At 44.7% G+C, this 288,358-nt stretch overlaps 1 protein-coding gene and 1 pseudogene across 2 annotated transcripts; both read right to left on the reverse strand.

Annotated features, from left to right (window-relative positions):
• Positions 1-47,904: 47,904 nt before the first annotated feature.
• AADAT (aminoadipate aminotransferase) lies at positions 47,905-218,407 on the reverse strand. 2 transcript variants are annotated; one of them, XM_077477205.1, is made up of 14 exons: positions 218,228-218,407; positions 192,956-193,024; positions 147,315-147,483; positions 144,895-145,027; positions 142,032-142,106; positions 130,119-130,328; positions 118,851-118,916; positions 116,687-116,769; positions 103,400-103,496; positions 91,102-91,163; positions 77,776-77,840; positions 76,461-76,567; positions 73,432-73,533; positions 47,905-48,171 (listed from the first exon to the last, which is right to left on the reverse strand). In XM_077477205.1, the coding sequence occupies exons 1-14, from the start codon at positions 218,262-218,264 to the stop codon at positions 48,127-48,129; spliced, it is 1,320 nt and encodes a 439-aa protein (XP_077333331.1). In that variant the 5' UTR covers positions 218,265-218,407; the 3' UTR covers positions 47,905-48,126. The 2 variants fall into 2 exon arrangements, with proteins under 2 accessions (XP_077333331.1, XP_077333332.1); XM_077477206.1 differs by lacking the exon at positions 218,228-218,407 and adding an exon at positions 217,898-218,022.
• On the reverse strand, positions 138,508-138,626 carry LOC143979578 (5S ribosomal RNA; annotated as a pseudogene).
• Positions 218,408-288,358: the final 69,951 nt, after the last annotated feature.

Raw genomic sequence — 288,358 nt, forward strand, 5'->3', positions numbered from 1 at the left:
ACATGAGGCACTTGGCAGCAGAAGCGGAGCGTGTGGGAACATCAAATACCCTTTTAAAGGAGGCCACACAGTCAGGGTAACTCAAAACAGGTTTTTGCATCTCCCATAGAGGGTTTGACCAGGCCAAGGCTCTCTCAGAAAGCAAAGGTATCAAGAAACCTACTTTGCTTCTGTCCATGGGAAATCCCTGGGGCAGCATCTGAAAGTAAATCTCCACCTGGTTAAGAAACCCTCTGCTTGGAACTGGATCACCCCAAAATGCTGGGGAACTGGGGCGGAACCAGACATACCTCTTACAGAGGTAATACTCAAGACGGCTGCCTGCACAGAGACTGGCGCAGCAGCAGGGATGGCCTGCAACCCAAGTTCTACCGGAGAAGCCACAGTACGGGATTCCAGGCTAGCCGTGCGACTCAAGAGCATCTGTAATGCCATGGCAAACTGATCCATGCGGTGATCTTGCTCATCCAATCTGGAAAAAATATTACCTACAAGTGGATTGACTGTATTTTCTGAATTCATGGCCTTCGTCTACTGTCAGAAACCAAGAACCAGACCAAGACAGAAGTACAGTAAAATCACCCTTGTTTGTTAATAAAAATAAAAAGGTAAATAGAGTAAGCGTAATCAAAGCATAGCCAGAGTCCAGTAACTGGATTGGGTAGTCAGAAAAGCCAGAATTCAGTAGCCAGATTGGGTAATCAGCCAAGCCAGAGTTCAGTAATCAGATCGGGTAATCAGCCAGGCCAGAAGTCAGGGATCCAAGTAGATAAAACAGCAAGCAGGATAATGAGCCAGAAGGGATGTCAGCAAAGCCAGTCTTTAAACAGGAACGCAGGAGATGGTTTCTTGTGATGTGAACCAAGGCGAAGGCAGGAATGAAGTGAGCTGGAGAAGTAGGTGGGACTGACAAGCAGATCCACAACAGCTGGTTAACTGTGGCGAGAGATGAGAGCTGGCAATTAGCTGACAACTGAGTGGCCAGCTCAGAGAAGGAAGGGCTGAGCCAGCCCTGACAGTAGGCCCATCTCCATTGAAATGCTTTGCCTACACGTCAAGTGTGCCATAATCAATTTGAGGAATTTCTTTTTCGAGCAGCTTTCTGTTTTCCGTTGGCCTTTTTTTGCCGCACTTCGAGTGGCAGAATTGGTAGCTCTCAATAAGTCAGGTACTTCTGGGTTGGAATTCCAAGATGTTCCTGTTTTGGGTACTGGCATTTGTTTATCCATCATTCGAAAACAGATCAACTAGGGAGAGGATGTTGGGTTCAGCTTTACCAGTGTGGGGATACCATAATCTGCCCTTCGGTAGTCATCACAAAGTATCTGGCCCTCAGGCCTGGTTTGTTGGGGCAATTTTTTATATTGTCACATTGATCTGGACGGTGGTATCCCTGGCTTGTATAGGACTGACTCATTAATTTGTCTGAAGTGGGGAACGACTTGTTCAATCTAGGCCTTCAATCCTGTGTGAAAATGGCTGCAGCTGTTGGGTTGTCTGGTGGGGGACTTTACAGTTTCAAAGTTATGATATTTGCTTGAGTCCTAAGACTGAGCAGGTTTATTCATTATTCTATGTGTGATTAAATTAATTAAAAAATTATTAATTTCATTTATACCAATAAAGCGTTCAAGCCATGCTGTTGTGTTGGTGTTAATTTGTTTGGGTAGGTTCGGGTTTGGGGGGAGGGGTTTATGTGGCCTGCTGTCCCATGTTCCTTGGTTGCATATAGCAGGCTGTTGTTAACTATGTGTGGAGAGAGTCAAAATTGTCCAAGGTATTTCTAAAAGGAATTTCCAGCTTTATAAACCACATATAGTGTAGCATTGTGCCGTTGAATAAGTATAATAAACTGACCTCCAAGAGTTCCTCAAGAATCACTATATTCAGCTGTCTACACCACAATTATGATTGCTTTTAAGTAAGTATATTGCAAAGCACAGTGTTCTTTCCAAAAGCAGTGCTGTACAGAAAGGGAAAGGTAATTACAAGAGGAAAGGTGTGTAACCTGGAAACCTTCCCAATACTGTGGAGAAATAATCCTCTAGCTGTGGTTAGTTCCAGGAAGAATCCCAGATGGGATTTGAAAATACTACTCCCAGAGGAAGCTGATAATATTTCTTGTACAAGGGTATGCAAACACATACATTTTTCGGTATGAACATATCACATTTGTTGAGCACTGTAACAGAAAGAATTATTTTTTCATGAAATGTGATGTTTACAAGATGCATACACGTTCAGTTCCAAACATCTGCTGTCTAGATCTGCATTTGGTGTGGCCGATGTTTACAACTATGAGTATATGTACACAATATGTGGTTCTCATCAAAACTAACAGGACATATTTTACAGTAAATCTATTTGGGGATAAAAGAAACACACCCTGTGAGAAATAATGGGATTTTTATATACAGCTTACATGTAAAATCCTTTTCTTGAGAGTACATCACGGGACACAGGAGCTTCATTACATAGTGGGTTATATAGGCACCTCTGGTGATTGGACACTGGTTAACCCCAATTAAGGAGAATTCTTCCCCTATATAACCCCTCCCATATGGAAGGCACCTCAGTTTTGTAGCAAAGCAATAAGAAACCACGTGAAACCCAAGAGGGGCGGGAGCCCTGTGTCCCGTGATGTACTCTCAAGAAAAGGATTTTACAGGTAAGCTGTATATAAAAATCCCATTTTCTTGATCATACATCACGGGACACAGGAGCTTCATTGCATAGTGGGATGTCCCAAAGCAATGCTCAGATTGAGGGGAGGGAGACACAGATCATAATTATAGATCGCCAGGGACCTGAGGACCTAAACTGCAGCCTGCAGTACACTGCGCACAAAGGCGATATCATCTTGCCATCTGACATCCACCTGATAGAATCTGTTGAATGTGTGGACTGATGACCAAGTTGCAGCCTTACAGATCTGAGCCAGGGAGGCCTGGTGATGCACTGCCCAAGAAGCACTTACAGCCCTAGTAGAGTGCGCTTTCACTTGAAAAGGAGGAATCTTCCCCTTTACACTATAGGCCTGAGAAATAACCTGTCTAATCCACCTTGAGAGAGTGGATTTTGACGCCACCTGGCCCTTCCTAGGGCCTTCCGGCAAAATAAACAAGCAATCAGTTTTCCTTATCTGAGCAGTTGCCCGAAGATATATACTGATTGCTCTAACCACATCCAAAGTGTGCAAAGATTCTTCTTCTGCGGACTGTGGGTCCGGAAAAAAGGATGGTAGGATTACGTCTTGATTCAAATGGAATCCCGAAACCACCTTAGGTAGAAAGGACCTGTTGAGACGCATGACCACCCGGTCCTTATGAATAATTAGATAGGGGTCTTTGCTGGAAAGAGCTGCTAGCTCTGATACTCTTCTAGCCCTAGATATGGCTACCAAGAAGACCAATTTTTTAGTCAGGAGAACTAATGAAGCCAGATGCAAAGGTTCAAATGGTTGCCCCTGCAAAGCCGAGAGAACCAAATTCAGATCCCATGGGCATACCGGAGGTTTGCCTGGCGGTCTTATCCACATGGCCCCCTGGATGAAAGCCCGCACCAGGGAATGCGATGCAAGTGGCTTCTGACAAAATACTGACAGGGCCGAAATCTGCACCTTGATAGTGCTTATGGCCAAATTCATTTCTAGGCCTGACTGGAGAAAGGCCAAGACATACTTTCTAGGATGCCATTTCCTGAGTTCACACCAGGAAACATATGCCCTCCAGATTTTGTAATAAATAAGCCTGGAGGCCGGCTTTCTGGCATTGACCAGAGTAGAAAGGACTGGCCCCAAAAGGCCACGGTCTCTCAGAATGTGGGTCTCAGCAGCCAAACCGTCAAATTCAGACTGCGTAAATCAGGATGGTAAATTGGACCCTGTGAGAGCAGATCTGGCCGGAGAGGGAGGATCCATGGCCTGCCTACTGCCAACTTCATGATCTCTGCGTACCACGGTCGCCTGGGCCAAGCCGGGGCCACCAAAAGGACCGATTTTGTCTCCCTCTTGACTCTTCCCAGGAACCGCGACAGAAGCGGGCTCGGGGAAAGGCATAGATCAGATTGTACTGATCCCAGGGAACTGTCAGAGCATCTGACCCCTGAGCAAGTGTATCTCTTGTCCTTGACACAAAATTGTCCAGTTTCCTGTTGAACCTGGATGCAAACAGATCTACGTCTGGAGTACCCCACCTGTGACATATGTTCCGAAACACGTCGGGGTGCAGAGCCCATTCTCCTGGACACAACTGCTGGCGGCTCAGAAAATCTGCCTGCCAATTTTCCACTCCTGGAATGAAGACTACAGAAAGACACGGAACATGCTTTTCTGCCCAGACAAGTATGCGATTCACCTCTTTTTGGGCCACCAGACTCCTGGTACCGCCCTGGTGATTGATATAGGCCACTGCTGTGGCATTGTCGGACTGAACCCAAACAGGGAGACCTCGTAGTCTGCAAGACCACTTTATGAGAGCCATATAAATTGCCCGGATCTCCAGGACATTTATGGGCAATAGCTTCTCGATCGCAGACCATTTCCCCTGCGAGCACGTCTCCTCCAACACTGCTCCCCAGCCTTTCAGGCTGGCATCTGTCGTGATAATCTTCCATGGAAGAGGAAGAAAAGTTTTGCCCTTCAGCAAATTCTTGGTTTGTAACCACCAGATGAGACTCCTGCGTGTCCCTGGGGATAGACGCATAGGAAGATCCAAGGATTGGGGCTTCCTGTTCCAAACCGAAAGGATGCATCTTTGCAGAGGCCTTGAGTGGAACTGGGCGAATGGGACGGCCTCGAAGGAGGCGACCATTTTCCCTAACAGTCTCATGCACAATCAAATGGGGAAGATCTCCTGCCCAGAATTAGGCGCACCAGATCCCCAATGGCCAAGGCCTTTGGTCTTGGAAGAAACACCTTGCCCTGAGCGGTGTCGATGATCATACCCAGGTATTCCAACCTGGTGGCAGGCTGTAGGGGCGACTTTTCTAGGTTTATGATCCAACCTAGGCGTTCCAGGTGTTGTAGCGTTCTGGTGACGCTGTGGTTCAGGAACGCTACTGTTTTCTCCATGAGAAGCAAGTCGTCTAGATAAGCCATGATGGCTATACCCTGAGCTCTTAGGTTTGCCAAGAGAGGGTCCAGAATCTTTGTGAAGACTCGAGGGGCCGTAGCAAGCCCGAACAGCAAGGCCACAAATTGAAAATGGCGCCGCTCTACCACGAACCTTAGAAATTTTTGGTGTGCGGGAAAAATTGGCACATGGAGATATGCATCCTTGATATCTATTGATGCCATAAACTCTCCCCCTTGCAGGGAGGAGACCACAGTGCGGATTGACTGCATTCGGAAGGACCGGATGCATAAAAACCGGTTCAGATCCTTCAGATCTAGAATAGGTCTGACACTTCCATTTGGCTTTGGGAACGGTGAAGAGATTTGAGTAAAACCCTGAACCCTTTTCTTTTGGGTCCACTTCTACTATCACCCCCTGGGATAGTAAGTGATCTAAGGCCAGAAATAGCGTTTTTTGCTTTACTGGATCCCTGGGGATCCTTGACCTTAGAAAGCGAGAAGGTGGAATCTCCTGAAACTCTAGCCTGTAGCCCAGAGATACCGAAGAGATCACCCACTTGTCCCGGATCTCTTCCCGCCAGGCTTCTGCAAACTGCAGGAGCCTTCCCCCCACTCGGCCGAGCGGGGGCGCCCCTTCACGAGGAAGCTTTTGGGCTCTGCTTGGCAGGCTTTCGCCCCCAAGTCTTTTTCTGCCCCTGGGCCCGGCCCTGATCCTTTCCGTAGAGGAGGGTTGAGAAGACCGTCGCCACTGCTTAGAGCTTGATGCTCCGGGAGAGAGAGCGCACCTGAATGAAGGACGCTTACTCCTTTTGACTGGAAGGAGAGTAGATTTACCCCCTGAAGTTTTTTGGACGAATTTGTCTAATTCTTCTCCAAACAAACGTTCCCCTAACAACCAACCACCATAGACACTGGCGAAAAAACTGAGGTGCCTCCCATATGGGAGGGGTTATATAGGGGAGGAATTCTCCTTAATTGGGGTTAACCAGTGTCCAATCACCAGAGGTGCCTATATAACCCACTATGTAATGAAGCTCCTGTGTCCCGTGATGTATGATCAAGAAACAGGGTTTGCCATTTCTGACAATCTAAACGTGCTAGCTGCATGGCTGTCATGCTAACTCGCTGGCTTTGATATTCCCTGAGCCACCCATATTAAACTAGTATATAGATCAGTAAAGTCAGGAACATTTTTGAAATCAATCAATTTCAAGCTGGTAACAATTGTTTATCCATCAAGTGCTACAAAGTCATGTATGCAAGTGTCTCATCATGCATTAGCATTTATTATCTCAGGGAGATCAAAGCTCCTATGTATCTTTCAGAAAAACTGTAGGTGGAGCACTTATCTGTTAATTGTAATCTCCAGCACATAATTATTGGTCTCTGGTCATCTTAAAGGGGGAGTAATCTCCCATGTATAATTTTTACCTATAGGTAAGCTTATAATAAGGCTTACATATAGGTACTGTAAATATCTCCTAAACGTGCAGCGTTTAGAAGATATTTACTTTAGATGCAGCTGGTGATGTCACAAGCACATGCTCTCTGAAGTCTGTCATAATGTGCCAGTATGTAAAGCATACTAGCACATTATGACTTAACCACTTCGCATCCAGGCCAATTCTGACATTTCTCTCCTACATGTAAAATTCATAATTTCTTTGCTAGAAAATGACATAGAACCCCCAAACATTATATATGTTTTTTTAGCAAAGACCCTAGAGAATACAATGGTGGTTGTTGCAACTTTTTATCTCGCACGGTATTTGCACAGCAGTTTCATGCTTTAAAAAAAACTAAACTAAAGTTAGTCCAATTTTTTTGCATAATGTAAAAGATTAAGATACGCCGAGTAAATAGATACCCAAATGTCACGCTTCAAAATTGCATGCGCTCGTGGAATGGCGCCAAACTTTGGTATTTAAAAATCCCCATAGGCGACGCTTTAATTTTTTTTACTGGTTACATATTTTGAGTTACAGAGGAGGTCTAAGGCTAGAATTATTGCTCTCGCGACGATACCTCACATGTGTGGTTTGAGCACCGTTTTCATATGTGGGCGGGACTTACGTATGCGTTCGCTTCTGCGTACGAGCTCATGGGCGCTTGAAATTTTTTTTTTATTGTTAATTTTACTTTTATTTTTTTAGTTTGACACTTTAAAAAATAAAAATAAAATGTGATTACTTTTATTCCTATTACAAGGAATGTAAACATCCCTTGTAATAGGAATATGGCATGATCGGACCTATTTACAGTGAAATATGAGGTCAATAAGACCCCATATCTGACCTCTAGGCTGGGAAGCCTAAAATAAAAAAATAAAAAAAAAACGATCACGGCTTCCCAGCTGAGGTGGCGCCGTTATTTGAATGCGGAGGCCGGGCGTGACGTCATAACATCACGCCCGGCCTCCGAACGATCATAGAGGTCTGGTCCGCCGGAAACCTCTATGATCACCATCCGGGGGCCGGCGGATCCTGTGTCCGACTCGCTGATGGAAGCGGTCAGTCGGTAGAAGAAGAACGATCAAGCGGTGGAACAGCCGCTATGATCATTCTTATGGTGCAGGGAATCGCCGGCTGAAAATACCGATATCTGAATGATGTCTGTAGCCTCAGGCATCATTGAGATATAACCCCGGAAAGTCGAGGCCATCATATGACGTACCTTGGGCGCCAAGTGGTTAAACTGCCCAGCAACTTTTTTTATTTATTTTTTTATGCAATTTACTACTGCTTTAATTTCAGATTTCTGTCTAACTTGTCACATTATATTTTAGAGTAAGGCCAGCCAAAGACAAAGCAAATTTATTTCCTGCAACTACAAACAGTGTTGACAGGGGAATTCCTCCGGCAGAGCCAATGTGTTCTCCTGACAGGGAAAGCTGTCCCCATAGGGAAAACACAGTGATTATTGCTAGTGGTTATATACTAGCCGATAGCAATAATTGCATGTTAAATCCAGCAGGCTGGTTATACCCAAGTCAACTTGGGTACATTCAGCCTGCCCATACATGGTTCAAATCAAATCAGCAGGAACTGTCCGAGATTCGAACCATCTATGGATGGCCTATTTCTCTCAGTGCCATTAAAATAAATAATATACTGTATAACTTAGTTTTCTTTAAAAACGTTTCACTGTACACTGTTTAGGACAGGGATGTGAGAGATTGCCGCTCTGATTTACTAGAAGGGTGTAAGTAGGCTTGGGAACAGCATTGGACAATTTTACTAATGAAGGCGCTGGCTTCAGCAGTATCTGAACTAATCAAACATTACCATACACAGATATGGCACTATAACATATCCTTTTATATTGTTTTTTTTTTTTTTTTTTTTTTTTTAATTAATGTTTATTAAAGAAGAGAAGCGTGTACAGAGCATAACGATCAGTATAGAAACCAATAGCAAGATCTACAACATTATAACGTTAGTTACATGGGCACATAAATATACACCCACCTCTTCTATCATAAAAGAGGAAATATAGTAGACAGAATTAGAAGGGGAGTAAAGGAAAAGGAAAATAAACAGAAAGAGAGAGAGAAAGAAAAAGAAGGGAGAGGGGGGGGGGGGGGGCGGGGAGGGGGGGGGGGGGAGGGGGCAGACCACCGTCAGACAACCTATTGCAAAATAACAGTAGATGTAGTAAAAACAAGCGTCATGTTCACTTCACTCTGGTTGAGACATTATGGCTGCATAACTCGAGGAATATTTGAAGGCAACCCAACAGGCCCAGATCTTTGTTGACAACTCAGATTTACCCCGGAGGGAAAGGGTCATATCCTCCATGTAATATGTGGTATCCACATTGAGCAACCAACGCCGGAGGGTGGGGATCGTCTTTAGCTTCCAAAACTGAGGAATGAGGGTTTTAGCAGCGTTTAAGAGATGTGGTGTAATCGACCTCTTGTAGGAGCCTGTCGGCCTTCCCGTGCAATGGAACAGGGCATACCACGGGTCATTAGGTACCTCCCACCCCTGGATTTCTTTAATTGTGTATATGATCGCCAGCCAGAATGGGCGGATCCTCGGGCAGTACCACCATATATGGGCATGAGTGGCTACCTCCCCGCACTCCCGCCAACAGAGTGGGGAGGACTGGGGAGAGAACCTATGTAAGACAACCGGTGTGTAGTGCCATCTGGTCAAAAGTTTATACGCCATTTCTGATGTCTTAGAGGATCCCGAGGAGGCATGAGCCAGTGTTAGGATTTGTGACTGCTGGGACGGAGACAGCTCCATTTGTAGTTCCCTTTCCCAGTACCGTAGAAAGGAGGGGGTACCCGTAGAGGTGAGGGACAGCAAGGCCTGATAGAAGTACGAAACTGGCCGCTCAATCGGGTCAGGTTCAGCAAATGCGGTTTCCACAGGTGTAAGCTCCGCCAGGGTGCGCAGGGGTTTTGGGAGCATGCGAACAAAGTTCAACAGTTGATGATGTTTCCAGCGATCCATGTAGGAAATGGAGGAGTCCCCCATGATGGAAGCAAGAGGTAGCACCCCGGATGGGCCGGTGAACTGATGGAGATAGGTGTTAGTGCCCAGCCGCCACGGGTGAATCTGAGGGTCCATGTTACCCGGTGGGAAGAAGTTGTGACCCACCAAGGGCATCAGGGGGGAGTTATACAGCCAGCCATACCTCTTACAGATAGAGTCCCATACCATCAAGGAGGAGTGTGTAAGTGGGGACGTGGTAGGCAAAAGGGTTCGGAACTTCCTCGGTATCCACATCAGCGTGGAAGGTTCAGCTCCACAAAGGTCTGTTTCCACATTTACCCAGAGTTTCGTGCCCTTGCAATACTTCAAGTCAGAGAGTCTAGTCAGCACAACGGCCCTATAGTAGAGTTTGAAATCTGGTACAGCTAAACCCCCGCTACACTTAGGGCGGATGAGGAGTGTTCTATTCAGCCTGGGCCTTCTCCTATTCCATATGTACCGGTATACCATAGATGTCAAAATTGTAAAAAACCCCACCGGTATCCCAAACGGGACCATCTGCAACATGAAGAGCACCCTGGGCAGCAAGTTCATCTTAACCAGGCCTATTCTTCCCAGCCAAGAATGTCGTAGCTGGGACCACTTTTGGATATCGGACCTAAGAGTGTTGAGTAAAGGCAGAAAGTTAGCGCGGAAAAGGGACGATAATGAAGGCGTGAGGTGAATGCCCAAATATTTCATGGAGCTCAGCTGCCAGTTAAAGGGATAGTTCTTTTTCAGGTGGGATACTTGTTTGGCGGGTACAGAGATGTTTAACATTTCCGATTTGGACATATTGATTTTAAAGTTTGACACCGCGCCGTAAGCCGAGAACTCGGACATAAGATTTGGGAGGGTGATCAGAGGCTGTTGCACATAAAACAAAATATCGTCCGCGTAAGCCGCGTATTTGTGTTCCGTCGTACCAATGGTAACACCACGTATATTCGGATTTTGTCTAACAAGGGATAAAAATGGTTCTAGGGATATCGCGAATAAAATCGGCGAGAGCGGGCACCCCTGACGAGTGCCGTTGTATAGGGTGAAGGGGTCACTAAGGGTTCCGTTAATCCGTATCTGAGCTGTGGGGCAGTGGTACAACGCCGCTATTTGGGAGCGCAGAGTGGGACCTATGCCCAGGTGCGCCAGCGTAGCCATAAGGAAGTCCCAGTCCACCCTGTCAAACGCCTTCTCAGCATCCGTGGAGAGTAACAGGGTGGGCTGGGCAGTCCGCCGCACATATGCCATCAAGGAGAGTGTGCGGAGAGAATTATCCCGCGCTTCCCTCCCGGGGATGAATCCTGTCTGATCCCGTGAAATCCATTGTGGCACCAGGGGGAGCAGCCTATTCGCTATAGCTTTAGCATAAATCTTCGCATCTATATTCAAGAGCGAGATAGGGCGGTAGCTCGCGCAGTCACTAGGGTCCTTGCCCTCCTTGGGTAATACCGTGATATGTGCGTGAGTGGTCTCCGGGCGAAGGTCCCCGCCGTCCGAGGTCACGTTAGCATATCTGGTCAAGTACGGCATCAGTATGTCAGCGTACGCTCTATAATACGATACCGTGAGGCCGTCTGGACCCGGTGCCTTACCGCGCGCCATAGCTTTCATGGCGCCCAGAAGCTCCGCAGTCGTCAACTCCCCCTCCAAGGAAGCCAAAACCTCCTCGGAGAGTTTCGGGAGAGCGGCGCGGGCCAGATAGTCCCCAATAAGGCGTCTCCGAGCCTCTCTATCATGGTCCCCCTGGTGCACCCGATACAGGCGCTGGTAAAAGTCCCGGAATGTCTTGGCTATACGGGGTGTCTCGAACACCAAGTCTCCCGAGGGGGTCTTAACTTTGGCAATAAACGCTGCATTCTTCCGCTGTCGCACCGAATTAGCCAGCAGTCTACTGGGCCTATCGCCCCACTCATAAAAACGGTGAGCTACCAACCGCGCGCGACGTTTGTGGTCTAAATGAAGGAGAGACTTCAGGGTCTCCCGTTTTTCCGTTAAGGCGTGGAAAAGGGCTGGAGTCTGGTTCAACTTATGTCGGCGTTCTAAGTCAGTAATGTCCCGCAACAAGTTGGCCTGTTGAGTTAAGCGCTCCCTCTTTTTCCTAGAACCCAATTCTATGAACTTTCCCCTAATATACACCTTGTGGGCCTCCCAAAGCACTCCCGGTGAAACTTCAGGACTGACATTAGTCTTAAAATAAAACTCCAAACTATCACCCATCACCTTTTTATCCGCCTCTTCGGCTATAAGGTCCTCGTTCAATTTCCAGTTAGTGGCCTTCAGGGGTATGGACGCCACGCTGATGGTTAAGGAAATCGGGGCATGGTCCGAAATGGGGGATGAGTCAATGCTTGACTTCACTATGAGCGGAAGGTGTTGGTGGTCAATGAAGCATAAATCTATTCTAGAGTAGGTTTGGTGCACCGGGGAAAAGTAGGTAAAGTCCCTTTCCCGTGGGTGAGCAATTCTCCAGACATCCATCAATTGTAGGTCATGGAGTCGAGAACGTATATACCTTATTCCCCTGCCGGAAAGCGAGGAACCACCCCTAGAGGTGTCCAGAGTAGGTTCCAAGGGAACATTAAAATCGCCCGCTAGGAGAATGCATCCACGTGCAAAGTTCCGCAGGGAGCTAAGTGTGGAAGCCAAGAAACGCACCTGATTTTTGTTAGGGGAGTATAAGGTGGCCAAAGTACACTGCATGCTGCCCAAGGTGCCCCGCAGAAACAGAAACCGTCCCGCAGGATCACACAACATTTCCTCAAACGTGAACGCGGTTCCCCTACGAAGCCCGATGGCCACGCCCTTGGCTTTAGAGATGTCCGAGAGGCTGTAGTACCATGTAGGGTACTGTGGTGAGTGTAACCTAACTCGAGTCGTCTGCGTGAGGTGGGTCTCCTGGAGGAAGACCACGTCCCCCCGCAAACGGTCCAGTTCCCTATATAAATTGTGTCTCTTCCCTGGGGCGTAAAGGCCCCGTACATTAAAAGATACAATGTTCACAGTAGCCATGGGGTCTCAGGAGGAGGAACCGCGATCACCACAACATTATCAATACAATACCAAGGCGGTCTGCCGCCAGAGAGGGGGGAGGGGAACAGAGGAGGTGGAGGCAGTAGGCAGAGAAGGTGAAAGAGAAGAGGAAAGGAGAGAGAAAGGCAACAAAAAAATACAAGGCCCCACCTTAGTGGGAAAAACAAATTGAACCAAAAAAGGTGCTGTCGAGAAACAGCCATTAGTGCACGCATTACTATGCCGTGCAAGAGCGGGCTGCGTGACCGCCACAGGGCCCCCGCGCCCGCCACCCCAACGGGGGAACGGACGCCGAGGCCCCGCGCCGGGCAGCCCCCGCTCAAAAAGGGGGAGGCGGGACGCAGGCAGCCGGGCGCAAACCACACCATAGAGGTCCAAGGCAGCGCCCCGCGGTCCGGTGCCGACACCTAGGCAGAAAAATCTATGAATAACATCATCCAAAACCTAAATCGCCTGTACAGAACAATATTGGTATGAAGCTAAGGCGGTAGGGTACCCAAAATGGGGGGGGGGGGGGGGAGAGGGGAACCATGAGTCAGATACGCTCCAAAGGCACAGCGAGGAAGATGAAGAAATGTCACGCCAATAAAAAGACAAAGGGCAAAAGAGCAGCGATGATCATATCCAGACTGAGGGCCCCTTAGGGGTGCTCAGCCCTGGCCTGCAAAAACACGTTGTTGCCAGAGGCGGTCAGCTTCCTCGCACAAACTTAGTAAAGGGAACATTCAGGCGGTATGCCCCACAGATGCAAGTAGACGTCCTGAACAGGTAACCAAGCTGAACAAGTTGGCGGGCAGGATGCCCTTTCAAGGGCGGCAATCAGGTGCAGAAGTGCGGCGGGCACGGCTCACTCTCTGCCAGCCCTGGTCGGTCCCAGCGGGCAGGGGCGGGATGCCTTCTTGCCATCCAGGTAGTTCTGGGGTAGGAACGGACATATCCGTGCAGAATTTGGACAGCTCCTCCGGAAATCGAAGTATTGCGGTTTTGCCATCTCTAGATGCGATCAGGGCCGCAGGGAAGCCCCACCTATATTTAATGGACGCCGCCCGGAGCAGTTCCGTGAGGGGCCTTAGGGCCCTGCGTCGATCCAAGGTTTCTTTAGCGAGATCCGGGAAAAAGGATAGCATCGCCCCATGAAAATCAAACGGATTAGCTCCCTTAGCTTTCTGCATAATCAGTTCCTTTTCAGGATAATGGTGGACCCGGCAAATAATGTCCCGTGGGACGTCTGTAGCAAGTTTGCGTGGGCGGAGTGCCCTGTGCACCCGGTCAATCTTCAAAGGGGCGTCAGGTGCTCGTCCCAGAAGGCTATTAAAAATGCCCCGAACGGATGGTAACAGATCGTCGTCTCCAGTCGCTTCGGGAAGTCCCCGAATCCGAACGTTATTACGTCTGTTACGATTCTCTTGATCTTCGATCTTGTAAACGGTCGTACGATGCGAAATGGCAAGTTGACGTGTAGTCGCCTGGAGGGATCGAATAGCGTTCGCGTGGCGATCGAGACGTTGCTCCGACTCTTCAACACGAACCAATACTTGCGAGAGATCCGAACGAACTGCGGAGACCTCCTTCCTGATGACCCGCTCGAGGTTCAGAAGCATGGCGGCGAGATCGGAGGTAGTAGGGAGATCGCTCACTCTCGGCGCCGCTCCGGCGGAAGGATGTGACTCACCCTCGGCCCCCGAGCCCGCCGAGGACTCGGGCGAGCGCGACCTCCGGTCCGGCCCATCGCGGGATGCGGGATCCACTCTACTCCGCGGCTTGCGGCCTAGGTCATCCTGTTCTTCCACCTCGTCCGGTTCCACGGAAAGGAATCGCTTAATCGACCCCGTCGAGGCTCCTTTCTTGGGCAGAGACTTGCCCGTCCGCCGGCCCATCACTCAGGTAGGAAAAATATGAGTTTTTGGATGATTTTATGTATATTTCTCGGTGTCGGCCTCGGAGCTCACAGAGCACACGTCTGCTCTAGCACATCACCAGGCCACGCCCCCCCTCACCAGGCCACGCCCCCCCTTTATATTGTTATGATATTAGCAGTGCGGCTCTGTGTTCATTACAATTCTGAATTTACTGGTGCTTTAAATAGCATTAGGAGTTATAGCCTGGTTCAATGTTCTCAGGTTATGTAGACTAATCACTGACAGGAGCTTGTCAAGATATCTACAGGTATATGCAGGCACCTTGAGATGTTTGCTTCAGAATAGGGATGAGGTCCAGGTTCGCCACTGCCATGGATTTGAGGTGGATCTTGCAGGTTGGTGATTTGCGATCCCAACAATTTCTTTGCATATTAACCTTTCTTTAAGCCATAATGCACTGTATGCCCTTGATCTATGACCAGTAGGCTCAGAGGAGCCAATAAGGGGGCTTTTGTATTAGGAGGCAACCCCCTTACTATAAAAAAGAGGGGGGGGGTGGGGACAGGTCAGCCATAGAGTCAGTAAACTACAACATAGAAGCTGTTTTATTAGAGGAAGCTGACAAACTGCATAGCAAGAGTTAAGGGTCAGTAAGGAACAGTGGCAGCTGCTCCATTAGTGGTGTCACCCCCCCCCCCCTCAATCCATGTGCCTTGCCCCTAATCTCCATGCAGGGTGCCAGACATATGGATTGCAATGTGTTTTTTTTCTAAGCACATGATTAGAGCCTGAGGCTTCAATTGGCTTCAAAAAGGGTGGGCTCGGGGTGCAGAGCACTGTGCCCTGAGACCACCCAATTGTGTGACATTAGAAAATTAATATTTGCTAACGTCTTCCTGCTTCTCCTCCCGGCCAATCAGGAAGCGGGTCCTGAGACCAGATTGGCCAGGGAGTCTTAGGTAGTGCAAGTGAGGGGGCCAGGTTTGTGTGCCGCCCCCCCCCCCAAAAAAAACAAAACAAAAACAAATTAAGCACTAGCCACCACTGGTTATGAAACTACTTTAGTTCTGATTGCTAGCTCTTTGGGAACAGGAATGGCTGGCTATAAACCCCCTAAGATCTAAACAGCTGATTGTCGCCTGTAAAAGATGATACCAATATTATAGTGACTTGCAGCCAGGATGTTTATTGTACATTTTGCTGTTCAGCACATGGTTACCTTTTGTTCACAGCATGTCTGCATCGTTCTGCATCTAATAATATCACTCACCTTTAAAGCACTCCTCCCCCTCTGTCACCATTGATAACATAAAATTAAGACATACAGTACACCAGTTAGACCCAATATCCTGTCCTAACACTGTCCTGTTGCTGGCCAATATTACACTACTGCAAGATCTAAAAGTGATTATAAGCTCAAAAGGTTTTTTTTACCTTAATTCATTCTCTGAGTTAAGGTAAAAGATGTTCCAATACCGGTTCCCCCCACTTACTTCACTAAACACTGAGCTCTTGATCCAGCACTGTGCCCATTTACCGCTCTGCTGCTGTCTCTTCCTGGTCTCACAGGAGACTCTGAGAGCAGCGGGAGCCATTGTCTCCTGTAAAATACTGTAAGGAAAGAGTGGGCCGTGTGGCGGAGCCCGACTGTTTGTGTCTAAGGATGCATATAGCCTGGCTCAGGAGCTTGCCCACACGGGTGCCCCTTCAGCACACAACTTACTGAGTAAGCACCCGCAGGGAAGGAGGAGCACACAGCGCTGGCTCTACTCCATGAAGGAAAGCAACATTTAAACCTGTGGAAAAGTGCATTCGTATGTTTAGATGGCCTTGAATAAAAGATTAAAATTGAACTCCAGCTGCCACTTTTTAACCACCTCAATACAGGGCACTTACACCCCCTTCCTGCCCAAGCCAATTTTCAGCTTTCAGTGCTGTCACTGTTTAAATGACAATTGTGCGGTCATGCTACACTGTACCCAAACAATTTTTTTTATCATTTTGTTCCTACAAATAGAGCTTTCTTTTGGTGGTATTTGATCACCTCTGGGGTTTTTATTTGTTGCTAAACAAATAAAAAATACTTAAAATTTTGAAAGAAAAAAAGGTTTTATTTTGCTTCTGTTATAAAATTTCATAAATAAGTACCGTTTCTCCTTAACTGATGAGTACTGATAAGGCGGCATTGATGAGGTAGCATCAATGAGGTGGCACTGATAGGCACTGACAATGGGCACTGATAGACGGTACTGATGGGCACTGGTAGGGGCCACTGATGAATGGCACTGATATGCAGCACTGATGGACATTGATAGGCGGCACTGATGGGCACTCATGGGTGACACTGGTGGGCACTGATAGGCGACACTGGGCACTGAAAGGCTGCACTGATGGGTACTTATGGGTGGCACTGTTAGGCGGCACTGCTGGGCACTGATAGGCGTCACTGCTGGGCACTGATAGATAGATGGCATTGATAGGCATCACTGATTGCACTGGCAGGCATTTGGGATGGGCACTGATTGGCAGCTGCCTTGGCACTGATAGGCAGCTGCCTGGGCACGGATTGGCATTTCCCTGGTGGTCTAGGGTGTCATAGCTGGTTTTCCAGGGTGGTGTCAATCCCTGGTGGTCCTGGTGGCATCCTGCTGGTCCTGGATGGCATCCGAAGGGGCTGTGCTGATAAACAATCAGCACAGACCCCCCCCTATAAGGAGAGCGGCCGATTGGTTCTCCTCTAATGGCGTCTGTCTGTCTGGCGAGTGAGGAAAAGGCGATCAACAGCTTTTCCTGTTTACACCGTGATCAGATCAGAGCCTCCGTCAGAGTGTAGCGGTGTGTCAGGGGTGTGCGAGAGCGGTTGTTCTGGGAGGACGTCATATGACAACCGTCCAGAACGAGAGCTGCGCCACCTGCCCGTCATTTGACGGCCGGCGGTCGTGAGGTGGTTAAGCAGTTATAGCAACATTTTTTTTTCTTTTGGGAATAAAGGTTTTTAAGTAATTAATAGCTGACAAGTGTAAGCACATCTGTGCTGTCCTACTATCCCTTAGCTGACAGCCAGTTAACAAAACAGACAGAAATAGTGTTGTGTTTTATTCCAAAACTGAATTTACTTCTATCAATAATTCTGTAAACTACAATACAATCAGAGAAACTTAGAATTAGTATTACATGTGACACTTTGCAATAAGTACAACATTAAATATTACAGAAAGTTTATCTGTAAATCATATAGCAAACACATAACAGTGCAGTCAAAGTGTAAAATTAACTTTGGGAAATAGTGTAATAGATAGACTCACAGGCATTTCTGTATCTAGAGACAAATTTGAAGATCTTCAATTATCTGCTTTAGAAATAAAGTAGTAACACAGAGGGGGGTGGAGAGCCTCCCCTTTTTTTTGTTTTCTCCACTGCGTCCCCCCCCCCCTTCTTCCCAATCCACTTATATAAAAAAGAATCACTTAGCCCTTGCACACACGGTCGGACATTCAGACGGAAAATGTCCGATCGGACCGTGTTGTCGGATAATACGACTGTGTGTGGCCTCCATCGGTCTGTTTGGGTTAAAGCATCAAAGCGTTGCACTGCGCATGGGCTATTTAAGGATATCCAACAGGAGTCTGCGCATGCTCTGAAGAAACTCGGGTCACGAGTGAAACATGTCAGCATGACGCCGTCACGTTCCCTGTAGTGAGGACTCAGACCCGCCCATCAGCTGACGAACCCACCTCGGGCATTCCACTCGAAAGAGCTGCCGGAACCTTCGGACCGCTCCATAGACCACCACTTCCTTGAAGGACTTTCACAATTACTGGCTATTTTCCAGAGAACTGCAGGAACAGACAGAAGCTGCTTCCTGAGCTATCGGCAAGTGTATTGTCAGCTTCATACCAGTGCATTGGCTGAGGTGGTCGGTGGAGAGAGGTGAGATTTAATGTTTTACACCTCCTGGCTTGGAGGAAGGTATACACAGCTGCCCCCTAGATATTTACCTACCCGCCACCATAGGTGATCTACAGCCTGAACAAGCTGCCCTGTATCTATAAGGTCATATGAATGAATTATTTTCCGTCTGCCTTATCAAAATTGCATTTTCAGTGAGCTGCTCTTTCTTTGTGTCCACAATCCATGGACTGTCTGTGGATTTCCAAATTGCTCCAGCAGCCAAGTGCCCTTACTATCATCTAATACTGCGGCTACACAGATTCATGGAAGGGATTCTGATTTTTTGCACGACTTTTATTTAACCACTTGACCACTGGGCACTTAAACACCCTTAAAGCGGTAGTAAACCCGCACATTTTTTTTTTAAACCTGCAAAGCAAAAGGCATAATGAGCTAGTATGCACCGCATACTAGCTCATTATGAAATACTTACCTTAGAACGAGGCCCCGACATCTGGCCCGATCCACGCCGAGGGAGCTGACATGCTCCCTCGGCGTTTCTTCCGGGTATCGTGGCTCCGGCGCTGTGAGTGGCCGGAGCCGTGATATCGTCACTCCCGCGCATGCGCGCAGGAGATTTCATTCCGGCCGGCCGGCCACTGCCGGATTTTCAGGCCGAGAATCCCCTTGTGCGCATGCGCCGCTGCAGTCAGCGGCGCATACCGAGGGGAATATCTCCTAAACCGTACAGGTTTAGGAGATATTTTTTTTACCTACAGGTAAGCCTTATTATAGGCTTTCCTGTAGGTAAAAGTTAAAAAATCGAGTATACAACCACTTTAATAACCAGACCAATTTTCAGCTTTTGGTGCTCTCACATTTTGAATGACAATTACTCAGTCATGCAACACTGGACCTATATGAAATTTTTGTCCTTTTTTTCACACAAATAGAGCTTTCTTTTGGTGGTATTTAATCACCTCTCTGTTTTTTATTTTTTGTGCTATAAAAGAAAAAAGACCGAAAATTCTGAGAAAAAATGAATTTTTCTTCGTTTCTGTTATAAAATTTAGCAGATTAGTAATTTTTTCTTCATAAATTTTGGCCAAAATTTATACTACTACATATCTTTGGTAAAAATAAGTACACATTGGTGGATATTATTTGGTCTTTGTGAAAGTTATAGAGTCCACCAGCTATGGTGCCAATATCTGAAAATTGATCACACCTGAAGGACTGATGGCCTATTTCAATTCTTGAGACCCTAACATGCCAGAAAAGTACAAATACCCCCCAAATGACCCCTTTTTGGAAAGAAGATATTCCAATGTATTTAGTAAGAGGCATGATGAGTTTTTTGAAGTTGTCATTTTTTCCCACAATTCTTTGCAAAATCAAGATTTTTTTTTCCACAAAATTGTCATATTATCAGGTTATTTCTCACACACAGCATATGCATACCACAAATTACACCCCAAAACACATTCTGCTATTACTCCCGAGTACGGCGATACCACATGTGTGAGACTTTTACACAGTCTGGCCACATACAGAGGCCCAACATGCAGGGAGCGCCATCAGGCGTTCTGGAGCACCCAGGACAATTTTGACATTTCTCTCCTACATGTAAAAATCATCATTTATTTGCTAGAAAATTACAGAGAACCCCAAAACATTATGTATTTTTTTTTAGCAAAGACCCTGGAGAATACAATGGTGGTCGTTGCAAATTTTTATCTCACACGGTATTTGTGCAGCAATTTTTCGAACGTGTTTTTGGGTAAAAAACTGTTTTGTGCTTAAAAAAAACAAAAAAAAACAGTAAAGTTAGCCCAATTTTTGCATAAAGTGATAGATGAAGTTATGCTGAGTAAATAGATATCGAACATGTCACTCTTCAAAATTGCACATGCCCGTGGAATGGCGCCAAACGTCGCTACTTAAAAAATCCCCATAGGCGACGCTTTACTTTTTTTTACTGGTTACATGTTTTGAGTTGCAGAGGAGGTCTAGGGCTAAAATTATTGCTCTCGCTCTTTTTATTGTTCATTTTACTTTATTTATTTTAGTTTGACATTTTTTTCCCCAAAAATAAATTTTTGATCACTTTTATTCCTATTACAAGGAATGTAAACATCCCTTGTAATAGGAATATGGGGTGACAGGTCCTCTTTACAGTGAAATCTGGGGGTCAATATGACCCCACATCTCACCTCTAGGCTGGGAAGCCTGAAATAAAAAAAAAAAAAAAAAGATTCTGGCTTTGATCGTACTGGCGAGTTGGTAGAAGCACCGGAGGGCGGTGAGGGGTGGGGGGGCGTCTATGGCTGGGTATTGCAGGGTATCACCGAGTATGCCTGGGTATGGCAATTTATGGCAGGGTATTGCAGAGTATTGGCGGGGTATTGCAGAGTATTGGGGGTATTGCAGAGTATTGGGGGGTACTGCAGAGTAATGGCAGGGTACTGCAGAGTATTGGGGGGTACTGCAGAGTAATGGGGGGTACTGCAGAGTAATAGCAGGGTACTGCAGAGTATTGGCAGGGTACTGCAGAGTAATGGGGGTACTGCAGAGTAATGGCAGGGTACTGCAGAGTAATGGCGGGGTACTGCAGAGTAATGGGGGGGTACTGAAGAGCAATGGCGGGTACTGCAGAGTATTGGGGGGTACTGCAGAGTAATGGCAGGGTACTGCAGAGTAATGGCAGGTACTGCGGAGTAATGGCGGGTACTGCAGAATATTGGGTGGTACTGCAGAGTATTGGGGGGTACTGCAGAGTAATGGCAGGGTACTGCAGTGTAATGGTGGGTACTGCAGAGTAATGGCAGGGTACTGCAGAGTAATGGGGGGTACTGCAGAGTAATGGCAGGGTACTGCAGAGTATTGCAGAGTATTGGCAGGGAATTGAGGGGTTAAATTCGGTGAGCAGCGATGTGGGCACTGCAGATGCAGCCCACATCGCTGCTGACACCGATCTCTTTCCCCTCCGCTGTACCGATCGATACAGAGAGGGGGAGGGAGGAACCGGCGTCATAACATGACGCCGGTTTGTTTACAAGTGATCACTCCATCTTTTGACGGAGCGATCACGTGGTAAACAGGCGCGAGGAGCGGCTGTTTACCATGAGCCGTGATGCGCCGGGTCCACTGGACCCGGCGGTCACGGATGATCTCGCGTGCGCGCGAGACGAGAATTCTGGGAGGCCGTTAATTAACGGCCTCTCAGAGTTAAACAACCGCCCTGAAGCCGTTAATCGGCAATGGGCGGTTGTTAAGTGGTTAATATCAGCATACTGCTTCTAAAAAAAATCATCATCCATACTTCTCTATGAACTATTAGTTATTTTCATTGATTGCATAATGTCATCCAAGGGGTATGTACGCATGTGCCTGATGGCCATCTGTGTCTGTAGACAACGTTGTCTAATTTTAATCAATTTAGTGGAGGTATTTTCTATTTTTTGATTAGTGTTAAAGTGGAGTTCCACCCAAAAGTGGAACTTCTGTTTTAAGCACTCCTCACCCCCTATAATTTTTTTGTGGGGGAGTGGGTAGTTAGTTTAGAGTGGGACTTCCTGTTCTACTTCCTTCTTCCTGCTCTTGGTTTCCTAGGCGACTCCTCCTCTCCCCCTAGGCGGCCCCTCCCTGCCAGTAATCTTCTGGGACACGTGACAGGTCCCAGAAGATTGCCTGGCCACTAGCAGAGCGCTGCGTGACTCGCACATGCACAGTGCGTGCCTGGCCGTGAAGCCGAAAGCTGTCACGGCCGGGTGCCCACAGTGGCTATGACAGCGCCGGCGGTAGGGTTGCCACATCATCCCTTTAATCCAGGACACACATTAATTACACAGGTTCTGTGGCTGATTAAGGTGGTTATTAAACTCACTTGGTGCCTTATCTGCATTAAATCAGCCTCAGAACCTCTATAATTAATATGTGTCCTGGATTAAAGGGATGATGGTAACCCTAGCTGGTGGGGAGGAGGGGGAGAGGAGCGAGGCTTTGGGTGGCTGCATCGCTGGACCGTGGGGACAGGTGAGTGTCTGTTTTTTTTACAAGTCAGCAGCTACACTTTTTGTAGCTGCTGTCTTTTAATAAACTAAAAAATGCGTGAAACTCCGCTTTAAGTGAATTTGTGCAATAAAAATCATTTATATTTTTGCAATTGCAACAGGCAACCACCAGGTGTCCTCAAAATGACAATCCTATATAGACAATCCTATGATAGACAGCACAACAGCTGTCAGTGTTAAATTATTTGCCTCAAACCCTCTCTGGCTTTTCCAGCCCAAAAATGGACAGAATTAAACCACAAGGTTGTCTTACCTGCCCTCTATTGAAGTCAGTTTGAAGTGCATCCATCTAACAGCCTTGATTCCACTAGTTAGATTTACACAACCCCTCCTCACTGCTGCTGATGTGTGGCATACACTGGTGGCAGCGAAAAATACCCCTTTCACACTGGGGACACCCGTGCATTAGTGGTAAAATGCTGCTTGTTTTAGCGGTGTTTTGCCGCTGTTTAAGAAGCACTTTTCGGCCATTAGTGGGCGCTTTTAACTCCCGCTAATAGCTGGCGAAGATGGGCTTAAGAATTCCTGTGTCACTTCAGAAGGGCTGCCCATTCATTGAAATTGGCAGGGGAGTTTTGGGAGCGCTGTATACACCGCTCCCAAACTGCCCCAAAGATGATGCTTGCAGAACTTTTTCTACCGTGCCCCAAGTGCACTGCTTCAGTGTGAAAGCACTCAGGCTTTCACATTCAGGTAGCATGGGGGGCAGTTTTCAGGCGCTTTACAGCTGCTATTTCTAGCGCTAAAACGCCTGAAAACTGCCTCTGTGTGAAAGTGGTCTTAAAGTGATTGTAAATTCTTGTTTAAAAAGATAAAAAAATAAATAACAAACATGTTATACTTATCTTCTTTGTGCAGTTGATTTTGCACAGAGTATCCTGGATCCTCCTTTTCTTAGGTCCTTATTTGCTGCTCCTGGCCCCTCCCTCCTTCTGAGTGCTCCCTCAGCCAGTAGCTTTCTATGGGAGCACCCGAGCCGAGTCAGAACTCTGTGTATCCATTCAAACACAGATCGCCAACCTGGCCCCACCCCTTTTCTCCCCTGATTGGCTGACTGACATTGATTGACAGCTGCGGGAACCAATGGTGCCACTGCTGTGTCACAGCCAATCAGGAGGAGTGTACTGGACAGCTTAGACATTCTTGGACATCGCTGGAGAGAGAAGGGGCTCAGGTAAGTAATTAGGAGGTGCTGGGGAAGCTACTGCACACAGAAGGTTTTTTATCTTGATGCATTAAGATAAAAAGCCTTCTGCCTTTACAACTCCTTTAAGGATAAGTTCACCTTTTCTAACATGTAACATGTTAGTTGCTGCAGCTGCTATATATATATATATCTATATATATATATATATATATATATATAAATGTAAATATTGTTGTGTTGTGGTGCTCCCTGTTGACAAAATACTGCAAGTACTTTTTTTTGCATCTGCTCCGATGGGCTGTCCCAATGTAACACTTTCCACCATCTCTAATCAGAGTAAATCTAAATGAATGAGACCTCTGGTCTCCAAACAGAGGTGTCAAAAGAATGTGAGCTGGGGGACTATTGCGGTGCATGTAAATTAAATAATACATCACATGTATTACATCTAGTTCTCCTAATTTTTCTGCGCACGCTACATTGGCTTTCACTGGTCACTTACCTCCACCACCATTAAAGCGGTAGTAAACCCGCAATTTTTTATTTATTTTTTTAAACCTGCAAAGCAAAATGCATAATGAGCTAGTATGCACCGCATACTAGCTCATTATGAAATACTTACCTTAGAACGAGGCCCCGACATCTGGCCCGATCCACGCCGAGGGAGCCGACATGCTCCCTCGGCGTCTCTTCCGGGTATCGCGGCTCCGGCGCTGTGAGTGGCCGGAGCCGCGATATCGTCACTCCCGCGCATGCGCGTGGGAGATTTCAGTCCGGCCGCACGAGCGCTGACGGATTTTCACGGAGAGAACCCCCTTGTGCGCATGCGCCGCTGCAGTCAGCGGCGCATACCGAGGGGAATATCTCCTAAACCGTACAGGTTTAGGAGATATTATTTTTACCTACAGGTAAGCCTTATTATAGGCTTTCCTGTAGGTAAAAGTTAAAAAATTGACCATACTACCACTTTAAGTTACAATTTTCGACCATTACTGGTCATATATACCTGGATCACCGGATTAGCACTCTTTATCACTGGAGGTGTCCTCTTTTCTCTTTTTTCTAGACATCTAACTGAATATCAATATATATTTTCTATATAGATATTGGTCGACATTCGGGTATTATATCTCTCCCAGTCGCCGGGGGAGACTTCCCCCTGCAGGGTTCTGTCCTGTCTTGGGGCGGGGTTGTCTTGGTAAGAGTCTTTTCTCTCTTTATTTTGCAAACTGTCTCCTTAATACTTATCTTAATGGTTTGTGATTTTATCACTTCTGTAGATATTCTTTATAGATTTATGAATAATTGATGTATTTTTAGATGTAGGTAATTCCTGAGGAAGCTGAAAAGCGAAACTAGTTGAAATACCTCACCTGCTCCACGAATTCTGGATATGTTGGATTTTGTAATGGTTTTATTTAATAAACTGTACTACATTTTTATGCAAAATTTGTTTTTTCTCATGTGATGTATTATTTAATTTACATGCACCGCAATAGTCCCCCAGCTCACATTCTTTTGACACCTCTGTTTGGAGACCAGAGGTCTCATTCATTTAGATTTACATAATTTGGGATGAGGTGCACATTGCAAAAGTATAATTCTGAACTCATTTAGGTGGCCATGTTTTAATTATTACATGTCTAATCAGAGAACACTTTGCATAGATGATGTAAAACATTCTCTGAATGGCTGAGAAGCTGACCTCTGTTCACAAAGCTTTAGGCTCAGCACGGGACCTGGGAGCAAGTGCAGATAACTGGAGAGTACTTTACTTCAGTGATTTCCAGCATCCAGGTATGGTATATACATAGTTACATTGGCCCAAGCTGGACCCCCCCAGTGTGGCAATTATGTTGGGTCCTGGCAGAGCCCTTCAGCACATGCACAGGTTATTTCCCAGCATTGCGCAAGGATGGGAGCATTTTCAGGCTTCTATGCAACCCTCTTTGTGTATGCACGGGGGAAAACCATGTGGTGCACAGATGTACGGGGAATCCTGCAAGTGCGCAAATGTGACACAGGCCTGTTGGGACCTGAAGCCATGTGGCACATCTGCACACATGCAGATATCTGGGAGTGGGTGAGGGGGTCCCAGGTGTCTTTCTCGCCTAGGCGAAAACATTTGAAAATGCTGCTTTGCAGCACAATATATGTTAAAAATAAATACATTAATAAAATAATTAAAATAATTTTAAGAGAATGAGGGGAGAGGAGGCAGGGCATTAGGACATTAGGTTCAGGGTGAAGGTCCTCTTTAAATACAGGTTGGAAGGTACAAATCTATTACTGAATACTCCAAAAGACCACAGAAGCTTGTGATTAATAGAAATGGCATGCACCCACATTTAGACCAGATACCGTATATACTCGAGTATAGGCCGACCCGAATATAAGCCGAGGCCCCCAATTTACCCCCAAAAAACTGGAAAACTTATTGACTCGTGTATAAGCCGAGGGTGAGACATGGCTGTCCATCCCTGTGTGTCCGTCCATCCCTGTGTGTGTGTCCGTCCATCCATCCCTGTGTGTGTGTCCATCCATCCATCCATCCATCCATCCCTGTGTGTGTGTCCGTCCATCCATCCCTGTGTGTGTATCCATCCATCCATCCATCCCTGTGTGTGTGTGTGTGTGTGTGTGTGTGTATTCATCCATCCATCCATCCCTGTGTGTGTGTGTGTGTGTATCCATCCATCCATCCCTGTGTGTGTGTGTGTGTGTGTGTGTATCCATCCATCCATCCATCCCTGTGTGTGTGTGTGTGTGTGTGTGTGTGTGTGTGTGTGTCCAGCCTACCTGTGTCCCAAGCCTCCGTCCCGAGCCGCCGTCGTCCCGAGCCTCCTCCGTCCCGTGCCTCCTCCGTCCCGTGTCGTGCCGATGGATCGCCGCTCCAGGATCGCCGCTCTTCTCGGCGGCCATTCTACAATTCAAAAGCCGCGCCTCCTTCTCCGCCTCCGCCTGTGATAGGCGGAACACTCAATTTCCCAGCAGCCTGTGTTCCGCCTATCACGGACATCCTCTCATACTCGTCCGTAGTATGAGAATGAACGGATGTCCGTGATAGGCGGAACACTGACTGCTGGGAAATTCAGTGTTCCGCCTATCACAGGCGAAGGCGGAGAAGGAGGCGCGGCTTTTGAATTTTAATGTCCGCCGTCTGTCTGCTCGATACGCTGATCGAGCAGTCAGACAGCGGTGACTCGAGTATAAGCCGAGGGGGCACTTTCAGCCTCAAAAAAGAGGCTGAAAATCTCGGCTTATACTCGAGTATATACGGTACTTTTTTTTTTAATACTGACAAGATTCAATTAGTAAAGTTCAATTCCAGACAGAACCTTTTATTCTGTATTGGATACAGCAGGAAAGTCACTGTAAGGTATTTATTGTTTGAATCCCTATTGAAAATATTTTCCTTACTTTTTTTGAACACAGAATGTAATGAGAAATCTCTCCAATGCATATCCCTCTATGACTGCGAGCCAGGGCTTCTCGTCCAACATCACAGCCTGATCTCACAAATGCGTTTCTGGAAGAATGGTCAAAAGATTCCCATAGACACACTCCTAAACCTTGTGGATAGCCTTCCCAGAAGAGTTAAAGCTGTTATAGCTGCAAAGGGTGGGCCAACTCAATATTGACCCCTGCGGACTAAGATTGGGATGCCATTAAATTTCACGTGCGTGTAAAGGCAGGCGTCCAAGTACTTTTGGAAATATAGTGTATGTGAAGGTTTTTTAAACTGGAGATGAGAAAAAAAGGTGTTATTTCCTTCCACAAGCATGACAGCATTTACACATGGGTTAGGCTCCACCCCTCGCACAATCAGGACTGGTTATACTATATATAAATGAATCACCTCGGAGGATCACCAGGTTTGAGTGGAAAACGTCTATTGAAAGCACAGAGGAGGACAGGGGCATATACGTCCGAGGATGAGACCCAAGAGCGTTCCTCCGGACTGTACCCTTTCCAATGCCCCAGGTACTGTATGCGCCTACAGAACCTACGGGAGTCAACAATGGACTGTACTTCATACTCCAAATGGTACTCAACCTGTACTGGGTGAGGACATGGCACCGAGGTGGTAAAGCGGTTGCAGACCAAAGGTTTTAACATGGAATACATTTTGAAATACGCATATTAGAAGGAAGATCTAAAGCGTAAGCCACTGGGTTAATCCTGTGGAGAATACAGAAAGGCCCGATAAACCAAGGGGCAAACTTCAGTCAGGGAACACAGAGTTGGAGGTTGCAAAATGAAAGCCAGACCCTGTCCTCAACCTGGTAGGAAGGGGCAGGCAGACGTCTGCGGTCAGCATGGGGTCTGTATCTATCATTGGCATGTTGCAAAGCCCCCTGGACTTGTGCCCAAGTGGAACGAAGACCACAGAGATGCTCCTCTAACACAGGAATGCTCTGCGGAAAAAATGAGTCAGGCAACATGGAAGGTTGCAAACCATAGTTTGCCATAAACGAGGAGAATCAGGAAGCAGAATTAGAGGCACTATTGTGAGCAAACTCTGCCCATGGTAATAGGTCTGACCAGTTGTTGTGATGGTCAGAAATATAGAAACGTAGAAATTGCACCAAGGACTGTTTCGTTCGTTCTGTGGCCCTATTAGACTGTGGGTGATACGCAGAGGATAAAAAGAGAAAACAAGCAGAATTCCCAACTGTGCACAAAAGGCTCGCCAGAACCAGGACACAAACTGATTTCCTCTGTCCAAGACGATCACCTTGGGTTGCCCAGGTAAGTGAAATATCTCCACAGAAAAAATGGAGTTGGGTAATTCCACAATGAAATCCATGGACAGATGGGTCCAATGCCTCTCTCCATTGGGTATGGGTTGTAGGAGGCCCACTGGAAGGTGTCATGGTCTCTTACTCTGAGCACACACGGGACAAGCAGCTACAAAGGCAGCTACATCAGCACGTAGACTAGGCCACCAGAATTGTTGGGAAATGGCCCAAAGGAGTGGATTCTTCTCAGGGTGGCCAGCAGCCTTGGGAGAATGGTAACCTGTTCACAATGGAACTCGCACTTCTCCAATTTACAATAGAGATTGTTCTCTCTCAGCTTCTGAAGTACACAACAGACATCTGTGAGGTGGTTCTCTGGGGACTTGGAAAAAACGAGGATAGCGTTGAGATAAACCACCACACATAGCTGCAACAAATCTCTGAGGACATTGTTGATAAATTCCTGGAAAACTGCCAGAGCATTGCAAAGGCCAACTGGCATTATGAGGAATTCATAATGGCCTGTTCTGATATTAAATGCAGTTTTCCATTCATCACCCTCTTTGATCCTCACGAGAATGTATGCTCCTTTCAAATCCAGCTTTGTGAAAACCATTGCTCCCTTGAGGCAGCCTTATCATCCGAGACTGACAAAGGGTAAACTCAGCCGTGAGGGGGTATGGCACCAGGTTGAAGTTCAATTGCGCAGTTATATGACAGGTGTGGAGGGAAACTCGCAGCAAGGCATTGCTAAAATCACAGCACTTCTCTGGCAGGGAGGAGAGTGAAGAGGTGCATAGGACCTTAGCCACATGTCTTGCTGCATTGTGCAACCAGGAGAGAACCTCAGCACGAAGCCCATAAAAAGAGGTGTTGTGCCTCTCCAACCAAGGATAACCAATAAGCAGTGGAAACCTAGGTGAGGAAATAACTTGGCATTGGATTATCTCATTAGAAAGAGCCCCTATCGCCATGGACATCGGAACAGTCTCATGAGTCACATGGGCAGGCTGTAAAGGTCTCCTGTCAAGAGCCTCAATGGCAAGTGGAGTGGCATGAAGCTGCAAGGTACCAGGAGGAATGGAAGGTGAGGGAGGCAAGGGTGGGACTGCAATGCTAGGAGACAAATGTACAGGAGGCTTCCAAAAGAGTGTCTTTCTTTGAGTCTGGAGACAATGAGGACAGCAAACGTGATCAACTTCTCCAGCTCAATGGGTATATCTCGGGCTGCTATCTCATCTTTGATGGTATCCGAGAGACCATGAGAAAAATCAGCCAAGAGGGCCTCATTGTTCAATGCAACCTCTGCTGCCAGAGTATGGAATTCAATGGCGTAATCCGCATCAAGGAGCCAGAGATTAGTGTACTTCAGGACAGACCAGGAAATCAGGAAACCGGAGTATCAGCGCAGTGGAACAACAAGCAGGATCAGGAACCAGAAGGCACATCAGCCAAGCAAGTCTTCAACAGGTACATAGGAGAGAGTCTTTGGATGTATTGACCAAGGCGAAGGTAGAGAGGAACTGAATAGCTTAAGTAACCAGCAGGACTGACGAAAAGGATATCATCATCAGGTATGTCACTGTGGAAAATATTGGAGCTGGCAATAAACTGACAGCTGAGCGGCCAGCTCTTAGATGGAAGGGCTGAGCCCCATCCTGACACCAGGTTCATATACTAAACAATTTTTTTGCCTATTGCAAAGTTAATCAAGCATTGGAAGCAGGGGAATTGACTTCTGTTCTAAACTAATCACATGATATGTGGGTTAAAACACTTCAGCATGGTCCTCCCTTATGGGTTGTGTGGGCGGGCTACATCCCATACGTTTATGCTGTCATGCTTGTGTCAGGAAAATTCTATACTTCCCTGGTAATTTTCCTTTCCTGATACATAAGCATGACAGCATACAAGTCCCTCCCTTGTGGGTCTCGCATTTGAATATAGTTACCAGAATGCCGCCTGGGGGGAGGCTACTAATTTATATATAATATAACCAGTCCTGATCAGGCGAGGGGCGGAACCTAACCCATACATGTATGCTGTCATGCTTGTGTATCAGGAAAGGAAAATTAGCGTCAGGTAAGTACAGAATTTTCCATTTTATGGTAACCAATTAAGGTCCAATCTTTTTTTTTTTCCCATGGAGAAAATGACATCTGATCAGTTACAAAAAGAGTTCCACCTCGGTTCCAATTCTGTTCTGTGTGTTTGTTTTTTTAATTAGCACGATATAGATTTTTAACCACTTCAATACCGGGCACTTAAACACCTTCCTGCCCAGACCAATTTTGAGCTTTCAGCGCTGTCGCACTTTGAATGACAATTGCGCGGTCATGCTACACTGTACCCAAATGAAATTTTTATCATTTTTTTCCCCACAAATAGAGCTTTCTTTTGGTGGTATTTGATCACCTCTGCGGTTTTTATTTTTTGCTAAACAAATAAAAAAATACAGAAAATTTTGAAAAATAAAAAATGTTTTTTTTTGTTTCAGTTTCAAAACTTTGTAAATAAGTATGTTTTCTCCTTCACTGATGGGCACTGAAGGGGCTACACTGATGGGCACTGATAAGGCGGCACTGATGGGCACCAATGATGTGGCACCGATGAAGTGGCACTGATGAGGTGGCATTGATGGACACTGATATGTGGCACTGATAGGCGGCACTGATAGGCGGCACTGATGGGCGACACGGATGGGCGACATGGATGGACACTGATAGGTGGCACAAATTGGCACTGATAGCTGGCACGGATTGGCATGGATGGGCGGCACAAATGGGCATGGATAGGCGGCACAGATGGGCATGGATAGGCGGCACAGATGGGCATGGGTGGGCACTGATAGGCGGCACAGGTGGGCACTGATAGGTGGCACAGGTGGGCACTGATAGGCGGCATTGGTGTTATACTGTACTAATGGATGCCAATCAGTGCCAAACAATAATGCATGCCAATCAGTGATGCCCATTGTGGGCACTGATTGGCATCCATTATGGGCACTGATTGGCATCCATTGTGCTGACTGGCATCCCTGGTGGTCTAGGGAGGACTACCTTTTCCCTGGTGGTCTGGTGGCGTCCCTGGTGGTCCAGTGTGGGCATCCTCGGGGGGGGGGGGGCTGTGCTGATAATCGATCAGCACAGACCCCCCCCTGTCAGAGGAGCAGCCGATCGGCTCTCCTCTACTCGCGTCTGACAGACGCGAGTGAGGAAAAGCCGATCACCGGCTCTTCCCATTTACACTGTGATTAGCCGTGATTGGACACGGCTGATCACGTGGTAAAGAGTCTCCGTCGGAGACTCTTTACCGAGATCGTAGTTGCCGGGTGTCAGACTGACACCCCGCAACAACGATCGCCGCGTTGCACGCCCCTGGGGGCACGCAGCGGCTCATAATCCTGATCACGTCATATGACGTCCGATCAGGATTATGCAACCACTTTGCCACCGTCAATTCCCTATAGGGCGGGCGGCAAGTGGTTAAAGATGCTGGAGCTAAGTATACATTTAGTATTCAGCCCGCTCCATATATAATTGGACTTCCTACATTAAATGGTCAGGGCTGTAATCACTAAAGTGCTTTTTAGCAGATAGATAATATTAAAAGCCAGAAAATTACATATTGTATATAAAGATTTCATGACAGTGACAGGTATTCAATATTTTAAAATGCATTGTAATTTAAAGCAGAATAGCTTTTCAGGTTTTATGCTCCCCTGAGGATAAAACCTTTTAAACTGCAACATATTCCTCTTTCAGTTTAAATAATTGTTATTTCTTAACATCCCCAGTGATCTATTTATCTCAGGAAAACTGCAGGGGCTACAACTCTGAGTATTAGGTTACATTCACAGGGGCGGGCAAGGGCACATAGAGTTCTGCATTCAGAGGTGGCTAAATGCGACCTCTGGATACAGTGACGCTGTGCTATGGCTGCATACAAATTGGCCGGTGAGCTGTGGCCAGCTTGAGCGCAGCCAAAACTCCACAGACACGACAACCCTAGAAACACACTATTTGCCTCCAGGGTTAGTTGGCAGTGTCGGCCATTAGTTTACACAAATCTGATAGCTTCTGCTGTTCGCACACAGTCTGGAGGCATCATTTAGAATTGCGGCCAAGGATCTACCTTGTTTTTAGGCATCTGAAAAAGTCATTTGTTTTGGCAGAGGCGTATTGACACTTGTGATTTTTCTCACGTTAGGTTAATATCTGTCACTTGCTCTGAGGCTGGGTTCACACTAATGTGATGCCAGACATCGCATGTGATTCACACCGCATTGCTGTGCACATCACATGCAATGTCTGTGCGATGCAAATTTAGCCATATAGTTTGTATGGCTGAAATCGCATTGCATTTGCACCAAAATGGTGCAGGACCCTTTTTTTGGGGAGTTTTGTTCACACCCATGCAATCCGATTCCTGTCTGATTTCACAGTTCGCACCGATTTGGTTGTGTCATTAACCTTACACTGACACCTGCAACAGTTCGCAGAGTAAACTGTCTGCGAGGGAGAAGCGATACAGGAACCCCCACAAGAATCAAGCTGGTTCCTGCATCGGTACAGTGTGAACCGGAACTGACACTGCATGTGACATTTTGGTGCACTGTATCAGCAAAAGAATACATAAATCATGAGAAGAAAGTAATACAAATTAAGTTTAAGTGTTAAAGTGGTTTCTCATCATCAATATATAGCAGTCTTGTGACTGGTTAAAGCTTGGAGTTTTCATTCTTCCCTGATTGTTCTATGAGGCTGCAGGACCACTGACCCTCTGTCTGGACAGTCCGGCAGGTCATTCTTCCTGATTCCCATCCCGAAGATGGCGACAGCAGCATCCGAGGACTGGGGGACGGTTCGGCCTCGGGTGCTGACATCGCTCGACTCTGGGACAGGTGAGTGTCCTTATTTTAAAAGTCAGCAGCTGCAGTATTTGTAGCTGCTGACTTTCAATTTCCTTTTTTTTCCCCCGTGGGACTCCCTCTTTAAGGATCATTCAGAGTAGCTAAAAATAATTGAAATTCAATGTGGAAATGAATATATGATTTTACATTTTAACCATAGTTTTGGTTTAAAGGAGATCTATGGTCACGGCATACACTTTTGTTTGATAACCTCAGATTGTGACGGCAATTCAAACAATATGTATATTTGTCATTCCAATAATGACTTGAAGAATCTTGTTCCATGTTGTGAGTGTTGCCTGTCTGCCATCTCTTTTCACAACTTTTTGGATTGCTTGCGTGTTTTGCAGCTTCTCCTCTGCTGTTTACATTCAATTTCTAAGGACTACATATTCCATGGTACCTTGCTGCCTGCAAAGTGATTTCTATACTGACTCTGCCTCCTGAAACGTCTCCTCTCAGCACCTCTGTAGTTCAGAAGGCAGGCTCTGTGAACTGTGTGACACAGCAGTACCTGCTTACAAGGCATAATGATTACGTGGTACAGAATTCAAGGAAGTAAATGTGTAGGGATCTTTACAACACAAACATCAAGATTGTACAGATTAAAAGCAGTAGGCAAGAAATATTTGAAATTCAATATGGAAATAATAATTTCAGATTTTGACCCTAGATATGTTTTAACATGAGCACACCCCTTAAACCTAACCCTTAACGTGAGCCCAACCTCAAAACCTAACCTTTAAAAAAAAGGTCTGGGTGTCCCAAACTTCTTGAGATATTACCATGCTGCAAAGCCTGCTCAATTGACTAAGGATCACACTAATCAAGAATCTTTTCTTTGCGTTAAAGCGTTGTTCTGCCCCCCCCCCCCCCAAAAAAAAAATTAAAAGCCAGCAGGTACACATACTGCAGCTGCTGGCTTTTAACAATAGGACATTTACTTGTCCTGGAGTCCAGAGATGTCGGCATCGCAGCTGATGTTTCCATCAGCTGTCAAGTGCTGCCGCTGCCATTGCGGGTAAGGGTACCTGGCAGTGTAGCCTTACGGCTTCCCGCCGGGAACCCTACTCCGCTCCTCTCTCCTACTGGCCCGGTGACAGGGAGAGGAGGAGGGAGCCTCGCAGTGATGTCACGGGCTGTGGCCCAGACTCCCGGAAGTGGGAACAGGATACCTGTCAAAGACAGGTTTCCTGTCCCCCCTCTCCCCTGAAAGATGACAATCGTGGCACCGGAGGGGAAGAGGAGACAAATGAGCAGAAGTTCCACTTTTGGAATATATTGATTGTCCTCCCCTGTACATTCATAATCTACTATGGTAGCATCCATAGGGTAAGAAATCTCTCCCAGAACCTATTGCCCAACATTCATTAGCTTTGGGATACTCTCAGGCATTTGGGAGTTCTACTCTCCCCACATCTATAATTCACAAGCCTTGCTTCACTCTAGGTTATGAGTCCCCTGGGGCTTTTTAACACTGGATCAATACAAATGTGACCAAAATCAACTCCTTACTAACCCCTTAATGAATTAAATCCTTTACTGACCTTCAAAAAGAGACCACTTGCACCATTCTGATACTTACAGGTAAAACATTATGTGACGTCAACTGCAAGCTTAATAGGGTACAGTTTAACCCTAACACCATTTGAATCCAAATGGACTCACACTCTATGAGACTGATCTTCCATTTATATAGCACCTTAAACCTATCCTCTAAGCAAACACGGACCCTTTAAACAATGTTAGCAAATGGGAACAAGATCTACAGCTGTCCATTAATCATGAACATTGGGATCAAATTTGGGTTACTACTAAGTTCTGCTCTTGCAATGCGACTGCTATTAAAGTTAACTATAAATTTCTACTTTGGTGGCATATCATACCCTATAGCAGTGATGGCGAACCTTGGCACCCCAGATGTTTTGGAACTACATTTCCCATGATGCCCTGGCACTCTGCAGTGTAGTGGCGCATCATGGGAAATGTAGTTCCAAAACATCTGGGGTGCCAAGGTTGCCATCACTGCCCTATAGACTACCATGTATTAACCCTGATGCTTCCCCATTATGTTTTTGCTGTGGTATTCTCATGACCAAACAGGTGATAGCAAAAGCTTGGCTAACTAATCATATCTGAGTGTCTGAGGTTAAATCCTCAGCATATTGGACCATGCTAAATAAGAAATTGAAAGCCAGGCTTCAGGGCAACATACCAAAATTCCAGAGTTTGGGAAACATGGATTCCTTATTACCTTCCATGGGACTTTGATTATTGCTTCTTGGAAACCGTAATTGTCTCCACTATTGCGCACTATGACATACAGATGGATAAAGGGGCCCCTTCTCCTCCCTCCCTATCTCTCACACATTCTCCCCTACTTGTTCTTTCATATTTCTGCTAATAGTTTCTTGTGGGACTTATTCAGGTCAGTAACTACCCTTGTTGACAATCATAATGCCATCCAGATGTCTTTTCTTATTGAAATGTATTGTAATGCCATCAACATTAATACCTTCTTAATGAAAATATATACTAAGTGCTTGTCTATACTTTCAGACAGCTCACCTTAAATCCCCTAACCAACCGCTCTGACTGTATCCCAGACTGTCACACCTTTTAGCCCTTTTTATTCAGATGACGACATATAGTGCGAGCTGACACAGTTGTACCCTGTAGGTCAACTTAAGTTTGTCTGGAAGTTGATCGAGGTTCTTTATCCACCATTCGAACAATCCTTTATTGTAATCAATTTTTCTTTTTTTGCCCATGTCCAGGGAGATCAGCTATAGTGCCATGGGCTGTAAACTCCTTGACAATGTTGCACACAGTGGACACAGGAATATTAACATCTCTGGAGATGGACTTGTAACCTTGAGATTGTCCATGCTTTTCTGCAATTTTTGTTCTCAAACTCTCAGCCAATTCTACAATTCTTTGCTGCTCTTTCTCTTCTCCATACTCCATGTGGCACACAGAGACACAACAGAAAAGTTGAGTACATTTTTCACTATTTTAAGAGCCGGTTCACACAGGGGCGACTCAGATCTGACTTCAGGTCGCCCTAGTCGCTCTACATGTAAAAATCAATGTAAGTGAATGAGAGCCGTCTTAATGCACACTACTCAAGTAGCTCCGACTTCAGAAAAGGTTCCTGTACTACTTCTATCCGACTTGTAGGCGACTGGTACCCATCGATTTCAATGGAGGTCGCCTCCAAGTCAGATCTCTGTCTATACGGAGGCGACTCTCACAGAATTATCAGCTCTCAAAAGGGAACTCCATGCTAAATTTATTTAAAAAATTGGCGTGAGTTCCCCCTCCGAGAGCATAACAGGCCCTTAGGTCCCCCCAAGATCCATACCAGACCCTTATCCGAGCATGCTACCCGGCCGGCCAGGAAAGGGGGTGGGGAAGAGCGAGTGCCCCCCTCCTTAGCCCTACCAGGCCACGTGCCCTCAACATGGGGGAGTGCCTTGGGGAAGGGGGGCCACGCGGCCCCCCCACCCCAAAGCACCTTGTCCCCATGTTGATGAGGACAAGGGCCTCTTCCCGACAACCCTGGCCATTGGTTGTCGGGGTCTGCGGGCGGGGAGATTATTGGAATCCGGGAGCCCCCCTTAATAAGGGGGCCCCCGGATCCCGGCCTCCCACCCTATGTGAATGAGTATGGGGTACAATGTACCCCTACCCATTCACCTGTGAAAAAATGTAAAAAAAAACACAACACACAAGGGTTAAAATAGTTTATTGCACAGCTCCGGGGGTCTTCTTCCATCTTTGGGGGTCTTCTCGCTGGACTCCTCCGCTATCTTCTGCTAGCTCTTTTACTAGCGGAGGAGCCCGGCTTTCTTCTTCGCCGCCCTCTTCTTCCGACTTCGGGGGTCTTGTCCCCCTCTTCAGTTCTTCTTGCCGGGCCACTGCGCCTTCTTCTAGCTCTTTTACAAGCGGTTGCCCGGTCTTCTGTCGCTGCTACCGCCGTCTCTGTTCTTCTCTTCTTATGCTCTTCTCTTCTGGAGATGTTGCCTCGTCGATGTCTCCAGTCACAATGACAGGACACGCAGCATGCGGCAACTTATAAAGGGACATCACCGGATGATGTCCCCGCCCATTATGATGTCACAGTCCCAGCATCCTTTGCGTGGAATGTGTCAGATTTGGCTTTTTGTTTCTCCACTTTTTTGTGTCACACCAAACAAAATAAATAAACACTGGAATGCCTAAACAATTGTAATTGCAACTAATTTTCTGGGCAAAGTGGTGCATAATCTGATAATGCAGGCATGCCAATATTTTTGGCCATGATTGTACAATAAAAAGTTTAAAAACAATAAAACCTTCCTGAATGTGTTAAAACCCATGCAAATAGTTTGGTATAACCCAGTGACTTTCAACCTTTTTTCAAACTATCAAAAAGATTGAATAATAAAATAAAAAAAATGCATTTCACTCTTGGTTATCTATGAGACATCGCAAGGATTTTCTCAAACCTTCCTTTTTCTGTTATGCAAGAACTGTTCTGCTGCTTGTTTCACCATATCTGTTCCAGGTTGATTCCCTAATGAGAAGGTTTGTCCTTACTATAACAACCTGAGCAAATCTCATTAATCTAAAAAATCTGCAGAGTCTGAAACGCATTAGGGAGTAACTCCCAAAAATGAAACTCCTATTGGATGAGATTCCTAAAATATGTCCTGTTTCTCAATGCAGACTTCTGGGAAAACCAGTGGCCCAATAACATTTCTGGGGACATTCATACACCAACAATGTACAGAATGCCTCCAGGTTGCCACATTGAAAATAGGTAATATTTGACAGTTTCAGAAAAGACAGCTGTTGCACAATGGATTAAAGGGGTTGTAAACCCTCAAGCTTTTTCCCCTTAATGCATCCTATGACCTGTAATGGGGCATTACTTCCAATGACCACCAGTGTAACAGGGAGTTCTTTCCACAGACCAAAAATGTAAGTGGGTCTTCTACCAAAGGCCATCCATGTAGATGGTCCTTCTCCCACTAACCATATATGAAAGAGGCACTTTCCACTGACCACCATTGGAAGTGGACAGTACTCAAGTGATCAAATGTACAATGCAGGACTGCATTTATCCACTGGGCAGCAATGTAAATAGGCCCTTTTACCTCTGAATACCAACTTAAGGGGTCCATCTACAAATAACGGTTAATTGAAGTGTGCAATTCTTTACTGACCACCAATGCAAGGGGGGGGGGACTTTTTTCACTGAGCACTAATGTAAGGAGGACCTTCTCTACTGACCAGAATTTATGAGAGGGCATTTTTCCACTGGTCATTAATGTAGGGGTGCTCTAAAGTTATTATATGGAGCTTATGCTAAATATGAATGTATTCTTCAAAAAATGAATTACAAATACAATTTTTTTTAATGGTTTGTCATTGTCTCCCAATATTTGTCAATTGCTTACAGATTGCATCTATTTTTGTTCCTAGTTGACTGCCTGTGCATTGATATATAAAGGGATTAGCCTATGCTTTCTAGTATACTGTATACCTTTCTTTTTATCGCTGGTGAGATGCTTACACGTAGACACTTGTGGGCAGCACAGTGGCCAACTGGTTAGTACTTCCGCCTAGTAGCACTAGGGTCATCATCAAATTTCAACCACGACACTACCCACACAGAGTTCATATTTTCTCCCTGTGCCTGCGTGGGTTTCCTCTGGGTACACCGGTTTCCTACCACACTCCAAAAACATGCTGGTAGGTTAATTGGCTCCTGTCTAAATTGGCCCTGGTATATGTGCAGTATGTATGAATGTTCGTTAGGGACCTTAGATTGTAATCTTCTTGAGTGGGTAGGGACTAATGTGAATGTACTCATATATATATATATTGTGTAAAATGGTGCGTAAATTGACGGCACTATATAAGTACCTGTAATAAATAAAATTCCGAAGCTAGACTTGATGGGGTTTCTAACTAAAGGAGGAGTATCCGAGATTAAACCTGTAGTGTACAACAGAAATCAATATGAGAAGCACTCACCTGGCTAGTGTATCTGCATTATAAACGCCATGGGCATGTGTACAGGAGGCAAACACAGACTTTCACATTTAAAATGGAAGTTAATTTGGTTATATTATGCCTCTCCTGGCTCCTCCCTCCTTCCTAATCAACATCAGGGTGCTGTAAGCAGAGGGCTGGCTTTTGGAGGTGTTTTGCAAATATTTAAAATGCCTTGATTTGTGGACGTCAGTCTAGAGTAATAAACATGCCCAGGTAGAATCTTTTCCAGAGGAAGAAATACCCGAGCCCGAATCATGGAGTCAGATCCAACACAAACTTTTGCAATGATTCAGTCAAATCTCTGCAGGTTCTGCACTGTCCGTTGCATGTTTGCAGTGAGAATCTATAAGATCATCCAGATAGCCTTCAATGTTAACACTCTGGGAGCGAAGGAGGACCAAGATGGGGGCTATTGCCTTGGCATAGTGTCCAGCTAGAAGGGATGCTCACCATGAAATGCAGAAAAAAACTGACATTGGACATCCCGAACATGTCCCGAATCCAGATGGTCGCACAGGACTTGGTGCTGGTCTTGGTCAGCGCCTTGGAAATCCAGGGCTTGCAGCTAAATGGAGTGCCATTTGGCTTAGAAACAGAAGACGTAGAAGGACGCAAGGAACTCTCCCTCTATATAGAAGACAGAGAGACTTACCAAGAGGTACCAGAGCTTTTTTCTTGGACATAAGCATGCTCTTACTTTCAATGACCTCTTTGATGAAGGAGATCAGATGGGCACCAAAGCATTCCCTGGCAAAGAGTATCCATTTCTAAAACACCAGCTCTGCCAACCATTACTTAAGCCACAGAATTTTCTGCATCTGAAAAAACAGGAGACTTACCCTGGACATCAGTTGAAGGGCATGAACCAGACTAAGCACTATTGCAAGGCAGAGAGGGAAAAAACGCCAGGCCTTGGAGGACTGGTGGGTCAGTGAGAATGGGGCCTGGGATGTGGGTCATATGTCTAGACAACACAGCAAGGGTCTTGCGAATTTCCATGTACTCAATAGCAGGACCAATAATGCAAAGAAAGGCTTGTGTAGTATTAGGGACTTGTTAAGGCAGACAACAGAGTGGCAGGCCACAGAGGGGACCACCACTTTTTTTTAAAATCCTTCCATATGAAGTAGTGAAAATGTTTTGGAAGAGATGTAAACCTTTTCAGGTTGTGGCCTGTTACAGTAAATGGCTTCCTCAACAACGGAGAACATTGGAAAAGCCTTTGGATGCATAGGAGAGTTCTAAGATTCTATAATGTTGATATGACCGGGAGGATGCTGGAAGCTCTAGCTGCAAGCAGGACTGTACCACGTGGACAGAAATAATGTCTCTGAGCTGTCTATGAACTTGGGGGAGATAGTGAAGTCCTCCAACTTTAAGGTACGTTCCTTCCCCTCATCCTCAACCCCATAGTCTTCCCTCTCTTCCTGAAGAACAGTGTCTGTCAGACTCAAAGCAGAAATTGACCTAAGAAGAGAGGCTGATGGGAGTGGGGGTGTTATTATTCACAGCAGAAGCCAATCTGTGGGGGCTGGGCACTAAATGTCCACTGGCATCCACCAGTCATTGGTAAAACACACAGAACAGAGATCTGCCTTTGTAAAGGCAGATCTCCATTCAGACAGGAGGAAGGGATGAATTTTGTGTCCCTGCAAAGCAGGGAATAAAATACATATCTTTCCCTATTAAAAGCAGCACATACAGTACACAAAAACACTGGCTAGACACAGTGAACCCTTTGCTCGCCCTAGATGTTTAACCCCTTCCCAATCAGTGTCATTAGTACAGTGACAGTGCATATTTTTAGCACTGATTGCTGAATTAATGTCACTGGTTCCCGCAAAGTGTCAAAAGATCGCAGTCCTGCTATAAGTCGCTGATCCCCACCATTAAAATAAAAATTTCTTTAAATATATACCATAGTTTGTAGACACTATAACATTCATGTAAACCAATCAATATATGCTTATTTGGATTTTTTATACAATAAACATGTAGCAGAATACATATTGGCCTAAATATATGAAGAAACTTGATTAAAAAAAAAAATTATTGGATATGTTTTTTTCAAAATTGTCGGTCTTTTTTTGATTATAGCACAAAAAATAAAAACTCAGTGGTGATCAAATACCACCCAAAGAAATTTGTGGGAAAAAAATGACATTAATTTTATTTGGGTACAGCGTTGCGTGACCGCACAATTGTCAGTTAAAGAAACATAGTGCCGTATCGGAAAAAAGGCCTGGTCAGGAAGGTGGGTAAATCTTCCAGCGGTCAAGTGGTTAAGGAAAATGCAGCATATCTGATCACTGCTTGTACATTTCCAAAACAACCGATGCCTCATATTGTAAAGTCACTAATTCTGAGAAAGGACACATCAAATAATTTATGCAAATACTGTCTACTAGGACAGTTAGGGTGCCAATCAAATGCTTTATTCCACTTCTCATAAATATAATCCATAATAATTAGTATATAATTAGTATTTAAATAGTTGAGATATTTCAAAATCTAATGTTCAGTATGTGATGCAATTTCATGTTTAGAAAAGAAGGGGCAGCCACTGTCTGCAGTTGTTAGATACTGGATCTGTCATGTTGACCTTCACCTTCAATACTTTGAGTCAGTGAACTGGAACAGATATGCAGAAAAAGACTTCTGCCCCTTCTCTGACTTATCAACACACTTGTTGTAATGAAACCTGAGAGCCAGCATAACAGTTTAGCAACTAGCATTTTTGAAGGACGTGGACAATGACAGCCCCATATATATCCTAAATCAGGATTACTTTAAAAGATTCTAACTATATAAAGAGGTAGGACAAACATTTTCATATGTGAATGTATTAGTATCAAACCTCATAAAACCGTCTCATGTCACCAGCAGGCAAATCCTATGGCTTATGGGAAGGTTTAGCTTTGCCTTAGGGCACACAGGGAACCCAAAAATCCAGATAATAAATTATTTAAAATATTGGGCGGAAAGACTGATGCCACATACACACGATTGGAATTTCGGCCAGCAAAAGATCGATGAGAGATTTCCATCGGAAAATGTGACCGTGTGTACGCTCCATCGGAATTTAGCAAAAATTTGATAGCATGTTCTCAAATTTGCGATGGAAAAACTTTCTATCGGAAATTCCGATCGTGTGTATGCAATTCCGTTGCGCAAAAACTCACGCATGCTCAGATTCAACTACGAGATGGAAGCTATTGGCTACTAGGTATTCAAAATCCTTTTTCTAGTCCCGTCGTACGTGTTGTACGTCACCGTGTTCTTGGCGGTTGGAATTTGGTGTGACCGTGTGTAGGCAAGACAGTTTGAGTATAATTCCGTTGGAATTCTAACTGGAAAATCATCAGAGCTTTTTCCGACGAGAATTCCAATCGTGTGTACGCGGCATGAGTATAACAATCTACAATGCAGATCATGTATTTCATATAGGCTTATTATAGTCTTCTGGGTGTTTTAAGAAAAAGCTAAATATCCTTGAAGACACCTAGGGATATATTTATAAATTTTTTTACAGCAAATTCGCCCAGTGAAAGTACATGTACATTTGTTCTGTATGACTAGGGAAAAAAAACAAAAACAAATGTTATTATACTAGTTCTGATACTTAGCATCACCGGATGCAGTATTCTCCACTTTAAATCTATAAAACAAAATTAAAAATTAACTAGAACAATCGCCTAATACACCCCCTGGGGTTGCCAGATTCTACATGTAAATGGCAGATGACCAGTTTAGGATTGAGTACAGGTTCATTTTAGGGCTGCAACGATTAATCGACGATTTTCATCGATTAGTTGGTCCGCACCTTCCGCCTGTATGTTCCGTGAAAAAAAAAAAGAAATCCTTTCCTCCTATCTCATCCTTCCTGTGTCCTCGGCAGCGCTCTGTGAGCAGGCACGCACTCGCCGCTGCACGTCCGCGGCGCGCCTCTCCTCCTCGCTGATGTCACGTGACATTCACACAGATCTCAGCCCCGCCCGCTGCTGCCTCGAGGGAACAGAGAGGCGAGGGAGAGAATCTGTGAGGAGGACACTGAGCCGAGTTGCACACAGAGTGTGAAAAAAAGGTAGCAGCTATCGGCAAGTTGTAAAAGCACACACAACATTCAGTGCCACACTGGTGTTTCTGCAGGGGGGGGGGAATAATAGTGCCCCATTGGTGTTTCTGGGGGGGGAGGGGGGGAATAGTGCCCCATCATTGGTGTCCCTGGGAGGAGTAGCGCCTCCCGGGGACACCAATGATGGGGCATTATTCCCCCCCCGGCTGAAACACCAATGTGGCTCTATTATTCCCCCCCCAGAAACACCAATGTGGGAGGAATAACGCCCCATCATTGGTGTCAGTGGGGGGAATAGTGCCCCGTCATTGGTGTCCGTGGGGGGAATAGTGCCCCGTCGTTGGTGTCCGTGGGGGGGAATAGTGCCCCGTCATTGGTGTCCGTGGGGGGGAATAGTGCCCCGTCGTTGGTGTCCGTGGGGGGGAATAGTGCCCCGTCGTTGGTGTCCGTGGGGGGGAATAGTGCCCCGTCGTTGGTGTCCGTGGGGGGGAATAGTGCCCCGTCATTGGTGTCCGTGGGGGGGAATAGTTCCCCGTCATTGGTGTCCGTGGGGGGAAAAGTGCCCAGTCATTGGTGTCAGTGGGGGGAATAGTGCCCCGTCATTGGTGTCAGTGGGGGGAATAGTGCCCCGTCATTGGTGTCAGTGGGGGGAATAGTGCCCCGTCATTGGTGTCAGTGGGGGGAATAGTGCCCTGTCATTGGTGTCAGTGGGGGGAATAGTGCCCCGTCATTGGTGTCAGTGGGGGGAATAGTGCCCCGTCATTGGTGTCAGTGGGAGGAATAGTGCCCCATCATTGGTGTTAGTGAGAGGAATAGGTGTCAGTGAGAGGAATAGTGCCCCATCATTGGTGTCCCCGGGAGGAATAGCGCCCCGTCATTGGTGTCCCCGGGAGGAATAGCGCCCGTCATTGGTGTCCCCGGGAGGAATAGTGTGTCAGTGAAAGGAAAAGGTGTCAGTGAGAGGAATAGTGCCCCATCACTGGTGTCCCCAGGAGGAATAGCGCCCCGTCATTGGTCTCCCCGGGAGGAATAGCGCCCCGTCATTGGTGTCTCCGGGAGGAATAGCGCCCAGTCATTGGTGTCCCCGGGAAGAATAGCGCCCCGTCATTGGTGTCCCCGGGAGGAATAGTGTGTCAGTGAAAGGAATAGGTGTCAGTGGGAGGTATAGTGCCCCATCATTGGTGTCAGTGGGAGGAATAATGCCCCATCAGTGGGAGGAATAACGCCCCATCATTGGTGTCAGTGGGAGGAATAGTGTGTCAGTGAGAGGAATAGCACCCCATCATTGGTGTCCCTGGGAGGAATAGCGCCCCGTCATTGGTGTCCCCGGGAGGAATAGTGTGTCAGTGAGAGGAATAGTGTGTCAGTCGGAGGAATAGCGCCCTATCATTGGTGTCCCCGGGAGGAATAGCGCCCCATCATTGGTGTCCCCGGGAGGAATAGCGCCCCATCATTGGTGTCCCCGGGAGGAATAGCGCCTCATCATTGGTGTCCCCGGGAGGAATAGCGCCCCATCATTGTTGTCCCCGGGAGGAATAGCGCCCCATCATTGGTGTCCCCGGGAGGAATAGCGCCCCATCATTGGTGTCCCCGGGAGGAATAGCGCCCCATCATTTGTGTCCCCGGGAGGAATAGCGCCCCATCATTGGTGTCCCCGGGAGGAATAGCGCCCCATCATTGGTGTCCCCGGGAGGAATAGCGCCCCATCATTGGTGTCCCCGGGAGGAATAGCGCCCCATCATTGGTGTCCCCGGGAGGAATAGCACCCCATCATTGGTGTCCCCAGGAGGAATAGCACCCCATCATTGGTGTCCCCGGGAGGAATAGCGCCACATCATTGGTGTCCCCGGGAGGAATAGCGCCCCATCATTGGTGTCCCCGGGAGGAATAGCGCCCCATCATTGGTGTCAGTGGGAGAATAGTGCCCCATCATTGGTGTCAATGGGAGGAATAGCGCCCCATCATTGGTGTCAGTGGGAGGAATAACGCCCCATCATTGGTGTCCCTGGGAGGAATAGTGCCCCATCATTGGTGTTGAATAACAGTGCATAGAAATATTGAAGAATCACTTATTTTTATAAAACTGTACAATACATACATAATATTACACCACATCTCCGCACTTTTTTTTTTTACTTCTAGTTGCAAAAAAAATTAAAATGGCAGAGGATGCTGCTGACGCAATGACCTCAGAAAAGGGTGTGCAACCCAAATCTTCTAAGGCATGGGAGCATTTTAATTTAAATGCTGTAAAGAAGGTGGTCACCTGCAAACTTTGTAAAACGGAACTTGCATGGCACGGAAGCACAACGATGAACGAGCACATGAAACGGAAACATGTGGGGTTCACAGTGGAAGGCGAAACATCGGGACGGTAAGTTAAACCCGAAATGATATGTGAGTTACACAGAAATAGCTTTTCCTACATACTAATCATATTATCTTTTTCTTTGCAGAAAGAAACAGCGCACCATGACAGAGTTTGTGCAGCAAAATTGTCCCTGCACTCCCCAACAATCAGCAGTTATAACAGATTCTGTCATGAAAATGCTAGTCACCGACATGCGGCCACTGTCCATGGTTGAAGACCGAGGATTTAAAAGCATGATCAGTGTACTGAACCCTGGATATACTTTACCATCAAGAACCCATTTTACCAAACTAGTGGAGAGAAAGTACCAGGAGACATTTCAGAGCCATCAGCGCTAATGAAAGCAGAATTGCCATTACTGCAGACATATGGACAAGTATAGCGACTGAGGCTTTCCTTGGCATTACATGCCACTACATAGCGGAGGATTGGAAGATGATTTCTATCTGCCTCACTACCATGCCTCTGGAAGACAGACATACAGCAGCAAATATTGCAGAATGGTTGGAGGAGGTCACTGAAAAATTTGAAATTCCGGCTCAGAAAATAATTGCCATTGTGCATGACAATGGAGCAAATATTGTGGCTGCTGCAAATATCCTGGCGGACAAGCATGGCTGGGCCAGTATCCGCTGCACTGGCCACACCTTGCAGCTGGTGATCGGTGCTGCGTTAAAGAATTCTGGAATTGAGAGAGCCGTTAGTGCTGCAGGAGGACTAGTTGAACATTTTAAAAAAAGTGAGCTAGCCAGCAGCAAACTGAAGGAGAAACAAAAGCAAATGGGTACATCTGAGCACAAGCTTCTTCAAGATGCAAGCACAAGATGGAATAGCACTTACTATATGGTCGAACGACTCATTGAACAAAGGTGGCCGGTAACTGCAACTCTGTCTGACCCATCAGTTACACAAAGAGGCAAACATTATCTGGACTTAAAACCAGACCAGTGGAGTATTCTTGAAGAACTTTCCACTGCTCTTAAGCCCTTTGAATGCTGCACTGTATTCATGAGTGGCCAAGAATATGTCACCCTATCATCCGTGCCAGCACTGGTAAAGTGGCTAATGCGGTCCAATGAAGGTGCTTCTTATGAATCATCTCCACTAAAGAGCTTCCAAGCTACTGCAACAGACCAACTTCAAAGCAGATGGAAGGGGATCCTTGAACACGTCCCAAACACCGTAATGCTTTCCTCTGCCCTGGACCCACGATTTAGAAGACAAACATTTTTATCACCAGAACAGACAGGCAAAAGTACAGACAGAGGCACTTGCTTTAAGAAGGGAGATGCTGGTGCAGCAGCAAATGACCACCATGTCGCCTGTAACTAGAGATGCTGAGCCTTCAACATCTACAGGGTCAGCATCTCATTCTCTACTTGACATACTCCTTGAGTCTGGGGGCAGCAGTGAAGAGGAGGAGGGACAACTTGAGGTGGATATTCACACACAAGTCCGAAATGAAGTTCAGGCTTATTTTGCTGAGAAGCCACTTCCAAAGGAGGGAAACCCTTTGAATTGGTGGAAGGGTAACCAAGATAAATATCCTACTTTGGCAAAACTTGCAAAATCCTTCTTGTGCATCCCAGGCACCTCCACTCCATCGGAGCGCCTCTTTTCTGCTGCAGGCAACATCGTTTGTAAAAAGAGAGCCAGCCTTAGCCCTGAGCATGTTAACATGTTAACTTTTTTACATTTAAATGCAAAGTTTCTTGAACAGTTATAGTTCACCTCTTTTCAGAATGTTTTTGTACTGCTGCAAAGTTGTGTAATGTTAATGTTAAACGTTTTTTATTCTGCAGTTTGAGTTTAACACTCAGTTTTTTCATGATTACTTTTAAATAAACGAAAAAATTGAACATTACGTTTTTTTGTGATTTTATCCGATTAATCGATTAATCGAAAAAATAATCGGCCGATTAATCGATTATGAAAAGAATCTTTAGTTGCAGCCTTAGTTCATTTTACAAATGCTAAAACCTTGGTGTCCACCTTGTGGTCCTTTGATACTTATTGTAAGCAGCATGAGAACGGTCCCTAGATTCTGCTTCTGTATCATAAAATCTGTTCCATAAGGAGAACCTAGGAAGCTGTTGCCCCACTGTACTGAGTCCTGTGCAAATTACAAACCGCACTGAACCAAGATAACAGCACAGAGAGAACCTGAACGTAGGTCTGTGGAGAAAAATGTACATTAGAATGGCTTTTGCATGTTAAAAGGTTTTGTTTCTTTCTTTTTGAAGGGCTATTTAATGCCTACACTCTTTCCATTTATTGTTATTATGTTTTATAGCAAAACTTGTACTATGAAATATCAAATGTGGGGACAATGATTTTAAGGGGGTGTAAAAAGCACCAATATTGGAACACTGATTTGTAAAAGAAGTATTATGTAATTTGTCCCTAGTTTATGTCTCCAGCAGCATTCATTTTCTTTCTGCAATGATAAGTGATGACAGTCTTTGAAGTCCCTGGGAAAAAAAAAAATTTAAAAATCAATTATACATCAAACACAATTTATAATAATATCCAATTTAGTGTTCCCCACATTTTGTGTACTATGAACTCGACTTACCCCTACCTAGCCCCAATCAGTATCAGTTCTATTTTTAAAATTCTAAAACATTTGGTTATGGAGAAATCAGTTTTTTGGTAAGCATGTGTTGGTTCATTAAGCCCTATGTGGTGTATTTTATTCTTTACAACCAAGAAGCTATACTACTTACTTCGGTCTGCAGAGAGCACTAAATACGTTACCAAAAATGTTATATATTGTAGCTTACCAAAACATTAGATTTGGTGGATGCATTTCTTTTCTTTTCTTGGCTTTTCCCCTGTTTTCACCTGGTGATCTGGCCAGTAACACACCTCCTGTATTAGAGTGCCTCCTCTCTGGATGAAGGAGCACAGAGACACCTTTGGGCAACAGCATTGTTAACCAGTTGCCGCAGTTATACTGTGGCAGGTTGGCTCGGCTGCGCGAATCACTGTATAGGTATATCGCTCGCTCCTGCGGGCAGGGGGCACTTGCGTGCCCACCCCCAACTCCCGGGCACGAGTGACATACTGGTACGGTGATTCGTGCAGCCGAGCCAACCTGCCATTTATCAGATTTGGCACACACACCATACACCTCTCTTACTAGAATAGTGTTTGAGCAGATCAATATCTTTGATCAGATCTATACTAGTGTCCCCAATAGTACAGTGTTCCCAAAAATGCGGCGTTAGCAGGATCAGGCCAGACACCTGCCAGCACCTGCGCTTAGACCCTCCGCCCAGCCCAGCCTACCCCACCCAAGTGCAGTATCAATAGATCACTGTCACAAAACAGCATACAAAACTGCAGCATTAGAGTCACGCCTGATCCCCGCTAGCACTAACAGTTAACTTTTTTGCAGTGATTCAAGCAGTCGCCAACAACCAGGTGCTCTTTTACTTGTGAGTCACACTAGCTGTACCTACACATTTAGTTGCCAAAATGTCCAAACAGAGGTACACTAGTGAAGAGTCCTACACGATGCTGAGCATGACAGATGAGAGCGAAGGGGAAGACTCACGGTCAGATTCAGGCTCAGTAAACAAACTTGTAGAAAGCAGCGGCACCCTGACAGATAGCTCTAACGATGGAGTAGTGGTCCCTGCTAAGGTCAGGCATACCCGACCCTGTTCTTCTGTTGCTGAGGTGCAACAACTGCATGGTTCTCATATGGAGCAGAGAGCCAGTACTAGTGGTGCTCAACCTTCTGATAAACTGGCAAGCACCAGCAGCCTAGTTCGCCCTGGTCGTAGACAAACCAGCACTGCGGTAACACTTGGTGACGTGGCGAGTCCTATAAATACAGTTCATGCTGGTGAGGTGCCTAGCACAAGTAATGCCCCGCAGCCACGATTAATTCAAAGACAGGCCTGTAGAGCCCATAGTGCCCTTCCTGATGCGTTTGCAAATCCTGATTGCCAACCCACCACTTCTGCAGTGCCGTACTTCCCCCACTCACTGGCCAACCCAGAATTCAGGTGGAAACAGTGGATTTTAGTACCCCTGACTTTTACAAGCTGTTTTTCACGGAAGATCTGTACAGATCTATTGTGGATCAAAGCAATTTATATGCTGGTCAATTTATTGGTTCCCAAATTTAAGACCTTCCTGGGCCTATCCCTCCTCATGTGCATTACTAAAAAGAGTGAGTTGCAATCATATTGGTCAACTGACCCAATTCACCATATGCCCGTATTTTCTGCTTCCAGGACTAGATACGAGCAAATCTTGCGATTCATGCACCTCAATGACAATGAACTCCTCGGGGTGACCCTGAATATGATCGACTCCAGAAAATGTGGCCCCCTCATAAACCACTTCAATCAACAATTTGCAGCCTTCTTAATTTCCGATCAAGTTGTCTGCGTTGATGAGTTCCTGATTAAGTTGTCTGGCTGCCTAGCTTTCAAACAGTTATTCCGGAGCAAGCATGTCAGATACGGGGTCAAGATGTTTAAGCTCTGTGACAGGGACACAGGCTATACATATAGTTTTCTGGTTTACGTGGGAAAAGATAGCAGTGTGGAGCCCCATGACTGTCCAGACTACATAGGGAGCAGCAGTAAGATTGTTTGGGACTTGGTGTCACCCTTATTCGGAAAGGGGTACCACTTGTATGTGGACAATTATCACACAAGCGTGCCACTTTTTAGTCACCATTTTGATTCTTGCTTGAGGTGTAATAAATTGCTTGCAGTGAAGTGGAGGGACACACGGAATGTGTCTGTTCTGTCCTCCATTCACGCAGACACTAAAATTCCAGGAATAGATCATCACAGCCTACCTTTCCAGACGGTGCTGTGGCCCAACTTCCCAATCCAAATGCAGTGAGTCGGCTGCATGATAGGCATTTTCCAGATGTCCTCCCTGGTACCCCTACCAAATGATCCCCCCAAAGAAGATGTTATGTCTGTAGAAAACGCGGTTATAGGCGTGACACGTACTATTAATGTCCCTCCTGTCCTGACCAACCTGGTCTCTGCATCAGTGACTGTTTCTGTTGCTACAACACACTAGTGGAGTATTAGAATGGGGTACAGCATGGCACAGTCCTAGGGCACACTTTCACACAGGGTCTTGAAAGATGTTAGATGGCATAGCATTTTGAGGGACTCTAAGCTGGAACCTTTTTAGTTACAATAAAAGTGTAAAAAACAAAACAAAAAACCCATATAAAATAAATAAAGCCAAAAATAGTTTTATTGTTCTTCTCTCTCTATTGTTGTTCTGCTCCGTTTTACTGTATTTTATGCTTAACTGTAATGTTTTAATGTTACGGTGTATTATCGTGTTTGCTTTGCAGGTATGTCATTCTACTGTTATACTGTACTGTTACTGTGTTTTATTGTTAACCATTACAGTATTTGCTTTGCAGGTACCTCATTCAGCTGCAGCATGGGTTTATTTATTTTGACAGCAACAGGGTTTGCTCTCACGATATGTAAAACCGTGACTCCAGCGTTGGAGGAGGAGATTTCACCACTACAGTTAAGAAAAGAGAATATATGCCGAAGCATAGGGACAGGGGTGGACATTAGAGGCGGATTGCACCTATGCTTTGGCATATATTTTTATTTACTTTAATTGGCAGAGTTTTCTGCATCCACATCGATCAATGTGAATGGAGGAATCTGTCCTCTTTTTTGCTCAGCCCATGGGCTGAACAAAAAGAAAGAATGATGCATGTATACCTGTCATTAGAAGTGGGTGGATGCAGGGTGGTATTCTAATGGTGGCATACCACCGATCGATGTGAATGGAGGAATCTGTTAGGTTCTCTTTTTTCATTTAACCCACAGCCTGCATGAAAAAAAGAACATTACAATATATGCCCAACAAGGACCAGCCACATACTGGTATGTTGCTGAACTTTGAGTGGCTTTACCAGAATGATGCCTGCAGGTTTAGGTATCATCTTGGTATCGTTTTTTCATATAGAAGCAATCCTAGCGGCTAATTAGCCAATCCGTCCTCCATGTTTTTCTCAGGCTCTCCTGTCACACCGGGGGAACCTGAGAATGCAGATGATTGTTCCATCAGCTGACCATAGAACTGATCGGAGACTAGAACGGTTACAATCATCTTTATGGCCCGAGAAACCGGAAACTACAAGCATTTCATGACTTTGGTTTCGCCGGATATAAACAGCGCCATTGGGAAATTGGAAAAGCATCTTATCACATTGATCTTGGTGTGGTTATATGCTTTAAGGACTGAGGAGAGATCTAGAAACGAATAGACCCCAATTTTTTTTAAAAAAAGAGTACCTGTCACTACATATTGCTATCATGGGGATATTTACATTCCCTATGATAACAATAAAAAAATTATAAAAAAATGAAAGGCACATTGCAAAAATAAAATGAAAAATTAATAATGAAAAAAATTATAAATTAAAGCATCCCTGTCCTTATACAGTAATCAGTGCATTTTTATAGCACTGATCGTTGTATAAATGTCATTGGTCCCAAAAATGTGTCAAAAGTGCAATATTGCAGTCCCAATAAAAAACGCAGATCACCGCCATTACTAGTAAAAAAAATAATAATAAAAATACCATAAATCTATTCCCTATTTTGTAGATGCTATAACCAATCAATATACGCTCATTGCGTATTTTTTTTTTTTTTGCCAGACATATGTAGAAGAATTACATATTGGCCTAAACTGAGGAAACAACTATTTTTTTTTTGTTTTTTAAATTTGGGATATTTAGTATAGCAAAAAGTAAAAGATAGTATGTTTTTTTTTTCAAAATTGTCACTCTTCTTTTGTTTATAGCACAAAAAAATAAAACTGCAGAGGTGATCAAATACCACCAAAAGAAAGCTTTATTTGTGAGAAAAAAGGATGTTAATTTTGTTTGGGTGCGCAATTGTCAGTTAAAGCGACACAGTGCCGTATCGCAAAAAATGGTCTGGTCATTGAGCAGCCAAATCTTCTGGGGCTGAAATGGTTAAAAAAAACTTTACCCAAAAAATTGAGTTTGAAAAATCGCTGTGCAAATACTTTGTGAAAAAAAAATTGCAACACCCACCATTTTAATCTGTAGGGCCTTTGCTTTAAAAAAAAAAAAATATATATATATATATATATATATATATATATATATATATATATATATATATATATATATATATATATATAATGTTTTGGGGTTCAAAGTAATTTTCTAGCAAAAAAAAAAAAAAACATTTCCTTGACAGACTCCATGGCAGTCTACGTGTGGGTTGACCCCGCCTCCTCTCCAATGCTATAGGACATGATTCATATAAATTAACACTCACCACTCCACACGGTGTTCCTTTTTTGTCCTCCTCCATATTGCTGTTCGTTTTGGATTTCGGATTGCTCCTTTTGCATACCTGTGTGGTGCAAGCTCAGTACCCAGCCATGGGCGGGCAAGTAGCTTTGAGGCTTGACGGTCCCCTGTATGAAGGTGGTTGCCTCGGTATGCCCCGGATGAACGATCAAGATTACTACGGCTGGCAAGGTCTGCAGCGTTTTTTCTTTTTCTCCATGGCAGTCATATATTTGTATGTGTTTGTGGCTTTTCCCTGGCATCCTGTCTGTTCCCCCTGTATGGCGGCTGGAACGCTTTGCGTTCCAGCTTGCCGCATTGTCTTCCGTGTTCGGGCTGGCTTGACGGGCCGTGCGTGCGCAGTAGCCTCTTTCGATACAGAGGCGTGGTTTGCACGTGTGCGGGCTTCGGCTGAGTGGATAGAGGCCACACAGGCACAGTATGGCCATTCCTCCACGGCGCAGGTGCGAGGTGGAGGAGTGGTGACGTCATGGGCGGGGATTTTAAAATCAGACTGCTGCTTCAGTCTCACTGGTAGGGATGAGCTTCGTGTTCGAGTCGAACGTACGTTCGACTCGAACATTGGCTGTTCGTCCGTTCGGCGAAATCCGAACATTTTGGTTCGTTCGCGTCAAATTCGCGTGCAATGGCGCAGTGCATTGCTGGCTCATGATTGGCCAAGCATGCACTGTGACCCCGCATGCTTGGCCAATCGCAGCGCCAGCAGTGAGGAGAGCCATGATTGGCCACAGGCAGGATGCCTGTGGCTAATCATAGCTCAGGCTGTGTAGTGCACGCCCCACACTATATAAGGCCGCCATCGCGGCGGCCTCGTGTAGTGTGTTGGCGTCTGAAGCAGTGGGTGTTCTGCGTACCTTCAACACAGTACACACCAATCGTTTTAGGCCGATTTTCTATCTTGCTGTTGTGTAGTGGTTATTGTCTGTGTGCCCTGACCGCAGTATACACCGCTATATTCACCTCACCTATATAGCTAGTGATCTATCTTTTATAATAGAGCTTGCAGTCAGTAGTGTTAGGAGATAGTGCGTGCTGAGTTAGAGTAGGATTTTGCAATATCAATCAATTGGATCGCTCTGCAAATGCTGTCTCATGTACCCCTTAAATGGACAAAGCCTACTTGATCTTTATGCGCAGCCACTGCGCCCATCAAGCGCAGCCACTGTGCCTATCAAGCGCAGCCACTGTGCCCATCAAACGCAAGTACTGTGCTCATTAAACGCAGCTACTGGTGCCACTAGCGGCTGGTGCTCAAAATTTTTGGGGAGGCGCAAACAAACTGAAAAAAGAAAACCAATTGCGGCCATTGTGCCATCAAACTAAGCCACTGTGCCCATCAAGCCCAACCACTGTGTCTATCAAACGCAGCCACTGTGCCCATCAAGCGTAGCCCCTGTGCCCAGCAAGTTCAGCCACTGTGCCCATCAAATGCAACCACTGTGCCTATCAACCACAGCCACTGTGCCCATCAATTGCCACCACCGTGCCCATCAAATGCAACCACTGTGTCTATCAAACGCAGCCACTGTGCTCATCAAGCGCAGCCACTGTGCCCATCAAATGCAACCACTGTGCCCATCAAACGCCGCCACTGTGCCCATCAAATGCAGCCACTGTGCCCATCAAATGCAGCCACTGTGCCATCAAACGCAAGCCACTGTGCCCATCAAATGCTGCCATTATGCCCATGAAACGCAGACACTGTGCCCATCAAAGGCAGCTACTGTGCCCATCAAGAGCAGCCATTGTGCCAACTACCATACCTATCAATTGCTGCCAGTATGCCCATCAATTTCTGCCAGTGTACCCATCAATTGCCGCTCCTGTGCCCCATCAAATGCTGCCAGTGTGCCCATCATTTGCCGCTGCAACTGTGCCCCATCAAATGCTGGCAGTGTGTATCACCCCGGCACTTGCCTGTCTCGCAGCGGGTCAGTGACGGTGTCCTGCGTGCTCCTTGATGTCTTCTTCCGTCCTCTCTATCAGGCGTCCAATCACAGCGTCTGATGTTTCAGCCAATCAGGTGACAGATAACAGACCCGAGCACCTGATTGGCTGAGAGGTGGTTCAGTGTTAGCAAAGTGAATTCCTTTGCTTTGCTAACAAACAATTGAGTGAGCAGCAAACGCACAGCATTGCACCCGCTGTTCACCTTTTTGGGTGCCTATTAGAGTCTACGGCTCTAATCAGGTGCTTCCAAAAAAAAAAAAAACATCACTGTAATTCAGGTGCCCAGTGCCAGAAAAGGGGCCAGACACCTGAATAGGGGGTGTCAGCGGGGACTATAAATAGATTCATGCAAGGCATGAATCTATCTATGGTGATAGAGCGGTGACAGAAGAGAGGGGGCAGCGCTCCTGCGCCCTTTACGGACGCACTGCCACTGTATGTTATACTTTTCATTTAAAGCCCCTCTCAGAGATAAAATCCACACCCCTGCCTGTTGTAGCCACTTCCTATTGGATGGTAAAAAAAGGTGGACGTCAGCAGAGAGGATTGGAGGAGACTGGTGGTCCCCTGGGTCGGTGGTACTCCTAACAGTGGGGATGTGGGATCTAGTTTGGGGATTTACGTGGGTATATCTGGCTTCACACAGTAAGGGGGAAAAGGCCTAATGGAAAAAGATAGTGGGTATTTAAGTCAAATAATGAAGAGGTAGAGAAAACATTTTGGGAGCCCAATGGATCCAGCAAATTATGCATTCTAATTATTTTCCTATTGCATTCTTCTTTCTTTTCTCCAGTACCACTACATTAAACTCCCACTTAAATTAATATTTTATTGCTTCATAGACAGAACAAATGTCATTTGTAATTATATGGCAGAGGTTGCAGTGTGGTGGCACCAGCACCAGTGCCTAAGGCCCAATTTTTCTGCCCCTGTTTAACAGGGGCGTTTAAGTACAATTTTTGATGCAATGCTTTGCAGCAGGGCTAATTCCTGCAATAAAACTAGAGTATATGGCAGAGGTTGCAGTGTGGTGGCACCAGCAGCAGTGCCTAAGGCCAAATTTTTCTGCCCCTGTTTAACAGGGACATGTAATTACAATTCTTGATATAATATTTCACAGGAGGGCCCCTTCCTGTGCCCACCCAGAGTAACGGTGAGGACCACAACCACCAAAGGTCAATTTTTCTACCACTGTTCAACAATGGCATGTAATTACAATTCTTGATATAATCGTTCACAGCAGGGCGCTCCAGCGCCCACCAAGAGTCACTTTGAGGGCTTACAATGTTGTGGCAAAACCAACACCTTGTTCCGCCATTTCTGCAGAGCATATAGGGCAGGCCCCTACTTTCAAACATCCAATTTACAAACATCTCCTACTTGCAAACGGAAGGAGACAACAGCAAGTGAGATGAAAAAAGATGGACGACAAAACAAATTATACAGGGGTGATAACCCTTCCCTATGTTTTCCAAAAAGCTTTAAAATAGTTTTTTTGACTGGAGCTACACTTTAAAAATGTACCAGTTGAAAATTACAAACAGATTCAACTTAACACAACAAACCTACACAGTTCCTGTCTTGTTTGCACCGCCTGTATACTGCTGTTCTGAGTATATAGGGCCTGGGGGCCACACGCATTTCCTTTTTTTAATATGGGTACAGGGTTCCCCTTAATATGCGTACAAGACCCAAATAGGCTGGTAATGGGCAGGGAGGGCTACCCATGGCATTTTTCTCAATGATTTTCAACCATATTGCAGGAACCAGATATAACATTAAAACCGCAAGCAGTTTTAAATGGTGTTATTTCCGTTTAATGGCATTTTGTGCAGGGACTGTTCTAAACACGGGAAAGACGTGGCACTTCACAGGCATACTACAGACACCCCCCAGGCACGATATTTAAAAGGAATATTTCACTTTTTTTTTTCACTTTAATCGTCATTAAAATCAGTGCTCCCGCCAAAACGGCCGTTTTTAAAACTTTTTTTTGCATTGACCCATGTCCCCTGGGGCAGGAGTCAGGTCCCCAAACCCGTGTTAGGACAGTATCTTGCATTTTAGCCGTTAAAATTAGCACTTTTCATTTCGAACGTTCGAGTCCCATAGACTTCAATGGGGTTCTAACGTTCGTTCGAATTTGGGGTCCGTTCGAAAGTTCTGGTGCGAACCGAACCGGGGGGTGTTCGGCTCATCCCTACTCACTGGGGTTTGCCAGTGCATTGGAAGCAGCAAGTCTGTCCCTCCAGCCCCAGTCTGCAAAGGTGAGCGTCCTTATCTTGGTTTTTTCTTTGCATAGATTATATAAATAGATGCAGTGAGTGCATGTTGGAGTGCATATATTAACCACTTGCCGACCGCCGCACGACGATGTACGTCGACAGAATGGCACGGGCAGGCATAAGGGCTTACATGTACGTCCTTGCCTGCCCGCCGGTCGGGGGCCCGATCGGGCCCCCGCCCAGTGCCTGCGGCGGTCGGTATTCGTTCGGGAGCGATCCCGGACGAGGGGACGGCCATTCATTCATGGCCACCCCCTCGCGATCGCTCCCGACGAATGAAAATGTCCCGTGACATCACTTCCTCTCCTGTAATGTAAACACAGGAGAGGAAGTGATGTATTCTCTCCTCCGTGTCGGTATTTTTCGTTCCGGCACCGAGGAGAGAGCATCGGTGAGTTGCACAAGCACTACACTACACAGCAGAACATGCAAGGCACACTCACACCCCCCCCCTTTACCCCCCGATCACCCCCCAATTACCCCTGCCCCCCCAGTCACAGTGACACCAATTGCTTTTTTTTTTTTGCATTGGTGTCATTTGTGATTGTAATAACTGTTAGGGCAGTTAGGGTTAGCCCCCTTTAGTTCTAATGTGCCCCCCTAACCCCCCCAATAAAGGTTTAACCCCGTGATCACCCCCCGTCGCCAGTGTCACTAAGGCTGGGTTCACATTGCAGTGGTTTATGAGAACGAATGTGATTCGCACCGCACTGCAGTGCAAATCACATCCGATCTCTGTGCGATTCGAGTTCAGCCATACAGATAGTATGGCTGAATTCGTGTCGCACCCGCCGCAAATTCGCACGGGACCCTTTTTTTGGCCCGCAGCAGAATCGGATCGCATGGGTGTTCACACCATGCGATCCGAGTTTGCAGATCGCACTGCGATATGCGAACTGATCTGGGGGTGTCATTAACATTTCACTGACACTCCCAGCAGTTCGCATAGGGCAGTGTGAACTGCCGCCGGAAGGCATGCGATGCGGGAACCCGCCGCGGATTCATGGCGTTCCCGCATCACTCCAGTGTGAACCCAGCCTAATAAGCGATAGTTTTTCTGATCGCTGTATTAGTGTCACAGGTGACGCTAGTTAGGCAGGTAGGTATTTAGGTTCGCCGCAGCTTTTTATAGCGCCGGGGACCCCCATATACTACCGCATAAAGCCCCCTGATTGCCCCCTAGTTAACCCTTTCACCAGTGAGCACCATATAACTGTTACAGGTGACGCTGGTTGGTTAGTTATTTTTTTATAGTTTCAGGGCACCCGCCATTTATTACCTAATAAAGGTTTAACCCCCTGATCACCCGGCGGGTGTCATTTGTGACTGTAATAACTGTTAGGGCAGTTAGGGTTAGCCCCCTTTAGTTCTAAGGTACCCCCTAACCCCCCCAATAAAGGTTTAACCCCGTGATCACCCCCCGTCGCCAGTGTCACTAAGGCTGGGTTCACATTGCAGCGGTTTATGAGAACGGATGTGATTCGCACCGCACTGCAGTGCAAATCACATCCGATCTCTGTGCGATTCGAGTTCAGCCATACAGATAGTATGGCTGAATTCGTGTCGCACCCGCCGCACCCGCCGCAAACTCGCACGGGGACCCTTTTTTTGGTCCGCAGCAGAATCGGATCGCATGGGTGTTCACACCATGCGATCCGAGTTTGCAGATCGCACTGCGATATGCGAACTGATCTGGGGGTGTCATTAACATTTCACTGACACTCCCAGCAGTTCGCATAGGGCAGTGTGAACTGCCGCCGGGAGGCATGTGATGCGGGAACCCGCCGCGGATTCGTGGCGTTCCCGCATCGCTCCAGTGTGAACCCAGCCTAATAAGCGATCGTTTTTCTGATCACTGTATTAGTGTCACAGGTGACGCTAGTTAGGCAGGTAGGTATTTAGGTTCGCCGCAGCTTTTTATAGCGCCAGGGACCCCCATATACTACCGCATAAAGCCCCCTGATTGCCCCCTAGTTAACCCTTTCACCAGTGATCACCATATAACTGTTACAGGTGACGCTGGTTGGTTAGTTATTTTTTTTATAGTTTCAGGGCACCCGCCATTTATTACCTAGTCTCACTAGTGTACCCCTAAATTTAGGGGTGTCTACTTTCCAAAATGGGGTCATTTGGGGGGGGTTTGTGCCATCTTGGCATTTTATGGCCTTCAAAACTGTAACGCCCTTAGAAAGCCTGAAGGCGGTGCTTGGTTTTCGGGGCCCCGTACGCGGCTAGGCTCCCAAAAAGTCCCACATATGTGGTATCCCCGTACTCAGGAGAAGCAGCAGAATTTATTTTGGGGTGTCATTTCACATATGCCCATGGCATGCGTGAGCAATATATCATTTAGTGACAACTTTGTGAAAAAAAAAAAAAAGTTTGTAATTTTCCCGCAACTTGTGGCAAAATATAAAATATTCCATGGACTCAACATGCCTCTCAGCAAATAGCTTGGGTTGTCTACTTTCTAAAATGGGGTCATTTGTGGGGGTTTTGTGCCATCTTGGCATTTTATGGCCTTCAAAACTGTAATAGGTAGTGAGGAGTGAAGTCAAATATTTACGCCCTTAGAAAACCTGAAGGCGGTTCTTGGTTTTCGGGGCCCCGTACGTGGCTAGGCTCCCAAAAAGTCCCACATATGTGGTATTCCCGTACTCAGGAGAAGCAGCAGAATTTATTTTGGGGTGTCATTTCACATATGCCCATAGCATGTGTGAGCAATATATCATTTAGTGACAACTTAGTAAAAAAAAAATAAAAAAAAATTAAAGTTTGTAATTTTCCCGCAACTTGTGGCAAAATATAAAATATTCCATGGACTCAAAATGCCTCTCAGCAAATAGCTTGGGGTGTCTACTTTCTAAAATGGGGTCATTTGTGGGGGTTTTGTGCCATCTTGGCATTTTATGGCCTTCAAAACTGTAATAGGTAGTGAGAAGTGAAATCAAAAATTTACGCCCTTAGAAAGCCTGAAGGCGGTGCTTGGTTTTCGGGGCCCCGTACGCGGCTAGGCTCCCAAAAAGTCCCACATATGTGGTATCCCCGTACTCAGGAGAAGCAGCAGAATTTATTTTGGGGTGTCATTTCACATATGCCCATAGCATGTGTGAGCAATATATCATTTAGTGACAACTTTGTGTAAAAAAAAAAAAAAAAAAAATTATTTTTTGTCATTATTCAATCGCTTGAGGCAAAAAAATAAAATATTCAATGGGCTCAACATGCCACTTATCAATTTCCTTAGGGTGTCTACTTTCCAAAATGGGGTCATTTGGGGGGGTTTTGTACTGCCCTGCCATTTTAGCACCTCAAGAAATGAGATAGGCAGTCGTAAACTAAAAGCTGCGTAAATTCCAGAAAACGTACCTTAGTTTGTAGATGTGACAACTTTTGCGCAAACCAATAAATATACAATTATTGACTTTTTTTTTACCAAAGACATGTGGCTGAATACATTTTGGCCTAAATGTATGACTAAAATTGAGTTTATTGGATTTTTCTAATAACAAAAAGTAGAAAATATTTTTTTTCAAAATTTGCGGTCTTTTTACGTTTATATCGCAAAAAATAAAAAATCGCAGAGGCAATCAAATATCATCAAAAGAAAGCTCTATTTGTGGGAAGAAAAGGACGCAAATTTTGTTTGGGTACAACATTGCATGACCGCGCAATTACCAGTTAAAGCAGCGCAGTGCCAAATTGTAAAAAGACCTCTGGTCATTTACCAGCAAAATGGTCCGGTCTGAAGGTGGTTAAAAAACAAAACAAAAAAAAAAACTTTAATAACGAGGGAAAACTAGTAATTTTGTCAAAAAAAAAAAATATATATATACTTGTATTCATGGCTCCAGTATGTTTTGCTTAGGACCTCATCTTCTTTTGCAGACTATCATTTATTGTGATGCTCTTTGTCCAAAAATTATGGACAAATCCCCGCCTTTAAGTGGCCAGCCCTTACGCACTAGGTATGTGCTGATGAGGCGAGGGGTTGTGATACAGTCGCATTTGTTTGTGTTTTTTGATGCCCCTTTTTCCCTTCTCCCTATCTGTTTTGTGCTAGCCCTTTCAGGTTGGATCTGCAGGATAAAGACCTTGCCAGGCCACAACGCCATTCGTCTAGATCCACACGGGAATCGCCGCGTGGATCTCACCACCAGAGGAGAAGTTCACATTCCTCCTCCAGACACCGCTCCCACCGTCATGAAAGTCGTTCTGATCGCAGAGCCTGCTGGGGATGTGGGACTCGATGTTATGCCCAGGCAGTTGGGGAAAAGGAATCAGAAAGCCAGCGTATGGAATCTCTGGTGAAACGTGTGGTGAAACAGTCTCTGAGAGACATTGACACTTCTCACATGCTGAGTCAATCCACCTCCTTGTCTGGCCCTCAGGCTGATGAGGCCCGTGATGATCCGGGTACTTCCCAGCCCTACACAGCATCTAATGCGTCCTCGGAAGAGGAGTTCCTAGGTGAAGAGGATGTTGGGGGCTTCGACTTTGCTATAGTCTCCCCATTGATCAAAGCAGTTAAGGAGGCCCTTAAGTGGGAAGACTCATCTACCCCTCCAACCAAACAGAAGAAATTTTTCAAACAGCTGGGGAAGGAACGTCCAAGCTTTCCTTTTCTTACCGAGCTGAAGGATATTTTTGAGGAAGAGTGGAGTAAAGTGGACAGAAAGTCCTCTATGACTAATAAAACTTCCAGGTTGTATCCCTTCAAAATGGAAGACGTAAAACACTTAGAAAATGCCCCTCTGGTGGATGCGGCTTTGATGCGCTTGGCCAAACACGTTACCCTCCCATTGGAGGATTCAGTGTCCTTTAAGGATGGTCTGGAGAGGAAGATTGACCAGGATCTTAAGAGGATTTATGGTCTGGCTGGGGTGGCCTGTAAACCAGCTCTAGCACTAGCGGCTATGTCTAAGGCCATGGAAGCTTGGACCGAAAATGTGGACTCCTTCCTTAAGGGTGTTTCCGAGGCGCTGGCTAAAAGTTTAGCAGCAGCAGAACTGAAACTGGCGGCAGTCTTTCTGAGGGAGGCGTCCATTGATCTAATCCGTCTGTTGGCACACGTGATGCTGTCGTCAGTTACGGCTAAGCGGGTCTTGTGGTTACGTCCCTGGCTTGCTGACCCAGTTTCTAAGCAGGCGTGGTGTAAAATCCCCTTTGAGGGCTCTATGCTATTTGGTAATAAGCTTGACGACGCCATTACACGTGCTACGGGTGGCAAGTCGGGTTTCCTTCCCCAGGACAGAAGATTGTTGGGTCGGAAGAGACCACAGTATAAAAAATTCAGCCCAGAACGGCCAAGGGACGCACGCTCCTACAAACCTGGACGGGACTTCAGGAGGAATTGGTACAGAGGACAAGCTTCCTTTCGTAAGCCCAGTAAAAACCAGTCATCCAGTGGTCGTGAGCAGGCCAAGTCCTTCTGAGATTAAACCCGCTCAGGCGGGTCGGGTGGGGGCTCGACTATCCCTCTTTCGGCACGTCTGGGTGGCCTCGATCTCAGATTACTGGGTAGTCAGGACGTTCTCGTCGGGCCACAGATGGACCTTCTCCAGCTCCCCTCCTCCCAGGTTCGTGTCTGCCCTGCTCCCTCGCTCGGAAGAACAAAATCAAGTACTGTTTTCCTATGTGGATCTGTTGAAGGCTCAAGGGGCAGTAATTCAGGTACCAAAGGAAGAGTGGTTTCAGGGAGTCTATTCCCCTCTTTTCTTGGTTCAAAAGAAAAGCGTCTCTTGGCACCCAGTGATAGATCTCACTTATCTAAACAAATTTATAGAGTATGGGAAATTCAAGATGGAAACTCTTTCGACTATTCAACAAGCCATACAGCCAGGGGACTGGATGATTTCGATCGACCTGAAGGACGCCTATTTCCATGTCCCAGTAGAAAAAGATTTTCAAAAATTCCTAAGATTTCACATTGGTCAAGACCATCTCCAGTTTATTTGCCTCCCCTTTGGGTTGACGACCTCTCCCCGAATTTTCTCGAAGGTTCTCCTGGCCGTAGTGGCTCTTATCAGATTAAAGGGTATTTGACTGTACCATTACCTGGACGACCTGCTGGTTCTGTCCCAAGGCAGAGAACAGTTGCTGGAACATTGGGAGCAGGTGATTTCTACTCTAGAGCCGGTCCAGAGGCTAATATACCTAGAAGCCCAATTCGACACTCTGCAGAATACTATCTCTCTCCCGGACGAAAAAATTCCAACAATGCGAAAAAGAGTCTCTTGGGCCCTACAAACTCAGCACCTAAAAGCTTCTCAGTGTCTCAAAATCATAGGTACGATGGTCTCAACGGGTCCGATGGTAAAGTGGGCTTTGTGGAGACTTCGCCCCTTCCAGACAGGTTTTCTTAAGCAGTGGAAGTCAGGAGACAAAAATCAAAGTATTCGTATAACCACAACCATGAGAGAGAGCCTCTTTTGGTGGCTACAGTGCAAGAACCTGCTGAACTGTCATTCCATCATCCCCATCTCCTGGGTCACGGTCACGACTGACGCCAGTGGGACAGGTTGGGGGGCTCTCTACGGATCAAATCTTGCGCAGGGCAAGTGGGATGCCTGTCTCCCTGTACCGGGTTCGAATGTCCTGGAACTTCGGGCAGCCTGGTGTGCTCTCCAGCACTTCTCTCACCTTCTGAAGGGGAATTTGGTGTTACTAAGGATGAACAACACCACGGCAGTTTCCTACGTGAAAAGGCAGGGGGGTACTCGGAGCTCTACTCTTCTACGGGAGGTCGAACCCATCCTATCATGGGCACAGAAAAACCGGATGAACATCTCACCGGTCTTTGCGCCAGGAGTTCAGAACTCTCAGGCGGATTTTCTGTCCCGGTCTCAGCTGGACAACGAGTGGTCTCTTCATGCTCAAACCTTCAAGTGGATCCTGTCATTGGGGGGTCAGTCCAGAGGTGGATCTGTTTGCCTCTCCCTGCAATTTCAAGATGGAGAAATTCTACACGCGATGTCGTTGCAGTCAGGCCTGCGGGACGGACGCTCTGACGGACCAGTGGAGGTTCAGGAGGGCGTATGCCTTCCCTCCACTTCCCGTGATCCTCAGATTCCTTCAGAGGCTCCGAGTGGAAGCAGTAGAGGTCGTGACAGTAGCTCCCTATTGGCCCAACAGACCTTGGTTTCCCCTCCTGGTCCAACTCAGTGTTTGAGATCCCTTACCTCTTCCTCTCAAGCCAGACCTTCTTTTTCAGGGTGCAGTTCTGCACCCTTGTCCGGCAGTTCTGAGAGTGAGGGTCTGGTTCTTGAGAGGAAGAGGCTGGAATCCATTGGGTGTGCATTGGGTGTAATTTCCACCCTTATGAGTGCAAGGAGATCATGTATGAACAAAGTGTATGGCAGAATCTGGGACAGATTCGTTGAGTTTTGCTCTTTCTCGAATAGATCTGTTGAACATCCAGGAGTACAGGACATTCTCGGCTTCTTGCAGACTGGCCTCGATCTTCCTTTGTCGATAAGCTCCCTCAGAGTGCAAGTGTCGGCTCTTTCGGCCTTCTCAGTTACATCTTGGGCAGTGCATCCATTGATTCGTCAGTTCTTCCGGGGAGCCTCAAGACTCAAACCCCAAAGAAAGCCTAGATTTCCCAAGTGGGATCTTCCTCTGATCCTGGACTCAATCTCAGGTCTGAGTACGACGGGGCCATCCCCGCTTTCTATTAAGGACTTTTCAGCAAAAGTTGTTTTCTTAGTTGGAGTCACTTCAGCCAAATGGGTTTCGGAAATCGGATCCTTGGGCTTCGAAAAACCTTTTTTGACCTTCTTTCCGGAACGGGTAGTCTTCATTCCCATGTTGGGGTCTAATCCAAAGGTTACCTCGGTGTTTCATCAAAACCAAAAAATTGTCTTGCCTACCTTTAGGTCACCAGGTTCTAATGATGTTCATCTTCTGGATGTTGGAGAAGCCTTGAAGGAATATCTTCTTATCACTTCCCCCTTCAGAAGCTCGGATCATCTCTTTATCTTACCTTCAGGTAGCAACAAGGGGAAGAAAGCTTCAACCAGGACACTGGCCACCTGGATTGTAAGAACTATACAACAGGCATATAGGGCGAAGGGCTTGGCTCCTCCGGAGGCGGTGATGGCTCACTCTACCAGGGGAATGGCAGACTCATGGGCAGCGGCTTGGCATGTGGCTCCTGACACTATCTGCAAGGAAGCTTCCTGGTCTTCTATTAATACATTCATGTCGCATTACTGTATTGAGCCTGCTTCTTTATCCTCTGTAAATTTTGGTTTAAAGATCTTATCGGCTGATAAATCAAATTAAATGTTTTCTGTTTAAGCATACCCACCCGTGTGGTCGGCTAGTTATTTCCCACACGTAGGCTGCCATGGAGTCTGTCAGGGAAAAAGAAAAATTTATTGTCAAATACTTACCGTAATTTTCCTTTCCTGATGGACTCCATGGCAGACGGAGTTCCCACCCATGAGTCATATCAGTAGGCTAGTTACGGAACACTGTGTGGAGTGGGGAGTGTTCATTTATATGAATGGGGTCCTATAGCATTGGAGAGGAGGTGGGTCAACCCACACGTAGGCTGCCATGGAGTCCATCAGGAAAGGAAAATTACGGTAAGGATTTGACAATAAAATTTTCCTTTTTTTCCACATAAACAAAGTGTCAGAAAGGACTTGGTGGTTCAAGTGGTTAGAAGAGTGGGTGATGTGTGGCATATGCTTCTAATGTTCTAATGGCATAAAATACCAGGAAAGTTCACCCCCCCCCCCATGACCCATTTTTGGAAAGCAGATACCCCAAGATATTTCCTGATAGGCATGTTGAGTCGATGGAAGTTGTCACTAAATGATATATTGCTCAAACATGCCATGGGTATATGTGAAATTACACCCCAAAATGAATTCCGCTGCTTCTCCTGAGTACAGGGATAACACATGTGTGAGACTTTTTGGGAGCCTAGCTGCATAAAGGATCCCCGCCTTCAGGCTTTCTAAGGGTGTAAAATGGTGAGTTTACTCCTCACTACCTATAACAGTCTTGGAGGCCCTGAAATGTCAAGATAGCACAAAACCCCCACAAATTACCCCATTTTGGAAAGTAGACACCCCAAGGTATTTGCTAAGAGGCATGTTGAGTATTTTGCAGCTCTCATTTTGTTTTTGAAATTGAAGAAAGAAAAAGGACATTTTTCTTTCTTTTTTCAAAACTTTGTGACAAAAAGTGAGATCTGCAAAATACTTAACATGCCTATCAGCAAATAGCTTGGGATGTCTACTTTTCAAAATGGGTTCATTTGGGGGGGTTGTGCTATCTTGGCTATTCATGGCCTCCGAAACTAATAGGGAGTACATTTTCTTTGCCATTTTTCAATCACTTGTGACACTTGTGGGCATCACCTTTTTCTGGAAATTAAGGTCAGCATGCAGGCAGTTTCTTTAGGCTACTTTCACACTGGGGTGTTGGCGGTAGCAGCACTTTACCGTCGTTTTTGCAGCACTTTTCGGCTGAAAAAGGGTGAAATGCGCCCGCAATGCTCTTTGGCAGCGCTGCCCATTGCTTTCTATGGGCAGGGGAGCTGTTAGAGCGGTGCATACACCGCACCTACAGCGCCTCAAAGATGCAGCTTGCAGGACTTTTTGGCTTCCTGCCAGCGCACCGCTCCAGTGTGAAAACACTCTGGCTTTCACACTGGAGTGAGAGGAGAGGCTCTTTACAAGCGATATTTATAGCACTATAGTGCCTGTAAAGCTCCTCAGTGTGAAAATAGCCGTAAAATCTGGCAGGTTGCCAGCTTTATTTAGAAGAGGTTTGCAAAGTCATGAAAACAAACAAAAGACAGTAATGTAAATCCTTGCCGTCCTAAACTAAACAGTAGACTCCTCTATATACGGTGTGGTTCTGGTCCCCGTCACCCACAAAGCATGGTAAAGCAAACATTCTTTTTAAATGCAAACAAAGCTGTCGCTCAGATTCCCTTCTGTGTCTCAGGCCAGATCTCTGCTGTGCTCTCTTTCTGCTCATTTAACCACTTGCCGACCGCCGCACGACGATATACGTCGACAGAATGGCACGGGCAGGCATATGGGCGTACCCGATCGCCCCCCCCCCCCCCCGGTGCCAGCGGCGGTCGGTATCCGCTCAGGAGCGATCCGGGATGAGGGGGCGGCCATTCGTTCATGGCCACCCCCTCGCGATTGCTCCTGACGAATGGAAGTGAGGCGTGACATCACTTCCTCTCCTGTAATGTAAACGCAGGCAGAGGAAGTGATGTAATCTCTCCTCCGTGTCTGTATTTTTCGTTCCGGCACCGAGGAGAGAGGATCGGTGAGTTGCACCAACACGACACTACACAGTAGAACATGCCAGGCACACTCTCACCCCCCGATCACCCTCCCAATCACCCCTGCCCCCCCAGTCACAGTGACACCAATTGCATTTTTTTTTTTTTGCATTGGTGTCATTTGTGACTGTAATAACTGTTACGGCAGTTAGGGTTAGCCCCCTTTAGTTCTAAGGTACCCCCCTAACCCCCCCAATAAAGGTTTAACCCCGTGATCACCCCCCGTCGCCAGTGTCACTAAGGCTGGGTTCACATTGCAGCGGTTTATGAGAACGGATGTGATTCGCACCGCACTGCAGTGCAAATCACATCCGATCTCTGTGTGATTCGAGTTCAGCCATACAGATAGTATGGCTGAATTTGCGTCGCACCCGCCGCACCCCGCCGCAAATTCGCACGGGACCCTTTTTTTGGTCCGCAGCAGAATCGGATCGCATGGGTGTTCACACCATGCGATCCGAGTTTGCAGATCGCACTGCGATATGCGAACTGATCTGGGGGTGTCATTAACATTTCACTGACACTCCCAGCAGTTCGCATAGGGCAGTGTGAACTGCCACCGGGAGGCATGCGATGCGGGAACCCGCCGCGGATTTGTGGCGTTCCTGCATCGCTCCAGTGTGAACCCAGCCTAATAAGCGATCATTTTTCTGATCGCTGTATTAGTGTCACAGGTGACGCTAGTTGGGCAGGTAGGTATTTAGGTTCGCCGCAGCTTTTTATAGCGCCAGGGACCCCCATATACTACCGCATAAAGCCCCCTGATTGCCCCCTAGTTAACCCTTTCACCAGTGATCACCATATAACTGTTACAGGTGACGCTGGTTGGTTAGTTATTTTTTTATAGTTTCAGGGCACCCGCCATTTATTACCTAATAAAGGTTTAACCCCCTGATCACCCGGCGGGTGATAAAAGTTTGAGGGTCAGATAAGGTCTGTGTCGCCCCAGGCAGCGTCAGGTTAGTGCCAGTAACACCCACGCACAAAGCATACACCTCCCTTAGTAATATAGTATCTGATCAGATCTATATTAGCGTCGCCAGCAGTTTAGGTTTCCCAAAACGCATTGTTAGCGGGATCAGCCCAGATACCTGCTAGCACCTGCGTTTAGCCCCTCCGCCAAGCCCAGACCAGCCCACCCAAGTGCAGTATCGATCGATCACTGTCACTTACAAAACACAACACACATAACTGCAGCGTTTGCAGAGTCAGGCCTGATCCCTGCGATCGCTAACAGTTTTTCTTGTAGCGTTTTGATACAGTCGCTGACAGCCTAGGTGCTTTTTTACCTGCGAGTCTCACTAGTGTACCCCTAAATTTAGGGGTGTCTACTTTCCAAATTGGGGTAATTTGGGGGGGGGGGGGGTTTGTGCCATCTTGGCATTTTATGGCCTTCAAAACTGTAATAGGTAGTGAGGAGTGAAGTCAAAAATTTACGCCCTTAGAAAGCCTGAAGGGGGTGCTTGGTTTTCGGGGCCCCGTACGCGGCTAGGCTCCCAAAAAGTCCCACATATGTGGTATCCCCGTACTCAGGAGAAGCAGCAGAACTTATTTTGGGGTGTCATTTCACATATGCCCATAGCATGTGTGAGCAATATATCATTTAGTGACAACTTTGTGAAAAAAAAAAAAAAAGTTTGTAATTTTCCCGCAACTTGTGCCAAATATAAAATATTCCATGGACTCAACATGCCTCTCAGCAAATAGCTTGGGGTGTCTACTTTCTAAAATGGGGTCATTTGTGGGGGTTTTGTGCCATCTTGGCATTTTATGGCCTTCAAAACTGTAATAGGTAGTGAGGAGTGAAGTCAAAAATTTACGCCCTTAGAAAACCTGAAGGCAGTTCTTGGCTTTCGGGGCCCCGTACGCGGCTAGGCTCCCAAAAAATCCCACACATGTGGTATCCCCGTACTCAGGAGAAGCAGCAACATTTATTTTGGGGTGTCATTTCACATATGCCCATGGCATGCGTGAGCAATATATCATTTAGTGACAACTTTGTGAAAAAAAAATAAAAAAAAAAGTTTGTACTTTTCCCGCAACTTGTGGCAAAATATAAAATATTCCATGGACTCAACATGCCTCTCAGCAAATAGCTTGGGGTGTCTACTTTCTAAAATGGGGTCATTTGTGGGGGTTTTGTGCCATCTTGGCATTTTATGGCCTTCAAAACTGTGATAGGTAGTGAGGAGTGAAATTACAAATGTATGCCCTTAGAAATCCTGAAGGCGGTGCTTGGCTTTCGGGGCCCCGTACGCGGCTAGGCTTCCAAAAAGTCGACCACATGTGGTATCCCCATACTCAGGAGAAGCAGCAGAATGTATTTTGGGGTACAATTCCACATATAACCATGGCATGTGTGAGCAATATATCATTTATTGACAACTTTGTGTAAAAAAAAATATAATAATTTTTTTTTGTCATTATTCAATCGCTTGAGGCAAAAAAATAAAATATTCAATGGGCTCAACATGCCTCTTATCAATTTCCTTAGGGTATCTACTTTCCAAAATGGGGTCATTTGGGGGGGGTTTGTACTGCCCTGCCATTTTAGCACCTCAAGAAATGAGATAGGCAGTCATAAACTAAAAGCTGCGTAAATTCCAGAAAACGTACCTTAGTTTGTAGATGTGACAACTTTTGCGCAAACCAATAAATATACAGTTATTGACTTTTTTTTTACCAAAGACATGTGGCTGAATACATTTTGGCCTAAATGTATGACTAAAATTGAGTTTATTGGATTTTTCTAATAACAAAAAGTAGAAAATATCTTTTTTTTTCAAAATTTGCGGTCTTTTTACGTTTATATCGCAAAAAATAAAAATCGCAGAGTCAGTCAAATACCTTTAAAAGAAAGCTCTATTTGTGGGAAAAAAAGGACGCAAATTTTGTTTGGGTACAACATTGCATGACCGCGCAATTACCAGTTAAAGCAGCGCAGTGCCAAATTGTAAAAAGACCTCTGGTCATTGACCAGCAAAATGGTCCGGTCTGAAAGTGGTTAAAGTCCACCTGAGCGTGGACTCAAGTGGACCACAAGCCTGCCACAGAGGCTGGAAAAACCCGGGCCGGATTCCAGTTCAGTCTCTTACAACAGAACGCATTCAAGGTGAAATATACCTACTATCCATTACCTCACCTCGCATAGTGTCACAATAGGCAGCCATAAACTAAAAGCTGCGTAAATTCCCGAAAATTTACCCTAGTTTGTAGACACTATAACTTTTGCGCAAACCAATAAATATATGCTTATTGAATTTTTTTTACCCAAGACATGTGGCTGAATACATTTTGGCCTAAATGTATGACTAAAATTGAGTTTATTGGATTTTTGTTTATAATAAAAAGTAGAAAATTATTATTTTTTTCCTAAATTTTTGGTCTTTTTTTTGTTTATATAGCAAAAAATAAAAATCCCAGAGGTGATCAAATACCACCAAAAAAAGCTCTATTTTTTGGGAAAAAAAGGATGTACATTTTGTTTGGGTACAGTATTGCATGACCACGCAATTACCAGTTAAAGCAGCGCAGTGTCAAATTGTAAAAAGTGCTCTAGGGGGTAACTCTTTCCAGGACTGAAGTGATTAACCAGGGGGGAGGGGAGTGCCAGATATACTAGCAGATTTATATACACTAACAAATTGAAGCCAAACTCCAGCTCACAATGCAATTACACAAGCAGTTACATAGTTAGTAAGGTTGAATAAAGACACCAGTCCATCCAGTTCAACCTGAGTGTGTGTCTACAATTGTCCCTATCCCTGTACATTGCACACTCACATCAGTTCCTACCCTCAAAGAGCCCACAATCCAAGGTCCCCATTCATATACTAGGGCCAATTTTGTACAGAAGCCAATTAACCTACCTGAATGTCTTTGGAGTGTGGGAGGAAACTGGAGTACCCGGAGGAAGCCCACGCAGGCACAGGGAGAACATGCAAACTCCAGGCAGGTAGTGTCGTGGTTGGGATTTGAACCAGCGACCCTTTTTACTGCTAGGTGAGAGTGCTAACCACTACACCACTGTGCCGTCCAGTTACAGCAACAGATTTGTTCCTTCTGGGATAAAGGTTTTACATAAATGAATAAAAGCTGGTAATTTTAGGCACCCCTACCAGTGGTAAATAGTCCGTCTCAACACTCTAACTGCTACATTTGCAGCTTTTCCTGTTGAAAAATAGACTTATTGGCAGAATCACCAGGTGAAAATAAAGGAAAGAAAGCATAATGAATGAAACTAATACAGTCATCACATCTAAGAATTGGTAATCTGTAATATAATAAATGTTTGCTTTTGAGGTTAATACCGCTTTAACTTAAAACATGCAATTTACTTATGTCTGTCCTGCTGATAGAGTTCTCTTCACTTCCTATCAGGTAAACAAGTTTTCCCTGGGACATTAAGGGGGAACCTCTCTCACACTTGGGGCTGTCATTGCTGTCCCTCTGAAAAGCCCATGGTTGACTGCTTTTCAGAGGAATTTGACAGGCTGCTTAGAAGTGATATGTTGCCTCCCGGGAGCCTGTTTTAACCCTTGAAAGCCCACAGCAGAGTGTTGCAACCATCTGCATTATAAGTAGTCTAAAAAAAAAACACTGTGGCCAGTTTTACATTACACTGTGCTCTGCAAAACCACTGGCTATAGCTTGATCTAGACAGGGCTTGCGCAGCCCCTTCAACAACCATTACATGTGTCCTTAAAGTTACCCTAAAAAAAAAAAAAAAAGAAAAAAGGAACCTGTTATACAGCACAGTGCTTGCACAATTTGGCCCTTTCTATCACCTGAAATACCTGGCTGATCCTGCCTGGCTCTGCCCTCCCCCCTGTAAACTGACCACGGTTTCTCATGGCTGCTGAGCCCTGACACCGTGGTGAGTTTACATACCTCCGTCATCCGCAGCTCTCCTATCTGCTCTCCTCCATCCTCTCCCTGCCTGTCAGCAAGTCTGTATGTGAGCCACCCCTTCCCCTCCTGCTGCTGCTAAAAATTATTTAAAATTTCCACACAATCCTCTCTTTTTATTAATGGTAGGTGCCCCTGTGTGTATGCACTTTATAAATAAAATGCCATTTTAAACCTTATTTCACAGCTCCTCTTGGCGCTCATGTGACCGGCCCCCTCTCTCCTCCCAACTGATGTCAGCGGGGGATTCTCAGCCCCTCCCACTGTAGCTGTCAGATCGAGAGAGAAGAAAGGTGGCCGGTCACGTGAGCACCAAGGGGTGCTTTAAAATAAGGTATAGAACATTTTATTTATAAGACACTCACACAGGGGGCCCTATCATTATTAAACAGAGAGGATTGTGTGGAGACAACAGAGTGGCTTAACAACCACTTTAAGTGCTTAAAGTTGAGCTTCAAGTACAAGAACTTTAAGTAGATTTCCCAATAGCCATAAAGAATATTATTCAACTTTATGCACACCAAATCCCTTCCCAAACACAGATCTGACCTTGTAAAAATAGTGGTGACATGATCATTGTGCTGTACATAGCCTGTGCAGAGAGCACATCTGTAGGGGTGCCTAAGCAGGCTCTCCACTACAGGCTGTCTGCAGAAAACTACAGGGGAGGGCAGAGACAAGACCAGTCACCCCGCAGAAATGGACAGCAGCAGTGACCGGTCTGTTACAGGATGCACACCAAGATTCAAGAAAATACACATGCCTCATGTATTTACACAGTTTTTGCTTATCCCAGAGTTCAGATTTTGAGTTGTGCTTAGTCCCTCCAGTTCTGCCCAGCTGCACTCCAAACAGTCAAATTTCTTTTCTACTCCTAATTGGGTTGAAATATATACTGCAAAACTTTTCTTACCAGGTCTATTTGTTCTGGAGAAGACAAAGAGAAAGAAGCTCTCACATAAGGGCTGGGCTCAGAACTGTCAGTACTGAACGCGGAACCAGGAACTAAAAGAATCTGTATATATGACATATATATATATATATAAGACATTCAGCATTTATGCACATGGTATGGTAAGCAATATATGACAAAGAAAGGTAAAGAGGGAGAAAATATTATATTACATTATTCAGCCTATGAAGTGTTATAGGAAATGCCTAACAAAGACTATATGATTGGTCTAGCTAGGTATTCTATATTTGCACTTAAACATTATTATGGTCAAACATTCTTCTGACCTTTCAATGTATACAATTTTCTGTTTATCAATCCCAGCATTTCTATGTGTATCTTTATCTATAGTAAGAAATTCCACAGTTAACTTAATAATTCTAGCAAACATGCCCAATCCTATACAAGTTGTCTGAAATCTTGCACTGGCTGCTAGGTTCCCATAAAGCCAATAAGATCAAACAATATCCTCTTTCATCATTACTTATTTTCAGACCATGCTGATCAAATTATTAGAGTGTATAAAAACAAGAAGTCCTAACGGAGATTACTTCTTCAGTAGTGCTGCCTTGCATATATGACGCTCAACAGACTTGTAAATATGTTTGCTTAAAGCGGTAGTAAAGTTTGGGAGAAAAACAAAACAAAAAAACTTCCCCCTGTAAGTAAAAGGCATAATGTCCAGGAAACTAACACATCATGAATGACTTACCTTAAAACAAAGCTATCCAGCAGCACTCTGTCACCCCACTGACAAGACTTCTATATTCACCTTCTTCCTTCCAGGTAAGCAGGCTCCGGTCCTTTCAATGACCGAACCGTGATGATGGCGTGCATGTGCAAGGGCGTATGCTGTCCCTTCAGAGCGCAGTGCACCAGTGCCAGTGATGTCACTGGCTGTAGAAACAATGAATATCTCCTTAAACGGTGCACGTTTAGGAGATACTCCTTTTGCCTACAGGTAAGCTTTATTATAAATGGTGTTTACTACCTCTTTAACCACTTCAGCCCCAGAAGATTTGGCTGCTGAATGACCAGGCCATTTTTTGCGATTTGGCACTGCATCGCTTTAACTGACAATTGCGCGGTCATTCGATGCTGTACCCAAACAAAATTGACGTCTTTTTTTTCCCCATAAATAGAGCTTTCTTTTGGTGGTATTTGATCACCTCTGTGTTTTTTATTTTTTGAGCTATAAACAAAAAAAAGAGCGTCAATTTTGAAAAAGAAAACGTGATTTTTGTACTTTTTGCTATACTAAGTATCCCCATTTTTTTTTAAAAAAGCACATTTTTTCTGAGTTTAGGTGATATGTATTTTTCTACATGTTTTTGGTAGAAAAAAAATTGCATAGGGTTAAAAGCGTATATTGATTGGTTTGTGCAAAAGTCATATAGTCTACAAAATAGGGGATAGATTTATAGCATTTTTTTTTTTTTTTTTTAGTAATGGTAGTGATCTAAGATTTTTATCGTGACTGCGACATTATGGCCGATACATCGCACACTTTTGACACATTTTTGGGACCATTGTCATTTATACAGTGATCGGTGCTATAAAAATGCACTGATTACTGTAAAAATGTCACTGGCAGGGAAGGGGTTAATGCTAGGGGGCGATCAAGGGGTTAACTGTGTTCCCTGCTACTTGTTTCTAACTGAAGGGGGAGGGGACTGACTAGAGGAAGTGATGGATTGTGGTTCCTAGCTAACAGAAATCTGTCACTCCTCTCAGAACAGAACAGGGGTTTGTGTGTTTACACACAGCTCCTTGTTCTGCCTTTTATGCTCGCGATCTCTCTTGGCTGGCGGTCATCGTGACCGTCGGCCACGAGCATCGGTACCCCCGTTGTGCAGCGGGCGTGTGCCTGCTATCCTGATCCCGTGAGCCGGTGTATAGCTATGACGGTTTGCAGGATAGTGCTGACCTGCTGCAGTAAAATGACGGTGGCTGGTCGGCGGTTAATGCAATGTCCGTTCTAATATCTCCCCCTACCGCAGGTATTCACACACAAATAGCTCTTTTTATAAAAGGCCATATCTTGTATCTAGTGCTTTGCATGTATGACCATTTGCAAAATCATGTGTGCTTTTTCCATAAAACAGTGCCCTTCTGCATTGCATGTCTCTTCTGCAATAAAGAACCAGCTTGTTCGCTATTAATTTTTTTTTACATTACTCCAAAGTCCCCTCCTAAACAGTAGAAAGCAAAGGAACACCAGGTAAGATTTTTAAGCAAGTAAAAAGCACTTAAAGTGTTTGTATACCCTATTTTTACATATGTCAAGGGGAAAATGTCAACTCCCTCAGCGGTGACCGTGATCTGATGCCGACGCCTCAATCGAAGGTAATGTAAGTATTTCATAAGTAGCTCATTATGCCTTTGCCTTACAGGTACATTTTTTTATTTATTTTTGTGCAGTTATACAACCGCATTAAAGGATACCCAGCAATTTTTTTACCTATTTTTATGCTGTTTTAAAGGGAATATGTAACAAATATAAAGTAGGTATAATGCCAATTAGGCTGTAAAAGTGGAAAAGCATCTATCTATCGACTTGTGTACAACCACCCTTTTTTCCAGAATGATCAGTGCTGCCAGCTATAACCGGCAACAATGATTATTGTATTCTGCCAGTGGGCAGATATAGCACAATAGCGCTGCGGTGCGAGCGATTCCCCCATCCACCTCGAATATGTGGATGGGGGAATCTGATCTTTTATTTTTTTTTCAACCCAATGGTCGAATGAAAAAAAAAAGTGATTAATGTATGGACAGCATGCAGGGTGAGATGAGTGTCTTGTAGTGCAGTTCTCCCTGGTGACAAGGCTACTAGGTAGATAGCTTTGCATGTTGCTGTTCAGCTCCCACTGGCCATTGAAAATGGGAAAATGCAGAAAATGTATGACTTTTTACTTGCAATATGTAGGCACCATGCTGCAGGGAGATTCAGGATGAAAACTGGTATTCCTACCTTATTTAATAGTTACCTGGTTAGTTAATGCTTTTTGCATGATCATTTGATGAGTATCAGGGACACCCTTGATCTTCAGCCACAGGAACATTCCAGCGGAAGGACTGTGCCACTCAGCCAAACCTTTTGAAAGAGACAGAAACCATTGGTCAATGGGACAGAGCTGCCTACTTTTACTGTATCCCTGCACAATCCCAAATCCTCCAATGCAAGTTAAAACCACTTTGTATGAATAGAGATGTTTCCCCTACCAAATACTAATCTTATTTTGAACAATGGCCATCACATTGATCATGGAAGACTAATGTCAGCATTCCTAGCAATTGTGAAAGTTGGAATATTCAATGTAATAGAGTATTCAGCTGATATCTATTGATAAAGCAGAAATTCATAGATATAATTCATAGTTCTTGATTTCTGCCTCACAAATACTACTGGACACTAACATGTACTACATCATCTAAGTGCTTATCTATTAAAATCTCATCGCATGGTTGTTTTTTGGATCAAACTTTCCATTTTCCCCCTTTTAAAGAGGAAGTAAACCCTAATGAGTTTACGTCCTCTTTGATTCACTGCAAAGGTAAAGCATAATGGACTACTATGCATCACATAGTAGTCCATTATGTGTCACTTACCTGACACAGGAGCCAACAAAGTAACCGCTGTCCCCTGTAGTCCAGAGCATCCATCTTCTTGGTGGGTCTCGCTGCTCCGCCGCTGTCATTCGATGAAGCCGCGATGACGTCACTCCCGCGCATTCGCAAGGGAGCCGCCACTCGCGCCATATCGCCGTTGACAGCGGCGCACTCAGTGTACATGCGTCGTAGACAGCGGTGCCTGTATTTTGGCAAATATCTCCTAAACCGTATATGTTTAGGAGATATTTCTTGGACCTACAGGTAAGCCTTAATCTAGGCTTAACTGTAGGTCAAAGTGGTTTGTAAGGGTTTACAACCACTTTAAGTGTTAAACTTGCAGGTGTGTCATATTGGCGTCCCTCCAGCTGTTGCGGAACTACAAGTCCCATCATGCCTCTGCCAGTGGGAGTCATGCTTGTAACTGTCAGTCTTGCAATGCCTCATGAGACCTGTAGTTTCGTAACAGCTGGAGGGCCGCCAGGTTGAAACCTGTGTTAAAGGATCAGTGCACCAAATGTGTATTTTCTCTTTTGATAGATGCTGTAAAGCTAACCAACCCATTTTAACATTTGTTATATTTCCTGAGGGCACAGTCAGTGACATATTTTTTATATGTTCTTGACATTTTGATTGTACACATAGTCATACATTTTTTAAATGAACATCACATTAATTTAGCAGTCCACCAACCTGTTAGCCATTTATCTGCAGAAGCGAGCATGGCATCCTTTTGTGATTTATAGAACTGTATTACCCTGAAAAATCCAGAGACGTTAACAAATGTAAATGATCCTTAATATAAAAACGAAGTTAAGAGTTTTGTTTCATTTCACTTCACCATTGAGGATAATGCCTTAGTTTCCTTTTGTCACTGGACGATTCTGCCTCCAGTAGCAAGTTCTCATCATGGCATTGTGTCTGTACCCACTTTCTCTCAGCACCCAATGCACCGTGCCTGCAACCCTCTTCTCTCACCAACCACTACGCTGCACCCACCTTGTCTCAGAACCCATTGTACCTGCAGCTATATTTTTCTCACCACCTACTGCACCTGGAGTTCTCCTTCTCTTGGCATCCACTGTGCCTGCAGTTCCCCTTCTATCACTACTCATTGAACCTGCAGCCCCCTTATCTTGGCATGCATTGCACCTGCACCCCATTTTCTCAGCATTGATTGCACCTGCACCTCTCTTCTCTCACCACCATCCATAGCTGCATCCCCCCTTCACCAAACACTCTATGTGCCTGCACCTCCCTTCTCTCACCACCTGCCGGCACCGCCCACCCACTTTTCTCACCTTCATCTGTGTGTGTGCACTTCCCCTCTCTAACCACTACCACCACCTGTACAACCCCCCCACCCAACTGTAACCCAATGCTCACATGTACAACACCCCTCCCCTATCCTACCTGCACACTGCCCCCCTAGTCTTACAATCATGCCAACAACCCTCACTCTCAACATAACACCTGTATGATTCCTGTTTCACCACAACTCCTGCACCAACCCCCCGGTTTTCATCACTATGCATGGACAGTATGTGTAAGCAAGTCGTACATCAGGATATGCAAAAATTGAATATGATACAAATTACTGAGGGAAAATAAAGAGTTAGACACAAAACCTTACACATATGCGATAATTTCCTGACAGACTCCATGGCAGCATACATATAAGAGGCAGGATTAACTCATACGTATGGCAGCACACGTATAGGTTAATCCCGCCTCTTATAGCTCATAGGACCCCACTCCCATAAATCTTTGCTTCTAGTCAGAGACCACTTTCCTTTTTTGTCCTCCTAGTACCAAGGTGTTTCATACCTTATGAAGTTTCTACGGTCCAGTCCTGGTTGCACACATTTTTTTGATGGCGGTTCTGGAGTCCAGCAGTACCAGCTATTAGCAGGGTGGATGGGGGCGACATTTGCAATGCCTCGAAGAGCTTCCTAGCCTTGCCATTGGCAGGCAAGCGGCAACTTGTCCAAACGTCCTTGCTATTAGCAGGAAGCCTCTTATAAATGCCCTGGCCGTGCAGTGGATGATCGCTTTGGGCTGGACTGGGATCTCGTGCTTGGTATCGCATATAAACTATTCTATTATTATACTCATGGCAGCAGGTTTTTGTGTGTTTGTCAGTCTTTGTCTGTAATTTTTTTTGTCCTTCCTCCATGACGGCTGGGACACATCTGCAGCCCAGTCCACCGCTCCTTCCGGGGTTTCTGTGCCTCTGTGAGCCTCGCCTGAGAATAAGGCTTGCTTCCCGCATGCGCAGTTCCGGAGAATGGCTGCGTTCGCGCATGCACGCGAGCTTTGCACAGTGACGCTGGGGGTGCGGTGACATCATCACCGGCGCAAAGTTCTAAATAGCTGTCAGATTCAGCTATTACTTGGGATGTCCTGCAGATTCGAACGGCGGCCTCCCGATGCATTCGTTTGAGGTGGACAAGGTAGGGGCTATGCTGCTGGCTGACATTGTCTTTTATTGCTTGTTTGGCTACTCTTGACTAACTGATTGGTCTTTCAGTTTTCAAGCTTTCTGCTATGGACATATCACTGCCACCCAGTGGCCAGCCCTTACACTGCAGGTAGGAATTTTACTTTCCTTCTGCTAGCTCTGTTTCAAGTTGCTCTTTTTCCTTACCAGATCCGGTTTATTTCCCTTTTAAGCCCCTCTAGGTCTGAAAATAGGCTTTCAGCTTGTGAAGATAATGATCATGCCAAATCACAACATCGTCATTCTTCATCAAGTTGCAGGCATCCAAGATCAGCTACTAGACGTCATAGTGAGGAGCCCAAATCTACTTCTGGGCGTCATTCTCACTGCCCTTCTAGCCGCTCTGAAAGAAGAGCTTGCTGGGGATGTAAAGCCCAAGTACCAGAGGGTAAATCCCTCTGTGAGCTATGCTATGCTCGAGCTGCAAAAGAAAGAGGAGCTGGGGACCAGCAAGTGGAAGCTCTGGTTAGAAAGGTGATCCAGGAATCCTTGATCAGAACGGATCGTGACCGTACAACTATGCCTCCTTCTGCTCCAGCATTAGTTCCTGGTGGAGTTGACCTTGGGACTCTGGGTCCCTCTAGACGTAGTCCCTCTTTAAGCGGTTCCTCGGATAGTGAGGCAGAGGTAGATGACCCTGGCGTGGGTTTTGATTTCTCCCTAGTCCCACAGTTGATGAGAGCGGTTAAAGATGCATTGAGATGGGAAGAACCTGTGGAAGCTCCCTCTAAGCAGAGGAAATACTTCAAACATCTCAAGAAAGAACGCCCACATTTCCCCTTTTTGGGTGAGCTTGGCAAGATTGTTTCAGATGAATGGGGTAAAGTAGAGAGAAAAAACTTGCTAATTTCCAAAGTAGCAAAAATGTATCCATTCAAAAGTGAAGAGGTAAAGCATCTGGAATCGGCTCCTCTTATTGATGCTGCTTTAATGAGGTTAGTGAGACCTGTTAAACTCCCCCTGGAAGATACCATTTCTTTTAAAGATGGTCTAGAAAGGAAGATCGATACAGATCTTAAACACATCTATATTACAGCAGGTATGGCTTGTAAACTGGCCCTGGCTCTTGCAGCCTTGTCTAAAGCTATGGAGTCCTGGATGGATGATGTGGAGACAGCTTTGGCAAGTGTTTCTGAAGATTTGGTCAAGAGCTCGTCGGTCCATGTGTTGAAGCTGGCGTTAGCTTTCCTGGGGGAAGCATCCCTTGATATTATTTGCCTAGTGGCATGAGTCATGCTCTCTTCAGTTACGGCCAAGCACGCCTTGTGGTTTGCGCCCGTGGGTTGCGGATCCTGCCTCTAAACAGGCTTGGTGTAGGATTCCCTTTGAGGGCTCCTCACTCTTTGGGAATAAACTTGACTCTGCCATTAAATCAAGTAATATATTACATTAAATTATCCGAGAAGTACAACATATGGTGTGCTTTCCGCAACCCTTTGAAAAAGTCACGTGGCGGTGACACAGTGCGTGAGGAAGAGGAGACCTAACAGTGCACAAGTGATTCTAGCAGCGGCTGTAGGCTCATGCAGTGATCTGACCATTCGTATTGTGCTCTCATTCTTCTGGATATGTGAGTGGCTCTCTATGCTGATTCAGCGGTGTTTGTTGTTACAATATTGCGCAATGTTACCTTTCTTCTTTTTTTAAACGGAACTACCGGATTGGAGGAAACAAGAACTATCTCCCACCTCTTTTCCTTGTGGGTTATTTCTACTGAAGGAGGATAAATGTGGCGATCTTCCCTGGGATATCTTCATTGATCTGAAGTTGCTTATGCACCCAGGACGAGTCAACCCCCCCCCCCCCCCCTTAGTTTGATCCTCCCTGGATAAGTACATTTCTACACATATTTATTTGCATAATAATACTTTCTATCAATGCAAACTTTTTTTCCGGATGATTAATAATTATAATAAATTATTATAATTTTACTATAATTATTGGAAAAATATTTTTCTTATATTTGATCACTTATTGGGCACACTGGTTTTGCTGCTCTGCACTATTTATCTATATAGTTTATTAATTTTAATATTTTTTCCTTTTTTTAACACCTGGTGTGTATATGATCCTTATCACAATTTAATTTATTCACTTATTGCCTATTATATCTTGGGATATCATTATTCATTAATTTATGTTGGTGCTAGGTGTTGGATTGATTCGCAATTAATTAATTTATATATAATTATAAAATTACACTATTAATATTACTTTTTAATTTTTTTTTTTTTTTTTTACCTGTGCCTTGTATCCCATTTTGATCACAGGGATAATAGGAGTAGGATTACTTTGAGGAGGTTTTGTTCCTTCACTCCTTAACAAGATTAATACTAAGGATCTTCAGCCCCTTTTTTTAGCACTTGGCACTTTTAATTAGCACTTTTCAGTTAGCACTCTGCACTTTTGGTTGTTGTGGCCAGATTGCGGAAAGCACACCCTATCTTGCACTTCTCCTGGGATAATTTAATATAATATATTCCTTGATTTAATTTATTTTTTGATATACTAGACACTTGGCACTTTATTATTGAAAAGAGCGCAGCACTATCTATTGTATTATATTTCTTTTTGGTTGGCTGGCGTGTTTTGAGTGTTTGCAGCTGTTTTTCTCTCTCTTTCTTTATTTTATTGTATTTATTATTATTTTTGTACTTAATATTTCTCTATTCATTTCTTGCGCTTGAGTAATTTTTCCTTTCTTGACTCCGCCATTACCTGTGCCACAGGCAATAAATCAGGGTTCTTACCCCAGGACTGTCGTCTTTTGGGTCAGAGAAGACCTCAACCCAGACAAGATCCAGAGCAGCGCTAGAGATGCCCGCCGCTACAGGTCAGGCCACGAGTTTAGAAAAACTGGAAGAGAAATCTTCAAAGACAGCCTCTTCTGGAAGTCGGGAGGCTTCCAAATCTTTTTGATATAAAGCCTGTCCAGGCGGAGCAAGTTGGGGCCAGTTTACTCCTTTTTCAGCACGTCTGGGCAGCCTCGATAAACGACTATTGGATGGCAATAACAGTCTCATCAGGTCACTTGTGGGTTTTCAGCAGTCCACCCATACACCGGTTCGTTCCCACAGCCCTACCACGACTGGAAGAGAAAAGACAGGTTCTTCTGTCCTTTACAGATTCACTGAAGGCTCAAGGCACTGCCATTCTGGTTCCCACGAGGAAAGATTTCAAGGGATCTACTCCCCCCTCTACATGGTCCGCAAAAAGAATGGCTCCTGGAGACCAGTCATCGATTTGACACACATGAACTTCTTCATCAAGAAGGAAAAATTCAAGATGGAAACACTGCTAACGTTACATCAGACAATACAACCAGGTGACTGGCTGGTCTCCATAGGCCAGAAGGATGCCTATTTTCACATACCAATTGCAAAGGAATTTCAGAAGTACCTTTGATTTGCTATGGATCAAATACATCTTCAATTTACATGTCTCCCGTTCGGGCTTACAACATCGCCTCGTGTATTTTGGAAGCTCTTACTGGCTGTTGTGGCACTAATCAGAGTCAGAGGTATTCGGTTACACCACTACCTGGACGATCTACTTTTACTTTCCCAAGACAGGGAGCAGCTGTTGATACATTGAGATCAGGTCATTTCTACTATGACAGAGTTCGGTTGGCTGTTGAACAGGGAGAAGAGTAATCGAGACCCAAAGCAGTCTCTAATATTTCTCAGAGCCCAATTCAACACGGTAAAGAGCACCATCTCCTTACCTCTGGAGAAGATTCCGGTGATTCGGGACAGAATTTATCTCGCAATGTCGTCAGCCCTTCTCAGAGCCTCACAATGTCTCATGATAATTGGCACTATGGTGGCCACAGCTCCTATGGTGAAATGGGCTCAATGGAAGGAGAGCATCCCCTGGTGGCTGCAATGGAGAAATCTCCTCTATTTCCATTCCATAGCACCTGTCTCCTAGGTCACGGTGACAACGGATGCCAGCAGCAGAGGTTGGGGCACTCTCTGTCTGATGGAGGTAGCCCAAGGCAAGTAGGACTTCCCATCCCGAGGTGTAGTCTTATATGTCCTGGAGCTCCGAGCTGCCTTCTGTTCTCTACAAGCTTTGCAATATTTGACGACAGGAACCTCAGTCCTCCTAAGACTGGACAATTCGATAGCAGTGTCGTATATCAAAAGACAGGAGGACACCCGCAGCCTCTCCTTACTGAAGGAAGTCCGATCATGGCCTGGGCCCAGGCAAACTTGAGGAATCTGATGGCTGTTTATCTTCCCGGAATTCAAAATCTCCAGGCAGACTTTCTCTCCAGGTTTACCCTGGACAACAACGAATGGTCTCTCCATAATGAGGTATTCAACTGGATCCTGTCTCTGGGGATCTTTCTGGAAGTAGACCTGTTTGCCTCTCTGTGCAACTTCAAATTGAAGAAATATTATGCGAGATGTCGTTGTCCCCAGGCCTTCGGAGTAGATGGATCGGTGGAGATTCCACAGGACCTATGCCTGTCCCCTAGTTCCGGTCATTCTCCATTTTCTATCGAGGCTCGGGTGGGAAGAAGCCGAAGAAGTGGCAGTTGTCCCATATTGGCCCAACAGGCCATGGTTTCCTCTCCTGATGCAGCTCAGTTACCGACATCCAGTCGCTCTTCCTTGCAGACCAGATCTCCTGTTGCAGGGAACATCTCTTCGCCCATGCCCATCCCAGCTCCATCTGATGGTCTAGTTTTTGAGAGGAGAAGGCTGGAAGCATTAGGATGTCCAAGTACAGCTATTGCTACTTTACTAAATGCCAGAAGACCAGGTACCAACAAGGTCTATCAAAGAATTTGGTCAAAGTTTGTAGACTATGTTTCCACCACTAACGGTTCCTGTAATGATCTGAAGATAGAGGATGTTCTGGGTTTTTTACAAACAGGCCTGGATCTGTCCTTATCGGTGAGTTCATTACGGGTTAAGGTTTCCGCAATCTCTGCCTTCACCGGTGTATCCTGGGCCAGACACCCTCTTACTAGGCAGTTCTTCAGAGGAGCAATAAGGCTCAGACCTCAAGGAAAACCCGCTACATCCCTTTGCCACATACATGGAAACACTCTGTGACTTGTCAATTAATCTATGGGCCGCATTGCCGAGCCCCTGGCTTCAGTCTCTCCTTCGGGCACATTCTCTTTGCAAATCTTGAGCCTATTGAGGCTTTTTGCTTATTTTGAGTAAAACCTTTTGTATATCAGAATTCAGGCACCTACAGTTTTGTTCCACCCCATTCTTTCTTTACACAGAAGATTGGGAAGGGTGGACCAAAAGGGAAGTAGTCATGGCCAAATACCAGTCTGGGACAAAGCCACACAAACCAATGACAGGCATTTGTATGTAATGGTCCCAATACATTTATCTTTGATTTAATATCTCAGAATTATCAACTTACCACCCAACTTTTTGCTCTTCACCCCTGAGGAAAGTTTTCAGCAACTAGAAACGTGTCGGGTGTGAGGTCATCAGCTTAGAGTATGATTAATAATTATTGGTTGTTTTTTTATGTAATTATGTGTTTATAACATTTTGCTACACCATTGGGACACTGTTTGCTTAGTAGTCCCTCTGGTTTTAATGTATTTATGTGTATCTTTTGTTCTATATTTGTTAATAAAATATTCATGTTTTTGATTTGTTTGTGGTGTTGGTGGTCACTTATAATCCCATTTATATAGGGGGATTTTTTTGTTCAAAATGTATCAGGGATGAGACCACCACACTAGAATCTTTTGATCCACTGATAGCCCCCTTCCCTCTTGCGAGATTTTCTAAGTGGGATCTTCCTCTCGTCTTGGATTTCTTCTCGGGAAAAGAGATACAACATATGGATCAGTCATATATCAAAGATCTCTCTCTCAAAACGGTTTTCCTTGTAGCCATAACATTGGCTAAGAGAGTCTCCGAGATCAGTTCTCTAGGATTTAAAGAGCCATTCCTTACCTTCTTCCCTGATTGAGTGGTCTTGATTCCTATGCTAGGATTAAATCCTAACCCCTTGCTGCCACTCTTACTGGGGCTCCCGTTCAATCGGGAGCACCGATGCATGATCTGCCGCTTCTGGTGGCTAGGGAGGGACTGGAATGAAGCCGTAAGTGGCTTCATTCCAGTCTCCTAATTGTAAACATGGAAGCGACATCATGACGTCACTTCCCGCTTACTCGGCTGCCAATGGTGCCGGATTTAAAAATATATACAGTATTCAGAGTTGCCGAAAACGGCGATCTGAATACTTTGAAGTGTAAAGGACTTCACCATAAAGAGTACCTGTCACCACCTATTACTGTCACAAGGGATGTTTACATTCCTTGTGACAGCAATAAAAGTGATCACATTTTTTTTTTAAACTATTTATCAATTTTAAAATAAATAAAATAAATAAGAAAAAAAATATTTTTAAAGCGCCCCCCCCCCGAAGCTCACGCAGCAAAGAAAACACATACGGAAGTCGTGCCCGCATATGTAAACGGTGTTCAAATCACACATGTGAAGTTTCGCCACGATCATCAGAGAGAGAGCAATAATTCTAGCACTAGACCTCCTCTGTAACTCTAACCTGGTAACTGGAAAAATGTTTTAAAGCATCGCCTATTGAGATTTTTAGGTACCGTAGTTTGTCGTCATTCCACGAGTGCGTGCAATTATAAAGTGTGACATGTTTGGTATCTATTTACTCGGCGTAACATTATATTTCACATTATGCAAAAAAATTGGGCTAATTTTACTGTTTCATTTTTTTTAAATTCATGAAAGTGTCCCTTTTCCCAAAAAGTTACGTTTATAACACCGCTGCACAAATACCGTGTGACATAAAATATTGCAACAATCGCCGTTTTATTCTCTAGAGTCTCTGCTAAAAAATATATATATAATGTTTGGGGGTTCCAAGTAATTTTCTAGCAAAAATATGTATTTTAACTTGTAATCACCAAATGTCAAAAATAGGCTTAGTCATGAAAGGGCTAAGGTAACATCTGTATTCCATGAGAATCAAGAAATTGTTCTTCCAATCTTCCGAAGAACTGAAAACTCTAATATTCATCCCTTAGATGTTGGAGAAGTTTTGAAGCAATACTTAGAAGCTACTACTTCTTTCCAGAAGTCTGAGTGTTTCTACATCGTGGGCAGCTTCTCGTCACTTATCCCCAGAAGTGATCTGTAAACCGGCTTCATGGTCGTCAATTAATACGTTCATGACGCATTATTGCATAGAACCGGCTTCTTTATCGTCGATTCATTTTGGTTTGAATGTTTTATCTGTTGACGGTGCCAATTAAACTTTTTTTTCTTTAACCAGCAATTGCCGACCTGGGTGTGTATGGCTAGTTATTTCCCATATGTATGCTGCCATGGAGTCTGTCAGAAAAACTGAAAATTTATATCAAATACTTACCGTAATTTTCCTTTCCTGATGGACTCCATGGCAGCAGGAGTTCCCTCCCATTTGCTGGAGTAGGCCAAGTTATAGAACGTGGTCTCTGACTAGAAGCAACGATTTATGGGAGTGGGGTCCTATGAGGTATGAGAGGCGGGATTAACCCATACGTATGCTGCCATACATATGGGTTAATCCCGCTTCTCATACGTATGCTGCCATGGAGTCCATCAGGAAAGGAAAATTACGGTAAGTATTTGATATAAATTTTCCGTTATACTGGAGTAGCATTTTGCTGGTGTTACTGAAGCCTCTGCTGTTACCCTATGCTTGCTAGAAGCTTACTCCATATTTTACACCCAGTGCCCCTGAACCTAAACCACCCCAATTTTGTCTGTTCTGGAATGAGCACTCTTTAGCTGGTATTTAAATAAAAGCTATACAAGCTCAAACACAGGGGTGGTCTCATTTATAGACCTTTGACTTAGGATCATATAGTAAAGGGTTCTTTCTATGGAAGGTAGGAAAGGATTATCAATTACAAAGATTTTCCAACTTTGCTAAAAATCTCTGTACATTAAAAGCTTGTTTACAACCATCATTGCTGCCTATCTGGAAAGCTATCTGCATTGGATTGCATTTCAGAGGCATTAGACAGACAGTTTGGAGGCAAAATTACACTTCCTCAATGACTGTGTTAACCATTGTATGCCAGCCACACTGCAACCACATGTATTCACATGAATGGCATACGTTTTGTGGCGGTATCTGTCAAGCACAACCTGTGGTAAAAATTTTGCTGCACTGTGACAGTGTGCACTAACATGACTGATAACCATATTAACTCGTTTCTTGGTGGTCAGGGGAGATAAAACCATGGCTCAGCTGTCTGTTTTTCCTACCCCCCCACCAAAACCCTTAAAGCTAAACTCTGGCCAAATTTTCCCCTGTGCAGTAAGGCTGTGTCCGCACTGCATCAGTTAACTGCTCATTTTGTTCTAGGGGAGATGACAGCAGAGATATACTTACCTGACCCACCAATCCTCCCTGCACAACGGTCCAGCGCCCCTGCCTTCCAGCAGTCTTGAAAATGGACTGTTTCTGACATCAGCATGCTCCATGGACAGGAACAGTCCACCGCTAGACCATAAGGAAGCATCATTTTCAGGAGGATCGGCGGATCAGGCAAGTATAAACTTTGTGCCCACCCCTAGAAAAAACGAGCAGTTGATCCATTCAGTGTGGGCACAGACAACCAAGACATTAAGCTTCTTAAAGCGGAGCTTCACCCAAAAGGGCAAGCACAGCTTATTTACTCCCCTTCACTGCCACATTTGCCACTTTTTGGGTGGGGGAGTGGCTATCTGGTTTTGACAGGTATCCACTCCAGCTTCCGGCTCGGATCACCCAGGTGATCTGAGCTAGAAGTTTAGCCTCCCCTCACATCACAGGCTCAGAAGACTATGGGAAAATTTACAAGGCGCAGTGCGGCTTGCGCATGCACAGTAGGAAGCTTGTTGCAAAGCCGTAAGACTTCACTTCCTGTTTCCTTACTTGCTATGTCGACACCTGCACCTAAATGAAGAATTAGTTTGGGTGAGGACCTCCCTGGATCCCTGGACAGGTAAGTGTCCTTATATTAGAAGTCAGCAGCTACAGCATTTTTAGCTGCTGACTTCATTTTTCTTTTGGGGGGGGGGGGGTGCCTGGAGCTCCTCTTTAAGGTTTAACACCTTTTTGCGTTCCAGACTCTTGACATGACCACCCTTAGATAACAAACGGGCTGTGGATAATTCAATTTGTGCTTAAAGTACATGTTAACACTAAACAAAAATTTGTTTTCTAAAGCACTGTGTACCTTGCACATCTGCCATCTGTTTTTTTATTAAATATTTGTTTTTCTGTCTACATGTATGTGCTTCAGCAATGACATTTCTCAGGGTGGTTTTGACATTTCTCAAGGTGGTTTTCCAGATGGGGACAACAGTGGACCATGCCTAGGCAATGTGTTTTCAAATGGACACTTGTTGTTTTCATCAGAAGTCTGTATGATAGGGTGACAATGTCCCTCCTGGGACATTAATTGAACTTAAGTGAATGTAAATACGATTCATGAAATTTGAGCTGGGCACATATATCTGCAGTGTTTTCTTATCTCTCTTCAAAGCACTATGTGCTGTAGTTGTCTGCTGCTCCATTCCGTTATCAGCCTGATAACTCCTGACCAGTTCTCTGTCACATATGATAAAAGCAGCTGGAGTTTTGTGTTGGGGAAGATGCTATAAATACATTAGCACAGAGCTGAACTATTTGACAAACAGAACTGAAAGTCTCCTATGAGGAGAGGGGGTGTGTGTCTTCCTCCAATCAGCTGTCTTGCCTGTATGCCCGGGCTTCACTGCAGTGTTAACCAGGAAGAGAAAATCTCCTAACATGATGTGCACTTTCTAAACAGCATATAAAGCTGAAGATAGCAGATATACATGTAAAACATATGTAGGGAGATTTGTTTCATCCCTGTGTATCATCTGAGGCTGTTCACTTCACTGGGTATATGTGAGGTACATCCACTTTAAGTCTCAGCTAAGGTCAGGGGCGGACTGACAACTCATGGGGCCCCCGGGCAAAAGAAGATTATGGGGCCCCCGGGCAAAAGGAGATTATGGGGCCACACAGTATACACACACACAGTATACAATCACACAGTATACACAGACATGTTTTTATTGGCTGAGAAGGTACTGGAGAGGTGGGGCAGCTATAATCTCTGGATTTTTAGACCAAAAGGGACATTTCAGAAACAGATGTAAAAAAAAAAAAACAGATTTTTACATACTGTCCCTGGTTTTACTGAGGCTGGCAACCCTGATGGGGCCCCCTAGTGGCCCGGGGCCCTCGGGCAGTGCCCGAGTGGGCGAATGGTCAGTCCGCCCCTGGCTAAGGTAGTATGTATGCTTACACCAACTGCTTACCTGATTGGAGCGTTATGTGCATGCATATATTTCTACAGGCACAGGACATTGATTGTATAGATACATGAGAAAGGGAAGTTTCATAGATCCCTTTTTATCAGGGTTATTAAGAAGTATGTATATAAGGAATTTTTAATGGAAGCATATTAACACATGTCGATTACTACTGGAATATCAAAGTTACCAGCACCATAATCAGTGTTTGTCTGAGGAACTGACTTATGTTATATATACACTAGTAATGATGTCCAGACACCTTTTTTTTAATTGTGGTTAAGATAACATTGTCTTATTTTAAGTGGGAATGTGAAGGGTATAGATTTTGTTTAATTGCTATTTAATTGAATTATACTTATTTGAGCAATTTTTGCACTAATAGAGAATATTTTGATTTATTTACGTGTATTTTAATTTATAGACCACTTCATCTCTAATAATATGGTCACTGTTTAGGTTATAATGGCTATGTCATGATCATTTTGTTTTTAATGTACAATGCCTTCTTTGCCTGACGTTTTGTAGACAACATTCACCGTATGCAGCTCTCGCACAATATACGAAGGTTAGGTTCAAAGGTAAAAAAAATTAAATTTCTTACAATCAACATGTAGGAAAACTGAGAATTTGTTCATCATGATGCTGTATGTACAAGTTACTTACTGTGTAGTCTCAATCCACTTTACCAGTAACCACAGTATGAGGGCCTACCTAAACAATCCATATCCAATCAGGTAGACCTTCTATCATATAGTTTTGTGGGTAAATCGGAAAGAGATTAATTTAAATTGAACCTGCTATTTCCACGTGAGGGTAAACATCTGACCTCTCGCTACCTCTCTGCAATGCAGTGCTTAATGCTGGGCGTACCAGTCAACAGACCTGAATCACAATGGAGAGAAAGCAGCACAGCCCTCTTGGTCAGCATGTCAAAATATACACCTTGGAGACCTGACAAATAATCAGGGCAGCTGCAGAATGTGGGCAAGGCAAGTACATGCTCATCACACTCCCAACAATCAAGTTAACTTGTAAAAGCACACACACGTTAAGATTTCTGTACAGTTCTATCTATCAGATTGCATACTGTGATGTAACCAAATCTTTAGGCAAAATTACTTGTTTAGGGAAAAGTCACATAATTGCTAGTTGAAATAAAAAAAGACAAAATTACAATACCTATCAATATGTTCCAGGAAGCCTTCTACACCCCACTTCTGAAGAAGCTGATATGTTATAATCTGTAATTAAAAGGAATAAGTAATTGTTTTGAATAAAACTGCTTATGCAACAGGGAAATTCAGAGTTGTTAAAAGTACGCTCAGTGCATTTTTCAAATGTCATCAAAATTTAAAGGCTAAAACTTGATTGTACATGATTACTATAATTGAAAATAAAATGTCTGCAGCTGCTGAACACGCTCAGTGTATCACTTCACCATCAGAAATATTTATTGTGTAAATAGTGCAGCGCTACTCACTCTCATGTGACTATTTAGAAAATTAGCCTTAGGTCTTGAAACAAATACAGACACTCTGTCTTGAGAGTCAGCAAGGAATACAAAATAAAGAAGCCTCTTCAGAGCATGAAAAAATATATCCACAATATAGGTAAATGCCAATGCAGTTATCTAAGCACATACTGAGTTGAATGGGCCCCGCCATGTCATTGCTAACATAATAGGACATATTGGGCATGAGCTAAGGTGTTACAATCAATCAAGTCAAGTTACTAGCTTTGTCAGAACCTAAGTGCACAAGAAATCAGTGCGAAGGATAGAACAATAGTAGAAGACAGTGAAGTAGGGAGGACTCCCAACTGGGATATCACCAGCACCACCAACAGCACAGCAGGTCTACCGGTTGTCATAGGAAGAGTTGAAGTTTAGATGAGGTAGAAAAGTCGATCCAAAAGTACCACAGAGTCAGAAATTTCAGGCACCGGTCATGAAAACTGACTGTCAATGCCTCCATCCTCATGACTGAGTTAGGTTCCTCTACCCATTCTCTAATGGTAGGTACAGTAGTCTTTTTCCAAGGTTTCGGAATAAATGTATGTTCTGCTGACAGGAGAAATCACATGAAAGCTCCCGATCGTAAGTATGTATCGGGAGCTTTCAACTACCCGCTGCTTACTGTGCCACTGTACTGTGCACAGTAATGTGCTTATATAGGACTGAATATATGCGGCCTCTCAGCATTAAAGCCCACCCGCTGAGAGGCTACATATATGCGCATGGCTGGCGTGAAGTGGTTGATGTGTTTTCATGAACAAAGCCTTATTGATACTATGATACAGGGCTCAAAATTTCAAATCCTGAGCTACTACCCCCCCCCCCCCCCCAAGAAATTAGTGGTGGCCAGTGGGTAAGGGGGCAGGCCAGTCAGCAAGCCGGCGGGTAAGTGGGCGGACCAGTCAGTGGGCCGGCGGACGAGCGAGCGGGCAGGCCAGTCAGTGGCTTGGCAGCTAAACAGGCCAGTCAGCGGGTTAACGGATGGGCAGGCCAGTCAATGGGCTGGGAAGCAGAGAGAGAACATAATCTCTCACTGCCCGCCCTGCATCACCGCATTTCCGCCCTCACTGTGCAGCCGCGGGCAGCAGAGAGATTACATCATCTCTCTGCTGCCTGCCTTCACTCTGGGACACAGCAAGTGACAATCTGCACCTTGTAGCAGACAAGTTACAATCTGCACCTTGTAGCAGGCAAGTGACAATCCACACCTTGTAGCAGACAAGTGACAATCCGCAATGTGTGGCAGGTGACGTGGCAAGTGACAATCCGCAATGTGTGGCAGGTGATATGGCAAGTGACAATCCGCAACGTATGGCAGGTGACATGGCAACTGACAATCTGCAACTTGTGGCAGATCACATGGCATGTGACAATCCGAAACACGTGGCAGGTGATGTGGCAAGTGACAATCCGCATCTGGTGGCAGGTAACGTGGCAAGTGGCAATCCACATCTGGTGGCAGGCAAGTGACAATCCGCAACTTGTGGCAGGTGACATGGCAAGTGACAATCGGCAAATTGTGGCAGGCAACGTGGCAAGTGACATACCGCATCTGGGGACAGGCGATGTGGCAATCCGCATCTGAAGGCAGGTGACATGGCAAGCGACACGCTGTATCTGGTGGCAGGCGACGGTGGCAAGTGACACACTCAGGGCTCCCACTGATTCTGCATTATGGTGAGTTGAACTATTTAATTTTATATAACAATATAATAATCGAAATATTGTGCTTTAATCATCCTGACACCAAATCAAACATGGTCTGGTGTCACCAGATCAACCATGGTCTGGTGTCACCAGCCATTGCACCCGATAAATTGCACTGGTAACAAACCTGTGTAAATCTCAGGGCTAAGCACTGTACACATCATTACTGCCCTGTTAAGTAAATAGTTTAATGCTATATTAAACTATGGCATTAAAAAAATTAAAACCAATGAATGACACTTTCCCTGATTTAGGATGCAGAGAGACTTACAGCAGAGCACAGCACTGGACAGGGGAGCAGGGGCTGTCAACGTTAACTTTTCCTGTTAACAAGCTGGTGATTGGTTATTAGGCGGTCCGAGCAACCAATCACCAGCTTGTTAATAGAAAAAAATGTACTTTGGCAGCTCCCGTTCTGCCCCCCACCTCATCTAGTTCTTTGCCAACTCTCGCTGTATGCCAGTCCCTGCCAAGTTGCTCTTTGGGGGTTGTGCAAAAAGTAAAAGGATACACTGAAATAGCTATATAAAAAATATAGGGCTGTTACTGATTAAAATTTTCGTGTTCGATTAATCAATTTTTTTTTAAATCGACGAATCAAATAATTTTGATTAATTACAACGCACATACAGATCCAACTACTTTTAGCTGATCTCCTTGCATTGCAACTCTGCATTAGTCACTGGTAAATGTGGTATACACTATAGACAATCACCTGACGCTAGTTAGTTTACACAATCCATGACTTAACTTCACAGTTCACACAAATACGTTTTAAATTCAAACTGTAGCACTGACGTAAATAATTTTCCACAGTAATGTGACAATCCCTCCACCTCCGGTCTAACTAATCACTCTCACCTTATGGCATGGACCCCTGTGCAAATAGGTGGTCATGCAAGCGGGTATCAAAAGGGTTAACACGGACCATCACTCACCTCTTAAGTATAAGATTAAATTTTTGTGTTCAAACACAAACAACTCACATAAAGATGATAAAAACACAGCCTGTAAAGCCAACAATTGTGTTAGTTCCATAGGGCAGCAGCAGGTGACGGCATGCGTAGCTCCTCCCCCATACGCATTACGTTCAACCAGAACTTCAATGTCACCGGACTCCTCCCCCCTTCCCTTCGTTAGCAGACGAGGCACTTGGGGAACATTTAGGATATTCCAGTTAAATTATTATATATTTAATTAAATGTACCGGATTTTTACATGATTTGCCCTTTTTCTTTTGATTGTTGCATTGCTTGCTATTTGATATCCTTTATTCTCTGTTATAATACTTCCTACAAGTGCGTTAAGCTTTGTTTTATATACTGCATTATTATACAGTTTTGCTCATAAGTTTATATATCCTGGCAGATTTATGATTTCTTGGCCATTTTTCAGAGAATATGAATGATAACACAAACACTTTTCTTTCACTAATGGTTAGTGTTTGGCTGAAGCCATTTATCATCAATCAACTGTGTTTACTCTTTTTAAATCTGTGATCTGTCTGCTTGTAATTAGTGAATGCCAATCAGCAGTGTTTAAATCAAGAAGTGGAAAATGAGCGGTTCTGTTAAAATCAAACCACGGTCAGGTAGACCAACTAAGATTTCAGCCTCAACTGCCAGGAAAATTGTTTGGGATGAAAAAAAACCACAAATTCACTTCAGGTGAAATACAGAACTCTCTGAAAATGTGTTGTGGCTGTTTTAAGATGCATAATAATAAGGAAACACTTGAAGAATGATGGGCTGCATGGTCGAAGAAGAAAGCCATTACTATTCAAATGCCACAAAGTATCCCGCTTACAATACGCCAAATAGCACAGAGACAAGCCTCAAACCTTCTGGCACAAAGTCATTTGGGGTGATAAAACCAAAATTTAGCTTTTTGGCCACAACCATAAACGCTATATTTGGAAAGGAGTCAACAAGGCCTATAATGAAAGGTACACCATTTCTACTGTGAAACACAGAGGTGGATCACTGATGTTTTGGGAATGTGTGAGCTACAAAGGCACAGGAAATTTGGTCAAAATTCATGGCAAGATGAATGCAGTATGTTATCAAAAAATACTGGAGGAACATTTGCAATCATCAGCCAGGAAGCTGCACATGGGACGTATGTGGACATTCCAACGTGACAATGATCCAAAATGATCCAAGGCCAAGTTGACCTGTCATTGGCTACAGCAGAATAAAGTGAAGGTTGCCATCTCAGTCTCCTGACCTCAATATCATCGAGCCACAAACATCTCAAACATGCAGTTCATGCAAGACAGCCCAATAATTTATAGGAACTGGAGGCTTTTGGCAAGAGGAATGGGCAGCTTTACCATCAGAGAAGATAAAGTGCCTCATCCACAAATACCACAAAAGACTTCAAGCTGCCATTGATGTTAAAGGGGGCATGGTATTAGGAACTGGGGTATGTAAACTTTTGATCAAAGTCATTTGGGTAGTTTCTGTTGTCATTATGATTTAAAAAGAGTAAACAAAGTTTATTGATAATAAATGGCTTCAGCCAAACACTAACACTCGTGTGAATTAGTAAGTACATCTCATTGAAATTGTTGACCTTTTCCAACATATCTGAACAGATAAACATTAGATCTGCTTGCAAACAATGCCTACAGATAAAAGGTGTCATACTTGAATAGAAAAACAATATTAGAAACACAAGGAAAATTAGCCTTTTCAATAATAATAAAAAAAAAAAGATATCAATAGATGTAATGATGAAAAAGTAAGTACACCTTAGCCTCGGAAGCTAGTATTGCCCCCTTTAGCAGAAATTACTTCCTGCGGGTGGTTTGGAAAACTGCCCACAAATCTTCAGTTGCAAGATGTTCATGAGTTTCCTTGCATGAATTCCTCTTTTCAAATTCCTGAACGTTTCAATGGGATTCAAACTTAATGTGATTGTAGCCGTATGTCAGGTCACCTAGAGCCCAGGTGACAGATGCACACCGTAGGGTTTAGGGGTGCACCGCAAGGTTGTGGACCCTACGGCTGACTGCTGCAGACGAGGGACAGATCCCACTGGGGTTAGAGCGCAAGTTTCCCTGGGGCGCGGAGTCTAAGAGCCAGCAGGTGTTCACCAGCGCCTCTGGTGGTGAGGATGGACTTGGCTGCAACTGGCTCCAGGTCGCGACCCCCAGGGTCCCCCAGCTCACACCCACAGTAGGCAACAGGAGGATAGGGATGGTGAGGGACAAAGCCAAGGTCGGGGCCACAAGCAGACAAGAATAGTCGGGTACACGCCAAAAGGTCAGGATCACAGGCAAACAGGGATAGTCAAGACACACCAAAGTCGGTAACGGAAAACAGTAGCAGAGCACATGGCAGGAAACAGGAAGCTAACACACAAAGGTTGATCAGCAGGATAGGCTAGCAGTGCACAGGTTAATATAGAGTTGTCTGATAGGAGCTAGGGTGGAGCCATGCCAGAGGATGGATTATAAAAGCATTCAGGTGAGGCTCGGCTGGTCTCTAGAAATGAACACATGCAGACAGGTAAGCAGACGAACTCTATTGCATAACCATGACAGCATCCCCTCTCTTACGAGGCCTCCCCCTTCCCCGCCTGGGACCAGGTTTAGAGGGGAACTTCAAATGAAACTTCCTCAACAGACGAGGTGCAAAGACCTCGGAAGCCGAAATCCACGACCTCTCCTCAGGACCAAAACCTTTCCAGTGCACGAGGTACTGGAGAATGCCTCTACAGAGTCAGGAATCCAAAATTTGGCTAACTTCGTACTCCTGATCATCCTCAGAAACCGGTGCTACGGTAGAGAGAGGACGAGAAAACTTATTGAGGACTAAAGGCTTCAGAAGGGCAACATGGAAGGAGTTAGAGATTTTGAGGCTTTTGGGAATCTGGAGCTTGAAACAAACCGGATTCAGTTTCGAAATTATGGTGTATGGACCAATGAATCTTGGGGCAAATTTGAGGGAAGGAACCCGGAGTTTGATGTTCCTGGTGGAGAGCCAGACTTTGTCTCCTGGCTGAAGCTTGCGACGGTCAGCAAAACTCTTGAATTTGTTGGCAGCTTTCTGGAGGGAATCATGAACGTCAGCCCACATGGAATTGAATGATTCCTGAACAGTAGCCAAAGCTGGAATGTCAGAAGAACAAGTCATAGGAAGAGGAAGCTGAGGATGTTTTCCGTAAACAGTGACAAAGGGTGTTTTCTGAGAACTGACGTTAACATGATTATTGTGGGAGAACTCAGCCCACGGTAATAGTGATGCCCAATCATCATGATGGGCAGAGACCAAGGTACGGAGAAAGACCTCCAACTCCTGATTAACTCTCTCAGTCTGACCATTGGATTGGGGATGATAAGAAGAGGTAAAATCCAAGGTAATGTCGAGGGATTTGCAAAAGGCTCTCCAAAATCGAGAAGTAAATTGCACACCCCTTTTCCGAAACGACATGAGAAGGAACACCATGAAGGCGGAAAATCTCTCGTACAAAAATGGGAACCAAGGCAGGGGCAGAAGGGAGACCAGGAAGAGGAACAAAATGAGCCATCTTGGAGAACCGATCGATTACTACCCAAATGGCCGTATTATTCTCTAGTGGAAGATCAGTGATAAAATCCATGGCGATATGAGACCAGGGCTCCTTAGGAATGGGCAAGGGCATGAGAAGACCAGCAGGGGCTTGAGTGGAAGATTTAGACTGAGCACAGACGTGACAAGCCTTTAACATAGTCTTTAACATCCGAGCGGAGATTAGGCCACCAGTAGTGACGACTGATGAGCAGGAAGGATCGGAGGAACCCAGCATGACCTGCCACCTTGGAATCATGTCCCCAACGAAGGATATTAGTTCTTAGCTCCGTGGGAACAAAGGTCTTACCAGGAGGAATTTTTGATTCCAGGGTGGTAGAATGGGCAACAATGCAAGAGGTAGGAATGATCGGCTCAGGATCAGGGTTGGACTCCTCGTCCAAAGTGTCAAAAGACCTAGAGAGCGCATCAGCTCGACCGTTGCAGGAACCAGGTTTGTATGTAATCGTGAATTTAAAACGAGAAAAGAAGAGACTCCACCTGGCCTGTCTGGGGTTCAGACGTTTAGAATTCTGTAGGTACTGTAGATTCTTATGATCAATAAAGATCGTTATGGAGTGAGGGGAAGCTTCCAAGGGATGACGCCACTCCTCCAATGCCAATTTAATTGCGAGAAGTTCCCGATCACCAATGGCATAATTTCTCTCTGCCTGAGAATTTTTTTTTGGAGAAGAACGCACATGGTTGACATTTGTTCTCAAAGTCCTGAAGAAGCACAGCTCCCACCCCCATTGAAGAAGCGTCTACTTCAATAAAAAATGGGTCCTCAGGATTTGGTCTCCTCAAGAGGGGTCCAGAGACAAAGGCCTGTTTCAGATTGTGAAACGCAGAGACAGCCTTGGAAGGCCAGTCTTTGGCATTCGCACCCTTCTTGGTCAAATTGATAATAGGTGCAGCAATGGAAGAGTAATTCCTTATGAACTGCCTATAATAATTTGTGAAGCCAAGAAAGCGCTGTGTGGCCTTGAGGCTAGCGGGAAGGGGCCAGTTGGTAATGGCTGAGACCTTTCCGGGATCCATGCGAAGACCCGCACTAGAAACAAAACATCCCAGAAACAGGACCTCGGAACATTCAAAGGAACATTTCTCCATCTTGGCATAGAGATTGTTCTCTCTAAGGTGCTGAAGTATGGTGCGTACATGGTTTCTGTGAGCAGGCAGATTTTCGGAAAAGATGAGAATATCATCCAGATAGATGACAACAAACTGGTACAGTAGATCCCTGAATATTTCATTGACAAAGTTCTGGAACACAGCTGGAGCATTACACAAACCAAAAGGCATAACCAAGTATTCGTACTGCCCATCCCTAGTGTTAAACGCAGTCTTCCATTCGTCACCTTCCCGTATTCGAATGAGATTGTATGCACCTCTGAGATCCAACTTAGTGAAAATGGAAGCCCCCTTCAACCTGTGAAATAGCTCAGATATTAGAGGTAAGGGGTAACGGTTTTTAATAGTCACAGCGTTTAAACCTCTATAGTCGATGCAGGGTCTGAGGGTACCATCCTTTTTGGCAACGAAAAAGAACCCTGCTCCTGCAGGCGATGAAGATTTCCGGATGAAACCTCTCTCCAGATTCTCGGCGACATGGCCTGGGTCTCTGCAATGGACAAAGGGTAGGTACGACCCCTGGGCAGGGTTGCTCCAGGGACAAAGTCAATAGCACAGTCAAAAGATCTGTGAGGAGGAAGCACCTCAGCAGACTTCTTTCAGAACACATCCCGGAAATCGCTGTATGCCGCGGGAAGATCGGACAATACAGATGTGGTAGCAATGGGAAGTTTCCTCTTGGGGGTCACCTTGGGAAGACAAGACGAGAAACACGAAGGACCCCAGGCCAGGATCTGCCCAGAGACCCAGTCCACATGTGGCGAGTGGAGCTGTAGTCAAGGAAGGCCCAATACAATGGGGGTAGAGGCCTTGGGTAGGATGAGGAAGGAGATTCACTCCTGGTGGAGTATCCCTACCGACATCCTAATAAGTAGGGCCTGGAAACGGATAGGGCCCCCTGGGAGCACAGTGGCATCAATTGCCGAGACTACTAGTGGAGTAGCAAGGGGAGAAAGGGTAAGCTTCATAGAAGAAGCAGTTCTCCAGTCCATAAAATTGCCGGCAGCCTCGGAGTCCAGATATGCTAGGACTGATTGGGAAGAAGTGCCTACATGGAGGAACACCGGAAGAAGGAGACGAGAAGGTGATGTTTCTGGGTCCAATACTCCACCTTCCAAATGTATTAGACCCGAGCGTTTCCCGGACGAAGCGAGCAGGAGTCACGAAAATGACCCTTGCCCCCACAATAAAGACACAAGCCCAGAGTTCTGCGTCTAGCACATTCTTCGGGGGTTAGTCTGGTCCGGCCCAGCTGCATGGGTTCCTCAGCAGACAGAGGATGCTCCACAAGGTGATAGGGAAAAAGCTCAGGCTGACTAGAACCTAGGGAGTGCTGGCGTCTTTTTTCTAAGGACCTCTCCTGGAAACGAATGTCAATCTGATTACATAAGGAAATTACATCGTCCAGACCGGCGGGGATAGCTCTTCCTGCTAATTCGTCCTTCACTCGGTCAGAGAGGCCATGTAAAAAGGTTGCGACCAGGGCCTCATTGTTCCAGCTCAATTCCGCCGTAAGGATACGGAACTGAAGTGCATATTGGCCCACTGAACAAGATTCTTGGCGAAGGCGTAAAAGGGCACTAGCCGCAGAAGAAACCTGAGCTGGCTCCTCGAAGATGTTACGAAAGAGCTTCAAGAAGTTGGACAGGCTGGAAACCACTGGATCATTTTTCTCCCACAGGGGAGCAGCCCAGGCTAAAGCTTCACCGGAGAGGAGGGAAATTATATAGGCTACCTTTGCCCGATCAGACAGAAAGTTTTGAGGCTGGAGCTCAAAATGAATGGTGCATTGGCTGAGGAAGCCCCTGCAGGCCTTGGAGTCCCCAGAGAAACGGGACGGAGCTGGCAGTAATAATGAATGTTTTAGTGTCACAAAAAAGAATGGCCTGAATTTAGATATAGGTTTCCTTACCCATTATACTAAAGTTTTACAACCCCCTCTGTGACTAGCAACCCCCCCCCCCCCCCTCCATTCCATAGCTCTCCCTCTGTCTTATCTCACTAACTCTTCTGTTATCTTTATTGCCATTGATTTGTATGTGTTTTTTTTTGTTGTTTTTTTCTCTTCTTTCCCTCAGAGGTGTTTTTTTGTTTTGTTTTGTTTTTACATTCTGCTTAAAAATTTGTAAATCAGTACTGCTTGGACCTTGAAGAAGGGGACATACCCCGAAAGCTTGTCCTGAAAAATTGTATGTTAGTGCAAATAAAAAAAGTATCACGGACAGTACTCAATTTTCTCTAATGGGATTCAAAGAAAGATCCATTTACACTTCAGCGTCACCTTTTAGACAGATGACCCCGCATTCCTATCAAGCACACTTTGATAAGATACAGGATTTATAGCTGACTTGGTGATCTGCAAGTGGCCCGGGCCCTGAAGCAACCCCAGACTATAACATTTCAACTACAGTGCTTCATAGTTGGCATGAGTTTTATCTCCAGAAATTATACTTTTGGCTTGCACCAAATACATCTACTGTTACTGTGGCCAAACAACTCTATCACTGACTCATCAGTTCACAGCATGTGGTTGCAGAAGGTCTGGTATATGCCTATATGTTCAATGGCAAACTAAAGTCCTGCTCTGTTTTTTCTTTATAACAAAGGCTTTCTCCCGGCACATCCCCATGCAGGCTGAACTGGTGCAGTCTCCTTTGACTGCTGATGCATACACTTTCAAACTCACGCAAGAGTTACCTGCACATCATGCAATTAAATTGAAAGGATAAGTCCAACCTAAGCTTTTTAGGCTGGGCTTCTCCTCTGGGTCACAGGAGTGCAATTTGTTTTGTACCCCTGTGACCCGTTTTCAGTGGAGAGTGGTCTGAAGTCCGCTCTGCGCTGACATCACTGCCCTCAGTAGACTTCCCAAGTCTGGATCTGCCAGCTGCCTTGATTGATGGCAGTCTCAGCGAGCTGCTGAGATGGCCACTCCCCTACCCTCCCCTCCACAGCTCAGCGCTCAGCGTGGAGAAGCAGAGAGGAGAAATGCTGACTGACAGTCAGCAGCTCTCCTCTCAATGCAGAGATGGCGGGGGACAGCTGCAGCATTGGTCTGATGCTGCATCCACTTAGGTAAGTATGACTAAGAAAAAAAAACATACTTCTCTTTTAAGGGTTCTTGAAGACTTATTTTAGCATTATAGGAAAACAAGGATCTATACCAGCACATTGGTATAGTTATACTCTTGCCCATAATCACATAAAGTAACAGACATCATTGCTGGATCCCTTTTTTGAGGTAGCAACAAATGGAAAGCTCTTGGGCTGAATGTTCTGGGCTTACCAGTCTGGGCAAATTAGCAGTCATTTCAAATCTACATGCTTGTAGATTGTTTTCATAATGGTGTAATGACTGATTTAAAATGACAGACTCATAGGTATTCTCAATTCTCTTTCTGAGGGCCATAGGGAACACTTTTGTTTATAGCAGGATAGCATCACACATTTCAATAATAAAGAGAACACCAGACCCTAGATATTTGAGAATTAAATAAGAAACGTCCCACTTGAATTCTCCCCAAGGATGTTCTAAACATTGGGCCCTAATGTGGAACACCTGATTCTAATTTAATGGATTTGAAGCGGTGGTGATGTTGGGCGCGCTTACTTTTTCCACATGACAAGTTAGCTTTTTTTGCTAAAATATCTAAAATATGGAATATACCATGCAAATTTTATGTGTAATTTGTATTTATATGTGGGCACTGTTTAAACTAAGATCTAATGTTTGCCTACTCAAATGTGTTTATAAAGGCAAAAATTTCCATGGTGTGTACTAACTTTTTAACGTGACTTAATACACACACACGCACATGGGTGTCTGTTTATAAATGTTTTCACATTAGATTCACACAACTTTAACCCAAGATTCCCACATTTTTCAACTAAATACAACTTGAATTGTGTGAATTTTTGGTGAGAGTTGTAGGAAAACATTTATAAATAGACCCCATAGTATATTTTATAATGTTTTTTGGCAATACTATACAGTTTTTTCTTTTACATTAGATTACTCCTTCATCCTATACAACCATAAAGAGAAAATTCCAGAGGAGAACACTGATGCAACAACATGACTGCAAGTAACGAAGCACTTTGAGCAAAGAGCAATATTCTAGACAATGAATCAGAACAATCAGAACCCATACTGTATGGATTACAGTATATAATGTGAATTTCTTTCATTGATATGAGTAACTCCACAAACTATAATATCAAATAAGCCCAACTATATTAGGAAAAAATTCTAATTTTTAATTCTTAAAACATGCATTTCATCACACATTTTAAATGTTTTTTTTAAAAATGTATACGTATACAATATATTAAAATTACAAAAGAAAAAAAAAGTGTTAACCTTCATCAATCTTATAAAAGTACTAAAGATTGCAGGATGCAATGTGTCATATTTCACATGCGATTGTTGTATTCATTGATTGTAAGATGTAACTGTTCAAGAAAGTGAATCCATCTACTGAATAATAATGAATGTCTTTAGAACCCTGTTTGTCTGAATATAAAAAGGCAATGAAATGCAGTCTTGCTTGCTGACATTTCAAGCAATTACCTGAGTGAAGGTACTTGTTTGTAAGGTAGAGACCTGCATGTGCAGTATTATCCTTTCAATGAGTGGTTTGGGACCTGTTAAAAAGCCAATCCTTAATCTGAGGAAGAAATAACATAACATTACTGTTCTTATTTAGCAATAAAGATAACACAAGATGCTATGCTGGTTCAACATATCGGATATATACACTGAGCAAAATTATAAACGCAACACTTTTGTGTTTGCCCCTATTTATCATAAGCTGAACGCAAAGATCTACGACTTTTTCTATGTACTATGCACAGCCATTGAAGAGGAATGGACCAACATTCCACAGGCCACAATCAACAACCTGATCAACTCTATGTGAAGGAGATGTGCTGCACTGCGTGAGGCAAATGGTGGTCACACCAGATACTGACTAGTTTCCGGACCCCCCAATACAGTAAAACTACACATTTTACAGTGGTCTTTTACTGTAGCTGTCTATGATATGCCACACCTTTGAGGTGGATGGATTATCTCGGCAAAGGTGAAATGCTCACCAACACAGATTTAGACAGATTTTTGAACAAAATTTGAGAGAAATAGGCTTTTTGTGTACATAGAAAAGTCATAGATCTTTGAGTTCAGCATATGATAAATAGTGGCAAACACAAAAGTGTTGCGTTTATAATTTTGCTCAGTTTATATACCAAACACCTTCTATAGTTTAACTAGTTCTAGCTAAAATACATATTTTCTTAATCTACCAGTGCACACGATTTTGCTGATGCATGGTTAAAAAAAAAATGAACACATCCAGAACCAGCCTTACCATTGGGCATGGTAGTCTTGTGGCACAGGCAAAGAATCAACATTTTGCTGAGCAGTCATTGACCACACATTTTTTTTTCATTCATCAGCAGAATTGCAATAAGGCTATCATTGCTAAGCTCCCTTTCTGAAAATTCTGACTGCTCGATTTATACGCTATCTCAAGTTACTCACCCGGAAGAAGTATGCAGATAAAGACTTCTGACTTTCCAGATGATCAACATTGACAATCCAAGTATTTTTTTCATGATACATTTACTAAGCGTGGATGGGGGAATGAGATGTGTATTTAGTCCCAAATCTGTTCCTACCTTCACTGAATAAATGATAGTGAATTCCTACACGTTTGGGTGTATCCACTGAAGGAAGCAGGACAAAGAATTACAGATCTAACTAAAGTCAAATGTAACTTCTGATGTGTTTCCCTAGCTCTTTTCCCCTACTTTGCTCTTCTCCACATCTGCAATATTTTCTAACCCTACCTATTTTGGTCACACTTCAGACATTTAAAACTAGGCCACAAATCCCATGAAAAGATACGTTTCCATGACTACAACTAATTATCACATATATTGAAATCAGTAGGCAAAGGTCAGTGGTTGTTCCATAATATGCTTATGGCAGCATATTAACCACTTCAGCCCGGACTATTTGGCTGCCCAAAGACCAGACTTTTTGCAATTCGGCATTGCATAGCTTTAACTGACAATTGCGTGGTCGTGTGACGTGGCTCCCAAACAAAATCAACGTCCTTTTTTTCTAACAAATAGAGCTTTCTTTTGGTGGTATTTGATCACCTCTGCGGGTTTTATTTTTATTTTATATAAACAAAAAAAGCGACAATTTTGAAAAAAAAAGCAATATTTTTTACTTTTTGTTATAATAAATATCCCCCAAAAATATATAAAAAAACTATTTTTTTTCCCTCAGTTTAGGCCGATATGTATTCATCTACATATTTTTGGTTAAAAAAAATAAGCGTATATTAATTGGGTTGTGCAAATGTTATCGCATCTACAAAATAGGGGATAGATTTAGAGCATTTTTATTATTATATTTTTTAACTAGTAATAGCAGCGATCTGCGATTTTTTATTAGGACTGCAACATTATGGCAGACACGTTGGACAATTTTGACACATTTTTGGGACCATTGTCATTTTTACAGTGATCAGTGCTATAAAATTGCATTGATTACTGTAAAAATGTCATGGGAAGGGGTTAACCACTATGGGGCAGTGAAGGGGTGTGTCCTATTGTGTGTTCTAACTCCCTAGGGGCCGTCTATGGTACCAACGTACCATGATGGCGATTCGCGCAGCCGAGCCATTGTGCCGCAGTACAACTGCCGCGGCTGGTCAGCATGCGTTTAACCACTTCAGCCCCAGAAGGATTTACCCCCTTAATAATAAGGCCATTTTTTGCGATACGGCACTGTGTTGCTTTAACCGTCAATTGGGCGGTCGTGCGACGTTGTACCCAAACAAGATTGATGTCTTTTTTTGCCACAAATAGAGCTTTCTTTTGATGGTATTTGATCACCTATTTTTTTGTGCTATAAACAAAAAAAGGCCGACTCTTTTAAATTTTTAAATTTTTTTTTTACTTTCTCCTATAATACATATCCAAAAAAAAGTAAAAATCTAAATGTATTCATCAGTTTAGGCCAATATGTATTCTTGTAGATGTTTTTGGTTAAAAAAATCCCAATAAGCATATATTGATTGGTATGCGCAAAAATTATAGTGTCTACAATATAGGGGATAGATTTAGAGACTTTTAATTTTTTTTTATTGTTTTTAATGGTAATGATAGCGATCTGCAATTTTTAGTGGGATTGCAACATTGCTTCGGACAAATCTGACCCCAAATGACACTTTTTGGGGACCAGTGACACCAGTGACAGTGCTATAAAAAGGCACTGATCAATGTATAAATGACACTGGCAGGGAAGGATTTAACGCTAGGGGAGATCAAAGGGTTAACTGTGTCCCCTCATTGTATGTTCTAACTGTGACAGGGATGGGCTCACTGGGACAACACAGACAGTGCTGTTTCTGATTACTAGGAACAGCCGATCTCAGCGTTGTCCCCTGTCAGAATAGGGATACGCCTTGTTTACATAGGCAGATTCCCATTCTCCCTCTCTGTGGAGCGATCGTGGGTGGTTGGCGGACATCGAGTCTGCCGCGCCGACAGTATCTTATGCACGCAACGATGTACAGGTTCGTCGTTTCGCACAGCAGGCCGCCCTGCCGCAGTATATGTGCGGTGGGCAGTCCGGAAGTGGTTAAGTACAGTAAAATCTCTGTTACCTGGATGTATTCATAATGTATTTCTACAGTTTGGCAAGGCTGTGGTTTTGCACTGGAGTGAATGCAAGCTGCCAAGTATACGTGAGTGGAATGTCCGACAGAAAAAGTCAGATGGAAGTTTTTCATTGTATATTCCGATCATGTGTATGCCCCATCTGACTTTTTTTTCTGAAAATTCTGAAGGACCTAGAAATAGAACATGTTCTATATATTTCCTACGGAAACAATTCCTATCGGGAAAACCGCTCGTCTGCATGCTGTTCCGAAGGACCAAAAATGACGCATGCTCTGAAGCAAGTATGAGATGGAAGCTATTGGCTACTGGCTATTGAACTTCCTTTTTCAAGTCCCGTCGTACGTGCTGTACGTCACGGCGTTCTTGACAATCGGACGTTGGTGTGCTCGTGTGTACGCAGGACAGTTTCAGCGGAATTCCATCAGAACTCTGTTGGAATAACCTTCAGAGTTTATTCCGACGGGAAAACCACTCGTGTGTACAGGGCATTAGACAAACCTACAAAATATTGATTATCTCAATCAATCAATTACAGGATTATCTCAGGCCACATTTACACTTTGGGTATTTGGAATCATGCAATTCTGCCCATGATTCCAGATTGCGCTAAAATCATGGCAAAATGTGCAACACAAATTTAGGTACCACTGGCACCCCAAATGTAGTTAGTGGGCTCACACTTTGTAGTGTGAAAAAACATGGTGAAAATAAATGCAGCTCTCCATGTTTGAAAAACTGCATGAGCTTCTTTGGAGCGCTTGTTGTGCATACTTGGGGCCCTATATGCAATGTGCTGCCCTAAATGCAACGCATGGAAACATTGCAAAAACACTAAAAAAAGCATGTGCAGGAACACGCATTGCCGCTACACAAAGTGTGAATGGAAAACAGACAGCAGAGCCCTATAAGGAAATACCAGGCTACTTTGCACAAGATAAGAAACAATGATGCTTAATTCAAGGACCCTTAAAGGTTACTGACAAATTTGGAAAAACTATAATGTATCCATGAAAATGAAATGCATATTGTACATTCATATTAAACACCCTTGTAAAAAATGAAAAAAAATAAACAGCCAGATTCCTTTAACCCTTTCCCTGCCAGGCCCTGTTCTTTATTTTACTCCTCGGGGAACCAACCCATTTTTTATACATTTTATAATTTTTCACTTACAGCTTTCAGTTTGTAAAAGACCCTCCCAAACCATATATTTTCTGAAAGCAAAGAGCTGATATAATAAAAAGATTCTACTAAACAAAAAAATGCAGCGCTAAAAAGGAAAACACCCCGTGAAACAGAGTGTTATTACCACATAATAAATGGATGGCATGAAGGAAACATGCCAAATGGTAAACAAATGTGAACAATAGGAATAAACAAATATGAAAAAAATGTATATCTTATATAGCGTGACAAAAAGAATTATTTAGCAATCAATAAATATAAAATAGGATGTAGTAAAAAGAAATGCCCCAGTTGAAGCAAGTTTATTGCGCAACATGTCGGGTACATAGCCTACATGGCGAGATTGTCCACGCTTTTTTATTGATACTTTGTGCTTTTGTACCCTTCTTCAATGATGGTGTGTACTGGCATGTATTCTGATTTTTAATTTTTTTTTTTTTAAATATTTTTATATCGGATTAATCTGCTCTATGAGGAGGCTTTTTTGTTTTTTTTCCCCCTTTATCTTTTTTTGGTTTACATTTTTCATGCACCCATTGGGGTGTGAATACTTTTTCCACTTTCTCAGATCCGAAAAACAGCTGAGGTTTACATCACCCATTTGACTGGAGGATTGCTGGCCATTGCAATTTGATGTCTGAACGACTCACCACCTAGGTGTGTGGGTCCACACCTTCTGGTAAGCGTACCTATTACCTTTTCTGCTTGCATTCAGTGTGTTGTCCTGCTTATACGAAGAAACTCGCAGTGGCATCAAGCTGGTGTTTTTCTTATGGTCCAGATACTTTGGGCAACCATTGTGATGAACTCTTCTCACTTTCTATGAGCCCTTGTCACTTTCCATAGTGAAGAGACTATCTAGTATCTCAAAGACTATTGCTATCCTTTTCACTACATCCTATTTTATATTTATTGATTGCTAAATAATTCTTTTTGTCACGGTATATAAGATATACATTTTTTTCATATTTGTTTATTCCTATTGTTCACATTTGTTTACCATTTGGCATGTTTCCTTCATGCCATCCATTTATTATGTGGTAATAACACTCTGTTTCACGGGGTGTTTTCCTTTTTAGCTCTGCATTTTTTTGTTTAGTATATTTTTTACAATTGGTACCTTGTTGGATGCTGGCTGCTATATTTTTTTATTTTCTCTTTGGTAGCGCGATTATAACTATATTTTGTTGTTCATAATAAAAAGATTGGTGCTACTGATTTTATAGGTCCCATAATAGTTGCGCAAATGTTTATCAAATATATATTTGTAAGAAAATTTCCCTAATGCATACTGAGCTGGTCAACTGCAAGTAGTTTGGTTCTTCCGCATGCCTTTATGTTGGTGGCAGTTAAACGGTTAAAAGATAACTTCTTTCATAAAGCACATCTAAACCCAGAAACGAAATGTAAAATTGCAGCTTAGGCCTCATGCACACTGGATGTTTTTAATGCTGTTCTTAAGGGCATCTGGCGTTTTATTTGTTCTGCCTCTAAACACCCTTGCATGTTACCCTTGGCATCCTATGCATAGTGGTGTCTAGGCACATCATGCATTTACTAGTGTTAATGCATTTTACTGGACACAGCTGTGTGGATGTCATGCGATCTGGTTGCTAGCACAATGGCAAGAGATGTGGCACAGAGAATTTTTTTTAGCTATTGATGTTCTTTCTGAATTCTGGGACATATCTCACCAATACAATGACAACAAGTCAAAACAGCATCTCAACTTTTTTGGAATTGGGGGTGTATTTTTTCATAGTTAATATTCAATAATTTTTTTTGTAAATAAAAAATAATTAAACATTTAAAAAAAAATTTTTTTTGGAAGATTTTTTTTTACTGTAAATACGTATTTTAATATCATTCTCTCTTTTCAGGTCAACATCCAACTTTGGACCAGAGGAGAGGGAGCCAGAGGGTGAGGAACCTGAGGAAGAGTAGGCGGAGGAGTCATCCATGCCTCGACTAGCACTGCACAGTTTTTACCCCAAGCAACACCTGAAGGTACAGATGTGCCACTAGCTATCTTTGTAATTTCCGTGAATTTTTGTAATTGTTTGTCATTCTTTAGGACGCATACGCATCCATCAGAGACTGTGGACCTGGACATAGGCAGCGTCAGTAGGAGGCAAGAGTGACCTCACGAACTGAGAAGAACTGAGAAGAGAATTTTGCCATTGCTGCAGGAAGGGCATAGTGTGGATGCATTTTTAGATCCAAGTAACCCTGTGCCATCTTTATCGCAACATGTACCATGTACTGGAGGACATTGGTTGACACCTGGAAAAGCAGTGCGTGGATAGAATGTATGCTGTTGCCATGCAGTACTGTGCTGCAAAACTGAGTGGTGTGCTACCCCCAAGCTATCCAAGCACTTTTCAACATCCTTCTATGTACCCTGGGACATCAGCAGTGTCATATACCCATTCATACGATCTTCCCCCTCCTCTATGCCTACCCCACATACTTATGGAAAAAAATCTGCTCCCTCCTTTCATTTCCCCCAATCCCCATGGGATTTTCCTCCTCTACGCCTGCCCCTACCTACCCTTTCCTACATAGAACCCTCCTTTCATCTGCCCCAATCCCCACAGGGATCCCAAGGGGATATATAATTGTCCCTCACTATGTACCACAAAGTCTAATTTCCTTTTTTTTCTGGCCTTTTGTATCCCCTTCCTGTTTTTTGCCTATTTTTCATCTGGAAATTTTATTACATTTTTACGCAAATTAAAATTTCAAAGGTAAGCTTAAAAAAAAAATTGTGCAAAATGCATACTGTTGTCTCTTCTGAAATAAAAAAAAAATATTGAAAAAAGTAAGTATTCCTGCGCGAACTCAGAGACAGAAAACTAACTCGCGTACTGCTACATTCACTGAGGGGAATGTCTGAACCCAAAAAATAGAAAAGGTATGGAGATAGTTGTGCGCTGTACAGAAGGACTAAAATCAGATCACACTGGAGAACATGAGGTAGCTGATAGTAATAGCTCCACTAGTAGTAGACAGAAATATTTTAGATAATATAATAGCATAGGTGAATATTTGAAATTCAAAGATAGTGTCAATTATTCAATGTGCAATAAAGTGCTTATTTTTAAAAACATGACCAGCATAAAAAACATAAATAAAACAAAACAATATATATACGTTTTCGTATACGTAGTGTGTACTAAGATCCAGTGCAGGTGTAGCAATAAATATTAGTGATTGTAAACCCACGTGCTAAAATAAAATGATAAAGTGCTGGCGTCTCAACATGCAATCACAGATATACACAACAGAGTAAAAATGCATCAAGCAAAAAATCATGGGGATATTTATGGACATTTTTTATGTATGATTTTTTGCTTGATGCATTTTTACTCTGTTGTGTATATCTGTGATTGCACTTTGAGATGCCAGCACTTTATCATTTTATTTTAGCACGTGGGTTTACCATCACCAATATTTATTGCTACACCTGCACTGGATCTTAGTACACACTACATATACGAAAAAGTATATATATTGTTTTGTTTTATTTATGTTTTTTATGCTGGTCATGTTTTTAAAAATAAGCACTTTATTGCGCATTGAATAATTTACACTATCTTTGAATAATCACCTATGCTATTATATTATCTAAAATATTTCTGTCTACTACTAGTGGAGCTATTACTAACAGCTACCTCATTTTCTCCAGTGTGATCTAATTTTAGTCCTTCTGTACAGCGCACCACCATACCTTTTCTAAAAAAAAAATATTGTTCTGCTGCACTGCAGCCAAAGTTGTGTAGGTTAAATGCATACATTCAGACCTGGGCTGTATGCCTTTACCTCCCACAGAAGAAAAGGACCCAGTTTTTCCCTAATGCTTGCAATTGGGAAACCGTGTCTTCTTCCAAAACTCATTCATAATTGATTCCCACATCTCTTCCTTTGGCTTAGGCATAACCACTTCATGACACCCCTTCAACAGTGTCAAGAAGTGCTATGAGGAAGTAATGGTGTAAGGATGGATGCAAAGGTTTTTCCCGTGGCCAAAAACCTATAATAAAACGTATCATCCAAAACATATACATAGGAGAGAAAAAAATATGCATATGAACAAAGTTAAAAATGTAAATAAAAAAAGGACACTTAAAGAGGAAGTAAACCCTGATGGGTTTACTTCCTCTTTGATTCCCTGCAAAGGTAAAGCATAATGGACTACTATGCATCGCATAGTAGTCCATTATGTGTCACTTACCTGACACAGGAGCCAGCGAAGTCACCGCTGTCCCCTGGAGTTCCGAGCATCCATCTTCTTGATGGGTCTCGCTGCTCCGGCGCTGTGATCAGCCGGAGCAGCGATGACGTCACTGCCGCGCACGGGAGCCGACACTCGCGGCATATCGCCGCGATCTGCGGCTTACCCATGCGCCATAGACAGCGGTGGCTGTCTTCAGGTAAATATCTCCTAAACTGTATAGGTTTAGGAGATATTTCTTGGACCTACAGGTAAGCCTTAATCTAGGCTTACCTGTAGGTCAAAGTGGTTTGTAAGGGTTTACAACCACTTTAAGAATAAAAAAAAATAGCAAAAAAATGTAGCTTAACAATATGAAGAATAAATGTTGAAAAACAAAATATGGAAAAAAATTACCATGGTAGAAAAAAAAAGCGAAAAAATGTCAATAAAACCAATACTATGTGTGTATGTGTGTGTGTGTAATATATACACACAATTTTTATATACACACATTTTTACAAAAAATTTTTAACATATCAAAATAACATACCTAAGTGTCACAGGGAGACATTCCTCAGGTGACAGGCTTATCCTCATCCGGGTGCACATTCTAGTAAGTCATGGCCTTAGCCTCTCCAGAAAGTCATTGAAGGAACCAACGAACATGCGTGTAAACTTAAAGAATTTATCAGGATAATTACGCAGCTCGACGTACATGTTTGCAAAGTATCCTGAAGAGAGAGATGCTGCAATATCAAGGGATGGTTCCAGAAGCAATGACAACTGCTTCTGCTTCTCTAGCTGTGTTTCTTCTCACCCTACATAACATTATTAGCAGTATGTTCTCATCGATTTTCTGTATGAGGGGATCCATAATGGATGCAGTGAGGAAATACAGATAACTCCTGAAAAATACAGTACTCTCTCTGCTCTTACAATGGTGCTGAAATATGAATATTTTAATTTTCATGAAGTCATTTTAAGTGGGAGTGAAAAATAGAAGAAGGGAGTGTTTTAGAAAAAAAAAAACACTTAAAAATGCAGAAAAAGGCTAAACGTATCTAAAAGCTTTTGCAAAATACGGCTAATGCCACGTACACACGTAGCCGACTATCCGACGGACTTAGTCTGGCGGACTTCCCGCCAGACTGTCCGTCGGACTTTCCGAACGGGCTACTTGCCCACACACGGCACTTTTTCAGCGGACTAATACGGCGTACTAAGTCCGCCGTACTATCCGCCCTACTTTTGAAATGAACGGACTCGCCCACACACGCGGAGGAAAGTCCGCTCATTTCAAGCGCGTCTCCTGGTAGGCGGGGCCCGTGAAGGAGACGTGGCTGGCCCGCCACCTGGTATGGACTTAAAGGGGAACCCCAACGCCAAAAAAAACAGGCGTGGGGGTCCCCCCAGGTCCACATCAGACCCTTGTCCGAGCACGCTACCCGGCCGGCCAGGAAAGGGGAGGACAAGCGAGTGCCCCCCCCCTCCAAGCCGCACCAGGCCGCATGCCCTCAACATGGGGGGTGCCTTGCGCGGCCCCCCCACCCCAAAGCACCTTGTCCCCATGTTGATGAGGACAAGGGCCTCTTCCCGACAACCCTGGCCGTTGGTTGTCGGGGTCTGCGGGCGGGGGGCTTATCGGAATCCGGGAGCCCCCTTTAATAAGGTGGCCCCCGGATAACGGCCCCCCACCCTATGTGAATGAGTATGGGGTACAATGTACCCCTACCCTTTCACCTGTAAAACAAAGTACAAAAAAAAACACAACACACAAGATAAAATAGTTTATTGCACAGCTCCGGGGGTCTTCCGTCTTCGGGGGTCTTCTCGCCGGACTCCTCCGCTATCTTCTTGTAGCTCTTTTACTAGCCGGAGGAGCCTGGCTTTCTTCCTCGCCGCCGGCCTCTTCTTCCGACTTCGGGGGTCTTGTCCCCCTCTTCGGTTCTTCTGCCGGGCCACAGCGCCTTCTTATAGCTCTTTTACAGGCGGTGGCCCGGTCTTCTGTCGCCGCCGCCTTCCGTTCTTCTTCTTCTCCTTCTTCTCCCGGAGATGTTGACTCGACGCTCTCTCCGGCCGCAATCCCAGGGACGCGGTGCGTGGTGACATATAGGGACAAGGGGCGGTGTGTCGGTTGATGTCACATGGGTTGATGTCACATGGTGACTCCACCCCCTTACGATGTCACAGTCCCGGAGGATGCTGGGACTGTCGCCATGTGACATCAACCGATGACCCCGCCCCTTGTTCCTATATAAGTCGCCGCGCAGCGCGTCCCTGGCATTGCGGCCGGAGAGAGCGTCGAGTCAACATCTCCAGGAGAAGAAGGAGAAGAAGAAAAAGAACGGAAGGCGGCGGCGGCGACAGAAGACCGGGCCACCGCCTGTAAAAGAGCTATAAGAAGGCGCGGTGGTCCGGCAGAAGAACCGAAGAGGGGGACAAGACCCCCGAAGTCGGAAGAAGAGGCCGGTGGCGAGGAAGAAAGCCGGGCTCCTCCGCTAGTAAAAGAGCTACAAGAAGATAGCGGAGGAGTCCGGCGAGAAGACCCCCGAAGACGGAAGACCCCCGGAGCTGTGCAATAAACTATTTTATCTGTGGGTAGGGGTACATTGTACTCCATACTCATTCACATAGGGTGGGCGGCCGGTATCCGGGGCCCCCTTATTAAAGGGGGCTCCCGGATTCCGATAAGCCCCCCGCCCGCAGACCCCGACAACCAACGGCCAGGGTTGTCGGGAAGAGGCCCTTGTCCTCATCAACATGGGGACAAAGTGCGTTGGGATGGGAGGGCCACGCGCCCCCCCTTCCCCAAGGCACCCCCCATGTTGAGGGCACGCGGCCTGGTACGGCTCGGAGGGGGGGGGGGCGCTCGCTCGTCTCCCCCTTTCCTGGCCGGCCGGGTAGCGTGCTCGGACAAGGGTCTGATGTGGACCTGGGGGACCCCCACGCCGATTTTTTTCGGCGTTGGGGTTCCCCTTTAAGTCCATACCAGGTGTCTCCTTTGCGGGCCCCGCCTACCTGGAGACCCGCTCGAAATGAGCGGACTTTTCCCCGGGAGGGAAAAGTCTGTTCATTTCAAAAGTACGGCGGACTGGCATACACACGGCCGGATTGTCCGCTGAAATGCGAGTCCAGCGGGAAGATTGGAGTGCAAAACTACTTTCTAAGTCCGCCGTACTTTCGGGTCAAAAAAGTATGCCGGAGGCTACACACGGGGGGATTGTCCGGCTGACTTGAGTTTGCCGGACTTTTCCACCCGATTGTTTAATCGTGTGTACGCGGCATAACAGCATGTTTTTCATTTTCCTGCCAGTAGTACTGGAGGGAATTTTTTTAACGCCCTTTGTGCATGAGGGCTTACAGTCCTTAGATGTGATGGCTGCATTCATTTTCATGTCTGTTTTTTTTCGTTAATTTTCACCTGGTGATCTTGACAATTACTTACGGTAGTGTATCTATGAAGGAATAGTGTTACCCTAGGCTGCTCCCCTACTTTAGACTATATTTACCACCATTACCTTATGTACACAATATAGTGAGGAGGAGTTCTGTAGTTTAGAGAAAACAGGCTATTAACATTTCTTGAGATGTCAATTCAGCGCACAGATAATTACAAGGACACAAAATTTCTTGCAGGAACGACATGTTGCAAAAAATGTACTAAGCCTGGAAAAAAAAAAAAATGTATGTAGCCACCACATTTGACTGATAAGCTGCAATATATTAATTTCCGTTGGGGTTTAGATATCCTTTAAAGACTGTCACCACAAATAGATTTTCTACTTTGACTGAGTGGAACATGTTTTGATCTTCAAATTTTTACAGCTCCAACTCTGGAACGGCCTTGAAACTCAGAAAGCAAGCCTTTTCAACAAATCTCCATTCATCTAGGACAGGGATATGCAATTAGCGGACCTCCAGCTGTTGCAGAACTACAAGTCCCATGAGGCATAGCAAGACTCTGACAGCCACAAGCATGACACCCAGAGGCAGAGGCATGATGGGAGTTGTAGTTTTACAACAGCTGGAGGTCCGCTTATTGCATATCCCTGATCTAGGACATAGTAGACCATAGTAGGACATAGTCGAACAACTACTGTTTCCTGCTCTCCTGTGAATTCTTTTAGGAATTACTTGGAGAATCCACTTCAGCAGGCGACAGCAGAAACTGCATAGCTGAGCATTGACAATTACAGTTAGTTGGGTAAGTATTGATTTGCCAGGTTCTGGGGCAGTTTTAAAGAACCAGTGGATAACTGATTAACCCTGTTAATCTCCATCCAGTATGAAAAAAAAAATCTACTTTAGGACCAGTTCTGCTTTAGCTGCAAAATTGAAATGGCAAATATGACTTATTAGATGTCATAAGCAACACAATGGCAGACACTGCTAATATGTAAAGGAAATAATGAGAATGATGATGACACTACACACCTAAATTTGGTTAGTTGTCATCAGATGAAACTGTTCCCATGAGTACATGTACTACAGCTGATCTAATGTTCCAACCTGTGTCACTGAAATTCTACACAGAAATATTTCTTTGTTAAAACTATATAAAACTACTTTGTCAGTCAAGGGTTTTTTACTAATAAAATACCTAAATGTCAGAACAAAAGTCATCCCATAATCCTCTTCTGTGAAAGACAGAGCACACGAAAAAAACTGACGGCAACATTTGTGAACTCAGTATTGCACAAATTACCATAATTAACACCGCAAGGCATGGGCCTTACTGCACCAATGCGTCACTGATCTTACCCAGAAGAAAGGACTTTTGACATAGAGTCTGCTCTGATAACGCGCCCATCAACATCCATTGAGAGAAAAGATGGAGCCCAAGGCTATAAAGAAAAAAAAACAAATACTTTTTACATGTGTCAAATTGACACGGTTATAAAACCAAAAGCCTCATAATATTTATTGTGATGGTATCAGATGATTCAGCATAATTATTTCATCAAAAATGGTAAAACATTTCCAGGACATATTCCGTAAGGATTGAAATCACAAGTAAATTAACATAATATTAGCTTAGATGCCTTTTATGCATACACAACAAAAGCAACAATTAAAAAATCAGCTTTGTTGTTGAATTGCCGGGGTGGAGATAATGAGGCCGATTACTAAAGGGGTTGAGGATGTTCACACAAAAAACAAGATTCACTTGAATTATTTAATCATGCGAAAAGCAAATTCTTGTTTATTTCATCTGCACTGCATGACTGAATAATCTAGCTTTACCTCTTTTTTGTGTGAACATTTTCCTCCTTTAGCAAGTCAGCCTTGTTAAAACAGCACTACTGTATATGTGGGGTGACTTTAGGGATGGCTGTTTTAGTTTCAGATTGATGGCCTCTTTACATCGCTTGTGACTCTGTTGTCTTCTAAAATGTGCACCACAATGTTCTTGAAATAATGTTCCTTTTTCTTAGAGTAGGAAAACCGAAAGTTACCCTTTGTATTGGATTAAATGAATGTTTTGTCTAGTGCTAGGGGAATAAGCAAAAATGCTTACTTTTTTTTTTGTTCCCAGACAACTGATGCTTTTTCGCACTCTGGCATGTGGGCAGAGCACTCAATGTCTTCACATACAATGCTGGACCTGTGCTCCTGCATTGCACATGATGACGTTGGAGAGGCTACGACTGGACAAGCAATGAAGAGAAGCAGCTTCAGCAATGTGGTGGGGAGAAAGCCTGCAGGGACATTTAACTCTTGCATATATTTCAACTCTTCCCTATATTTATGACTGAGCTTTAACCACTTGCCACCCTCCATATAGCAATATGACGTTGGCAAATTGGTTGCAATATCCTGACCGGACATCATATGATGTCGCCAGGATATCAAGCCATTGTGCGCCCCCTGGGGTGTGCATCGCGCCGATCATTGTTGCATTGTGTCAGTCTGACACACCGCAATTCCGATCTAGGTAAAGAGTCTCTGACAGAGACTATTTACCACGTGATCAGCCATGTCCAATCATGGCTGATCACGATGTAAACAGGAAGAGATGTTGACTGGCTTTTCCTCACTCACGTCTGTCAGACACGAGTAGAGGAGAGCCGATCAGCTGCTCCTCTGACAGGGGGGGGGGTCTGTGTTGATTGATTATATTATCAGCGCAGCCTCCCCCCGAGGATGCCCACACTGGACCACCAGGGATGCCACCAGGACCACCAGGGATGCCACCACTAGTCACCACCAGGTATGCCACCCTAGACCACCAGGAATGCCAATCAGTGCCCACAATGGATTCCAATTAGTGCCCACAATAGATGCCAATCAGTGCCCACAATGGGCATTACTGATTGGCATTATTGCTTGGCATCCATCAGTACCATCCATTATGTACATCAGTGCCACCTATCAGTGCCCACCCGTGCCACCTGTCAGTGCCCATCCATGCTGCATTTCAGTACCCATCAGTGCCACCTATATGTACCCACCAGTGCCCATCATCAGTGTCACCTCATTGGTCAGTGCCGCCTTATCAGTGCCTGTCACTGCAGCCTCATCAGTGCCCATCAGTGAAGGAGAAAACTTACTTATTTACAAAGTTTTGTAACAGAAACAAATAAAAACCTTTTTTTTTTTCAAAATTTCGGTCTTTTTGTTTAGCATAAAAAAAATCCCAGAAGTGATCAAATACCACCAAAAGAAAGTTCTATTTGTGGGAACAAAATTATTCAAATTTGTTTGAGTACAGTGTAGCATGACCGCGCTATTGCCATTCAAAGTGCGACAGCACTAAAAGCTGAAAATTGGTCTAGGCAGGAAAGTGTATAAGTGAAGAATTTTTGTTTTCTGGCAGATGCAGACTAAGGTACTGACTGATAAGCTCACATGATTGGTTGTACAAAGACAAAAAAAAGTACAAATGATGCCAGCCAGTATAAAACTAGGAAAAAGAAGGTTTTACCTTGTTAAACTGGAGAAAATAATAGGGGTCATCCTCCACAATAATTAAATCATACTCCCGTGCAATCTGTTAAAAGAAAAAGATACATTACCAGGTATCTATCTATTCTAGCAATATGCACAAGAATTCATTTAAAATAAACCTAACTAGTGACAAGGCTAATATTTTGTTATAAATAGCACTAGTGGCAAGGCTAATATGATTTTATAACTGTAAGTCCAATACTTTATTTGTTGATAATCATCTTTGGTGACATGGCTTAAATTTGTAGAGAACTATCAGTAGCAGGTCAATTCTTACAGGTGCAAGGTCTAATGGAAAGAAGGAAATTATAATCATAAAATGATGCTCAAGGAATCGGTAAGTAGTGATGGTGGCCAGACCACACTGGAGACACTTGGGGACAAGTCCTTTATTAAAAAATAAAAATGTCCCACAATGTAAATCCATCTCACGTAGCTCCCGCCGAGTGACGCTTCTTCTCAGTTACAGTTCTCAGTTCTCAGTTACAGCTGTCTTTTTTACAATTTTTGACACTTTTTTTGTGAAATGGTAGGGGTACAATTCACATAGGGGGAGGCTAAGATCTGGGGGTCCCCTTGTTCCAGATTCTGATAAGCTTCCTGCCCGCAGACCCCAACAACCACTGGGCAAGGCTTGTGGGGATGAGGCCCTTGTCCCCATCAACATGGGAACAAGGTGCTTTGGGGTGCTACTCCAAAGCACCCTGCCCATGTTGAGGGCATGTGGCCTGGTATGGTTCAGGAGGGGGGGGCGATCTCTCATCCCCCCTCTTTTCCTGCAGGTTGCATGCTTGGATAAGGGTCTGGTATGGATTTTGGGGGGACCCCTAAAACATTTTTTTAAAATTTTTTTGGGCAGGGTTCCCCTTAAAATCCATACCAGACCTGAAGGTTTTTAAAAAAAAAATTGGTGCAGGGTTCCCCTTATTTTTCTATACCACCACGCAATAAAATAAAAAAACCCATGCTGTTTTTTTCAATGGGTTTTATCTATATTGCTGAGGCCCAACAATTCATTACAGTTGCGATCAGTTTTGAATTACTTTTTTCCTTTAGAAATCTCACAGTACGTTCTAAACACTGGAAAACTGCGACATTTTACAGGCATACTATAGACACCTCCAGGCACGATATTTAAAGGAATATTTCATGTTTATTGTTTCACTTTAAGCATTATTATTATTATTATTCATTGATACATGTTCCCTGGGACAGGACCCATGTACCCAAACACTTTTTATGACAATAACTTGTATATAAGACTTTAAAATTTGCACTTTTGATTTTTCATGTTCGTGTCCCATAGACTTTAACTGTGTTCTTCTGATTTTTTTGCCTGTTCGCATGTTCTGGCACTGGATTCAAGAGCCAGCAAAGGGCTTTTCAATAAAGGTGATTGGGTGGCTTTAGATGTGCCTGATTACTTTTACTCTCACTTGGACTCTCAAATAGGGCCCCCCACCCAAGTACTTACCCCTTGCCCATGCTATCATATAGAGTTTGTGTGGCCCCCTTGTGATAGCAATAAAGTTAAATAAAAGAAAAAAAAAGTGTAAAATATAAAATAAAAATTACATAAAATAATAATAAAAAAGAAATGAAAGCACCATATAAAAAGTGTAGTATAGGGTAAGTACGCGTATGTAAACATTTGAGGTACCAACGTGAACACTGGTGTGAGAGCAATAATTCTGGGGGCTTACCATAATTGACGGTTAACTCCGATGACCTGTAAAGGCTTTAAAAAACGTGCCTATTGAGGATTTTGTGTACCATAATTTTTTCAAATCCATGGGCGTACACAATTATTATACTTGTTTTGTATCCATTTGCTTTGTGCAACCCCATCTTTTATATTTGCCCCAAAGTGGGTATAATATTATGTTTGCTTGCACTAAAAATCATTTTGTTAATATTTTCCTGAAAATATGCATTTGATAAATAATAGAGTATGACATAAAAATACCCCGACTTTATTCTTCAGGGCCTCTGCTTTTAGAAAAGTAGAAAAGTTATACTTTTAGGGGGGTTTATAAAAAAATCAAGCAAAAAATAAAAAAATTGCCCCGGTAGGCAAGTTGCTAAAGGTGTTACACAATCAGCCTGGCATAAGCCAGATTAAATCTGAATTTGTTAATATAATGGTTAAGCTTATTGTAGTCGTATTACTGCACTTGCGACAAAAAAAATTGTCCGTAATACTTTTTTATTTGTACTATCATACAAATTTTCAGGACAAGCTTTCAGGATATGTCCTCTTCTTCAAGGTCTCAGCAGTACCGAGTTATAAAAGTTTTAGCAGAATGTGTAGGTTTTTTGTTAACAATCTCTAAAGGGCAAAGGAAAAAATAGGATTTTATGTACTCATCGTAAAATTATTTTCTCTGTAATTCACCGACCGACACAGCTCCTCTCTTAGACCATTGGGTTGTATACCTTTCCCTTTAGGAGACACTAGGCAAAGTTGTAACACAACACTCAGAACTTTCAGTTTCGCCCAGGGGGCGGTCCCCTAGGTATCAAACCTCCACCCTGCCTTGCAGTAATCAGTATGTCAACAAGCAGTATAACGTAAAGATAAAAGGAGGGGCGGGTGCTGTGTTGGTCGGTGAATTACAGAGAAAGGGATTTTACGGTGAGTACAAAAAAATCCTATTTTCTCTTATATTCACCGACCGACACAGCTCCTCTCTTAGACCATTGGGACGTCCCCAAGCCGTGCCAAACGAGGGGTGGGAAAAACAGCATAAAAACCTCATCCACCATGGCAAGTGGGAACTAGTAAAACTGTACCCACAAAACAAAAGTGCATGGAAACCTCCACCACAAAACCAGGGTACCCTCAACAGGAGTGACTACCCACAACCGCACAAAAAAACTGCGGAAGTAATGCAACAGCGCATACAACAGTGCATTCTTAAAGGTACTGTGTTTTTATCGAAAAACCATGAAAAACAAAAAAATATTGCATATGCAATTGCAACTATACAGCCGCCTGCAAAAACTTTGCAGCCAAACAGGCATCAGCCGATGCACCGATGTCTACCTTGTAGAACTTGGTAAACGTGTGGACAGACGACCATGTCGCCGTCTTACACACCTGAGCGACAGACGCTTGGTGTCGGAAGACCCAAGATGTTCTGATTGCCCTTGTGGAATGGGCCGTAACCGGAAAGAAGCACCTGCCCCTTTAAGGTGTAGGCTTGAACTACAACCTGTCTGATCCACCTGGAAATGGTGGCTGATGAGACCGCCATGCCTTTCTTGGGACCAGCGACCGAGGCAAACATTGAGTCTGACATCCGAAAGGGAGCAGTGGTAGACAAATAGACTTCAGAGCCCGAACCACGTCCAGAGTGTGAAGGCCACCTCCTTAGGGTGTTTCGGCCTAGGACAGAGAGATGGTAACAAAATGTCCTCATTAATGTGAAAAGCCGAGACCACCTTTGGTAGAAAGGATGGTTGCGAACGCAACACCACCTTATCCTATGGATAACCAGATAAGGCGACTTGCAAGACAAGGCCGCCAGTTCGGAAAACCTCCTGGCCGGGGTGATGGCCACTAGAAAGACCACTTTCTGGGAAAGAGTAACAGGGGAAACTCCCTGATATTTTCAAGCAGCGGGGTTTGAAGCGCCGATAACACCAGGTTCAAATCCCATGGGAGTAACGGTGGACGCACCGGAGGGACTACAGGACGAACCCCCCTGAACAAAGGTACTCACTATGAGTGAGATGCCAGGGGTCACTGAAAAAAGACAGCCAAAGCTGAAATTTTTGCCCCTTAATAGTGCTTAAAGCCATTTTCTGGTCTACTCCTTGCTGAAAAAACAGCAGGATCCTGGATATGGAAAAAGGAGTGCGGATGCCAACCTTTCTCCGCACACATGGAGATGTAGGCCATCCAGGAACGATGATATATCTTCCGAGAAGAAAATTTTTTGTGCTCTCAACATAGTTGAGATCACAGAGTCCAACAGACCCCGGTTCCTCAACACCTGGCTCTCAATAGCCATGCCGTTAAAGCCAGCGATGGTAAAGCAGGATGGAGAATCGGACCTTAAGACAGAAGGTCCTCCCGTAATGGCAGTCGCCAGGAGCATCTACCAACAGACCACCAAGTCTGCGTACCAGAGACGCTGAGTCCAATCTGGGACCACCAGTATTACTGGAATCCCCTCGGCTTCCACTCTGCAATCAGATGTGGTAACAGCGCCACCAGCGCATCTGACACATCTGCCCACGGATCTCTTATCCTGGACATGAATCTTGGCACCCTCCGATTGAGACGGGGGGCCAGAAGATCCACGTCTGGTGTGCCCCACCTCAGGCACAGTAACCTGAATATCTCCAGATGCAACATCCATACTCCTGGGTCCAGCTTCTGGTGACTCAGATAGTCCGCCAGCCAGTTCTCCACTCCGGGAATGTAAATGGCCGACAAAACCAGTACATGTCGCTCTGCCCACCGAAGTATGTGAGCGACCTCCCGTGCCGCGGCTGAGCTACTTGTCCTCCCTTGGTGATTGACGTATGCCACTGCAGTGCCGTTGTCTGACTGGATCCTGATCAGACGTCCTTGCAGCCTCATTGACCATGTGGAGATGCACAGCCTGATCGCTCTCAATTCGAGCAGATTGATCGGCAACTCGGATTCTTTCGTCGACCAGAGGCCCTGAGCCGACTGAACCCCCATTACTCCACCCCAGCCGAAAAGGCTGATGTTCTGTGTGATCACTGTCCACTTTTAGAAGGAGGAACGACTTCCCGGCCTGAATAACCAGGGACCTCAGCCACCAGATCAGTGATTCTCTGACGGACTTGCTCACCTGAATCTGACGATCCAGGGACAACTGAGATCTGTCCCATTTTGACAAGATCTCCTTCTGCAGGACTCCGGTGTAGAACTTGGCAAACGGTACAGCCCCAAAGGCGGCCACCATGAGCTCTAGGACTCGCATGCAAAAGCAAAGTGACATCCACCTGCGGTTCATCCGCAGTTTTACCGCGGATCTAAGAGTCTGCAGCTTGTCTGAAGGGAGAAAAACTCTCGCTTCCATTGAGTCTAGCAGCAAGCCTAGGTACTCCAAATGCTGAGTTGGTACAATCACTGAGTTCTTTAGGTTCAACAGCCACCCAAATACTCGCAGAGTCTGCATGGTGATCGCCACATCCTCCTCTAATTCTGAGGCAGAAGATGCTCTCAGGAGGAGATAGATATCGCACGATCGCTACCCCATGTTGCCGTAGCAACGCCAAACCCGGAGCCAAAACCTTGGTAAAGACTCGGGGGGCTGATGCCAGACCAAAAGGGAGAGCCACAAACTGGTAGTGGGCTTCCCCGACTGCAAATTGCAGAAACTTCTGCTGTCACAGGCATATGGGTATGTGCAGGTACGCATCCTGGAAGTCCAGGATGGCAGGGAGTACCCTTGATGGAGTGCAGCAACTATTGAGCGAACTGATTCCATTCTGAACCTCTGCACTTTAACAAAGTTATAGAGGGCTTTTAGGTCCAAGATTGGATGTTCCCCTTCCTTCTTGGGAACTACAAGCATTTTTGAGTAGAATCCCTGGAAACGTTCCAATCCGGAACTGGTACAACCACCCTGCGACTCAGCGGGTCCCTTACTGCCCCCAAAAGGGCCTCCCGGTGAGCCGGGGATATGGGTATGCTGGAGAGGAAGAGTCTGTTTGGTGACCAAGAGAGAAACTCTATCTTGTAGCCTAAGGAAATCAGATCGCAGACCCATTGGTCGGAAACTGAGGGGATCACCGGGCTGCAAACTCCCGAAGGCGACCCACCCCACCCGAGACATGGGTGGGGACAACATTCATGCGGCAGCACTTATACTCACAGGCTTGTTCGGCGGTTCCAGGGATGTTTTTGTACGTCCGTGATCATCCTGTTGGGCTGGGGGCGTTATACCGAAGCTCCAGGCGGACTAAAAAGTCGTTAGTAAACGGAAAACGGGGGCCCTTGCCATATGGCGTGGCAGCCTTCCTGTCCTGTGGGAATAGTGTACTCTACCACCGGTGGCATTTTTACTAATGTCATGCAAAGAGGCTCCAAAGAGCCGGTTGTCAAGGAGGGGAAGATCCGTCAGGGCTTTTTTAGATGCCTGGTCACAGACCAGCATATTAGCCAATTCAGACGACTCAGCACCACAGCGGCCCCCGAAGCCCTAGATACAAATGGAGGGTATCCAGGGCCACGTCACAACGTACTTAAGGCCTTGCACTAGTTGGTCTGCTAATTTCACGCAGATAGGAGAAGCCTGTTGCTCTCCCAATTCGCGGTGCAAAAGTTTTGCCCGCTCAGTCAGTGTCTGTGAGGGCGAATGCCAGTACTGGTCGCACAGCGGACCCCACAACCGTAACCAAGGAACGAGCCACTGCCTCGGCCTTCCTGTCCGCGGGATCCTTAAATGCAGGAGTCCCCACTACCGAGATCATGGTTACTTATTTAACCTGGATACTGAAGGTCCACGACTGGAGGAGCCGACCACTTGTGAGAAGGCTTTCTTCAAAGGGGTAATGCACTGCCATGTGCCTGGGGACCAAAAAGGTCCGTTGCGTGCGACCCCGCTCCCTGTAAGTGAACTTGCAAATAAGTCAGATACGGGAACACCATAGGTGAACATGCTGGCTTTCGGGACCCAAAAGGGACCGCTACATTAGCAGGCGGACCTGCTGGCTCCTGAAACTTCAGGGTATCACGCACAGCTGTGATAACTCCAACAAGCGCTTTGTCGCGCACTGACCTGGATGGGGACTCATCCTCACTGTCCGAACGGTCCTGGTCATCGTCATCTGACAAGACAGAGCAGGGGTCACCAGCCTCAGCAGAGCCCGAGTCTGTGCCAGAGCTCTCCCCAGAGGACGTGGGGAACAGGGGCCACCTTATTGCACCCATCTTCCCACACACCGCCTCCATCTAGCAACAAAAGAATTGAGGGCCGCCATCAGGGTGTCCATGGATACTGCGTAGTCTGCAGGGACCCGGTTGCCATTGCCTGGATTTTGGGGGAAGAAACTCGTTTCTGAAGCCATGCTGACCCTATCCTGTCTGCCACCCGAAGGGGACTTAGGACAGTGACAGTCCCACCCTCCCTGCTGCCGCTGACTGAGGGGCTCATTCCCGCTGGACTCACCACCCTGGGGAGATCTGCACTGTCCACAAGTGGTGCCTGTAGTCCCTGAGTGCCCCCATGTGCAGAGGAAAACAAAACTTAGTTGGTGATAACCGCCGGAATGATCACTAAACGATCAGCAAAAAATGCTCAGGCTTCAATAAAATGGCCGCCCAGCGTCCAGTACACAGACAAGAAACAGGGAAAATGGCTGTGAAAGCACATGAGTCATGTGCTGCCAGAGAACGCTGAAAACATGGTCAGGCTCCCAGAAAATGGCCGCCAGTGCCTTAATAGGAATCACATAGAAAATAGCCACTGAAGCCCAGACAGTCAGCCTGCTCTGCCCACACCTAAAATGGCCGCCAAACATCGCCATGAGGTAGAAATAAAAAACCCCCTACAAAGCCACAGCGCTGCACCATTCACAGCAGACCCTCACAGGCACCTTCGAGGGGACACCACACAGGACCCAGGACCACCACTATCAGCCAGCCCCCCCCATATCAGATGAGAGCCCACGGAGCCCCTGTATAGTCACACACACACACCGCTTAGCAGCCACATGCAGCATTCCCCCCAGGGGGGGGAGAGAGGGAAGATAGGGACAAGGGAGAGCTCCCAGGGAATGCCCAGCTGCTCAGTCCCACCGAGGCAGGGAGAGCTGTACTTACCAGTCCTGCAGAGCTGGGAGACATTCCATGGCAGATCTACTCACTGAACAGTTACAGGGTAGATGCTGGCCCGGCATACTGTGATCCAGACATCAGTAGCCCGGTCATATGTATGCCCTGGAGCATAAAAGCTCACCGACCACCTCTGGAGCTGAGGTATGTCATGGCCTGCGGAGCCGTAGCTGCGACCTGCAGACGCTCGATGACCGGACTGGGGAGACTACAAGGATAAGTGAACCAGCCTGTCACCCAGCCGGCTGTTGATAGAAGATCACAGGATCTCTCATCTTGCGCAAAATGCGAAGCTTCTGCATAAAAAACATGGACCTATGGGCCCTCAGGGTTCCTAGGTCTGTCTCCTTCACTAGGCAAAATAAAACTGATTACTGCAAGGCAGGGTGGAGAGTTGATACCTAGGGGACTGCCCCCTGGGCAGAACTGAAAGTTCTGTGTTACAACTTTGCCTAGTGTCTCCTAAAGGGAAAGGTATACAACCCAATGGTCTAAGAGAGGAGCTGTGTCGGTCGGTGAATATAAGAGAAAAAGGAAAAACAAACACACAAACAAATGTACATGGTAATGGTAATAAAACTAGAGATAAGATAAGACAGAGGGAGAGCTATAGACTGGGGGGGGGGGGTGACAGTCACAGAGGGGGGCGTAAAACTGTTGGATAATGCACAGTTTGCAGCATTTTTTTATTACAGAGTTTGCATCCATTATTTGTGACTTTATAATCAGAATGAAGTTTCCTGATCATTAGTGTATGTCTGAGGTTGGGTGGTTGTCTGAAAGCCAGTATTGAGGGTTGTTGGAATATTTCTTTGAGAGTTTCATCTTTGGGTTGTAAATCTTTGATTATCTTTCTTATGCCTTCTAGTGCTGGATTGCATGTGGTTACTAGAGGTACATGATTATTTGTTTTTGTCTCATTGCATTGAAGTAGATTTTCTCTTCTGGTTTTCAAGGCCATGGTTATGCTGGTGTTGATGGTTATGTCTTTGTACCCTTTCTTATGGAAGGAGTCTGCTAGTGTTCTGAGATGTTTATCTCTGTCTTCTGGATCTGAAGATATTCAGTGGTATCTGATGGCCTGGCTGTGTATGATGGCCCATTTAGTGTGTTGGGGGTAAAAACTGAAACTGAAGATAGTAGCAACAGTCAGCTAGTTTCCTTCAATGCAATGTCTAGGAAATTGACATGTGTGTTAGAATAATACATTTTTAGTTTGATAGACAAGTCAAAAGTGTTGATCAATGAGTAAAACTGTTTTAGATGTTCTTCACGTTCTGTCCATATGATGAAAATATCATCAATATAGCGATAATATCTGTATGGATTTTGTTGTATGCTGTTCAGGAATTTGTCCTCCAGGTCAGCCATAAATAAATTTGCATATCAAGGTGCCATTTTACTTCCCATAGCAGTACCCATACAATGGAGATAGATATCATTGTTGAAAGTCAAGTAGTTGTGTGTAAGAATGAATTTGATGAGCTGTGCAACATCCTGAGCAGTGTATTTGTGGTTTCGTGAGGATAAGTTTTGACATGCAGCCAACCCATCCTTGTGAAAGATGTTACTGTGCAGAGATTCTACACACCAGTTATGATGAGTCTGGATTTCCTGGCTTGTGAATCTTTGGCAGCACGCAGAAGTCCCCAATTTCTGAATAATCCGGAATTGCATTAAACAGTTCTGAATGTGGGTGGGTTGGTATTGTTTTAATAAGACCTTCCTGCTGATTAGACGTTTTAATTACTTAGTAAAATTTTGGGTCGGATTAACCCACCATACGAGAGGATGAAACTCTGAAAGAAATATTCCAACAACCCCCAATACTGATTTTCGGACAACCATCTAACCTCAGACATAAACTAATCAGCAGGAAACTTCTTTCGAAATATGAAGTCACAAATAATGGAAGCAAACCCTGCAATAAAAAAACACTGCAACTGTGCAACCTGATCAATCTAAAAGTGTCACACACAACAAAAGGGACGTTCAACATCACAGAGTCGTACAACGGCAGCTCCAGTAATGTTGTGTACCTCACCCAATGCCAAAGATGTAGCGAAAGGATCTTACATTGGCGAAACAAGACAGATGTTGCGAATAGGGATGAGCAGAACACCCCCCGGTTCGGTTCGCACCAGATCATTCGAACGGACTGAAAATTCATACGAACTTTAGAACCCTATTAAAGTCTATGGGACTCGAACGTTCGAAATCAAAAGTGCTAATCTTAAAGGCTAAAATGCAAGCTATGCAACAGAAAACACCAGCAATAAGGGGTATCTTCAGGTGTATACTGTGCTGGAGGCACACAACACCCACTTTAACCTACAGATGCCTTTATTAGAGAACACCAGCAATAAAGGGTAGATACAGGTGTGTGCTGTGCTGGAAGCACACAACCCCCACTAACTCCTGCAGATGCCTGCATTAGAGAACACCAGCAATAAAGGGTAGATACAGGTGTATACTGCGCTGGATGGCTGAGAAAATAACACACTGTCCCTGCCTATCTAGCTCTTTCCCTGCATGCCAACACACTACACAAGGCCGCCACGCTGGCAGCCTTATATAGTGTGGAATGTGTACTAAACCCCCTGAGCTATAATTGGCCACAGACATCCTGCCTGAAGCCAATTATGGCTCTCCTCGCTGCCGGCGCTGTGATTGACCAAGCACACGGGGTCACAGTGCATGCTTAGCCAATCATGAGCCAGCAATGCACTGCGATGACGTAGTGCATTGTGGGCCATTCTTGCCACACAAATTTGGTGCAAACGGTCCACAAAGTTCTGAATTCGCCGAACAGACGAACGGCCGATGTTCGAGTTAGAGCTCATCCCTAGTTGCAAACAAGGATGAATTGGCCCAGACATACCATCAAGGAACATAAGGAAGATAGTTTCTGCACACCTGTGGGACATCATTTATCACTGCCAGACCACTCTATAGAAGACCTCAGTGTTTTCATTCTCAAAGAGAATTTCAGAACTATCCAGGAAAGGAAAACTTTTGAACTAAGAATGATACTTCTATTTGACACAAGATATGGGTTTTCTTACTCATTATCCAATAGTTTTACGACCCATTCTGTGACTGTCATGGCTCCCGCCCCCAGTCTATAGCTCTGTCATGTCTCACTAACTATGCTAGTTGTATTTCCATTGTCATATACATTTGTTTATGTGTGTTTTTTTTCCCTTTCTTTTCCTTTCCCTCAGAGATTGTGTTTTTTTTTTGCTTTTGTTTTTCGTAACATTCTGCTAAAACTTTTGTGAATCAGTACTGCTGGGACCTTGATGAAGGGGACATACCCCAAAAGTGTGTGCTGTTAGTGCAAATAAAAAAGTATCACGGACAGTAATCAATTAATATAATGGTATTTGTTAATATAAAGGTTATAAACATTCCATTTTATATTACCTGGTAGATTTCTATTTTGCGCTCTTCAGTGAGTGAGGCCCCAGTAGGATTACCTCCATTTGGTATGGTATATAGAACTTTTGGGTTATTCTTTTCAGGATTAGTGGCATCCTCTGGTCGCCATCTAGAAAGAATATCCTTAAGAGCCGTAGGAATCATACCATGTTGGTCAGTGGGGACACCAATGAGATTGCAACCCAAAGGTCTTACCTGTAAATAAAAGCTTATCAGCATCATGATTTTACAAAACGATTCTGTTTCCTCAAAACTATATCCTTCTGTTCAACTTAAAGTTTTGGCTATTGCTTACAAAATGGTAGAGGTGTGTATAGAGGGGATTAAGTGTGCATAGATGGACTTCAATTAATATTCCCCCCTCCCCCGAGCTGATGAAGCCAATGAACACCGCAACAGCTGATTATTCTGTTACTCAGTTCTCCAGCTCTGGAACATGTAAAGGCACTCATGTGCCATCACATACAATGCAGGAGGTCATCACTATGGGATGTTTCTGCTGGTCTTGCTTTATGTGATGATTTTAGGAAGAGTGGTGGCATCAAAACCAGTCAGAGGCCAGGAAGTATGCCACTGGGGGGGAAAGATTTTAACAAGCGGAACCAACAGGGAGGAAGACCACAGGATTGAGGTATAATGTACAAAGGATAAGCATCTTTATTTTCAAATTTCATTGGAATTTAGATGAAAACAAATACCACTTTTTTGGAAAACAGGATCCTTGTTTTGGTGTGTTAGCTTTGTGAATCGCCAGTTTTTGTATAGTCAGAGTTGTGGTACATGCTCAGTGATAACACAAGGCAGTGAAAGCTTCTATATCATAAAGCCTGAAAATCAGTGCACTAGAATTGTGGTATGGGAGAAAAAATAGGATTTTTATAACAGCTTACCTGTAAAATCCTTTTCTTTGAAGTACATCACGGGACACAGTGCCATAGTAATTACTATGTGGGTTATAGGCCACCTTCAGGTGATGGACACTGGCACACCCTAAGACAGGAAGTCAACTCCCTATATAACCCCTCCCACTACCAGAGTACCTCAGTTTTGTAGCAAAGCAATACACATGTATACCAGAAAGAGGGGAGGGAGCTCTGTGTTCCGTAATGCACTTCAAAGAAAAGGATTTTACAGGTAAGCTGTTATAAAAATAGGATTTTTGTACTCATAAAATCCTTTTCTCTGTAATTCACCGACTGACACAGCTCTTCACTGTAACTAAATGGGTTGTATAGCCTGCCATTAGGAGAACTAGGCAAAATTGTTACACAATACACAGAACTTTTAATCCCGCCCCAGGGGGGCGGACCCTGTGCTATCAACCCTCCTCAATATGTCAACAAGCAGTATAACATAGAGAAAAGGAGGGGTGGGTGCTATGTCGGTCGGTAAATTACAGAGAAAAGGATTTTACGGTGAGTACAAAAATCCTATTTTCTCTTATATTCACCGACCGACACAGCTCCTCTCTGTAACTAAATGGGACGCCCCAAGCAGTGCCAAAACGAGGGGTGGGTAAAAACAGCATAAAATTTCATCCACCATGGCAAGTGGGAACTAGTGAAACTAAACCCACAAAAAAACAGCAGTGTGTGGAAAAACACCACCATATAACTGGGTATCCTCAACAGGAGTGATCCCCTAGGACCGCAACATTGCGGAAGTAACGCAACAGTGCGCTAACAAAACAGTACTGCGTTTTTATCGAAAAACCAGGAAAAAAATCAATTGCAACTACACGGCTGCCTGTGAGTCTGCCTTCCGAAACGAAGCTGCGGCAGACAAGTACACCTTCAGAGCCCTAACCACATCGAGAGCGTGAAGGGCCACCTCCTTGTGGTGCTTCGGCTTAGGACACAACGATGGTAATACAATGTCCTCATTGATATGAAAAGCCGAAACCACCTTTGATAGAAAGGACGGTGGCGGACGCAACACCACCTTATCCCTGTGGATGACCAGATAAGGCGACTTGCAGGACAAGGCCGCCAATTCTGAAACCCTCCTGGCTGATGTGATGGCCACTAGAAAGACCACCTTCTGTGAAAGGGTCAACAGGGGAATCTCCCTGATATTCTCAAATGGCGGCTTCTGAGGCGCCGACAATACCAGGTTCAAATCCCATGGAGTAACGGAGGACGCACCGGAGGGACTACATGTCGTACCCCCTGAACAAAGGTACTCACTAATGAGCGAGATGCTAGGGGTCGCTGAAAAAAGACAGCCAGGGCTGAAATTTGCCCCTTAATGGTGCTCAACGCCAATCTCTGGTCCACTCCATGCTGAAGAAACAGCAGCATCCTCGATATAGAAAAGGAGCGCGGATGCCACCCTTCCACCTCACACATGGAGATGTAGGCCTTCCAGGTACGATGGTATATCTTCCGTGAAGAAGATTTCCGTGCCCTCAGCATAGTTGGAATCACCGAGTCTGACAGACACCGGTTCCTCAGCACCTGGCTCTCAATTGCCATACCGTTAAAGCCAGCGATGGTAAAGCAGGGTGAAAGATTGGACCTAGAAATAGAAGGTCCTCCCGCAGTGGCAGTCGCCAGGGAGCGTCTGCCACCAGACGTACCAGGTCTGTGTACCAGGGCCGCTGAGGCCAATCGGGGGCAACCAGGATTACTGGAATCCTCTCGGCTTCCACTCTGCGAAGTAGACGTGGCAACAGTTTCAGTGGAAGAAAGGCGTAGACCAGCTGGTACTGATCCCATGGAGCCACCAGCGCGTCTGACGCGTCTCCCCACGGATCTCTCGTCCTGGACACGAATCTCGCCCCTTTCCGATTGAGACGGGAGGCCAAGAGATCCACATCTGGCGTGCCCTATTTCAGGCACAGCAGCTGGAATATCTTCGGATGCAACGTCCACTCTCCTGGGTCCAGCATCTGGCGGCTCAGATAGTCCCCCTGTCAATTTTCCTCCCCCGGGATGTAAATGGCTGACGGGGATGGAAGGTGTCACTCTGCCCACCAAAGTATGTGAGCGACCTCCCGAGCAACAGCTGAGCTTCTTGTTCCCCCTTGGTGATTTATGTACGCCACAGCCGTGGCATTGTCTGACTGAATCCTGGTCGGACGCCCTTGAAGACACATTGACCACGTGTGGAGGCACAGCCTGATCGCTCTGAATTCGAGCAGACTGATCGGCAACTTGGATTCTTCCTTCGACCAGAGGCCATGTGCCGACTGAATCCCCATCACTCCACCCAAGCCGGACAGACTGGCGTCCATAGTGATCACCGTCCAGTGCAGAGGAAGAAACGATTTTCCGGAGTGAATCACCAGGGACCTCAACCACCAGATCAAGGATCCCTGACTGGTTGGCTCACCTGGATCCGCCGATCCAGGGACAACCGAGATTTGTCCCATTTTGTCAATATCTCCTTCTGCAGGACTCTGGTATGGAACTGGACATAAGGTACTGCCTCAAAGGAGGCCACCATGAGTCCCAGCACTCGCATGCAAAAGCGGAGCGACGACCACTTGCGGTTCATCAGTAGCTTGACCGCAGACCTGAGAGTCAGCAATTTGTCTGGAGGGGAGAAAAACCCTGGCCTCCCTGGAGTCCAATAGTAGACCCAGGTACTCCAGACGCTGAGTTGGTACAACCACCGACTTCTTTAGGTTCAACAGCCACCAAAATTCTTGCAGGGTCTGCATGGTGATCGCCACATCCTCCTCTAATTCTGAGGCAGAAGATGCTCTCGGGAGGAGATCGTCTAGGTAACCCACGATCGCGATCCCGCCCTGCCTCAGCAACGCCAATACTGGAGCCAGTACTTTGGTAAAGACTCGAGGGGCTGATGCCAGGCCAAAAGGAAGAGCCACAAACTGGTAGTGGGCTTCCCCTACTGCCAAACGCAGACATTTTTGATGCGGAAGGCAAATGGGTATGTGCAGGTAAGCATCCTGGATGTCCATGGACGCCAGGAAGTCCCCTTGATGGAGTACAGCGACTGAGCGAACTGATTCCATTCTGAACCTCTGCACCTTTACAAAGTGATTGAGGGCTTTTAAGTCCAAGATTGGACGTACCCCTTCCTTCTTGGGAACAACAAACACATTTGAGTAGAACCCCTGGAAAAGGTCCGTTGCGGGCAACCACATTCCCTGTAGAGCAATTTGTCAAAATAAGTCAAATACAGGAACATCTTAGGTGAATGTGCTGGCTTGTGGGACCCAAAAGGGACCGGTACATCAGCAGAGGGATCCGCTGGCCCCTCAATCTTCAGGGCATCACGCACAGCTGTGATAAGTGCTCCAACAAGCGCTTTGTTGCGCCCGGACCCGGACGGGGAATCATCCTCACTGTCCGAATGGTCCTGGTCAGCCATGTCTGATAGGTCACCAGCCACAGCAGGGCCCGAGTCTGCATCAGAGCTCTCCCAGAGGACGGGGGGGGGGGCAGGGGCCTCTTACATGCACCTTTCCTTCCACGCGCCACCTCTATCTTAGCAACAAAAGAGTCAAGGACCGCCATCAGGGTGTCCATGCGCACCACGCTATCCGCAGGTGACCCAGTTGCTATAGCCTGGATTTCGGAGGAAGAAACACCAGTTTCTGAAGCCATGCTGACCCTAGCCTGTCTGCCACCTGCAAGGGGACTTAGGACAGTGAAGGTCCCACCCTCCTGCTGCCGCCGCATGGGGGGGGGGGCGTACTTAGCGCTAGACTCCCCACCCTGGGGCATTCTGTGAATGCCACTAGCAGTGCCTGTAGTCCCTAGGAGGTTCCCAGTTGCAGAAAGGAGAAAACTGTGTCAGCAGCAGCTGCTTATAACAGTGGTGAAACGTTCTGCAGAGCTAGCTTCAGTGTTCAGCAAGGAGCCATCCATCGTCCTGCACACACAGTGGACACAGGAAGCAGCAAGTGAGAGCATATGTAATGCTGCCACAAGAGAACTGCGGCGAAAAGAGCGCTCAGGCTTCAAGAAAATGGCCGCCAATGTAACTAATAGGAGATCCTAAAGAAGATGGCTGCTGAAGCTCACCAGGGCAATACAGGCTTTCCCATATCCAAGATGGCCGCCGGACAGCGCCATGCGGTGACAGAACAAAACTAGAAATGTGTTGCCTGCCTACAGCCAGAACAACCTCCACAGACCCTTTTGGGACCCCCCAGATCGGGACCAGGACCAACACCAGCCACACAGAGCCCCCACAGGTGAGAAACCAGTGAACCCACTCACACACACACCTGCAGTACATGCAGCCACCCCCCTTAGAAGGGGGAAGGAGGGGAGATAGGGACTTGGGAGAGAAGATAGGGAGGTGAGGTGGCCCCCGAATTGACCCCCCAGGGAATGCCCAGCTGCTCACCCCACCGAAGCAGGGAGAGCCGTACTTGCCAGTCCTGAAGAGCTGGGAGACATTCCATCACAGAACTACTCCTGCGCAGTTACAGGGTAGCTGCTGGCCTGGTATACTGTAATCTAGACAGCAGTAGCCCAGTTATATGTATACCCCGGAGCATTGAAGCTCACCGACCACCTCTGGAGCTGAGGCATGTCGTGGCCTCCCGAGCCTTAGCCTGTCACCAAGCCGGCAGTTGATAGAAGATCCCATGATCATTCATCTTGAGCAAAAAAACATCAAACCTGCAGCAAAAACATGGACCGAGAGGGCCCACAGGGTTCCTAGGTCATTCTCCTTACTAGGCAAAATAAAAACTGAATCTGCTGGGAGCAGTGAGGAGGGTTGATAGCACAGGGTCCGCCCCCCTGGGGCGGGATTAAAAGTTCTGTGTATTGTGTAACAATTTTGCCTAGTTCTCCTAATGGCAGGCTATACAACCCATTTAGTTACAGAGAGGAGCTGTGTCGGTCGGTGAATATAAGAGAAAATCCTATTTTCTTAATCGTACATCACGGGATACAGAGCCATAGTAATTACTATGTGGGATGTCCCAGAGCAATGCTAACTGAGGGGAGGGAGACACAACAGAATTGTAGCAACATGAGACCAGAGGAGTTATGCTGCAGCCTGCAGCACACTACACCCAAAGGCGATACCCTCATACCTTTTTACATTCACCTGATAAAATCTGGTAAATGTATGGACTGAAGCCCAAGTTGAGGCCTTGCACATTTGAACAATGGAAGCTTGGTGATGTACTCCCACGAAGCACTAAAAGTCCTAGGAGTGCGCTTTTGATTTGAGAGGGTGGAATCCTCCTCTTTAAACCATAAGCCTGAACAGTTACCTGCTGAATCCATTTAGAAACATCAGTTTTTCGAATCTGAGCAGTCGCCTTCAAGTAGACCTTGCGTGCTCTTACCATATCAAAAGAATGTAGTAATTTTACTTCCATAGAATAAGGTTTTGGAAAAAATGAAGGTAGAACAATATCCTAGTTTGGATAAAAACTAGACACTACCTTCGGTAGAAAGTTAGGAAGAGGACACAATACTATCTTATCCTTGTGAATAATCAAATATGGCTCTTACAAGAAAGAGCAGCCAACTCTGAAACCCTTCTTTCAGAAGATATGGCTACCAGAAAATTAGTTTCTTTATCAAAAAGACCAAGGGAATATGCTGTATTGGCTCAAAAAGGCTATTTCAGCAATGCCGACAGAACTAAAGCCATGTCCCAAGGGTTCATGGTTAACTTAACCAGAGGATTAAGTCGTGTTACCCCCTGAATAAGCTATGAACCAAAGAATGTGAAGCAAGTGGTTGTTGAAATAATACCAGGAGGGCCGAAATCTGGCCTTTTGATAGTACGCAAGGCCAGCTTCATTTCTAGCCCCATCTACAGAAAGTCAAGGATTCTACATACAGCATACTTCCTGGGGTGCCAACCCCTGGATTCACACCAGGAGACATATGCTTTCTAGACTCTAATCTATGATTCTGGAAGCCAGCTCCCTGCATTAATCAAGGTAAATACCACTGGACCTGACAGCCCACGCTTCTTTAGAATGTAGAAATCAACAGCCAAACTTTAAAATTTAGTGTTTGTAAGGTAGGATGGAATACCGGACCTTGCGATAGAAGGTCTAGCCATGGTGGTAGGGTCCATAGGTCCCCTACCACAATCCTTATGATCTCTGCATACCAAGATCTTCTGGGCCACAAGAATCGCGATCTCCCTTCCTTGATCCTGTAAAGCAGTGGTGGAAGCAGCAGAATAGGAGGAAATGCATAAATCAGTGAGGACTGATTCCACAGGAACACCAAAGCAGATCTATGTCTGGGATCCCCCATCTTCGGCATATTGTCAGGCAGATATCAGGGTAAAGGGAACATTCTCCTGGGAACAACTGCTGGTGACTCAAGTAGTCCGCCTGCCAATTTTCTATTCCTGGAATGAATCCTGCCGATAGGCAAGGCACATTGTTTTCTGCCCAAGTTAAGATATAATTCACCTCTCTCTGGGCCTCAGGATGTGTCGTGCCCCCTTGGTGATTGATATAGGCCACTGCTATGGTATTGTCGGATTGGATCCTGACAGGACAATTCCGTAACCTGAAAATCCAGGCCCTCAGGGCCAAGCATGCTGCCCAGGTCTCTAGAATGTTGTTTTGCCGCAGCTTCAAATGAAACTGAGCATAAGTAAGGGCCTCGAATGAAGCCACCATCTTTCCTAACAACCTCATGCAAAATCGAATAGAAGGATTCTTCTTTGCTATGACCATCTGAATAAGTTCCTTTATGGCACTGATCTTTGCTTGGGGTAAGAATACCTTTTTCTGGGCTGCATCAATAATCAGACCCAAGTATTCCAATCCCCTTTATAGTTTTTTAAGGAGGATTTCTCTAGGTTGAGAATCCAACCTAGGTATTCCAGGTAGTTGATTGTAGATCATACTTTGGTCTAAGCGGGCTACCAACTAGTCAATCAAGAGCAGATCTAGGTAAGCTATAATCGTTATACCTTGGGGCATTAATCTGGCTACAGGAGGGGCCAGACCTTTGTAAATACTTGAAGTGCAGTAGCTAGACCGAAAGGCAGAGCTACAAACTGAAAAAAAAAAGATTTTCTACCTCGAAACGTAAATATTTCTGGTGAGTGAAAAATTTAGGTACATAGAGGTATGCATCCCTGATGTCTATTGATGCCAAAAGTTCTCCACCTTGTAGGACAGAGACTACTGATGCGGAAAGAGCGGATATTCAGAACCGGATTAGATATTTGAGATCTAGAATAGGTCTGACATACTCATTTGGTTTTGGTAACGTAAAAAGGTTGAAATAAGACACCCCCAATCCCTGCTCTTGCATGGGAACCACTAAGATAAATCTTTTGAGACAAAAGATGGTCCAATGTTTGAAAGAGAGACTTCTTTTCCTCTGGAGTCTGAGAAAATGAGGAGACCTTCAGAACTCAAGTTTGTACCCTAGAGTTATTGAAGAAGTCACCTATCTGCAGCCTATGGCACCTGGCATTCCTAAGTGGTCTGCCATCTAGGTACTGACCAGGCCTGACCCTGCTTAGCCTCTGAGATCAGACAAGATCGGGCGCTTTCAGGGTAATGTGGCCGTAGCCTCTGAAACTCTTCCTGCCAGACCCTTGAGAACTGCAGAAGTCTTACTCCCCACTTGAGCGAGCGGGGGTGCTCCCTAAGGAGGCTTCAGTTTCCTTTTTAAACTTGAAGGCGAAGGCCATCGTGCCTGCCTGGAAGCAGATGCTCCGGGCACTGGAGAAGGTTTAAATAAAACACGTTTACTCCTCTTCCAAACTAGCAAAAGGATACTTTTTCCACTAAAATTTTTTTGGATGTATTTATCCAAATCATCCCTAAACAGCCGTTCACCGTGAAAAGGAAATCTAGCCAGGAGCTTTGCATGACGCTTCGGCTGACCAAGTTTTAATAATAATAAGATTCTATGCTTATGCACCAACCAAGCGTAAGGCGCGAGGCTTGAAGAATAGAACCTGTCATGACGTCTCTTGCCAAACATAATACTGCTGGTAACTTGGCTAAATCCTGGGCCCGCTGATCAAGAATAACCTTGAGCACCTCTTCAGACTGGTCTCTCAAAGATTGACATACACCATTTGCTGTTAGCGCATGTTGAGGCATCAGAAAAAAAGTGTTTTTTCTTTTTCAAGAGGAATTTCCAACTTTTTATCCATTGGATCCCTAAGCATTTGAGCATTGTCTAACGGACAAGTCAAACTTTCATTCACAGAGGATATAGTAGTGACGATTGCTGGTACCTTCCATATCTTAGTGAATTTTTCCTCCATAGGAAAAAGTGTTAAAACTTTATAGGAGGAAAAAAATATTTATCTGGGTGATCCCACTCAGAATATATAAGCCCTTTCAGCAATGAATGGACAGGAAAGGCATGCGCAGCTTGAGGAGGCTTTAGTGAACCCAAACAAGAAAGTGGGCATATCAACCGATTCATTGAAGAGTAGAAAAAAAGTGGAGCAGATAAATTCAGTAAGAATTGCACCATCAATCTTTCAGATTGTGAAGCTGATCCTCCCCCTCCCCCCGCATTTGACCCCTCAGAAGTGGAGTCATCAGCCTTCTCATAGTCCCCTAAGGGAAATCGCATTTTATCCTATTCTGTGATGCAATTAAAGCCACTAGCCAATTCCATCATGCCTTGAGGAAAACCCTCTTCAGTAATATGGACAGGGGCTGCAGTGTTGAAAACAATTGCAATATTTGATAGCCCTGATCAATTACTCTGACCGGCCACCCCAGAAACTTTCCAGGAAGAATGCCAATGTAGAGTGTATAGAGCTTGCAGGAGTCCCTTTTAAGCCCTTTTTGAGGTGTTTCTACCCCCCTTCTGCCAACAGCCCGATGCACAAATGTAGAGGGACTACCAGAAGAAATCACATCCACTGCTTGAACAAATAGTCCAGCAACTGCCGCTGCTATTTAACGCTCAGCCTGTTGCTTTTAGTAAATGTGTCACCACTTACATACCTCTTTGTAGCTTTTGTGCCTCTCTGACAGCTGCAGTCAGCAACAAAATAAAGTCTTTTAAAATTACCCCCACGCTGGACGTTGCTGCACACCAACACCACGCTAATCCATGCCCACTCCATGTTCCCACCATGCTCTCCCCCCTCCTCTTTTAAAAAAAGAATGCTTTCCTGTGCGAGTGTGGGCCTCGGATCCTATGGGATCGGCGTGTGTATGGGGGAAAGGCGGCGAGGAGGAGGGCTATGACAAGCCACCGTACAGGGGCAGTGGAGAACAGAGTGGCATCTGCCGATCGTTCTGCTTCTCCCTCTATTCAGAAAGAGGGGGAGAGATTTTGTCTGGGTGGGGGGTGTTTTTTAGAGAAAAATCCTGCGACTGCAAGCCGGAGGAAGCTGCAGCTTCTGCTGACACAGCATGATTTGAGAAAGCATAACAAGGTACATGCTCTATACAGCCTCCAGTGGTGACTTTTAGGCATGACAACATTTACTTTTTAAAGGAGAACATTCACAAGAAACTTTAAAATTCTTTAAAATTCTTTAGAAGTCTCCACTTACCTTTCCCCGCCACAGGGTTTTCTGTAGTAAAACCAACAGACCCAATCTTCACCTCTCACGGTGGGCTCCGTTTAAAAAACCTTCAGGAACTGGGGCCCCCTCTTTATCGGGGATCTGCACTCCTGGACCCATAAAACACCCTGCCAAACTTAAGGCTGAAAAAGAGAAGCGTTACGGGCTAAACCTTGTTTCTTCTGGCACGAGGCCCGGGTACCATTCAAAAGACACTTTGAATGGATCCAGCTGCATAGCTAGCCCCAGCAAGGATTGCACCAGTGGAGCTCAGCACAGCACATCTTTACTCATGACCAACACCTTAGACACTAGCGAAAAAACTGAGGTACACCAAGTAGTGGGAGGGGTTATATAGGGAGTGGACATCCTATCTTAGGATGTGCCAGTGTCCATCACATGAAGGTGGCCTATAACCCACATAGTAATTACTATGGCTTTGTGTCCCATGATGTACGATTAAGAAAGTAACCCTTTCTTTGGCGTGCAAGAGGAATAGAATGGTCAGTGCTTAGGGAAATGGTGGGATATACGTTGAAACTCCAATTAAATATTTTGGTCATACCCCGCATAGACATCAGAGAGGAAAAGTAGAGCTGATTGTCACAGTGGAGTGTAGTGTGCAGGGGACAGAGGCAGCAGTGGGGACACTTATGTAGCAGAACTAACTGTCAGATCTAAGCACAGTGTGAAATGTCAGAGGATAGTGGCAACAGTGGGGACAATTGTGGGGCAAAGTTGACTGTTAGAGTGGATTACAGTATGGAAAAGTTAGGAGATAGTGGCAGCACACTAGAAACTTGTGGACTACAGCTGATTGTCAGATCCAAGTGCACTGTGCAGGTGATGGGGGGGGGGGGGTAATGGGAAACACTGAAGGGGTGCCAGGAAGATAAACTACAAGTGAGGCATATATGCAGCAGCTGCTGAGGTTCCAAGGAAGGATATTTGTGTGAGCGGAACTGTGATGGTGTTGGGAATAGTGGAGTGGGGAACTGAGGTTCAGTTTTTGCAGCTTCTGGTTTCCAATGAAAACTGAGACACATTGGGGGTTATTTACTAAAGGAAAATCCACTTTGCACTGCAAGTGCACTTGAAACTGCTCTGAAAGTGCATTTGGAAGTGCAGTCGCTGTAGATCCGAGGGGGACATGCCAGGAAAATAAAAAACAACATTTTAGCTTGCACATGATTGGATAATAAAATCAGCAGAGCTTCCACTCATTTCAGATGTACCCCTTAGATTTAGAGCGACTGCACTTCCAAGTACACTTGCAGTGCAAAGTGTATTTGCCTTTCGTAAATAACCCCCATTTCTAAATGTGTCCCAATTTCTGTTGGGTTACTTGTAATACATAACGGATTGATCAGATCGTATAAAAAATATTATTACTTATTTGATAACAAAATCTTGACATACAAAAAGACTACTTACGGCAGATATAGTTCCTGAATAGGTCGGTGTATCCAATAAAACATTGTCTCCAGGGTTCACAAGCATTTCAAATACCTGAAAATATTTGCTTATTGGCATTAAAACATGTTAAGTCAGAAGTTCAGGCACAACTTTATTTAAATTTTCTTTAACGGATTTGTTTTATATCTGTTTTTTTCATTGAAATTGTATATTGGTGGATTGGTTTTAATAACATACTATTTTTACATACATACAATATGTATATTTATACATACATGTACAGTGTAAATAAAAATGTCAATTCCAGTATAGTTCATTATGGTTTATGGGGCATAGATTCTGATATTAATGGTTATTTTATCCTACTGAAAACTAGTCAGAAATGGTTTATGTTGTTGTAATATGTGTAGCCTTACCAATTAAGGTAGGTGCATGTGCTAATATACTGTATATATTTCCAACACAGTAATACTGGGCAGTCACAGAATCTCATACTGGGTAAGTGTGGCGGTTTTTACTAAAATGGAAGCATTTAACATCTGGTACAGCTCTGCAAAGAAACCTTCCAGGTCTTTGTGTAGGGTTGCCACCTTTTCTTCAAGTCAAACCCGAACACTTTTGCGGCGCACAGCAATTTTTTTTATAGTATAAACTAAACATATATTTTTCTACTAAATAACATTTCTAATCATATGAAGTTAATAACAAGAGTCCCCCTTTACATCACAGTCCACAGAGTTCCCTTTTACATCTGAACTCGGAGTTCCCTTTCACTGTAAGGGGGGACTCTGCAGACTCTGATGTAAGGGAGAACTCTGGGGACTCTAACATAAGGGATGCTCTGGGAATACTGAGGGTGTACACTGAGAACTCTGATGTACGGAGAAGATTCTGATGTAAGGGGAAACACTGTGGCCTCTGGTGTAAAGGGGAACTCTGAAGTAAGGGGTGCTCTGAGAACCCTGATTTACCTGAGCCCACGTACACACGGTCGGAGATTTTGGCAGCCAAATCCGTCAGATTTTGTCTGTCGGATTTAGTCCGATGGATTGGGTCCGAAACTGTTGCATACACACGGTCGGGCCAAGTTGTCTGATTTAGCGGTTGCCAAGAACGCGGTGACGTAATTTCGTTACGATGGGACTACATTCAGGCTAGTAGCCAATAGCTTTGATCTGAGCATGCGTGGCACTTGGTCCGATGAAAATGCTCTACACATGATCGGATTAGGTCCATCCGGCGCAGTTGGTCGGGAAATATTTCCAACATGTTGGAAAATTGGGTCGGACGGAGATTCGGACGGAATCAGTCCGATGCATACCACACACAGTCGGATTATCTATCTATCATGGTCTGATGAAGAAGCTGTAGCTTCGAAATGCATTACCATTCCTTGCCACTGTGAATAATCACACTTCCTGTTCCTGTGAAGTCACGACCAGCTGCTTCTTGTTTCCTGCCTCCTGGTTCCCAGCATTCTCTGGATCCCTGTAAGATCACACCAGTGCCCCAGGCTGCAAAGGGAAGACTTTTATGAGACTCCAGGACTGGCGATTTTCACCACATACTGAACTCATCTACTTTAACCTGTGAGTTACTACTTGTTTTTATTAAATATATGATTTATACTGCATTCAGTCTGGCGCCCCTCTGTTCCCATTTCTACACAGAGCTCATCGCTTCACTCTAAGGGAGCTGCCTCCAGGTGCTAATCATACAAGATCTCAGATCATTTATGGACATTATGTTTTAACAAATGTTTTAATATTATGTGTGCTTATTCACACACATTTTATGTATACCTATATTCCAGTTGCTATATAATTTTATGTTATCACCATATCTAGCGCCGCTGTTCACCCGTTTTTACAGTCGGATTATCTGACCACACGGTCCGATAAGACTCATTCCGACAGATTCTCCGACCGTGTGTACAAGGGCTTAGTGTATTTACTCAGAGGCAAGAGAGAGAAGGGGAAGACTTCAGTTACAGACGGATGGATGGATGGTGAGCTCACTCAACCCTTGACAGTCAGCACCTCTCATCCAGATGGATTTGAGGCTGCTGGACTTCAAATTTCCAGCCCTCACTTTCCTTTTCTGAGGCACAGTGCCAGGGATTGGAGTGTGGGCAGACAAAGAGAGGTGGGGGGAAGAGGTGCAGTTTGAGACCTCTCTCCTCTGCCCTCTGTATGTGTTTGGGGGGGGGGGGTTTGTTAGTGTTGGCTTTGGGCAGTGTGAAAGAATGTAACAGACACTCTCGGCTGAAACAACTGCAGTCAGTAACCCTAGCCATAGTCCAGTCTAAATAATGTGTCCGGGTTTCAGACAGGTCAAAACCTGGACACATGATTCCAAACCCAAACTTTCCGGGTGAATCCTGGACAGGTGGCAACCCTATCTTTGTGCCAAAGCTTAACTGAACAATCTGAAGTTAGAAGCAAATTGGCTACCATGCACAGCTGCACTAGATTCTGAGTGCTCTAGTTTTATATATATATATATATATATATATATATATATTTTTGGATATGTATTATAGCAGAAAGTAAAAAAATATATATATATTTTAAATTGTTGGTCTTTTTTTGTTTATAGCGCAAAAAATAAAAACCACAGATGTGATCAAATACCTCCAAACAAAGCTATATTTGTGGTTAAAAAAAGGACATAAATTTTGTTTGGGTACATCATCGAACAACCGTGCAATTGTCAGTTAAAGCGACGCAGTGCCACATCACAAAAAAGGGCCTGGTCATTAAGGGGGCAAATCCTTCCGGGGCTGAAGTGGTTAAAATTGCACTCATCCTTTTTAGGAACAGTAGTCAAGCAACAACACTAAGAACATTCTCTATAACAAATTTTGGATTCAGCAGCTTACTTTAGACAGGCCCTCCTGACTTCCAGAGGTGACGCACAGCTCCATCTGACCTTTCTCAGGGCTGTAACTAAGTGTAGGCGGGTTGTGCATTTTCTTCTGTAAATCTTTCAACCAGGAGACTAATTCAGGAATTCTATATAACAAATATATCATCATTAAGACTTGCATTCGATGTATTTGATGCAAATGTGACTATATAATACAAATAGTCCTGTTCATTTTTATTAGCTAGCTAATGCCTTAAGTGTGCAGCAGAAAATGCATACAATAATAAAGACCTATAATGCTTTGACACCCTTCTAATACACAGTAAATAGGGGAAAAAAACTCAGATATTCTGTCTCATCAAAAACTGTCTCTCATGAAAGCTGATTGTTTGAAAGGGTAGCATTACTCATGTGTACCTTGAGCAGGTCTAGTTCTGGGTCTATGATACATGATGTTAAGTAAAGTCACTGAATCCAGGGTTCTGCATTTTGTGCACTGACATTTGAAGAACCTAAATTTACTGACTTGATACTGTGCTGAGATTAGCATTTAAATGCATTGCTGTTGCTCAGAAGACATAATCTGCAACCAGAACCTGCTTTTTACAGCTGACATACAAACTTCTGATGTTCAACCCTATCCTCTATATCAGGGATATGTAATTAGCGGACCTCCAGATGTTGCAGAACTACAAGTCCCATGAGGCATAGCAAGACTCTGACAGCCACAAGCATGACACTCAGAGGCAGAGGCATGATGGGACTTGTAGTTTTGCAACAGCTGGAAGTCCGCTAATTGCATATTCCTGCTCTATACCTAAATCATTGTGTTTGATTAAAGTAGCCCTCCTTTTACATAGCTATTCAGAATAATAATTGACACTTCAATTTCTACTTGGAACCCCTGAATGGGTGCAGAATACAGTACACAACAATGGTCAGTGGAACAAAAGCAGCACATTTTAAGTTTTGTCAGCTTATACCATAAACATGATATATTACATATATAATATAGTACATAAAGTATGCAGTGCTTATTATCCATCTATAGTGTGCATTTTTTTCATAAACATCCATCGATGGACTTGATAACATACATCCCTTGTGACCAACCTGTGACTTGAGAACCACATGCAGTCCTTTGGCATTTGCTATATTGGCCCTTGGAACAGTGTAGTTAGTAGGGGGAGTGGGGGAGTGTAAGCACTGATTTGTAAAGGGGTAAAATAGTGCTGAGCTCTAGCAGCCTCAAGTAAAATTTCCCAGTATGTCGCTATATTCTGCAGAATATCTCTAGTTTCCAACCAAACCTGTAACAAGTCGACCGTCTATGATCATCATTTCCTCTAGTATATCTGCAGTTTCTGATAGTCCTCCCAGTATAATTGAACATTATATGCAGTCCTTTGGTGATGTGAAGGGCTGCAGTAAGTTTACATTATTCACTTGTCAACTGCAATACGTATATATACGCTGCAGTGTACAAATGGTTTGCTGCTGTTTCTTCGGCTTACCGTTTCCACCTGTTCATCCAAGAAATTATCTGACGGTGCAGCCGGCTCCTCCCATGAGCGATCAAAGAGTTACCGTAATACTCTTTAATCGACTCTATAGCCTTGGAGGACCGGAGCAACGCAATGACATCACTTCTGGTCCCAGTTGAAAGCAAATAATTGTATTTTTTATTTTTTGCGACAGATCAAAACATTATTTTTTTTAATCTTTTGCTTTTAAAAAGGTAAAGAAGAGATTTGGGATATTTTTGGGATGTTTATATGCCTTGTAGTAGGAATAAAAGTGATAAAAAAAAATTAAAAAGGGGACAGTGTAAAAATAAAAAGTAGAATAAATATCCCTCTGTACTCGCACGCAGAAGGGAACGCCAGAGCAAGAATTCTAGAGCTAGACCTCCTCTGTAACTCTGAGCAGGTAACCTGTAAAGGCGTTTAAAGCGTCGCCTATGGTGATTTTTAAGTACCGCAGTTTGTCGCCATTCCACGAGCATGTGAAATTTTAAAGCATGACATGTTAGGTATCTATTTACTCGGTGTAACATCATCTTTCACATTATACAAAAAAATTGGGGTAAATACTTTTTTATTCATTAAAGTGTATTTTCTTTCCAAAAAAGTGCTTTTGCAAAACCTCTGCGCAAATACTGTGTGACATAAAAATTGCAACGAGCACCATTTTATTCCCTAGGGTCTCTGCTAAAAAAAAACGAATTATAATGTTTAGGGGTTACAAGAAATTTTCTAGCAAAGAACACTGATTTAAACTTGTAAAAAAAAAGTGCCAGAAAAAGCCTTGAGGGAAAGTGGTTAAAATACAGCACACTACAGAAATTAAAGTAACTTACCACTCATGCAATTATGTATATATAAAAAAAAACATAAAACGTTATTTTTCCAGCCTTAGCAATTATTATTTTACCCAGGTGTTGCAGAGTACTGTAGAGCTTTCTTCATCAAACTCTCTCCAATCTCTATGGCTGTGCCATCATCCAATGTTATGCTGGCAGCTTTGAATGGGAATGTATTCGGATTTGGAATCCCCCCAGCTAAAGATATCGTTGAAGGTGGAGACCTCATTAATAGCTCAGCTAAAAATAAAATATAAATATTTTAGAAATATTAAATGGAAAAAAAATGAATTAAGTCTTTTTTTAGATTGGCTGGCACCACAAATTTGACCACTGATATTAAAACACTAAAAGACAAGACCTGCTAATTACATCAGGCCCTCCATCCCAATACTGACTTGCTTCATTAAAGTGTAAAACTGAAAAACGTGCAAGGAAAAAATTAGAGGCTGAAAGAAAGGAAATTGCATAATATATAGGCTGTCTTGCCTTCGTATTCATGCACTGGGTAAGGCAACTTTGCATTTCTTCTGGTAAAATCTTGGAAATGTTGAGTGTTCCCAATCTCATGGGGTTAAACTCCACTACAGTGTATACATTTTTTCGCCGGGGATTTGGAATTCTCACTGCTCCCAGAATCTCAGAGGGATTGTAATGTCACTTTCCTGGGTGTTGTGGGCAGGAGCTGGGGATAGGTGTGGTGTTTTTTTTTCTTTCCCCACAGGTTTTTTTTGTACACCTTAATTCGGCAATTTGGTTTGAGAAGGGGGTCCTGATAAGCAGACCTTACTTTTTATTGCAAGGTCTTCTTTAACCACTTCAATACCAGGCACTTAAACACCTTCCTGCCCAAACCAATTTTGAGCTTTCAGCACTGTCGCACTTTGAATGACAATTGCGCAGTCATGCTACACTGTACCCAAATGACATTTTTATCATTTTTTTCCCACAAATAGAGCTTTCTTTTGGTGGTATTTGATCACCTGTACATTTTTTACTTTTTGCTAAACAAATAAAAAAAGATCGAAAATTATGAAAAAAATATGTTTTTTTGTTTCAGTTTCAAAACTTTGTAAATAAGTAAGTTTTCTCCTTCACTGATGAGCACTGATGGGGCTGCAATGACGGGCACTGATATGGCGGCACTGATGGGCACAGATGAGGTGGCACCAATGAAGTGGCACTGATGGGTGACACGGATGGGCACTGATAGGTGGCACAAATTGGCACTGATCGCTGGCACGGATTGGCATGGATAGGCAGTATGGATGGGCATGGATAGGCGGCACATATGGGCATGGATAGGTGGCACAGATGGGCATGGATGGGCACTGATAAGTGGCATGGATGGGCACTGATAAGCAGCACGGATGGGCGCTGATAGGCGGCATTATATTGTACTGATGGATGCCAATCAGTGCCAAACAATAATGCATGCCAATCAGTGATGCCTATTGTGGGCACTGATCGGAATCCATTGTGGGCACTGATTGGCATCCATTGTGGGCACTGACTGGCATCCCTGGTGGTCTAGGGTGGCATACCTGGTGCTTTGCATCCCTGGTGGTCTGGTGGCATCCCTAGTGGTCCAGTGTGGGCATCCTCGGGGGGGGGGGGGGCTGCACTAATAGTCGATCAGCACAGACCCCCCCTGTCAGAGGAGCGGCCGATCGCCTCTCCTCTGCTCGCATCTGACAGATGCGAGTGAGGAAAAGCCGATCACCGGCTCTTCTTATTTACACTGTGATCAGCCTTGGAGACTCTTTACCGAGATCATAGTTGCTTTAACAATGATCGCCATGATGCACTTCCACAGGGGCGCAAATCGGCTCAAAATCCTGAGGACGTCATATGACGCCCGGTCAGGATTTGGAAACCATTTTGCCGTTGTCATTTTGCTATAGGGCAGGCGGCAAGTGGTTAAGCAGCTGGAATGAAAATGTATACATAACTACAGTTTTTTTTTAGTCAGCAGCTACAAACAGTGCAACGGCTTAATTTAAACAATGAGGTACTTACCAATGCCTGGGGTCCCCAATGGGGAACAGATGGCAAAAAATAAAACTCTCCCTTACTCCCTTTAAACAAAAATAAATAAAAAAGTTTTGCCTTTAGTCTCAATTTAAAGAGAGCGAGGAACAGGTGGTGGGACAGGTGAATATAAATGATCTTCTATATCAGGAATGATTTATGGATATTTGACAGAAGTAGAGTATCTTGTGTAGTAACTTCTAGAATCATATCCCCCAATACTTTAATGGGACACCATGTAGCACAAAATATTTAGGCAGAAGACACACCCTTGCCACACAAGCCACTCCCTCCCACCCTACCAACCCGCAAATCATGATGGATTAAAGTGCAACAATGACAACGATCATTCAAACCCACTAGGACTTTCTTTTTTTTTTTTAGTACTACATTCCTTCACACAAGCAGTTAAAGACAACCACAACAAAAATCTGTTCTGAAGGGTTTTTGGAAAATGTAATGCAATAAAAAACAAATGTTAAAACATAAGAAGGGCATGTCTGGCATCCACATAAAATTTAAAAGCAAGGGATTTAGAAAAAAAAAACATATATACTCTCCTAAGAGGAAGCAGTCCCCTACCAGCTCTGCACTGAGAACTGAGCGATTAAAGACCACTGATCACTCAGCATTCTGTAAACAGGGAGCTGGGGACTGTCAGTCTCCAGCTCTCTGCTCTGCCACTGGAGCGCTGGGCTTTGGAGGGGGTGGATCACTGAGAGGCTGAGCAAGCTTTGGTCCAGACTTCTGGGAGGATCCCGACCATAAAGTCTAAATCTTTTTAGAGCCTGGACCAGCTCTGTGATGTGACCCGACAGCGGGCTTCAGCCAAAAATGGATCACAGAACGAACTGCACTCATGTGATCCATAGGAGAAATATCTCCTGTGATCCATAGGAGAAATATAGTCAAAATAACTTTTAATGTCTAGGAACTACATATCCCATGGTACCTTGTTGCCTACCAGCAATGATTCCTGTACTGATTCCGCCTCCTGAAATAGCTCTTCTCAGCACCTCAGAAGGCAGGCTCTGTGAATTCTTTGGCACAGCAAAGCCCACTCATAGGGCATAATCAATATGTGCAACAGAATTAAAGTAAATTTGTAGGAAGCTTCACAAACTAGGTTTACTAAATTTTAAGTAATAAGAGTTGGCTAGAAATTGAAAGATTATGTAGAAATTAATATATGTATTTAGATTTTGACCATAGGGTGCATTAAAATGAAAAAACACAAGGGATTACAACCCCTTTAACCGGTTCCCGACCAGCGTACGACGATGTACGTCGACAGAATGGCACGGGAAGGCATATTGGCGTACAGGTACGTCCAATCTTCAATGCCGCTCTGCCATCGGGAGCGCGCCGCCGGCGGCGCACTCCCGCGCTGGTCGGGACCCCCGTGAGTCCGGTCGCGGGACCCGCGGACTCGATCGCCGCGGGCATACCCGCGATCGTCTCACAGGACGACTGAATGGAGGAAATGCCGTGTAAACAGCATTTCTCCATTCTGCCTAGCAACTAGTGACGCTGATCTCTGCTCCATGTGATTGGAGCAGAGATCAGTGTTCACTAAATGAAAGCCCAACCCCCCCACAGTTAGTAACACACCCCTAGGAACACTTAACCCCTACACTGCCACCCACTGGTTAACCCCTTCACTGCCAGTGTAATTTACACAGGAATCACTGCATTTATATAGCAGTGATTACTGTATAAATGACAAAGGTCCCAAAAATGTGTCAAAAATGTCCGATGGGTCCCCCACAATGTCGCAGTCACAATAAAAAACGTTGATCGCCACCATTACTAGTAAAAAAAAAATAATACAAATTATTAATAAAAATGCTATAAAACTATCCCTATTTTGTAAATGCTATAACTTTTGCGCAAACCAATCAATAATCGCTTATTGCGATTTTTTTTACCAAAAATATGTGGAAGAATACGTATCGGCCTAAACTGAGGGAAAAAAATGTTTTTTATATATTTCTGGGGGATATTTATTATAACAAAAAGTAAAAAATAATACGTTTTTTTCAAAATTGTCTATTTTTGTTTATAGCGCAAAAAATAAAAACCGCAGGGGTGATCAAATACCACCAAAAGAAAGCTCTATTTGTGGGGAAAAAAGGACGTCAATTTTGTTTGGGAGCCACATCACACGACCGCGCAATTGTCAGTTAAAGCGACGCAGTGCCGAATCGCAAAAAGTGGTCTGGTCTTTGACCAGCAAAATGGTCCGGTCTGTAAGTGGTTAAAGTAGAACTATAAGCAAAACTTTCTTTCTTATTTTGGATAAAGGGAGGGTTACAACCCGTCAGATTTTTTTGCAGGGATTTCCCTTTACTGCCTGTCAGGGTGGATCACTAGTAAAAAGGCTTGATTTCAAGTGTAAGTAAACCCATCCGTAAAACATTTTTATTTCCGGCACGTGCCGGAAATGTAACACTCCCATTGGTTGTGCTCTCAACCAAACTGTCAAACCATCCAAAGGCTGGTGTCATAACTGATCACATATGCAGGATCATGGCAGTTGTAGATTAAACAAAGGCAAAGATGGCAGCTTCCTTGGCTCAAAACGATAGGAGGGTTTACTTACACTTTAAATCAACTCGATTTAAATCATAATTTTTAAAGAGCAACTGTCATCTCTTTCCTGCAGCGGCTCCTCCTCTGACCCGCTGCTGACTCACCAACAGCCCCATTCACTTTAATGGGACAGCTGGTGATGCGGCAGTGACACAACAAGGTAAGCAACGTGAAGGCAGCAGGTGAGTGGATGCCCGCTAACAAGCGCTGCCTTGATGGATGAAATGACAGGTGTCCTTTAAATGTAATAACTTATTCTTGCTGGTAGTTAGAATCTTAAATATTTGCAAACAAAATGAAGGTTTCCTATTTAGAATAATAAGCTGTGAGGTTAGTAAAACAGTGATATCAGAACCGATTCAATCATACAGTTTGTAGTGTACATAGATTTGCAAAATAATGGGATTAAGGAATATTCCTGAACTTTGTTTTAGCTTCATGTTTGTGTGGATGCATCAGTGCAGTGCATGTTATCTCAGTTTGCAGAGCTTGGATTCATTGAAAAAGTTTACAAAAATGCAAATATTGCAGAATATACAGCCTCATGCTACATAACTAAGCTCCCTTTCATGCTGAATAAACTAAATGGTTAATGTATCTTAAATAGAAAACTACAGTGCCTTGCGAAAGTATTCGGCCCCCTTGAACTTTTCAACCTTTTGCCACATTTCAGGCTTCAAACATAAAGATATAAAAATTTTATTTTTTTTGTGAAGAATCACCAACAAGTGGGACACAATTGTGAAGTGGAAAGAAATCTATTGGATTTTTGAAACTTTTTTAACTAATAAAAAAATGAAAAGTGGGGCGTGCAAAATTATTCGGCCCCCTTGCGTTAATACTTTGTAGAGCCACCTTTTGCTGCGATTACAGCTGCAAGTCGCTTGGGGTATGTCTCTATCAGTTTTGCACATCGAGAGACTGAAATTCTTGCCCATTCTTCCTTGCAAAACAGCTCGAGCTCAGTGAGGTTGAATGGAGAGCGTTTGTGAACAGCAGTTTTCAGCTCTTTCCACCGATTCTTGATTGGATTCAGGTCTGGACTTTGACTTGGCCATTCTAACACCTGGATACGTTTATTTGTGAACCATTCCTTTGTAGATTTTGCTGTATGTTTGGGATCATTGTCTTGTTGGAAGATAAATCTCCGTCCCAGTTTCAGGTCTTTTGCAGACTCCAACAGGTTTTCATCCAGAATGTTCCTGTATTTGGCTGCATCCATCTTCCCCTCAATTTTAACCATCTTCCCTGTCCCTGCTGAAGAAAAGCAGGCCAAAACCATGATGCAGACACCACCATGTTTCACAGTGGGGATGGTGTGTTGAGGGTGATGAGCTGTGCTGCTTTTACGCCAAACATATCGTTTTGCATTGTGGGCAAAAAGTTTGATTTTGGTTTCATCTGACCAGAGCACCTTCTTCCACATGTTTGGTGTGTCTCCCAGGTGGCTTGTGGCAAACTTTAGATGAGACTTTTTATGGATATCTTTGAGAAATGGCTTTCTTCTTGCCACTCTTCCATAAAGGCCAGATTTGTGCAGTGTACAACTGATTGTTGTCCTATGGACAGACTCTCCCACCTCAGCTGTAGTTCTCTGCAGTTCATCCAGAGTGATCATGGGCCTCTTGGCTGCATCCCTGATCAGTCTTCTCCTTGTCTGAGCTGAAAGTTTAGAGGGACGGCCAGGTCTTGGTAGATTTGCAGTGTTCTGATACTCCTTCCATTTCAAAATGATCGCTTGCACAGTGCTCCTTGGGATGTTTAAAGCTTGGGAAATCTTTTTGTATCCAAATCCGGCTTTAAACTTCTCCACAACAGTATTACGGACCTGCCTTGTGTGTTCCTTGGTCTTCATGATGCTCTCTGCACTTTCAACAGAACCCTGAGACTATCACAGAGCAGGTGCATTTATACAGAGACTTGATTACACACAGGTGGATTCTATTTATCACCATCAGTCATTTAGGACAACATTGGATCATTCAGAGATCCTCGCTGAACTTCTGAAATGAGTTTGCTGCACAGAAAGTAAAGGGGCTGAATAATTTTGCATGCACCACTTTTCAGTTTTTTATTTGCTAAAAAAGTTTAAAATATCCAATAGATTTCTTCCACTTCACAATTGTGTCCCACTTGTTGGTGATTCTTCACAAAAAATTAAAATTTTATATCTTTATGTTTGAAGCCTGAAATGTGGCAAAAGGTTGAAAAGTTCAAGGGGGCTGAATACTTTCGCAAGGCACTGTATCTTTAGATAGATGTTTAACTCCAAAAGCATTTTATTAAAATTTGATTAAAAAAATAAAAATCAGATTTAAATAAAATAAAAAATCATACATTTTTATCCACCCTGCTTCCTGTCCCATAGCCAAACAGGAAGTGAGAGGAAATTCCTGAAAATGAAGGCACGATCCACAGCAGGTTGCATTTTGTGTTTTTCAATACACATTTTTCATCCATTGAAGTCTATTAACCAAGTACCAGAAAAAAAATCCCTGGCAAATGCATAAGTGTGAAATATTGGTTCCATTTAATTTTGTACGAATATATGGACGTTGAGGAATTGCTAACGGGAGGAATGCGTTTTGGATTGGTTATCCGTTGAATGAACCGAAGGCTTACTGATTGGGGACATCTGGTGAGTGGCCATTCTGCTTGGTGAGGGTGGCACAGTTTTGGTTATTTTAGTTGACACAAGTGGACTTTTGATTAGAAGATGATCGGTGATTAAGACGGCACAGTTGGAGCAATCGAATTAAAATATCGCACAATAAGGACACTATATTTTTTGCAATTATAAATTAATGTCTTGTGCATATATTTTGGATAATATGGGGGCACAGTGATTATTTAGTGAATATAAGTATTATTAAGCATACCCTATTGAGAAGGGGGTAGTATAAATAGTGAGTGGGAGGCGCAATCCCCTAAAGATATATATATACATCATTCACTTACCCTGGTTTTTCTGGGGGGGGGGGGACTAAAGCCGCGTACACACGTAGCCGTCTGTCCGACGTACTTAGTCTGGCGGACGTCCGCCAGACTGTCCGTCGAAATTTCCGAACTTTTTCAGCGGACTAATACGGCGTACTAAGTCCGCCGTACTTTCGAAATGAACGGACTCGCCCACACACGCGGAGGAAAGCCCGCTCATTTCGAGCGCGTCTCCAGGTAGGCGGGGCCCGCGAAAGAGACGTCGCTGGCCCCGCCGCCTGGTATGGACTTAAAGGGGAACCCCAACGCCGAAAAAAAATCGGCGTGGGGGTCCCCCAAAGTCCACAACAGACCCTTGTCCGAGCACGCTACCCGGCCGGCCAGGAAAGGGGGGCGAGCGAGCGCCCCCCTCCTGAGCCGTACCAGGCCGCGTGCCCTCAACATGGGGGGGTGCCTTGGGGAAGGTGGGGCCCCGCGGCCCCTCCACCCCAAAGCACCTTGTCCCCATGTTGATGAGGACAAGGGCCTCTTCCCGACAACCCTGGCCGTTGGTTGTCGGGGTCTGCGGGCGAGGGGCTTATCGGAATCCGGGAGCCCCCTTTAATAAGGGGGCCCCCGGATACCGGCCCCCCACCCTATGTGAATGAGTATGGGGTACAATGTACCCCTACCCATTCACCTGTAAAATAAAAGTACAAAAAAAACCACACAAGATAAAATAATTTATTGCACAGCTCCGGGGGTCTTCCGTCTTCGGGGGTCTTCTCGCCGGACTCAGCCCGGTCTTCTGTCGCCGCCGCCGTCGCCACTGCCGCCGCCTTCCGTTCTTCTTCTTCTTCTTCTCCTTCTTCTCCTGGAGATGTTGACTCGACGCTCTCTCCGGCCACAATGCCAGGGACGCGCTGTGCGGCCACTTATATAGTGACAAGGGGCGGTGTCACATGGCTTTATGTCACATGGGTTGGTGTCACATGGTGACCCCGCCCCCTTACGATGTCACAGTCCCCATGTGACATCAACCCATGTGACCAACCCATGTGACATAAAGCCATGTGACACCGCCCCTTGTCCCTATATAAGTGGCCGCGCAGCGCGTCCCTGGCATTGTGGCCGGAGAGAGCGTCGAGTCAACATCTCCAGGAGAAGGAGGAGAAGAAGAAGAAAAAGAACAGAAGGCGGCGGTGGCGACGACGGCGGCGACAGAAGACCGGGCCACCGCCTGTAAAAGAGCTATAAGAAGGCGCGGTGGCCCGGCAGAAGAACCGAAGAGGGGGACAAGACCCCCGAAGTCGGAAGAAGAGGCCGGCAGCGAGGAAGAAAGCCGGACTCCTCCGCTAGCAAAAGAGCTACAAGAAGATAGCGGAGGAGTCCGGCGAGAAGACCCCCGAAGACGGAAGACCCCCGGAGCTGTGCAATAAATTATTTTATCTTGTGTGTTGTGTTTTTTTTTTTGCACTTTTATTTTACAGGTGAATAGGTAGGGGTACATTGTACCCCATACTCATTCACATAGGGTGGGGGGCCGGTATCCGGGGGCCCCCTTATTAAAGGGGGCTCCCGGATTCCGATAAGCCCCTCGCCCGCAGACCCCGACAACCAACGGCCAGGGTTGTCGGGAAGAGGCCCTTGTCCTCATCAACATGGGGACAAGGTGCTTTGGGGTGGAGGGGCCGCGGGGCCCCACCTTCCCCAAGGCACCCCCCCATGTTGAGGGCACGCGGCCTGGTACGGCTCAGGAGGGGGGGCGCTTGCTCGCCCCCCCTTTCCTGGCCGGCCAGGTAGCGTGCTCGGACAAGGGTCTGTTGTGGACTTTGGGGGACCCCCACGCCGATTTTTTTTCGGCGTTGGGGTTCCCCTTTAAGTCCATACCAGGCGGCGGGGCCAGCGACGTCTCCTTCGCGGGCCCCGCCTACCTGGAGACCCGCTCGAAATGAGCGGACTTTTCTCCGGGCGGGAAAAGTCCGCTCATTTCTAAAGTACGACGGACTGGCATACACACGGCCGGATTGTCCGCCGAAATGCGAGTCCGACGGACAGAATTTTGGAAAAACCGAAATTCTAAGTCCGCTGTACTGTCGGGTCAAAAAAGTATGCCGGAGGCTACACACGGGGGGATTGTTTGGCGGACTTGAGTTTGCCGGACTTTTCCACCGGATTGTTTGATCGTGTGTACGCGGCATAAGACTGGGATTGCAGCGGACCCTCAAGCACAGCAAGGGGGAGGTTGAGCGCCGGTACAACTTGGTATTTTTGATTTCTAGGCTTATGCATACAATTATATATTTTATGAGCAACTCTCACCATTTTGTGCTTTTTTCTTTTCTTCCTTTCCTAAGGTGAATGGGAGTTCATGGTTTTAAACAAGGTTTCCTGCAAGGAGATTTTTAGAGCTTTATCTTACTTTCTCTTAGATCGCAAATTCTGAATTTCTGTCAGCCAGACAAGAATGACACTAAGAGAGCTAATGTTTATATTATAATGAGTACATGTCTTGTGTTTCAGATAAACAATGAACAAACAGGTATATTTTTTTTCCCCTTTTCATGACTGAGAGAAGGGGCTTATTCTAAAGCCGTTTTTTACGAAATTCCATATATCAATCATTGCAAATAATATTAGCAATAATTCCTATTATATTATTATTATTACAATATAATAGGGCACGTATATGCATACTTAATTAAATAATCTCACTCATTTGGGTTTATGTACTTTATAATGTACCATAATTATTCATTATATTATGTTTATCTTTTACAATTGAAGTATTATTAAGAGAAGAATAGCATATTTGTAACATTATGAATATTTTTAAATTAATATAATTAGAACTGTGAAACTATATATATAATGTTTATTGTATGTACAGTCACAAATAACTTAGCTTCCAAAGTATTTAGGGCAAAAGTTAATTCAATTCTCTAAAACTTTCTTAAAACTATATATTTTCCAGCCAGACTACAAGTCTGACATATAAATAACATCTTATCATAATTTATAGTTTTTCTTTTACGCTTAACCACTTCCCGACCGGCGGCACAACGATGTACATCGGCAGAAAGGCATGGACAGGCATATGGGCGTACAGGTACGTCCCTTTAAAAATGCCGCCGTGCCATCGGGTGCACGTCGGTCGGGACCTCCGTGAGTCCGGTCACGGGTCACGCGGACTCGATCGTCTCTCCCTGTTAGAGGGGGGTCTGCGCTGATAATCAGCATATTGATTATCAGTGCAGCCCCCATCAGTGGTGCCCATCAGCTATCAATCACTGCCCATCAGCTGCCAGCATGTGCCCCATAAATAATGTCTGTCAGTGCCCAAAGTGCCAATCAGTGCCCATAAATATGCCAATCAGTGCCCCATAGACGCCACTCAGTAACGCCTGCCAATAGCTCCTCATCAGTTCTGCCTATTTAGTGCCATCTATTAGTGTCCATTAGTGCCACCTATCAGTGCCCATAAGTGCCGCCAATCAGTGCCATCTATCAGTGCCCATCAGTTTTTTTTTCAAAATTTTCGGTCTTTAGTTTGTTTAGCAAAAAATAAAAACCCCAGTGTTGATCAAATAGAAAACTATTTGTAGGAAGAAAATGATAAAAAATGTTGTTTGGGTAAAGTCTTACATGACTGCGCAATTGTCATTCAAAGTACGACAGCTCTGAAAGCTGAAAATTGTCCTGGGCAGGAAGGTATTGTCTGGTATTGAAGTGGTTAATTATAAGTCTTGGTTAAATCACCAAGCACTGTCCACGGTATAACATCCTGTCCATGTGTTTTTAAAGTTTGAGCTTGCAAGATCTGTTTGTTTGAGAGAGACCACGTGTTGATTTCAACACTTGTTTGTTTTCTTAAGTTGCAGAGTCATTGAGAAAATGTTAACAATTTACAAAGCAGTTACCAAGTTTTAAGATATTGGCATTTTAAAACTAGAGCTTGTGGTTATATGTTTCATCCCCTCTATGACCCATATTGTTGATATTTGAATTTATATACAGTTATATTTTGATATTATTTTGCACTGATTTTAGTAAATAAATATATATTTTTGCACAATATTGTATTCCTTTCATCTTCAGATTAGCGCAGATAAACAAATTTGAGTCATTGAGTTGATTTGTGGAAATACGTAGAAATGACCTAAAATCATAGATTTTACTAATTTCGATAAATATAATACTGTTTAATATTTCAGTACAAATACTCTGACCAGGGGCGGACTGACCATTGGCGTGCCACTAGGGGGCCCCATCAGGGTTGCCAGCCTCAGTAAAACCAGGGACAGTATGTAAAAATCTGTGTTTTTTTTATATCTGTCTCTGAAATGTCCCTTACCGACATCCTTTTGGTCTAAAAATCCTTAGATTATAGCTACCCCACCTCTCCAGTACCTTCTCAGCCAATAGAAACATGTCTGTGTATACTGTGTGTTTGTGTATACTGTGTGTCCCCATAATGTCTGATTGCCTGGGGGCCCCATAATCTCCTATTGCCCAGGGGCCCCATGAGTTGTCAGTCTGCCCCTGACTCTGACACAACCAATAAAAGTTCTGAAAGACTGTAGTCATATCATAACCAGACCATTATTCCTATTTTTTTAGTACAGCTTACTAACTGGAATGGTACCAGCCAATTAGCAAAAACTAAATGTGGTACCAATATTCAAAAAAGGGCCGAGATATGTACAGGTACTTGCAAACTACAGCCCGGTCAGCCTTATATCAATAGTAGGTAAACTATTGGAAGGAATGATAAAGGACCATGTCAAAGAATTTGCTGAAGAAAATAGTATCATTAATAGTAACCTACATAGATTTACTGTTTAAAAAGACCATTCTTGCCAGATCAACCTTTGAACATTCTATGACGAGATAAGCTGTAATTGGGATAGAGGAAGGCCTGAGATGCAGTGCATCTGGATTTTGCCAAGGCATTAGATACAGTACCACATAAATGCTTAATTTACAAAAAAATTTTTTTGACATGATATGATATGTATCTGGATGGTTGCAGGAGCATGTCCAGTGAATCTTGATTAATGAAGTTAAGCAGAACAATAACTTCACAACAGGACCTAGCAACTTTGCAAGAAGACCTACTTAGAATAGAGGAGTGGGCAGCAATAAGGCATATGAGGTTTAACATTGAAAAATGTAAAGTAATGCACTCAGAAGTTAAAGCGGAGTTCCGCCCATTTAAAAGTCAGCAGCTACAGAAAGTGTAGCTGCTGACTTTTAACCACTTGCCGACCAGCGCACGACGATGTACGTCGACAGAATGGCACAGGCAGGCAAATGGGCGTACATGTACGTCCCTTTAAATTTGCCGCCCTGCCATCGGGAGTGCGCCGCCGGCGGCGCGCTCCCGCGCTGGTCGGGACCCCCGTGAGTCCAGTCGCGGGACCCGCGGACTCGATCGCCGCGGGCATCCCCGCGATCGTCTCACGGAGCGGCCGAATGAAGAAATGCTGTTGTTAACAACATTTCTCCATTCTGCCTAGCAACTAGTGACGCTGATCTCTGCTCCATGTGATTGGAGCAGAGATCAGTGTTCACTAAATGAAAGCCCAACCCCCCCACAGTTAGTAACACATCCCTAGGAACACTTAACCCCTACACTGCCACCCACTGGTTAACCCCTTCACTGCCAGTGTAATTTACACAGGAATCACTGCATTTATATAGCAGTGATTACTGTATAAATGACAATGGTGTCAAAAATGTCCGATGGGTCCCCCACAATGTCGCAGTCACAATAAAAATTGCTGATCGCCGCCATTACTAGTAAAAAAAAAAATAATAAAAAATAATTAATAAAAATGCTATAAAACTATCCCTATTTTGTAAACGCTATAACTTTTGCGTAAACCAATCAATAATCGCTTATTGCGATTTTTTTTACCAAAAATATGTAGAAGATTACATATTACATACGCAGTGCCGAATCGCAAAAAGTGGTCTGGTCTTTGACCAGCAAAATGGTCCCGTCTGAAAGTGGTTAATAAACAGACACTCACCTGTCCAATCGCAGGAGGGATTTTAGTCCACCCTTCTTTACAGATCTTCTCTAATGTGCTTCCTCTTGAGCCACTCCTTTGTTGCCTTGGCGGTATGTTTTGGGTCATTGTCATGCTGGAAGATCCATCCACAACCGATCCTCAGTGTTCTGGCTGAGGGAAGAAGGTGTTCATCCAAGATTTTACAAAACATGGTTCCATCCATTGACCCCCTATTGCAGCAAAGTCGGCCTGTATTTTAGCAGAGAAACAGCCCCAAAGGCATCATGTTTGCACCTCTGTGCTTGACTATAGGGATGGTTTTATTAGGGTCATAGTCAGCTTTTTTCTTCCTCCAAACACGATGAGTCAAGGTAATGCCAAAGAGCTGCTATTGAATCATTTAGATGTTCATTGGCATGACTGTACATGTGCCTTCTTGAGGAGGGGCAATCCCATCACACACATTTCTGGATAAGCTCTCGAAAGTTTGAGTGCTGCAGCAATAACCAACTGGAAATATTTGCCAGCACACCATGGATCAACGTAGCAACAACCAAACAAATTGTTTATTGCATAATCACATCACAAGAACAGTGAAATGTTTCGGAATCATGTAGGACCCCTTCATCAGGCATGTGATGACAAAGGGGTCCTAGGTGACTCCGAAATGTTGCACTGTTCTTATGATGTGTTCATGCAATAAGCAATCCGTTTGGATGCTACTATGTTGATCCATGGTGTACTGGCAAATATCTCCTTCTTGAGGAGGGGGACTCGCAATGTTTGGAGGAAGAAAAATGCTGACTATGATCCTAAGAACAAAATCTCTACAGTCAAGCATGGAGGTGGAATCTATGCTTTGGGGCTGTTTCTCTGCTAAAGGTACAGACTGACTTTTCCGCATTGAGGGGCCAATGGAGGAGGCCATGTATAGTAAAATCTTGGATGAGAACATTTTTCCCTTAGCCAGAACACTGAAGATGGGTCATGGATGGATCTTTCAGCATGCCAATGACCCAAAACATACCACTAAGGCAACAAAGGAGTGGCCCAAGAAGAAGCACATTAAGATCATGGAGTGGCCTAGTCAGTCTCCAGACCTTAATCCTATAGAAAATGTATGGATTGATCCTATAGAACATTTCTGGAGGGAGCTGAAACTTTGAATTGCCAAGTGACATCCAAAAAAAACCTTAAGGATTTAGAGAATATCTGTAAAAAAGAGAGGACCAAAATCCCTCCTGAGATGTGTGCAAACTTGGTCACTAACTATAAGAAACGTCTTACCTCTATGCTTGCTTGCCAATGAGGGTTTCTCCACCAAGCACTAAGCCTTATTTTTTTGGGGGATCAAATGCTTATTTTACTCACTGAACTTCAAACTTACAAAATCTTTTGCCCCACTGTATGTAGCATTTTTTGGATGTCATAGAAGTGCAGACATGCAAACAGCTCCCATTTTAAAGGAAAACTACAGTACCCATATTGTGTCATTAGTGTAAAGTTAACCCAACAATTCTTTTTTATTCACATTTTACAATGTATTTGCTTGTTGTTTGAAATTTTTATTATGGTATGTCACACACAGGTTTGTACATCCTTCCTCTAGCTGCTGTCTGTATACAAGATAAGCCTAATGTGAACAGGGCATTGATGGGTATTCTAGTATGACAATGACCCTAAACACATGGGCAAGGCAACAAAGGAGTGACTCAAGAAGAAGCACATTAAGGTCCTGAAGTGGCCTAGCCAGTCTCCAGACCTTAATCCCATAAAAAATATGTGGAGGGAGCTGGAGTTTCGCGTTACCAAATGTCAGCCTTGAAACCTTAATGGACTTGGAGAGGATTTGCAAAGAGGAGCGGGACAAAATCCCTCCTGAGATGTGTGCAAACCTGGTGGCGAACTACAAGAAACTGTTAATGACCTGTTACTTTAGCACCAAGTACTAAAGGAGTCAAATATTTAATTCCATTATTAAAATGCAAATCAATGTATAACTTTTTTGAAATGCGTTTTTCTGGATATTTTTGTTGTTTTTCTGTCTCTCACTTTTAAAATAAACCCACCATTAAAATTATAGACTGATCATTTCTTTGTCAGTGGGCAAACATACAAAATCAGCAGGGGATCAAATATTTGTCCCTCACTTTAGCAAGCCTCAGAAGCAATTTCCTTCTTACAGGTATGTTGGGAAGGAGGAGGGCAGGCATGTCCAGGGCTTACGTTGCCAATCTCCATGACTGAGTATTATGTCGACTTGGGGGTCAGAGTGCATAGACCTGAGCAATTTCCACAATTTCTGTTATCAGGTCCAGGCAAAGTACTCATTTGCATTAGAGTACTTGCACTCAGTACTGATGTATGAACATCAGCTATTCCTGTGTACAGTACATGTGTGTATTCATAAAGTAAACTGCGCATACTAGAGATGCACTGAAACATATTGGCCAAAAACAGTGTTATTGGCATTTTGCTGATAGAGAAAAAGGTACCGATAATGGCGTGGAAAACGTGTGATTTTGCCACAAATTTACTATGATTTTACTGTGCTTATGGTCTGGTTTTTATAGGTCATGTGACTCAAAAACCACATCAAAAAATGTAACATGGGTGCCTTATTGTGTGGGAGGTGCGTTTGTGGTGCGTTATTTTTAACTGACCAAAAAGTGTGAGCATTTCTTGCTCTAAAAGGTGCTGATAATGGCCGACAATAAATTCAGTTAAATTAATGATATTAATTAAAAAGTCGAACATAATACAATTATATGTATATATTTAAAAACTTTTATTTTCAGGTCTGGTTTCGGCCAAGTGCATCCTGAATCTTCGGCTTTGGCACCAAAATTTCCATTCTGTGCACCTCTAGCACATACTAGAGCTACACAATTAATCATTAACTAGATGCCGACCGCCGGCTGTCAAATGACGGCCAGGCGGCGCACCTATTGTGGCGGGAGGCGTCATATGAATATAAACATGGATCGTGCGCGCGCATCCCTGTTTCTTCTGTGGCGGCGTGTCACGGAAGGGGGTGAACAGCCATTCGTTATGGCTGTTTACCACGTGATCGGCTGTGATGAACTCGCACGAGCACGGCGCATTCGCGCGATCGTGAGCGCGCTGCGCGTGCACGTCGGTGGCGGCGTGTTCCCCGGCAACACTGCTCGTCACCGACGCTGGTAAACAGCCATTGGCCGGCTGTTTACCCACGTGATCGGCTGTGATCCTTTCACAGCCGATCACTAAAATGTAAACAAACCGCGGTAACGAGATGTTACCGGGTTGTTCTCCTCCTCACACACCGATCGTGTGTGAGGAGGAGATTGCGGTAACATCTCGTTACCGCCTAGTGTACACCAATCACACTGATTGCCTGCCTGCCCCCCCCCCAATAAAGAGGACCTGTCACCACCCCTCATAGTACCTGTCAATCACAGTCCATCAGAGTACCTGTCACAGTCCATCAGAGTATTTGAGTACCTGTCACAGTCCATCAGAGTATTTGAGTACCTGTCACAGCCCATCAGAGTACCCGAGTACCTGTCCCAGCCCATCAGAGTACCCGAGTACCTGTCACAGCCCATCAGAGTACCCGAGTACCTGCCCCAGCCCATCAGAGTACCCGAGTACCTGTCCCAGCCCATCAGAGTACCCGAGTACCTGTTACGGCACATCAGAGTACCCGAGTACCTGTCACGGCACATCAGAGTACCCGAGTACCTGTCACGGCACATCAGAGTACCCGAGTACCTGTCACGGCACATCAGAGTACCCGAGTACCTGTCACGGCACATCAGAGTACCCGAGTACCTGTCACGGCACATCAGAGTACCCGAGTACCTGTCACGGCACACCAGAGTACCCGAGTACCTGTCACGGCACACCCGAGTACCTGTCACGGCCCATCAGGGTACCCGAGTACCTGTCATGGCCCATCAGGGTACCCGAGTACCTGTCACTGCCCATCAGGATACCCGAGTACCTGTCACGGCCCATCAGGGTACCCGAGTACCTGTCACAGTCCATCAGGGTACCCGAGTACCTGTCACAGTCCATTAGAGTACCGAGTACCTGTCACAGTCCATTAGAGTACCGAGTACCTGTCACAGTCCATTAGAGTACTGAGTACCTGTCACAGTCCATTAGGGTACCTGAGTACCTGTCACAGTCCATTAGAGTACCGAGTACCTGTCCCAGCCCATCAGAGTACCTGAGTACCTGTCCCAGCCCATCAGAGTACCCGAGTACCTGTCACAGCCCATCAGAGTACCCGAGTACCTGTCACAGCCCATCAGAGTACCCGAGTACCTGTCCCAGCCCATCAGAGTACCCGAGTACCTGTCACGGCACATCAGAGTACCCGAGTACCTGTCACGGCACATTAGAGTACCCGAGTACCTGTCACGGCACATCAGAGTACCCGAGTACCTGTCACGGCACACCAAAGTACCCGAGTACCTGTCACGGCACACCCGAGTACCTGTCACGGCCCATCAGGGTACCCGAGTACCTGTCACGGCCCATCAGGGTACCCGAGTACCTGTCACGGCCCATCAGGGTACCCGAGTACCTGTCATGGCCCATCAGGGTACCCGAGTACCTGTCACGGCCCATCAGGGTACCCGAGTACCTGTCACGGTCCATTAGAGTACCGAGAACCTGTCACAGTCCATCAGGGTACCCGAGTATCTGTCACAGCCCATCTGAGTACCCGAGTACCTGTCACAGTCCATCAGGGTACCCGATTACCTGTCACAGTCCATTAGAGTACCGAGTACCTGTCACAGTCCATTAGAGTACCGAGTACCTGTCACAGTCCATTAGAGTACCGAGTACCTGTCACAGTCCATCAGGGTACCCGAGTACCTGTCACAGCCCATCTGAGTACCCGAGTACCTGTCACAGTCCATCAGGGTACCCGAGTACCTGTCACAGTCCATTAGAGTACCGAGTACCTGTCACAGTCCATTAGAGTACCGAGTACCTGTCACAGTCCATTAGAGTACCGAGTACCTGTCACAGTCCATTAGGGTACCCGAGTACCTGTCACAGTCCATTAGAGTACCGAGTACCTGTCACAGTCCATTAGAGTACCGAGTACCTGTCACAGTCCATTAGAGTACCGAGTACCTGTCACAGTCCATTAGAGTACCGAGTACCTGTCACAGTCCATCAGGGTACCCGAGTACCTGTCACAGTCCATCAGGGTACCCGAGTACCTGTCACAGCCCATCTGAGTACCCGAGTACCTGTCAAAGCCCATCTGTGTACCCGAGTACCTGTCACAGTCCATCTGTGTACCCGAGTACCTGTCACAGTTCATCTGAGTACCCGAGTACCTGTCACAGTTCATCTGAGTACCCGAGTACCTGTCACAGTCCATATGAGTACCTGTCACCGCCCTTCAGAGTACCCAAATACCAGTCACCAAACCATCAGAGTACCTGTCACCAGGCCATCAGAGTACCTGAGTACTTGTCACCAGGCCATCAGAGTACCCGAGTACCTGTCACCAGGCCATCAGAGTACCCGAGTACCTGTCACCAGGCCATCAGAGTACCCGAGTACCTGTCACCAGGCCATCAGAGTACCCGAGTACCTGTCACCAGGCCATCAGAGTACCCGAGTACCTGTCACCAGGCCATCAGAGTACCCGAGTACCTGTCACCAGGCCATAAGAGTACCCGAGTACCTATTTGCAGCCCATGTCTCATAGAATATACGTTGGGGTGTTTGCTTTCCAAAATGGGGTCATTTTGTGGGTAATTTCACTGTCCTGGTGGTCCAGGACCTTCAAAAGTGTGATGGGTAGGAATGAAATGAGATGTGTCATTTATGCTCCTAGAACGCCTGAACGTACTACTTCAATGTTCGGCCTCTCTATGTGGCCAGGCTGTGTAAAAGTCCTACACATGTAGTATCGCCATACTCGGGAGGAGTAGCAGAATGTATTTTGGGGTGTAATTTTTGCTATATACATGCTATGTGTTAGAAATATCTTATAAATTGACAATTTTGTGTAAAAAAAATGCGTTTTAATTTTTTTCCACATATTCCAAAAACTTCTGGAAAAAAATTAACCATTCAAAAGACTCATTATGCCTCACAGATTATACGTTGGGGTGTTTGCTTTCCAAAATGGGGTCATTTTATGGGAAATTCCATTGTCCTGGTACTCCAGGGCCTTCAAAAGTGTAATAGGTGGTTGAGAAATGAGATGCGTCATTTTTACTCGTAGAACGTCTGAAGGTACTACTTGAATGTTAGTGCTCTGTATGTGTCCAGGCTGTGTAAAAGTCTCACACATGTGGTATCGCCGTACTCGGGAAGAGTAGCAGAATGTATTTTGGGGTGTAATTTGTTGTATGCATATGTTGTGTGTGAGAAATAACCTGATAATATGACAATTTAGTAAAAAAAATAAAAATAAAAAAAAAATCTTCATTTTGCAAAGAATTGTGGGAAAAAATGACAACTTAAAAAAACTCACCATGCTACTTAATACCTTGAAATGCCTACTTTGTAAAAAGGGGTCATTTGGGGGGTATTTGTACTTTCCTGACTTGTTAGTGTCTCAAGAAATGAGGTACATCTGATGTACTGATCAGAAGTGATCAATTTTCAGTGATTGGCACCACAGTTTGTAGACTTTCACAAAGACCAAATAATATACACTAATGTGGGTTATTTTTACCAAAGATAAGTAGCAGTATAAATTTTAGCCAAAATTTATGAAGAAAAATTACTAATTAGCAAAAATGTTTGATAGAAACAAAGAAAAAGGCATTTTTTTTCACAAAATTTACGTTTTATTTTATTTATAGCACAAAAAATAAAAAACCCACTAGTGATTAAATACCACTAAAAGAAATCTCTATTTGTGTGGAAAAAAGGACGCAAGTTTCATATGGATACAGTGTTGGATGACTGAGTAATTGGTCTGGTCAGGGACGGGGTGTAACTGCACTGTATTGAGGTGGTTAAGAATCAAAAACGCAATCTTTTTCCCTTCCCGGTCTTCAAAACAGCATGTCACAATTCTTTCTAACAAGTGCAGAGAGTTCTCATAGCTGGAAAAAAAAATCCAGGCAGCCTGCCAACACACGAATAAGTAGAAACAAAGTATCTTTTCATTCTTTCATCAAAGGAAAGAACTCCGGCATGTAAATGAGGGAGATTTAACCCAGGGGCAAAAAAATGTTGTTAACTTCACACTCTCAATCACAACAGAAATGCTGTAAACTACTTGAATCATAGTGACTATCATCCTGCACTTTCATGCCTTAGATCAGCCCCAATTTCTGTACCTCCAGTCCTCATTTCAGCCCCAATTCCTGCACCTTCACACCTCAGATCACTGTACCCGCTGCAAATCTGTCCCCCCACTGTACTACCCTGCACATATGCCCCACCTCTGTACCCCCTGCTCATCTGTCCGACCACTGTATCACCCTGCTCTTCTGTCCCACTACTGTAAACCCCCTGCTCATCTGCCCCAACAATGTACCCCCTTTCTCATCTGCTCCACCACTGTACCCCCATGCTCTTCTGTCTCACCGCTGAACCACCTTCTCACCTGTCCTAACACTGAACCCCTCTGTCCCACTACTGTAATCCCCTTTATTTGCCCGACCATTGTTCCCCCTACTCTTCTGTCCCACCTCTGTTCCCCCTTCTCATCTGTCCCACCAATGTACCTCCTTTCTCCTCCACTGTACCCCCCTGTACATCTGCCCCACCTCTGTACCCTCCCTGCTCCTTTGTCCCACTAATGCACCTCCCTTTCACATCTGCCTCAACACTGAACCCCCTGCTTATCTTTTCCACAAGCTGTAACCACCTTTTCATCTGGCACAACACTGAACCCCCCTTGCTCATCTGTCCCACCACTGTAACCCCCTGCTCATCTAGTACTGTGCCCTTCACCACTGAACCCCCTTCTCATCTCTCCCACCACTGTACCTCCCGCACTTCTGCCCAACCACTGTACCCCCCTGAACATCTGCCCCACCTCTGTATCCCATTTTTTTTCTCCACCACTGTACCTCCTGCACATCTGTCTCACCAATCTACCACATTTCTCATCTGCCCTGCCACTGTATCCCCCTGTACAACTGCCCAACTTCTGTACCCCCCTGCTCTTCTGCCCCACCAGTGTAACCCCCTTCTCATCTGTATCACCACTATAACCCCCTTCTCATCTGGTCCATCACTGAACCCCCCCCTGCTCCCCTGTCCTACCACTGTAACCCCCTGCTCACCTGCCCCATCACTGTAACCCAATGCAATGATAAGCTTCGGTCAGGGGCATTTTCTGAAAGCAGTGGGCCTGTATGCAAGATCGAGCCCCAGCAGCTGTGAAAAAGTGTGGTGCAGAGTGCCGCAGCAAAATTGGGTATGGTTTTTATTGCGCTGAATACTGGCTGTGGCTTAAAGTGACACAGAGTGCAGGGGTTCAGTAGTAACTGATGCAGAGTTCAGGGGTCAGGTGTAAGTGATGCAGAGTTCAGAGGTTGGGAGTAGGTGATGTAGAGGTAGGTAGTAGTAGATGATGCAGAGCTGAGGGGTCAGTAGTGACACATAAATATATAAACACACACATACAATATCTCACAAAAGTGAGTAGCCCCTCACATTTTTGTAAATATTTTATAATATCTTTTCATGTGACAACACTGAAGAAATTACACTTTGCTACAATATAAAATAGTGAGCGTACAGCTTGTATAAAAGTGTCAATTTGCTGTCCCCTCAAAATAACTCACACAGCAATTCATGTCTAAACCACTGGCATCAAAAGTGAGTACACCCCTAAGTGAAAATTTCCAAATTGGGCCCAATTAGTCATTTTCCCTCCCCAATGTCATGTGACTCGTTAGTGTTACAAGGTCTCAGGTGTGAACGGGGAGCAGGTGTGTTTAATTTGGTGCTGTCGCTCTAATGTCCTGTACACACGACCGGTTTTCCCGTTGGAATAAACTCTGAAGGTTTTTCCAACGGAGTTCTGATGGAATTCCGCTGAAACTGTCCTGCGTACACACGATCACACCAAAGTCCAATCATCAAGAACGCGGTGACGTACAGCATATACGATGGGACTAGAAGAAGGAAGTTCAATAGCCAGTAGCTAATAGCTTCCGTCTTGTACTTGCTTCAGAACATGCTTCGTTTTTGGTCTGTCAGAACAGCATATAGACGAGCGGTTTTCCCTAATGGAAATTGGTTCCGTCAGAAAAATTTAAAACATGTTCTATTTCTAGGTCCATCAGAATTTTCGAAAAAAAAAAAGTCTGATGAGGCATACACACGAACAGAATATACGATGAAAAGCTTCCGTCTGACTTTTTCTGTCGGACATTCCGCTCTTGTGTACGTGGCATCACTCGCTCATACTGGTCACTGGAAGTTCAACATGGCACGTCATGGCAAATAATTCTGTGAGGATCTCAAAAAAGAACTGTTGCTCTACATAAAGATGGCTTAAGCTATAAGAAGATTGCCAAGACCATGAAACTGAGCTGCAGCATGGTGGCCCAGACCATACAGTGGTTTAACAGGACTGATTTCACTCAGAACAGGCCCTGCAATGGTCGACCAAAGAAGTTGAGTGCACGTGCTCAGCGTCATATCCAGAGGTTGTCTTTGGGAAACAGACGTATGAGTGCTGCCAGCTTTGCTGCAGAGGTTGAAGGGGTGGGGGGGTCAGCCTGTCAGTGCTCATACCATACGCCACACACTGCATCAAATTGGTCTGCATGGCTGTCGTTCCAGAAGGAAGCCCCTTCTAAAGATGATGCACAAGAAAGCCTGCAAACAGTTTGCTGAAGACAAGCAGACAAAGGACATGGATTTCTGGAACCATGTCCTGTGGTCTGACGAGACCAAGATAAAATTATTTGGTTCAGATGGTGTCAAGCGTGTGTGGTGGCAACCAGGTGAGGAGTACAAAGACAAGTGTGTCTTGCCTACAGTCAAGCATGGTGGTGGTGGTGTCATGGTCTTGGAGCTGCATGAGTGCTGCCGGCACTGGAGAGCTACAGTTCATTGAGGGAACCATGAATGAAAAACATGTACTGTGACATACTGAAGCAGAGCATGATCCCTTCGGAGACTGGGCCGCAGGGTAGTATTCCAACATGATAACAACCCCAAACACATCTCCAAGATGACCACTGCCTTGCTAAAGAAGCTGAAGGTAAAGGTGATGGACTGCCCAAGCATGTCTCCAGACCTAAATCCTATTGAGCATCTGTAGGGCTTCCTCAAATGGAAGGTGGATGAGCGCAAGGTCTCTAACATCCAGCAGCTCTGTGATGTCATCATGGAGGAGTGGAAGAGGACTCCAGTGGCCAACTGTGAAGCTCTGGTGAACTCCATGCCAAAGAGGGTTAAAGCAGTGCTGGAAAATAATGGTGGCCACACAAAATATTGATGCGTTGGGCCCAATTTGGACATTTTAACTTAGAGTTGTACTCAATTTTGTTGCTATCGGTTTAGACATTAGTGGCTGTGTGTTGAGTTATTTTGAGGGGACAACAAATTTACACTGTTATACAAGGTGTACACTCACTACTTCACATTGTAGCAAAGTGTAATTTCTTTAGTGTTGTCACATAAAAAGGATGTAATAAAATATTTACAAAAATGTGAGGGGTGTACTCACTTTTGTGAGATACTGTATGCATATACATATAAACATTTCTTTTTCTTTTCAAGAAAGTTCCCAGAATCTCAACAATAATTCTAAAAACTGGCACCTGATTGTGGTTTTCTCAATCACAGTGAAATCCCTTCTTTCTGAGATTGGCAGTGGCAGCCAAGCGAGTCACCTTCCTCCAGTGGGTGGGGCTAGCAGGACTGTGATTGGCTTTGGCAGTGGCCTATCACAGTCCTCCTCCTCCTGGAAACAGGGAACCCCCTGCACCCAATCTCTTCCCCAACACAAGAGCTGATGATCTCAGCTACAACAAAATTAGATAACCAATGTTTCCCATTGTTTTCAATGTGTGGGGGCACAGTGCCTCCAATGCAATACTCCCGATGCTCATGTTCCTGTACAAATGGCTGTATTTCAAATTGGGTGCTGATTGACCCAGTGCCTTCCCCCCAGTGCAGGTGCGGCATGGGGAATTGTGAGATTGACGTGCCTTAGAATCTCACTGACACTTCCCTGCACTGCTCTGCTGTTAGGGAGGGAGTTGGGTGCCGGCAAAAGAGGCTTCATCTGCCGGGGGTTGCCTACCCTTGGTTTAACCATTTAAAGACCAAACCTTTTCTGAGAAAATTACTTGGAACACCCAAACATGATATTTTTTTCAGCAGAGACCATAGAGAATAAAATGGTGGTTGTTGTAAACAGTAAAGTTAGCCCAATTTTTTTGTATAATGTGAAAGATGATGTTACACCACGAGAATCGTGAATGAATCATGATTTATTTTATTTTTTTAACAGATTTTATTAGACAAATCAGCATTACAGTAAGTCCGGTATTACACAGTTAAAGACAGGAGAAAACCACCTTCATCCGGCAGTCATGATCTTTATTCTAAGCAAAAAAATTGTGATTCTAATTTTAGCCAAAATCGTGCAGCTCTAGTGCATACTCAAAATTCTTCTAGGCTACATTCCTATGGGCATAAATACTTTTCAGATCTTAGTACACGTTTTCTTCTGGACAAAAGTTTCAGTAAAATAATCAGTAAATACTTGCAGAAAATTGTCCCCCCCCCTCCCCCCTGCTCTTCTAGGTGCTCCGGGAGTTAATCCTTCTCATATCCCATATAGTAGCATAATTCCATAGTATGTATGTGAAAACATAAGAGGACAATATCTAGTGCTCTCCGTTTCAAAATGTATTAAAAAGACTCAATAAAATAATACACTCACATGATATAGCACTGCTCTCCAGTGCCAAGTTACAGACGAGATTATAACACAATCGATAGACATCCATGCACGGATCAGCGTTGTAAACAAGCGGGTGACGTCACGGCTAATGTCACGTGGTCCGTACGCATTGCGTCCCCACAGGTCGGCGTGACGTCGAGCAGCCGCTATTATACTACTAGCGCTGATCAATAGCCAATAAAGAATGCTCCCATGCGCAGGTCAAGTAACAGGGTAAACATTAAAAACCCTGGAAGTCGAAAAATACTCACATGCCCCAGTGCGAGAGATAAAAAACAAAGGGTAATTAGTGAATCAGCCGGAGAGGCAAAGTGGGCCAAAAATACAACACCGCTCCTCACATCCTTAACAATTAATAGGACAGGGCGAAAAAAGCCTCAACTAGAAGCGGGGAATCGAAAAGCACAAACTACACCTCCATCTTTCCCTTAACAAGCGATAACTGTAAAGCTATCCCATAGGGAGAGTAACATACTTAGCCTCAAACAGCAATAATTAATTAATAAAAATATAAAAAAAAATATAAAAAAATATATTCACTTAGAGCCCATTCACACAGGGGCAACACGACTTGTAGGCGACTTGAGTCAGGCAACTTGGACACGACTTGAGTTAAGATCACAGCGCGACTTGGGACGACTTCAAAACGACTTGTGATGACTTCAAGCCCGACTTGGGACGACTTACAAGTCGCCCCAGGCCAGGCGACTTTTGCCGAGGCCAAGCAGAGAATGAGCTCAAGGGGGAACTCCACGGCAAATTTCTGAAAAAAATTTGGCGTGGGTTCCCCCTCCGAGAGCATACCAGGCCCTTAGGTCTGGTATGGATTCCAAGGGGAACCCCCTACGCCGAAAAAACGGCGTGGGGGTCCCCCCCAGATCCACACCAGACCCTTATCCGAGCACGCTACCCGGCCGGCCAGGAAAGGGGGTGGGGACGAGCGGGCGGCCCCCCCCCTCCTGAGCCGTACCAGGCCGCGTGCCCTCAACATGGGGGGGTGCCTTGGGGGAGGGGGGGGCGTGCGGCCCCCCACCCCAAAGCACCTTGTCCCCATGTCGATGAGGACAAGGGCCTCTTCCCGACAACCCTGGCCGTTGGTTGTCGGGGTCTGCGGGCGGGGGGCTTATCGGAATCCGGGAGCCCCCTTTAATAAGGGGGCCCCCGGATACCGGCCCCCCACCCTATGTGAATGAGTATGGGGTACAATGTACCCCTACCCATTCACCTGTGGAAAAAAAGTACAAAAAAAAAACACAACACAGGGAAAAAATATTTTATTGCACAGCTCCGGGGGTCTTCCGTCTTCGGGGGTCTTCTCGCCGGACTCCTCCGCTATCTTCTTGTAGCTCTTTTACTAGCGGAGGAGTCCGGCTTTCTTCCTCCCCGCCGCCGGCCTCTTCTCCCGACTTCGGGGGTCTTGTCCCCCTCTTCGGTTCTTCTGCCGGGCCACCGCGCCTTCTTATAGCTCTTTTACAGGCGGTGGCCCGGTCTTCTGTCTTCGCCGCCGCCGCCGCCGCCTTCCGTTCTTCTTCTTCTTCTTCTCCAGGAGATGTTGACACGACGCTCTCTCCGGCCGGAATGCCAGAGCCGCCCTGCGCTGCCACTTATATAGGGACAATGGGGCGGTGTCACATGGGTTGATGTCACATGGGTTGGTCACATGGGTTGATGTCACATGGTAAGGGTGTGACCAACCCATGTGACATCAACCCATGTGACACCGCCCCATTGTCCCTATATAAGTGGCAGCGCAGGGCGGCTCTGGCATTCCGGCCGGAGAGAGCGTCGTGTCAACATCTCCTGGAGAAGAAGAAGAAGAAGAACGGAAGGCGGCGGCGGCGGCGGCGAAGACAGAAGACCGGGCCACCGCCTGTAAAAGAGCTATAAGAAGGCGCGGTGGCCCGGCAGAAGAACCAAAGAGGGGGACAAGACCCCCGAAGTCGGGAGAAGAGGCCGGCGGCGGGGAGGAAGAAAGCCGGACTCCTCCGCTAGTAAAAGAGCTACAAGAAGATAGCGGAGGAGTCCGGCGAGAAGACCCCCGAAGACGGAAGACCCCCGGAGCTGTGCAATAAAATATTTTTTCCCTGTGTTGTGTTTTTTTTTTGTACTTTTTTTCCACAGGTGAATGGGTAGGGGTACATTGTACCCGATACTCATTCACATAGGGTGGGGGGCCGGTATCCGGGGGCCCCCTTATTAAAGGGGGCTCCCGGATTCCGATAAGCCCCCCGCCCGCAGACCCCGACAACCAACGGCCAGGGTTGTCGGGAAGAGGCCCTTGTCCTCATCGACATGGGGACAAGGTGCTTTGGGGTGGGGGGGCGCCCGCTCGTCCCCACCCCCTTTCCTGGCCGGCCGGGTAGCGTGCTCGGATAAGGGTCTGGTGTGGATCTGGGGGGGACCCCCACGCCGTTTTTTCGGCGTAGGGGGTTCCCCTTGGAATCCATACCAGACCTAAGGGCCTGGTATGCTCTCGGAGGGGGAACCCACGCCAAATTTTTTTCAGAAATTTGCCGTGGAGTTCCCCCTTGAGAGCTGATAATTCTGTCAAAGTCGCCTCCGTATAAACGGAGATCCGACTTGGAGGCGATCTCCATTGAAATCAATGGGTACCGGTCGCCTACAAGTCGGATAGAAGTAGTACAGGAACCTTTTCTGAAGTCGGAGCGACTTCAGTAGTGTGCATTAAGACGGCTCTCATTCACTTACATTACTTTTTAAATGTTGTCCGACCTGAGGCGACCTGAGGCGACTAGGGGCGACCTGAAGTCGGATCAGGAGTTGCCCCTGTGTGAATGGGCTCTTAATGTTAGTTCAATTAAGGGCCGGTTCACACTGCAGGCGAGGCGAGGCGACTCCGACTTGCCTCGCCGCGACCTCAGCGGCAACTTGCAGATGACTTCTGTATAGAAGTCAATGCAAGTCGCCCCGAGGTCGCCCAAAAGTAGTACAGGAACCTTTTTTCTGAGTCGGAGCGACTCGAGTCGCTCCTCTCAGAACGGTTCCATTGTACAGAACGGGGGCGACTTGCGAGAGCGAGGCGAGGCGAGTCGTGTCGCCTCGCATCGCCCGCTGTGTGAACCGGCTCTTAGGGGAATGGATATCCCTCATCTGATCCAAACTAACCAGCAAAACGTTTCTAAAAAACCAACAGCTGATGACATCACCCGTAACAACTCTGATCCGTGCATGAGAAGAAAAAAAAATGGACAATTAAGATACATACATGTCAAATTGCATGCCAAATCGGTGGAAATGGCAGTGCGACTCCGCATTTGCGGCACCAAATCGATTTCCAAAAGTAGTTCCTGTACTACTTTTGGCAATTTCTGGGTGCATTTCCTTTGACATCTGTGCAGAAACCCACACAAATGTCTTTGAAATCGCCCCCAAAGTCAGGACTGATATGCAGGAATGAAATTGTGTCAATTCAGCTGAACTCACACGATTTCATTCCCGCAGTCAGTGTGAACCTAAACAAAATGTGTTTTTTTATGTCCATGTGAATGAGACCTTAGCTTTTTTAATCAAGGGAGTATGGTATACGTGCGTGTTTGAGCAAACATAATCTGGCTATTCATGCTATACTGATATAAGATGATAACATAAAATGCTAATACAAAGTGTCTTGCAGGGAGCTCGGAAAAGTCCTGTTCGGGATTTACACATCTTCTCAACTCCTATCATACTCCGTTTGAGATCTGATCCACCTTTTAGAATTTTAATCTTTTGTATGAGGCTCAGGCCTGAGGAAGGAGCATGCACGCTCTAAATGCACGCCATTGTCACCCCATCCCCCCGCTTCCTCCTAGTGACACATGAGCTGTACCTGACTCCCCACCACGGAGCTCTGGACAGCACTAGTGGGGCTGGGACATGGGATGCCCTGGAACATACAGTAGCTCTCCACATAGATGGACTCGGCTACAGCAAGATCTGCCTATACATGCCTGTTATCTTCTATCTTCTGTGAGTGAAATACTCATAAAAACACGGTGTAATCTTTAATGCTGCACTTAGATTGGCGCTGTTTTCTCCTCCTTTGATCGATCTTTACAAAGATGCTTCTAACTCAGCTACAGGCTGCCTATCTCCAAAGTGCCTTCCTTTTTGGGTTCCAAGTACACCAGAATCATTGTCTCATTATAGGAAGTGTCATATCCATCTATTCACCGATTTCTTCATACACTTGATTCTTAAGCCTCGTACACAAGATCGGATTTCGGCAGACAAAGCATCAGACTATTGTCCGAAGGGCGTGTGCCAGGAACTTGTCTTGAATACTAACGGCACACAATTTTGGCCAACAAACACAAACGTAGTGACGTACTAAGTGGAATTTCAGCTCTTGAGCGCCATCCTTTGGGCACCTTCTACTAATGTCGTGTTTGGTGAGCACTGATTCCGAGCATGCGTATTTGTACTTTGGACTTTTGTGTGATGGACTTGTGTACACAGGATACGAAAATCTGAAACAGACCATCGTCCACCGAAAATTTACTAGCCTGCCATCCAACATTTATTGGCGGAAAGTTGGACAACAATTGTCTGAAGGAGCGTACTAACGGTTGGATTTTAGGCAACCAATCCAATCGTGTGTATGAGGCTTAACACCTTAGAGTGGTATTAGTCATATATGTGCCCCTGTCACACACTGTTGCTCCTCCTGAGTGATTTACAACCCTCCTCCTCTTACTCTAAATAAGATTAGAGATATCAAATCCATTAATGGAAAAACGTCCTGTCCATCAGGCTTTAGAAATAACATGGAGTAATAAATTAGCAAAACACTGAGTAGTAGCCTGTGATTCTATTCTAACAACACATCCAAAAGCTGTACTCATGCTGCAGAAATCAACAATACAATGAATTTAAAATGATTGTAAAGTCTTGTTTTTTTCCCCTAAAAAAATAACAAACATGTCATACTTACCTGCCCTGTGCAGCGGTTTTGCACAGAGCAGCCCAGAACCTCCTCTTTTTGGGTCCCTCTCCGGTGCTCCTGCCCCCTCCCTCCCATTGAGCGTCCCCATAGGAAGCAGCTTGCTATGGGGTCACCCGAGCTGAGTCACAGCTCCCTGTGTCCATTCAGACACAGAGTCCCGGCCCAGCCCCACCCCTCTCTCCCCTGATTGACTGATTTTGATTGACAGCAGCAGGAGCCAATGGCACCTCTGCTTTCTCCCAGCTAATCAGGAGGGAGAGTCTCGGATGGCTGAGACACGCGTAGACTTTGCTGAACAGAGATGGGCCTCTGATAAGTAATAAGGGAGCTGATGCACACAGAAGACTTTTTATCTTAATGCATAGAATGCATTAATAAGATTAAAAAAAACCTTCTGCCTTTACAAACACTTTAAGAAAATAGGTAAAAAGAAAAACAGAAAAAAGAAAGGAAAGGAAGGAGAGGTAAATGTAAGTAAGATAAAGGTTAGAGAGAGCTGCAGGGGAAAGTGTGGAAGAATATGACAATGGGTGCGGTACATCTTAGGCGGGGGCCCTGTCAGGCATTTTTATCTCACCAGAGACACAAAGTCTGTGCTTTGTAATGCCGCGTACACACGACCGGACTTTGAGGGACTAGGTCCGACAGACTTTCGACTGAGTTCTGACGGAGTTCTGACAGAGTTCTGACGGACTTTCCAAATGAACGGACTTGGCCACACACAATCACACCAAAGTCCGACGGATTCTAACGCGATGACGTACGACTGGACTAGAATAAGGAAGTTCATAGCCAGTAGCCAATAGCTGCCCTCGCGTCGGTTTTTGTCCGTCGGACTAGCATACACACGAGCGGGTTTCTCAGTAGCAACTGGGTCCGGCGGAGTTCTGTTGGAAAAATTTGAAACATGTTCCATTTCTAAAGTCTGTCAGACTTTTGCAAATCAAAAGTCCGCTGCAGCCCACACACGATCGAATGGTCTGCCGGAATCATTCCGTCTGACTTTTGATGTTGAAAAGTCCGGTCGTGTGTACGCGGCATAATTGTGGAGCCAACCAAAGGTATCTGCTAGAGCCAAGTTTGATGATCTTTTAAAAAAAACAATGTATTTTAAAACTGACAAGCATTTGGCTTGTGTGGCCTGTTAGCTAGGACGGCTGTTGTATACTTAGAGCCAAGACATGGCTAGGTTTTGTTTTTAGGACTGGAACTATTTATTTTTGGTCTTATTTGCCTTAACCACTACAATACAGGGCACTTTCGCCCCCTTCCTTCCCAGCCCAATTTTCAGCTTTCATCGCTCTAGCGCTTTCAATGACAATTGTGCGGTCATGCTACACTGTACCCAAATTACATTTTTATCATTTTGTTCGCACAAATAGAGCTTTATTTTGGTGGTATTTATTCACGACTCCGTTTTTTAATTTTTTGCGATATAAGCGCAAAAAAAGCGGAAATTTGGAAAAAAAACAATATTTTCTTTTTTCAATTTTAAAAGAAATCCAATAAAATCAAATTTTGTCATAAATTTAAGCCAAAATGTATTCTGCTACATGTTTTTGGTAAAAAAAATCCGTTAAGTGTATAATAATTGGTTTGTGTGATCACGGACATATGTACGCAAATGATCATGTACATATGTGTGCAGGTGATCACGTACATATGTGTGCAGATAATCATTGGAACATGTGATTTTAGTGGGACATATGTGGGGGACATGTGTTTTTATTATTTGGGGACATGTCTTTTTATTATTTGGGGACATGTGTGTTTTGGGGACATGTGTGGTGACATGTGTATTGTGGTGACATGTGTGTTTACACTGTAGGTTTATACTAGACTAGTGATCAGTGAGTAAAAAGCTGTAAAAACAGCTCATACTCACTGATCACCAGCCGGCTTCAGCGATCTGCTCTCCTCTCCTCAGCGATGACTTCCGTGTGAGGAGAGGAGAGCCGATTGCCTAGCAACCGGCTGTTTGTTTACATCACATGACGGCCGTGATTGGACACGGCCGTCATGTGATCAGGAGGGCCAGTCACAGAGCCCTCCTGCCGATCCGAGATGCGCCGTGTCTGGGTGACACGAGCGCATCGGGATCGCGCCGCTGCGCGGGCACGCGTGCGCGCGATCCCCCTCCTTCTGAAGGACGTACCTAAATGTCCATTCAGAAGGAGGCGGCTCCCACCCGGCCGTATATGTACATTGGCCGGGTGGGAAGTGGTTAAAGGAGAAGTAGGGCCCAAAGCTCTTTTGTCCCAACTTTTCCTGGGGATCACAGGAGTATACTTTGTTCTGCACTCCTCTGACCTGTATTCAGCCAACAGCTGGTCCAGGCTTTAATGTTGGGATCCACCCAGATGCCACGTCAACCAGACATGTTGTGGAATCGGAGGGGATATCGTGTTATTTATTATTGGCCTTGGAGTTATTGCTTAATAATTTTTTGGTTGAATAATGATTTGATTTGGTATATTTTCTATATTTTTGGATGCATAGAATACAATTTTTGGTTAAGTTCTATTGGCAGATAGCATGTCTAATTTTATTTGTTTTCTTATTTTAATGCACAATAAAAAAGATTTGTAGAATAGTACTTGGCTATGTGTTTTACTTCAAATGACAGTTTGGGAGTAGGCAGATACATTTTAAAAAATACAATGTAAAATTAACAAGGGACACCAACATACCGTATATACTCGAGTATAAGCCGAGATTTTCAGCCTCTTTTTTGAGGCTGAAAGTGCCCCCCTCGGCTTATACTCGAGTCATCGCCGTCTGACTGCTCGATCAGCGTATCGAGCAGACAGACGGCGGACATACTACAATTTGAAAGCCGCGCCTCCTTCTCCGCCTCCGCCTGTGATAGGCGGAACACTGAATTTCCCAGCAGCCTGTGTTCCGCCTATCACGGACATCGTCTCATCCTCGTCCGTAGTACGAGGATGAGACGATATCGGTGATAGGCGGAACACAGGCTGCTGGGAAATTCAGTGTTCCGCCTATCACAGGCGGAGGCGGGGCTTTTGAATTTTAGAATGGCCGCCGAGGCGATCCTGGCAAGGCACGGGACGGAGGCAAGGCAAGGCACGGCACGGGACGGGACGGAGGCAAGGCACGACACGACACGGGACGGAGGCAAGGAGGCAAGGCACGGCACGGGACGGAGGCAAGGAGGCAAGGCACGGCACGGGACGGAGGCAAGGCACGGGACGGAGGCTCGGGACACAGGTAGGCTGGACACACACACACACACACACACACACACACACACACACACACACACACACACACACACGGACACACACACATGGACACACACACACAGGGATGGATGGATGGAGACACACACACACAGGGATGGATGGATGGATGGAGACACACACACACAGGGATGGATGGATGGATGGAGACACACACACACAGGGATGGATGGATGGAGACACACACACACAGGGATGGATGGATGGATGGACACACACACACACAGGGATGGATGGATGGATGGACACACACACACACAGGGATGGATGGATGGATGGACACACACACACACAGGGATGGACGGACACACAGGGACGGACACACACACAGGGATGGACAGGCATGTCTCACCCTCGGCTTATACACGAGTCAATAAGTTTGCCAGTTTTTTTGGGGGTAAATTGGGGGCCTCGGCTTATATTCGGGTCGGCCTATACTCGAGTATATACGGTAGTTGTATCTTTGTTCTTAAAAACTACAGGATAATGGTGTTCTGGTAACTTGCCCAAATAAAAAAAGAAAAGCATAATGATATTATTGTTGCTATCTCTAGAAAAAAAAAGCCTTTGAAAATGAGTTTGCAATAACTCCATCAGTATCACCAGCAATGCAGCGTCATTATTATCCCATGAAATAAGAAGAGAATGTGCGCTGCATTTGGAGATTTCATAATTTGCCATGTCACGAATGTTAATTCTCCATTACGAACGCTAGTTTACAAGACCGACCGCTTCTGCCTTGTTCTTGCTTCCAAGCATGCGCGTTTGTACTTTGGACTTTTGTCCGACGGACTTGTGTACACATGCTCGGAAAATCTGATAACAGACATTTGTCCGCGGAAAATTTATAAACCTGCCATCCAATATTTGTCCACGGAAACTTGGCCAACAATTGTCTGATGGAGCATACGCACAGTCAGATTTTCTGCCAACAGCCTGTCATCACACATTTCCTGTCGGAAAAATCTGATCGTGTGTACGAGGTTTTACAGTCATCAGCTCTCTGTTCACTGAAGACCGAGAAATAAGTGATCAGCTTTTTTCGATCGCTCAGTATAGAGGCAGCATAGGACAAATGGACTGATGCTGCATCCACCTAGGCGAGTAAGAATATATTTTTTCTATTCCTGCAGTTCTCTTTTAAAAGTTGCTCAACCCAAAAAGCATTGAATCTGCTACAACTCACGGTACTTATTCTTGTCACACACTTTCATATCACGTGGAAAGTAAAAATTGGATGTGGAAAAGAATTTAGCACAATTTTAAGTACAGCTAAGCAAATTAAATACTGTATTTATTGGCGTATAACACTCACTTGTTCACAATAAAAATCAGGTGCAAATAGCAGGTGTGTGTTATACGCCAATACTTCAATTTAACTGCCTTGGAGGGGACAAGGAGAGGGGCGTGACGAGCGCCATCAGATTACATACAGTGAGAATCTCCTGTTTACTTGGCCTCTGTAATAGGAAGTTCCATCTCCTGGGCTGCCATTGGACCACTATTCTGTCTATCATAGGAGATTCTCACTGAATGTAATCTGTCAGCGCTCATCCTACCCCCCTCTCTATCCCCTCTAGGCTGCAGATGGGCATCGATCAGGTTTCACTGATGGCAATGGGGAGGCTACTGCATTGCTGGCACTGGTGAGGGTGCTGCATTGATAGCAATGGTGAGGGTGCTGCATTGATAGCAATGGTGAGGGTGCTGCATTGATAGCAATGGTGAGGGTGCTGCATTGATTGCAATGGTGAGGGTGCTGCATTGATTGCAATGGTGAGGGTGCTGCATTGATTGCAATGGTGAGGGTGCTGCATTGATGACAATGGTGAGGGTGCTACATTGATGACAATGGTGAGGGTGCTGCATTGATAGCAATGGTGAGGGTGCTGCATTGATAGCAATGGTGAGGGTGCTGCATTGATTGCAATGGTGAGGGTGCTGCATTGATTGCAATGGCAAGGGTGCTGCATTGATTGCAATGGTGAGGGTGCTGCATTGATTGCAATGGTGAGGGTGCTGCATTGATGACAATGGTGAGGGTGCTGCATTGATGACAATGGTGAGGGTGCTGCATTGATAGCAATGGTGAGGGTGCTGCATTGATAGCAATGGTGAGGGTGCTGCATTGATTGCAATGGTGAGGGTGCTGCATTGATTGCAATGGTGAGGGTGCTGCATTGATTGCAATGGTGAGGGTGCTGCATTGATTGCAATGGTGAGGGTGCTGCATTGATTGCAATGGTGAGGGTGCTGCATTGATTTCAATGGTGAGGCTGCACTTATGTGGACTGATGAGGATACATTGATGGCAATATTGAGGCTGCAGATGGGCACTGACCCTTATTTTGTTTCAAAGTTCCTTATTTAAAATGTACGTTTTTTTCCTAAAGCTTTCCTCTTAAAATGATTGTGCGTGTTATACACCGATAAATACGGTAATTGCTTAACTAAATGACCAATGGCCAGTAATCAAAAAAAAAATAATCCTTGAAATACATGCAATAGCCACAAACAAGCTTCATTCTCACTGTAAAAGATAAACAACCTATGAAAAATCGAACAAATTGCAAAATCCATTAAAAATACATTGACAGTAGGGTAAAACATGCCAACTGACAAATTACACAATGCAATAATCAGGAGCAAGTCAATTGACCATTATTCTCACACAGCAAACAACTGTGACAAACATGGCAAATGAGCTTGTCAGCATTTACAGGGTACTTTTACTGGACTGGAGGTCATGCATTTACTGCATTTACCCTGGTAATATATTATGTCTTCCCACATACTCAAGGTCACATACAGTAACACATTAAAAGTCTGGGTCAAATATACACAGTCACTCGTTTACCTTTTTATCACATGGGCATTATAACATTGGTTAATATCTACATAGCTCTATTTTTGTTGACTTGCAAAAAGTTCAAGAAAAAAAAAAAAGTTATTTTAGTTGCTACCATTTTACTAAACAAATTTACAGTATATATAGGTATCAAAATGATGAACCAATTAAAAATAAACACCATTTAATCCTGTTTATGTAGTCATTAAAAAAAACCTTTTAGATATAGCAAGGTAACCGTTTCAGCCCCGAAAGATTTTACCCCCTTCCTGACCAGAGCACTGCGTCGCTTTAACTGACAATTGAGCAGTCACGCGAAGTGACACCCAAACAAAATTGACGTACTTTTTTCCCCACAAATAGAGTGTTCTTTTGGTGGTATTTGATCACCTCTGCAGTTTTTATTTTTTGAGCTATAAACAAAAAAAAGAGCGTCAATTTTGAAAAAAAAGAAAAAAAAAAAACGCTATATTTTTTACTTTTTGCTATAATAAAAAAAACATTTTTTTTCCCTCAGTTTAGGCCAATATTTATTTACATATTTTTGGTTAAAAAAACGCAATAAGCGTATATTGATTGGTTTGTGCAAAAGTTATAGCGTTTACAAAATGGGGGCTAGATTTATGGCATTTTTATTATAATTTTTTTTTTTTTTACCAGTAATGGAGGCGATCTGCGATTTTGATCGGGACTGCGACATTATGGCGGACACGTCAGACACTTTTGACACATTTTTGGGACCAATGGCATTTATACAGCGATCAGTGCTATAAATAGCCACTGATTACTGTAAAAATGTCACCAGCAGGGAAGGGGTTAACACTAGGGGGCGATCAAGGGGTTATATGTGTTCCCTAGTGTGTGTTCTAACTGAAGGGGGGAGGGGACTGTGTAGGGAAGATGACAGATCGCTGTTTATACTCTGTATGAACAGACGATCTGTCTCTTCTCCCCTCAGAGAACTGCAAACTGTGTACTTACACACACAGATCCCGGTTCTCGGGGTGCCACGAGCGATCGCAGGAGCCCGTCGGTGATCACGACCGCTGGGCATTCGCATTCTAGTGGCACAGGGCGAAGCAACGCTACATAACGTCGTACCGCCCAGCCGTGCCATTCTGCCGGAGTAAAGTAACACTCATATACAGTAGGTGGGAGTTGTTTGAATTGAATGTGCATTTTAAACGCAGATCATAAAATGAATTCCCTTTTATGCCCCATACACGCGGTCGGACTTTCCCACGGAAAATGTGCGATCAGATCGCGTTGTCGGAAAATTTGATTGTGTGTGGGCTCCGGACTTTTTCCGTCGGAATTTCCATCACACAAAGTTTGAGTGAATTTTCCCACAACAAAATCCCATCGTTTAAATTCCAATTGTGTGTAGATAATTCCTACAGACAAAGTGCCATGCATGCTCAGAATAAATTACAAGAGGAAAGCTGACTACTGGCCCATTTATAGCCCCGTCGTACGTGTTTTTTACGACACCGCATTCCGATTTTCCGACAACTTTGTGCGACCGTGTGTATGCAAGACAAGTTTGGGCCAAAATCCATCGGAAACATTTTGTCGTCGGAAAGTCCGACCGTGTGTACAGGGCATAAGAGATTAGTGTAGATGACAATTAAGAATCTGCGTTTGACCAGCTTTGTGTTTCTTTGGAGTCCTTTTGAGGTGCATTTGAACTGCTAGCAAAACGTCAAATGCAGTCTTTCCTGACGCCAACATGGCAGCATACATATGATATAACTCTGTCCCTATATCCACCCACATGACCTGTTTAGCTCCATAAAAGTCTGACTGAGATTACCTCCTCATTCTCATTTTTTTCCTCAAAGATCAACACCTACAGACCGTTACACTCAGGATAAGCTCTTATATGCCAAATAAGGATGAGCTCAGGCGTGTTCGCATGGTCCACATGCAGAGCCCGCCAGGAAGTCGACGCAGCGCTGCGCTAATCACAGGCAGTGAGACAGTGCCCTGATGTGTGGCTGCAGAGATCGGGCAATGTCTCATTGTCTGTGATTAGAGCATCGCTGCGTCGACTTCCTGGCGGGCTCTGCATGTGGACTATGCGAACACACCTGAGCTCATCCCTACTGCCAAATATGTCGTCGTCCATCTGGGTTCAGCCTCTTCCAGAATGCAGTCCCACATCTTAGGCTGCTAAATGCACCAACAAGGTGGGGAGTCCCTTCTGGTGGTGTTTTGGGGCTGAGGTGCTTTCTAATCAGGGACTATATCCCTCTTGTGGGGTCCGGATCCAGCAGCTGGGACTGCATGATGTCTTCTCTCCTATGGAATTCTTTTCAGGTCTGTCCAGTTGTCTAATACACATTTTTTTCCTTTTCTTGCTCTTATGTCTCTAAGACCCCATACACACTGTGCAGCTTTTGTTGTCCGATTTCCTTTAGATTTGCTGAGACCATGTAGTGCAGGGGCCTGCCTGATTTCATACAAATTGAGGCTCTTAAGGTTTGACCTCGTAAATCTGGTAAATCTGAGAAAGAAAATCTGCAGAGGATTTATGATGGATTTTGCAAGAGCATTTCACACAGTTACTCATAAACGTTTACTGTACAAAATAATGTCAGTTGGCATGGACCATTAGGGCGAGTACATGGATTGAAAACTGGCTACTGGTGATAAATGGGGAGTACTCGGAATGGTCAGGGATGTGTAGTGGGTTCCCTCAGGGTTCTGTGCTGGGACCAATCCTATTTAATTTGTTCATAAAGAACCTGGAGGATGGGGTAAAACGTTCAATCTCTGTATTTGCAGACGGTACTAAGCTAAGCAGGGCAAAAACTTCTCCGCAGGATGTGGAAACCTTGCAAAAAGATCTGAACTGAATGGGGTGGGCAACTACATGGCAAATGAGGCTCAATGTAGAAAAATGTAAAATAATGCATTTGGGTGGCAAAAATAGTAATGCAATCTTTACACTGGGGGGAAAACCTCTGGGGGAATCTAGGATGTAAAAGTACCTGGGGGTCCTAGTAGATGATAGGCTCAGCAATGGCATGCAATGCCAAGCTGCTGCTAACAAACAAAAAAAAAAAACAGAATATTGGCATGCATTAAAAAGGGGATCAACTCCAGAAATAAAATGATAATTCTCCCGCTCTACCAGACACTGGTCCGGCCACAGCTAGAGTATGCTGTCCAGTTCTGGGCACCAGTCCTCAGGAAGGATGTACTGGAAATGGAGAAAGTACAAAGGGCAACTAAGCTAATAAAGGGTCTGGAGGATATTAGATATGGGGAAAGGTTGCGAGCACTGAACTTATTCTCTCTGGAGAAGAGACGCTTGAGAGGGGATATGATTTCAATATACAAATACCATACTGGTGAACCAACAATAGGGATAAAACTTTTTCGCAGAAGGGAGTTTAACAAGACTCGTGGCCACTCATTAAAATGAGCAGAAAATAAGTTTAACCTTAAACTACGTAGAGGGTTCTTTACTGTAAGAGCATCAAGGATGTGGAATTCCCTTCCACAAGCGGTGGTCTCAGTGGGGAGCATCAATAGTTTCAAGAAACTATTAGATAAGAACCTGAATGACCACAACATCTCTCAGATGCTCTATTATTTTTGCCAGGTAATGGATGCCTTTGTGATTCAGGCATCATCTCATTCTGAGAACTAGCCAGTGACAGGCAAGTCTTGCTATTCTAGTAATGGGTATAGAAGGAGGGGGAGCAAGGAAGAAGGAAGAATGTATTACTAGGAAATGGGGAGGGGGCTGGGTGTACCCAGATTTCTTTTGTTTAAATTGGTTTCTCTTTGCCCGAAAAAAAAGAAAATGGGTATATATGTATTTTTTCCCCCCTTTCGCACTTCCCTTATTTATCTCTGTTTACATGCAGTCCCCTTTGCACCTTTCGGTTCTTCCGCCAGCATGAGCCTAACACTACATAACCAAGACCACCGCAATCAGGGCAGGACTTAGGGTGGTGTGGGCCCCTGGACTTGAGTCACTTTCGGGCCCTACCATCTATACATTACTGTATTTATCAGCGTATAACACGTGCCGGAGTATAACACGCACCCCAAGTTTAGGAGGGAAGTTAAGGGAAAAAAACTTACATTTAAATGCCCATCAATGCAGCCTTATCAATGTCCATCTGCAGCCTTATCCAGTGTCATTTGCAGCCTTGTCATTTGAAGCCTTGTCATTCCAGGCTTGAAGTTTAAAAATGGCTCTCGGGGGCTCTCAGCGGCTCTCAGGTCCTCTCGACAGCTCTCGGGTCCTCTCGGCGGCTTTTGGGTCCTCTCACAGTCCCTAGCGAAGCCAAGAGTAGCCAAGAGTACTTGGCTTGACTCACAGTCACACCCAGTCCCTGTGTTATGTCCATCATAGTCCATTAGCGGGACTGTGAGCGGAGCCGAGCCGAGTACACTTGGCTATGTATCTCGGCGGGGCCTGCGGGGCCCCCTTTTGGGCGGGGCCCATGGGCTTGAGCCCAGTCAAGCCCAATAGTAAGTCCTGCCCTGACCGCAATACCAGGTAAGGGCCAACTTTGGGTTAGTAAAAAGAATGCGTTATGCCCAGACGAGCATGCCTACTTGTCTATTGCAGCCCCGGCGCTCACACTCCCGCTCTAGGAGGTCCAGATGCCCTCTGGATCATCAGGATTTTTCTAGGGCAGAAAGTGACTCCTCCAGTCCTGGCAGACCCCAGTACAAAGGGTGCAAATGTACGCTTCAGAGAAAGCACTGGTCCAGATGAAGCTACACATTCCCCCTATGTGAAACGCGTTGACGTCAGTTCCGCCCATACGCAACGCCATGACGTCATCCCCATCGGTGCCGGCGAGCCCGTTTACTGAAGGGAGGACTATGATCCCAATAGCAGGAAGGAAGGAATTTGGCGTGCATGTCCATGGACATTGCCTGCCACACAGGCGACGAGCCCTCACATACAGCAGCCCATGTTGGCCTTGCAAACTCAGTGCTTCCTTAAGCAACTTCCCATATGATATGAAGATCCCGCAGAAGCTGAACCTCTGAGAAGGAATATATGTTATTCACAGCTCCAGTCAGCATTCACTTGCCATCAAGAGTGGTAACGTATGGCATGTTTTTACGTAACTGAATCAAGTGGACTGATTAACTCTGTTTATTGCAATCTGGCAACAGCTGTTTTATTGTTCCATTGGGGACATATCCACAGAAGGATATCTTTGGACTTTCTTCAGCACATTATACTTAGCCGCAGTGATATATATATATACCTATGGACGGTGTTACTACTCACATTATACCGGCTATCTGGTTTAATTTTGTCTAGTGTGTTAGATGGAGAATGTATGTGACTTTGTCTAAAACCCAGTCTGTAGGACACACATATTTTAGTACTCCATCCCCACTTTGTTTTTCCTTCCCTTCACTGGCTTGAGCCCCTGGGGGAATTGGTGTTAGCCTTTTTGCCACATTCAGCAATTGCTGTACATTCCACCTATGTGAAGGGCAAGGCTGACACCAATTTCTTTCTGCGTCCGGACGCTTTTTTGTTATTTGTTATATGTTGTCCTGTCCCCCCATTTTTGTGGATGTTTTTGACTAGCCCAATCGGACTAGTCGGCAATTTGTACCAGGAATAGTCTATGATCAGGTTTTTTATAATTTTTCCTACATGTTTTGTATATACCTATAAACATTTACCCATACTATTTTGATTAATTGGAGAATCACCATGTGTATTGCTTTTCTGTAAGCCCCACTTTTTCTGTCCCCCTCTGTTTGGGATACTTTTATATAAATGCTTAAGAGAAAGCACAAAGCTTCTTCTTCGAGGGCTCAGCACCTAAAAGGCAAATGCTGGTCATGTGGAGATGACCCTATGCCAGGAAAGATACTTTGCAGCAACTGCTTCAGGTAGCATGCCAGAGACCAGGAGTATGAGTGCCAGCAGGTGTCAACCTTGCTCAAGAAAGTAGTCCACGACTCCCTGGCAGAATTGTATTTTAATTGACACATTATTGTTGGAGTATAGATCTATGTATATAGCAAGCCAAGAATCCAGGAAATTGCTGCCTGTTTGCTGGCCATCTATCACAACATAAAAGGAGATTTTTCAGATAAGCTTATTTTAGACTGTCAATAATAACTATAAGTTGTATTCCTATTACAATACTGCTGTTATTAAAGTGTATGCTATGAACATAGAACTCATTTAACCACTTCCCACCCGGCCAATGTATATATACGGCCGGGTGGGAGCCGCCTGCTCCTGATAGGACGTTCAGGAACGTCCTTCAGGAGCAGCGGGATCGCGCGCGCGCGCGCCCGCGCAGCGGCGCGATCCCGATGTGCTCGTGTCACCCGGACACGGCACATCTCAGATCGGCAGGAGGGCTCTGTGATTGGCCCTCCTGATCACATGATGGCCGTGTCCAATCACGGCCGTCATGTGATGTAAACAAACAGCCGGTTGCTAGGCAATCGGCTCTCCTCTCCTCACACGGAAGTCACCGCTGAGAAGAGGAGAGCAGAACGCTGCAGCCGGCTGATGATCAGTGAGTATGGGCTGCTTTTCACAGCTTTTTACTCACTGATCATCAGTGTAGTGTAAACACACAACACACCACACAGTGAAAACACAGTCCCCACATATGTCCCCAAAACACACATGTCCCCAAAACATACATGTCCCCAAATAATAAAAACACATGTCCCTAATAATAAAAACATGTCCCCCACATATGTCCCACTAAAATCACATGTCCCAATGATTATCTGCACACATATGTACGTGATCACCTGCACACATATGTACATGATCATTTGCGTACATATGTCCGTGATCACACAAACCAATTATTATACACTTAACGGAATTTTTTTTACCAAAAACATGTAGCAGAATACATTTTGGCTTAAATTTATGACAAAATTTGATTTTATTGGATTTCTTTTCAAATAGAAAAAAGAAAATATTGTTTTTTTCCCAAATTTCCGCATTTTTTTGCGCTTATATCGCAAAAAAAAAAAAACGGAGTCGTGAATAAATAACACCAAAATAAAGCTCTATTTGTGCGAACAAAATGATAACAATTTCATTTGGGTACAGTGTAGCATGACCGCGCAATTGTCACTGAAAGCGCTAGAGCGCTGAAAGCTGAAAATTGGGCTGGGAAGGAAGGGGGTGAAAGTGCCCTGTATTGAAGTGGTTAATGATCATTCCAAAACAAAAAGGGTTACTTCTTATATTTCACATGCTAATTGATTTTTACAAAAACATTCTAATTTTTACACTAAATTGCCTTCAATTACTTGTGCACATAGAAGACGGTCCCTGTGCACAATCATTTTATAAAAGCGGGACCCCCCATCGCTGATTTCCAACACTGCCCTATTTATGTGCTTGCTTTTTTAATAACCTGTTGTCTCTTGATAGGTAACTGAAATTTTTTTTAGGACTTGCACTAAGTGTAGGTTCACATCCTTGCGGGTGTGCCTGATGTATTTTTCAGGCATGTTTTGCATTTTTAAACCCTTGTCTTTTATGCATTTTTGCATGCTGTTTTCATGTGTTTTATCTTTTTTTTTCTCTTTAAGCACACTGTATATAGCTGGTTGCTAAGGCAGGCACCAGAAAGCTGACCGCAGCATCCTTAACAACTGATGAGTCATCAGCTGTCAACGAGGTTCCCTGCTGACAGCTGGATGTAAAAATAAATTAAATAATTGCAAAACAAACGGCGTGGGGTCCCCCCAGGCGCTTCTGGTGTTGTACAGATTCGGATGGGACCCCCCCCATGGCAAAAAATAAATAAATGGCGTGCTCCCCTCCCAAAAAAATCCATACCATGCCCTTATTCGAGCATGCAGTCTGGCAGGTCAAGAAAGGGAGGGGACAAGCGCGTGCCCCCCCTCCCGTACAAGGCCGCATACCCTCAACATGGTCATGTGACATCACAAGGGGTGGCATCTCCGGGTGATGTCAATGCATGGCCATGCCCCATGGCTATATAGGAGATGCCAGACAGAGGGCGACAACACAACGGAGGAAGACAGCAATAGAAGAGCAGCCTTTTTTTGTTTTTAGCAGGTAACCTGTGGCTCGGGAGAAGATGGCAGCGGGAGAAGACAGCTCGGGGCTTCTTTGTTAATAAAGGACTTGTCAAAAACCTTTATAAATTTTCACTGCTATTTGGGTGACTAGGTACCCCATACCCTTTCACATAGGGGGGCCGGGATCTAAGCCCTCCCCCGCCCGCAGACCCCGACAACCACCAGCCAGGGTTGTCAGACAGGCCCTTGTCCCCATCAACATGGCATCGCCCCCCATGTTGAGGGCATGCAGCCTGGTATGGTTCGGGGGGGGGGGGGGGGGGGCGCTCGCTCATCCCCTCCCTTTCCAGACTTCCAGGCTGCATGCTCGGATAAGGGTCTGGTATGGATTTTTTTTGGGGGGGGCACACTATTTTTAAAATAAATTTCGGCATGGAAGGGGTTCCATCCGAATCCATACTAGACCCGAAGGGCCTTGTATGGACCTGGGAGGACCCCACGTAGTTTTTTTTTTGCGATTTTAGTTTTTTACGTTTTTTCTTCTACATTTAGTTGTCAGTGGGGAACCCCTGCTGACAGCTGATGACTCATCGGTTGTTAAGGACGCGGCACCTGGCTTCCTGGTCCCCTCTTTATCAGCCAGCTATATACAGTGTTTTAAAGAGGAAAATAAAAACCACAAAACACGTCAAAAATCACATCACAAATACAACACTTGCGTTTCTGGTGCGTTTCCATTGAAGTCTATTACACGTAAAATGCAGAAAAAAAGTCCCCGACCCTTTCCAAAAACACACCGGCCGCAAAAAGCATACATGTGAATGTGTACCATAGGAAACCATGTTAAATGGATTGTAGTGCGTTTCTGCAAACTGCAAAACGCACTAAAAACCGCATGGGTGTTAACCTAGGGTAAATCTTCAAATTCCGCCTAGGAGAAGCTCCACAGCTTGCTGCCATAACTTATCATTCAATGAGCCTGTCATAAAAGTTGAAACCATTATGGGCTTCCCTACTGGGTCCTTTTTATTTTCAGATTGCTCTGTAGGAGTAGATGATGCACATGAAGTACCTCCTGCTCAGCACTACCAAGAAGTATCCCCTAGACCACCATCACAATTATCCCAGGAGGGACATTCACCACTGCTTCACAGTACTTACTCAGAGCTCGTATAGGTGAGGGTTTCCTAGCTGCACTCACTGCTGTAAGAAATCGTGCGTAATTCATATCTGTGGAAAAACAATATATATATGTTAAAACATATTTTATTCTCACTGTCATATCTATATGCCCTGCTAATTGAAATAGAGGCCCCACATGAATTGCCTTTTCTGCAATGTTGGGAAAGAGATCTGGGGGTATCTTTCTCACAGGCACAAAAGGATAGGATTTTATTTTTTGCTCACAAATCCTCACTGGTGGGTATATATCAAGAAGGAGGCTATAAAAACCTTACGAGGTGGTATAGAACACCGGCATTGCATCAGATAGTTTCTCAAGTATCGGATGTATGCTGGAGATGTCAGGAATCGGAAGGCACCATGATACATATTTTTTGGGAATGTCCAATGTTGAGGGAATCCTGGAAGATAGTTGAGGAAACTGTTGAAACGATTACGGGTGTGTCTCTTGGAGAGATTCCGACAGCCTTTCTCTTGCATGACACCCCATTGTCAAATTAAAAATATAAAAACTCACTGTTAAAACATTTGCTCACTGCAGCAAAGGCTTGTATTCTAGTATTGTGGAAAAGTAATGTATCCCCAACTCCCCAACGAGATTACAGTGGATGGCAAGGGTTTCGGAAATTCAACAAATGGAAGATCTGACTATTACACTGAAAGAACAGGAGGAAAATATAGCAGGATCTGGAATGCCTACTTTCAATATAGGGAACAGACTCTCCTATCTTAGTAATGTTGGTCAATGCTGTGATAGTTATTTAATAGTTAGAGACTGGGAATATGGCTGAGATGGGCTTGGGGGGGGGGGGGGATTGCAGGCCATTCAAGTTCCTCCAGCCCAAACTCGCTAATCCATGTCTTTATGGAACCTGCTTTGTACACTGGTGTGCAGTCATGTTGGAACAGGAAGGAGCCAACCTAAAACTGTTCCCACAAATTTGAAAGCATCAAATTGTTCAAAATGTCTTGGTATGCTGATGCCTTAAGCCTTCCCTTCACTGGAACTAAGGGCCCAGCCCAATCCTCAGGAAAACAGCCCCCCCCCCCCCCCCCCCCGATTTGAACCAGTGCAAAGCAAGGTCCATAAAAAAAAAGGATGAACGAGTTTGGGGTGGAGGAACTTGAATGGCCTGGTCCTGACCTCCACCCGATAGAACACCTTTGGGATGAATAAGAGCAGACACTGCGAGCTAGGCCTCCTTGTCCACATCAGTAGGATGCCATTAAAGTTGATGTGCCTGCAAAGCCAGCAGTCCCAATACTTTTGGTAATATAGTGTATGTCACGACTAGGGATGAGCTTCGAGTTCGAGTCGAACTCATGTTCGACTCGAACATTGCCTGTTCAGCGAACAGTGAACAATTTGGGCTGTTCGCAGCAAATTCGAAAAGCCGGAACACCCTGTACAAGTCTAAGGGAGAAATCTAAAGTGCTAATTTTAAAGGCTAATATGCAAGTTACTGTCCTAAAAAGTGTTGGGGACCTGGGTCCTGCCCCAGGGGACATGGATCAATGCAAAAAAAAAGTTTTAAAAACGGCCGTTTTTTCAGGAGCAGTGATTTTAATAATGATTAAAGTGAAACAATAAAAGTGTAATATTCCTTTAAATTTCGTACCTGGGGGGTGTCTATATTATGCCTGTGAAGGGGCGCATGTTTCCTGTGCTTAGAACTGTCCCTGCACAAAGTGTCATTTCGCAAGGAAAAAAGTCTTTTAAAATCACTTTCCATTGTCAGCTCCCGTAATACAGAGAACACTCAATGAGTGTTCTCTGTATTAGCTGACAATTCATTCATTGATAAAAAACAAAAAAGCGTGGGGGTTCCCCTAAATTCAATTACCAGGCCCTTCAGGTCTGGTATGAAAAAATAAAAAAAAAGTAAAAAAATTGATGTGGGGGTCCCCCTAAATATCCATATCAGACCCTTCAGGTCTGGTATGGATATTAAGGGGAATCCCGCATCAAATTAAAAAAAAAATTGATGTGGGGGTCCCCCTAAAAATCCATACCAGACCCTTTATCCGAGCACACAACCTGGCAGGCCGCAGGAAAAGAGGGGGGACGAGAGAACCATGCCACATGCCCTCAACATTGGGAGGATGTTTTGGGGGTCTGTGACCCTCAAAGCACCATGTTCCCATGTTGATGTGGACAAGGGCCTCATCCCCACAACCCTGGCCAGTGGTTGTGGGGGTCTGCGGGCGGGGGGCTTATCAGAATCTGGAGCCCCCTTTAACAAGGGGACCCCCAGATCCCGCCCCCCCTGTTTGAAATGGTAAGGGGGTACAAAAGTACCCCTACCATTTCACAAAGAAAGTGTAAAAATGGTTAAATAAGACAAACACACTTTTGAAAAATTACTTTATTAAAAATAAAAAAAAGATTCCAGTGGTGGTAATCCACTTTTGCTATCCAGCGATGGATGATCATCTCTCCGTGGTCCAGCGATGGCTGATCTGATCCAGCAACGGGTGATTTTCAGTCCAGCGCTGTCCATACATGCATCCGTCTTCTGTCTCCACTTTGGAGACACTGCGGGGATCCCAGCGCTGACGTTTCTTATATTAGGAGGGCGGGGCCACCCGTCACCTGACCCCGCCCCCTCTGACACTGATGAGGGAAGCCATGGGGTTCCCCAGTGACGTATGGGTGACCCCGCCCCAGGTGCGTTACATCAGAGGGGGGGCGGGGTCACCCATACGTCACTGGGGAACCCCATGGCTTCCCTCATTGAGTGTTCTCTGTATTACGGGAGCCGACAATGGAAAGTGATTTTAAAAAGACTTTTTTTCCTTGCGAAATGACACTTTGTGCAGGGACAGTTCTAAGCACGGGAAACATGCGCCCCTTCACAGGCATACTATAGACACCCCCCAGGTACAAAATTTAAAGGAATATTACACTTTTATTGTTTCACTTTAATCATTATTAAAAATCACTGCTCCTGAAAAAACGTCAGTTTTTAAAACTTTTTTTTGCATTGATCCATGTCCCCTGGGGCAGGACCCAGGTCCCCAAACACTTTTTAGGACAGTAACTTGCATATTAGCCTTTAAAATTAGCACTTTAGATTGTGAACGTTCGAGTCCCATAGATTTTAATAGGGTTCTAAAGTTCACACGAAGTTTTGGTCTGTTCGCAGGTTCTGGTGCGAACCGAACAGGGGGGTGTTCGGCTCATCCTTAGTCACGACAAAACTACCTATTTTAATTATACTTCAGTAAAAAAACAAAAAAACACAAAAAAACTGAATAAGGCCCTTTTCACATGGGGTGGACTCCTGGAGGAGTCTGCCAGCTCAGCTGGGAATCTATCCGCTGATCCTCGCTGAGCAGGCAGATATCTTCTCTGTATCCGTTCTGCTTATGTAGAACAGACACAGAAATAGCCTGTTTTCCTCTATGGGTGGTTGGATGCAAACAGACCATCTGTCTGTTTACTTCTGACTGCCACCCTATCCAATAGATGAATGGGGATCAGGTCCCCAGCCATTTGTTTTTAGTGGATCGGATGCCGGCGGGTGTCAATGGACACATGTCCATTGCCCCCCACTGCTCCATAGAGGGCAACGGATGGTCCATTCGGTCCACCCATGTGAAAGGGGCCTAAGCTCTCTTACACATGAACATAACTTACTGATGTGTAGAAGTAGGATTTTGCTGGCAGAACGGTCCTGAGTAAAATGTTCTGTAAAAGACCTAATTTATGCACGCGTATTAAGAGCATAAACGTGCATATGCGTATACTATACATGCATCAAATTCTTCACCCTCTACTAGTTGCCAGTGTTGCAATATGTTTGTGTCCAGTGCCTTGCGAAAGTATTCGGCCCCCTTGAACTTTTCAACCTTTTGCCACATTTCAGGCTTCAAACATAAAGATATAAAATTTAAATTTTTTGTGAAGAATCACCAACAAGTGGGACACAATTGTGAAGTGGAACGAAATCTATTGGATATTTTAAACTTTTTTAGCAAATAAAAAACTGAAAAGTGGTGCGTGCAAAATTATTCAGCCCCTTTACTTTCAGTGCAGCAAACTCACTCCAGAAGTTCAGTGAGGATCTCTGAATGAGCCAATGTTGTCCTAAATGACTGATGGTGATAAATAGAATTGTCCTGTGTGTAATCAAGTCTCTGTATAAATGCACCTGCTCTGTGATAGTCTCAGGGTTCTGTTGAAAGCGCAGAGAGCATCATGAAGACCAAGGAACACACCAGGCAGGTCCGTAATACTGTTGTGGAGAAGTTTAAAGCCGAATTTGGATACAAAAAGATTTCCCAAGCTTTAAACATCCCAAGGAGCACTGTGCAAGCAATCATTTTGAAATGGATGGAGTATCAGACCACTGCAAATCTACCAAGACCTGGCCGTCCCTCTAAACTTTCAGCTCAGACAAGAAGACTGATCAGAGATGCAGCCAAGAGGCCCATGATCACTCTGGATGAACTGCAGAGAACTACAGCTGAGGTGGGAGAGTCTGTCCATAGGACAACAATCAGTCGTACATTGCACAAATCTGGCCTTTATGGAAGAGTGGCAAGAAGAAAGCCATTTCTCAAAGATATCCATAAAAAGTCTCGTCTAAAGTTTGCCACAAGACACCTGGGAGACACACCAAACATGTGGAAGAAGGTGCTCTGGTCAGATGAAACCAAAATCAAACTTTTTGCCCACAATGCAAAACGATATGTTTGGCGTAAAAGCAACACAGCTCATCACCCTCAACACACCATCCCCACTGTCAAACATGGTGGTAGCAGCATCATGGTTTGGGCCTGCTTTTCTTCAGCAGGGACAGGGAAGATGGTTAAAATTGAGGGGAAGATGGAGGCAGCCAAATACAGGACCATTCTGGATGAAAACCTGTTGGAGTCTGCAAAAGACCTGAAACTGGGCCGGAGATTTATCTTCCAACAAGACAATGATCCCAAACATACAGCAAAATCTACAAAGGAATGGTTCACAAATAAACGTATACAAGTGTTAGAATGGCCAAGTCAAAGTCCAGACCTGAATCCAATCGAGAATCTGTGGAAAGAGCTGAAAACTGCTGTTCACAAACGCTCTCCATCCAACCTCACTGAGCTCGATCTGTTTTGCAAGGAAGAATGGGCAAGAATTTCAGTCTCTCGATGTGCAAAACTGATAGAGACATACCCCAAGCGACTTGCACCTGTAATCGCAGCAAAAGGGTTCAGTGGTGTACCCCAAGGTTCAGTGCTGGGACCCTTGCTTTTTAATATCTTTATAAATGATATTGGGTCTGGGATCAAAAGTAACATTTCCGTCTTTGCAGATGACACCAAGCTATGCAGTGCAATAACGTCCTTACAGGATGTCACCAATTTACAAGCCGACCTCAATGCTCTGTCTAATTGGGCGACTATGTGGTTTAATGTTGAGAAATGTAAAGTTATGCACTTGGGGGCTAAGAATATGCATGCATCATACACGCTAGGGGGAGTACAACTGGGGGAATCCATAGTGGAGAAGGATCTTGGTAGATCATAAGCTCAATAATAGCATGCAATGCCAAGCTGCGGTTTCCAAAGCGAGCAAAGTCCTTTCCTGTATTAAGAGAGGTATGTACTCCAGAGAGAGAGAGATATCATTTTGCTCCTGTTCAAATCATTAGTAAGACCTCATCTGGAATATGCCATTCAGTTTTGGGCATCAGTTCTCAAAAAGGATATTGGGGAACTGGAGAAAGTGCAGAGAAGGGCAACCAAACTGATAAGGGGCATGGAGGAACTCAGCTATGAGGAAAGATTAGAGGAACTGAATTTATTCACTCTTGATAAGAGGAGATTAAGGGGGGATATGATCAACATGTACAAATATATAAGGGGTCCATATAGGGAACTTGGTGTCGAGTTATTCACTTTACAGTCAACAAAGAGGACAAGGGGGCACTCTTTACATCTAGAGGAGAAGAGATTTCATCTCCAAATACGGAAAGGTTTCTTCACAGTAAGAGCTGTGAAAATGTGGAATAGACTCCCTGCAGAGGTGGTTATGGCCAGCTCAGTAGATTGCTTTAAGAAAGGCCTGGATTATTTCCTAAGTGTACGTAATATAACTGGGTACTAAAATTTATAGGTAAAGTGGATCCGGGGAAAATCCGATTGCCTCGAATTTTTTCCCCTGCTTTAGCAAATTGGATCATGCTCTGCTGGGGTTTTTTGCCTTCCTCTGGATCAACTGTGGGTATAGAATTGGGTATATGGGCTGGTATGATATTTATTATATTATATATATATATATATATATATATATATATATATATATATATACGGTATATATATATATATATATATATATATATATATATATATATATATATATATATATATATATTTATTTATTTTTTTTGGTTGAACTGGATGGACTTGTGTCTTTTTTCAACCTGACTAACTATGTAACTATGTAAAAGGTGGCTCTACAAAGTATTAACGCAAGGGGGCCGAATAATTTTGCACGCCCCACTTTTTATTTTTTTATTAGTTAAAAAAGTTTCAAAAATCCAATAGATTTCGTTCCACTTCACAATTGTGTCCCACTTGTTGGTGATTCTTCACAAAAAATAAAAATTTCATATCTTTATGTTTGAAGCCTGAAATGTGGCAAAAGGTTGAAAAGTTCAAGGGGGCCGAATACTTTCGCAAGGCACTATAAAGTGTCTTGAAAAAGTATTCACACCCCTTGAAATTTTCCCCATTTTGTCATATTACAACCAAAAACATAAATGTATTTTATTGGGGGTTTATGTGATAGACCAAAATGGCACATAAATGTGAAGTTGAAGGAAAATGATAAATGGTTTTCAACATTTTTTTTACAAATAAATATGTGAAAAGTGTGGTGTCCATTTGTATTCAGCCCCTTTTACATTGATACCCCTAACTAAAATCTAGCGGCGCCAATTGTCTTCAGAAGTCACCTAATTAGTAAATAGAGTCCACCTGTGTGTAATTTAATCTCACTATAAATACAACTGTTCTGTAAAGCCCTCAGAGGTTTGTTAGAGAACCGTAGTGAGCAAACAGCATCATGAAGGCCAAGGAACACACCAGACAAGTCAGGGATAAAGTTGTGGAGAAGTTTAAAGCAGGGTTAGGTTATAACAAAATATCTCAAGCTTTAAACATCCCATGGAGCACTGTTCAATCAATCATCCGAAAATGAAAAAAAGAGGATGGCACGACTGCAAACCTACCAAGACATGGCTGTCTGCCTAAACTGACAGGCTGGGCAAGGAGAACATTAATAAAAGAAGTAGCCAAGACAACCATGGTAACTCTGGAGGAGCTGCAGAGACACAGTTCAGGTGGGAGAATCTGTTCACATGACAACTATTAGTCGTGCACTCCAAAAATGTGGCCTTTATTGAAGAGTGGCAAGATTTGCAGTTTGTGAGAAGCCATGTGGGGGAGACAGAAAACATGTGGAAGAAGGTGCTCTGGTCAGATGAGACCAAAATTTAACTTTTTGGCCTAAAAGAAAAACACACTGTATGGGGGAAAAACTAACACTGCACAACCCTGAACACACCATCTCCACTATGAAACATGGTGGTGGCAGCATCATGTTGTGGGGATGCTTTTCTTCAGCAGGGGCAGGGAAGCTGGATGATGCAAAATACAGGGCAATCTTAGAAGAAAAACTTTTCACATATTTATTTGTAAAAAAAATTGAAAACCATTTATCATTTTCCTTCCACTTCATAATTACAGTATGTGCCACTTGTGTTGGACTATTACATAAAATCCCAATAAAATACATTTACGTTTTTGGTTGTAACATGACAAAATGTGGAAAATGTAAAGGGGTATGAATACTTTTTCAAGGCACTGTACATACCCATATGCATAAATTACTCAAACATTACATTTCTATATTTATTTTACGGCTCTCAACTGATCACTTTACTGATCTTTACACAACTGGGTACAATTGTTCCATAGAAAACAATGCATCTGTGTTCAGATCAGTAACAGAACATCAGATGACAGGAATGAAGTATTTTACATGTTGTACACCTGCAGGCAATTATGAGTAAACACCTGCTGGAGTGAAACACATAAGAGGTTTCGCTCACAAATTTTTGTGAATAAGGAATGTGCAAGTATTTGTCTAGTGTGCCACTAACCATTTAATATGAACATGTATTTATAGATGTGTCATACATACCCCCCCCGCTGTGTACTGTGATTCTACCCATCAGCTGTTACCTCATTACAGTGTTCTATAGTGACACAGAGCAGTGCTTCTCAAACCTGTGTTCAAGTACCCCCAGCAGGCCATGTTTGCAGGTTTTCCTTTTCCTTTATCATGCACAGGTACTTTAAATCAGAGACAATGGCTTGGTATTTTGGACAGCGATTTTCTCTAAGGCCCCTTTCACACTTGTGTCACTTGGGACTGCAAAGTCGCATTACAAGTCGTACCCCATGATTTCCAATGAGTACCCTTCATAGCTGTGCAACTTCATAGTAGTCCATGTACTACTTTGTTCCAACTTTTATGGGAGTTGTAAGTATACACAGGCATTCCCTGAAATTATGGGAAAATGGCGGCAAAATCGTGCTACTGTCAAGTCGTGGCAGTGTGAAAGGGGCTTAAGAGAAATTCCCAAAAAATGGCCAGTTATGCTGCGTACACACGACCAGACTTTCCGGCAGACTAGGTCCAACCGAATCAGTCCATCGGACATTCCGATCGTGTGGGGGATCGTTTTTCATTAAAAAAAATAAAAAAAAAATAAAAAAATCAGACGGACCTAGAAATAGAGCATGTTACAAATCTGTCAATTCCTATTGGGAAAACCGTTCGTGTATATGCTGGTCCGATGGACCAAATACGATGCAAGGTAAGCTATTGACTACTGGCTATTGAACTTCCTTTTTTAGTCCCATCATACGTCATCATGTTCAAAATGAACAGACTTTGTCCGTTCGTGTGTGGCCGAGTCCATTCGTTCGGAAGTACGTCAGAACTCTGCCAAAAAGTCAGTCGGGAAGACCGTCGGATCTAGTCTGCCGGAAAAGTCCAGTCGTGTGTACTCGGCATCAGGAGTACTCAAAGACAGCGTTGAGAACCACTGAAGTAGAGGATCAGCAGATAGAACCACAAAGTACTGTCTTCAAGTACCCCTAACAGGCCATGTTTTAGGAATTTCTCTTATGCCCCTTTCACATTGCCATGATTTTACTGCGATTTCATGGAAGGCTTGTGTAAACTTGAGGTCTATGGACCTGAACTTGCATCAAAGTCAGACCAAAGTAGTGCAGTAAATGCATAGTTGCCAACTGTCCCGAATTTCCCGGGACATTCCCGGGATTAGGACATTTGTCCCGAATTAATTTTGTCCCGGGAAATTCGGTTTGTCCCGGGAAATTCAAATGTCCCGTTTTTTGCCGCCGGCCGCTAGAGGCCGGCGGCACATTGTCTCCGCCGGCTGCCATTTTAAAGAAGACCAAAAGCTGGTCTTCAATGGAGCTCAGATGCTATGGCGCCCACCCCCGCTGCCAGTGTCTGCGAAGTGCAGTGTGGGCGGCGCCGCAGTTCCAAGTCAGCACGGCAACGACAGCTTGGAGGACAGGAGATCATATGTCCTGTCGGGGCCAGTCCGTGCAGTGAGTATGTGGGGGCCAGTCCGTGCAGTGAGTATGTGGGGGCCAGTCCGTGCAGTGAGTATGTGGGGGCCAGTCCGTGCAGTATGTGGGGGCCAGTCTGTGCAGTATGTGGGGGCCAGTCTGTGCAGTATGTGGGGGCCAGTCTGTGCAGTATGTGGGGGCCAGTCTGTGCAGTATGTGGGGGCCAGTCTGGAGATGTGGGGGGCCAGTCTGTGCAGTATGTGGGGGCCAGTCTGTGCAGTATGTCGGGCCAGTCTGTGGATGTGGGGGCCAGTCTGGAGATGTGGGGGCCAGTCTGGAGATGTGGGGGCCAGTCTGGAGATGGGGGGGCCAGTCTGTGGATGTGGGGGGCAGTCTGGATGTCAGAGGGGCACCAGATGTAAGGAGGGGCTCCGCTTATGGACACAGATGTGTGGAAGGTACCTCTGATGGGGCACCTGATGTAAGGACAGACTCCGCTTGGGACCTGATGGAATCTGGTGGCAGTCAATGTGGCTAGTGACGCGCTCAGGGCTCCCATTGATTGTGCATTATGGTGAGTTGAATGATTTCATTTCATATTACAATGTAATAATATAAATAATGTGCTTCAATCATCCTGACACCATAACAATCATGGCGCCGGGATGACCGAAGCGCTAACACCAGGTATTTGGAGTATCTTTATCTGCTGATTGTCAAACTCTGGAAAACACATATTGCTATTGTGGTGTAGGATCGGGGGGCTGCTGTCTCTCCTTTCCTTCCCCCCCTCCTTTTCTTCTCCCCCCCGCATTTATCTCAGACTCTAACCACACCCCTTTGAGCCACGTCCCCATATAAGCCACACCCACCATTTACGTAAACCACGCCCATATTTCACCTTTTCCTATGCCACACCTATAACCGCATGTCCTGCCCCCTAATTATAATACAACTCTGCCTACTGCCAAAAAAGTGTCCCGAATTTTTTTTTTTACAATGTTGGCAACTATGTACATGAATGGTACTCATCGGAAACCATGGGGTACTACTTGTCACAGGACAAGTCGCACAAAGGTGAAAGGGGCCTTAGATAAAATAGCGGTCCAAAATACCAAGCCATTGACTTTGATTTAAAGCACCTGTGCAAGATAAAGGAAAACCTGTAAACATGGCCTGCTGGGGGTATTTGAGGACAGGGTTGAGAAGCACTGCTCTGTGTCACTATAGAACACTGTCATGAGGTAATAGCTGATGGGTAGAATCACAGTACACAGCGGGGGGGGTATGTATGACACATCTGTAAATACATGTTCATATTAAATGGTTAGTGGCACACTAGACAAATACTTGCACATTCCTTATTCACAAAAATTTGTGAGCGAAACCTCTTATGTGTTTCACTCCAGCAGGTGTTTACTCATAATTGCCTGCAGGTGTACAACATGTAAAATACTTCATTCCTGTCATCTGATGTTCTGCCAAAATGTGTGAATTAATAAAGAATCTGCTATTTTTTCTCTGATGTGCTGTCATCCATATATTATGCCCTTATCAGTTTTTTCGTGCACAGGTGGGTAAGTGTGGACCGACTTGGCGTGGTTCCATAGCGATGTACACCTGGAAATGCATTAAATGCTGAAGACTGACAGCACAGATAAGTGAAGGGATGGGTACTTGTTAAAACTGAATTCTAGACATATGAATAGGACACAAATAAATGCAGATCTGTAAGCAGAGCAAGCAGCACGCTGATGAGATGAGAAAGCTAATGACAGATATGAGATCATCACTGAGTTGATTCTCATTTCACTGTCCAGTCACAGGCTGGAGCAGATCCAGGATGACCTGGGCTCAGAGGATGTGGATTGAATGATGCTGGTCATCTTTCAATGATAGAACAGCTAGTGGCGGAAAAAAAGGAGGTGAATATTGAAGGTTTTGCTATTTTATCTTTTATAGGCTAATCATTTTTATAATTTTATGTTGCTTGTAGTGCTGCTTTTAACCACTAGCTGACCGGGCCATAGCTGAAAGACGGCTACAGCGCATTCAGCTTATTCCATGGGCGCCCTCCCAGAATCTTGCTCTCGCACGCCCCCTGGGGCCCCCTCCCGGAACTATCCGTGACCGCCGAATCCGCCGGGTCTGGAAGCCCTGACGCATCACGGATCACAGTAAATGGCCGCTGGTAGTGGCCATTTACCACGTGATCGCTCCATCAAATGTCGGAGCGATCACTTGTAAACAAACCGGCATCATGTCATGACGCCGTTTCCGCCCTCCCCTCTCTGTATCAATCTGTACAGTGCGAGGGGAGAAGGGGAGAGGGGGAGAGATTGTTTGTAGCAGCGCTGTGGGCTGGATCTGTAGTGCCCACAGCACTGCTCAGTGCCAATACTCTGCAGTACTCTGCCAATACTCTCGCCAATACTCTGCAACACTCGCCAATACTCTTGCCAATACTCTGCAACACTCGCCAATACTCTGCAACACTCCCCAATACTCTGCAACACTCCCCAATACTCTGCCAATAGTCGCCAATACTCTGCCAATAGTCACCAATAGTCTGCCAATACTTTGCAATAAATTTTAACAGAAACAAAGAATTTTTTTTTTTCACAAATTTTAAGTCTTTTTTGATTTATAGTGCAAAACAAAAAACCCAGCGGTGATTAAATACTACCAAAAAAATCTCTATTTGTGCGAAAAAAAGACAAAACTTTCATATGGGTACAGTGTTGCATGACTGAGTAATTGTCATTCAAAGTGTGAGATCACCGAAAGCCGAAAATTGGTCTTGTTAGGAAGGGGGTTTAAGTGCCCAGTGGTCAAGTGGTAAAGCTTTTTTTCAAGCAGGTTTTATTTAAATGTCTTAATCAGAGCCACTCTGTAAAGGAGAATGTGCAAGAGCAGAGTATTCTGTAATGCCCTGTACACATGACCGTTTTTCTTGTCAGAATAAACTCTGAAGGTTTTTCCAACGGAATTCCACTGAAACTGTCTTGCGTACACACGATCACACCAAAGTCCGACCGCCAACAACGCGGTGACGTACAACACGTACGACGGGACTAGAAAAAGGAAGTTCAACACCCAGTAGCCAATAGCTTCCGTCCCGTACTTGCTTCAGAGCATGCAATGTTTTTGGTACGTCAGAAAAATTTAGATCGTGTTCTATTTCTAGGTCTGTCAGAATTTTTGACATAAAACGTCAGATAGGGCATACACACAATTGGAATATACAATGAAAAGCTCCCATCAGACTTTTTCTGTCAGACATTACTCTCGTGTGTACATGCCATAACTTAATAAGGGGTCATACTGCATAGTATCATCTGATGGATCAACTGACCTTCATCTCAAGCTTTCTGAATCATAATATTAATTTACACTGATCAGCCGTAACATTATAACTACTGACAAGTAAAGTGAATAACATTGATTATCTTGTTACAATGGCACCCAAATGTGGGTGGATATATTAGGCAGCAATTGAACTTGATGTGTTGGAAGCAGAAAAAACTGTCAAGGAGCGACGTTGACAAGGGTCAAATTGTAATGGCTACACAAATGAGTCAGACCAACTCCAAAACTGCAGTTTCTGTGGGGCGTTCCTTGTCTGCAATGGTCAGGACCGACCAAATGTAATCCAAAGAAGGAAAGTTGGTGAACTAGCCACAGGGACATGGGCAGCCAAGCCTTATTAAGGCCTCATGCACACGAGACGCAGATGAAACCTCTGTTAAAAAAAAGCTGAAACGCGCGTTTAGAAACGCGCGTTTTGCCGCGTTTGCATGTCGCGTTTAGACGCGTTTAGACGCGTTTGCGTTTAGACGCGTTTATAAAGATAACATCATGTAGACCCTCCCCAAGCTCTCAAAGCATTTTTTTTAACTATTTCTGCTATTTTGATCAGAGTGAGCAGCAGCAGCATAGAGAGCAGTTGTACACTTGCATTTGCCGTGTCACTTGCCACGGCACCTGCCACAAGTTGTGGATTGTCCACTTGCCACGTCACTTGCCACAAGTTGGGAATTGTCCACTTGCCACATCACCTGCCACGTCACCTGCCACAAATTGTGGATTGTCCACTTGCCACGTCACTTGCCACATCACCTGCCACGTCACTTGCCACGAGATGTGGATTGTCCACTTTCCACGTCATCTGCCATGCCACCTGCCACAAGCTGTGGATTGTCCACTTGCCACGTCACCAGCCACATCACCTGCCACAAGTTGTGGATTGTCTACTTGCCGCGTCACTTGCCACATCACCTGCCACGTCACTTGCCACGTCACCTGCCACAAGTTGTGGATTGTTCACTTGCCACGTCACCTGCCACGTCACCTGCCACAAGTTGTGGATTGTCCACTTGCCACGTCACTTGCCACAAGCTGTGGATTGTCCACTTGCCACGTCACTTGCCGTGTCACCTGCCACGTCACTTGCCACGTCACCTGCCACAAGTTTTGGATTGTCCACTTGCCACGTCACTTGCCACGAGATGTGGATTGTCCACTTTCCACGTCATCTGCCATGCCACCTGCCACAAGCTGTGGATTGTCCACTTGACACGTCACCAGCCACATCACCTGCCACAAGTTGTGGATTGTCCACTTGCCACGTGACTTGCCACATCACCTGCCACGTCACTTGCCACATCACCTGCCACAAGTTGTGGATTGTCTACTTGCCGCGTCACTTGCCACTTCACCTGCCACGTCACTTGCCACGTCACCTGCCACAAGTTGTGGATTGTTCACTTGCCACGTCACCTGCCACGTCACCTGCCACAAGTTGTGGATTGTCCACTTGCCACGTCACTTGCCACAAGCTGTGGATTGTCCACTTGCCACATCACTTGCCACGTCACCTGCCACGTCACTTGCCACGTCACCTGCCACAAGTTTTGGATTGTCCACTTGCCACGTCAGCTGCCACGTCACTTGCCACATCACCTGCCACGTCACCTGCCACAAGTTGTGGATTGTCCACTTGCCACGTCACTTGCCACATCACCTGCCACGTCACTTGCCACGAGATGTGGATTGTCCACTTGCCATGTCACTTGCCACGTCAGCTGCCACGTCACTTGCCACGTCAGCTGCCACGTCACTTGCCACAAGATGTGGATTGTCCACTTGTCACATCACCTGCCACATCACTTGCCACATCACCTGCCACAAGTTGTGGATTGTCCACTTGCCACGTCACTTGCCACATCACCTGCCACGTCACTTGCCACAAGATGTGGATTGTCCACTTTCCATGTCACCTGCCATGCCATCTGCCACAAGTTGTGGATTGTCCACTTACCACGTCACCAGCCACATCACCTGCCACAAGTTGTGGATTGTCCACTTGCCACACCACTTTCCACGTCACCTGCCACGTCACCTGCCACAAGATGTGGATTGTCCACTTGCCACGTCACCAGCCACATCACCTGCCACAAGTTGTGGATTGTCCACTTGCCACGTCCCTTGCCACGTCCCCTGCCACGTCACCTGCCACAAGTGGATTGTCCACTTGCCACATCACTTGCCACATCACCTGCCACATCACCTGCCACAAGTTGTGGATTGTCCACTTGCCACGTCACCTGACACAAGTTGTGGATTGTCCACTCGCCACGTCACTTGCCACATCACCTGCCACAAGTGGATTGTCCACTTGCCACGTCACTTGCTACGTCCCCTGCCACAAGTGGATTGTCCACTTGCCACGTCACTTGCCACGTCACCTGCCACAAGTTATGGATTGTCCACTTGCCACGTCACATGCCAGTCACCTGCCACAAGTTGTTGATTTTCCACTTGCCACGTCACCTGCCAAGTCACTTGCCGCGTCACCTGCCAGGTCACTTGCCACGTCACCTGCCACAAGTTGTCTATTGTCCACTTTCCACGTCACTTGCCACTTCACCTGCCACGTCACTTGCCACAAGTTGTGGATTGTCCACTTGCCACATCACTTGCCACCTGCCATGTCACTTGCCACAAGTTGTGGATTGTCCACTTGCCACGTCACTTGCCACAAGTTGTGCATTGTCCACTTGCAATTGCAATTGTTTAAAATATTTTTCTAATGGTTTTTCATCATTTGCAATCATTTTTGAGATTTTTAATGTAAAAAAAAAGGTCACCTTTAAAAACGCATATAAACGCAAACGCGGCTAAACGCGGTAGCGGCGTTTTGCCGCGTTTTACCGCGTTTTGCCGCGTTTTGCGTCTGAAACGCAGAAATTTTTGTTTCTGAACGCATTTTTTTGCTTCTGGAAAAACGAGATTAAACGCAACTGCATATAAACGGAAAAAAACGAGACTGTGTGCATGGACACATAGGATAACATTGAATGAGTTCAGGTGCAGTTGAAAAAACTGTCCAACTGCATCTGAACGCGCGTTTAACTGCGTCTCGTGTGCATGAGGCCTTAATGTAGCAAAGGCTTGGCCCCTGTAGTCCAATCTAATAATAGAACTACTGAAGATCAAACTTCTAAAAAAGTTAATGCTGGTTCTGATAAAATAAGTGTCAGAATAAACAGTGCTAAAGAATGTCTTCAGCACACCAAAGATCTCCAAAATTGTATTGTATGCTTATTTTGTTTTCACTTATTTTATCTATTAAAAAATGAATAAAATGTATTGTAAAACAAAACTGGGTCAAAGCTTTAATCGGTGATCACATAGTTACAGCAGTAGCAAAGTTTTGGTCTCCCAGGACCCCTTCATCAGGCATGGGATCCTGCGAGACTAGAAACGTTACTTCTGCAGTAACTATGTGATCCCTGATTAACCACTTGCCGACCAGCCACAGTACATATACTCGATTGCGCAAAACGATGAACCTGTATGTCAATACATAAAATAGACAGTGGGGGAGCACACGCGCTGATTGGCCAGAGGGGGACGCAATGTCTGCCGGCCACCCATGATCATTCCCCAGAGAGGTAGAACAGTGGTCTGCCGATGTAAACAAGGCAGACTGCCATTCTGACAGGAAAGAGAAGCACGGAATAAGGACTTACAGTACTAAGGAGTGCTGGGCATGACAGGGTGACTGAGGGACTCACAGGGTTAACATTTGTAGGTGGAGCTGAGGAAAGTTAGAGTGAAGAAGTTGTTTGGAAAAAGGGGAGGGGCCATATAAAAAGGGAGGGGGGGGGAGCCCAAGGGATCATTCGGAGCCTAGTGAGATACAGAGGAGGCAGTTTTTCGCTGCTCCTCTGTAATGGCCGACCTGGATGGGATTTTCGAGAGGCTGCGGCGGGCGGCAGAGGTGCAGAGTGGTTGCGGGACCGAGTCGGGACCTGGAGGACGCCGCGGAGGATGTCGGTGATGCAGGTGAGGCGCCGCTGCGTGCGCGGAGGTCTCGGCCTCCGGCGCGTTTTTCCCCAGAGCCTACACCTTGGCCACCTCGTGACTGTCGGAGCCCGGGGGAGGACCGCTCGGTCCCCCCGGCGAAGAGGAAGGTGCCTGGCTCTCCCGGGTCAGGGCGGTCGCTGCACTGCTGACCGGAGGGGGGCGGGGCCTCGCGGCAACATGGCGCCCGCTCCCTGAGAAGGGGGGGGAACGGGCGGGGGCTCTGGGTCCAGCCACCGTGAGGGGACAGCGGAAGGGGGGGATCCTCGGCCTGGGGGTTCCGGTGAGGGGGGCGGGGTGCGGCACGGGGGGGTTCCTGCTCCCGGGATGGTGCGGGTGGGATGAAAAGAGCCACCAAGGTGCCTGGCAGGGCTGGTCTCGGACGCCAGCATGCCAGGGGTGGTCAGGGGCCGCGGGAACTATGGGCTACGCCTGAACGCGCTGATCCTGAGGTCTGCGATTCGCATTCGGTGGTGGACCCCCGACCGCTGCGGCTTCTGGGGGGGTGGTGGACATGGGGCCTGGGGGCGCAGGGGTCCCCCCGGTGGTCCCCCCGGTGGTCCCCCCGGTGGTCGCGGAACCCGGGGCGCGGACAGATGTGGTTAGGATTGCGGATGCTGCCTGGTGCGAAGTGTATGTGTGCTTCGAGGGCCCGTTTGGGGCGTACCTGAAGCAGGAGGTGCGGGATAAGATTGGCAAGGGTGAGTATGTGGAGATTTTCTCTTTGCTCCCCCTTGAGAAGTTTAACTTGGATAGGGTCAAGCCGGACAGTTCCAAGAAGGACGACGAGGAGAAGCGTAGGTATCGGCTGATTCCGCGCACTTTCTCAAATTGGCTTCAGGTGTTCGCTATCTTGGCTAGCGTGATAGGGGAGAAGAACCCCGAGCATTGCTCGGCATTGTTCTGCTATATGGACGCGATTGGGGAGGCTTATGGGGTGTACGGGGGGGTGGCATGGATGCGTTATGACGAGCAGTTCAGGCAGCGGAAGGCGGTGCAGTCGGAACTGCGCTGGGACCACAAGGACATCAGCCTCTGGATGAGGCTTATGTCTGCGGCTCGGACTCCTACTCTGTTTCTTCAGGGGGGGGCGGGAGTGTGTCATCCTCAGGGCTGCCGGCCGGAAAAAAGTGGGGGGTGTGCTGGCCCTTTAACGAGGGGGCTTGTAAATTCGGGGGAGCGTGCCGATTTAAGCACGAGTGCTCCGGCTGCGGCGGCGCCCACGCATTGTCCCGCTGTCTTAAGAAAGGAAAATGTGCCGGCGATGTTGCTCACAAAAGGGATGACACCGGTGAACCTGGAAAGGATGCTTCGTTTCCTAAGTAAGTATCCGGATGGTGGGGCGGCGCGGGGGTTGATTTCGGGGTTTCGGGACGGTTTCAGGATTCCTTGTTCATTGACAGAGGTGCCGCCAGTGACTCGGAACTTGCGATCAGCTTTGGAACACCCGGGGGTGGTGGACGACAAATTGGGCAAGGAGGTAGGCCTTTCGAGGCGCAACCGTGGGGTGACCTGGTGGTGTCCCCGCTGGGTGTAGTACCTAAGAAAGAGCCGGGGAAATTTCATTCCTAAAGGGGGGTCGGTCAACGAATTCATCGACCCTGATGCGTGTACGGTCTCATACACGTCATTTGATGCGGCGGTGAGGTGGGTCAGGCATTATGGGTGCGGGGCTCTCATGGCCAAGGCAGATGTGGAGTCGGCGTTTCGACTGCTCCCGGTCCACCCGGACAGCTTCCCGCTGTTGGGGTGCCATTGGCGGGGCAAGTTCTATGTGGATAAGTGCCTGCCCATGGGCTGTTCCATTTCCTGTGCCTACTTTGAGGCGTTCAGCTCATTTTTGGCGTGGGTGGTGAGAGACGTTTCGGGCCTGGAGTCGGTCATCCACTACTTGGACGACTTTCTGTGCGTGGGCTCATCCTCTCTCACCCAGTCTCAGGGTACTAGCAAAGCAGCTGCCAACGCATCGTCTTCCCTCCTCTCAATGTCATCATCAGTGACTCCTTCCCTAGACCCACCACGTCCTCCTGAGGAGTCTCCTGAACTCTTTGAGCACAGTGTTGGGTACATGCTCCAGGAGGATGCCCAGTGTTTTGTGGGCTCTGATGATGACACTCAGCTAGAGGAAGGCAGTAGCGTGAGCGCAGAGAGAGGGGATGCTCAAGAAGGACAGCAATCTGGCAGTCATGTTCCACAAGCTGCAGCATACTGCCAGGTTTGCTACAGCGATGAAGAGGGAGGGGATGATGAGGGCACTGACTCCACGTGGGTGCCTGGTAGGAGAGAGGAGGAGGAGGAGGAGGAGGAGGCACATGTCCAACGAGGCAGGATGCCCTCCGGGGGCCAGCTTAGGGGCAGCACACCGACTGAATCACACCGCAGAGTTCCGCCTGTGCAGGGCGCTGCCTCTGCGCGTTATTCTAAAAGTTCTTTGGTGTGGGCCTTTTTTGAGACGAGTGCATCAGATCGCACTGCTGCTATTTGCAACATATGTCTCAAGCGTATCTCGAGTGGCCAAAACATCAGCCGCTTGGGCACCACTACTTGACCAGACATATGTTGAGCTGCCATGCAGCTCGTTGGCAAGCGTACCTCAAAGACCCACACCAAAGAACAAAGCGGACCTCTCCTTGCTCCTCATCAGCTGGGATCTCCAACCCCACTAGACCTTCAGTGCTCTCTGAAACCTGCTCTGAGAGGAATGAAGGTGTAGAATTAGGTGTGTCACAGCCAAGTGCTTCCGGGAACAAGGCAAATGTCCCTGCCCCAGCTGCTGGACCGGCGAAAGAAGTTCACTCCCAGCCATCCACATGCCCAGCGGTTGAATGCTAGCTTGGCTAAATTGCTAGCACTTCAACTGCTGCCTTTTCAGTTGGTAGACTCGGCCCCCTTCCGTGAGTTTGTACAATGTGCGGTTCCTCAGTGGCAGGTCCCCAAACGCCACTTTTTCTCACGGAAGGCGATTCCGGCTCTCTACCGGCATGTGGAAGGCAATGTCCTTGCCTCGCTGGACAGGGCGGTCAGCGGTAAGGTGCATATTACCGCTGACTCATGGTCCAGCAGGCATGGACAGGGGACGTTACCTGTCTTTCACGGCCCATTGGGTCACTCTTCTGGCAGCTGGGAAGGATGCAGGACAAGGTGCAGTAGTGTTGGAGGTTGTTCCACCACCACGCCTCCAAAATGCTACTATTGGTTGTGACACACCTCTCTCCTCCACCCCCTCCTCTTCTTCTTCCTCCATGGCCTCTTCCAGTGCTCTGTCCTCAGAAGCAGCGGTGCTCCGTAGGCGTTCCAGGGGCTACGCAAGTACGCAGGCAAAACGATGCCATGCCGTGCTTGCGCTGGTATGTTTGGGGGACAGGAGCCACACTGGGGCGGATGTTTTGTCAGCTCTGCAGGGGCAGGCCGAGAGGTGGTTGACGCCACGCCAGCTTAAGCCAGGAATGGTGGTTTGTGACAATGGCACCAACCTCCTCTCCGCCCTCCGACAGGGACAACTGACCCATGTGCCCTGTGTAGCTCACGTCCTTAACCTGGTGGTGCAGCGGTTCTTGGGCAGGTACCCCGGCTTACAGGATGTCCTGAAGCAGGCCAGGAAAGTCTGTGTGCATTTCCGCCGATCATTTAATGCCTGTGCTCGGCTGGCTGAGCTCCAAAAGGAGTTGAACCTGCCCAAGAACCGCCTTATATGTGACATGCCCACCAGGTGGAACTCAACGTTGGCCATGCTGCAGCGGCTGCACACGCAGCAGAGGGCCATCAATGAGTACCTGAGTGACTACGGCACCAGGACAGGGTCAGGGGAGCTTGGTTTTTTCTCACCACGCCAGTGGGGCATGATCAGGGATGCATGCACTGTCCTGTCACCGTTTGAGGAGGCCACAAGGATGGTGAGCAGTGACAGTGCATGCATCAGTGACACTGTACCTCTTGTCCACCTCTTGGAGCATACGCTGCGTGGAATAATGGACAGGGCACTTGAGGCAGAACAGAGGCAGGAAGAGGAGGACTTCCTTGCCTCTCAAGGCCCCCTTTATCCAGACAGTGTTCCTGCTGTGCCACCCATCACACAGGAAGAGGATGAGGAGGAGGATGAGGAGGAGGATAATTGTGTCAGCATGGAGGTGGAGGCTGGCACTCAGCATCAGCAGCAGCAACAGCAGCAGTCTTGTAGGGATGATTTACAGTCCCAAGAAACAAGTGGACTTGTACGTGGCTGGGAGGAGGTAGCTGCGGATCATGTTGCCCTTAGTGACCCAGAGGACTCCGGACCGAATGCCTCAGCTAACCTTCGCTGCATGGCCTCCCTGATCCTGCAAAGCCTGCGGAAGGATCCTCGTATTCTTCGGATCAAGGAGAGGGACCATTACTGGCTGGCCACTCTCCTTGATCCACGGTACAAGGGTAAGGTTGCCGACCTTATCTTGCCATCGCAGAGGGAGCAGAGGATGAGACATCTCTGGGAGGCCTTGCAGAAAGGTCTGTGCAACGCGTTCCCAGAGACTGGGAGGTTATAAACTCCTGGTCCTGGACAACGTGTTGCTGAGGCATCGGTCAGAAGGAGCGGTGGAGAAGGTGGCCGTCTGACTGATGCTTTCAGACAATTTTTTAGTCCGCAGCCCCAAGGTATGATCGGTTCCAGCAACCATCGCCAGCGTCTGATTTACATGGTGCAGGAATACCTAGGGGCAAGGTCAGACTTGGACACCTTTCCCACCGAAAATCCTCTGGCTTACTGGGTCTTGAGGATGAATCACTGGCCAGAGCTTGCACAGTATGCAATTGAGCTACTGGCCTGTCCTGCATCCAGCGTTCTTTCGGAACGCACCTACAGTGCTGCTGGTGGCTTTGTTACCGATCACAGGGTGCGCCTGTCCACCGAATCAGTTGATCGACTGACCTTCATCAAGATGAATCAGTCTTGGATCACCCACAGCTACCAAGCACCTGAAGCTGATGTAACCGAATAATTTTTTTTGAAATATCACATCCCTTCAAGACTGCCTATGCTGATGCTGAGTGACTGTCCTGTTATGTTGATTGTCTATCCTCTTCCTCCTCCGCTGATATGTTGGAAGAACATTTCTGGTTCTGGGTGATGCCATTAGCCCAATTTTTCTGCCCCTGTTTAACAGGGGCGTTTAAGTACAATTTTTGATGCAATGCTTTGCAGCAGGGCTAATTCCTGCAATAAAACTAGAGTATATGGGAGAGGTTGCAGTGTGGTGGCACCAGCACCAGTGCCTAAGGCCCAATTTTTCTGCCCCTGTTTAACAGGGGCGTTTAAGTACAATTTTTGATGCAATGCTTTGCAGCAGGGCTAATTCCTGCAATAAAACTAGAGTATATGGGAGAGGTTGCAGTGTCGTGGCACCAGCACCAGTGCCTAAGGCCCAATTTTTCTGCCCCTGTTTAACAGGGACATGTAATTACAATTCTTGATATAATATTTAACAGGAGGGCCCGTTCCTGTGCCCACCCAGAGTAACTGTGAGGACTTATAGTGTTGTGGCACCAGCACCACAACCACCAAAGGTCAATTTTTCTACCACTGTTCAACAATGGCATGTAATTACAATTCTTGATATAATCGTTCACAGCAGGGCGCTCCAGCGCCCAGCAAGAGTCACTTTGAGGGCTTACAATGTTGTGGCAAAACCAACACCTTGTTCCGCCATTTCTGCAGAGCATATAGGGCAGGCCCCTACTTTCAAAAATCCAACTTACAAACATCTCCTACTTGCAAACGGAAGGAGACAACAGCAAGTGAGATGAAAAAAGATGGACGACAAAACAAATTATACAGGGGTGATAACCCTTCCCTATGTTTTCCAAAAAGCTTAAAAATAGTTTTTTTGACTGGAGCTACACTTTAAAAATGTACCAGTTGAAAATTACAAACAGATTCAACTTAACACAACAAACCTACACAGTCCCTGTCTTGTTTGCACCGCCTGTATACTGCTGTTCTGAGTATATAGGGCCTGGGGGCCACACGCATTTCCTTTTTTTAATATGGGTACAGGGTTCCCCTTGATATGCATACAAGACCCAAAGGGGCTGGTAATGGGCAGGGAAGGCTACCCATGCCATTTTTCTCAATGGTTTTCAACCATATTGCAGGAACCAGATATAACATTAAAACCGCAAGCAGTTTTCAATGATGTTATTTCTGTTTAATGTCATTTTGTGCAGGGACTGTTCTAAATATGGGAAACACGTGGCACTTCACAGGCATACTACAGACACCCCCCAGGCACCATATTTAAAGGAATATTTCACTTTTTTTTTCACTTTAATCATCATTAAAATCAGTGCTTCCGCCACAACGGCTATTTTTAAAAACATTTTAGGCATTGACCCATGTCCCCTGGGGCAGGAGCCAGGTCCCCAAACCCTTTTTAGGACAGTATCTTGCATATTAGCCGTTAAAATTAGCACTTTTAATTTCGAACGTTCGAGTCCCATAGACGTCAATGGGGTTCTAAAGTTTGTTCGAATTTGGGGTCCGTTCGAAAGTTCTGGTGCGAACCGAACCGGGGGGTGTTCGGCTCATCCCTAGCGTCAGCATACCAAGACATTTTGGACAAGTTCATGCTCCCAACTTTGTGTTAACAGTTTGTGGATGGCCCCTTCCTGTTCCAATATGACTGCACACCAGTGCACAAAAAGACATGAATAGCGAGTTTGGGGTGGAGAAACTTGAATGGCCTGCACAGAGTATAGCCCTAAACCCGATTGAACACCTTTGGAATGAGAGTGGAGACCAAGCCTTCCCATCCACATCAGTGCCTGACCTCACAAATGCGTTTCTGGAAGAATGGTCAAACATTCCCATAGACACACTCCTAAACCTTGTGGACAGCCTTTCCAGAAGAGCTGAAGCTGTTATAGCAGCAAAGGCTGAACCAATTCAATATTGAACCCTACGGACTAAGACTGGGATGACATTAAAGTTCATGTGCATGTAAAGGCATGTGTCCCAATACTTTTGGCTATATAGTGTACCAACATAACATATACACAACACAACACAGTATATCATGGAGAAAACACATTATATCATGGAGAAAACAAGTTATAACATGGTGCAGACATGTTAAATCACAGAGAAGATACATGGTATCATAGAGAAGACACGTTATATCATGGAGAAGACAAGTTATATCATAGAGAAGACACGTTATATCATGGAGAAGACACGTTATATCATGGAGAAGACACATTATATTATGGAGAAGACAAGTTATATCATGGAGAAGACAAGTTATATCATGGAGAAGACACATTATAATATGGAGAAGACACATTTAATCATGGAAAAGACACATTATAACATGGAGAAGACACATTATATCATGGAAAAGACACATTATAACATGGAGAAGACACATTATATCATGGAGAAGACACATAACATGGAGAAGACACATTATAACATGGAGAAGACACATTATAACATGGAGAAGACACGTTATAACATGGAGAAGACACATTATATCATGGAGAAGACACATTATATCATGGAGAAGACACATTATATCATGGAGAGGACATATAACATGGAGAAGACACATTATAACATTGAGAAGACACATTATAACATGGAGAGGACACATTATATCATGGAGAAGACACATTATATCATGTAGAAGACACATTATATCATGGAGAGGACACATAACATGGAGAAGACACATTATATCATGGAGAGGACACATAACATGGAGAAGACACATTATATCATGGAGAAGACACATTATGTAAGGATTGTGAGTGACTTCTACAATGGCAGTCACGTGTGCACCGTCTGTCCTGCCATACGGACACTCCTATGGGGTAACCTACAGGCACTCAGCTCTCACAGTCATATCTGCTCTATACACGGAATCCTGTTATTTGTATAAATATTACTATTTATCCTAAACAACAAAATACACAATGTACCTTCTGCCTTGCTGTGCTACAAGAGCACTAGGGCCAGACTCTGCCAACCTATCTCCGAGCCTCCTCACTTTACAGCAAGCCCATTGCCCGGCAGAGCCACTTTGCAGCTTGTATGCCTGCCCGTGTCCAATGGACTGTGCTGGAAACAAGCTGTCATGTCGCCATCTAGTGGCCATCCTTCATAAATACAACTGTAGAAAGAACGGCACCACTTCTATGACAGGAATAGCCGCTTGTAGTATTCTCACACATGATTTGTTCAATTGCTAGAAAATACGAGTGTATCCAGTAGAAGCACACCATAAGGGAATACAGGGAGACATCACATACCTATGTCCTTGCGGGTTCCTTTAGCACAGTCTGACATGGCTGCTCTTCACTTTATAAGAAGTAATTGCAGAGCTGCTATTGTTTATCAGAGTGGTGACTTCTAATTAAAGGATGTACTAATAAATGGAGCAGGTGTTCTGTAATGTTTCCCCTCGTCCCATGATCCGGTTACATGCTTTGGTTAATATGTAATCTATGGATGTGAACTTCGGGAGAACGGTGCAGAGTGCAATCCGTGATCACAAGAGTTTTACCGGTGCCGCGGCGCCATCTGCTGGCCGACAGAGATCGGTGCGGGCACTGCCATAGCTGGCCGGTTATGTGCACAAGCATATATATCACCGTTATCTGTGCAAAATCTGGTGCAGCTAGAGTAAGGTGACCAGATTTGCGTCGTTTTTGGTCGGTCGGAACAGCATACAGACGAGTGGTTTTTCCAAAAGGAATTGGTTCAGTCGGAAATATTTAAAACTTGTTCTATTTCTAGGTCCATCAGAATTTTCGAAAAAAAAGTCAGATGAGGCACACACACGATCGGAATATATGATGCAAAGATTCTGTCTGACTTTTTCTGATGGACATTCCGCTCGTGTGTACGCGACATTAGTGACACTTTTGACACTTTGGGGGAACCAGTGACACTAATACAGTGATTAGTGCTAAAATTATTTACTGTCACTGTACTAATGAAACTGGCTGGGAAGGGGATAACATCTAGGACAATCAATGGGTTAAATGTGTGCCTAACAAGTGTTTTTGAGGCAGGTGATTTTACCAAGGGAAAACATAGATCCCTGTACTTGCTTTACAGAAACACAGGAACAATGTCTTCCATACTGACAGAATGGGCGAACTGCCTTATTTACATAGGCAGACCACTAGGCGAGTCCGCCGGATCCGCTGATTGGCTCTGATACCCAGAAATGCATGATCGCGTATATAAGTGATCCTGCACAGCGCGTCCGCCCTGTAGCAGTAAATCTGCTATCAGGCGATCGGAAACTGGTTAACATCATCAGCATTATGATAACTCACAGGCAGCAGGCACTCTATCATGGCTCTGGCTGGCTCTGTCACAGTGGGTCACATAACATGGCTGCTGGGTGCACATTTTGTTAACTTATGACCAATAAGTGCCCCCCGCTGCCTGCGAGTTCTGATACCATCTATTATGCCAGAGAGACAGACACAGTGCAATGTAGTCTATTCACAGACACCCCCAAAGCTCACCTGTGTTGAAGCCTTGAAGGCACTGGCAGCCCCACCATTGAATCTGCTTCCCCTCTATTCCTGCTGCAGGACATCATCAGCTGAGCTCAGCTGCCTCTCTCTGGCCATTGCCGCCTCCACCTGCCTCACAGCCTCCCAGGTCTCACTCTCCAGGCCCCGGCTACTACTGGGTGGGGAGCGGAGGAAAATGACTCTGCCAGGGAAGACAAGGAGATAAGCAGGCATCTGATCACCCTAAGCTAGAGACCTTGCGCTTCGCCACCTTCCGTTTGAGGATGTCCCACAGATGCTCAATAGGGTTTAGGTCTGGATACATGCTTGGGCAGTCCATCACCTTTACCCTCAGCTTCTTTAGCAAGGCAGTGGTCGTCTTGGAGGTGTGTTTGGGGGTCGTTATCATGTTGGAATACTGTCCTGCGGCCCAGTCTCCGAAGAGAGGGGATCATGCTCTGCCCCAGTATGTCACAGTACATGTTGGCATTCATGGTTCCCTCAATGAACTGTAGCTCCCCAGTGCCGGCAGCACTCATGCAGCCCCAGACCATGACACTACCACCCCCATGCTTGACTGTAGCAAGACACAATTGTCTTTGTATTCCTCACCTGGTTGCCCCACACATGCTTGACACCATCTGAACCAAATAAGTTTATCTTGGTCTCATCAGACCACAGGACATGGTTCCAGTAATCCATGTCCTTAGTCTGCTTGTTTTCAGCAAACTGTTTGCAGGCTTTCTTGTGCATCATATTTAGAAGAGGTTTTCTTCTGGGACAACAGCCATGTAGAACAATTTGATGCAGTGTGCGGCGTATGGTCTGAGCACTGACAGGCTGACCCCCCCACCTCTTCAACCTTTGCAGCAATGCTGGCAGCACTCATACATCTATTTCCCAAAAACAACCTTTGAATATGACGCTGAGCATGTGCACTTCATTTCTTTGGTCGACCATGATGAGGCATGTTCTGAGTGGAACCTGTCCTGTTAAATCACTATATGGTCTTGGCCACCATACTGCAGCTCAGTTTCAGGGTCTTGGCAATCTTCCTATAGCCTAGGCCATCTTTATGTAGAGCAACAATTCTTTTTTTCAGCTCCTCAGAGAGTTCTTTGCCATGAGGTGCCATGTTGAACTCCAGTGACCAGTATGAGAGAGTGAGAGCGATAACACCAAATTTAACACACCTGCTCCCCATTCACACCTAAGACCTTGTAACATTAACGAGTCACATGACACCGGGGAGGGAAAATTGCAGTTCTGTTGCCAGGGGTTTAGACATTAATGGCTGTGTGTTGTGTTTTTTTGAGTGGACAGCAGATTTACACTGTTATACAAGCTGTACCAGTGTACTCACTTTTGTGAGATACTGTATATATTTTGTGGGTATGAAATAGGTCCGGTTTAGCATAGGGGAATAAGGCAGATATAGAGAGAGATCAATTTATATGGTACTAATAAATGATGTAAAAGAATTGTAGGATTGCATGTAGTTTAACCACTTCAGCTCCATAAGATTTGGCTGCTCAATGACCAGGCCATTTTTTGCGATACGGAACTGCGCCGCTTTAACTGACAATTGTGTGGTTGTGCGATGCTGTACCCAAACAAAATTGAAATTCTTTTTTTCCCACAAATACAGCTTTCTTTTGGTGGCATTTCATCATCCCTGTGGTTTTTATTTTTTGCGCTATAAACAAAAAAAGAGCGTCAATTTAAAAAAAAACACAATATTTTTGTACTTTTTGCTATAATAAATATTTCCATTTTTTTTTCTAAAAAGCTAATTTTTTCCTCAGTTTAGCCCGATATATATTATTTGACTCATTTCACACTGAGGCTTTTTTCAGGCGCTTTTGGGCTAAAAATAGCGCCTGTAAAGTGCTTGAAAAACAGCTCCCCTGCAGTCTTAGTGTGAAAGCCCGAGTGCTTTCACACTGAGGCGATGTGCTGGCAGGACGTTAAAAAAACTCCTGCAAGCAGCATCTTTGGAGCGGTGAAGGAGTAATGTATAACTCCTAATCCGCCCCTGCCCATTGAAATGAATGGGCAGTGCCAACGACCTGCCGGCAGCGGCACTTTGTTGATCGTTTTAACCCTTTATCGGCCTCTAGGGGTTAAAAGCACCCCACTAGCGGCTGAAAACCTCCGAAAAAACGATGGTAAAGAGCCGCTAAAAATAATAGCGTTTTACCGCCAACACCCGCCCACTCCGGTGTGAAAGCAGCCAAGTCAGGGCTGGACTCAGCCCTTCCTTCTCTAAGCTGGCCGCTCAGCTGTCAGCTAATTCCCAGCTCCCATCTCTCCACTGTGACTCACCTGTTGATGATATCCTGCTCATCAGTCCTGCCTACTTAAGCCGCCCAGTCCAGATCATCGCTCTCTTCACCTTGGTCACATCTCTAGAGACGAACGCCTGTGTTCCTGTTAAAAACTTGCTTGGCTGACATTCCTTCTGGCTCAAGATCCTGCTTGCTGTTCTACTATGCTCGTCTCTGGCTCCCTGACATTTTGGCTTGTCTGACTATCCGTTCCGGTTCCTGAACTCTGGCTATGTTTTGACTACATTTACCTTTTTTTAATATTATTAAACAAGTGTGATTTAACTGTACTTCTGTCTTAGTCTGATTCATGGTTTCTGACATTCCTACATATTGTTTGGTAATAAAAATCACAATAAGCGTATATGGATTTGTTTGCACAAAAGTTATATCGTCTACAAAATAGGGGAAAGATTTATGGCATTTTTATTATTATTATTTTTTTAACTAGTGATGCCGGTAATCAGCAATTTTTATCGGGACTGCAACATTATGGCAGGCAGACAATTGGGGACCATTGACAATTATACAGTGGTCAGTGGTATAAAAATGCACTGATTACTATTTAAATGTCACTGGCAGGGGAGGGGTTAACACTAGGGGGCGATCAAGGGGTCAACTGTGTTCCCTAGTGTGTGTTCTAACTGTAGAGGGATAGGAGTGACTGGAGGAAAAGACAGATCATTGTTCCTAGCAGGTAGGAACTCATGATCTGTCTCTCCTCCCAGAACAGGGATTTGTGTGTTAACAACAAAGCCTGGGGAATGCCCAGGCAAAACCCAAGCCTACTTACCACCAGCTCGCTGACAACCAAATTAACCTGTCTAACAGTACGTTAAAAACAGGGGTTTAGTCCGTATACATTTGCAAACACATGCCTAAGCCACAGAGCCTCGTCAAGGCACCCTGGTATTTGTGGTCCTAACACTATAATATGATTATCCCCACTGTGGAGGCACATGCATTCTAATGGGTAGATGAGGGCAGGTGGACTGAAAGGGGAGCCATCCCTTCTTAAAAGGTACATGCAGCACACCAAACACCCAGCATATAGCACAATGGCTGCAAGGGTGTTGGTGCATTGCTGGACCAATACAAATACAATATGAAAATACCGCCCTCATCTATAGCTGGCTATAGCAGTAAGCGGCATTGGAAGGCTAAATCAGATAACAACAAAGCCTGGGGAATGCCCAGGTAAAAGCCAAGCCTACTTACCACCAGCTCGCTGATAACCAAATTAACCTGTCTAAGCCCTTGTACACATGGTCGGACATTCCAACGGAAAATGTCCGATCGGACCCTGTTGTCGGATAATCCGACTGTGTGTGGGCTCCATTAGACTGTTTCCGTCGGAATATCCGACGGACAAAGTTTTAGAGCTGGGCTATAAACTTTCCAACAACATCATCCGATCGGACTTTGTCTGATTGTGTGTAGAGTATTCCGATCGGACAAAGTGCCACGCATTGCTCAGATCAAATTCCTAGACCAAAGCTATTGGCTACTAGCCTGAACGTAGTCCCGTCATAACGAAATAACGTCATCACGTTGCGCACGATCGGATTTTCCGACAAATTTGTCTTACCGTCTGTATGCAACACAAGTTTTGGACAAAATCCGACGGATTTTGTTGTCGGAATGTCTGACTGTGTGTACAAGGGCTAACAGTACATTAAAAACAGGGGTTTAGTCTGCACACATTTGCAAATGCATGCATAAGCCACAGAGCCTCGTCAAGGCACCCTGGTATCTGTGGTCCTAACACTAGGACCACTTACATGGAATCTAAAGGCTGAAGTGGCTTTTTAAAGTTTGAAGCAGCCTCTGATTAGACAAGAGTAGGACTGGGGGCTGTCTTGTTCCATGTGATAGGTGAGAAGAATATATGGTGGTCGATTTGAGTCAGAAGCTGACCTCTGAAGAATGGGAATTATAGTATTGTGGAGGGAGAGTGTTTGACCTTTAGACCCCTTTCACACCGAGGGCATTTTGAAGGCACTATAGCGTTAAAAATAGCACCTGCAATCTGTTCTCAAACAGCTGCACCATTATCTCCAGTGTGAAAGCCCGAGAGCTTTCACGTCAGAACTGTGCGCTGGCAGGACATCAGGAAAAGTCCTGCCAGCAGCTTCTTTCGAGCGGTGAAGGAGTGGTGTGTTTACCACTACTCCACTGCTGCTCCCCATTGAAATCAATAAGGCAGCACAGCTATACCGCCGGCAAAACGCCGCTATTGCGGCGCATTGCAGGCGGTTTTAACCCTTTCTCAGGCGCTAGCAGGGGTTAAAAGCACCCGCTAGCGGACGAAGTGCGCTGCAAATCCGACAGTAAAACGCAGCTAAAAATAGAGGCGTTTTACCGCTGACGCTATGGGCGGCACAGTATGAAAGGGGTCTAAAGTGGGCCCTAGAGGCTCTTCGGTACTACTTGCCAGGGAGTAGGAATGAGTTAGTCCCAAACATCGGGTGTTCGCCGCTGAAAAACTGACATTATGGGATGTTCGCGGCAAATTTGAGTGCCGCATAATGCCCCATAATGCACTGCAAGATCGCAGTGCATTGCTGTATGATGACTGGCCAAAGCATGCACCATGACCTACATGCTTTGGCCAATCCCAGTGCCCAATCCCAGCACCGTCAGCTCAGAGAGCCATAATTGGCCAAAGGCAGGGTGCCTAAGTCCATGCCCCACACTTTATAAGACTGCCTGCACGTTGGCCCTGTGTATTGTGTTGATGGCGTGGACGGAGAGAGAGTGTGATATAGATTGAGCAGGCAGGCAGGCAGGTGTTAGCTGCAGTGTATTTAATATATATACATATATATATATATATATATATACATATATATATATCTATATATACATATATATATATATATATATATATACATATATATATATATATATATATATATATATATATATATATATATATATATATATATATATATATATACTGTATATATATATATATATATATATATATATATATATATATATTTTATTTTCAGGGGACACAGAGCCATAGTGATAACTATGTGGGTTATATCGGCGTATCAGGTGCTGGACACTGGCACGCCCCTTAAGGCGTGAACTTCCCCCATATAACCCCTCCCATTACTGGGAGCCCTCAGTTTTTTCGCCAGTGTCTAAGGTGTTGGGCACGTGTAAGGATGTGTTGTACTGAGCTCCACGGGCAGTAATCCTTTGATGAAAGCCAGCCATCCTGACCAGATCCATTCTGATGTTTCCGTAATGGACGAAATGAACGGTACCCGGGCCTCGTCATCCGAAGACACAAGGTTTTGCTTGCGAATGCCTTTAAAGCTGGGCCCTGGGATCCAGTACTTTTTGGTAGTGAGGCCAATAAAAGTTTACTGGGTCTTCTCACAGGTCCAGAATTGCGGGATTACCTGCATGTACCCATGTTCCTGAAGGTTTCCTTTCAAGGTCTCCGAGCCTACTGTGAAGGGCGAAGATTGTTTTTTTTATCCCTGATAAAAACCCTGCGGCGAGGAAAGGTAGGGGAGATTTTCTGCAAGGAATCTCTCCTTCCATGTATTATGTTGTCATGCCATGTCTATGTGTCACCACTGGAGGCTGTATTGAGCACTCACCATTCTGAAGCTGGAACACGCAGAAGCTTTCACTCTCTTTTCCATTCAAGCCAGCTCAGGCCCTTAGGTATGAAGGGGGGTTCTGATCACTTCCTGTGTCACCAGATTGGCGGTTTTTAAGGCCTTGAATGCCAGCCAGCTGCCTCTTTTTTCTTTAAAAAAAACAGGGGGATGGGGAAGTTTTTTTGGGCAAATCGTGGCCATTTTACCCCCCCGCCGCCGGCCGCCAGGATGCCGGTGCTCACACACTTCCCTGTTGAAAGAGGAAGGTTGGGCCGTTTTTGCATGGGGGGCGTGGCTAAAGGGCGTCAGATGCCGGCCACACGTGGAGGAAGTAGTTTAAGTTATACAGGAAGAGCTGCAGTCTGGCGGTGGAGGGATAGAGCAGAGTGGTTGCTGGTCAGGTTTGGTGACATAGGCATCTCCCTTTTGTTGACAACATTGTACTGTATAGTTAGGACTAATAGCAGTTATTGTACTGTACTATAGCCTAGCAAGTGTTACATTCTTTTGCTGGTAGTGCCTCTGCTTTGTACTGTAAGCTATGAGTGACAAAGGGACCAGGAACTCCTCTAAGGGTTCTAAGGGGTTAATGGTATACAACAAACTAAAGACCCTTCCTAAAGAATGTTTGTCTTCCTCCCGTGAGAGGTAAAAGAAAAATACGGCAGTCAAATGAGCCGTCAAGGGTAGAACACTTCTGTCCCTGTGTATTTCATACAGACAGGTTTTTTCTTCTACCATTTAAAAGATTATTGCTATGATGTCTCTCTATAGTAGGACTAAACATAGCAGATTCCCATCTAGTCCTCTGTGCCCTTTTGTTGAGGTGCAGGAGGCTGGGGATCAGGTCGATCTTCCCAAATATTGGAAGATCCTTGTTTTTCCTCTTCAGAGGATCCTAACAGGGAAGGAGTAGCCTCAAAAGTCAGGTGTTTTGTCTACTCCCTTACTTAACCCTTTTGTTGCCTGCAGCACAGGCTCTTGAGGTATCTGCCTCTAATAGGGTTCATTTGAACCTCCCCCACCTGGGGATGTTTTTCCTATTCATCCATAGCTATTTATTTTGAATGGGAACATCTCTATGAACGAAACGGGGGGTTCCAGCTATTAATGCTGCAATCACCTCAGTGTCATGTCCAGTGGATAATGCACTGATGTTAAAAGATCCAGCAAGTTAAGGTTGGATTTTCCTTTTAAAGACAAGATGTCTTTGCAGTTCTTGCTGCAATTGGAGTAGCTCAGTCCATTAACCCTTTAACGTCTGCTCCACTATTTTGGTGGAGGACATTTTGAGTCACGCCAATGCATTGGAATATGAACTCCAAGGTGTTAAGGTACAGGTGTGAGATACCTGAAAGTTCTGCCTGATCAGCAGGCCCGGCAAGGGGCTGGGGTATTTGACACACTGTGTTTCACAGATGCTATAAAGGACTCAGTCGTTTAAGCCCTATGGCTTATACTTGGACTAGTGCATTTTTGCAGAGGTCCGTGGCTGAAATATTAATCAGGCGAAGCACCAGGTGAAAACCCTTAGTCAGTCTGTGTCCCTTTCTGGGGTAGAATTTAGAATGGATAAGTACATCCAAAAGGGGTAAAGCTCTCTTTACCAATAAAAGGAGGTTAAGACAGTTCTCCTTTAATCGTGCAGCCTCTCCTATGCCTTAGTTCCCAGGGGCAGCACCAGGATCTTGGGGGCAGAAAGCCCATAAAGCAGAATGCTAAGGCCTTCTCATGAAGGAGCACCCCCACTCGTTCGGGTGAGGGGAAGGGTCCTGCAATTCTCAAAGTCTGGCAGGAACAATGTTAAGAGCAGAGGGATTTCTGCAATTTTCTTTTCTAGGTTACATCTAGAGTTTCAAGAGCCCTGATGGTCCAGTCGGCTTTCGATCTGAGGGTCCGGAGTTTGGGTCCTGTTTGAGTGCTGCCTGTGGGGTCCTTGGGGCTGCTGATGCGGCAGTCTTTATGCAAGAGTGTCTGTCTCCTCAAAGAATGCTCCTAAGGTTCCAGAGAAAAAATAAATAAAAAAGAAAGGAAAGGAAAGAAGAGAAGTCTTTCTTTCTGGCCTCTGCATCAGCTGTTATCCCAGTCGGTGATATCAGAGATTCCCTTAGTGGAACAGGTTTTTTTTGGCGCAAACCGTTTAAGGTCTCAGAGCCAAACAGAGAGGTAAGACCCATTCTAGATCTCGGAGATCTGAACATCCGATCTTTTCATAATTCGATCGGCTGTGTCCATCCTGCAAGGAGTAGAGTTGCATATCTCCATGTGCCAAAGTTTCCTGCTTACCAGAAATTTCTGCGGTTTGAAATATTAATTTTTTTTTTAAATCGTGGCACTGCCATCCGGCTTAGCCACAGCACTACGAGTGTTCTGAAAGATTCTGGCACCTCCTTTAGCCAGGTTAAGGGCTCAAGGCATAACGGTCCTAGCCTCTTAAAAGGGTCTACTTTTAATAGATCATTCAGTCTCAGGTCTAAAAACAGAGTCTGATCTCAGATGTAGATATCTGAAATCTCTAGATTGGATTCTCAGCCTAGGAAGATTCTCCTTAAAACCATCAAGGAGGTTACTTGGGGACTGGTTATATATACCATACAGAAGAAGGTATTCTTACCCCAGACATGAATCAGTTCCATTGTAGGACTAATTCAACTTATCAGGATAAAGGAAAATTCCTTCATTCGGCTGCAGGAGATTTTTAGGGGAAATGGTGGCCTCCTTCAGGGGGCCGTCCCTTACGCACAGTATTATTCAAAGACTGCTTAAAGACACCATCCCATCGGTCTGGAATAAAGAGGATTCAGGCCTTGTTTGTTTGTTTCCAATACGCTTGGCTCCCAACATAGGTCAGAGCCTAAATTGGTGGTTGTTATTCAGCAGGAAGGAAAATCTTTATCCTGCAAGGTGTTAACAACAGATGCCAGCCTTCTAGGCTGGGGAGCAGCCCTGGAAGAAGATTCTGTCCAGGGGAGATGGTCCAAGTTAGAGGACCTTGCCTTTCAACTTTGTTGGAAGTTTCAGGCAGTACATCTTGCCATAGAATCTTGGCGGTCAGATTCGGAGACTGTCCTGACAGGATTCAGTCTGACAGAACCACGGCGGTGGCTTACATCGGTCACCAGGGGAGGCACGAGAAGTCATGTAGCCCAAAAAAGAGGTGAATAATGTTCTAGCTTTGGCAGAACACAACACTCCTTGCCTATCAGCAATTTTAATATTTCAGGCGTACTACTTGAGACGCCAACAATTATTTCCGGGAGAATGATCTCTTCACCCCGACATCTTCCTAGTAATATTTCAGATGGGGTACTCCGGACATGGACCTATTCGCGTCCAGATTCATTAATAAGGTCGACAACTTTATGCCAAACAAGGGGTCTGCTAGCAGGCGGAACAGACGCATTAGTCTTCCCAGGGGAGGATCAGTTATAACTGATCTATGCATTCCCTGCAGCTCTGCTACTTGCGCGCCTCCTCCGCAGAATTAAGCAGGAACAGATGGAGGTGATTCTGGTGGTCCCAGAAGATCTTAATTTACCAAGATCATAAAGAGGGGAGTAGAAGTCCTTTGGTCTCTGCCATTATAGCCAGACCTTCTTGCACAAGGTCCGGTATTTCATCCTACTTTATGGACAAGGAGTTTAACAGGTTTGACTGTTGAATCCCACTCTATAAAAGATCGTGAATGATCTCCTTCAGTAGTGTCTACTTTGACTAATGCCAGGAAGCCGGCTTGCAGAATCACTTACTATAGAAACTGAAAGGCATAGGTTTCTTGGTATGGATCCAGGGCTTGGAACCCCAGGAAGTATGTCAATAGACAGCATATGGGATCTGAAATGAAGCTGGCCTTGACTTTTATCAAGAGCCAGATCCAGACTGTGTCGATGTCTTTTCCTATGGCCTCTTGCTTCCCACTCTTGGTGCGTAGGTTATTCAGGGGTTAACACGGTTTATCCCCCTCAAGGCACCTTTAAATTCTTAGGATTTAAAATTGGTATTTTCGGCTTTGCTGAATCAGCCGTTTGAACCTCACAAGAAATTCTCTTGGTTCTTTGACAAGAAAGATAATATTTTTTGCTTGCCATTTCTTCTGCTAGAAGAGTATCGGAACTAACGGCTCTGTCTTGTAAGAGCCATATTTCATCATGTATAGGGATGAGGTGGTTTTATGTCCTCATCCTGAATTCTTACCAAAAAGTGGTAACAGGTTTTCATTTAAACCAAGATATTATTCTTCCTTATTTCTCCCCAGAAGCCTTAATCTGGGGAAGAGAAAGCACTGCAGTCTCTTGTTGTAGTAAGAACAATCAGAATCTATTTAAAGGCGACCGCTCAGGTTCGCAAAACACAGGTTTTGTTTGTACTGCCAGAGGGTCCAAGATATGGACAGGCAGCATCAAGATCCATTATTTTCCAAATGGGTTTGTCAAGTGATTGATCAAGCTTCAGCTTAAAGAAGAAAATTATTCCTACTCTTATTAAGAGCACACTCATCCAGGGCAATTAGTGCCTCTTGGATGGTGCATGATCGGGCCTCTATGGCTCAGATCTGTAAGACTGCAACTTGGTCTTCGGTGCAAACGTTTATCCGATTTTATCAAATCCATATTAAAGGTCACGAGGATATTGCCTTTGGGCACTGCATACACTGCAGGCTGCAGCATGAGTACTCTGGCCTCCTGTTTCCTTGATTCTGCCCCCCCCCTTCAGTTGCCATGGCTATGGGACATCCCACATAGTTATTACTATGGCTCTGTGTCCCCTGATGTAAGAAAAGAAAATAGGATTTTTAAAACAGCTTACCTGTAAAATCCTTATCTTTGATGTACATCAGGGGACACAGAGGTCCCTCCCTTTTTCTTCTTATACACTTTGATTGCTTGGCTACAAAACTGAGGACTCCCAGTAATGGGAGGGGTTATATGGGGGAAGTTCATGCCCGAAGGGGCGTGCCAGTGTCCAGCACCTGATATGCCGATATAACCCGCATAGTTATTACTATGGCCCTGTGTCCCCTGATGTACATCAAAGAAAAGGATTTTTACAGGTAAGCTGTTTTAAAAATCCTATTATATATATATATATATATATATATATATATACTCTGCATCCAGTGTAGCTATATCTGACTGCAGGCCATTCCTGGTGTACTTTTTCTAATATACTTCATGCAGCAGGTTATTCAGTTAGCTGCAGTGTATTTAATATAATATATATATATATATATATATATATATATATATATATATATATAGTCAGTCTCCTATATACAGTGTATATAGGGGTCTAAAGTGGGCCCTAGAGGCTCTTCGGTACTACTTTCCAGGGTTTTGGGCTTAATTACTCTAAATTTTGGCCTCAGTACCAGTCTGGCTGGATTGCATTGTGTTCTGCTTGACCATAGGTGGCACTGTCATCCCTGGCAGGTGCTAGAACGCAGTCCAGTTGGGTGCATTAAGTGCCAGTTCTCTCTCTGAACCAGCCCAGTGGGAGTGTCACTCTTGCTGTGCATTCTGTGAGAGGGTACTTAAGGTGCGGACGTCACGTGATTCGGGGTTCCGGTCCAGAAGTGCTTTCTGACTGTTTGGTCCTGGTCCTCCTGACCAGCCCCCAGGGCTCTCATGGCGTGGGGTGCGGATCCACCCGACTCCAAGTCTCCTGGCTGGCTAGCCCGAGGCAAAGAAACAAAAAGAAGGCTTCAAAGGTGGTCCGATGCCATCTTGGTTTGTGGAGAGGCCCAGCAGCTGTAGAAGCATCCAGGGGAGGACTCTTCGGGAGAAGGCCATGCAAAGGTTGACTTCTCAGCAGAAGTTGAAAGACCCCAAGCGAATCTAATCTCATATGGTATCGCCGGACTGGCTGCTAAATACTGGTACCGTATGAGGGTTCTCTGAGTTGCCTACATCTTTCAGTTTATCCAAGTGTTCTACAACAAGTCTGTGGCAGAGACTTTATTCAAGTGTTCTACAACAAATCTGTGGCAGAGACTTTGTTTGATTTAAGCACCCTGTTGGCTGCTAGGCCTGGTGAGAGGACTATCCGATAAGGGTGAGGATCCAGCTGTGAATGGCTATTCTCAGGATTTCCTAATGTGAGAGACTAATTTTTCTATTTGACTTAGTCACAAGAGTACCTGGACTTTCCTACCTAAACCCTCTAACCCAACTTTGAGAGACTGTGTTCGTTTGTTCTTTTTGCAAATAAAGACACACGAGGTCAAGAATGTAATGGTAAGCCCAATTAAATCAGCAGCTCCTTCGGGGGTCAGTGCTACACATGTGCCACTGTAGCGGTGGTCTACCTATTGCAGTGCCCGCATGACCTGCAATATGTGGGACGGACTAAACGCCCCTTACAAGTTCGTCTCAACGAACACATTACGAATATCAAAATAGGTTTCAAAAACCATTCAGTTTCTAAACATTACCTTCAGGTACACAATAGGGATCCAGCCAATACTCTGTTTCTGGAGATTGATAAATTTACGCCCAACTGGAGGGGCAGCTTTATGGTGAGAGATATTTAGAGATGGCGTGGATCCATCGTTCAAAAATTTTCCGTATGGGTTAAATGTTGATACAGATGTCAACGCCTTCATTTATAATGCATGAGGGTTCCGAGGTTTGTGAGGATGATACGATTTTTATTTGTCAATATTTATTACAATTTGTTGGGCACTCATCTGTTTGGATGTGTGTTGGCATTTAATGTATAAAAAAAAAAATTGTATTCATTATCAATATTAGGTTTGTTTGGTTATAAAATGTTTTTGACATGCAAGGTTGGGTAGTCCATTTGTTTTAGGGATTTTTCATTATTATATTTTTAGTGGAATTTTTTTCACATGTTTCACACTTGGCACTATATTCATTTATCCTTCAATATGATATCTGATTGTGGGTCTTATTACACTAACACAATATGTAATTAATATTTAATGAGAAAATTATATAACTCTTTTCACTGAATTGTTTTTCATTGCTCTATATGGTTAGTATAACTTTACTATATATATATATTTTCTTTTTTAGTGTTAATACTGTTTATTTTAGCACTAAAGACTCACAGAAACTTTTTACTGGTTTGCACAACATTTGTACATGGAGATATATTTTTCTTGTGTGGCTTTTAATATTGTTATGGTTGTTTTTCATTTTTATTTTTTTTTAGTTCTGTGGCGCAGTTACCTTTTACCACTTTTTCTAATATACTTCAGCCAGGCAGGCTATTCAGTTAGCTGCAGTATATTATATATATATATATATATATATATATAGTCAGTCTCCTATATATATATATATATATATATATATATATATATATATATATATATATATATATATATATATATATATATATATGTATATATATATGTATATATATACACTTCATCAAGTGTAGCCAAGCCTATATCTGACTGCAGGCCATTCCTGGTTTACTTTTTATAATATACTTCAGGTGGTGTACACAGTACCGTGCACCTATAGTTGTTATTACACTTCTGTTGGTGTACACAGTACCGTGCACCTCTAGTGCAGTTTCTACTACTTTTATGGTGGTGTACACAGTACACAATACAGTGTAGTGTGGTTTTGCCTAAACAAAATTTACAGCATGTCCACATAGGCCATAGGCCGCTAAAAGAGGGTAAGCAGGCTCTGTGTCTGCAGTCAACAGTGCTGGTCGTAGACACGGTGGATCCTCAGCACGTGGCCATGGGGCACGCTTGTCCTTTTTTCCTGCAGCTGGCCGTGTTATTGAGCCACAACATGCAGAAGAGTTAGTGGAATGGATAACAAAGCCATCCTCATCCTTCTCATCGCCTGTCACCTAGGTTCAGAGTAGTTTGCCTGCCAATGCAGCTGCCAAAGTGGCCTATTCCATCGGCTCCATGTAAACAGTCACTCTTTCCCTAGCCCCACCATCATGCACATAGGAGTCCCCTGAACTATTTGACCACAGTATCTGGTACATGCTGCAGGGGGATGCGCAGCGATTTGAAGGCTCTGATGATGGTACCCAGGTTGAGGAAGGGAGTAATGTGAGCCTAGAGAGAGGGGATGCCCAAGGACAAGAAACTGGCAGTCATGTTCCCCCAGCTGTAGCATACTGCCAAGTTTGCTCCAGTGACAAGGAGGGAGGGGATGATGAGGTCGCTGACTCTACTTGGGTGCCTGATAGAAGAGAGGAGGAGGAGGAGAAGGAGGCAAATTTCCAACAAGGCAGGATGCCCTCCAGGGGGCAGCTTAAGGGCAGCCACCCTATTGCATCACACTGCAGATCTAAGCAGGTACAGGGTGCTGCTGACTCCTCGATTATTTTGAAAAGTTCTTTGATGTGGGCCTTTTTTGACATGTGTGCAGCAAATCGCACCGTTGCTGTTTGCAACATATGTCTGAAGTGTATCCAGCGTGGCCAAAACAACAGCTGCTTGGGCACCACATGGTTGACCAGACATATGACAGCCTCCCATGCAGTCCGTTGGCAACAGCACTTAAAAAACTCACATCAAAGAACAAGGCGGACCTCTCCTTGTTCCTCATCAGCTGGGATCTCCAACCCCACTATACCTCCAGTCCTCTCAGAAACCTGCACTTAGAGGAATGAAGGTATAGAAATAGGTGTCCCAAGTACTTGCAGCCAATCTGCTAGCAGTACACCAACATCTGATTTTAGCAGGCAACTTTCCCTACCCCAGTTGCTAAACCTTATAAAGAAATTTGGTCCAAGCCATCCACATGCTCAGCGTCTGAATGCTATCTTGGCCAAATTGCTAGCACTGCAACTGCTTCCTTTTCAGCTGGTAGACTCTGCCCCCTTTCGTGAATTTGTGGAATGTGCGGTACCTCAGTGGCAAGTTCCCAAATTACATTTCTTTCTTTTAACAGAAGGCCATTCTGGCTCTCTACCAGCATGTGGAAGGCAATGTCTTGGCCTCATTGGACAGGGCGGTCAGCAGTAAGGTGCATATTAATGCTGACTCATGGTCCAGCAGGTATGGACACATGGTATCTGCCACAGCTCTCTCCTCCACTTCTTCCTCTTCTTCTTCCTTTATGGTCTCTTCCTCTGCAGATTTGTCCTCTGAACCAGCAGTGCTAGCGTTCAAGGGGCTACGCAAGCACTCAGGCAAAAAGATGCCATGCGGTGCCTGAGTTAGTCTGCTTAGGGAACAGGAGCCACACTGGGGCAGAGACTCTGTCAGCTCTGCAGGGGCAGGCTCAGAGGTGGTTTATGCCATGCCAGCTTCAGCCAGGAATGGTTGTATGCGACAATGGCACCAAACTCCTCTCCGCCCTCTGATACTTGACCCATGTTCCCTGTTTGGCTTACATCCTGAATTTGGTGGTGCAATAGTTCTTGAGCAGGTACCCAGGCTTACAGGATCTCCTGAGGCAGGCCAGGAAAGTATGTGGTAATTTCTGCTGGTCATATAATGCCAGTGCTTGGCTGGCTGACCTTCAAAGGGAATGCAACCTGCCCAAGAACCGCCTCATTTGTGACATGTCCACCAGGTGAAACTCAATGTTGGCAATGCTGCAGTGGCTGCACGCACAGCAGAGGGCCATAAATGAGTACCTGTGTGAGTATGGCACCAGGACAGGGCCAGGGGAGCTTGGATTTTTTTTGCCACACCAGTGGTTACTGATCAAGGATGCATGCACTGTCCTGTCACCATTTGAGGAGGCCACGAGGATGGTGAGCAGTGACAGTGCATGCATCAGTGATACTGTCCCTCTTGTCTTCCTGTTGGAGCACATGCTTCGTGGAATAATGGACAGGGCACTTGGGGCAGAACAGCAGGAGGAAGAGGAGGACTTGCTTACCTCTCAAGGCCCCTTTTATCCAGATAGTATTCCTGGGAGCCCGCTGATTACACAGGAAGAAGAAGAGGAGGAGGATTGTGTCAGCATGGAGTTGGAGGATAACACTCAGCATCAGCATCAGTCTTCAAGGGATGGTTTTCAGTCCCCAGAAACCCATGGAGTTGTACATGGCTGGGAGGAGGTGGTTGTGGATCATGTGATCCTTAGTGACCCAGAGAACTCAGGATCAAATGACTCTGCAAACTGCATGGCCTCCCTGGTCCTGCAAAGCCTGCAAAAGGACCCTCGGATTCATGATATCAAGGAGAGGGATCATTACTGGCTGGCAACCCTTCTTGATCCACGTTACAAGGGTAAGGTTGCAGAACTTATCCAGCATTCACAGAGGGAGTAGAGGATAAAACATCTTTGGGAGGCCTTGCAGAAAGGTTTGTGCAATGTGTTTCCAGAGCCTGGGAGGTTACAATTTCCTGGTGCTGGACAACGTGCTGCTGAGGCTTCGTTCAGTCACAGAAAGAGCGGTGGAGAAGGTGGCCGGCTGACAAATGCCTTCAGACATTTCTTCAGTCCTCAGTGCTGAGGTCAAGGTTCCAGCAACCATCGCCAGCATCTGAATTACATAGTGCAGGAATATCTAGGGGCAAGATCAGACTTGGAGACCTTTCCAACGGAACATCCACTGGGTTACTGGGTCTTAAGGATGGACCACTGGGCAGAGCTTGCTCAATATGCAATTGAGCTACTGGCCTGTCCTGCATCCAGGGTTCTTTCTGAACGAAAATTCAGTACTGCTGGAGGTTTTGTAATCAATCACAGAGTGCGCATGTCCACAGACTCTGTTGAGCGTCTCACATTCATAAAAATGAATCAGTCTTGGATCACCAGCTACCAAGCACCTGATGCTGATGTAACTATTTGATTTTTCAGTGGATGTGGGATCCCTTGAAGACTGTCTATGCTGAGTGACTATCCTATTATGCTGAGTGACTATCCTATTCCTCCTAAATCTTCATGATAATAGCTTCTAAGAATATTTTTGGTTCAGGGCACCACCACCACTGCCTAAGGCCCAATTTTTCTGCCCCTGTTGAACAGGGGCATGTAATTACAATTTTTGCTCTAATATTTCACAGCAGGGCTCATTCCTGCACTCAACATGAGAATCTGTGAGGGGTTACAGTGTTGTGGAACCACCACCACTGCCTAAGGTCCAATTTTTCTGCCGCTGTTTTACAAGGGCATGTAATTACAATTTTGATCTAATATTTGACAGCAGGGCCTGTTTGCGCGCCCACCAAGAGTAACTGGGAGAGCTTACAGTGTTGTGGCACCACCACCACCACCACCAAAGGCCAGATTTTTCTGCCCCTGTTTAACAGTGACATGTAATTACAATTCTTGATATAATATTTCACAGCAGGGCCTATTCCTGTGCCCACCAACAGTAACTGTAAAGGCTTACAGTGTTGTGGCACCACCGCAACCACCAAAGGCCCCAGTTTTTCTGCCCCTGTTTAACAGGGGCATGTAATTACAATTCTTGATATAAAATTTCACAGCAGGGCCTGTTCCAGCTCCCGCCAAGAGTATCTGTTAGGGCTTACCACCAACACCTAAGGCCCAATTTTCCACAGAGTATATAGGGCAGGTCGTATAGTATATACAGGCAGTCCCCTATTTTCATAAATCTGACTTACAAATGACTTCTATTTACAAACAGTGGGAGACAACAGGAAGTGAGAGGAAATCTACTCCTAGGAAGGGAAATTCTCTCCTGTAAGAGTTAATATGGGAAAAAGGTGTCTGCACTGATTTATCACCAATCCTTGTTTCCCTAATAACCCAAAATTTTCAAAATCCAATTGTCATTCGGACAGAAAGTGAGGTGGGATCTTCTGAACAGGGGCACAGACAACAAAACAAATGTTACAGGGGTGATAACCCTTCCCGATGTTATCCAAAAAGCTTAAAAATAGATTTTGTGGCTGGAGCTACACTTAAAAAACGTACCTGTTCCAAATTACAAACAGATTCAACTTAAGAACAAACCTACTGTCCCTATCTTGTTTGTTTTTTTTTTACCCCGGGGACCACCTGTACTGCTGTTCAGAGTATATAGGGCCTGGTGGCCCCACGCCTTTTTTTTTTTTGGGTGCGGGTTCCCCTTAATATCCATAACAGACCCAAAGGACCTGGTAATGGGCTTGTCCAGCTTCCCCTTGGGGAGCAGACTACATTGTCACCAATCTCTTCTCTTCATGTGACCAGGTAATCCCTGTTTTAGGTTCACTGTTAGTTGGGGGCTTATTCCATTCAGTTTCTAATTTGGATATCATTGCATTAAATTTCCTCGCTATGGATAATTGTCCTAGCTATAGCTTTCCTTTAATACACCCCTTTTTTGTATCCAAATAGACTGCAAGGAGCCCTCTTGTGTCACAAAAAGCTTTTTCAAACACTTTATCGCCCCTTGCGGGTCCACTTTATTTGTGTGCTGGTCTCGCTGGTTGTTCACTGTTGTCTTTCCATCTGTGGAGGCTATTGGCTGCACCGCTTGGACCCTGACTGGAATATGATTGTCTGACTTTCTATAAAACAGCTCTGTGGCTGTAACATGTACCTGTACCCATTTGGGCAGCATGTAAGTGCTCATTTATATACACCTTTACTCTTGATGTGTTTGAATAATCAATGGTTGTATATTTTTTGTACATATTTATATACAGTATAAATATGTTTGCATATGCATGTTATTTATTATTCTTTGTCTGTCTTCAAATATAGAAGTAAACCTGCTCTATACACCCCTGAAGAAAGGAGTTTCTGAAATGCGTCGTGTGTGGTCCCCATATCCTGGTGTTGTGATCTTCATCATGGTAGTCCTTGGACCATTCTAGAGCTTCATTTTTCTATGTTTCTCATGTATACATTTATCATGTTTATAGCCACTCATTGGTCAATTCTTTTATATTTATAGTTCAATAAACTTTGTATATTTTTTATAATCATCATTGATGTACTGTTACGTGGGCAATTAAAGTCCCGTAAGGGGTAGTTTTCTCCACTTTCCAGACTTTCCAGGGATGTAGGCCCAGTTTATTGGTCAACCATTTCGCCCTTTCCTTTTTGTTCCTCCCCCAGCCTTCAGAGGCCAAGATCCAGAGCCTTCATAACGTTTATGTGATCACTTGTAAATGTATGGGAAAAAGGTGTTTTTTAGATTTATTCTCTTATTTGAAGGTTTGCCTTATTCTATTATTGTACTGTATGTTATTAAAATAATTTAGGAAAGGAAAAGTTCACATTCACCTAAAATGTTAACATAAATTTAAGTTTTATTTTCCCATTTTGCATTAGGCACTAGAGGAAACTCTGTATGATATTATTTAAAAAAAAAGTGTTTTTTCGCAAAAAAAAAATTACATACTGTATGTCTACTATATATATATATATATATATATATATATATATATATATAAATAAACAGTGCACAGACCTAGGCACGTGATACACTGGGGAGAGAGACAGACTACAGTACTAGGGGATTGTGTTGTTAGGGATGATGATGTTCGTCTCCAGTGCATAGTGTCATTCATAACAATAAAAGCCAGTCTAGTCTCTCTCCTCAGAATGGCAGACATCCCAGTCTGTGGTCTTCCAGAAACTGTCTTTACTGTTGTAGGCAGGTGTAGTCTGCTTTCTCCACTGTAGGTGGAGCTCATCGTACAGTTGGAAAGGAAGTCATAGTTCCTCTGTGGCTTCCTGAGGAAGCTATCCAGTTGGATGCTGCCGCCCATGTGAATTTTGCAGCCATCTAGGGACAGTAAGAACCTATTTAAAGCCCTGTCTCCCAAACTTGGTGCTTGTTTGTGAGTTGGTAGAGCAGGGACAGGTACCTCCCCGGTAGGGGCAGAATTAGCAGCAATGGTTCCTGATAAGGGGTGAAAGCATAGGGCTCACAACATTTTTGGACATCCTCCTGCTTTGTCACCAGATGGCCAGGCCACACTCTGCCCCCCTCAACAAGCGCTGTCAGCTCAGCTGAAACCTGTTCTTTACACTCAGCTGGACCTGTCAGTATTCTGGGTTGGACTGTCTTCCCACCCAGTTTATCGTGAACTGTCTTTGCATGATTTCAATACAAGTTCTTTCATTGCACTTGGACTGTTTGTATTATTGATGCAGAGCTGCACCTACACTCTGGTCATCAATGCTGCCCCAAGATCCCCAGTATCCTCTCCAGCTGAACCAAGATCCCCAGTGCTCGAGCACTTGGTACACTGGGGGACTCAACAAGTATTTTGCATTTTTGGTGATACTTCTTTAAAGTGGCTGTAAACCCTTACAACCAACTTTGACCTACAGGTAAGCCTAGATTAAGGCTTACCTGTCGGTCCAAGAAATATCTGCTAAACCTGTACGGTTTAGGAGATATTTACCCGAAGACAGCCACCGCTGTCTATGGCGCATGCGCCATAGACAGCGGTGCGCAGGCGCACTGGGGCAGGCCGCAGATCGCGGCGATATGCCGCGAGTGTCGGCTCCCGTGCGCATGTGTGGGAGTGACGGCATAGCGGCTCCGGTGAATCACAGCGCCGGAGGAGCGAGACCTGGAAGTCGCTCAGGGATACATGGCAGCGGCGAAGAGGAAGACGGAGGACCGCTTCGGGGGCTTCGTTCTCAGGTAAGTTATTCATAATGCATACTAGCTCATTATGCCTTTGCCTTACAGAGTGTGCTTCTTTTTTTTTATTGCCTTTACTTCCTCTTTAAGCACAAACTGATTTTCCCTTCTAAATACAGCTTTTTTAGTCTTGTGTGGGTGGGTAACACAAAGAATTACTTTAAAGTTCAATGTGCATTTTGCTTTTAGAGATGAAAGTGTAAAATACATTCTTTACATCCTGCAATGAACATTATTACTTTTCAGTATTAGAAGGAGAGGAAAGACCTGCCTATATTTCAGTATCACATCATTACCAACAGAAGAGTAATAAAAGCAAGCCTCCATTAAGGCAGGCCCCAAAATGTTTAAACCTAATTGTGGTTACCATTTTGAGCAATTGCCCATATTCTGCCCCCCTCATATTTTTGATGAACTTATAAAATATAAGTACATTTTATAAATGCAGACGTCGTTGTTGCTGCTGCTGCCTTCTCAGAGCCCGACAGTGCAAATTATGGCTGTGCTGTGTGCATGCTCCAAATGAGATCCAAATTATTCTGTCTGAGCATACACTACCTAGTACTGGGAAGACTGCATCTGGGGTTTCCACATATATTTTATAATTTAATTATATATGTTTTTGTTTAAAGCTGCAATAAACCATAAAGTGCAACATGGAAACCCAAAATTTACAATTTACTATATGTTGCAAGGGAAACTTGTGAATTCCTAGAACAACTGAATGCCTCTGGTTTACAGTGCCATCTTGGCTGCCCACCAGAGATGCCCATGCCTCCTACTGTACATTGTCCAACTATAGATCTCTGATGGTGGATTGGTGATCCCAGGAAAATGGGTCACCCAATATAATATACTGTATATACATTGTGTGTGTATATACTGTATAATATATATATATATATATATAAATATATATATATATATATATATATATATATATATATATATATATATATACAAACACACACACAGTATATGTACATAGTATATATAATCAGTTTTTTCTACTTATTACCACTGGATGGCAGTGTAACACTCCAATATATGAATGTTATAGCTACTATATAAGAAATGCCCAATGCTTTGCCTAATCTTACTGTTGCTGAAGTGGAGAAAAAATATATTTTTTCTTAAGGCAAAACTGTCCTTTTTAGTAGCAGTTATGGTGACAGCTGTGAAAACTGCATGTGACTTGCCATCAGAATTAGTTAAACTATTGACTGTAAGCATCTGCTAACCTTTGCTAGAACAGACTCTGCCACTGCTTCACTACTAAGTGGTTAATGTAATTTTTTTGACTTGTTTTATAGTACATGCTGTATATATTTATGTGGTGTACATATAATAAACCACAATGATTTCTTGAAGAGAAGGATTATTTAGGTTCAATAGATTTTATGGTCTTATCAACACAAAAAGACAAAAACGTAACAAAGTACAAGCCAGTAGGCACCCTGGCATATTGAGCTTGTGCTGTATATTTATCAAAGAGGTATTCTATATAGCAGGGATATGCAATTAGCGGACCTCCAGCTCTTGCAGAACTACAAGTCCCATGAGGCATTGCAAGACTCTGACAGCCACAAGCATGACACCCAGAGTCAGAGGCATGATGGGACTTGTAGTTTTGCAACAGCTGGAGGTCCGCTAATTGCATATCCCTGCTGTATAGCATACATGAATATGCAGAGAATAAATCAGCGCCATTTAATTTGGGGTAATGAACATATTGCGTTTTATGTGCGTGCCCACCAATTCAGACACCCCGATGGGAGCAAACTGTGTCCTATGGGGTGGGAGCACCACATTATGTGCCGTTTATGGTAGAATAAGTTTTGTTGTCAACACAATGAGAGGGAAGTACTAATATCCAGAAATTCCAAGCACAAAAACATTGGTTTAGAGACATGACAATTTAGAATGGCATTGGGTGGTAATAACGCTCATATACATGAAGCTAGAATACTAGTAGCTCCAAAATAAAATGATATTCAAATGAGGTAAAAGTGTAGATAAGAAAGAGAGAGACAGTAAGAAAAAAGGAAAAACACAAATAAGAAAAAGAAAATAAATGAAAAAGGAAGGGGGAGGGTGGAGAGACAGCGAGCTATCGAAGAGATCCTATGTTTTAATTTCTCGATGCGGAGTAGTGCTTCCAGATACTCCAGATAGTAGAGAATTTATCCCATTTATCCAGGACTTTGGCTTGCATCTCCTCCATAAGCATGATATCGATGATCTCACTTACGCACTCTAATGCCCCGTACACACGAGAGGGATTAAGTCTGACAGACTTCCGACGGAGTTCTAGCGGAGTTCCGCCGGAGTTCTGGCGGACTTTTCGACCGAACGGACTTGACCACACACCATCACACCAAACTCCGACGGAGTCGAACGTGATGACGTACGACTGGATTCGACGTAGGAAGTTCATAGACAGTAGCCAATAGCTGCCCTAGCGTCGGTTTTAGTCCGTCGGAGTAGCACACACACGAGCGAATTTTTCGAAGGGGACCGGGTCCGGCGGAGTTCCGTCGGGAAAATTTGAAGCATGCTTCATTTCTAAAGTCCGTCAGACTTTTGCGAAGCTAAAGTCCGTTGCAGCCCACACACGAGCGGATAGTCCACCGGACTCAGTCCGTCGGAGTTTGGATGTCGAAAAGTCCGCTCGTGTGTACGGGGCATAAGAGGGTTGGGGGAGGTGTTATTCCAGTATCTAGAGATCAGTAGCCTACCTGCACAGGGAAGAGAAGGATCATTTAAAGTTAAAGATCATGTATACTTGGATTTGTAGATGGGCAAAATTTCTCAACAAACAGACAGGACATGCCCTAGGAAAAAATCTGAGAAATGGTGTGAGACAAGGTGAATTCTCAGTTGAGTGGTCCTCAATTTACCTACCTGTAGCTTTGACTGCTTATGGAGCTGCTGTCTCCCTGCAGCTCCCTGCTGTGACCTACCTTTATCTGAACGCTGTAACTTGCCGACACTTTGGGAGTGATAAAGTGAGCTTTATTTGAGCAGGAATAAGCCCTGTAATGGAAGTTCTGTTTAAAAAAAATTTCAGCCATAATAGGCTTCATCTGATATCATACCCAATAGAAATAATGGCTCTTCATTTATACCTTGGGTACAGTGAAAAAGAACTTTACGTACCTCATCCATCACTCCCCTAGCACACGAAGCTAAACTTTTCTCTTTGATGCACAGGGTTGTGATGTACATGTCACCTTAGAGAAGAGACTTTGGCATCCGATCTTATAGAATAGGGGAGGCCCACAGGGTGGAGGGATTAGATAAAAGTCTTTGTTCCTGGTACTCTAGGCATAAATGAGGATTTAATTTGTTTAAACCAGAGTTCAGCTTTAGGACAGAGTCTATTGCCCCGTACACACGAGCGGACTTTTCGACATCCAAACTCCGACGGACTGAGTCCGTCAGACTATCCGATCGTGTGTGGGCTGCAACGGACTTTAGCTTCGCTAAAGTCTGACGGACTTTAGAAATGAAGCATGCTTCAAATTTTCCCGACGGAACTCCGCCGGACCCGGTCCCCTTCGAAAAATTCGCTCGTGTGTGTGCTACTCCGACGGACTAAAACCGACGCTAGGGCAGCTATTGGCTACTGTCTATGAACTTCCTACGTCGAATCCAGTCGTACGTCATCACGTTCGACTCCGTCGGAGTTTGGTGTGATGGTGTGTGGTCAAGTCCGTTCGGTCGAAAAGTCCGCCAGAACTCCGTCGGAACTCCGGCGGAACTCCTTTGGAGGTCTGTCAGACTTAATCCCTCTCGTGTGTACGGGGCATATGACTTCCATTTGATGTTATGGCCTGTGAACTGCCTTGCCAAACGCACTTGGTGGAATAGATTTCAACGACCAAGCTGACAACAATGAAATAAACATGGTAGATAATAATTCTAAAGCCGCGTACACACGTAGCGGTATGTCCGACGTACTTAGTCTGGCGGACTTCCCGCCAGACTGTCCGTCGGACTTTCCGAACGGGCTACTTGCCCACACACGGCACTTTTTGAGCGGACTAATGCGGCGTACTAAGTCCGCCGTACTATCCGCCCTACTTTTGAAATGAAAGGACTCGCCCACACACGCAGAGGAAAGTAAGCTCATTTCGAGCGCGTCTCCAGGTAGGCGGGGCCCGCGAAGGAGACGTCGCTGGCCCCGCCGCCTGGTATGGACTTAAAGGGGAACCCCAACGCTGAAAAAAATCGGCGTGGGGTCCCCCCCAAGTCCACAACAGACCCTTGTCCGAGCAGGAAAGGGGGGGCGAGCGCCCCCCCCCCCTCCTGAGCCGTACCAGGCCGCGCGGCCCCCCCTTCCCCAAGGCACCCACCATGTTGAGGGCACGCGGCCTGGTACGGCTCAAGAGGGGGGGGGGGGGGGGGCGCTCGCTCGCCCCCTTTCCTGGCCGGCCGGGTAGCGTGCTCGGACAAGGGTCTGTTGTGGACTTGGGGGGATCCCCACGCCGATTTTTTTCAGCGTTGGGGTTCCCCTTTAAGTCCATACCAGGCGGCGGGGCCAGCGACGTCTCCTTCGCGGGCCCCGCCTACCTGGAGACCCGCTCAAGATGAGCGGACTTTTCTCTGGGCGGGAAAAGTCCGCTCATTTCAAAAGTACGGCGGACTGGCATACACACGGCCGGATTGTCCGCCGAAATGCGAGTCCGGCGGGAAGATTGGAGTGCAACACAGCATTCTAAGTCCGCCGTACTTTCAAAAAAGTATGCCGGAGGCTACACACGGGGGGATTGTTTGGCGGACTTGAGTTTGCCGGACTTTTCCACCGGATTGTTTGATCGTGTGTACGCGGCATTAGGGCTTGTTTGTCACAAGTGGATCATGTTTCAGAGGGCATGTGACAGGTGGTTGGAAAGTGTTATATCGCCTACTTATGGCCTGTTTCCCCTCTGTAAAGCCAGCATTCCCGGCACCACAACCACATGCATCGCAGTTGCAATATGGTTGTAGTGAAGTCACTTGAATGGGGTGCATTAGGCCGTGGCACTGCCCAAAGATAGTGGCTGGGGGTTACAATTTCTGCTGCAGCTCAGACACAAGGAACTGTGTCTGTGGCATATGTACAACCCCCTTTAGCCTCTATGTTAGATTAGGAAAGGCATGCTGGGAGGAAGGCAGAAAACCATGGCTCAACTGTTTTGTTTTTACTGTCGCCTGGCCGCATGTTTAAACCAGGCCTCGAAGAGAACACCAGGGGATGCAAATGAACAGTATGACTATTTGTAGGCCTTATTTAACTACCAGTCAGTGGGACAACAGGTTTGCAAGCAGTTGGGCCCTTAAACTTATGTTGAGGCACTCACTCTCTCAAGGGTATTTGCAATCAGCTGGCTAAGTTATGAATGCTCCCAAAGTGTCCTGGGCAGATTCTACTGGTGGCAACAAAGTTCAGCAGCTGCAAACACGTTCACTACACACAAGGCTGCTGCACAACACCAGGCTCCTAGCTCCTACTCACCCTGTGTAGAAATACACTGCCTAGCTTTCAGATGTTCTGCAGGACTTGTGTTGTGAAGTGTCAAGTCAGGTGGGAGCAAAGACAAATGTAGTACCTTAAGGTGGATTAACACTTTTCCATGTGTGTTTTTATGTGCTTTGAGGTGCATAATCCACAGTCATGCACATGAGTGAGTGGGGAATAAAAGTAAAAATTCTTCTAAAGGAGGGCTTGTATTCAATTTTTTATCCGCTGCCATAGAGGTTCTAATTAGAAGTCTGACCTAAAAAAAATGTTGGCATAAGTTCTGCTTTAACATTTATATAATTACCATGTTATGAGGCACAAAGGGAACATGTTAATATACAGTATGTGACAACAACTATAATGTTTAAATATAAAAAATTCCCTTTTTATTTTATAGTGGTAGTGTGCCTTTTACTCCCCTTTCTGTAAGTTTAAACTAAATGCCTTAATTTTGAGAAAGCACTAGATGACCCCATTGTATTATGCTTAGTTAATGAAAAGAGGAAGTGAGATTCCCGTGCTGGGGATTTGGGAACTACATGTATACATTTTCTCGTTGATGAAGCAGCAATTGGATGGCGCAGCAAAATCAATACTATATTAGACTGATACATTGAAATTTACAAGTCTGTTTCCAAACAATCAGCAAATGAAAAATGCTATTCAGATAGGGCTTCTGCCATTTTACATTAAAGTAAGCAAGCGTTTTTGCATCTGTACATCCATTCTACATTATTTGCATGTGTGCGGAGGAGGTAAGTTATGTGCTTTTTTAGTGTAATAATATTTCTCTACAAATATTTTACAATACAATTGTATATGTATTTTATGATATTTTGGTATATACCTTATGGATCGGCGTATAACACGCACAGGCATATAACACACACTTTAATTTTAAGAAGGACATTTCAGGAAAAAAAAATTTAATTAAAAAAAAAAAAGAACTTTGAAGCAAAATAAGGGTCAATGCAGCCTTATTGGTGCCCATCTGCAGCCTCAACATTGTCCATTATTGCAGCCTGATCAGTGCCCACCGGCAGCCTTGCCATTGCCCATCAATGCAGCCTGATCAGTATCCATCTGCAGCCTCACCATTGCAGCCTGATCAGTGCCCATCTGCAGCCTTGCCGTTGCCCATTATTGCAGCCTGATCAGTGCCCATCTGCAGCCTCGCTATTGCCTATCATTGCAGACTAATTAGTGCCAATCTGCAGCCTTGCCATTGGCCTTCATTGCAGCCTGATTAGTGCCCATCTGCAGCCTTGCCATTGCCCATCATTGCAGCCTGATCAGTGCCCATCTGAGGCATCACCTTTGCCCATCAATGCAGCTTCACCAGTGCCAGATAAAACAGAGCCGGTGTATTCAGTGCTTGCAGTCACACACAGTCCCGCCTCCTGGCCTGGCTCCTATGACAGACAGTCCAATCCAGGGACGTGATGTCTATGCTAGGAGACGGGACTGTGTGTGACTGTGATCACCGAGTACACAGGAGATCCCAGCTCTCTGTAATCCGGAGGTGATCACCCCCTCATTCCCTTCTGAGGCATCCTTCCCCTCAGAGGCAGCCAGGTATCAGTGTATAACATGCACCCATGATTTGCCTCCTATTTTCAAGGGGAAAAAGTGCGTGTTATACGCTGATTAAATACGGTACCTATTTTACTTGCTGGGCCTCTTGCACACAGGAGTAAAAAATGTGATGCTTTTTACTGATCTGGATATAGATGCATTGTGATCTGGGGAATCATACATATAGCTGCATAAAGATGAGTAATAGAGCGATGAGTAAAGAACCGTACAACAAAAATAGAATATTTTATATTTGAGTGTAGTAATTAACATGCGTATGCGTGTTTATGCGCCTATACGCATGTTTATGTGTGTATTTTGCAATACTGGGGGTAAAGAACAATCTTATACTTGTATACGCTTACGCATCTTTATGCTTATTTACTCAAGGCCTTTATGAAACATTTTTATTCAGGATCTTTTTGTCAACAAGATCCTGAGTATAAACATCAGTAAATTATTATGTCTGTGTGCAACTGGCCATATATTGCTTTTGTTTTAGGAGAAGACCCCTAAAATACACAAGTGCAGTATTTCTTATGGATCGAAATCCGCAGGAAGTAATTTACCCTAACTTCCTGTGGTTTGCTATCAGGGCTGGATTTATACTTTTTCCTCCTCCTAGGCCAGTGACCTTGTGTCACCCCCTGCCCCCAAAACCCAAACATAACTGTTTTGGACGCCCCCCCAACACATACCAAACTGCTTCAACCACAAATGTGCCCACAAACACAATCAGTTCCATACTGACATAACCACCAATGTGTCCAGAGGCACAATCAGACAGCCCTACTGCTACTTGCCCTTTTCTCATTCTGAATGCCACTGTCTGTTCATGACATATATCCTACCCTTTTCTCCAGTGCAGCCCAGACTGCAGCTGTGTTGGAGACATTTACAGACATAGCTAAGCTGCATTCACAGAAGACAGAGAAGCTACTGTTAAGCTGCCTGCCATCCAATAGGCAGCAAACTGAGGACATGGACTGCTGCAAACTCTGAGGAGAATAGCGAAGGACTGTGGGAAATGTAGTGCAAGAAGAGAGACTTAACCTGTATAAGGCTCCATGCACACTGGACGTTAAAATAATGTTATAAAAATGCCAGTAGCTGTGCAGTGAGTCTTTCATTGTTTTTTTACCGTTTCTGCAATAGCGTTTATTATAGTTTTTCAGCATTTTTCTGCTTTTTAATGGATCAAAAATTTTAAAAAATGCTGGTGAGCCACATTTTTGAGCATTTATTGATGTTTATCAGCGTTTATGCGCGTTTAACATTTTTAAGTGTTTTTTTTGTGGTCAGACTCCTGAATGCGATTTTAGGACGTTCAGACAACAGCCCATAAACTCTACTGCTGATAAACGTCCAAAAACGTCCATGTGTACACATAGAATAACATAGAGGGGAGTTTATAGGCTGTTAAAAAAAACGCCCAAACTCCCAAAAACTTCTGTTTATGAGCATTAGTGTGCATGGAGCCTTATAGTTTGTTCTTGGACTTCAACTCCCAGTTACATTGTGGTGTGGAGGAAGTGGAGTGTTTTAAGTAATTTTCCTGGGCTGAAAAAAAGACGGGGCATTCTGCAGAAAGACTGAGGCTAAGACAGACCTGCTAAACCTGGGAAGAGAGAAGAGGAAATGTCTTGCAGAGGAGCAGAGGCTGTGAGAGGACGGTGGCACTTAAAAACTGTAGATACAGAGCGTCAGCTATTCTGGAGCAGCATAATGAGCCCTGGATGCTGAGAAGCCTGCTGTTTAGCTAAAGCTGGCTATAGATGGTTCAAAACTTGGCCAGTTGAACAGTTATATCTGTGCTGGCAATGGTCTGTAATGGGGGGAGCTTATACTGGTTGAAAGAAAGCCTGTACTAGGTGGTACTAGGGAGAGAGATCTGTGCATTAGGTTAGGCTGGGAAAGGGGCTGTGTATTGAGGAAAGGGGTCTGTAATGGATGTTGGGCTGAGGAGTGGACTGCAAGGGGTAATTTGATGCCCTCAGACGAAGTCGGAAGTGACGAAACGCATATTTATTTTGTGGGTGGTTTTGTAATAAAGAGTTTTAAGCAGTATCACGCTATCTTGGTATACTTTGTTCTTTTTATGTGAGATATACCGGACACCCATATTAGTCACAGAGACATCTAGCGGCCAAGGAGGAGTTGGTTTTGGTATTGTAAAGGCTCAGATTTTCAGTGAGTTGGTGAGTGTACCCCCAAAAGGGGTTTCGTTTTGGAACACAAGAGGTGGATCGTGAGGTGGAAGCTGCTTTGTATCCCTTCTTTTTCACAAATAGAACTGTCTCCAATCACCACCATTTCTTGGGCACTGGAAGAAGTCATTTTGAACAGAAGTGTATAGTCATGCACTGCTATATATAGAGAGTGGACTCTTGTTTTCAGGATTTAAACTGTTTATATATTTTATGATATTGGTTGTTACAAAAAGCAGCAGCTGTAGTTGATAATTTAATTTTTACTATTATATTTACGTTTATTTATGCAACTTTTTTATTGACATGTATATCAATTCAAAGTTAGCCCATCCTGAAGCGCTGAGGAGTGTGCGATTAGGTTTGGTTCTATATAATTTTCAGCACGCTGGTTTGAGGTAATTTGGAGCTGTTGGTGGAGATCTGAACTGTGGGAGATATGGCCTTGGGGGACGTGGGGCACTCATGACCTCTGTACTCTCTGCATTACCCACTTTTAAATCCTGCCCTCACTCTGCTAGCACTTTTGAGCCCTATATTCTCTCCTGTACTTGTGGGACCTGCATTATCTGTCTTACTTCTGAGCTCTGCATTCTCTACGTTACTCTCTCCTGAGCCCAGCATTTTTCATTACCCACTCCTAAACCTTGCATTCTTATTCACTTGTGAGCACTGCATTCTCTTCGTTACTCACTCCTGAGCTCTGCATTCTCTGCGTTACTTACTCCTGTGTCCTGCATTCTTCATTAATCACTCCTAAACTCTGTATTCTCGCCACTTGTGAGCACTGCATTCTCTGTGTTACTCACATCTGAGGCTTGCATTCTCTGTGGTACTCACTTATGAGCTCTGCATTCTCTGCATTACTCATTTTTGAGCTTTGCATTCTCTGCGTTACTCATTCCTGATCCCAGAATTCTTCAGTACTCACTAGTAAATCCTGAATTCTTCATTACTAACCCCTGCATTCTTGCTGTTACTCACTTGTGAAGCCTGCATTCTCTGTGTTACTAACTTCTGGGCCCAGCATTCACTGTTTTACTAACTTTTGGTCCCAGCATTCTCTGTGTTTCTCCTTATTCTGCGTATTGCCCACTACCAAGCTCTGTACTCCATATGCTCTTCTTATGACATAGTCCTTATCACTTAATTGTAATATGACTTGAGGGAAAATACTATCATCATTAACCCTTTAAGTGACACAGCCACAACCATTAATCCATTCCTCAAATTTATAAACACATCCTAATTTCCCTTGAGTGAAAGAAAAACTCCTAAACACTACCAACCCTATTGGTGACCACCACAAGTGACAATTGCCTGCAATCCTTGAGAGTTGAGGACACTCCCCCAAAATGATGATATATAACACACCATGGACAGTTTGGCATGTGTAGGGACCCATAAGTACTAACATGCTATACTGAGACATACTGACAGATTGCATGTTTTGATTAAAGTGTTCTGATGTTGTAGAGGATGATGTCTTCCATGCTCTTAAATGCTCATATATGTATTAACATTGGCATGTTATCACAGAGTGACATGTTCTCAAAGCTGCTATTTCTTATATAGGCACTTTCAACATACTGTTTAAAAAAGAGACACCGTTTTCCTTCTGATATCAGAATTAGCAGTATCTACTCTGCAAGAAAAGACTTAAATATTTTTTGTATAAATGTTAATGCATTCAAGTAATGCCTAATTCACTCAACTGTCAGTGAAAACCAATTTCTTAAAATAAACTTGTCACAAAGCTGGGTAATTTAAACTGAGTACATGATGTAAAAAAATAAATAAGCAAAGATTAAGTTCAGTGAAAATTACATGTCAGAAAATTTCTTTGATCCACGGATATAGCCAGCAAAAGATATATGAGTTAAGCTTGGTCCCTCATCTTCCAATTTAAAGTACTCTCCATAGTTCCATAAGGCTGCCCCTCACTGGGGTAACCAATGGGTAGCTTGGCGGGCAGATAGGGGTGGGACCAAGCACAACATTTTGAAGAAAAGTCAAGATTTGCATTTCAGTATTTCAGATGTTTAAATCTATATAACAAAAGTACTGACTGCTACACATACAATAATAGATAATATTGTTAAAAAAAAAGCAAACAGTAAAATTAATGCTGCGTACACACGATCAAACAAGCGGGTGGAAAAGTCCGGCAAACTCAAGTCCGCCGGACAATCCCCCCGTGTGTAGCCTCCGGCATACTTTTTTGACCCGAAAGTACGGCGGACTTAGAAAGTAGTTTTACACTCCAATCTTCCCGCCGGACTCGCATTTCGGCGGACAATCCGGCCGTGTGTGTGCCAGTCCGCCGTACTTTTGAAATGAACAGACTTTTCCCGCCCGGAGAAAAGTCTGCTCATTTCGAGCGGGTCTCCAGGTAGGCGGGGCCCGCGAAGGATACGTCGCTGGACCCGCCGCCTGGTATGGACTTAAAGGCCCCAACGCCAAAAAAAATCGGTGTGGGGGTTCCCCCAAGTCCACATCAGACCCTTGTCCGAGCACGCTACCCGGCCGGCCAGGAAAGGGGGGAAGAGCGAGCGCCCCCCCTCCTGAGCCGTACCAGGCCGCGTGCCCTTAACATGGTGGGTGCCTTGGGGAAGGGGGGGCCGCGCGGCCCCCCCACCCCAAAGCACCTTGTCCCCATGTTGATGAGGACAAGGGCCTCTTCCCGACAACCCTGGCCGTTGGTTGTCGTTGTCTGTGGGCGGGGGGGCTTATCAGAATCCGGCCCCCCACCCTATGTGAATGAGTATGGGGTACAATGTACCCCTACCCATTCACCTGTAAAATAAAGTACAAAAAAAAAAACACAACACACAAGGGTTAAAATAGTTTATTGCACAGTTCCGGGGGTCTTCTGTCTTCAGGGGTCTTCTCGCCGGACTCCTCCGCTATCTTCTTGTAGCTCTTTTGCTAGCGGAGGAGCCCGGCTTTCTTCCTCGCCGCTGGCCTCTTCTTCCGACTTCGGGGGTCTTGTCCCCCTCTTCGGTTCTTCTGCCGGGCCACCGCGGCTTCTTCTAGCTCTTTTACAGGCGGTGGCCCGGCCTTCTGCCGCCGCCGCTGCCACCGCCTTCCGTTCTTCTGTCCTTCTCTTCTTCTTCTTCTTCTTCAGATGTTGCCTCGCCGAGTCCTCCGCTCACAATGACGGGGACCGGGCACGCGGGACTTATATAGGGACAAGGGGCGGGGTCTTCGGTTGATGTCACATGGGTTGATGTCACATGGTGACCCCGCCCCTTACGATGTCACAGTCCCGGAGGATGCTGGGACTGTCGCCATGTGACATCAACCCATGTGACATCAACCCATGTGACATCAACCGAAGACCCCGCCCCTTGTCCCTATATAAGTCGCCGCGTGCCCGGTCCCCGTCATTGTGAGCGGAGGACTCGGCGAGGCAACATCTGAAGAAGAAGAGAAGGACAGAAGAACGGAAGGTGGTGGCGGCGGCGGCGGCAGAAGAGCGGGCCACCGCCTGTAAAAGAGCTAGAAGAAGGCGCGGTGGCCCGGCAGAAGAACCGAAGAGGGGGACAAGACCCCCGAAGTCGGAAGAAGAGGCCAGCGGCGAAGAAGAAAGCCGGGCTCCTCCACTAGCAAAAGAACTACATGAAGATAGCGGAGGAGTCCGGCGAGAAGACCCCCTAAGACGGAAGACCCCCGGAGCTGTGCAATAAACTATTTTAACCCTTGTGTGTTGTGTTTTTTTTGTACTTTATTTTACAGGTGAATGGGTAGGGGTACATTGTACCCCATACTCATTCACATAGGGTGGGGGGCCGGTATCCAGGGGCCCCCTTATTAAAGGGGGCTCCTGGATTCTGATAAGCCCCCCGCCCACAGACCCCGACAACCAACGGCCAGGGTTGTCGGGAAGAGGCCCTTGTCCTCATCAACATGGGGACAAGGTGCTTTGGGGTGGGGGGGCCGTGCGGACCCCCTTCCCCAAGGCACCCCCCATGTTGAGGGCACACGGCCTGGTACGGCTCAGGAGGAGGGGGGCACTCGCTCTTCCCCCCTTTCCTGGCCGGCCGGGTAGCGTGCTCGGACAAGGGTCTGATGTTGGCCTGGGGGGACCCCCACGCCGATTTTTTTCAGCGTTGGGGTTCCCCTTTAAGTCCATACCAGGCGGCTGGGCCAGCGACGTATCCTTCACGGGCCCCGCCTACCTGGAGATGCGCTCTAAATGAGCAGACTTTCCTCCGCGTGTGTGGGCGAGTTCGTTCATTTCAAAAGTAGGGCGGATAGTACGGTGGACTTAGTACGCTGTATTAGTCCGCTGAAACAGTGCCGTGTGTGGGCAAGTAGCCCGTTCGGAAAGTCCGACGGACAGTCTGGCGGGAAGTCCGCCAGACTAAGTACGTCGGACAGACGGCTACGTGTGTACACGGCTTTACTTGTCCCTAAAGGTAACAACAGTGCTAAAGTGCCTGGTAATGCTATGACATTACACTGTGCCAGAAATGCCATATTCTATAGTGTATTTTACAAAACATCCAGGCATGTTCCTTCAACACCTCCTATAGCCAGTCTCCCTTGTGGATTTCTTAAACCTGAAGTTTAGGTAAAAATATTTTTTTGCAGCCATAGTCAAAAGTGCCAACCTGCCCCCTCCACTCCTACTGCGGCTACTGCGGCAACTGGGGCTACAGCTTTGATTTGTAGCTGCAGCTTGTCTCAGCTATGACCACAATCCCAAGGCAAGCAATGGCAAGAGAAATGCAGAGGGAAGGGGATCTGTCAGCCTATGCATTCCTCTTGCCATTGCTTGTCTCGAGAAGGTGTTAACAGCCAAGACAAGTTGCAGCATTGAATCAACCATCTCCTTTAAAGCTGTTGTCAGTGAAGTTAATCCTTACCTGCTTCTCCTTAGGGAGATGTAAGCATGATAAATAGAGGACTGAAAGTTGTCCGGTTCAGCAGGAACCAGCTGAATTTTGGTACATGTGCACGTATGTCCAACAGTTATATTCTGTCAGCTATGACAGATATGTACTGTTGAATGGTCATGCTGGGAAAACAACATTCAGCCAATGGCTGCAAGCACTGATCTGTGTATTCTGGTGAAGGGGAGCATCCTTGCATCAATGTCACTTGTGTTGATGTGGGAATCTGTCAGTTTTTTTCATTCAACTTGCTGGTTGAACATGTCATTTTGTGCAGGGACTGTTCTAAACACAGGAAAATGTGCCACTTTACAAGCATACTATAGACACCCCCCAGGTACGAAATTTAAAGGAATATTTCTCTTTTGTTTCACTTTAAGCATTATTAAAATCCCTGCTCCTGAAAAAAACATCCGTTTTAAAAACTTGCATATTAACCCTTAAAATTATCACTTTTAATTTTTCACGTTCGTGTCCCATAAACTTTAACGGTGTTTGCGTGTTCGAATACATTTTTTTGCCTGTTCACATGCTCTGTTGCGAACCGAACCGGGGGGGTGTTCGGCCCATCCCTCGTGATTATACCAATCTCCCCCAAAGCTCTGCATTGGCAACTCTAAGTGTGTGGTATTCTGAGACCAACTGCTGCCAGTTAAGATGTATTCTTGGCGTGTTTACCCTTTTTAAAGTGAAAAAAAATCTGGGTTATTCCCGCTTCCCCCAGCTACACAAATAAACACCCCTTGCATGCATGCAGCTGTGGGGTGGGGAATGTCTCTGATGCCTATATTTGGCTGTCCACTTTGACAGCTACCCAGTGGGATAGCTTAGGTGGGTTCAGACTTGTGTCAGAAAATGTCTGAGCTCATCTCTAGTAGCCAGCATCCCAGCACTTTAAAGGCCTTATTTGCTTTCAGTAGTTGCCTGCTCTGGGGAGTTAGAGGACCGCAACCTGGGTACTGCCTGCAGAGTAACATCGCCACCTGTAGGAGTTCTAGTGAAGACCAGATTGTACCTAAGACTCTGCCAGCATCTAGTAGCCAGCATCCCAGCACTGCAAAGGCCTTAATTGCTTTCAATAGTTGCCTGCTCTGGGGAGTTAGAGGACTGCAACCTGGCTACTGCCTGCAGAGTAACACCTCCACCTGTAGCAGTTCTAGTGAAGACCAGATTGTACCCAAGACTCTGCACCTCGGCTCTTCTCAGGGTTCTTGCCAGCACTAATCTAGAGGGCCCACTGAGCTCTGTGTGCTTATTCTGTGACCTTCACCACCATCTGCCCAGCTGCTACAGCTAAGTCATAGTAAGCCACTCTGCCCATAGCGGAAGCTGTTTATCTGTAACAAAACCCATGCTTAGCATAGAACTGCCATTATTAAAATGTCCTTGGTGCTGCATTTTGGGAGTGCTGACCTTCATTTTGCCATTCAAGTAAAAGCAATTCTTTAAATGATGCAATGCAAAGCATCTAAAATGCATATAAAAATACACCATTGCAACATACCTTAAGTCATATGTTATAGTGTAACCGAGCCCTTAAAGATATGTGAATCCTTATCTATGGATTACATATGAGATTTGCAATTTTTGTTACTGACAGGATCTTTACAAATGACCTTTCTCAAGTAGTCATAATGCATGCCAGCTACTAAGAATCAATACATTTTACTCATTATATTTTACTACATATATTCCAATTTCCTGTGGTGATTTAAAATTTGGCCCTGATTTTTATTTCACCTTTAATACACAAGTGTACTATACTGCAACCTAATGAACTGAATACATCAGATGAGATATATTGCAATCTGTGTTAATCTATCACAAGGAAATGTATATCAGGATATTGAAAAGTTTGCAAAAAGTAATAGAAACCTGATAATGAAGACATACAGTATTTCCTGGGGAATTTCTTTACATTAACAAAAGAAGAAAAAAATCACCCGGGTTAAAAATAGAAAAGGATTTTATTAAGTCAAATTTTCATTATAGAGAACCTACGTAGCTAGGTTCTGGGTCAGCCACCACTAATTATCCCTTAAACACCCATAAAGGAAAATTGCAAGCATGATTGACTGTATTTAATAGAAACGAATCAACACAGTCATGTAACAGATTAAATGAATGCCCAGTAGTATAATGTAAATTAGTACAATGGGCATTTCTGTATTAAATAATGCATTGTATAATAGCAAAAATGCTGGCTAAAATATGCAGGAGGCCTTAAACCAAATAAAGATTGAGCTGTTTAGGGATTAAAGTGGATCTGCCATTTTCTAATGCAAATAATGCTACAGAAAATAAGATAAGGATAATATTTTTTAAGGATTCCTGTTTTGCAGTATAGAAAAAGGAACTGGAGGAAGGGACAAATGCAGAAACTTGATCACAAGTCTTGTATCTGTTTCTATGTACAGTTTTCTATTTTTGTGGTTCTTTCAACACAATAGCCACTTATTGACAGTAATAATTTAAAGTGATTCTGAAGCCTTGAGATTTTGTTACCTTAATGCATTCTATGCATTAAGGTAAATAAACCTTCTCTGCTGCAAGAATCCCCCCAGCCCCCCCCCCCCTTTTTCTTACCTGAGCCCAATCCGACCCAGCGATGTGAACGAGGACAGCAGCTTTTGCCGTTGTCTCCCTCCTCATTGGGCAGATTGATAGCTCCCACTGCTGTCAAACATTGTGACGAGGGAGCGGGAGGTGTAGCCGAGCCACCCACTCTGTGTCAATAGAGGCAGACAGGGCCTCTCAGGAGCGAGCCCACATGGGTGCCCCAATGGAAAGCAGCTTTCTGTACGGGCACTGCCTGAAGAGGAGGGGCCTGGAGCACCAGTGGGGGACCCCAGAAGAAGAAGATTGGGGCTGCTCTGTATAAAAGCATTGCACAGAGCAGGTAAGTATTACATGTTTGTTGTTTTAATAAAGAAAAAAGAAAAGGAAGGTTTAATGTCACTTTAAGGCTGGTCATGCACACATGGGGTCTATTTATAAAAAACAATTCCCAAAACTTCGACCACTTGTCAAGAATAATGATTGTAATTTGCTAATCAGGTTTATTTCCTGCTATTGAGGTATTTCAGGAAAATAATCTTTATGAATACATAGGTTACATAGTACAGAAGTTCCTTCATAATGAGGACAAAATGTGGGACTTTAACCACTAGCTGACCGACTCACACTGATATACGTCGGCAAAGTGGCATGTTCCTGTAAATGGGCGTATGAGTATGTGTGCGCGCGCTGCACGATGGGGGACCTGATGTGCGTGGCTGGAGGGTGCGATCGCGGGCACGAGAGCCAGAATGGGGATTTGTGTGTGTGTTAGGCTCATCCCCCCACAGTAAAAAACAATCACGAGAGAACACATTTAACCCCTTGATCGCCCCCTAGAGTTAACCCCTTCCCTGACGGTGACATTTACACAGTGATCAGGGTATTTTTATAGCACTGATAAATAAATAGAGCTTTATTTTGGTGGTATCTGATCACTAATGCGTTTTTTATTTTTTGCACTATAAACAAAAATTTTTACAATTTTGAAAAAAAAAACTATATTGTTTACTATTTTCTATTTTAAATATACCCAAAATATTTAAAAAAAAAAAGAATTTCTTCATCAGTTTAGGCCAATATGTATTCTTCTATATATTTCTGGTAAAAAAAATCGCAATAAGCCTATATTGATTGGTTTGCGCAAAAGTTATAGCATCTACAAAAATAGGGGATATATTTATGGCATTTTTATGGCATTTTTTTGTGGTGAAGTGGTTAAATGCACCAAATTGTAACCAATAAAAACCAAGAATACAGAATATTAACCACTTCCCACCCGCCATATAGCAGAATGACGTCCTGAAAGTGGTTTCATTATCCTGACTGGGCATAATTCGTAATCGCGCGCCCATAGGGGCGTGCAGTGCCGAGATCGTTGGTTTGGTTTGTCAGTCTGTGATCTAGGTAAAGAACCTCTGGTGTAGACTCTTTACCATGTGATCAGCTGTGTCCAATCATAGCTGATCACAGTGTAAACAAGTAGAGCCGTTTATTGGCTTTTCCTCCACTCACACTGACAGATGCGAGTAGAGGAGAGCCGATTGGTTGATTTCCTGACAGAGGGGTCCGTGCTGATTGATTATCGGTGCAGCCCCTCCCGAGGATGCCCACCCTTGCCCACCAGGGATGCCCACTCATGACCAGGAGGTATGCCCACCTATGACCACCAGGTATTCCCACCCATGACCACCAGGGATGCCAGTCAGTGCCCATTAGAGGTGCCAATCAGTGCCCATTATAGATGCCAATCGGTGCCCATAAGTAATGCCTGCCAGTGCCCCCTCATCAGTGCTGCCTATTAGTGCCATCATTCAGTGCCCATCAGTGGCCATCAGTGCCACCTATCAGTGCCCATTAGTACTGCCTATCAATGCCCATCAGTGCTGTATATCAGTGCCACCTATCAGTGCCCATCATTGCTGCAGATAAGTTCCACCTATCAGTGTCCATCAGTGCTGCCTATCAGTGCCACCTCATTAGTGCAACCTCAGTGCCCATCAGTGTTGCTTTATCAGTGCCCATTAGCGAAGGAGAAAACTTACTTATTTATAAAACTTTATAATAGAAAGAAAGAAAAATCTTATTTTTCAAAATTTTTGGCCTTTTTTTATTTTTATCAAAAAAAAAAAAAAAAACATCGGTGATCAAATACCACCAACAGAAATCTCTATTTGTGGAAACAAAATTAAAGAAAAATGTATTTGGGTACAGTGTTGCATGACCGTGCAATTGTCATTTAAAATGTGACAGCTCTGAAAGCTGAAAACTGATGAAGAAATGTGTTTTTTAAAAACATTTTTGGGGATATTTATAATAGCAAAAAGTAAAAAACAAGTTATGCTTTTGACTGCTGGTGAATGATTGCTGTGTTGCATTTTTAGATTCTTTTTGGGGTTTTTCCTTGTAGCTTTTTAACACCTTTTTCTGTCACTTTTTAAACAACATTAAACTTTTTGGAACTTCCACTCATCAGAACCCCCCCCCCCCCTCCGGTGTCACATTTGGCAACTTTCGGGGGGAGGGGGGGGTGCAGAAACCTGTCTAAGACAGGTATTTGCACCCACTTCCGGCATAGACTCCCACGGGAGTCTATGCCATTTCCTGTCCCGCCGCGCTGTCTGCTGGGACACACACGGGTCCTAGAGACAGCGCGGACCATTCCTAGTGCGTTGCGTGACTCGCGCATGTAGGAAACCGGGATTCCCTCACCTAGAATGGCGGCGGCAGCAGCCGAGACCCGAGCGTTCGGTCTCGGCTGCCGACATCGCTGGACCCTGGGACAGGTGAGTGTCTATTTAGTAAAAGTCAGCAGCTGTAGTATTTATAGCTGCTGGCTTTTAATATTTTTTTTTGTAGGTGGAATCCCTCTTTAAGGCAATTTTGCATTTTTATGTTGCCAGTTAAGCATTAATAAAATTATTTATAAAATCATTGCTTCCTGCTAGTGCCCAGCTCCTCTTGCTATTTTCAGATTGCCTCCTAATCTGGAAAATATTCATTAATTATTTTTGACATTCAGCCCACATTGACCTCAATGGGCTTTGGATTCAGCACCTGAACTTCAGTAATGCCCAGTGAATCCCCCCCGAATCAAATCTAGGTTTGTTGATCTCAGCGCTAGTCAAGGCTCATTTGACTAGTGACAAGAATTCTAAAAACTTTGGGAAGAATTCTAATGGTAAAATATGTCATCTTGTGCATGTCATAACACAGTAAAGTTTAGGGAGAAGCTCATTGCTGATAACAAGCACAGACTATATACATGAAGTCACCAGAGCAAGTAGATGTGTCAGGATTTGGACCAGCCCCACTCAGATAAATGAATTGTGAGCCCCAAGCTCTGGAACAAATACACTTTTCTGACTCCACTTCAAAGAGCTTTAAAAATGTTTACGTGGGCTTCTACAAATAAAAATAAAAGCAAACTGTAAACAGAGACTTGTTAATAGAAATTTATGAAGAAAGGAAATGCCTGAAGTCGGTAAAGTGCTTCTAACTGTTTCTAAAAGGCAGCTTCTTTGCCCGGCAGGATTATCGTGTCAGGAAGATGCATGGCAGGGCCTTCAGCTGTCTTCTGGGGAATGTCATGGAGGATAAGTGCTTAGCAAACTGTTCAACTCTTTATAAATAAGAGCTTTGTTTTTTGAAAACATCTTTAACATTCTAGGACCCTAGAAAATCTACAGACGTAACCTCACTGCATAGACTGAACTAAGGGTAAACCTATTTCGATAGTGCTCTTGCCCAATCTAAACTGTACACTTAGCGTTTTCAAGCTGTAAGGGATCTAGGTACAACCTGATCACACCTGTTCTCCTCATCATTATTACTTCCCTCTGTTTTTTTTGGTGTGGTGTTAGGCTGGGTTCACACTGAGGCGATGCGGGAACGCCGCGAATCCGCGGCGGGTTCCCGCATCGCATGCCTCCCGCCGACAGTTCACACTGCCCTATGCGGACTGCTGGGAGTGTCAGTGAAACCTTAATGACACCCCCAGATCAGTTTGCATATCGCAGTGCGATCTGCAAACTCGGACAGGAATCGGATCGCATGGTGTGAACACCCATGCGATCCGATTCTGCTGCGGACCAAAAAAAGGGTCCTGTGCGAGTTTGGAGCGGGTGCGATGCGAATTCAGCCATACTATCTGTATGGCTGAACTCGCATCGCACAGAGATCGGATGTGATTTGCACTGCAGTGCGGTGCAAATCACATCCGGGTCTCCCAGCCGCAGCAGTGTGAACCCGGCCTTAAAGTGTTATTAAACCCATTCACTATATCTGGACCCCCACAGTACACAGAACATGGAAATGCATTTATTTTAGTAAGCATAAACTTCTAAATACATTTTTCATCGCCAGTTAGAGCAGACTATCAGTGTCTAGCAGAACACTGGTTAAAAACTTGTAGGAGGAGCTTTTATTCTCCTTTGACTATCCTGTGAGGCTGCATGACCCCTGGTCCTCTGGCTGGACAGTGCTGATCGGTCCTGTGCTGATCACATACACCCTCCAAAGAAAAAAACAAAAAACTCTCTAGCAAGATGCACCAAACTGAGCATTTGCAGAGTGCCCCAAGGCTCTGTTTAATCAGCAGATAGATTGGGGACTGTGGAAGAAGGGAGGATCAAACAGCCTTTTTTACACATTGCGGAGGATTAACCCCTTAGGTTCCACAGTGAGTATAACCCTTTCATGACTAAGCCTATTTCTGACATTTGGTGTTTAAAGTTAAAATCTGTATTTTTTGCTAGAAAATTACTTAGAACCTCCAACATTATGAATATTTTTTAGCAGAGAATATAGAAAATAAAATGGCGATTTTTGCAATATTTTATGTCACACAGTACTTGTGCAGTGGTCTTTTAAATGCAACTTTTTGGGGAAAAAGTTACTTTTATGAATTTTAAAAAACCAAAACAGTAAAATTAGCCCATTTTTTTTGTATAAATGTATATATATATATATATATATATATATATATATATATATATATATATGAAAGATAATGTTATGCCGAGTAAATAGATGCCAAACATGTCACGCTTTAAAATTGCGCACACTCGTGGAATGGTGACAAACAGCGGTGCCTAAAAATCTCCATAGGCGACGTTTTAAAAAATAAAATAATGGTTATCAGGTTAGAGTTACAGAGGAGGTTAATTTATTTATTTTTACATTGTGTTTTAAAAAAAATTATTTTTTGATCACTTTTATTGCTGTCACAAGGAATGTAAACATCCCTTGTGACAGTAATAGGTGGTTAGAGGTACTCTTTATGGAGAGATCGGGGGTCTAAAATACCCAAAATCCCTCCTTTGCACTTCAAAGTATTCAGATCGTTGAAAACGCAGATTCTGAATACTGCATATTTTTTTTAAACCGGTGCCATTGGCAGCCGAGTGAACCGGAAGTGACGTTGTGACATGTTTACAGGGAGAAGACTAGAACAAAGCCATTTCCGGGCTTCGTGCCAGTCTGTTTGGAACCGCCGGAAGTGGCGGATCGAGGATTGGGTCTCCCGCTGGGACAGGAGGCCCGGTAAGAGCAACGGAAGGCGGTGGGAGGGGGGATGTCCCCTCCCGCTCCTCCAGAATAACAACCAAGTGGCTTTTAGCCGCATCGATTGTTATCTGTGGAAAGCCGACCACCCGCTCTAAAAAAAAGTACTGGGATAATGCCTGCAGCTGCGGGCATCATCCCAGTATAACCCCCAAAAGCCGATGCCGCACATATACATACACTCGGCGGGAAGGGGATAACAAGCATGCTTTACTGTATTTAGAGACTGATTTTACTGTTGGGCTTAGTAACACTTTAAGCCCCAAAATAAAATTAAACACATTGCAGCTTACCAATCATTTATACGGTGGCTGCATTTGTTTTCTTTGCTTAGGCTTTTTTCTTCTTCTTTATTTTCACTTGGTAATCCTTCCAGTAAGACTGTTATTTTTCAAATTTCTTTTTTCAACTTTCTTTAATAGACCAAAAGGTCTAGACAAGGTTGAGACAAACCATTTAATACCAACAGGGGTGCTTACAATAGTCAGCTTTTATTCATTTATGTAAAACATTTATCCCAAAAGGAACAAATCTATTGCTGTAGCCGCAATCTACTAGTAACCATTAACTGCTAGAACACTACCCACTCCCCAGATTGACAATGCTGTTTCCCAAAGACAAGAAGTGTGTTCCTGTCTAGATTACAAGTTGAAAATAAAGGAAAAAAAGCACAAAAAAGGAAACCAATGGATTTGCCTTTAGTAAATAACCCCCATTGTCACTGTAACTACACCAACTTAAAAAATAAACCTGGTATTGAGCATTGAAAGAAGAAGCCACACATTGTTGAGTATAAAACATTTTACTCCAAGCATATTCACATGTGCGTCATAAATGGTTTTGGTACAAACCAACATCTTGGTGTATAACATGTATGTTTTACATAAATTTGCCTTTTTTGGGGGCTAAACAGGCATGTTTAACAACATAACATACACATTCCCCACTTGGGAACTTACACAGTTCAGCTTTTATAAAGTGAAGGCCATATGAGACATTAGTATGTCAAAACTGTGTTGATTTTGCCTTCATCACATGGGGTTATCTCACCCCTGTAAGAGCCACATTTTGAAGATGCATTGGGACTCAAAATTCCTAAAATGTGTGTATTTTCCCTACATCTATTTTGCTAAAGCCACAAAACACACAGTGTGTCAACATGAGCTATCTGCCATCATGGGATATCAATGTACAGGTTTTGTGGGTACATCCCCTTCCTTGCAACTAAAGTATGTGAGAGGAAGGGGTTGCAACCCCCGAAACATGTCCATTGATCCCCCATGATGGGAGCTAGCACATGCAGACACACTGGGCCTTATTTCAGAAATAAATAAGGCCCACTTTGCCCTACAAGTGCACTTTCAAGTGCACTTGCATTGCACTTGTAATGTAAAGTGGTTTTGCTTTTTTTTTTTTAAATAAAAACACATACAACAATAATGACATAATGCTTGGAAGTGTTGTCCAGTTGTCTATTTTGGCAGAGTTCCGAGCTGAAGACATGGTTTCTTTCCCTTTCAAAAGCTGGAATACTTACCTGTTTTGTGCAAGTTTCACACATGGAGAGACCCCTAGTATCCACTGGAGCACCTGCGTCTAGATGTGTAAGCTACTGAGTGTCCTTTCCTTACACTGAATCAAGTTGTCATTTCATTATAGTTTCAAACACATCTAGACAACAATGTAATAAACGTATTCTAATCAAAATAGGCATGAACAAATGTAGTTAACCTGCATCTGCCAAAAACGCCATATTAGTGGTTGAACGAACGATGTTTAATATGAACAATTCCTGTGCCCACCAAAACTTGGCATTTTAAACTGTACAACAGTAAAGAAAAGCTCATGGACCAACACGAAAACAATAATAATAATAATAGGAACACACAACAAATTATTTTTTGCAGTACTTTCCTGATCTTTCTATACTGATCTTGCTCCCTCAATTTCAGGTCTGACCAGCGTTTCCTCAATTGCTCCTTCGATACTCCAAAAGTCCTGTGCAGACTTATCACAACTTTAGTCATGATTTTGGCCTTTCGCACATCAGGGTTTCTGTACTGTCTGTCCTCTTCAAGATGACCACCATCTCCACCATCTCTTCAAAGGACATATTTGAGGCCTTATATCTCCTCCTGGATGTGGAACTGCCTTGCTCCGGGCTTTGCTCGTCATTGCTGCTCACAGCACACACATGCTGTGTCTCCGCCATGTGCTCTCCCACTGCCCCAAAAGAGAAGAGGCGGGGAATACACTAGAAAGAAGGACAGGGGCAGAGTTTCACGCATGTGAAGTGTATATAAAGCATAACATGTGGGTGGCATGTGTACAATCTGTGAGTGGAGGATGGAGGATTGTTATCACCGATCGTTCAAACAAAGGTACAATTGTAACTTAGGGAATCAGTGGTTAGTGGCCTATACTGCTTATAGATTGAGGCTTATATTGGGACAAGATTAGGAGAGTTTAGCCTTACATTAGGGTTTGTCTTGTGTTGTGTCTTGTAGATAAAATGGTTGACAAATTCACAGCCCCTGATTTCCTGCCCAACTTTATAGACAAATATAGGAAACTGCCATGTCTCTGGCAAGTCCATTGCAGGGACTATTCGAACAAACAAAAGAGGAAGGCAGTGCTGGAAAAACTGTTGGAATTGGTAAAGCCTGTGTATCCCATGGTAGACATCACCTATTTGAAAGTCAAAATTGGTAGCCTGAGGAGCACATATAATAGGGAGCGCAAGAAGGTCCAGGATTCAATGAGATCCGGAGCAGCCGCAGATGACATATATGTTTCCAGGCTGTGGTACTACCACAGCCTGCTTTTTTTGTCCGACAAGACGGAACCCAGGCCATCACTATCAACACTTCCTTCCACATTAGCTGAGGCTCCTGAGGTCCAACCTGGACCTTCCACCCAGGAAGAAGATGTGGAGGAGCCCAGCTTGACCCAGGTATAGCATCGTTGAAGATATTTATTGTCAAAAATTAAATGATGTTAACTAGATGTTATTGATCACAAATTTCAGATTTAACAAAGTGGTTTACATATCAATAGACAGTAGTAGCCAAAAATGATTGAGACAAGAATGAATAATGCTGGCCAAGAATGAAAAATGCTGGGGTCAGAATTATAGTCTTTTCTATTATTAACATTCAATTTGCAATAGTCATGAGCTCAAAATTGTGGATGATTGATGACCAAAAACCTAAAACTATGTACCATTTTTATACACAGGAAAGTCTCAGCCAGGAGGAGGCCATGGCAAGCAGCCTGACTGAATCCCAGGTTCCTCTCCTCCACCCTCTAACCAAAAGGACCAGGAAGGCAAGGAACCTGGAAGAGTCCGTGGCTGCTTTCTTAAAACAGGCTACTGCGGCAATTACCACGACTCTTGGTGTACACGAGGCATTTGGATGCATCACTGCCAGCAAATTAGAAAAGATGGAGGAGACCTAACACACTATATGCAAAGAGATTATTCTCAAGGCCCTAAATGGGGGATGAGGGGTGAACTCACACCTCAAACACACCTCTGTGAGTTGGCCATGCTCTCAACCACCTCCACTAACACCACAGCCATCCCACCCACCACAGCAGCATGGAAGGAAGCATGGAAGGAAGTGTTGAGAGTGAGGGCCTGGGTTTGGTGTGGTCTGGCAAAAAATGCAGGCTGTTGTAAGACCACATCCTCGGGACATATATGTCATCTGCTGCTGCTCCCGATCTCTCGGAGTCCTGGACCGTATTGTGCTCCCTATTAAATGGACTCTTAAGGTTACCAATTTTGACAGGCAAATAATTGATGTCTGCCCTGGGGTACATAGGCTTCACCAATTCCAACTGTTTATCCAGCGTTGCCTTCCTCTTTATTTTGTTATGACCTTGTGCTCCCTATTCAATTTTTGTTTTGACAAATACTTGGCTATGTGTTTTACTTCAAAAAGGACAGTTTGTTTGTGAGTAGGCAGGTACATTTAGAAAATACAATGTCAAATTAACAAGAGACACCAACATAGTTTTATCTTTGAGGTTAAAAAATACAAGATAATAATGGCGTTGTGGTAACTTGACACACAAAACGAAAAAAATAATTATTATGGAGATCACTAGAAAAAAAAATGGAGATCACTGTTAGGTTGCTCGTCTTCTGTAAGTAACCCCTGGTAGCCTAGGCTAGGATGGAGGAGCGGAGGTCCCTGATCACCGGTGGACAAACATCACACATACACACGATTGTACGTGAATAATGAATGTGCATATTGGAGCACACACAGCAGTTTTATTTAGTTTGAGCTAAAGCACAGCCCTGTGGTTTAGCCAATCAGGGACTGCCACATAAAATATGCAAGATAGTATATTTTACTACGTCATCATGGTTTTTTGTACAAGCAATTTCTGCCTAGAAACAAAAAGCTAAATATATATATTCACAGTTTAGAATGTTTCTTAGATGTAATCCAAGATAGGCCTGTGGTCTAACGCCATGAAGTTACTTCTGCTCTTAAAAGGAAGTAGCTTAACCACATCCAACTGTTCTGAACAGATAACTAACCTTGTGATAAAATACCTTGTACAAGCAAAAAACACATATGACCTTAAGCAATAGGTTTCTATGTCATGCTAACAGTAATTTTCCAATACCCAAAATGGATGTCTCTTAACAAGATGGTTCCCTCATTACCTTATAATCACTAGAAAAAAAAAAGAAAAAAAAAAGATTATTCTGGAGGTCACAAGAAAAAAAAAAACAACAAAAAAAATATTTTTCTGGAGATCACTAGAAATAATAAAAAATAAGTTTGTCAGAACTCTGTGAATATCAGCAGCAAAGCAACTTCATTATTATAGCATTATAAAGGGACCTCCCCCTTGCTGTAACATCCAGCAAGGGGGTGCCCGTCTGCATATGCTGGCCCGGAGGGTGAACCACTCTCTGCCAGTGGAGAGGATTCCGCCCCGACCCAGGCCCAGCTGAAACCGGCTGGCGTTTTGCTGGGGGGCTGGGTGGGTCCTGGTCTGGGGGGCTCCTACTGTGGTGAGAAGCTCTGGGGAGGCTACTGGAGAAAAAGGCTCCGGAGGCTGAGACCTCCGAGTGTGCAAGAGGTCCTCCCCCCTGCTGCCGATCTGGATGCCTGTTCTGTCAGGAGGAGGGCCAGTTGGCTCTGCAGCCATCCTGGGCCTTTGGAGGTGGCAGCTGCTCGCAGTTGGGCTAAAAGCCGGTCGATGTCCACCACTGCTGAGCAGTGTGGGGAGCACAAGCTGTTTCTATGGCACAATCCCCTGCAGTGTTGCCCGGGTCACCCCCCTTGCTCCTTAAATAAACTAAGCCCTACCTATTCCCATTTCTCTTCCAATCATGAATCCCCCAACCTTCTCACTTTTGTTAACCCATGCTGTTCCCTTATCACCTTGTCATGCCAGCCTTCTGCTTGTCCTTTTCATTCCCTCGCTCCAGGCCCCTCTAAAGTTAAACACTGTCATAAAAGAAACTATAGGGGGTAAATTACTTTCTTGAATAGAAGTGCAGAAAAATATTGCTTTATTTCCAAATGCCTTGTTCAACCAGGCAATGCGGCAACAGAAAAAAATTGCATTTGAAAATATTCACAAATATCTCCTGCTTGGGAAATATATGTCATCTTTAGTTTAGTCTTAAAAAAATAAGCAGGCTTGCAAATGTTGTTGACCATGGCTATAAAGATTGCCTTTTCATTTTATTATATTAGATATCATGCTGGACCTTTCTGCAAAGTTGGAATAGACTTTCCATCAAAAGACTTATCTGTGAAATTCTGACTTGATGGAATTCCATCCTACAGTTGCTCAATACCCAGGCAAATAACAGCAATTAAGACATTCAATTTGAAGCATGGCAGCAAAGACGCATGTAATGTTTTTCTGAACTCAGGCAAAGAAAAGTAGATTATCATGAGCTTAAATAAATGTCTTTTACCGAGATCCATTGTAAGTCCATAATAATGCAGCGTGGGACTTGTAAGGAAACACAGTAGGTTGCATTTTCCCCTGATTTTTTCTAAAAAATAGTTCCATCCCTATGAAATCCAAAATTTGCAATTTTCAGCAGATTTATTAGCCGCCAAATTGGTTAAAGTGTTAATTTGAGTGAGACGTTAATGGAGAAAATTTTAAGAAGTTCACTTAACTTTTATACTAAATATTTATTAACATGGGATAACTAATATTTTTCACTTGCTATATTTATTCAACTGTTCCTCATGTTTCTAAGAAAAAGATGATCCAGATTACTACTTGTATTTTTGCTTCAATAACCTACATTATTATTGTATCCCATCTGCAGAAACCTTTTATCCACTACTTCAGCTTGAGTTTGAAAACCTGCATCTAAAAGTGCAGTTGTGCTTTGACCTAAGGTTCTGACCAGAGGGGATATTATTAATACATGTCTGGCTGTGATTCTTCTGGAATGTAGAAATGAATTTGTATTAGTCTGCTAAAAACAGCAACTAAGAATGGACTTTGGAAACTATATTGACATTTATCATATACAGTTTTATATCACTTGCATCTAAATATATTGTAATGATTTTTTTTAGTGTTATGTATTGTACAGTGCAAGAGAATAAAATATCAAAAATGAATATAGTCTAATACATATTATCATCTTGAGAAGGTTTATTATGACCTCCTAGAGATGACTGCTCCAACTGCATACTCCTTTTATCACATCAAGCTTAATAGAATATAATGTGCACTACATGTATCTGAACAAGGACATTCAGAAAATGATAGCCAGGTATTATTTTAATAAAATCTGCAGATAACATTAAAACTTCCTTTTAAAATTACAATAGCATGTTAAAGCTTAAATGAGATTTTAGTGACTGAGTTTACATATATTAAAAAGTCTGAGGTCATTGTTAAAAGGAAAATTATAAAGATTTTTGATTCATTTTATATATGTTAATGTTAACATTTCAAACCTTGACATTTCTATGTCTTATTTTTTATATAACATTTGCATAAATAAAAATGTAAAATGAATTGTCTGCATACAAAATATGTATGTTGTTACATACAATGAATTATACATACAGTTGGTAAGAAAAATGTATATTTGTTCCAGGTGCAGTTCTCAAGTAGCACTGCTCCTCTTTAGTTTCTGATCATTGAGACAAGTCACTGCAGCCTTTGTGACTGGTCACTTACCTGCCCATAGACTGTTCTTTATAGATAGCGTCAATGCCATTATATCAGCACAGTGAATATGGTCTCTATTTAGGCTTCCTGTCCACACCCTCCAATGAATTTTAGATGTTTTTGAGTAATAACAAGGTGAGAACACAGATCCCCTGTGAATGGCCAGAACACTCTTCCTATTACTGCCCTTAAAGGATTAGCTCTCATAATGGCTGCATGAATGGTTCATGGGACTTGTAGTTTTGACAACATTCCCTCTGACAGCCATGATGGAGAGAAAAGGGGAGACTGCTCATGATGTCTGAAAGGAGAAAGATAAGAAAGATGGGCAGCTAGAATGAGTTTTTTTGCAAAATAAGGGCAACATTTTAAAATACCTTTTGTAAAAATCAAGCAGTTAGCTTCTTAACCTGAACCAGATAACTAGACAGCTTGCAGAGTATAATAGATATTCTAAGAAGAAAGCCCAGCACTGCCTCTAAACTTGTTGCCTGTTTCTGCAAACTGAAAGGCCAGATGGATTGCATCTCTAACAGAGGAGGAATGGAGGTGTTATACAGCATTCTGCCTACTTTACTGCTTTTCAGTTCTGTTCACATCATTTGCTAACCAAGCTATTTACAGCATAGCAGTAAATCAGGTTCAAGAAAACTTTGAGGAGTAACCTTGCACTGAACAGCTGGCAACTGTATATTTATCAGACTAAAAAAAGTAAATACATTTTTTAAAACTTTATATAGTTTAAAATTAAATACACGAATAACAAGTACTGAACACTCTACAGACTCTACTGAATAATCCTTTTAAATAATTAAAAAAAAAAATGTTTAGTTAAAGTAGAGCATTATACACTTGCAGTATGTTACATTACAATCAAGATAAACACACAGGGCTTGATTTACTAAAGGCAAATCCATTGCACTTGAAAGTGCAGTTGCTGTAGCTCTGAAGGGGACATGCAAAGGAAAATAAAAAACAGCATTTTAGCTTGCACATGATTGGATGATAAAATCAGCAGAGCTTCACCTCATTTCAGATCTTCCCCTCAGATCAACAGCCACTGCAATTCCATGTGCACTTTCGGTGCCCTTTCAAGTGCAGTTGCAATGCACTTGTAGTGCAGAGTGGATTTGCCTTTAGTAAATCAACCCCCCCGCCCGTGTAGATTCCAGAGACAAATATGAAGATGAGAAAGCATTAACCATACTTTAAATATGCAAAATCACCTTGCCGTGGAGGAGATTATGTTACCTCGGTTCCAGGATCACACCATGCCATTAGGTATAACATTGTATTGGTGTATGCCTCCAAACTCTGGGGGATGATAGCCACTAGTGTATGGGTTTATGTAACTGTACTTAATATCAAAGAAAAATGTAGAAGAAAGATTAATAGATGTAGACAGAGTAAAGAAAAAAAGGGGGGGTGTTAGAGAGAAGAATTCTTTTCCACTCATGGCTATTGTCAGGGCTGGGCTCAGCCCTTCCTTCTCTGAGCTGGCTGCTCAGCTGTCGGCTAATTGCCAGTTCCAATCTCTCTCCACAGTTACCCAGCCATTGATGATCCTGCTTGTCAGTCCTGCCTACTTAAAGGGATTATAAAGTATTATTTTTTTTTTAAATAACAAACATGTTATACTTACCTCCACTGTGCAGCTTGTTTTGCACAGAGTGGCCCCGAACCTGCTCTTCTGGGGTCCCTCAACGGCTGTCTCTGCTTCTTCCGGCATGTACTTCTCACGTTCATGCGAGCTCCCTCGCATGGTGAGAAGCACCTGCGAGCGCGCTCCCGTGATACAGCCGGCGGCTATAGATGCTCGCTGTATCACACGGCCCCGCCCCCAGCGCGCTGCATCATTGGATGTGATTGACAGCAACGCGAGCCAATAGCTGCGCTGCCTTCAATCCACCCACTCCAGCCAATCAGCGGCCAGGCTGAGCGGTGAAGAGGACGGCGGGGGCGAGCGCGGTGAGGTAAGTAAAACGGGGGGGCTGGGGGCGCCGCCACTGTGAGAAGATTTTTTTACCTTAATGCATAGAATGCATTAAGGTGAAAAATCATTTACCTTTACAACCCCTTTAAGCCGCCCAGTCCAGAGGAGCTCTGCCTTCGCCTTGGTCACATCACAAGAAACTATCTCCTCCGTTCCTGTTTAAAGACTGGCTATGCTGACATCTAGGGATGAGCTACGTGTTCGAGTCGAACATACGTTCGACTCGAAGATTGGCTGTTCGTCCGTTCAGCGAAGTCCGAACATTTTGGTCCGTTCGCTCCAAATTCGTGTGGCGCTCACGGCCCACAATGCACTGCGATGGCGCAGTGCATTGCTGGCTCATGATTGGCCAAGCATGCACTGTGACCCCGCATGCTTGGCCAATCGCAGCGCCAGCAGCGAGGAGAGCCATGATTGGCCACAGGCAGGATGCCTGTGGCCAATCATAGCTCAGGCTGTGTAGTGCACGCCCCACACTATATAAGGCCGACAGCGCGGCGGCCTTGTGTAGTGTGTTGGCGTCTGAAGCAGTGGGTGTTCTGTGTACCTTCAACACAGTACACACCGATCGTTTTCGGCCGATTTTCGATCTTGCTGTTGTATAGTGGTTATTGTCTGCGTGCCCTGACCGCAGTATACACCGCTATATTCACCTCACCTATATAGCTAGTGATCTATCTTTTATAATAGAGCTTGCAGTCAGTAGTGTTGGGAGATAGTGCGTGCTGTCTGCGTGCTCTGTACCCAGTACATACCGCTATATCCACCTACATAGCTCTTCTCTATTTGAGCCCACTTGCCATCTGCAGGAGTTATTGGAAGTTGTGTGTGCCTCCAGCACAGCACAGTATACATCTGTATATACCCCTTTATCTCTGGTGTTCTATAATAAAGGCATCTGCAGGAGTTAGTGGGTGTTGTGTGCCTCTAGCACAATATACACTACCCAACTGCTTTTTTACCCAACTCCCTTCAGGCCATTACCATGTCTGGAAGGCCAGCAAGGAGAGGCAGACAGGCGCGAGCCGATAAAAGAGGGCAAGCAGGCTCTGTGTCTAGAGACAACAGTGCTGGTCGTGGACGTGGTCATCAGCACGTGGCCATGGGACACGCTTGTCCTTCTTTTCGGCAGCTGGACATGTTGAACCGCAACATGCCAACGACTTGGTAGAGTGGATGACCAAGCCCTCTTCATCCTCCTCATCCTCTCTCACCCAGTCTCAGGGTACTAGCAAAGCAGCTGCCAACGCATCGTCTTCCCTCCTCTCAATGTCATCATCAGTGACTCTTTCCCTAGACCCACCACGTCCTCCTGAGGAGTCTCCTGAACTCTTTGAGCACAGTGTTGGGTACATGCTCCAGGAGGATGCCCAGTGTTATGTGGGCTCTGATGATGACACTCAGCTAGAGGAAGGCAGTAGCGTGAGCGCAGAGAGAGGGGATGCTCAAGAAGGACAGCAATCTGGCAGTCATGTTCCACAAGCTGCAGCATACTGCCAGGTTTGCTACAGCGATGAAGAGGGAGGGGATGATGAGGGCACTGACTCCACATGGGTGCCTGGAAGGAGAGAGGAGGAGGAGGAGGAGGAGGCACATGTCCAACGAGACAGGATGCCCTCCGGGGGCCAGCTTAGGGGCAGCACACCGACTGAATCACACCGCAGAGCTCCGCCTGTGCAGAGCGCTGCCTCTGCGCATTATTCTAAAAGTTCTTTGGTGTGGGCCTTTTTTGAGACGAGTGCATCAGATCGCACCGCTGCTATTTGCAACATATGTCTCAAGCGTATCTCACGTGGCCAAAACATCAGCCGCTTGGGCACCACATGCTTGACCAGACATATGTTGACCTGCCATGCAGCTCGTTGGCAAGCGTACCTCAAAGACCCACACCAAAGAACAAAGCGGACCTCTCCTTGCTCCTCATCAGCTGGCATCTCCAACCCCACTAGACCTTCAGTCCTCTCTGAAACCTGCTCTGAGAGGAATGAAGGTGTAGAATTAGGTGTGTCACAGCCAAGTGCTTCCGGGAACTCTGCTAGCGGTACACCCACGTCCGATTATAGCAGGCAAATGTCCCTGCCCCAGCTGCTGGACCGGTGAAAGAAGTTCACTCCCAGCCATCCACATGCCCAGCGGTTGAATGCTAGCTTGGCTAAATTGCTAGCACTTCAACTGCTGCCTTTTCAGTTGGTAGACTCGGCCCCCTTCCGTGAGTTTGTACAATGTGCGGTTCCTCAGTGGCAGGTCCCCAAACGCCACTTTTTCTCACGGAAGGCGATTCCGGCTCTCTACCGGCATGTGGAAGGCAATGTCCTTGCCTCGCTGGACAGGGCGGTCAGCGGTAAGGTGCATATTACCGCTGACTCATGGTCCAGCAGGCATGGACAGGGACGTTACCTGTCTTTCACGGCCCATTGGGTCACTCTTCTGGCAGCTGGGAAGGATGCAGGACAAGGTGCAGTAGTGTTGGAGGTTGTTCCGCCACCACGCCTCCAAAATGCTACTATTGGTTGTGACACACCTCTCTCCTCCACCCCCTCCTCTTCTTCTTCCTCCATGGCCTCTTCCAGTGCTCTGTCCTCAGAACCAGCGGTGCTCCGTAGGCGTTCCAGGGGCTATGCAAGTACGCAGGCAAAACGATGCCATGCCGTGCTTGCGCTGGTTTGTTTGGGGGACAGGAGCCACACTGGGGCGGATGTTTTGTCAGCTCTGCAGGGGCAGGCCGAGAGGTGGTTGACGCCACGCCAGCTTAAGCCAGGAATGGTGGTTTGCGACAATGGCACCAACCTCCTCTCCACCCTCCGACAGGGACAACTGACCCATGTGCCCTGTGTAGCTCACGTCCTTAACCTGGTGGTGCAGCGGTTCTTGGGCAGGTACCCCGGCTTACAGGATGTCCTGAAGCAGGCCAGGAAAGTCTGTGTGCATTTCCGCCGATCATTTAATGCCTGTGCTCGGCTGGCTGAGCTCCAAAAGGAGTTGAACCTACCCAAGAACCGCCTTATATGTGACATGCCCACCAGATGGAACTCAACATTGGCCATGCTGCTGCGGCTGCACACGCAGCAGAGGGCCATCAATGAGTACCTGTGCGACTATGGCACCAGGACAGGGTCAGGGGAGCTTGGTTTTTTCTCACCAAGCCAGTGGGGCATGATCAGGGATGCATGCACTGTCCTGTCACCGTTTGAGGAGGCCACAAGGATGGTGAGCAGTGACAGTGCATGCATCAGTGACACTGTACCTCTTGTCCACCTCTTGGAGCATCTGCTGCGTGGAATAATGGACAGGGCACTTGAGGCAGAACAGAGGCAGGAAGAGGAGGACTTCCTTGCCTCTCAAGGCCCCCTTTATCCAGACAGTGTTCCTGCTGTGCCACCCATCACACAGGAAGAGGATGAGGAGGAGGAAGAGGAGGAGGAGGATGATTGTGTCAGCATGGAGGTGGAGGCTGGCACTCAGCATCAGCAGCAGCAGCAGCAGCAGCAGCAGTCTTGTAGGTATGATTTACAGTCCCAAGAAACACGTGGACTTGTACGTGGCTGGGAGGAGGTAGCTGCGGATCATGTTGTCCTTAGTGACCCAGAGGACTCCGGACCGAATGCCTCAGCTAACCTACGCTGCATGGCCTCCCTGATCCTGCAAAGCCTGCGGAAGGATCCTCGTATTCTTCGGATCAAGGAGAGGGACCATTACTGGCTGGCCACTCTCCTTGATCCACGGTACAAGGGTAAGGTTGCCGACCTTATCTTGCCATCGCAGAGGGAGCAGAGGATGAGACATCTCCGGGAGGCCTTGCAGAAAGGTCTGTGCAACGCGTTCCCAGAGACTGGGAGGTTACAAACTCCTGGTCCTGGACAACGTGTTGCTGAGGCATCGGTCAGAAGGAGCGGTGGAGAAGGTGGCCGTCTGACTGATGCTTTCAGACAATTTTTTAGTCCGCAGCCCCAAGGTAAGATCGGTTCCAGCACCCATCGCCAGCGTCTGATTTACATGGTGCAGGAATACCTAGGGGCAAGGTCAGACTTGGACACCTTTCCCACCGAAAATCCTCTGGCTTACTGGGTCTTGAGGATGGATCACTGGCCAGAGCTTGCACAGTATGCAATTGAGCTACTGGCCTGTCCTGCATCCAGCGTTCTTTCGGAAAACATACCTTCAGTGCTGCTGGTGGCTTTGTTACCGATCAAAGGGTGCGCCTGTCCACCGAATCAGTTGATCGACTGATCTTCATCAAGATGAATCAGTCTTGGATCACCCACAGCTACCAAGCACCTTAAGCTGATGTAACAGAATAATTTTTTTTTAAATATCACATCCCTTCAAGACTGCCTATGCTGATGCTGAGTGACTGTCCTGTTATGTTGATTATCTATCCTCTTCCTCCTCCGCTGATATGTTGGAAGAACATTTCTGGTTCTGGTTGATGCCATCAGCCCAATTTTTCTGCCCCTGTTTAACAGGGGCGTTTAAGTACAATTTTTGATGCAATGCTTTGCAGCAGGGCTAATTCCTGCAATCAAACAAGAGTATATGGGAGAGGTTACAGTGTGGTGGCACCAGCACCAGTGCCTAAGGCCCAATTTTTCTGCCCCTGTTTAACAGGGGCGTTTAATTACAATTTTTGATGCAATGCTTTGCAGCAGGGCTAATTCCTGCAATAAAACTAGAGTATATGGCAGAGGTTGCAGTGTCGTGGCACCAGCACCAGTGCCTAAGGCCCAATTTTTCTGCCCCTGTTTAACAGGGGCGTTTAATTACAATTTTTGATGCAATGCTTTGCAGCAGGGCTAATTCCTGCAATAAAACTAGAGTATATGGCAGAGGTTGCAGTGTGGTGGCACCAGCACCAGTGCCTAAGGCCCAATTTTTCTGCCCCTGTTTAACAGGGGCGTTTAATTACAATTTTTGATGCAATGCTTTGCAGCAGGGCTAATTCCTGCAATAAAACTAGAGTATATGGCAGAGGTTGCAGTGTCGTGGCACCAGCACCAGTGCCTAAGGCCCAATTTTTCTGCCCCTGTTTAACAGGGGCGTTTAATTACAATTTTTGATGCAATGCTTTGCAGCAGGGCTAATTCCTGCAATAAAACTAGAGTATATGGGAGAGGTTGCAGTGTGGTGGCACCAGCAGCAGTGCCTAAGGCCAAATTTTTCTGCCCCTGTTTAACAGGGACATGTAATTACAATTCTTGATATAATATTTCACAGGAGGGCCCCTTCCTGTGCCCACCCAGAGTAACGGTGAGGACTTATAGTGTTGTGGCACCAGCACCACAACCACCAAAGGTCAATTTTTCTACCACTGTTCAACAATGGCATGTAATTACAATTCTTGATATAATCGTTCACAGCAGGGCGCTCCAGCGCCCACCAAGAGTCACATTGAGGGCTTACAATGTTGTGGCAAAACCAACACCTTGTTCCGCCATTTCTGCAGAGCATATAGGGCAGGCCCCTACTTTCAAACATCCAATTTACAAACATCTCCTACTTGCAAACGGAAGGAGACAACAGCAAGTGAGATGAAAAAAGATGGACGACAAAACAAATTATACAGGGGTGATAACCCTTCCCTATGTTTTCCAAAAAGCTTAAAAATAGTTTTTTTGACTGGAGCTACACTTTAAAAATGTACCAGTTGAAAATTACAAACAGATTCAACTTAACACAACAAACCTACACAGTCCCTGTCTTGTTTGCACCGCCTGTATACTGCTGTTCTGAGTATATAGGGCCTGGGGGCCACACGCATTTCCTTTTTTTAATATGGGTACGGGGTTCCCCTTAATATGCGTACAAGACCTAAAGGGGCTGGTAATGGGCAGGGAGGGCTACCCATGCCATTTTTCTCAATGATTTTCAACCATATTGCAGGAACCAGATATAGCATTAAAACCGCAAGCAGTTTTAAATGGTGTTATTTCCGATTAATGTCATTTTGTGCAGGGACTGTTCTAAACACGGGAAACACGTGGCACTTCACAGGCATACTACAGACACCCCCCAGGCACCATATTTAAAGGAATATTTCACTTTTTTTTTCACTTTAATCATCATTAAAATCAGTGCTCCCGCCAAAACGGCCATTTTTAAAAACATTTTAGGCATTGACTCATGTCCCCTGGGGCAAGAGCCAGGTCCCCAAACCCTTTTTAGGACAGTATCTTGCAAATTAGCCGTTAAAATTAGCACTTTTAATTTCGAACGTTCGAGTCCCATAGACGTCAATGGGGTTCTAAAGTTCGTTCGAATTTGGGGTCCGTTCGAAAGTTCTGGTGCGAACCGAACCGGGGGGTGTTCGGCTCATCCCTACTGACATCCCTTCTGGCTCCAGATCCTGCTTGCTGTTTCACTACTTTGATCCCTGACTTCTGCTTGGCTGACTATCTGTTCCGGTTACTGAACTTTGGCTATGTTTTGATTACGTTTGTTCTTTTTACTTTTATTATAAAACAAGTGTGATTTAACTGTACTTCTGTCTCGGTCTGGCTTCATATTTTCTGACAGCTACTAATGCATAATACCTTTATTTTTATAAATCAATAAAATCAATGCATTTTAATTGCGATTTTCAGTTGTTTACTAAACAAAACCAGGATTTTGCCCCCCCCCCCCCACCTTGCATCCATCCCAAAACAAGAAAAACATAAAACACACAGCGATGTGTTGGTAAGAGAATGCATATCTACAATGAAGCATATAAGAGCCTTTGAGTGCAGCCAGCAACTTGATGGACACTTGTAATTACACATAAGTTATATGGTGCACATTTTGCAATGACAATGAGCCATGAAGGCAAAAATAGGAGAAACAATCAAATATACTAACTGCAATTCTAGTTTGATTACAGAAACTGCAAAAGGGTCGGAAGTTGACTGTACTATTTTAATATAACCACTTCAATACCGGGCACTTAAACACCTTCCTGCCCAGACCAATTTTGAGCTTTCAGCGCTGTCGCACTTTGAATGACAATTGTGCGGTCATGCTATACTGTACCCAAATGAAATTTTTATCATTTGTTTCCCACAAATAGAGCTTTCTTTTGGTGGTATTTGATCACCTCTGCGGTTTTATTTTTTGCTAAGCAAATAAAACAAACAAAAAATTTGAAAAAAAATGTTTTTTTTTGTTTCAGTTTCAAAACTTTGTAAATAAGTACGTTTTCTCCTTCACTGATGGGCACTGATGGGGCTACACTGATGGGCACTGATAAGGCGGCACTGATGGGCCCCGATGAGGTGGCACCAATGAAGTGGCACTGATGAGGTGGCATTGATGGACACTGATATGTGGCACTGATATGCGGCACTGATGGGCACTGATAGGTGGCACTGATGGGTGACACGGATGGGCACTGATAGGTGGCACAAATTGGCACTGATAGCTGGCATGGATTTGCATGGATAGGCGGCATGGATGGGCATGGATAAGCGGTACAGATGGGCATGGATAGGCGGTACAGATGGGCATGGATAGGCAGCAGAGATGGGCATGGATAGGCGGTACAGATGGGCATGGATGGGCACTGATAGGCGGCACAGATGGGCACTGATAGGCGGCATTGTATTGTATTATACTGTACTAATGGATGCCATCAGTGTCAAACAATAATGCATGCCAATCAGTGATGCCCATTGTGTGCACTGATTGGCATCCATTGTGGGCACTGATTGGCATCCATTGTGGGCACTGACTGGAATCCCTGGTGGTCTAGGGTGGCATACCTTGTGCTGGGCATCCCTGGTGGTCTGGTGGCGTCCCTGGTGGTCCAGTGTGGGCATCCTCGGGGGGGCTGCGCTGATAATCGATCAGCACAGTCCCCCCGTCAGAGGAGCAGCCAATCGGCTCTCCTCTACTCGCGTCTGACAGACGCGAGTGAGGAAAAGCCGATCACCGGCTCTTCCTATTTACACTGTGATCAGCCGTGATTGGACACGGCTGATCACATGGTAAAGAGTCTCCGTCGGAGACTCTTTACCAAGATCGTAGACTGACACCCCGCAACAATGATCACTGCGATGCGCGCCCTCCATGGCTCAAAATCCTGATCACGTCATATGACGTCCGGTCAGGGTTTTGAAACCACTTTGCCGCCGTGTTTCTGTTATAGGGCGGGCGGCAAGTGGTTAAATGTCTTGTGGTGGATGTCGAGAAAGAAATGGAAATGAAAGGGGTGAGCCTGTATTAGGAGAGTAGTTGGTCTGTAATCAATGAAATGGGGGCCACATCAGGGGTTCTGAGCCAATCTCCACACAGTATTTTGAATTTATCCAGGCACCCCTGTGTAAGTATATCAGTTATACCCATGTTACTGTACAAAATATTATTAACCACATTGATCCATTTGACATGCACTAGTGGAGTGGAGGCAGTCCACCTCTATACTATAAGTTTACAGGCTAAAAATAAGGCTTTTTGTACAGGTATCTCAGCAGCGGTTGGGATAAATTCCTCATCCATCAGACCAAGCAAACCTAATTTAGAATTCAAGGGAAAAGCACTGTGAAAAAAAGTTATTGAACATACACTTCTGACCAGTTTTGAAAAAGTTCTGGGTACAGAACGTGGGGCTAAGATTCCTCAGGGAATGTCCACACCTTACACAGACAAATACATATTCTCTGTGGTGTATGCTATGTCCTATGTATAATAAATAGCTGGATAAGCTTTTGAGAAGGTAACAGGGATACCAAAGGGATTTCCTCCAATATGCATGCCCATTGATCATCAATTTATCCTCTCCCACATTTGTTTACATAGAAGGTAGTTATGAAAAGTTATTAGTAAATAAAAATATAAAAAAAGGCCTTTCGTGGCTATGACTTGGGCCAGCAGGCCAAATAAAAAGGCTGTAATGAGTTTCAAGGCAGTTGATCTGAACTGGGGTGATTAAGCATGTCACAATTCAAGATCCAAAAAAAATCTGTGATATGGGAGTGAGAATTCCTCATTAATATCTTGAAAGGATTTAAGATTACATCCTTTATATAACTGGGAGAAATGCATAAGACCCTGAGCCTTCCATATATTTCCTATCTAAAGAGTGCTTAGCCTGAGTTGCCTAAAAAGTCCAAATACTCTGTAGTACTGGAAAATTAAATACAGTAAAACCACAGCTGCCAGTATGTTTAATGGATGCCTCTACTGGAGGACATGCATTTGATCTTTTTAATTTTAGAAAACCACCCCTCTATTGAGAGTACACAAGCCAGATTCCATAAGTTTGGGATACAGCTTTTGGATGGGTTAAATAGGTGGGGGAGTATACTATAGAATCTTTATATTTCTTTCCTTGGGATGGAATTAGGATGGAGTAGATAGAGAAGGGAAGGACCAAAAAATATGGAAGATGTCACCCCTAGCTTGACCACATCTCCAGTATGTAGGACCAGTGGGGTACTGTACTACCATGTCAATATTTTATACCCCAACTCTTGGTATTGAGTGTTAAAGGAAGTTTTACATGTGAAAAAAGGATGTAATCTCTTTGTTCTTGCATCAACGCTAACACCTTTTTCCATTGCTTCTGTGCTGAAGATCTTCTTCATCTTCATTATATAAGTCTGTTTATATTATTGTAAATATTAAAACTTTCTTAAAAGTAATTAGCCTAAGTTTATAATGGTTCTGGAGTTAGTAATGCAGCCACATATTAAACAACTTTCTAAGACACCTTATCTTAATAATAATGTGTATATAACATGCATTACTAAATCACTCTATGGGCCTTGAATTAGCCAAAGATCCCAATCAAATTAAAAACAGCAATTCTTATTTCTGCTACCTGCTTTTACAATCTTCATCTTTTTTCTACTGTTTAGCTCAATACACTTGGCTGTCTACCTCTAAATGTAATCTCCTTTTGGATTCATTTAATGCATTTAGCAGATTGTATCACTTTAATTGAATCTATATTTAAATATGTCTGTAGCTTTGCCTTTTTAATGTTTTGTTTTCTTGCATGCATCTCATGAATATGCAGAATTTGGACTAGAAACTGTTCAAAGTGAAACAAAAGAAAAGATTTCAATATGAATAGGAAAGTACAATGCATCCAAAACTATTTGAACATTAAAAACTAATTACTCTTGAATAGATAATTGTTTCAACAAGCGTCCATAAAATAAATGCAAAGGCAGGCATGTAGATACTGATAACAGTGTAATTTTTCAAACTGTTAAAGCGTTATAAAGCAAGATGTGCATAATATCACACTCCATAATTTTTCATGAAAAAGACCAATTAAAATCTCAGGAAGCATGGAAATCGGTGCTGTATCATTATACTGTTATATTGCATTTGTATTAGGTATGCATTTTCATAAACCCTCCCACTCCATACTCTACTATACTAAACATAATAAAATAACTAAGAAAACTAGGACAAAAATTGCAATTTAAGAAGACTAAAATGCATTCTGTTATCATTAGATGGCAGTGCTGCCATAAGACACCAGGATTTTTAGTACACATTTAGCTCACATCTCTGCAAGTTTATGGAAGAATTGCAAGATTTTGTACAGTTTTATACATCCATTGGAAAACTGTTTTTGAATTCAGAATCTTTTGCTGTGTTTTCCAAAAGTTAATGACTACCCATTCCATTGCAGTGACGGTACTGACTATTGACTGTGTGACCTTGGATATTCCAAAGCTTCCTGCTGAATCTAGGATAAGCCTTACATAAACATTAGAAAACAGTGACATGTTGTGTGAAAAGAAATGTATTTTAATAGCTGTAAAGTAGAAATAGGCAGTTTCTTTTGGACTTAAGGTTAATTTAATAAACTGAAAAGAAAATATGTAACCTGCAGTTTTCCATAGCAGCCAAGAAGATCAGCTTACTGTAGTTAGGTCCTTAAAAAGATAAGATTGGTTGTTAAGGTTTAATGCACTAGTAAAATTAGCAAATTTAATTGCATTTTGGATTAAGCCCAATAGACTGGAGTTTGCTTGTTTTATTTATTTATTTTTGGTGTATATCAGTGTGGAATCATCAGAAGCAGAACTGCAGACATGAAAAGTGTCATATATTATGGGCAAACATTTCAAAAGCAAGTGTAGCCAGGTTTGCTAGTGGTTACAAATTTTTCCCTGTTTGGAAGCTTTACTCTTTACCTGTGACACAAGGGGGGCTAAATTAATTGCCAGCAACACTGATTATGTTAGGGTACACAATGAACAATGCTCAATTATGGAGCGTCTTCAACCCTGGGAGAGCCATTTTGGGTGAGACAATATGTATGCAGATATGTATGCAATTATGGAGCGTCTTCAACCCTGGGAGAGACATTTTGGGTGAGCCAGTATGTATGCAGAACTGTATGCAACCATAGAGAGAGCTGGAGGGAAGCCCTGCCCATCACCTGGGTAAAGCAGAGGAAGAGGAAACTTAGTTGTGGCTTTTGGGAAGAACAGAGCCTACTGACAGGAACTATGATTGTGGGGAATGTATTCCCTAGGGAGATTGAGCCTGTATACAAATTATTTCTGTTTTACAGATCAAATTACAAAAAGAACAAATTACAGATCCAAGAATTACTTCTGGAGATAGCAAAAGGAAGGACTATTCCTGGGCTAGGGAAAACCACACAAAGGGTGTGGTGGAAGACACACATTGTGTAAGAGGCTGCTGTTGGGTTGTCTTACTGCAGTGTTGGAGATGCAAGGATGCTAAGTAGGCCCCTGGTCTGAGTAGCTTCCTTGTCTGTGGTAATGACACTGTCAAGCCTGGTGTTACCACCTGATCACTGCAGCTGACACAGTTGAGTTCTGGGTGGAGAGTGGGAGGAGCCATGTCAACACTCTAGTAGCCAGTGAGACGTCACTGACCATACTCTACCACACGTTACTTACTGTCGGAACTTAACTGTATCTGAGCACTACAAACTATAAATGCTTTTTAATCAATTTTTAATATTCAGAGCAAACACACCCATCCATCCATGGCTCCGTGTTTTTTTTTGTTGTTAAAAATTGTTGAAAAATACTGCCCCAACTTGTTCTAGTCACAGCCATCTTAAGTATGGGCAGATGATTCATGCAGCACTTACTTCCTGAAATCTAGTTGCCCTTAGCTCAGGTATGCAGGCTGGAGGGCATGCAGGACCTGAAGTGGCTAGTATGGATTTTGGGGGGACCCCCACTCTTTTTTTTTTACATTTTGGTGCAGGGTGCCCTTTAATAATCATACCAGACCCAAAGGGCTTGGTAATGGACTGGGGGGGAACCCATGCCATTTTTTTCAAGGCTTTTTATCTATATCGGCCAGGATCCAAAAATTCATTTTTTATGGCAATAACATGCATATAAGCCTTTAAAATGAGCACTTTTTTCATGTTTGCGTCCATAGACTTTAACTGTGTTCGCTTGTTCGTAACATTTTTTGCCTGTTCGCATGTTCTGGTGTGAACCGAACGGGGAGATGTTTGGCTCATCCCTATATGCTATCCTATCAATTTACTAATGCTAGCAACATAAAGATTAAATATAGTTAAAGGGGTTGTAAAGGTACGTTTTTTATTTTCTAAATAGGTTCCTTTAAGCTAGTGCATTGTTGGTTCACTTACCTTTTCCTTAGATTTCCCTTCTAAATGTTTTTTCCTTTGTTTTGTTTGTGTGCATTTCTCACTTCCTGTTCCTCCTCAGTAAGCTGTTTGGCTGACTAAACACCGCTCGAATGATGGTGTGAATTTTACTGAGGAGAAACAGGAAGTGAGAAATTCAGACAAAAAAAAAACATTTAGAAGGGAAATCGAAGGAAAAGGTAAGTGAACCAACAATGCACTAGCTTAAAGGAACCTATTTAGAAAATAAAAAACAAACCTTTACAACCCCTTTAATGCTGATTGAGAGAGTTTAGTTCCACTTTAAAGGAACACTATTGCATATTAGAGACACTGTTCTGGCACCTATGAAGTCAGGCTTGGACTTCATTTTAAGAGCTTCAACGCCAGATTTGGGTTCCAATGTATTAATATCCCTTACCACTCTGTATGTGTCCTTAGTTGATGGATGTATTTCTCTGTGTTAGAGACTGTTGTAGTTATGGAACAGTGAAATCTGCTGCAGGCTGCACCAGGCCACTGTGGCAGAGGGTGTCAGCTTTCCAGATCAGTGCCTCTCCTGCTTAAAGTGGAGTTCCACCCAAAAGTGGAACTTCAATTTTAAACAGTCCTCGCCTCCTTACATGCCACATTTGACATGTAATTTTTTTTGGGTTGTGGGTACCTTGTTTTGACAGGTACTTCCTGTCCCACTTCCTCCTTCTTATAAGAAATTTTATTTTTCTTAAATGCGTTTGTATTCAAAGGATCACCACTCAATGTTTTTTTTTCTTTTCAAATGTTTTTATTGAGATTTTTAGCAGAGTTAGTTACAACAAGGGTTACAAAACAAAAAAAAATAATATATAGTAATAAAAGTAACATAACACAGTATAATGTAGTGACAGGGTTTTCTCAGCACAATATAGCATAGAAACAAATAATCCACAATAAAGAATAAAGTAGTATTCCCAAGTATCTAATATTCATAGTCATAAAGGGACTCGAACAAGAGTAAGTCTCTTAGAATTTGTATAATAAAGTCCGTAATATAATTATTGTAAGATTTATAAATAGCGATATGGATAATGGCCACTTCTAGACCCCAAGACACCCCTCACAGGGATCTATCTGTGTCTTGGAGTACCTAGGCCAACATCCTAAAGGAAATTCAAACACAGTAGTTATCTTTTATGAAGGAAAATAAAGATCTATTTTTACTCCGCAGCTCAATTCAGATAAACAAACATGTGATATATTTGTCACTTTGTTATGAAATTATTTTTAAAGCCATCCAAAAAAAAATATTAAAACGCACAGGAGTTCTTTCTTCTATATGATTAAAGAATCAGCATTATCTAAATTGTGGAAGTATAATTTTTGTACCATGTACTCCAAGGTTCCCATAGTTGTTGTTCCTTAATATATAGGGATTTGTCATTAGGAAATAACAATTCGTAGGAGTGGTGGAGTTGGGTTAATTCTATAACTTCTGTCATAGTAGGAAGAGAGTCAGTTTTCCATTTTCTAGTTATGGATAGTCTCGCAGCTAAAAGTATATGTGTTACTACTTTACGATATTGTTTGGGAATTGTATGTAAATTCATATTCAGAATGGCTAGTTCTGGTGAAAGTTGAAGGACAATACCTGTTACGGAAGTGAGTAAATGGGAGATTGCCTGCCAGTAGTTATGTAAGCTTGGGCAGTCCCACATAATATGAAATAGGGTCCCCAATTGGGTACAATTTCTCCAGCAATTAGGTGCCAGTTCCCATAGTGTAACACATGCAGTGGCCCTATATATGCTTCGTAGGGAAGCCATCCATTGTTTAATTGAAAAGTCTTGCCCCAAATCTTGTTCCCATTTAAGGAAGGAAGGTAGTTTGCTGGGTATGTTTTTTTCCCCTAGAATTGGGTATATTGTAGCTACTCCTTTCTGTGAGGTGGCATGGTTATTGAGGAAAGACCATATTTTAACCGGGATTGAAGCTCTGAGTTGTGGATTGTGTAGCAGACACTTTTCTATTTGAATATATGTAGATCGCTCAGAATTCGGAAGCTGTAATTCATTACTTAACTGAGAAAAAGACTTTAATGAGCCCTGTTGGAAGAAGGAACCAAGTTTGATATCCCGACCCAAATTCCAGTCGTGTATTTGTACGCCAGGAATTAATGTTGGTATAATTGTTAGAGGAGGGTTTAACACCGTGATTGGAGTTTTATCCCATTTGTATGTGATGATTCTCTGCCAAGAGTGTAGCGTCGCTTTCACCGTTGGTGGGTATTGAGCTGTAATTGTGGACTTAATTTTCCTACTAAGTAACCAGAATTGCATATTAGGCTGTCGTGTGATGTCTTTCTCAATTTGTCCCCATAAAGTTTTAGGAGTAGGCAAGAACCATTCTTGCAATTGGGTCAAAAGAGTTGCGTCATAATAATCCTGCAGATCAGGTACGGTCGCACCACCTATATTTCTATGTTTAATTAGTATATGGTATGCGCAACAGGATTTTTTGCCATTCCATAGATATTTTCCCAAACTGCTTTGTAATGATTTAAAGTAGTATTTAGGGATACATATTGGAAGGGACCTGAGTTGATATAATAATTTTGGTAAGGTCATCATTTTGAAAGCTGCCAGGCGACCAGCCCATGTAAATTCGAATTTACTAAGTGTTGTCAGATCTGTTTCAAAATGTTTCTTAACCACTTGACCACTGGGCACTTAAACACCCTTAATAACCAGACCAATTTTCAGCTTTCGGTGCTCTCGCATTTTGAATGACAATTACTCAGTCATGCAACACTGGACCTATATGAAATTTTTGTCCTTTTTTTCACACAAATAGAGCTTTCTTTTGGTGGTATTTAATCACCGCTGGGTTTTTTTTTTTTTGTGCTATAAAAGAAAAAATACCGAAAATTCTGTAAAAAAACGAATTTTTCTTTGTTTCTGTTAGAAAATTTAGCAGATTAGAAATTTTTTCTTCATAAATTTTGGCCAAAATTTATACTACTACATATCTTTGGTAAAAATAAGTACAAATTGGTGGATATTATTTGGTCTTTGTGAAAGTTATAGAGTCCACAAGCTATGGTGCCAATATCTGAAAATTGATCACACCTGAAGGACTGACGGCCTATTTCAATTCTTGAGACCCTAACATGCCAGAAAAGTACAAATACCCCCCAAATGACCCCTTTTTGGAAAGAAGACATTCCAATGTATTTAGTAAGAGGCATGATGAGTTTTTTGAAGTTGTCATTTTTTCCCACAATTCTTTGCAAAATCAAGATTCTTTTTACTTTTTTTTTTTTTTTCACAAAATTGTCATATTATCAGGTTATTTCTCACACACAGCATATGCATACCACAAATTACACCCCAAAACACATTCTGCTATTACTCCCGAGTATGGTGATACCACATGTGTGAGACTTTTACACAGCGTGGCCACATACAGAGGCCCAACATGCAGGGAGCGCCATCAGGCGTTCTGGAGCACCCAGGACAATTCTGACATTTCTCTCCTACATGTAAAAATCATCATTTATTTGCTAGAAAATTACATAGAACTCCAAAACATTATATATGTTTTTTTAGCAAACACCCTGGAGAATACAATGGTGGTCTTTGCAACTTTTTATCTCGCACGGTATTTGCGCAGTAATTTTTCGAATGCTTTTTTTTGGAAAAAAAACTGTTTTGTGCTTAAAAAAAAAAAAAACACAGTAAAGTTAGCCCAATTTTTGCATAATGTGAAAGATGAAGTTACGCTGAGTAAATAGATACCTAATATGTCACTCTTCAAAATTGCACACGCTCGTGGAATGGCGGCAAACGTCGCTACTTAAAAATCCCCATAGGCGACGATTTACATTTTTTTTACTGGTTATATGTTTTGAGTTACAGAGGAGGTCTAGGGCTAGAATTATTTCTCTCGCTCTAACGTTCGCAGCGATACCTCACATGTGTGGTTTGAACACCGTTTTCATATGTGGGCGGGACTTACGCATGCGTTCGCTTCTGCATGCGAGCACATGGGGACAGGGGCGCTTTAAAAAAAACATTTTTTTTTTATTGTTCATTTTACTTTATTTATTTTAGTTTGACATTTTTTTCCCCAAAAATAATTTTTTTGATCACTTTTATTCCTATTACAAGGAATGTAAACATCCCTTGTAATAGGAATATGGCATGACAGGTCCTCTTTACAGTGAGATGTGGGGTCAATAAGACCCACATCTCACCTCTAAGCTGGGAAGCCTGAAAAAAAAAAGATTCTGGCTTTGATCGTATTAGCGATTCGGTAGAAGCACCGGAGGGCGGAGGGCGGCGGGAGATGTCTATGGCTGGGTATTGCAGGGTATCACCGACTATGGCTGGGTATCTCAGAGCATGGTGTTGCAGAG

Source organism: Lithobates pipiens, unplaced genomic scaffold (assembly GCF_037356315.1).
Source record: "Lithobates pipiens isolate NorthernLeopardFrog02 unplaced genomic scaffold, aLitPip1_a1.2 Scaffold_13, whole genome shotgun sequence".
In the NCBI taxonomy this organism is placed as follows: domain Eukaryota; kingdom Metazoa; phylum Chordata; class Amphibia; order Anura; family Ranidae; genus Lithobates; species Lithobates pipiens.

Excerpts from the sequence above, each read along its gene's own strand:
- AADAT (XM_077477205.1), bottom strand. The coding sequence starts at position 218,264 with ATGTCAGACTGTGCTAAAGGAACCCGCAAGGACATAG. Across the intron at positions 147,484-192,955 it reads CTCACCTATACGAGCTCTGA|CTGAGCTATTAATGAGGTCT; the intron begins GTAAGTACTGTG and ends TTTTATTTTTAG. Across the intron at positions 116,770-118,850 it reads ATTTTCTCCAGTTTAACAAG|CCTTGGGCTCCATCTTTTCT; the intron begins GTAAAACCTTCT and ends TTTTCTTTATAG.